The 288,358-nt window shown below is 40.2% G+C and overlaps 2 protein-coding genes, 1 non-coding gene and 2 pseudogenes across 5 annotated transcripts; 1 reads left to right on the top strand and 4 right to left on the bottom strand.

Annotated features, from left to right (window-relative positions):
• The first annotated feature begins 82,667 nt into the window (after window positions 1-82,667).
• Window positions 82,668-210,424, top strand: ATF7IP (activating transcription factor 7 interacting protein). 3 transcript variants are annotated; one of them, XM_075552032.1, is made up of 15 exons: window positions 82,668-82,854; window positions 149,549-151,185; window positions 155,995-156,078; window positions 158,526-158,671; window positions 160,901-161,038; window positions 165,844-165,909; window positions 171,680-171,753; window positions 174,016-174,104; window positions 176,300-176,938; window positions 188,641-188,705; window positions 191,986-192,064; window positions 195,500-195,655; window positions 197,881-198,063; window positions 203,317-203,429; window positions 205,918-210,424. In XM_075552032.1, the coding sequence occupies exons 2-15, from the start codon at window positions 149,556-149,558 to the stop codon at window positions 206,335-206,337; spliced, it is 3,882 nt and encodes a 1,293-aa protein (XP_075408147.1). In that variant the 5' UTR covers window positions 82,668-82,854; window positions 149,549-149,555; the 3' UTR covers window positions 206,338-210,424. The 3 variants fall into 3 exon arrangements, with proteins under 3 accessions (XP_075408147.1, XP_075408146.1, XP_075408148.1); XM_075552031.1 differs by lacking the exon at window positions 82,668-82,854 and adding an exon at window positions 100,936-101,104; XM_075552033.1 differs by lacking the exon at window positions 82,668-82,854 and adding an exon at window positions 143,467-143,611.
• A 3,310-nt stretch (window positions 210,425-213,734) lies between these two features.
• On the bottom strand, window positions 213,735-278,100 carry PLBD1 (phospholipase B domain containing 1). Its single transcript, XM_075553332.1, has 11 exons — window positions 278,001-278,100; window positions 274,803-275,022; window positions 248,906-248,989; window positions 247,418-247,556; window positions 241,462-241,596; window positions 240,853-240,997; window positions 221,356-221,556; window positions 221,095-221,235; window positions 217,066-217,251; window positions 216,296-216,402; window positions 213,735-213,923 (listed from the first exon to the last, which is right to left on the bottom strand). The coding sequence occupies exons 1-11, from the start codon at window positions 278,098-278,100 to the stop codon at window positions 213,753-213,755; spliced, it is 1,629 nt and encodes a 542-aa protein (XP_075409447.1). The 3' UTR covers window positions 213,735-213,752.
• Window positions 226,000-226,599, bottom strand: LOC142450575 (heterogeneous nuclear ribonucleoprotein H pseudogene; annotated as a pseudogene).
• LOC142451172 (ATP synthase F(0) complex subunit C2, mitochondrial pseudogene) lies at window positions 255,359-255,889 on the bottom strand (annotated as a pseudogene).
• Window positions 261,557-261,663, bottom strand: LOC142452053 (U6 spliceosomal RNA). Its single transcript, XR_012785117.1, has one exon. It is a non-coding gene; the product is annotated as a U6 spliceosomal RNA (small nuclear RNA).
• Window positions 278,101-288,358: the final 10,258 nt, after the last annotated feature.

The raw sequence follows: 288,358 nt of genomic DNA, 5'->3' as shown, positions 1-288,358 counted from the left end.
TGCCAGTGAATTGCTAGGAGTAATAGTGACTGGTGCCACTCCTTGTGAATCCTAGCTATAAAACAAACAGCTCCATAGATTGGACACTAGTTTAGAGCACATATAGCCTCCAGAGGTACTGCCACATATCTGACACCCTTTTGGCGTCTTTGGCCGGCCATTCAATCATTCTATCAAGGCAGAAGCTTCAGGTTAATGATAAGACCAGTGGATTGCATGAGCACAGGCCCATTGCTGAACTTCATTTGCTGTGATGTGTTCCTTAATCCAAGGTGATGATGTGATAGCATGCTGTTGGATAGGCATTCTGTAAGCCCACAAATGATAGTTTTAGCAGAAGTATAGTGTGTAGGGAAAGTAAATCTGTGTCCAGAGTAAGTGTCTATTCTAGTAAGAACAAAACACTGTCTTTTCCATGATGGAAGTGGTCCTATGTAATAAACCTGTCACTAGATCACTGATTGATTCCTGGGGAATGGCCCCATATCTTGATCTCATTTTTGTTTTTGCAGCTGGAAAATTGGACATTGAGCAGAGGCAGTAGCCAAGTTGGCTTTGGTGACTGGAAGGTTATGTTGCTGGGCCCATGGCATTCATTCCTGCCACCATAGACACTTTGCTCATAAGCCTATTGGGGAATGATGAAATGACTGGAGAAAAAGGATAACTGATTTCCACAAAACATGTTCCTTTATCCACTTGATTCTTAAAATCCTCTTCTGCAGAGATAATCCTTGGTGAGAATATACATGAGAAACAAATATCTTCACCTTTTTGGCCCATTAAGGAAGGTCTATCCATACACCTCTTCCCCACACATCCTGATCACCAATTTTCCAATTTTACTCCTTCCAAGTCCTTGGCCATCCACCCAAGCCATTGGCCACAGCCTGTGAAGCAATCAAAGGCCTGGCCATTTCTACCTTCCAACCAAAATGAATAACCAGGTGTATCACTCCAAGTTCTGTCCATTTGGAGAATTTCTCTTCCCCACTCTCCTTCAGGAAGGTTCCAGAAAGTGCTGCTGCTGCAGCACACTTTTGAGCAGAACCTTCTGTAAACCAAGCACAAGTTTTCTCTTCCTTGGGGAACTGATCATAAGGAACAACTCATGAAGCCATAGGTTCAGACTGGAGAAAGATGATACTACAAAAGGTTTGGAGGCCATAGGCATTTGGGCCACTTCTTCATGCAGCTTCCTTTTCCCTTCAGGTTCTGCTCAAGCCCCATCCCATACATATTCCTCTCATTTAATGATGGAATTTTGCAGTGCATTGTCAGGCAACACCCAATTTATGATGGCCAGTTCCGACTGCATGATGACTTGGTGGCCCATAGTGAGGCATTCAGTTGCTAATTACACCCAGTAACTGGTCAAAAATTGTTTTTCAAAAGTGAGGTAGTTGCCTTCAGAGAATTTCATAGCTTTGCTCCAAAATCCCATGTCTATGCTGCGACTTAGGGGTCAGCCAAAGACTCCAAACTGCATCAGATGGATGATAGGGTCCAAATATGAATCCATTAGACAGTCTTCTCTTTTTCGAGTGCCACTTAAATCTATCAGCTTTGTTACTCACATGATAAATAGCTAAAGCAACACACCCAAATGAGTGAATTGTTGCACCCAAAATGCAGAGGACCACCAAGCCTGTGTTTCCTTTTTAGTTCTAGAGGGACTAGATGTAATAACTACCCTTCACTTTATCAGTAATTTCTCCACATACCTCACACTACTGGACTCCTGAATCTCACTAAGGTATAAGTCAGTGATTCTCAAACTTCCTAATTCTGAGACCCTTTAATACAGTTCTTCATGTTGTGGTGACCCCAACCATAAAATTCTTTTTGTTGCTACTTCATCACTGTAATTTTGCTACTGTTATGAATTGTAATGTAAATATCTGATATGCAGGATGTATTTTCATTGTTATAAATTGAACATAATTAAAGCATAGTGATTAATCACAAAAACACTATGTAATTATATATTGCGAAATATTTATGTCTAATGACAAATACATGAATTTTATCTTGACGCATGCATTGGTAACAGTTTTCATGCAAGATATTCATATTTGGGTATATCTGCATGTGGGCAGACTCGCCAGGAGATGGATAGAGGAGCAATGTCTTGGTTCCTAAGACCATCGGAAAACCATCTTGGGCGACCCCTGTGAAAGGGTCGTTTGACCCCCAAAAAGGTCTCAACCCACAGTTTGAGAACCGTTGGTATAAGGTGTCTGAATTTTAGTCCGATTAATTCTTCACCATCTACCATATAAATGTTGTACCAATAAGTTTAATAGTATTGATACTTCTTCCTTAATAGGTCTAATCAGCATAATTTCATCAATATAATTAACCAGTCCTATGTTTTGAGAAAGGGAAAGATGTTAATTCTGTAGACTAAATAATGTTTTAGAGTTGGGGAGTTCATATAACCTTGAGGGAGAACAATGTATGTCTATTGCTGCCCATGCCAACTGACTGCAAACTGCTTCAGGTAGTTCTTTAGAAACAAAATTGAGAACAAGATAATGGCTAGATCAATAGTTGCATACCAACAGGTATCAGAAGAATTATGAATTTGATCAAGCAATGAAATCACATCTGCAAAAGTAGCTGCAAATGGAGTCACCACTGACATTTCCAAAATCCATCTTTGTTGTTTTGTTTTGTTTTTTGTTTTACACAGGCCAAATAGGTGCATAAAATAGCAATGTGATGGGAATCACCACCTTTGGATCCTTCCAGTCCTTTCATTTCTGGACTCCATCCTGGAATTCAGTGTTGGTTTTGATTTTACTATTTTCCTAAGCAGAAACTGTTCTAATGGCTCCATTGAGTTTTCCTATGGTTCCACATGTCAAGGATACAATATGAGCGTTCTGCTTAGTATGGCCATCCCAATCATATATTCTGGAACTGGGGAAAATACTGTTTTATGTTATGTTATGTTATGTTATGTGCTCTCATGTTAGTTCTGACTCAGAGACCCTATATACAACATAATGAAACACTGCCAGATGCTGCACCATCTTCACAATTATTCTGATTTTTGAGCCATTGTCGTAGCCACTCTGCCAATACATCTTGTTCAAAGATCTTCCTCATTTTTGCTGCCCTGTTACTGTCCCTTTGATAAATAGTTTTGCACTTATTATAGAGTCTTAATAAAGAGAACATCTAACCATCATCTACCATGCAGCCTGAGCTGGCCATTATGAACTGGGTGTTGTTTGGCCCATGGAATCACGAAGTCGGACAGGCACAGCAACACTCCATCTTTAAATGAAAGCAGTGTGTCTGAGATGGGGCTTGAGGAGAACTTGGAGGGACACGGGAGCTGCATGAAGAAGTGGCCCAAATGCCAATGGCCTCCACTCCTTTTGCAATATCATTCCTCTCCCTGTCTGCTGATATCCCAGAAGAAGATTGTTTCGCCTTTCTTCCAAGGCACCTCTGGTTAAGCTCCAACTTCTAATTTTCAGTTAAGAACACTTATAGATAGATCTTTTCAAGATCAGTATCCTTTCTTTTTGTGTGTGTGTGTAAAAATCAACTATTTGAAAGTATTTGTACATTTCCTCATAATCCTGCTTCCTGTAAGGAGCCACACTCCAACTCAGGTTTTTTCTTTCTTTCTTTCTTTCTTTCTTTCTTTCTTTCTTTCTTTCTTTCTTTCTTTCTTCCTTTCTTCCTTCCTTTCTTTCTTCCTTTCTTTCTTCCTTCCTTTCTTCCTTCCTTTCTTCCTTCCTTTCTTCCTTCCTTTCTTCCTTCCTTTCTTCCTTCCTTTCTTCCTTCCTTTCTTCCTTCCTTTCTTTCTTCCTTTCTTCCTTTCTTTCTTTCTTTCTTCCTTCCTTCCTTCCTTCCTTCCTTCCTTCCTTCCTTCCTTCCTTCCTTCCTTCCTTCCTTCCTTCCTTTCTTTCTTTCTTTCTTTCTTTCTTTCTTTCTTTCTTTCTTTCTTTCTTTCTTTCTTTCCTTTCTTTCTTATTGTTTTATTAGGGGCTCATACCAGACTCAGGTTTCTATGTATAAACCCAAACTAAAACCACTGGCCTCAAATAGACATGGACTTTTTTCTAAATAACAAACATTGTGGGGTTTTTCTGTACTCTTTCCAAAAGAAGGTAATTAGTTCATTTGCATGACATTAGTCTGTGTTAGTCATGAAAGATTGTTCTGCCTGGGCAAGAAAAAGTGTTAAGTGTTGCCAAAGATAGAGATGTTCATTTTGAGCTAGGGAGGCCTGATGATGCAGTGAGTTAGGTGTTAAACTGTTAACCACAAGTGCAGTGATTCAAACCCATCATTGCATTGTGGGAGAAAGATGAGGTTATCTGTTCTCATAAAGATTCACAGTCCCAGAAAGTTAATATATTCTCTAGGATCCAAATGAATTGAAACTGACTTCAAGGCAGTGGGTTTTGGTTTCACCAAAAAATACCTAATTGTGGGCCTGGAATTTATCTTCAGACTTCATTTACATCTAGACATGGAGTAAGCTAGGCCAGGAATAAAACTCCACTCTTTCCAGCAATAAAAACAAATTTTTTTAATTCTAAAATTATTTTCCACTTGTCATTTCATATATATTTTTTAGAATGATGATTCTTATATATTTATTTGTTTGTTAGTTTTTAACAATTTTATTAGCACTTAATCCACATATCACACAATTCAATAATTCAATCATATCAAGAAGAGTTGTATAATCATTACCACAATCAGTTTTAGAACATTTTCTTTCCACTCCTACCCCGCCATGGTTAAATTGCTTTTTAAATGAGTTGTGAAATCAGAATTAGTTCTAGTGGTCCCTCACCCCCTGCCACATACATTGTTATCTCCCCCACCCCCTCACTCTCCCTATATCCCATCCCCCCTACCTCCCCTGTAAACGGTTGCACCAGTTGTTATCTGTATGCATCTACTTCTGTGCTTCACAAACTGGAAAAAAATCACAACACAAACAATAAAAAGCAAAATAAAGTGGCATGGATAAAATAACAATATGGAGATAAAAATACAAATAATGAGTAAGAAAGAAAAGATCACCATGAATATTTAAAAGGCCGGGAGAGAGAAAGAAAAAAAAGGCCAGAGAGAAATATTTTGTCATGGGGCAAGCAAGAAATAACCTGAACAATTTCAGGTTGGGTCAAAAGGGAGGTCAACTGACCAAAAATCCAGTTTGATCCACTATAATCACGATTACAATGACCTCTATCTGATAGGAAAGCTATTCCAGACCTGTGCCTGTGGTTAGAGGGGATCTGCCAGAGGTTTAATCTGAATAGGTTTTCTGCTGGTGGGTTTAGCCTCCACTGTCATCCACAGCCTTCCACCAATTGGGTGTTCCTAATTTAGGTTCTGATACTTTCCCTTTGTCCTGTGTGATCATTTAGTAATTTGAAAACTCTTCTTGATATTAGGTGCTATCAAATTGGTTCCAGCCCACAAAGACCCTATGCACAATAGAATAAAGCACTACTCAATCCTGCACCATCTTCACAATTATTCCTGAGTCCATTATTGAGGCACTGTATCAAACCATCTTGTCAAGGGCCCTCCTCTTTTTGGATGACCATCTACTTTCCAAGCACGATGTCCCTCTCCAAGGACTGGCCTCTCTTGACAACATGTCCAAAGTACATGGTATGAAGTTTAGCCTTCTTCTTTCTTTTTCTTCTTCCATCTTTTTTCCCCATCTTATTTATTTATCTATTTATCTGTTTGTTTATTTATTTAGTAGATCTTTGTCTTTCCTCATAATCTGTCCAAAGCACATCAAAGTTTCATCAAAGGCACATCTAAGGAACCTTGTGCTCGCGTGTCTTTGAAGATTGATTTGTTCATTCTTCAGCTAGTCCATGGCCCCTTCATTATCTTCACCAACACCATAACTCAGATGCATCAATTCTTCTGTCTTCCTTTCTCTTACTTTCATTTTTTAAAATTGTTTTATTAGGGGCTCATACAAGTCATCACAATCCATACATACATCAATTGTGTAAAGCACATGTGTACATTCATTACCCTCTTCATTCTCAAAATATTTGCTCTCCACTTAAATCCCTGGCATCAGGTCCTCATTTTTCACCCCTCTCCCGCTCCTCCCTCCCTCCCTCACGAGCCCTTGATAATTTATAAATTATTATTTTGTCATATCTTGCCCTGTCTGATGTCTCCCTTCACCCACTTTTCTGTTGTCCGTCCCCCAGGGAGGAGGTCACATGTAGATCCTTGTAATAGGTTCCCTCTTTCCAACCCACTCTCCCTCTACCCTCCCAGTATCTGCACACACACCACTGGTCCTGAAGGTATCATTCACCCTGGATTCCCTGTGTTTCCAGTTCCTATGTGTACCAGTGTACATCCTCTGGTCTAGCCAGACTTGCAAGGTAGAATTCGGATCATGATAGAGGGGGTGGGGGGAAAGCATTTAGGAACTAGGGGAGAGTTGTATTTTTCATCGTTGCTACATTTCACCTTGACCGGCTTGTCTCCTCCCCTAGGCCCCACCGCAAGGAGATCTCCAGTGGGTGACAAATGGGCTTTGGGTCTCCACTCTGCACTGCCCCCGCCCCCATTCACTATGGTAAGATTTTTTTGTTCTGATGATGCCTGATAACTGATCTCTTCAACACCTCGTGATCACACAGGCTGGTGTGCTTCTTCCATGTGGCCTATGTTACTTCTGAGCTAGATGGCCACTTGTTTACCCTCGAGCTTTAAGACCCCATACGCTATCTCTGTTGATAGCCAGGCACCATCAGTTTTCACCACATTTGCTTATTCACCCACTTTGTCTTCATCCATTGTGTTGGGAAGGTGAGCATCATAGAATGCCAATTTAATAGAAGAAAGTATTCTTGCATTGAGGGAGTACTTAAGTGGAGGCCCAATGTCCTTCTGCTACCTTAATACTAAACCTATAAATATAAGCACATAGATCTATTCCCCCATGCTCATATATAAATATATTTGCATATATACATGTCTTTATCTATACTTCTATAAATTCCCTTTGCCTCCCAACTCTTTCCTCTATTTCCCTTGATTTTCCTCCTGTCCCACTATCATGCTCCATCCCCACCTGGGTTTCAGCAATTCCTCTTGGTTACATTACCCTTGATCATGCCCTACCAGGCCTCCCATACCCACCTCACCACCAATTTGGATCACTTGTGCCCTTGTCCCTGGGTTTGTTAATACCACTTCCTTTCCCCCCACCTCCCCCTATCCCATGTCTCCCTGGAACTGTTGGTCCCATTGTTTTCTTCTCCACATTGTTCATCCAGCCTATCTTATTTAGACAGACCTGTCCATTCTTCCTTCTAAAGAGCATTCTGGCTGCAGCTCTTCCAAGACAGATTTGTTTGTTTTCTTGGCAGTTCCTGGTACTTTCATTATTTGCTGCCAGCACCATAATTCAAATGCATTGATTTTTCTTCAGTCTTCCTTATTCAATTTCCAACTTTCACATGCTTATGAGGCATTTTAAATACTGTGGCTTCAGTCAGGTGCACCTTAGTCCTCAAAGTAACTGCCCTGATTTTCAACATTCTAAAGAAGTCTGGTGCAGCAGATTCACCCAATGAAATGATTTGAAAACTTTTGTCTGGCTGGTCCAATGGTAGTGAGTTCTCAGAACTTATTAACGTTAGTGTCACTAAAGTTGGTATACAAACCTCCCAACTGCTGAATTTGAATGGCTTAAAAAAACAACAACAACAACAAAAAAGAAAACTTTTGTCTGTTGGTTTTTTTTAAAGCTGATTTATTTTGTGGTAGTAATTGAAGACAAAAATATCTTTGTGGGGTTGTCTTTAGGGCCTAAAAGAAAAATGAGAGATGGGGACACTGTTTCAAACTTTAAGGAAAGAGAACCTTTGGGAGTCCTGTATATAGTGGCAACAGTTGAAGATGAGGTAGAGGACTTTAGCAAGGTAGAAAGGACATAGTCCTAAGGCCCCATATGGGTTCTCAACACCAAACTGAAACCAAACTCACTAATACTGAGTAGTTTCTGGCTCATAAGTATCTTATAGGATAGAGTAGAACCGTTCCATAGGATATCTGTAGTTGTCTATCTTAACTGAAGCAGACTGTCCTCCTGTGATGGACCATTTTGGTTAGCAAGCCAATATTAACTCACTGTGGCACCAGGCTTCTTGATTCTCATCTCATTAGCATACAATCTTGACTCTTATTACCTATGGTCATTTGTCAGAGTAAACCAGCCTTTGACAACCACAGGGTCTGAAGGCACACATGTACAGTTATATAAAGATCATAGTAAAGGCATAGAAGATAGAAGAGATAGGAGAGAAAGTAAAATAAAGGAGCCAGACACATTTCATGGTGCCATGTTCACTTCTGGGACGGCCATGATCTCAGCAGCCAGATCCATGCAGAGAGAGTAGAGAGAGTATATTTCCAGTCACGGCATATATATACTTTAGGGGACATTCAAGCCCCCTGATTACATCATAACAGGAAAGGGTTGTACAGTCAGCATTCATCAATCAAATGTGGACAAGCTAGTGGTGTATATGCAATCGAAAGGGGCAGCACTTAAGATACACAAACAAGATGGATGGACCCTAGATTCAAGATGGCAGCCTAACTTTGGCCCTCCTTAAGTTGGCTTGACCTTGTCTCTGGACTCTCCTTCAGGGAGACCATCCACTATCCTTATCAGAAGGGAGTGGGTGCTACTTAGGGTGGAATAGACCACAGAGTCTGACTGCTCTAGATGGCTGAATGCCCTCAAGGACATAACCTCTAAGCAGCAGACACTGACCTCCAAATTTACAGTCATTTACCATGTATTGCATGCATAGTCTTAGGTTTGGCATATATTTGGGGGAGACAACGTGGGAAACACTCTTTTGCATTCCATCGTCCGTAGCCTTACATTTATTCCCCAGGGCATGACTAAATTATCTCCAAACTATTAGAGATAGAAAGATATGTAATCCGGAACAACTAATCTCTGTGGAGGACATGCTTTTCCCTATACTAACCTTCAGCTACCAGCAAGCACTCCCCCTCTTTTCTCAAGACCTCATTATTAGCTGTGTTTAGGTGGGTGCTTAGCAACCTCCACTGTCAGGTCTCTTATTTTTTCATGTTAACTTTCCTGGGGGCGGAGGAGGGAAAAGGGATGGAAAAGAGAACAAATCAATATATTCACCCAATTTTCACTAGATTTCTATACACGCACATTGCCATTTTCATGCAACTTTCATATATATGAAAAGTTCTAGAAAAATGGAATCCATATGATAAGAATACAACATATGTAATGCTTAAAGTATAAACCAAACTCACAGCCATTTATTTGATGCTGACTCATAACAACGCTATAGGACGGAACAGAACTAACCCTGTGAGTTTCCAAGACTGTATCTATTTATAGGAGTAGAAAGCCTTGTATTTCTCCCATTGAGTGGCTGGTGATTTTGAACTGCTGACCTTGTGGTTAGCAGCCTAATGTGTAATCACTAGACCACCAGGGTTCCTATGTTTAGTTGGTAAAAAAACAATTAACTTTTTATTTGAATTTGGGTGAAAGTTTTCAGAGTAAATTGATTACTGTTAAATAATCTGTTACATTGTTTTCAATTCCCACAATGTCTTAGGACTCTTCCTCTTTTCTCTCTGTGTTTACTAATTCCAATTGTCCTTCTTTCCTATTTTTCCTTGCTTTCTGAACTTTATGGAATTTGTTTCTCCATAGGATTTTCAAGATATAGGACTGTCTATTGTTTAGCTAAAAATTGAGTCATGAGTAAGTTTGGTTCTAGGTTTGAAGGGAATTTAAAGACCATAATCTTAGAGGAATTGGTCATATGTTTTATAGCAATTTTCAAGTGTTATTACCTAAAGTTATTGGTACTTCTTCAATTGATCATGAACATCTTCATTTTATGACAATTTCTGACAAGAAGTGTGTTTGTTTATATCTTTTTTTGGTTGTTGCTTTGTTACTGTTTTCTTAAACTTTCAAACAGGATTATAAATTTCTATTTTTTAACCTCAAGAAATCAATTAGCAAATATTTCCCTAACCCCACTTCTTACAACATAATTTGCAAAAGTAAGCTAGACATAGGCAAAATTATACTCAACAGACTTAAAATCAGAATAGAGAGATTGGATTCTATTAACCTTTGGTTGTTTAAGTTTGCCTAAGTCTTTATAACCATTTGAACAGATAGTAATTCTCTTGCCTTTTTGTACATGTGCATATATTTTACAAATAGAATTACTTTCTCACACAGAGATATTATGCATATTCTTTATCAGACAAAGATCATTTGTTTGCTGTTTGTCAGTGCTATCAAGTCATTCTGACTCAGAGACCCTATGTAAAACAGAAAGAAATACTGCAGGATCCTGCAGCATCTAAACAGTTATTGTTATGTTCATTCACAATAGCTATAGTATCAATCTATCTGTGGAAGTTCTTCCTAATAGCTATTGTATCAATCTATCTGTGGAAGTCCTTCATAATAGCTATTGTATCGATCTATCTGTGGATGGTCTTTCTCTTTTTGAGTGACTCTCTATCAAGCATGAAATCCTGCTCTATGAATTGATTGCCTCATGATATGTCCCAAGTACATTAAACAGTCTTTCAATCTTTGATTCTGAATAGCATGATGAATGTGCTTCTTCCTTGACAGATGAGCCCCTCAGGTTGAAAGGCATTCAAGATAGAACTAAGGAAGAGATGCCTTCTCAACGTAGAGTGAACCATAATTTAAAATGCTGGAGTAAAGCCTTTGGGACCTTCAGTTGCTGATAGTGCACAACTCAAAATGATTAGGAGGAGTTGCGATTGTCTACCAATAATTGTAACTTGGAATTATGAAGTATAAATCTAGGAAAACTGAAAGTCACTCAAAAATTAAATGCATAAAGATCAATATCCTAGGCATTAGTCAACTGAAATGGATTGGTATTGGTCATTTTGAATCAGAATATCATATGGTTTACTGTGTCAGGAATGACAGATTCAAGTAGAATGGGGTCATTCATAGTCAAAAAAGATATTTCAAGATCTGTCTTGAAGTGCAATGCTGCCTGTGATAGGGTATTATCTATCTGCCTACAAAGAAATTCAGATAATGAAACTATTACTCAAACATATGGATTAATCACTAAAGCTAGTGATGAAGAAATTTATCTTCTGTCTGATCCATCAAACAAACAATCAATATACATTAATAATTACTAGCAATTGGAATGTAAAAGTTGGAAACAAAAAGCAAGGAACAGTAATTGAAAAATATAGACTTGGTAATAGAAACTGAACTAAAGATCACATGATACAATTTTGCTAAACCAACAACTGGTTCGTAGCAAATCTTTTTTCATAAAAAAACTATGCATGTGTACTATACACTTGTATATACATGTGACTATATGCGTGAACTTCCCTAGATGGAATACATTGAAATCAAATTGACTACATTTGTTGGAAGAGAAGATGACGAAGCTCAATATCTGTGGCTAAAACTAGTTCAGGGGCTACGGTGGAACAGATCATCAGCTGTTCATATCTAAGTTCAGGTAGAAGCTGGAAAAAATTAAAATAACTCCACAAGAGCCAAAGTATGACCTTTTAGCCCGGGGTGTCAAACTGGACACCAAGGGAATTTTTTGTGGCACATGATGTTCTGAAATAAAGTGAAAATAGAAAAAAAATGTTATGAAGAAAATAGCACTTAGTGGAGATGGAGGCAATACTGTACACACAATTCTCTCGTTAACCCTTTAACTACTGAAGATGGATATACATGTGGCCCAGTGCCTTTCCTGGGGGCCTGCGGACGTGTATAAGCGCGCTGACTCAGTTCCGGTGACATTTGGAAATGATAATTCTGCCACTCTCAATGTAATGTAAATAGATCCCAATAGTGAAAAGGTTAAAAAGAGCACTCTGGGTTCTGCTGTTATGAATCATACCTAGAGGAAGCAGTAGTTAACATTTTTGGAGGGAAACCATTACGATTGTGCATCATGTTTGTCAGCTGTCCAACATTTTGTGTTTTTTTATTAGTTACTTTGTTATATTTTCCAATCACCACGTAAGAGGTAAGTGAAAACTAGTAGGAGGAAAGTACTGACAACTTTTAGTTTTATAAAAGACATAAAATAAAATAAATGTTTAAATAAAAACAATTATATAATATTTTAATTATCCTATCCATATTCCTGAATCCTCACTTCAAAATATAAATTTAACAGAATTTGTAAATGTGATGTGGCCCACGTGAATCTTGCCTGTTGCACCAAATGACCTGCGTTTTAACTGGTTTGACACCCCTGTTTTAGTCCATCCCACCTGAATTTCAAGAACATCTGGAGAACAGATTTGCTGTATTGACCACTAATGACAGAAGACCTGATGAACTGTGGGAAGACATCAAGAACATCATACATGAAGAAAGCTAATGGCCATTAAAAATACAGGAAAGAATAAAAAGATCAATGTGGATGCAAGAAGATTCTGAAACTTGCTCTTGATTATAGAGTAGCTAAGTCAGATGTAAGAAATGACCAAGTAAAAGAACTGAATAGAAAATTTCAAAGGGCAGCTCAAGAAGACAGATTCAAATACTATAATGAAATATGCAAATACCTAGAGCTAGAAAACAAAAAAGGAAGAACACACTCAGTATATCTTAAACTGAAAGAACTCAAGAAAAAAATTCAAACCTCAATATTGAAAGACCCTATGGGCAAAATTTTGGGCAATGTAGGATACATCAAAAGAAGATGGAAAGAATCCATCTTTTTTGGTGACTCCAAAAAAGAACTAGTCAATATTCAGCCATTTCAAGAGGTAGCATATGATTAAGAATAATGGCACTGAAGGAAGAAATTCAACCTGCACTGAAAATAACCAAAAATAAACTCCAGGAATTGAAGGATACTGATAAAATGTTTCAACAGCCTGATGAAGCACTGGAAGCACTCATCCATCTATACCAAGAAATTTGGAAGAGAACTAATTGGGCTACTGACTGGAAGAGATCCATACCCATTCTAAAGTAAGGTAGCCCAACAGAATGTACACATTATAGAGCAAAAGCATTATTATCACATGCAAGTAAAATTTTGCTGAAGATCATCCAACTGGTTATAGCATTATATTGACAGGGAGCTACCAGACGTTCAGCCTCGATTCAGAAGTGGATATGGAACAAGGAATATTACTGCTGATGTAAGATGGATTTTGGCTGAAAGAAGAGAATAGTAGAAAGATGTTTACTTGTGCTTTATTGACTATGTCAAGGCACTTGACTGTGGGGACCATAACAAACTATGGATAGTCTTGAGAAGAATGGGAATTCCAGAACACTACATTGTGCTTGGGCAGAACCTGTACATGTATCAGGAGGCAGCTGTGCAAATAGAACAACGGACTACTGCATGCTTTAAAATCAAGAAACGTGTGCATCAGGGTTGTATCCTCTCATCGTACTTATTCAATCTCTATGCTGAGCAAAAAATCAGAGAAGCTGGTTTATAGAATGTGGCATCAGGATCAGAGAAAGTTTTATTTAACATCCTTCAATATGCAAATAACACAACTTTGATTTCTGAAGGTGAGGGGGACTTGAAGCACTTGCTCAGGAAGATTAAAGATTGCAATTTAATTCAGTATGGATTACAACGCAGGGACCAAGAAACCAAAATCCTTACAATTGGACCAATATGAAACTTCATGATTAAGAGAGAAAAGATTGAGGTTGTGAAGGATTTAATTTTGCTTGTACCTCAAATCAATGCTCATGGAAACAGCACTCAGGAGAGTGCATTGCATTGCATTGGGTAAATTTGCTTCACAAGAACTCTTTGAAGTGTTGAATATCGAGGTTGTTATTTTGAGGACTAAGGTGTGCCTGACCTAAGCCTCGGTATTTTTTCAAATCATCTTATGTGCATGTAGAGCCCTGGTTGCTAGTGGATATGTGCTAATGGTTTGGCTTCAATCTGTAAGGTCGGCATTTCAAAACTACCAGTCATTCTGTGGGAGAAAGATGGGGCATTCTACTCCCATAAAACACTTACAGTCTTGAAAACTCAAAGGGAGAAATTCCACCCTGTCCTATAGGCTTGTGATTAGCTGGCACTGACTCGATGGCAGTGAGTTTGGGTTTTGTTTTTTATTTTACAGGCATGTGAAAATTTGACATTGAATAAACAAGACCAAAGAAGAATTGCTGTACTTGAATTATGGTGCTGGCAAAGAATACTGAAAGTTCAATGGATTACCGAAAGAAAACAAATCTGTCCTGGAAGAAATACAAGTCAGAATGCTTCTTGGATACAAGGTTGACAGGTCTTTGGCTCATATATTTTGAGCCTGTTATCAGGAGAGACCAATCCCTGGAAAAAGAATATCATGCTCTATAAAGTAGAGTGGCATTGAAGAAGAGGAAGATTCTCAACAAAAAGGAATAACACAGGAGCTGCAACAATGAGCTCAAAGATAAAACAATTGTGAGAATGGAGCAGGAGCAGGGGCAGGACCAGGTGCGTTCTTTCCGTTGTACATAGGGCCGCTTTGAGTTGCACCGAGGTGAGTGGTGTACAGAAAGAGCTTTGTAACATTGCTCAAGTAGGATAGAAGCCAACGCACCACACAAACCGGGGACCAGAGAGAGGCATGCCTGCAGGCCCATTTTAAAAGAGGCACTCTTGATTAAAAGTACTGTATCCTCAGCATTTCTGATTCGGAATTGTAATCTGTTAATTTCCCTAATAAACCTCCTAATTGTGAGTACTGTCTGTGTGTCCTATGTGGCCATTGAAATAAATTTTTGATCTCAGCAAAGAAGCAGAGAGTGCTTTGTGAGGGACTGTTGTTGGAATTGGTGAAGAGGTTGGAGTTTAAAGGCATGTCTAAGGACTGCCTCATAGGAAGTGCCGTGAGCTGATGTTGAAGTGGATTCTCTTTTATCTCTGTGAAGTCAGAGGAGGTCAGACGTAGCCCCACATCATTATTAAAATAACTCCTAGATAAATGTAATAGGAATATGTAATCAGATCCAGCTTAAGGATGTCTAAAGACAGATCGATTTATCAGGGCCTCAGTAGGTCTGGAATGAAAAATCTTTAGGCTTTAAAAGCAGTTATCGCACAATCTTTCTAAATCCCTGTTATCTTTTATCTCTATTTCCCACCTTGCATCTGTTTCTTTCACTTGACTTTGAGCAGATTGATTTCCTGATTTCTTCATGTACATGGACAAAATGGCCATTTCAGGTCTAAGGCCAGAAATATCTTCCATTTATTCCAGAAATTTCTTCCATTTATTCATTTAACTAAAATCTTCTGGGTATTTACTATACCAGATGCTCCAGAACTACCAACCACTAAATTAACATTTCAGTGTTTCCATGCACATTCTTGGAAGACAGATATTCATTGGCTCAGCCAGATAACGTATACTCTTGGCTCTACTTAGCTATAGCTAGGGGTTAAAAAATCAGTCCACTGTTTATAAGCAAAGGCTGTGGGACTGAATTTTTGAGAAAGCAGTTGGAAAGCCATACAAATGGAGGAATGTGTTTTCTACACACATGAAATACAAACTATTAACAAAGTAGAATGTTAGGTATATTTTTATGTTGTGTTCAGTGCTTTGACTTCCGGCACTCACTTCTCATAGGGGTTTTGCTGATTGAGATGAAATTAGCTGGATTGAAGTAATAGAATTTCCAAGAGGCAGAGAAGACAGCGAAAGCAATTCAGATGAAATTTTAAATTTTAATACGATAAATTGCCAAACATTAAGTACAGTATTTTTATTTGGCTGGAATGAGATTTTGTGTACAAAATAAAGTACAAAAAGCACCTGGAGTTCGACATGAAAGGCGGTGAATGCCAGGCTAATGACTGCTCATGATTTATGCTGCTGAAAGCAGGTTTGGGGTTGGGAGGAAATAAATGACATAAGTGGTATTTTAGGAAGAATAGACTGACAGCAGAGTGTAGGTGGAAGCAGAATGGGGAAATCAGAGAAACTATTAGGTTATAAAGAGTATAACCTTAAGTGTCAAGTGTAATTTTAAAGGAGCATAATTTTTACAACATGGCTGTCATACCAATATAAAGTGAACATATGTTAATGACTTGTAATTTTTAATAACTAAAGAATTAAGTAAGTAAATTCATAGAAAAATTAGAAGATGGACAGAATCCATGACTGGAGTCAAAATGGTAAAAAGTGATGAAAATGTGGATCCTTATTTTTGTGGTGGGAGAAAGATCAAGCTTTCTACTCCTGTAAGATTTCTAGTCTCCCAAACAGAAAGGGGCCTTTCTACTCTGCCTTCTGGAGTCACGGTGTCAGAATTGATTCGACGGCAGTGAGTACTTTCCTGGTGTTTTCAGGAGTTGGTAACAGCTTGGGTTCGAGTTCTAAAACCATGAATCTATACTTGTCATTTACCGTCTATTCTCGTGTATAAGCTGAGTTTTTTCAGTGCATTTCTATTCAGTTTTTGTGGTCAAATTAGGTGCCTTGGCTGATATTTGGGTCAGCTTATGCTCGAATATATACTGTATGTATAAAGTCTAGCATCCGTTTTGTTTTTTCACTGATGACAGATAAAATGCTTTAGCTTCGTTGTTGAATGGCAGTCATCACTATATCGATGAAGTTTTTGCACAAGATGGCTCTGTCCTTTGTGTTTATGTGTTTTGCCTATAAATTTTCACATGTGTACATGAAAAAAAAAGAAAAATTAGAAGAATGGAGGATATATAATAGGCCACTCGAAAGGGTCACAAAAATGCATTTGCTAGGTTTAATATAAAGCATCATGATTATTTTCTTCCGTGGGAAAAAATATCATTCACAAACTATACTAAACTCTTTTAAAAAATGTACAACTTTGTAAGTTCATAGAGTTTGAACCCTAGTCAATAATAAATATTAAATCAGCAGGATTACATTCCCTAGTCATTAAAAGAATAGGTAGCCACTTTTTTTGTATTGCTTCTGAATTATGGATCATTTGTCTCAATAATCCCCATAATGATCATCAAAAACCCTAAAAGCTTAATCTTGATTGTGTATTTGATGTGTATAGTAAAGCTCTACACATAGTATAATCCTGTGTATGTATGTGTGTATATATAATGTGTGCACATATATGCCATGATACTATATACTATAAATACAATTTATAAATATTATATCTAGATAATCGAGAGAGAGATGGTGACAATAGTGAAGTGCTCAGCTGTTAACCAAAGGTCAGCAGTTCAAACCCATCTACAAGTCCCTGGGAAAAGAGACGTGGAAATCTGCTGCTGTAAAGATTACACCAAAACCAAATTCAATGCCCTTGTGGTTTTCTGTGGCTCTAAATCCTTAAAGGAGCATACAGCCTCATCTTTCTGTTATAGAGCCAATGGTGCATTCAAACTACTGACCTTCTAACCTTGTGGTTCAAAGCCTAATGCTTCACTGACTGTACCACCAGGACTCTTCCTGTAAAGATGATAGTCTGGGAAAACCTATGGAGACAGTTCTAGTCTGTTATATGGGGTTGCTGTGAGTCAGAATTCACAGATGGCATATAGCAACAAGATATGTACTGGGTTTAATATATCTAATATACTGACATGTGCTAATTCATACTCAAATTTCTTTGTAGATCAGTCAATACAGAGCCACATTCTGTTGAGGAACCATAAGACCAGAGCATTAACTTCTGTCTGGCAATTTTATATGAAACTAGGGTTAAGCTTTCAATGTTGCCAGTTCAAAGCAAATGTATGCACAAGAGAAAGAAACACTGCTGATTCCTCTGCCATCCTCTTTGTTATGTGAGCCAATAGCTGCAGCCACTGTTCAGTCCATCTTGTTGACAGCCTTCCTCTTTTAGCTGCCCCACTACTTTACCAAGCATTATGACCTTTTCCAGAGACTGAGAACATGTCCAAATATGAGGGGCAGTTTCACCACCCTCCCTTCTAAGAAGCATTTTGGCCGTACAAGACAGATCTTTTTGTTCTCTGAAAGCCCATGGTTCTCTCAATATTCTTTTATTTGCTAATATAATTCAAAAGCATCAATATTTCTTTGGTCTTTCTTATTCATTGCCCAGTGTTCCCATACCTATGACATGATTGACAATACCGTGGCATGTATCAGGCACGCCTGAGTCCTCAGGTGTCACGTTTGCTCTTTAACCCTTTAAAGAGGTCTGCACTGTAGATTTTCCCACTGGAATATGGTGTTTGATTTCTTGGCTGCTGCTTCTATGAGTATTCAGTGTGGATCCAAGTAAAATGAAATCTATGACGATTTCAATTTTTCTCTGTTTATTATGATGTTGTTCGGTGGTTCAGTTGTAAGGATTTTTGTTTTCCTTATGGTGCAATCCATACTGAAGAATACAGTCGTTGATCTTCATCTGCAAGTATTTCAAGCCTTCTTTGCTATTAGCAGGTTTCCTGTAATTCTGTGCTCTTTTGCATACATTCCAGTTTCTTGGATTATTTGCTCAGCATATAGATAGAACAAGTATAGTGAAAGGATACAACCCTGCTGTACATCCTGTTGACATGGTGCCTGCTGATGTCACCACCTTCAGTGGCCTTTCACCTGGTGCCTCCCCAGCCTGGGTGATCTCTCCACCTGGCACTCTGTAGCAACCAGCGTCAGCTGTCTATCAGAATATACAATTATGGAGGCGAAGTTCAGTGCAATTGCTCAGACGGACACAAGATGTCAAACAGTGTAGAACTGAAGATCAGAAAATCAAGAGAATGTGGCTGTTAGCTGGAGATCCAGAGCAGGTTGAGATCCGGAGCAGGCCAAAGACCCTGAGCAGGCCAGAGATCTGGAGCAGAGCTCATGTCTTCTCTTGGCCGAGGCTACTGAGCTAAGTCAGTTTCTGAGGACCTCTTCGGCAGCAGTGGCAGCAGGGTAGTCAAACTGTCTGCCCTCACGTCCCAGGTATGGGAAAAGTGGGCGGGGGGAGCTGATAGCATTAGTGACTGTATAACCCCACTCAAGGGGAATGAACAAGAGAACTGTGTGTGAATGGATATAGTGGGTGGTTGTAGATACTGCAAAAATTAAATACATGAACGAATAAATAAGGGTCCCAGGGGGTAGGGTGAAGATAAAAGGGAGCTGATTATCAAGGAATTCAAGAAGAAAGAAAATGTTTAGAAACTGATTACAGTAGCAGTTTTGCAATAGTGCTTGATGTGATCAACTGTGGAGTGCTATGATATCTGTAAGAGTCCCAATAAAATGATCTTTTAAAAGATACAACCCTGACACACGCCTTTCCTAATTTAAAACTACACAGTATCTCATTGTTTTATTCTAATAAAGCCTCTTGGTTTAGGTACAGGTTCCGAATGAAGCACATTGATGTGTTCTGGAATTCTCATTCTTCCAATATTATCCATAATTTGATACGATCTACATAGTTGCACGTGTTTACATAACCAATAAAGACACAAGTAAAACGTGGGTGACATATGGTTCATAGACATTTGGCAGGCACACCACCTCGTTGCCCGGGAAACTAGATTAGATTACATGGCCTGAAAAGATGACTGCCTTATAGTAGTGGTCCCATATAATATTTGACCTTTTGTAATTGACTACCTTAGTTTAGCATAATAGTTTTCAGATCCATCCATGTGATTAGGTATTTTGTGGTTTCATCACTGTTTTTTAGGAATGCATACTATTCCATTGTGCGAAAGTACCAGAGTTTATCCATTTTTTTTTAATTGATGGATATCTGAGCTATTTCCAGCTTCTGGCTATTGTGAATGATACTGCAAGAAACATGAGAGAGCATGTTGCTGTTGTGTCTCTTAATTCTTTGGGGTATACACCCAGCGGAGGTATTACTGAGTTGTATAGTATTTCTAACCTCAGTTACTTTAAGTATCACTATATCATTTTTCACAATGATTGTACATGTTTCCAAGCCTACCAGCGGCGCATAAGAGTTCCAAATCTCTCTACAACCTCTTCAGCATTTGATGCTTTTTATTTTTTGAACTTGGCTATTGTTGTGGGTGTAAGGTGACATCTCATCATTGTTTTGATTTGCATCTCCCTGACGGCTAGTAATCATAAGCATTTTTTCATCTGTTTGCCAGACATTTGAGTGTCATTCTTGGCGAACTCTCTGTTCATATATATGGCCAACTTTTAACTGGAATATTTGTTTTGTCCTCTCAATACTTGCCTTTATGAGATCACATAAGATATGAGTGTTATTGCAGTGTATGGTGAAAAAAATCAGATGGTGCATGGCTTCCCGGAAGAATAGCATCTGGAGCCTGAAAGGCTTGTCTTACAACAAGCAGCCATCTAAGTGAGATGACAGCTAAATCCACATGAGCGGAGCAGATCAGCCTCTGTGATTCACATGGGTAAAGCGTCTGGTGGATCCCCTCGGACCATTGACCAAGGAAGTGAATAGCCGTACTATCAGACAGAGTTCATTGGGAAGTAAATTAATGCAGATGTAGTTAGCTTAAAATTTAGCACTTTATAACATGCTTCTCTTTTAACCCATTTTAAATTTGTGTTAGTTTGGGTAAACTAGGGAAACAAATCCACAGAAACTCATATGTTTAAGAGAGAGCTTAATATAAAGGGTAAGTGTATTTTAAGAAAGCATCCCAACCCAGTGCTGTCCAAACCCATAAGTCCACCAATCTACAGAGTCCTCCTCAATCTCTCAAAACACTCCTTGATGCCAAGTGCAGGAGGAAAGCCAAATCAGTGAGCATGTAAGCACCTAAGCGCTGGCAGGGGTCACCACATGGCTGCTCCAGCACCCATGGCAACATAGGGGTAAGTCCATGTGGTTTCTCCTCGGGGATTTCTTGAAGGAAGTCAGCCTTACCAGCTGAAACAGGAAACTGGCTAAGGTAGCTGCACCCTGGTTCCATCATCACAAAGCAAGAGACCCGAGTACTAGAGCCAGTTACCGCTTTGCCCTTCAATTAATCCCACATGTGTTTATCGACCAGGTTGACACAATAAACCTTAACTATCTCAAGGTTTTTCTCTGCTTTATTTTGTTGTTGGTTTTCAGATTTTTTTTTTCAGTATATGAAATCCAACCTAGGTTTAATTGCTACAGAGATAGCAACTGGATTAACAGTTCCTTAGGGTTATGGCATGAAAAGTTTTGGGAAAATGGGGAGCTAATAATAATTAGTACAAGAAAGAAGAAAATATCCTAAAATGGATTTGAGTGATAATTGAGCATCTCTTTATAATCTGATTAACCCTTTGAATTATATAATATGTGAATTATATATCAACAAAAAATTTTAAGATAAAAATTAAATATTTGTTCTTTAAACACACACACAGGTAAACATCTTTTTGGTATTCTCGGCTTTCAACCAAGATTCATCTGACATCAGTTATGATATCCCTCGTGTAACATCCTCTAAATCTGTCTTGAAATTCTAGCAGCTCCCTGTTGATGTACTAATGTAACATTATTGAATTATCTTCAGCAAAACTTTATTTGCATGTGATATTCATGATATTGTTCAGTGATTTCCACACTCTGTTAGATCACTTTTCTTTGGAATAGGCACTGAGTTAGTTAGTTTATTGTGCCAACCTGGCCAATAAACACATATGGGGTTAATTGAAGGGCGGAGGGATAAATGGCTTGGTGAGCCTCGCCTTTCTAGTTCTTGGGTCTCTTGCTTTGTGATTATCGGACCAGGGTGCAGTTGCCTTAGCAGTTCCCTGCTTCAGCTTGCAAGGCTGACTTCCTGCAAGACATCCCCAAGGAGAAGCCACATGGACTTAAGTTAATTTAACCCCGATGCAGCCCTGAGTGCTGAAGCACCCGTGTGGAGACCCCTGCCAGCACTGAGATGTTTACACGTTCACTGACTTGGCTTTCCTCTTGTAGTCAGCATCATTGCATGTGTTTTGTGAGATGGAGGAGGACTTTGTGGATTGGTGTCAGACTTACGGGCTAATGTTGGACTTATAGACTTGAGCAGCACTGAGTTGGGTTGTTTTCTTGATGCTCACTTAACCTTTATCTAAAACTCTCTTATACATAAGTTTCTATGGATTTGTTTCTCTAAAATACCCAGATTAATACAGTCACAAATATGGATCTCTTACAGTATGTTGGTCAGATAGTTGTCTTCCAAAATTCTTGACTTAGAGCAATGAGTGTTCCCTATACTTCATCAGCTTGCTGCTAGATTTCAATTGGTATATACCATCAATTCCTGGAGCCTGGTGTTTTGCTGATGCTTTAATATAACACACTTCTTCCTTCATTGTTATCAGTTCTATATTACATGCTACCACTTAAAATGGTTGAATGTCAACCCATTCTTTTTGGTACAGTGGCTCTATGTATTTCGTCCATCTTTTAATGCTACCTGCATCATTGAACATTTTGTCCACATTGTGTGTGTGTGTGTGTGTGTGTGTATATATATATATATATATATATATATATATATATATATATATATATATATATATATATATATATATATGCAGCAAGAAGGAATATAATAGCTCATTAGTCCACACAGCAGTACAGAGGGCTAAGTTCAACTCACTTTCATGGAACAGTTAATGTACTGGAAGTCCTTCAACTCACATGGGCTGCCAGGTCCAAGGTCAAGGTAGCAGGCAGTGGAGTCTTCCTGGCAGACTGTACCTGGAGGCAACAGACAGCAGGGTGGATTGGCAACAGTCAGTAGTTTGAGAGCTTAGTGAAGCAGGCCCCAATGGGATCTGGAAATCAAGCACAGCAATATGATGCACCAGCCTCAAGCTGAAGCAATTATTGCACCATCATCGTGGCAAAGCAGGTCTCTGAGGAGCCTCATGCTCTGTGACACCATCCATGGGTTGGTTTGGCCCACAAGTAGTGTAGCACACAGGTTGAGTTAGAGAACTAGCTAAAGAAGTAGTATGCTGGTCCAATCACCAGGGAACAAGAGAGAGATGGGATGCTGGCTGCCTCACTTATTTTTATTGTCTTCCAATCAATCTGTGACCCAACCAAACTCTGCCCACATGTTCCCATTGGCCTAGTTGGCATCTTCTGATAGTCCATGGCACTTTCAGTATTTTTTGCTAGCACCATCATTTCCATGTACAAATTCTTCTTTGAGCTTCCTTATTTAATGTCCAACTTATACATGCAGATGAGACAATTAAAAATATCATGGCTTAGCCTATGTGTACCTCAGTCCTAAGAGTAACATCCTTACTCTTCAACACTAAAAAGATCTTGTGCAACACTTGATTGCTGCTTCCCTGAACACTGATTGTGCACCCAAGAAAGATGAAATCCTCGACAACTTCAGTCACCTCTCAGTTTATCATGATATTATCTATAAATTGAGTTAGTCTATACTGAAGGATATAGTCCTTGATCTTCATCAGCAAATAATTAAAGTTCTCCTCACTTATGGTAAGCAAAATTGTGTTATGTGCATATCACTGATTGTTATATGTTTCCTGGTCCCATGTCCTTCTTCATGCAATCCACTCTCTCAGAACACTTAAATAAGTACTATGAAGGAGTAACACCCTGACACACAATTCCCCTGATTTTAAACCACAGAGTATTCCCTTTTTCTATTTGAATGACTGCTTCTTGTTCCATGTACAGGTTCACCTACGTTCTTGTGAGATGCTGTGTTAGGCTGGCTTGACTAGAGAAATAAATCCAGTGACACTCATGTATGTGTAAGAAACAGCTTTATACCAAGAGGTAATTTTTTATTATGAAGACATCTCAATGCAGTCCAACTTAAGTCCACAAGTCCGATACTAGTTGTGTTAGTCTGGGTAGACTAGAGAAAAAAATTCATGGACACATATATATAAGAAAGAGTTTTATATAAAAGAGCAATGTTATATTGAGAAACATCCCAGCACAGTCCAGATCAAGTTCGTATGTCCAATACTCATCCATAAATTCCTCTTTTGACTCACATAGCCATACAATAATGCTGAATGCAGGAAGATCACAGGCCAGTGGGTGGAAAGTTTTGTAGATCCAGTGGTGGTGGAAGCATCTCAGCACTGGCATGGGATTCCACATGCCTCCTCCTGCTTCAGGGCTCCGACTCTTATCAGCATAGCTCCATGTGGCTTGTCAACAGGCATGTCTCACAGGGAAAGTGTGTGTGTCCTGACTCTAGTGAGCTATTTATCTCCTTAGCAACTCCAAATCAGGTCATCAAACTGCAACCTGATTGACAGACTATACTCTACCCCTTCACTCTTAGTAGTCTCAGGTTGACAACAGATTAATAGTCTCTAGTTGACAGCAGACAACAAAATAGTCCATAAGTCCCTCTTCAGACTCACACAATCACAAGTAATGATGCAGGACTATCACAGGTTGATGAGTACAACGTCTTATGGATCCAGTGGTGGCGGATGTTCTGACTACCATCAGGGTCAGCCAACAAGAATGTGAAGGCAGAGAGAGAGGGAAGTTTCCAGGACCCTCCTAATGAGAAGGCCACACCCACAAGGATTCAACATCAGGCTGTGACCTGAGTACAGGTTGAATACCACTCCTATACTACTATTTATATTCAAGTTGAAATGAAAGTATGTATCTGCTACCGATGCCGTTAAGTTGGTTCCAATGTATAATGACCCTATGTACAACAGAATGAAATACAGTCTGGTTCTCTGCCATCCTGACAATTGTTAGGTCTGAGTCCATTGTTTCTATATTTCTATGTATGTGGGTGAGATTTTCCCTTTTTGACATTCCTCAAAATCTGCTATCATTCCTAACCTACCAGAAAGTGACTATCATTACTAGTGGTAAATTTAGGACCCTCTATATTCATATGCTATGTACTAGACCAACCTTCTTCAGAGACATTTTTGGCATTGATTACATAGGTGAGAAAACGTACTACCAATAATTCCTTAATGATAGGCTTGTCATGCCCAATGAAAAGCTTATGCTCTAATATGGCATTTAATTATGGATCTGGTTATTTATTTGCTTAATTATAGCCTGATAAAAAGTAGGAAAGATTTTTTTAAATAAATAGTTTTATTGGGGGCTTTTACTGCTCTTTTAACAATCCATACATTAATTGTATCAAGCACATTTGTACACATTTTGCCACTATCATTTTCTAAATATCTTTCTCTTTGGCTCTTGGTATCATTTCCTCTTTTTTCCCCTCCCTCCCCCATCCTTCCACTCTGGTGACCCCTTGATAAATGATTATTTTCATAGACAGATTCTTATTGAATGTATGATACTGGCATGATTATAAAAGAAGAAGTGTCAGTTTTTGATTACCGAGGGGTTAGGGTCAATGATAGATCATTTAAAGATGTATCACTTCCATTTGAAAAAGGCACGTATCCTCGACTTCAATGAGCATTTGAGATAGAATTTGGAGAAAGGAAATAGGCTTCCTTCCAAGACCATCAGAACACAGAATTTTAAGGATCATATAATAATAGTCCCTCCAAAATATATGACTACATTTACATTTTTTTTCTTATCAGCTCATTCAGTTCTGTGTAAACCTTGCTCCACAGGATCTTGGGTGAGTAGGTTTCCACTAGTTTTGTTGTGTTATACATAAACAAGCCATGTGTTGGAGCGAACACAGTCAACTAACTACCACCACAACAAGGTTATCTATTCTGGTCTTAAAATATATATATATATCTGGGAATCACAGTTGAGTTCCCTGGTGCTGTGTAAAAATGTGTATTTAATGCCATCTCAGAAGCCTCTTTTTGTGTCTATTCATTTCATTATCAATAATTAGAGTACCTAGTTGAGTCTTCTTCAGGAGCACTGAAGCCATTCACACTGAAGACCCAGGTTTTACATGCAGTTTATTACAGAGCCTTTAGGCAAGCATAAAAGAAAAGCAGAAATCACCTGTTCATGACAAGAGCAAATTTTGATTAATTAATAGCAATAACATCAGAATGGAGAATGAAATGTATTGGGTGAAATATATAGCAATTCCATTAAAAATTCATAGAAATTTTCCTGAGAATTAGAACACATTAAGGTGGGTGAAAGCATTGGTAAAGCTCCTTCGAGATAAAGTGTACAGTATCTGAAATGTATGTATGTTAATAACATTTTACCTGCTTGAAAGTAACCAAGTGAAGGCTGTACTTCTCTTTTGATTTGATGGTTCTTCAATGCAGCTCACAAAATCACACAGGGCTTCTTACATTTTTTTTTTCTACTCACGACCCTTTTTCACTTGAGAAATTTGCAAGTGTGGTCAAGCTTTGCCACAAACGCCTTGGATTCATTATATGTGTGATTTTGAATTGTCTTCTGGATCATTGCTTTTTCAGAAGCCTTTTACTGATGCCAACATTTTCACAACCCTGCATTCAGTTCTGAGAACATGCATGGGTCTTGACCCACAGTTTAAGAAATTTGCCATGTTGACATAGCTACCAAATAGAAAGCATATGAAGCAAACTCCATGCTTGGCATTCTTGTTAGTAAAGTGAAAGAGCACACTTTTGTACTTGTCAAGGATGTGGTGGAAACACCTGAGACAGTTTAAGTGTAAAAGATACCTTGAAATTGTTCTCCTTATTTTGAGAAGACAATATTTTTTTAAACCTTTTATTAGGAACTCATACAACTCATCACAATCCATACATGTACATACATCAATTGTATAAAGCACATCTGTACATTCTTTGCCCTAATCATTTTCAAAGCATTTGCTCTCCACTTAAGCCCTTTGCTCAAGTCCTCTTTTATCCCCCTCCCTCCCCTCCCCCCTCCCTCATGAACCCTTGTTATTTTATAAATTGTTATTTTGTCACATCTTGCCCTATCCAGCGTCTCCCTTTACCCCCTTTTCTGTTGTCCATTCCCCGGGGAGGAAGTCACATGTAGATCTGTTTAATCGGTTCCCCCTTTCCAACCCACTCACCCTCTACTCTCCCAGCATTGCCCCTCACACCCCTGCTCCTGAAGGTATCATCCGCCCTGGATTCCCTGTGCCTCCAGCTTCTATCTGCACCAGTGTACAACCTCTGCTCTATCCAGGCTTGCAAGGTAGAATTCAGATCATGATAGGAGGGGGAGGGGGGAGGAAGCATTTAGGAACTGGAGGAAAGCTGTATTCTTCATCCGTGCTATGTCGCACCCTGACTGACTCATCTCCTCCTCTAGACCCCTCTGTGAGGGGATCTCCAGTGGCCAACAAATGGGCTTTGGGTCTCCACTCTGCACTTCCCCCTTCATTCACTATGGTAAGATTTTTTTAATTTTATGATGCCTTATACCTGATCCCTTTGACACCTCGTGATCGCACAAGCTGGTGTGCTTCTTCCATGTGGGCTTTTTTGCGAGAAGACAAAAAATTTTAAACTATCGAGATCTAGTCATATTATAAAGATACCACACATAGGTGTGTTGGAACAAAAATGATTAGAACTTAGCTTCCTGTTAGCTATGTTATAATAAAATAATTAAAAATAGACAGACCAGAGGTTGATAGTCATAAAGAATTTTAGGTCTTTCATATAAGAGAAACGAAAAATATAATTAAGAATAACACAACGCATAAACATCCTTTTGGTGAGATACTAAGCCTCCTCTACTGGGAAAATTAAAAATTAGCAGAAAATAATACTTTACTACTACTTAATATTTCCAGAATAAACTTTCACAACTCAATTTTAAGACAGTAGACCAAATAATTATTTTCATTAGCATAATATTTGTCAAGAAAAGTATTAACAAGTTCCTTCTTTTTTTAGATTATTTACTTTTTTTCTTAAATAATTTTATTGGGGGCTGGTACAACTCTTATCATAATCCATACATACATGCATTGTGTAAAGCACATTTGTACATTCGTTGCCCTCATCATTCTCAAAACATTTGCTCTCCACTTAAGCCCCTGGCATCAACTCATTTTCTCCCCTCCCTCCCCACTCCCCGCTCCCTCATGAACCCTAGATAATTTGTAAATTATTGTTTTGTCATATCTTGCACTGTCCAATGTCTCCCTTCACCCACTTTTCTGTTGTCCGTCTCCCAGAGAGGAGATTATATGTAGATCCTTGTAATCAGTTCTCCCTTTCTACCCCACCTTCCCTATACCCTTCCAGTATCGCCACTCTCACCACTGGTCCTGAGGGGTTCATCTGTCCTGAATTCCCTGTGTTTCCAGTTTCTATCTATACCAGTGTACATTTTCTGGTCTAGGTGGATTTATAAGGTAGAATTTGGATCATGATAGTGGCAGGGAGGAAGCATTTAAGAACTAGAGGAAAGTTATATGTTTCATCATTGCTACATCACACCCTTACTGGCTTGTCTCCTCCCCGAGACCCTTCTGTAAGGGGATGTCCAGTTGCCTACAGATGGACTTTGGGTCTCCACTCTGCACTCTCCCCCCTCATTCATAATGATATGATTTTTTTTTATGTCTGATCACACCTAACACCTAACGATCACACAGGATGGTGTGCTTCTTCCATGTGAGCTTGTTGCCTCTCAGCTAGATGGCCGCTGGATTATCTTCAAGCATTTAAGACCCCAGGTACTTTATCTTTTGATAGTCAGGCACCATCAGCTTTCTTCACCACATTTACTTATGCACCCGCTTTTTGTCTTCAGCGATCATGTCGGAAAGGTGAGCATCATGAAGTTCTTTCTTTTTAAAAAGTTTATGATGAAATCCATCAAAACCAAGCAAACCTTGCTAAGCACTTTAAAAGTTTCTCTTTTGGGACACTGCAGATAACAGAAATCACAGCTCACATTCTGCATATCTTTTACAACTTTTTTTTTCAGTAACCATTTCAGTTTCTGGATTAAACAAGCACATTGCTTTAGGACAAAATTTTTCAATTTACCTTGATAAAGAAAAACACCTTCCATTACCTTGTCTATCCTGTTATACTTCTTTGATACTATTGCCCCCTGGAATAGTGAGCCAGTTATTAAGTAATTGTCTTAGTTACCAACTTGCTTTCTGATATTTTCAGATGGCTTTATGTTCACCAAAAAGGAAACCCCTTGCTGTCAAGTCAATTCTGACTCACAGTCTCCCTACAGGATATAGAATTACCCCTATGAAGTCCAAAGGCTGTAATCTTTATGGAAGCCAACTGTCATATCTTTTCCGGATGGAGTTGCTGATGGCTTGAATCTCTGATCTTTCAGTTAGACGCCAAAAAATTGACCATTGTGCATACAGGGCTCCTTGGTTCCATAACAAACCATCGAGTTGATTTCCACTCCTAGTGATACTATATAGCATTTCAGAGGCTGTAAGTTTTCATGGGAGCAGACAGTCTTATCTTTCTCCTGCAGAATTGCTGGTGGTTTGAACTGCTGACCTTATGTTGTGCAGCCCAATAAGTAAATGACTAATCACCAGGTCTCCTTAATAGGCTCTGTGAAAATAGGTGGCTCTGAGGGTAGGTAGAAGGAGGTAGAAGGGACCTGCGTCTTCCTGCCTGATGGGTTCATGTGAGCATCAGTCCAGCAATGCTTCTGTACCCTGGCAGTAGCTACTGCATGTTGTGGCAGCAGCTGAATTCATTTAGTCTTTTCCAAAATTGATATACCATATATACTCGAATATAAGCTGACCCGAGCATAAGCCGAGGTACCTAATCATTACCTGAGAAACAAGAAAAACTGATTGACTCGAGTATAAGCCAAGGGTGGAAAATGCAGAAGCTATTGGTGAGTTTCAATAATCAAAACAAATGAAAATAAAATTACTAAAAATTGAGACATCAGTGGGGTAATGTATTTAAATATTTATTTTAAATAAAAACATAAATAAAAGGATAACAAGTCATTTAACATTAGTAAACCAGCACACTAAGCGGAAAATAGGTTCAACAAAAACAATAAGGAATCAACAGTGATACCTTAAGAGTACTATTCCCTGAGCTCAATCAGCAACCAAGCTAAAATGTAAAGAGTTAAAATCCTTCAAAACTGGATTCCTCATCATCATCCCTATTCCAATGCAGAGCTTCAGCTGGTGTGAGGTCATCATAGACGCTGTCCTCACTGAGATTGCCGTCATCACCATCACTGCTGTCATTTTCATACAAAGCGCAGTCTTCACTGCCATCCATAGCATTACTAATACTACATTTCTGGAAGGCACGTTGCACCATGTCTTCTGGAATGTCTTCCCATGCATCTCGAACCCACTTTGCTATTAACTCTATTTCAGGCTTCATGAGATTTCCTCCTTTTGTTAGTCAGGCGTACCAGATGACATCCATTCATGCCACATCCTTCACACACGGTCTTTAAAAGGCTTATTCAAAGATACATCCAGAGGCTGCAGTACAGATGTAAGCCCACCTGGAATAATGGCTAAAGTAATATTACTAGAGTTTGCCAATTTTTTTATGTCATCTGATAGGTGGGCTCTGAACATATCCCAAACAAGTAACGATGGCTTTTTCTTTAAGGCTGCTCCTGGTCGTCGGTTCCAAATTTCTTCCAGCCATTTTTTTGTTCTGTCTTCATCCACCCCGCCTTTAAAATGTGCACGCACAGTAATTTTTGGTGGGAAATTGATCTTTTTTAGCCAAGGTCTTTCTTTTAAAAATAACGACAGGATGCAGCTTAGTTCCATTAGCCAAACATGATAGAACTGTAAAGGGTTTTTTTCATTTCCTGTGGTTTTGAGAAAAATTGTTTTTTCTCCTAAACTTGCCACAGTTCTGTTGCTTGGAAGATCAAAAGTCATGGCAGTTTCATCCATATTCCCAATATCTGCCAGGTCATCATTATAAATCCTTCTTTGTTTTATAATAAACGACTGGAATGACAATTTTTTCTTCAAGGTCTTGTGGCAATTTCTGGGAAATCTTTGTTCTTTGTTTCAAACATAGGCCAAACCTATTCATGAAGCGGGTACACCATCCTGCTGACACAGCAAATTTTTCAATGTCTGGTGCTTTATATTTGTCATCCTTAGCCATTTGTAGAGCACATATGCGGATTCCCATGCGTGTTATGCAGTAAACATTTTGATGACACTCCATAACCCATCTATGCAATTCACTCTCTAGAGCCCCATAAAAAGACGTTAAACCACAACGAGCTTTTTTAGCTTTTGGAATCTGTTCTATGTCAGCCTTCATTTTCTGCCACTCCCTTACTTGCTTTTCGTCATCACAGAATTCCCTACTTGCAATACTGTTATTGCTCTCTTCTGCTCTTGATACAACCTTCATTTTGAAACCATCCTCATATGACTGGCGTTTTTGTTTTGGTTCAAGAGTATCCATTTCTAATAGGATAAAAAAACAAGGCTTTGACAAAGAACTTTTATGGTAATGACTCCCCCCCTGCCTCCCGTGATGTGTTAGCGGGGAGGGGGGGGGAGTCTGTGTGAGCAGGGTATGCAGGATGTGAATTAACAAAGAGACCAGAGGGGAGAGACAGAGCGCATCCAGACACATCCTTATCCGTTCAGCTGCTGGTGTATGTGAGTCACTACAGGTGCTACTGCGAATTGGAGCCATCCACGTCATAGGACAGCTCTGATTGGTTAGATGTGAGTAAACAAACATTCAAAGCCCTGCAGTGTCAGCAGGGCTTTGAATGAACATCGAAGAAATGGCAATCACCTGGGAGATAACAGGCACTCGTCCCGTTACCTGGAGGGAAGGAGGGCGGGGGACAGTGAGATGTTACACCTCGCTGGGGTACCTCTGACCTGTATATAAGCCGAACCTCAGTTTTTCAGCACATTTTTTTGCGCTGAAAAACTAGGCTTATACACAAGTATATACAATAATTGATATACTTCCCAGAGTCCTTTAATATGATGACACTTGATGGTGCCACTTCCTCCATTGCATCTGTATCCTTTTTGTCACTACTACTTCATTTATGCTGATAAGTTTGTATTGATTAAATCCCTTTGTCTGCATATCTATACTTGCTTGAATAGTGGTAATGACTACATTCCCACAACTATTCTTTCTTTTTCATTATATTCACTTTGACTTGGATTTCACTTCCAGTATTACACATTTTCACTTATTTGCTACACTTTAATCCTTGTTGTCAATTTCCTTCTTTCGATACTAATTTTTGTAAAATGGGATTAACACTTGGAGGCAGACACTACAACTACACGTTTTTCTGTGTATGTGTGAGTTTTGCACCAATATTTGGAAGACTTTGAAAGACATGGCAGGAAGCAAATTTATATATATAACATTCTCAAAAACCATATACATTTCCCATGTATATCATGGAAATTCACACTAAGAGAATTCTCTTTTAGATCTTTCTTGTGTAATCCAAATTCTGTTCTTGGCTTCTGCTCAGATAGTTGAGTGGATTCATGAATCACACACCTAATCTTTTGAGCCATACCCATAGCCTTCCCTCTAGAATAGTGGTTCCCAAAGTGGGTGGTATGCCACCTGGGGAGCACTGGAATGATCCAGGGGGGCTGCAAAAGCAGTTATTAAACTGTATCCTGGATTCTCAGTTATAGTAGAAGCAGTTTTCATTGTCAATGGGGCTCTGAGTAATTTTTTTTTTTCTGAGAAGGGAGTGGTAGGACAAATAATTTTATAAATCTATGCTCTAAAACATGCTTCTCTAACAGCGAGTCTCCTAATTTTAGCATCCTGGGCGACCTGGATGTGTTTAGAATTTCCCATCATGAAGTGTGGACTTCTTTTTGCATAGTAGTTCCTTTCTCAATTTATTGCCTTCCTTTTGCACTTTATTATAAGCAACAAGAAAAATGCCAGGTCGCACCTTCAGAAATTTGGTTGAAAATCTCCTTAGCTAAATGTCTGCATTTCCACACAGCTATAGGAAGGAATCAAAATTCAGTCACTATCTTGCCACTATATTACAAAGCAGTCATGTTTCTGCCACTGTATACAATGATCACTTTTCTTCCAGTTTCTCGGCAAGCACCTGCCACTATATTACAAGGATTAACTTTCCTCTGTTTCTAATAACATCATTTCCTTTTTTGAATAAGCTTTTTGAAAGCCCCCAAAACAAACCCACTGCCACGGAGTTTATTCCAAGGCATAGAAACCCTATGGAGGTTTTCTGAGCCTGAAAAAAAGCAAACAAAACAAGGAGCAGATAGCCTTATCTTCCCCCCCCCCCCCCCACTGAAACCAGGACACCTCAAACTTTGTGAAGCCCCCTCATAAGTGGACTTTTCCTCAAGTTTATTGACCCTTTGTTATGTGTGTTAGTCTGAGTACTTTAGAGAAACAAATCCACAGAAACTCATGTATGAGAGGGTCTTATAAAAAGTTTAAGTGTGCATCAAGAAAACATCCCAACCCAGTGCTGCCCAAGCCCACAAGTCCAACATTAACCCATTAACCCATTTGTCCAACACCAATCCACAAAGTCGTCCGCCATCTCACAAAACAGATGAAATGACGCTGACTGCAGGAGGAGAGCCGAGTCAGTGAATGTGTAATCATCTCAGTGCTGGCAGGGGTCTCCACACGGCTGCTCCGGCACCCAGGGCTGCATCAGGGCAGGTTCATGTGGCTTCTCCTCAGGGGTGTCCTGCAGGAAGTAAGCCTTGCCAGCTGAAGAATGGAACTGCTAAGGTAGCTGCACCGTGGTCCAACCATCAGAAAGCAAGAGACCCAAGAACTAGAAAGACGAGGCTCACGGAGCCTTTTATCCCTCTGCCCTTCAATTAACCCCACATGTGTTTATTGGCCAGGTGGACACAATAAATGAACTATCTCATTATGCATAATGTTTTAAATATTTTTGTATTGTTAATACAAATGCATTTAGAAATTATTTTCAATATCACATATATTTTTTTTCAATTTTTCTTAAAATATAATCGATTGTTGGTACATTGCCTGAGCCATACATTCTTCCTTCTTGTTTTGCCAAGATTTAAGCGATATTGTACCAAGCCCTTTGTCTAATTTTCTTTTCCTTATTAGAACAGTCTTTTTCCTTTATATCTATACTCATAATTCCAGAAAAAAAGATCATGAGTTTTATCAAAGAAACGTCAAGAGTCCTGAACAACCTTCCTATCAGGCAGAGACCATTGTAATCTTAGTTATGCTGGATTTAACTTGATTCTTGGCCAGTTGACTTCCCTATGGACACAACCTGAATTTGTACTGGGTGCAAGCACCTCTTAGTTGTTCCATAACAGAAATTGCTTCCTTGGCTTTTTAAATGTTGATGAGGTCATCTTCTTTCAAATTATTTGTATTTTTGTCTTTATACTATAATAATCTCATTCTAACCACCTTAAAAAAAAGATAACTCTCCTTGACTGCAAAGAACAGAGTCATTCTAGTTTTCTCAAGGAAAAAATAATTCCTTTTACAATGCTTGTGGCAGAAAATCCAAGAGGAACTGAAATTCTTTTTAAAACAAAAACAAAAACAAACAAACTCACTGCCAATGTGACATTTTAAGGACTGGTTATTCTCGATTACCTGCTCATGGACTATGTGATCTTTTCACTGTGTCTCTGCTTATCTTCATGCAGTTGCTCCATTGGAGCCACAGTTTGGCATAGTATCTACGTCAGGCTGCTGAGCTGCGAACTGAAAGGTCAGCAGGTCAACATTACCAGGTGCTCTATAGGAAAAGGATGATGCTCTACTCCAGTAGTTATACAGTCTCAGAAACCCACAGGGGCAGTTCTACTCTGTCCCACAGCTTTGGAATCGACTTGATGGCTGTGAGTTTGAGCCTCATATTAATTGGTGTATTTTGCCCTCCCCTGTCTAGTAGCATTTGTATGACTAGAGGGTTGGGATGTGCAGAGATCTGTGCAAGGCAATCTCTACCATGGGAATATGAATGGAATAACATACTGTATTAATCTCTCAGTAATAGGAACTTTATTCAAACTGTATTAAACATGGCAGTATATTGTTTCATGCATTCAAATATTCATCAGACCTTTATGGCTTAGTTTCTTAGTGCTGCTGTAACAACTACCGTAAGTGGGTACATTTTAAAGAACAAATTTATTTTCTCACAGTTCAGGGTGCTAATGTTGAAATTCCGGGCGCTGGCTCGCTCTCTGTCATTTTATGTCTTTTAGCTTCTATAATCCTTGATAATATTTCTTGAAAATCTTCACATGCCATCTCTCTGCCCAAACCCCGCCCACTCTTGTTTGTGTCTATTCAGCTCTTTTCATAACTCAGAAACAGCTAGATTAGGACACACCCTACACTGACATGACCTCACTGAATTAGCAACAAAAACCTTGTCAAATGGGATGACATCCACGAGTGTAGGTGTAAGGGTTCCAGCACATATGTTGTAGGTCACGATTGGGTATTTATGTTTCAGGTGTTCTTCTTATATAATATATATATATTCAGAATGGACAAGATTTCATTTGAATCCAATTGATCAAATAATAATAATGTTAGGTATGTCTATCACGCTCCACCTTTCAGTGTTTCCTTCTGTGATTGGTTTATTCCCAGAAACAACTTTGTACAATTTGTAGGCTTAACTTCTACCAGTCCCCTAACCCCAGTAGAGAGAAAACTATTTGAGTAGATTCCAGAAATATCCCTAGGCTGAGATAGATAATATCTTCAATTCTGAACCAATCAGTATGAGTACAGTTAGACAGGCCTACTTTATGTATCAAGGCCTAAAGCCAGGGTGATGGTGCCAGTCTAATCTGAGTCACACAGTCTAACGAGAAGGTGTGGTTCTCAAAAAGGAAACTGACGTACTTGTGTTGGTTTGGACTGTATTTAACTTATTCAATCTGAATTTAATTTTTCTCCCTGTAGTGTTGGCCAAAAGAGAACCTGATGACAGATTTTGAAGACAGAAGTGAAGCACTGGCCATTGCCCTCCAAAGGTTGCCACAGTCAGCTATGATGACAGACAGGGGAGGCTAGCATGATTCAGATTGCTCTCACTCATTTCACATTCAGTGTATCTTCCTAGCTGCCAAATTCATGACTGGCAATGGCCCCAGTCCCACCAACAGATGCTTGGTTGTGGATCCACAGAAGTGCTAACTGCGCAGAAAAAACAGCTTCCCCTTGGCAGTCTCACAGAGGCAGCTGTATGAACCTGGCTTTTCAGATTCGCTACTGGGCAACTCCTCTGTGTCTGCAACTACCCATCATGGTTCTTTTCTTCCCAAACTCCTACCACAGGAGATTAAATTCTATAATCTATATTAGATTAAATTCTATAATCTAATAATTTCTTATCCCATGAGTTTCACTAGTGTCTCTGTTTTTACTGAATCCTAGTTGATATTGGTACTAGATGTGAGTTCAGAAAACAGAAATATAACAATGAGACGTTACTGTTGTTTCTCTAATCTTCATAAATTTAAAGGTATTGGTGACCCCATTGCCAGCAATAAAATGATAGTCCATGGCATACAGTGGCAAAAAAGTTACTTAAATTAAAATCCATACTCACTAGCCATCAAGTGCCCTTAGAAATAACCATTGCTATTTTGGGGGATTTTATATTTATAGATCAGTTTCGGGGAAATGAGTGAATAAATGGGGTTGGTTTGTTGCTTATAGGTGTGCTGTAGAACAAGGATAAAAGAAAATAATGGATTGAGAGCTTGAATTCATAGCTCTAATCCAGGTAAAGAACAAGGTTGCTTCTACAACTATCTTCAAGGAAGCCTTTATTTCTTGTAGTTGCAGAGTGTCAGGATTTCTGACACCAAGATGAAAGTATAATTATGTGGGAAGATAAATTATACTTCAAGTTTAATTTATAACTCTGCCCCAAACAAAAACTCATTGTCATCTAATTGGTTTCCATTCAGAGCGACCCTATGGGACAGAGTAGAACACTCCCTGTGGGTTTCTAAGACTGTAACTCTTTATGGGAATAAAAAGCCCTGTCTATCTCCCAGAGTGGCTGGTGGTTGAATCGCTGATCTTGTAGTTAGCAGCCCAATGCATAACCACGATGCCACCAAGGTTTCTCTTATAAAATCACTGGATCTCAACGTTAAAACCAGTGCAGTGATAGGAAGAAGTGAGAAAACTGGAAACAGAAAGGGACTCTAAGGAGGCTATACGTCTTAAATCCTCTTACTTTTTCAAGCATCTTTTGAAGCAGAAATACCCTTTTTGTGTTCTTTCTGTGTAAATTAATTTCCCCACATCTAAAGAATCGATGGCCTTTCTTGAGTTGGCTGCTCTGTAAGGTCCACTGATCTAAGGATAATGGACTTGGCGATGGTATCTCTGTCACAGTCAAGGGCAGTTTGCTTTAACAGGTTCCTTTTAGAGTAGCAAAGAGTTATAATGTTTTCAAAAGGCAACATACACTATATTTGCATATACTACTATGATCCGTTTATTTGGTGACCCAAAAAACTTCTGCTGTCTTGTAGATCCCATAAAAAAGTGTTGGCATTAGTCAGGTTACTGTTCAGTCTGCTCTTACATTCGGGTCACACAACTCAGTAGGTGCAGTTGTGCTCTTACTATCTTTGATGCAGGGAGATTCTGCAGGCAGTCTTTGGGGCAAAGCTATGCATCTTTTGCAGATGACTATTTTTCTTTCATGAAATAGCTTTTTGTCCTGCTAATTGCCATGTTATAGTTAAGATTTAGTGTCAACTTGTCCTGGCCAAGATTTTCAGTGGTTCAATAGCTAAAACATAGTAATCCCCCATGGGAAGATCTAGTACAATAGAATCACCTCCACAATGATATCTGCTCTGAGCAGTCAACCAATTAAAAAGAAGTTTCCTGAGGCATGTTGCCTGCTTCCAATATAAGTCAACACTGCAGTCTTGATCCTGTACCTGGCTCCTCTGACCTTCGGGTTCCTTACATTTGGGCACCAGAGAATTGTCAATGGCCTGCCAAACTTAGATTCATTTATTTCTGCAGCCACAAACTTGTCATCTTCCTACTGAATTGAGCCACTGCCATCAAGTCCATGCCAAATCATAGAAACCCTGTAGGACGGGATGGAAACGGTGAATTTCCAAGATAGTAACTTTAAAAAGATGCTTGGTGTCAGGGTAATCCAGCCCCTAACACATCATTATGGGTCTGGTAGGCGCAATTGTACAGTGATAATAAGTAAAGATCATAGTAAAGTTACAGAGAGTATGAGAGATAGAAGTGAAGTATTGAAATAAATGGAGTCAGACACATTTCAAGGTAGCATGCTCACCTCAGCCCCGCTGATGGTCCACGTGGAAGGAGAGAGAAATTTAATGCTAGCCCAGGCCTTTTATATTCTTTGGGGTCGTGCAAGCCCCCTAATTACAGGTGAGGACATACGTCCCAGGAAGGGGCTGTGCTAGAATAGGAAGAGGAGGGATTGGGGATGCACATGTGACAAGATTGGTGGATCCTAGGTTTAGGATGGCAGCTTAACTTTGACCTATTCCCTAGATCTCCATAGGAACCATTATCAGTAGGGTGTAACCCCCACCTACTGGAACCAAATAGATGTCTGCAGGCGTCCATTGTCTTTAACAGCAGGGAGTGGGGCCCACTGTAGTTTGGCAACTGGGAGGATGGCTGTGAGCATCTGACCTCCCCCCACAGCTTGGCATCACCGTGACACCACCAGAGCTGCCTGTATACAGATAATATTGTATACAGATAATGTTGGAAACTGCAAAGCCAGAACGCAACTTGAGAAGAGTGGAAAGTCAAAAAGAAAATTTAAACCATGGCCTTGCAGGGGACAGCACCAGAGACAGTGTGAGAATTGCTCCCGATCTGATCCCGCCATACTGAGGCAAAGCACTGGATGAGTGCAGCGGAATAGCAAGGGAATGGAGCGGCAAGGTCTCCAGGGAATGGTGAAGGTGGACTTTGGAGCCGGGGTGTGCTGCCCAACAGAGGACTGGAAAACACCCCTAAAGGCCAACAAATGATCCTTGAACTAATTACAAGATTTTATTTCTTGTTGTGTTTTGTTTGCCATTGGTTTGCTGTTTTGTTGTATATTGTTGCTTGGCTTTGCACTGTCTTGTTTTTGTGCATGTTATTATCTCTGCAGGTCTGTCTAAATAAGATTGGCTGGATGAACAATCTGGAGAAGAAAACAACAGGACCAATGATTCCGGGGAACATGGAAGACGGAGTGGTGGGGGAAAAGGTAGTGGTGTTAGCAAACCAAGAGACAAGGGAACAACAAGTGATCCAAATTGGTGGTGAGGTAGGTGTGGGAGGCCTGGTAGGGCATGATCAAGGGTAATGTAACCAAGAGGAACTCCTGAAACCCAGGTGGGGACTGAGCATGATAGTGGGACAGGAGGAAAGTCAAGGGAAATAGAGGAAAGAGCTGGGAGGCAAAGGGCATTTATAGAGGTCTATATAAAGACATGTACATATGCAAATATATTTATACATTAGGATGGGGAACTAGATCTTTGTGCCTATATTTATAGGTTTAGTATTAAGGTAGCAGAAGGACATTGGGCCTCCACTCAAGTACTCCCTTAATGAAAGAATATTTTCTTCTATTAAATTGGCATTCTATGATGCTCACCTTCCCAACACAATGGCTGAAGACAAAGCGGGTGAAGAAGCAAATATGCTGAAGAAAGCTGATGATGCCCGGCTATCAAAAGATATAGTGCCTGGGGTCTTAAAAGCTTGAGGGTAAACAAGTGACTGTCTAGCTCAGAAGCAACAAAGCCCACATGGAAGAACACACCAGTCTGTGTGATCATGAGGTGCCAAAGGGATCAGTTATCAGGCATCAAAGAACAAAAAATCATATTGTGTGCTCACCTCCATGATACGATCACTGAAGACAAATGGGTGCATAAGCAAATGTGGCGAAGATAGCTGATGGTGCCCGGCTATCAAAAGAGATAGTGTCTGGGGTCTTAAAGGCTTGAAGGTGAACAAACGGCCATCTAGCTCAGAAGCAACAAAGCCCACATGGAAGAAACACACAAGCCTGTGCAATCACAAGGTGTCAAACGGATCAGGTATAAGGCATCATCAGAACAAAAAAATGTTACCATAGTGAATGAGGGGGCTAGTGCAGAGCGGAGACCCAAAGTCCATTTGTCGGCCACTGGAGATCCCGTTGCTGAGGGATACAGGGGGAGGAGATGAGCTAGTCAAGGTGCGATGTAGCAACAATGAAAAATACAATTTCCTCTAGTTCCTAAATGCTTCCCTACCCCCCATTCCCACTATTACGATTCAAATTCTACCTTGCAAGTCTGGCTAGACCAGAGGATGTACACTGGTACAGATAGGAACTGGAAACACAGGGAATCCAGGGCAGATGATCCCTTCTGGACCAGTGGTGTGAGTGGCAATACTGGGAGGGTAGAGGGAGAGTGGGTTGGAAAGAGGGAACCGATTACAAGGATCTACATATGACCTCCTCCCTAGAGGACGGACAACAGAAAAGTGGGTGAAGGGAGACATCGGACAGGGCAAGATATGACAAAATAATAATTTATAAATTATCATGGGCTCATGAGGGACGGAGGAACAGAGAGGGAGGGGAAAAAATGACCCGATGCCAGGGGCTTAAGTGGAGAGCAAATGTTTTGAGAATGATGAGGACAATGAATATACAGATGAGCTTTATACAAATTGATGTATATATGGATTGTGATAAGAGTTGTATGAGCCCCTAATAAAATGATTAAAAAAAGAAAATTTAAAAAGCATATCTATGGAGGATGTGAGGGCAAATTATAAAATTCATAGCACTTTTCATAAATATTTTGAAGATCTTAATTTTTCTTCTTCAAATAACATATTAAACATTTCAGAATACATTTTAATATATAGAAGTCAATGGATAATTCATTTTAAATGTTTCAAAGGTAAGGTTAACTCCAAGCTTCTTTATAAGCAAAATTGTGACTCTTAAGAGTTTCTGTGCACAGGTGGAGAAGTTATGCCATCTTAAAATAAAATAGAAACATTTTAATTATAATATAGGAGTTTGAACTCTGATAGACCCAATTTGGGTTTCTAAACATTTTCATCTTAATTTATTGAATCAAACACATTACCAGTCAATTGATTATAACTCAAAGTGATCCTATAGGAGAGAGTAAAACTTCTTTGGGTTCCTGAGACTCAGTCTTTATGTGAGCAGAAAGTCTCATCTTTCTCCTGCAGAGTCGCTGGTGAGTTCTAATAGCTGGCCTGGTGGTTAGCAGTCAAGCAAAAAACCTTCTATGCCACGAAGACTCCTTATTTATTTTATAGGAACTCTTATTTCACAAGAGCCCTGGTGGAGTAGTGGTTACATGTTATATTGTTAACTGTAGGGGAAGCAGCTGCTCTGTGGGAGGAAAGACAGGCTTTCTACTTCCATAAAGAGGTTCAGTCTCAGAAACACTTAGCGGTAATTTGACCCTGTCCTATAGTTCACAGTAAGTCAGCATTGACTTGAAGGCAGTGAGTTTGGTTTTGGTTAACTATTTTTTTGGGGGGATGGGGGTTAACTATTTTGTCTAGCCCCTTTTTAAGATAACAACGTGGAACCGCTCCTAATAAAGGTGAAGTGATACATGAGGAATATTCCAAGTTCGTGTAATTTGCACTGTTAAAATATATCTTTGGATCAAAGAATATTTTGGATGAAATATAGTTTGACCAAAATAGTACAACACAAACTACTGTAAATATAGCCAGTGTGCATTTCCTCTGTCTTGGGCTGCTTAACACTACATTAAAATATCCTGATATTTTATGGACGAACAAAGTAGTATATGTATGACATATATTGTATATCTCAAAAACTAGAGGTGACAGGGAAAACTGGTGTCACACTTTAATTAGCAGGTCAAATGTCTAGAATTCGAGGTATGGAAATGGCCGTTGGCCAGTGTTATATCGTGCTCTGAACCTGGAGAGTTATAGCTCTATAGCCCCATTTTTAGATGACTCTAGCGAAGAACATTCTCTTAATAGCCTCAAGTGCTGAATGTGGCTGTCTGCAGTGCCAGCTGGCCAGAGTGTGAAACTATTGATTTGTATGCAGTTGCTAACATTTGGCTGAATGGTCAGAGGCATGTGAACCGAAAGGAAGGATAGGTAGATAATGTTTGTCTGGGGGTAGATAAACGGATTATAAGGGCACAACCTGTTGCTATTGAGTTAATTCCAGCCCATAACCCTGTAGAGAAGTAGAACTGTCCCATCCAGCTTTCAAGTTGTACTCTTTCTTAAGTGTTGCCTTTTTTTCTTTTCTTTTCTTTTTTTTTTTTTTTTTAAATTAAAGGTTCCTCCTTGGCCCAAACAAGTGGCTGTCTGTGACCTTGTGGCTGGAGGGGAGGGGGAGCAGCTGGCTCTCGGATAGTCATTTAATTTTCCATTTACACACAATACTAAATGGAGGAGCAGTTAGAATTGGCAGCCTGAAAAAGGGGAGGCCTGTGTGGGGAGTAGAGGGTTCCGTTAAAAAAAAAACACAGGCCACTCCCAAGCTGTGGTGCCTGGCTGGATGGCCCGGTGGAACCTGGTTTCTTTTAACCTGAGGAACCCAAGATCAGAAGCTGTAGGGGCAGGCCAGAACCCTCAGGGTCTGGAGGGAAGAGGGTGGGCCAGGGGAGACTCTTTGGCAACTGGGGTGACGGGATTAACCTCCCCAGGTGGGGTCTCCCTTGCATTTCGGTTCTGTGAGGAGTGGGACACCCAGCAGCCCCACCCCCACCCCTCAGGCAGGTCTGGGCTGCGGGATGCTGCTGGCAGGCGGGGCCTCACAAGCATTTATTTGCCCTCTGGGGACATGACCCCACCGCGCAGCCCCGCCCTCCCCCAAGCTTGTCTCGCAGGTTTGTAGAGAGCATAGCGGCAGTCCTTGTCGGGCGGGATCTTGACAAAGGTGGCGTAGGGGACCTTCACAGTCTGCTCACGGACCCAACCAGGATCTCCTTGCCTTCCTCCACAATGATGTCCTTCTTTGTCCTCTCTCAGGAAGAAGAGCACGGCCCGCTTGCACTACTTGACCTCCTGTGGTGTCTAGGATTGTGCACCTTCCTGTCATTGAACGCCTTGATGACACCATCGGAGATGGCCACACGAGGCCTGTGTCGCGAAGCGAGAGGACTCTGTCAGAGAGGCAGAAAGGATGAGCGCCCCTGCAGCTACAGCCGGACCCGATGGAACCTACCGTCGTTGTAATCTTTAGGGAAGCTAATGGCCACATCTTTTTCCTGCCAAGAATCTAGTGGATTTGAACTGCTGACCTTTCAGGTAGCAGCTGAGCCCATAGCTACTGTGTCACCAAGAATCCAGTATGAGAATAAAACCCAAGATCTCACTGCCACAGAGCTGATTCTGACTCCTGGTTATCCCAAGTAACAGCGTAGACCTATGCAATAGGGCTTCCCAGGAGCCCTGGTGGCACTATTAGACTGCTCTCTCCGTCGTCAGCAGTTCTAGCTGTTCTGGAGAAAGATGAGACTGTTTGCTTCCGTAGATATTTAAAAAACAAAACACCCAAACTCACTGCCATCAAGTAGATTCTGACCCATAGCTACTCTCTTGGGCAGGGTAGAACTGCTCCTGTGGGTTTCCAAGACTGTAAGCTATGGGAACAGAAAGCCTCATCTTGCTCCTGGTAGTTTTGAACTGCTGACTTTGTGGTTGCCAGCCCAATTCATAACCCACTAAGCCATCAGGGATTCTTGTGTAGATGTCTACAGTCTCAGAAATCCTATGTAAGTTTCTGATCAGTGGGACTCGGTGGCAGTACTCTTTTTTTAAAGATCATTTTATTGGGGTTTCTTACAGCCCTTAGAACAATCCATATATCAGTTGTATCAAGCATATTTATATATATGTTGCCAACATTATTTTCTAAACATTTATATTTTATGAGTCCTTGGTATCAGTCCTCATTTTCCCCTCCCTTCCCCCTCCCACACTTGTGACCCCTTGATAAATTATAAATTATTATTATTTTCATATATTACACCAACCACTGTATCCCTTTTCCGGTGGTTTCTTCCCCCCTCCTCTCCCCACTTTCTGGCCCTCCTGGTATTGCTACTCTCATTTCTATTCCTGAGGGGTTTATCTGACTTGGAGTCTTTGAGTCCTGAGCTCTATGTCTGTACATGCTCCGGCTTGCAGTGAAAGGCCAGATTGGGGTCATGATAGTGTGGGGTGAGGAAACCTCAAGGACCCAGAGGAATATTGTGTTTCATCAGTGCAACACTTCACCCTGATTGACTCATCCCTTCCTTGTGACCCTTCTGTGAGGGGATGCCCCATTGTCTACAGATGGCTGTGGGGTCTTTGCTCCAACCCCCCTCATTCTCAACAACATGTTTGTGTTTGTTTGGGGTCTTCTGATGCCTGTTACTTGATCCTGTCAATACCTCCTGATAGCACTGGCTGGTGTGCTTCTTCCATGTGGACTTTTGTGGACTTGTTGCTTCTCTGCTAGATGGCTGCTTATTTAACTTCAAGCCTTTAAGACCCCAGACATTTTATCTTTTGATAGCCAGCACCAACAACTTTCTTCACCCATTTTGTCTTCAGCCATTGTGTGAGGATGTTGAGCAGCATGGAATGCCAGGTTGTGAAAACAAAGTGTTCTTGCTTTATCAGAGGCCAAAAGTCTGTCCACTTCCTCAATGTATTGCCATATAAATATATGTACCTATGCCAACACCTCTATTTTTATGAATTAATATACTTACATAAGTACACACCTGTGTTTATACCTCTGTCCGTAATTTTGCTTCCTAGATCTTTCCTCTGTATCCTTTTATTGTCCTCTTTTTCCAAAATCACGCTCACCTTCTTCTGCCTCTTAGTAACTTCTCTCAGCTAGATTGCTATTGCTTCAACACCCCCAGGATCTCTACATCCTTATTGTTGATTTTAAATCCCTAGTTGTTCCTCTTTCTGTGCTCACAGCTCCCTTCCCCCACCTGCTCCTCACCCTAAGTCAGTCCAGAACCTTTTATCCTGTTGTTTTATTCTCAGGCTTGCTTCCCATGCCTATCTTATATAGGTAGGCAAATCAACAATAAGAGATATAATCTTTATAGAAGCATACTGCCACATATTTTTCCCATAGAGCAGCTGGTGTTTTAAACAGCCAAACTTTTGATTAGAAGTCAAACACTGTAACCACTGCACAACTGGGATTCCTTCAATACATGGATAAACCTTTTCAGATGGGCACATGTGACAATATTTGTATTCCATATGAATGATATCCAAAAGGCAGCCTAAGCAAAATAAAATCTGTATAATATAGTAGAAAGATGATCCAATTTGTATGTCTCAGGATCATCTTTCACACACACATGTGCACGCACACACATGCATTTGCTAAATGGGTTTTCCACAAAATGGTAGTGTGAGCAAGAATGAAGGTTATACTGAGACTCAACAACACAGATTTCAGCAACCAAAATCACTACATTAAGCCTTAGCTACGAGTATCAAAGACCAATGGCTTAACATCATTGCCTGTCAAGACAAGTAAACCATAATAGCAGAATGATTACCTTAGATGATTAGTGTCATGGAAAAAGTACACTTTGTTCTCACTGGAATAGACTCTTAATCAAGATGTGTATTTATTTGCTTCCTAGTCAGTAATGCTGCCCAAACCTCCTTAATCCATGCCTTAATCATTATATCTCAAGAACAATGCTCTTAATAAAATAATTAATCTTACAGCAACTGATATATATCCAGGTTCTCATGCTCATAGAATTCATTGATTTTACTGTGACAGATGACCCCTGTCATCTGAAACAGCTTTTCTGACAAGTAACTGAATCGTGGTTTTTTTATATACAAAGATATCTTTTACAGCAAATACATTTTTTTGGTTTGTTTTACTTTCATTGGTTTCATTTCAAATGAACATTTCTTTGTGTAGATCAAGTTTTGGGTTTTTTTTAAACCTATGTAAGTATTTCTTTTACCTGGAAAGCATTAACTTTTCTTGTAGAGTAATTATAATGGCAATGAATCCTAGTTTGGATCTGTCCAGGAAAGTTTTTAAAATTTCTACTTCATGTTTGAATGATACTTTCGCTGGGCAGGGGAATTTGTGGTTGACATTCCTTTTTCTTTGAGATTTTGAAAGATATTACTCTATGGTTTCCTTGGTTGAATGATTTTCTTTATAATGATTGTGACTTAGGTGGGGAGGTTTACATTCCAGACCATCAACTCTGCATCAAATTGTTCAAACCATTCTTAAAACCCCGCCCTCAACATTTTATCTCAGCTCACTCCTCGGAATTGCTTTCCTCTTTTAATGACTCCATCCACCCTTTCACCCAAGTCACTATCTGTCAATCTTATCATTCATTGTCCTTTCTTGGGAATTCCCAAAGTTTGTTCCCTTTGGTATACAAGTCTTTTTCTTGGTTTTTATCCTTGAGTAGTGGTTTCCTACAATATTTGTCCTTTTGTAATTGATTAACTTCACTCAGCATGATGTCTTCCAGGTTCATCCATGTCATGAGGTGCTTCATGGTTTTATCACTGTTTTTTAGCACTGCATAACATTCTAGACATACTATTCCATTTTGAGAGAAAGATGGGGCTTTCTACTCCCATAAAGCGTTACAGCTATAAAATAATTTTTTAAAGTGATACCATTGGAAATTCACCTGAGGCAAATTATACCCTATCCTACACGGTCGTTATGAATTGGCACTGATTTGAAGGCAGTGAGTTTGAGTTTTAAGTATTCCATTTTGTGTATGTACCAAAATAAAATTTCTTTATTCATTTTTTACAGATGGGTATTTGGGTTGTTTCCATCTTGCTATTGTGAATAGTTGAACACAAGAGTACATATATCTGTATGTGTTATGACTCTTACTTCTTTAGGGCATATACCTAGTAGAGGTATTGCTGGATTGTACAAAATTCTACTCCCAATGGTTTGAGGTAGAGGTATATCACTTAAACAATGCCTCTACAATGTCACTAATTTTTAAAAAGATTGACATCATTTTTAAAATCATTTTTTATGATTAGTTCTTTTCCTTCTTGCTTTTTTGGATTTATGCATATGTTGGACCATTTGATATTGTCTTGTAAATTAACATTTGGGTTTTTTTCACCTTTATTCTTGCGTTGTACTTACATTTTAGTTTGAGTCATTTTGTTGGCTATATCTTCAAGTTCACTAATGCTTTATACAGAATGTACCAAGAAGCTCATCAAAGGCATTTCCCCCCTGTTCACCATTACTGTTTTGGATAATTTGGGCCTTCCTCTTTTTTTTAAATAAAGCATTTTATTCGGGCACATACAACTCTTATCACAATCCATACATACATCAATTGAATAAAGAACCCTTATATATTCATTGCCCTCATCATTTTCAAAATTCACCTTCCACTTGGATTCCTGGAATCAGCTAATTTTCCTTTTGTCCCTCTCCCTCCCTCCCCCTCCATCATGAACCCTTAATAATTTATCAATTATTATTTCATCTTATCTTACACTGCCCGGTGTCTCCCTTCACCCACTTTCCTGCTGTGCATCCCCCCAGATAGGAGGTTATAGGTAGATCCCTGTAATCAGTTCCCCCCTTCTACATCCCCTTCCCTCCCGGTATCGCCACTCTCACCGGTAGTCCTGAAGGGTTCATCTGTCCTAGATTCCCTGTGTTTCCAGATCCCAACTGTACTGCTGTGCGTCCTTTGGTCTAACCAGATCCGCAAGGTAGAATTGGGATCATGATAATTGGGAGGGGAAGAAGCGTTCAAGAATGAGAGGCAGGTTTTGAGTTTCATTGTTGCTACACTGAACCCTGAGTGACTCATCTCCTCCCCACTACCCCTCATCAAGGGATGTCCAGCTGTCTACAGATGGGCATTGGGTCCCCATCATGCACTCCCCCTCGTTCACAGTGATGTGATTTCCCCCCCTCCTCCCCCAACCCTCCAACCTTTTAACCAAATCTGTCTCCAACTGTCCTCACCACAGCACTCCACTTGTATGCCAGGTTCAGTAATCTATTGAAATGGACACAGGGTACTCATAACAGTTATGGGATTTATTAGATAATTAACAATTTACAATTAGAGATTAGGAATACTTAAGATACAGTTCTTCTATCAGCACATTTTCTTATGTTCATAGGCATGTCATTCTCTGACCCTCGGCCCATCAAATCATGTGGTACATTGGACTCTGCCTTGATAGTGCAAGTATTACAAAGCTTTTGTCTCTGCCAACTAAACACCTAGAGGCACCCTATTATAGCAATAGGCCTCAGTATGAAAGGTCTCAGCTCTAGTTCTCTGAGTTGGCAAACCTAGCTTGTAGGTGCCCTACTCTGCCAGCTAACCTCATGCCTGTCTCCTGCTTCCACTTCCTCTGCCTTTAGCCATCTTTCACCATCTCTGATACTATAACTCTCTTTTGGGTTGAGGCATTTAGACATAGGGATTTATGTTCAAAGTATGTGCTTAACTCCTAGATCTTCTTTTTTGATGGTAGTGAGATTCCCTTTTCTTACTCTGGATTGGTTCATTTTAAGCCCACTGGGATGGTAAAATGGATTAATTTCCAGGTTAACATTCCTTGTGTAGTAATAATCTCTTTTAGAAGAATTAATATCAGATTAATCCCAAGGAGTTGGGGATTGATGATGCCCCAAATGTTCAACTTTTCTAGCATGCTATTCAGTTCCATTACCCATCCCTCACCCCAACTCCTTGAGTATGTTCCCTCACATAACTGGGTTTTTTGTATTGCTGTGATTAATTACAATTACTCACAGGTGAATCCTATTAGTATCTTCTCCAACTTTCTTATCAGACCCATGCAGGGAAAGGTCTTTTGGTGGGAATTATATTGAATATTAATAGTGTAATCATATTAGTATACAACCCTTTGCCTTTTTAATGATTCTGAAATATAATAATCAATTCTTCATCCTTCTAGTATCTGTTACGTCTACACATATGATTTAGGGCCTCTGGCAGGATGTTTCTAGAAGGAGTTGACTTCCTACTAACCTTAATCAGCTGGGCTTCTCCCACACCACTCCAGAAGCAGCTTTTCTTCTCCCAGGTATAGCATATCATTATACGTAACAATAGCCAAGATAACCATTAAACAAAGAGCGTGGTCTGATTCATACTCTTTACTAAAGTCAGCTCTTCATCTCATGCTATTCCTGTTTATTAGCAGATGATGCTCTCCAAAAAAGGACTATATCCACAGATTTATGAAGTCCAGGCTTACATCACATAAGGGATTATGGCCACAAGGGCCATGTTAATGGGCTATAACTTACCGTGCCCCTTATTTACATGGTTCCATCACCAAAGGATGCTGCATATCTTATTTACATGATTAACAAACTATGCCATTCCCTTTGTGGGCAATAAGCATATCATATTGATCAGCCATTTTGTTAATTATAAAGAAAGTGGCTAGAAAGGCTATATCATGTAATTCACCACATTGTATATAGTTACATTATAATATTAGAATATCTACATTTCTACAACAACAAGAACACAAGGTATACACATAAACAGGAAAGGATGGCACAATTGAAAGAACAGAACAAAGTGACTCAAATCATTGCTACAGAAACCTAGATTATGGACAGATTATTGCTGTGCTGTTAGGTGTCATTCATGTGCCTTCCTCACAATTATTATGTTTGAGACCATTGTTGAAGTCACTGTGTCAACCTATTGTTGAGAGTCTTCTTACTTTTCACTGAAATTCTCCCTTAATAAACATGGTGCCCTTTTTAGGTCTCTGGTAACAAGTTCAAATCAGATAAGATGAAGATTGGTCAACCTCCCCTCTAAGTAGCATTCTGGCTGTACTTCCTCCAAGACACACTTGTCTATTCTTCTGGCAATCCAACATATTTTCAATGTTTCACCAACACTACATTTCAAATGCATCAATTCTTCTCAGGTCTTCCTTATTCAATGTCCAGCTTTCACACATCCATATGAGGCAATAGACAATACTACGGATTGAATTATGGCTTCAAAATGATACCTTTGCTCTTAACAATTTAAAGAAAGAGGTCTTGTGCAGTAGATATGCCAAATGCAATTCATTATTTAGACAGAGCAGAAGACTTTAAAACAACAATTTTAAACATGTTCACAGGAAAACATAGACTATGAACTAAAGGAAAAAAGAAAGCAAAAAAGGAAAAATTCCAATATAGTTGGAATATATTTAAAGGAGTCAAACAGAAGTATTAGAGCTGAAACATAAAACAACTGAAATTAAAAATTCAATGAAAGGACTTAACAGCAGATTTGATTTGGCAGAAGAAAGTATCAGTAAACCAAAGGACAAAGCAATTGAAATTACTGTGCCTGATTATAAAAGGAAAGGACAGAGAAAACTGAGCAAAGCCTAATGGGCTGTGGACACCATTAAGTGACTCAATATACATATCATTAGAATCTCAGGAAAAGAGAGAAAAAAGAACAGAATAGTTGAAGAAAAAATGGCTGGAACTTTCCAGATTTGGCTAACGCACACGATGCATATAAAAATCCAGGGACCACAATTAAGTCTAATGAGGGTAAAACTAAAAGGCTCCACATCAAAAAGCATTATAATAAAACTCTTGAAAATCAAAGGTAAGGAATCTGAAAAAGTACCTATGTGTAAAATACAAGGGAAATGCAGTAAGATTAGCTACAAATTCCACCCTTAACATTCCATAATTCAATGACATCAAGCAGTATTGTAATCTCCTTTATCCCCTCCCTCCCCCAACCTACCCCTGAGGAACCTTATTTATTTATTTATGCCATATCTTACACCACCCACAATATCCATTTATATAAAATTCTGTTGTTCATGCAACTTGAGTGGGCTTATACAGTCATCAATGCTATCAGCTTCCCAGCCCTTGCTGTACCCTCAGGGCTGTAATTCTCATGTTTGGGATTGGGAGGAGGTGCCAGATCAGGCAGTTGCACCACAATGCTACCCTTGGCTGAAGATGTCCTCTGAAATTAACTTAGCTCAGTATCCACAGCCAAGAGAAGACAAGAGCCTTGCTACCAGTATCCAGCCTGCTCATGGTCTCCTGCCTGCTTTGGATCTCTGGCCTGTTTGGATCTCCAGCTAGCATCCATTCTCTTGATTTTCTGATCTTTAGTTCTGCACACTCTGCAATCTTGAGTTTTTCAGCACAAGTTCACTGGACCTCACCTCCATAATTTCATATTTGGACAAAAACTGACACTGGTTACTACAAAGTGCCAGATAGAGAGATCACCCAGCCTGGGGAGGCACCAGGAAAAAGGGTACCAGGTGACAGCAGTAGGCACTGTGCCACAACTGTGCCACTGCCAATGCCCATATCCTTATGTTATAGAGCTAATACTGTATAAGGATGTATTTCCTATGAAGTTTTTTTTAAAAACAAACACTATTGATATTCTTCTCCACATTGTTATACCACGATTAAAATAAGCTCAATGGCCCTTAAGAGTACTGTGATCTTTTAAGAGCTATTTTTATGGGATCAAATTGACAGCAGCAACTCAAAAGATTAGCTAGAAAACGTAGGAGGTGGTGAGGTTAGATTAATGCAGAGCAATTTAGACAGATGGGTCAGAAAGACCATATAACTTAAAGAATGTAATCAAAGTTTCTGCCTTGTGTATGTAGAAATTGTTGAATTGGTGCCTGTTTAAAAAAACAACAAACAGATTACAAATGTAAACATACACAGGCCACACAGATCGATTGTGTGATAGAAACTATATAAGGGAGGATGGAGAAGTATAGAAATAGGGCTTTTTATGCTATTAAAGATGAACTGGTATCTATTTATCTACATGTTAAATGTAATTGATGTGACAACTACAAAGACAATACCTTTAAAAATATATACACAAGGAAATGAGAAAGAAATCAAAATGATTGTCTATATAAAATTTTAAAAGAAGGCAGTAATGGATGAAATGAGAGATAAAAAAGAATAAGACATACCCAAAAGCAAAATAGTAGAATGCTTTCCTTTTAGTAATTACTTTAAACTTTTAAGTGTAAATGGATTAAATGCTCCAAACAAAAGACAGTGATTAGCAGAATGATTAAACACACACCAAAACAAAAAACCATGATCCATCTATAGGCTATCAAGTTAGTCTGAAAGACACAAAAGGGTTGAAATTGAAAAACTGGAAAAAATGTTTCATGCAAATAGTAATTGAAAAGAAAACTAGAGTTAGCTGTATTAATACTCAACAAAATAAAGTTTAAGTAAAAAACTGTTAAAGGGGAAAAGTAAGACACTCTATATTGATAAAAAGGTTAATTCATAAGAAAGATCTAACAATTATAAATATAGGAGCCCGGGATGTGCTGTGGGCTAGACATTGGGCTGTTAGTCATAGGTGGTGGTTCAAACCCCCTAGCCATTTCACAGAACAATGAGGCAGTCTGCTTCCAGATCAATTTGCCGTTATTCACTGCCAAGTTGGTTTTGATAAAATGAAATTGAAGCATCAGCATTACTTCCTGAAGATCATCAGAGTGCTCCTGGAATTGATGGAATACCAATTGAGAGGTTTCAACAAGCTAATGAGGCACTGGAAGTACTCATTTGTCTAGGCCAAGAAATTTGGAAGATAGCCAATTGACTGGAAGAGATTCACATTTGTACCAATTCCAAAGAAAGGTGACCCAAAGAATTATAGAACAATATCATTAATATCACACGCAAGTACATTTTTGCTGAAGATCATCCAAAAGTGGTTGCAGCAGTGCACTGATGGGGAGCTGCCAGAAATTCAGACCAGATTCAGAAGAGAATGTAAAACAAGAGATATTGCTGATGTCAGATGCATTTTGGCTGAACGCAGAGAATACCAGAAAGATGTTCACTTGTATTTTATTGACTATGTCAAGAAACTTTACTTTTTGGACCATAACAAACTATAGAAAGCCTTGAGAAGAATCAGGATTCTGGAGCACTTCACTGTGCCTCTGTGGAAGCTTTAGACAGGTTTGGTAGTTACATAATTTCGTGTTAACTTGATAAATAGGTTTAGGGGTGGAGTCTAGCCTGTCAATCAGGTCACAGCCTGATGATGCCTCCTTGTGAGTAGGCTTTCTCATGAGGATTCTGGAAACCTCTTCTCTGTCTCTTTCTCTGCTTCACCTTCCTGTGGAGACCTGAAGGATCCATGTAGAGACCCACGCCAATGTTGAAATGCTTCCACTGTCACTGGATCCACAAGACTTTCACCCACTGGTCTGTGATCTTTCTGCATTTAGCATCATTTCAAGGTCTTCATGAGTCTAAAGAGGAATTTATGGAATTCCTCTTGTGTTAGTATGGGTAGACTAGAGATACAAATTCATAGACATTCATATGTGTATAAGAAAGAGGTTTATATACAAGAGCAATTGAATATTGAGAAAATATCACAACCCAGTCCAGATCAAGTTCATAAGTCTGATATTAGCCCATATGTCTTATACCAATCTATAAAATCCTCTTCAGACTCACTAAATACAATGATGCCAAATGCAGGAAGATCCCAGCCAGTGGAAAGTCTTGTGGATTCAGTGGTGGTGCAAGCATCTCAGTGCTGGTAGGGGGTCTCCACATAGCTTCTCCAGCTCTGAGACTCTGGCTGCAATCAGCCTGTCTCCATGTGGGTATTCAACAAGAATGCCTCGCAGGGACTGAGCATGTATCCTACCTCCAATGAGCTATTTATCTTCTTAGCACCTCCAAATGAGGTCATCAAGTTGTGATCTGATTGACAGGCTAAACTCTACCCCTTCACTCTTAATCCTCTCAAATTGACAACAGACTATATAACAACTGCACTTCAAAACAAACAAACAAACAAAAAAAAAACAACCACACCTCTTTAGACTAATATCAGACATGTTTGATCTGGACTGGGCTGGGATGTTATCTCAATATACAATTGCTGTTTCGTATAAACACATATGAGTGTCACATATGGGTTTGGTTCTCTAGTTAACCTGGCCTAACACAACATGTTATCAAGAGAAACTAGTCTCTGGAAAAGGCCATCATGCTTTGTAAAGTAGAAGGGTAGCCAAAAAGGGGAAGACCTTCAACAAGATGGATTGACACAGGGGCTGCCACAATGGGCTCAAATATAAGAACAATTGTGAGGAAGTCACAAGAATGGGCAGTATTTTGTTCTGTTGTACATAGGATCAATATGAGTCCAAACTGATGGTAAGGTGGAAATGGGAAAAATAGGAAGAAGCGTGATAAATGTTAGTATATTGTGTGAATTGCAGTCAATTAGATGAAACAAAATGCAGTCAATGACAGGAAAAAACAAAATTGTTGCAAGGAAAACTGATTGATTCTGTCTGCCTTCACCCAATCCACAATAAAAAGTTTCAAACATTGGTGGGTTTAAAATACATCCTATGTTAATAGGGACTCATTAACATAACAAGCCATCACTTGTCTGTCAGTTTGTCTTGCAGGAGTGGCTTGTGTGTTTCTGCTGACTTGAGGGCATCAAACAAAAACAATAATATAACAAAGTAAAACTACATTTCTAAATGAGACAATAGCCACAGGAGTTAATATTTGTATCACATATACATATTTTGGGAGACACAATTCAATCTATCACAAACACTGAAACAGACTCAAAAGAGTTTTTCACATGATTAAATGTTTGGATTATTGCATATTTCTTCCTCAGGAGACATCCTTCATTCAGTATCATGCCCTGTTACAACTTCAATTTGTTCTTTCCTTTTGCATTTATCCTTAGAATTTTCTTTGTCTATTATATTTAGATACCTTTTCTCGAACTCACTTCCTTCTTTTTTAGTTATTCCCTTATTTTGATAGCAGTATAGTTATGATTCCTGTGAAATTGTATGTTGTTATTACTTGCCATTGAGTTGATTTCAACTCAAATGTACAAAATGCTGCACCGTGAGATTTTCAGGGTTGTGATCCTTCACAAGAAGATTCATCAGACCCGTCTTCCAGAAACTCTATATGGTTTCTAATACCCAGCATGTGGCTCGTATGATAGCTCAACCATTTATACCACCAAGAATCTTCATCCCAGTTAGAACCTTGTGAAATCTGCATCCATAAGAAAGTCAAATCCAGACAGGCCATCCATAAAGTCAGTAACAATATACACCAGTATACATGCTCTAAAATCCCCATCTGGTCAGGTGCTGATCAACTTAATGTGGGCTGCCTCACTCAGTATCCACCGGGTGCCCATTGGTCACCTTGCCTTTAGACCATGGTCTCTCACCAATACTCAAAATTCCTAGCCCCCTCCTGCTGGGTCATGAACGTTAGACCAGTCAACCAGGTCTCATCTCCTTTTTTCCCCTGTAAACCAAGTCCACAGGTGTCAGTGGCCAAACTCAATTCATCTCTTTATTGCCGCATTGCTCCCACTTTGAATCAACAAGTAGATCCAAGTGGTCACCTAGCAAGCATTTTAGCCTGCTCTCAGGCTCCCTTTAACATTCAGTCCTAGAGGGGAGTTTTATTCATAGTTCCAGATTTTTTCTAGCTTCTGACAAACACTAATGGTTCCTGGGTACTCCAAAGCACTTGGTGGGGCATATATTTTCAATTCTTTCTTTGCTTAAACCCATCTAAAGATCAAATTTTAATGGCTGAAAGAATGTGGGCTTACAAACTTTCTATTTTCCTACTTCCCATATTTTCCCCAGAAAACCACCAAGTAAATAGTGGGGCTTTCTCTGACCTCTGGCTAAATAAGAAAAAACAACTATAAGGGAGAGGTCAAACAAATATCTACTCTCCATCTTCTGATTTATTTCTCCAGTACCCAACTCCCAAGGTACCATAATGTGCTAGTATGGGAAATTTAGAGAAACAAATCTATAGAAACTCATGTATAAGAGAGAATTTTTATATAAAGGTTAAGTGTGCATCAAGAAAACATCCCAACCCAGTGCTGCCCAAGCCCACAAGTCCAACATTAACCCATATGTCTGACACCAAACCACAAAGTCCTCCTCCATCTTATAAAACAGATGCAATGATGCCGATTGCAGGAAGAAAACCGAGTCAGTGAATATGTAATCATCTCAGCGCTGGCAGGGGTCGTCACACAGCTGCTCCAGCATCCAGGGCTGCATTGGGGTAGGTCCATGTGGCTTCTTCTCGGTGATGTCTTGCAGGAAATGAGCCTTGCTAGATAAAGCGGAGAACTGGCTAAGACAGCTGTACCTTAGTCTGACCATCACAAAGCAAGCGACTCGAGAACTCGAAAGGCAAGGCTCACTCAGCCATTTATCTCTCCACTCTTCAATTAACCCCACGTGTTTATTGGCCAGGTTGGCACAATAAACTAACTACCTCATATAGGTTCACAAACGACACAATATTATACTTAAAAAAATAGAAAATTTGACAACATCCATGATTATAAAAACAGAAGCAGCATGAGAAATAATTTTGATGAATTCCAATATATCTGGTTTGGTTCTTCCTGCTTGTGGTTATGGTAGCATGGCATAAAATACATTATTATCTTAAAAAAATGAGGTCAAAAGTATCACACTGATGTTTCTTTTAAGAATTTTAAGATAAAAAAAAAGAAGACGACGAATTTTAAGATTTTAGTTTGCCTATTAAGAACCTTGATCCAATGGGGAGGGAGGAGGGGAAAAAAAAGAGGACCTGATGCAAGGGGCTTAAGTGGAGAGCAAATGCCTTGAGAATGATTGGGGCAGGGAATGTATGGATGTGCTTTATACAATTGATGTATGTATTGTGGTAAGAGTTGTATGAGTCCCTAATAAAATGTAAAAGAAGAAAAGAGAAAAAAATGATTATGAAAAAAAAAAAAAGAACCTTGATCCAGGACTTCCAGGAAGATGGTGACTGAGTAACACATCCCAGAGGGACTCCACAGAAATCAGCGCAAAAGAGTTACTAAGAGAGAAATTCTACATTGCTGGGTTGCAGCAGGAGCATCATAAAGATAAGTAGGCACAGATCTACTAGGTTTTAAGGGGCTGGGGCATTTGGCTCACCACAGTGGAGGCCTGTTCGGGTTTGACCTAAACCCAACCACTGTCTTAGCTGGAACTGGGATCATTTGGAGCCAATGCAGGGGCTTTATCTCAATACAGCCACAGCTTGCTGCCGCCTCAGGGCAAGGATTAAACCCCTCCAGTCCACGGTCAGGGATCAGGGCTCAACTATATTATTACTTTTGTTTCCCTCACTTCTCTCCATCCTCCCACAGTTTCAGTGGCAGCAGGCTTAGTTTTTTGTGTTTTTTTTTCTTTTTCTCTTCCCTTTTCTTTCATACCACTGCCGACCTCCAGACCACTCTACTTAGGCTAAGGCAATTCGCATGCCCTCCACCCAGCTTGGAGCAATCCCCCTTCTGCAGTGTAATCTGAGGCTGGGGAAAGCCTGCCCACACTCTGGCAGGGAATGTCCTGCCCAACTTCTTCCCTGGAAATTCTGCTTAACCACACTCTGCAGCACTTGACACTTGGTTGAGAACCCCCTCCCACCATTTTTGGGGCAAATCATGCCTGTGTGTGGTTGGGGAACTCCTATTTGTTCTCTGTGGTCCCACATGACTGAGGGAAATTCATCCCTCCTGCCGTAGTGCCTCACACAGCCTAAGGCAGCTCAGCCAGCACTTGCCAATGTTCCATACTTCTTGTGAGATCACCCAGTAGAGCACAATCCTTGTGGGTCCACAACAACTGAATCATTGTCCCCTGAGAGGACCAGCCAACTTGCCCCTAAATAACAGTCGACTAGGGAAAGAATGAAGTCATAGGAGGATAAAGTAATAGGCCAATTCCATAGTGATTTTAGTTGCAGGCAGTTCAAATAAGAATTCCTACAAGTCTCCCAGAAAGAGCCAGTGCTCTTTGACTCCCTGGAAAATGGCACCTGGCTCCTCTAAAACAATGCAATACAAACAGCAATCAGATCCAATGAACTCAATACAAAACAAGAGAAACAAAAGGAAATGGCAGAAAATGTCCTGAACCAGACAACGTGCATAGAAGAAGCAGACATTGATTTACCACAGAAAGAAATTTTCAGAATGCTGCTTGTAGTCATATAGGATATGAGGGAAATAATACAGAAAAAAGGATGAAATGATAGGGGAGATAGAGTCCATACACCAAAGGGAAATACAAGAGCTTTTAGGAATGAGTTAAGAAAAACCAGTAGCAGACTCACGGACTTTGCCAATCAAATGGAGGAGGGAGATAATCTCACCAGCGATCTAGAAGACAGCCAAGTAGACTTTAACAAAGGTGAACAAGAATCTAATAAGACAACCTGAGAAGCTGAAGAAATCCTAAGAGCTATGTCTGATGCTATGAAAAAAAACAACATCAGAATAATTGGATTACCGGAGGAAGACACACAAAGAAGTCACCTGCAACAATAGTGAGAGAATTCTTGGAGGAAAATTTCCCCAGTTTAATGAATGAATGAAAACAAGGCAACTATTCAGGGGACTGAAAAAACACCAGCTAGATTGAATCCCGGGAAGAAGTCACCAAGACACATAATTGTTAATGCTATCCAAAATCACGAGAGCAGCTAAGGAAACAGAATCAGTCACTTTTTTCCCCCACTACTGGGCATAATATACCCAGAAGAGGCAGGAAACAAACCATAGCCAGGCATCTGTGGTCCAATGTTCATCATGGCACAGTTCACAATTGTAAGAAGTTGATAACAACCCCAATTTCCATCAACTGACGAATGGAATAAAAAACTGGTACATACATACAATGGAGTACTACACATCCCTAAAAAAGCAGTGATGAACACATAAAGCATATCGCCACATGGGAAGAACAGAAGAAAATTATGCTAAGTAAAGTAAGCCAAGAACAAAAAGCTCAGTACAACATGAGCCCAGTGAGGTAAGCTTTAAAAAAAATGCAAAAGGGGCATAGGGAAAAAGTTACTTTATACAAACATTCCTGGGGTGACGTTCAGGTAGCATGGCAGGGGCCAGACCAAATCATCCAGTGGTACATATGGTAGCCAACAAAAACGTGGGAGTAAAATAAAAAAAAGGAAAAGAGAAATGGGTAATGGGGGAAAACAGGGCACTGAACCACCCAATGGGAGGATACTGTTTATATATCCACAGGGAAAGAGAGACCAGACTTCAACCCAGTGCTCCACGATGTGAATGTAACATACCTGCATGAAGCAGGGCCCCAGTGGAGAAGTCTGAGGGGCCTCCCCTAATCCCAACTACGTGGACAGCTGCTTAGCCCCCCCCCCCCAGAATTTATTTATTTCAGAGGACAGTACTGAAGCTACAGCTCAGGGAGAGGGACATATCTGATCATAACACATGTGAGCAAATGAAGGGGGAGGAAGGGAGAATGGAGAACATCCTGGCCCACCAAACCTTGAGGACGATATCCTTGATCAGAGCAGCAATGCATAGAGAGGACCATATGGCCAACCCCACTATGAGACATGACATTACTGACCCATATCCTTATAGAGGCCAACACTGCAGACACAGTGTGGGAATTGCGCTCGATCTGACCCCACCACACCCAGGCAAAACACCAAGGGTGTGCTACAGAACAGCAAGGGGAGCAGAGCAAGGAAGTCATGAGATAGTACCAAAAATAGACTTTGGGACCAGAGCGTGGCACCCCATCAGACTCGACTGGAAAACACTCCTAAAGGTCAACAAACAGACCTTGAACTATTCACAGGCTTTTCCTTTTTTTTTGGTCATGTTTTTGTTGTCGTTTTTTGTCTCTTTGTTTTGCTGTGTCTTGGGTGTTTGCACATATTAGTATCTCTGCATGTCTATCTAGATAAGATAGGCTGGATAAACAATCTGGAGGAGAAAACAATGGGATCAATGGTTCAGGGGGTGCAGAGGGGAACATGGGAGAGGGAGAGGTGTGGGAAATTAAGTGATGTTAACCAACCCGGGGACAAGGGAACAAGTGATCCAAAATCAGTGGCAAGGAGGGTATTAGAAGCCTTGTAGGGGTTGATCAAGGGCAATGTAACTTAGGAATTAGTGAAACCCAAATGAAGGCTGAGAATGATAGTGGGACAAGAGGAAAATAAAAGGAAATAGAAGAAAGAACTAGGAGGCAAAAGGCATTTATAGAGGTCTAAATACAGGCATGTACATATGTAAATATATTTAGAGAAGGACATTATACTTGCTAACTTGAAGGTCAGATACATTAGAAGTGTTTTAATGAGACGGACTGAGACAGCGACTAGGAGAATGAGCTACAACAGGGAAGACTGTCAAGACTACACAGGGTTCTGTTTCACACATGGTTGCAATAAGTTGGAACGGGCTCCATAGCATCTAATAACAACGTGTTTGACATTATACCAGTTCCCAGCTATTTTGATTACTGTAGGTTTTTAGTACACTTTGAAGTCAGGAAGTATGAATCCTCTTACTTTCTTGTTGTAAAGATTACTTTAATTAATTTAGGAACCTTTGCAATTCTTTATAAAATTGAGGATTGGCTTTTTCATTTCTGCAAAGGAGGTTGCTGGAATTTTGATAGGGGTTGCTTTAAATTTATAGACTGCCTTCAGGAATATTGACAACATAATTAACTCTTCAAATCCAAGCACAATTAATGTCCTATCTCTTTATATCTTTTAAAATTAGTTTTTGAGGGTTTCTTGAGGGTTAGGGCAGGGGAGATTGGGTGGGGTGAATAGGGAGTTGATAATAATGAGTATTAGACACTGATGAAACATACAAATTTCCTCTAGTTCTTTAATGCTTCCTCCCCGCCCTGACCACCCCCCCCACCCACCCAACTATCATGACTCCAATTCTGCCTTACAAATCAGCTAGACCAGAGCATGTACACTGGTACAGATGAGAGCTCGAAACACAAGGAATCCAATACAGATAACCTCCCAGGACAAATACTGAGAGTAGCAATACCAGGGGAAGGTGTGGGGAGAAAGAGGGAACTGATCACAATGATTGACATATAACCCCCTCCCAGGGGGATGAAAAACAGAGAGTAGGTGAAAGGAGACAACAGTTAGTGTAAGACGTGAAGAAAATAATGATTTATAAATTATCAAAGGATCATGATGGAGAGAGGGTGGGGGAGAGGGGTGGGAAATGAGCTGATACCAAGGGCTTAAAAAGAAAGTAAATGTTTTGAAAAGGATGATGGCAAGATATGTACAAATGTGCTTGACACATGAATGTATGTATGGATTATGATAAGAGTTGTAAGAGCCCCCCCCCCAAAAAAATGTTTTAAAAACAAAACCCCAATGAATATAAGTAAATGTTCTAAAATTGATTGTGGTGATGATTGTATAGTTGGGGTTTTGTTTTTTTGCATGAGAAAGAGGTTTATATACAAGAGCAACTGAATATGGAGAAAATATCCCAGCCCAGTCCAGATGAAGTCCATAAGTCCGATATTAGCCCATATGTCCGATACCAATCTATAAAGTCCCCTTCAGACTCACGAAACACATGGAGTGATGCCAAATGCAGGAAGATCACAGGCCAGTGGGTGAGAAGTCTTGTGGATCCAGTGGTGTTGTAAGCATATCAGCATTGGCACGGGTTCTCTGAGTGGTTCCTTCAGCTCTGAAACTCTGTCTGCCTGTGGCTTCTCCTCAGAAATGTCTCGCAGGGAGTGAGTTGAGAAAGAGGGTGTCTCCCACCTCCAAGAAGGAACTACAGGAACTTCCAGAATCCTCAGGGGAAGGCCATGACCACACAGAAGCCTCGTTTGTTATATCTTGATTGACAGGCCAGACTCTACCCCTTCACTCATAATCCTCTCACATTGACACCACATTATGTAACTACCACAAGGTCCACTTACATAAACATATTTCCCAGACTTTATTCATGCTGAGGATAGGGGTTACATGTTAGTGGCTAAAACAGCAAAGTGGTAAGTTGGAAACCACCAACTGCTCTTGCTCCTCAGAAGAATGTCAGGGCTTTTTGCCCTCAGAGCGAGTTACAGTCCTGGAAGCTCACAGAGGCCGTTCTGTCCTGTCCTGTGGGGTCACCGTGAGTAGGCTTCCACTCAGGTCAGGGAGTGCGTGAGTGAGGATATCCCACTGGAGACCCCTGGGGCTCTGGGCCTGTGCAGCCTGGAAGTGCTTGGTAGCTAATGCCCAAGGAGTGGACCCCAACCAGTAATTATGGGAGCCCTTCTCAGATGGAGAATAATTATGTCGCTATTTCTTTTTTTTACTGTATAGTTTTTTTAATATGATTGAACTCAAATTGTGTGATACATGGATTATATGCCAAAAGAACTGTAAAAAAAAGAAGGAAAATAAACTTTTAATGAATCCTGGTGGCATAGTGGGCTATGCATTGGATTGCTTAAGTACAACATCAGTCATTTGAATTCATCAGCTTCTCTTTGGGAGAAAGAAGAAATTATCTGGTTCCATATAAATTTGCTGCCTCAGAAACCCAAAGGGGCAGTTCGACTTTCTGTTTTAGGCTTGCTATAAGTCAGTCAACTCAATGGTAATGAGTTTTGATTGGCTAGCTAGGCTTAGTAGGATTTTCTAATTTTCATTGTACAAGTCTCTAACTTTCCTTGTTAAGTTTACCCCTAGGTATTTTATTCTTTTAGATGCTCTGGCAGTTACATAATCTGTCAACTTGTGAAGCGGTGAAGTCTAGCCTGTCAATCAGGTCATAGCCTGAGGATATCTTTTGGAGGTACCAGAGAAATAAATATATCACTGGAGACCAGATACACACAGACTCTCTGCTCTGTCTTCCTGCTGACAAACCACATGGAGCTACCCTAATGCCCTGGAACTTTGAGGGGCCATGTGAAGACCCATTCCTACACTGAGATGCTTCCACCACCACCGAATCCACACAACTTTCCACCGACTAGCCTGTGGTCTTCCTGCATTTGGCATTATTGCATGGCTGCATGAGTCTAAAGAGGAACTTATGGACTACTATTTACATATGGCGTAATATTGGACTTGAGTTGATCTGGACTAGGCTGTTATGTTTTCTCAATGTACAATTTCCCTTTGATGTAAAGTCCTCTCTTACACACATATGAGTGTCTCTGGATTTGTTTCTCTAGTCAACCCAGACTAGCACAGATGCTATCATAAATGGAATTTTTCCTTAATTGTATTACAGAATGTTTATTGCTAATGTGTAAAAACCCGACACAAATTTGTGTGTAGCTCTCGTAACCTGACATTTTGCTGAATCCATTTACTTGCTCTAATAATTTTCTTCTGGAGTCTTTGGGATACATATATCATCATGTCATCTCTGATAATTTTACTTCCTCTTTCCTGATTTCTATATTATTGATTTCTTTTTCTTTTTTAGTTAATCAGGCTAGAACTTCCAGTACAAATTACGGACCCATAGATCTTTAACTTAATAGGAGGATCCCTTTGAGGTGAGACCCTAGAGCAGCAGGTTTTCAACCTGTGGGTTGAGACCCTTTTGGGGTCAAATGAGTCTTTTATAGGGGTCACCCGATTCATAACAGTAGCAAAATTAGTTATGAAGTAGCAATAAAAATAATCTTATGGTTGGGGGATCACCACAACCTGAGGAACTATATTAAAGGGCCGTGGCATTAGGAAGGTTGAGAACCATTGTCTTAGAGGGATTTTAGAGGTTAATGACACCATCAACACTTCAAGCGTGCAGGGTGGTAGTTCCCACCACATCTCCATTTGTGTTAGTCCAGGTAGAGTAGAGAAACAAATTCACAGAGACACATATGTGTACAAGACAGAGTTTTATATAATGGGTAATTGCACATTAAGAAAGCAACCTAGTCCAAATCAAGTCTATAAGTCTGATATTAGCACATATGTCTGATACCAATCTATAAAGTCATCTTCAACTCATGAAACACATGCAATGATGCTGAATTCAGGAAGATCACAGGCCAGTGGGTTGGAAGTCTTCTGGATCCAGTTGATTTGTAAGCATCTCAGCACTGTCAGGGGTCTCCACATGGCTTCTCCAAGTCCCCAGGGCTGCATCAAGGTAGGTCCATGTGGCTTCTTCTCAGGGATGTCTTGCAGGGAGTCAGCCTTGTCAGTAGAGAGTCTCCAAGGGAGTAACTAGAGTGAGAGATGTCTTCTGCCTCCAAGGAGGAAATTCAGGATTTCCCAGAATTCTCAGGAGACGACCATGCCCACACAGAGACTTCATTGGCTATGATCCAATTGACAGATTATACTCCATCCATTCATTCTTAATCCTCTCAAGCCCCAAATGGACACCAGATAATGTAATTACCCCAGACCACCCTTTGTCAATTTGACACTTTCATATAACTCTTTAGACATATATAATTTTCATATAAACAATAAAAAAATCCTATCTGTACCTAACAGGATAAAACTAAAATGCATACAGTTCAATATGTCATCCTTATTTAAATATAACATTCTATCAGTGAACAAAACAAAAATATTCTGTCTATCAGTTGAAGTTAACTAACACCTACACCTTGATCCTATAATCCTCTGAATATATCCCCCCACTTATGAAAATTTGGAAGCCAACCACTTTATCCCATTTTGGTTATGCAATTTCTATAATGCCCACTTACATCTACCTGGTGCTCTGAGGAGACAATTATGCTCTTTGACATGAAGAATCTTCATTCCAGTTGGAACCTTGTGAAGTCCGCATCCATAAGCAAAGTCAAAATCAGAACAAGTCATCAATAAAGTCTGCGGCAACATGCACCAGTTCACAGGCTCAAATAACTTCTCTTCATCTGGTTGGGTTCTGGTCAACTCAATGTGGGCTGCCTCACTAGGGTATCCATGGGTCGCCTTGCCTTTAGACCATGGCCCCATCACAAATCCTCATCAAGCTTAGCCCCCTTTTGCTGAGTCATGAACTTCAGATCAGTCAACCTGTCCTCTTCTTCTCTAATTCCTATAAACCAAGTCCATGGGTGTCAGTGGCCAGACTCAACCAGTCTCTTGATTGCTGCATTTCTCCCACTTCCACTCAACAAGTGGGTCCAGGTGGTCACCTAGCAAGCATTTCTGCCTGCCCGCATGGAGGCTCTCTTTAACGTTCAGTCCCAGAGAGGAGATTTCTTCATGGTTCCAGATTTTTGCAGCTACTGGCACAAACCACTGGTTCAAAATTCCAAACTGCAAAGAGTTCCTTTTTTCCTTCAATCTGCCAATCTTGCCCTTAGGCAGATCTCTTGGAATGCAGATATCCTGAGAGTACTCCAAAGCACTGGGTGGAGCAAATCTTTTCAAAGCTTTCTTTGCAAACTTGTCCTAAACCCATTTAAAGATCAAATTTTGTAGGGAACCAGTGGAGAGGTCTGAAGGGCTGGCCCCAATCCCAACTATGTGGACAGCTGCCCCTCCCTGTAGAAGAATTTATTTCAGAGGACAGCACTGAATCTGCAGCTCCGGGAGAGGGACATGCCAGATCAGACAGAGCACACGGGAGCAGATGAAGGGGATGGAAGAGAGAATGGAACACATCCTGGAGCATCAGACCCTGAGGACTATGTTCCCACTCAGAATAGCCAGTCCACAGAGAGGACCACATGGCTGGCCCACTATGAGACACGATATCCCTCACTGACCTGTAGACCTACAGGGGACAACACTGGAGACACAGAGTAGGAATTGCGCTCGATCTGATCCCGCCACATTGGGGCAAAACACTAAGGGGGTGCAACAGAACAGCAAGGGAATGGAGCAGCGAGGTCCTCAGGGAATGCCGAAGGTGGCCTTTGGGGCCAGGGCTTGGTGCCCCAACGGACTGGACTGGAAAATAATTCTAAAGGCCAACAAACAGTCCTTGAACTAACTACAAGCTTTTCTTTCTTGTTTTTTTTTTTTGGGGGGGGGGGTCATTGGTTTGTTGTTGTTTTGTTTTATATTGTTGCTCAGTTTTGCTCTGTCTTGTTTTTGTGCATGTTATTATCTCTACAGGTCTGTCTAAATAAGATAGGCTAGATGACAATCTGGAGGAGAAAACAAAGGGACCGAGAGTTCCGGGACACATGGGAGAAGAGGAGGTGGGGGGAAAGGTAGTACTGTTAACAAACCCAGGGACAAGGAAACAACAAGTGATCCAAATTGGTGGTGAGGAGGATGTAGGAGGCCTGGTAAGGCATGATCAAGGGCAATGTAACAAAGAGGAATTACTGAAACCGAAATGAAGACTGAGCATGATAGTGGGACAAGAGGAAAGTAAAAGGAAATAGAGGAAAGAGCTAGGAGGCAAAGGGCATTTATAGAGGTCTAAATAAAGGTATGTACATATGTAAATATATTTATATATGAGGATGGGGAAATAGATCTATGTACATATATTTATAGGTATATTATTAAGGTAGCCGATGGACATTGAGTCTCCACTCAAGTACTCCTCAATGCAAGAATACATTGTTCCATGAAATTGGCATTCTATGATGCTCACCTTCCTAACACAATTGCTGAAGCCAAAGCAGGTGCATAGCAAATGTGGTGAAGAAAGCTGATGGTGCCCGGCTTTCAAAAGATAAAGGGTCTGGGGTCTTAAAGGCTTGAAGGTAAACAAGCGGTCATCTAGCTCAGTAGCAACAAAGCCCACACGGAAGAAGCACACCAGCCTGTGTGATAATGATGTGCCGAAGGGATCAGTTATCGGGCATCAAAGAAGAAAAAATCATATCACTGTGTGCTCAGTTCCCTGGTACGATCGCTGAAGACAAATGCGTGCATAAGCAAATGTGGCAAAGAAGGCTGATGGTGCCTGGCTATCAAAAGGTATAAGGTCTGGGGTCTTAAAGGCTTGAAAGTAAACAAGCGGCCATCTAGCTCAGAAGCAACAAAGCTCACATGGAAGAAGCACACCAGCCTGTGTAATCACGAGGTGTCAAAGGGATCAGGTATCAGGCATCATCAGAAAAAAAATTATATCATTGTGAATGAGTGGTCAGTGCAGAGTGGAGACCCAAAACCCATTTGTGGGCCACTGGACTTCCCCTTACAGAAGAGTCTCGGGGAGGAGATGAACCAGTCAGGGTGCGATGTAGCAAGGATGAAACATACTACTTTCCTCTTGTTCCTAAATGCTTCCCACCCACCAACCACCCCCACTATCATGATCCCAATTCTGCCTTACAAATCTGGCTAGACCAGAGGATGTACAGTGGTAGAGATAGGAACTAGAAACACAGGGAATCCATGGTGGATGATACCTTCAGGACCAATGGTATGATTGACGATACTGGGATGGTGGAGGGAGGGTGGGTTGGAAAGGGGGAACCGATTACAAGGATCTACATGTAACCTTCGCCCTGGGGAATGGACAAAAGAAAAGTGGGTAAAGGGAGATGTTGGACAGGGCAAGATATGACAAAATAATAATTTATAAACTATCAAGGATTCATGAGGGAGGGAGGAGCAGGAAGGGGAAAAACGAGGATCTGATGTCGGGAGCTTAGGTTGAGAGCAAATGTTGTGAGAATGATGAAGGCAATGAATACACAAATGTGCTTTATACAATTGATGTATGTATGGATTATGATAAGCGTATGAGCCCCTAATAAAATGATTTTTAAAAAGATCAAATTTTAATGGCCCAAAGCAAATGGGTTTACAAGCTTTCTATTTTCATACTTTCCAATAATATCAATTATAAGCAGAAGAAATCAGTATAAACAAAGTAGAATCATATACTAAACTCAATTCTTTTTAAAAAATATTTTGGTAAAACCTCTTATATTAATTTAAGGATGTAGGGTTCTGCCTCTTACACAGAGAAGCTGTGATAACTCAGATAAGGAAAACTACAGAAACAACATTTGTAAATAATAAATAAATAAGAAAACTTCTAGGTGATGTTATCTCCCTTTCAGTCCAGTGTGTCTGGAGTTTTGGAAGTTAATGTGCACATATGACAGAAATGGTTTCATTTTTAACACTGGAACACAACCCTTCACTCCCTTTACATTGCCTATATGCACACCATCGCACTTCTTTCCTAGGCTCAAAGCTGAGTATACTTCCATTTTAATAATCTTTTAGGTAAGTCCTATGACAATTATACCAATAAATTTCCTCAAACAACACCCACCACCACTCCTACCAACTATTATTTTCCATTTATCCATATTCCGTTTACTCTTCCCTCTGCTATTCTCACTGGTATCTTTGCTTGTACTTGAAAGTAAAAAGCAATCGCAGATTACAGCAAATCCAATGGTCTTGCTCCCTAGCCTGGCTCCTGTTGACTACAGAGAGAAGGGGAGAAGCAAGAAGGGCCTCCATGGGTTGAGATCAGGCACTACCAGTAGCCCAGCTTGTATTTCAAAAACAAGCTTTTGGACACATTCCCAGCAGAGAAGTCTTCAGTGGTTTAGAGAAGAAAAATGACTATTTCACAAACACCACAGTGTTTGAATTTCTAGAAGCTACCCGGGCCAAGAATACATCCCTGCAGTGCTTCATCACACACTCATTGCTGCAGTACTAATTGTCCCAGTCCTTGCTCACAACGGGAGGGTTCTCACACCCTGACCTCACACACCAAGGCTGGGGTGAGAGTATTACAGGAGATGTGTTTACCAATTCAACATCCATCTGAGATGAACCTCAGCCTCAGGAACTACATCTGTGGTCATCTCACAGACTGTCTCAGGAGAAGTGGCCTCTTCTGCAGGAGTCTCGGCACTACTGTTCACAGGCTGCTGGGGCAACTTTCCACAGTTGGCGGAACTAAGGTAGTGTGCATTTTCAGCGCGGGCTGAGGCACAATCTTGATCTGCAGAGAGGTGGCTGCTGCTGTAAACTGATTTGAACTTTCTGAGGTGGAGGTTGTTGCATGGCCTGGAGAAGGGGAGGATGTTGAAGAATGGTCACTTGCGGCTGAGTTGGGGGCTGAGGCATCTGTTGTAATGGAGGGGGCTGGAGTTGGGGTGGAGGCAGTTGCATAGAAGCAGCAGCGACTGCTGCTGTCTGCAACACTGACCGAGTGACAATCTGGGCTTGCTGGCTGGGCTGGATAGTGGCTGTACTCTGTTTGGCCTAACTGCAGCCCCGGGGAGGTCACCACCGTGGCTGGGATAACAGTAACCATCCCTCCTTGAGACATGGTAATAGAAGAGGGCAACACTTGTTTGGTAATGATCAATTTGGTGACATTAGGCTGGCCCCCTGGCCCTGAAGGTGCCAGGTTTGCAACATAGGCCGAAGAGTCGAGTTAATGACAATGGAGGCGGGCAGGGCAGGTGGCTTTGTTGAGTAAACTCAATTCTTAAAGCAGTCAAGTTTAATCCTTATTAAGTTTATGTAAATCCTTACCTAAACTATTCTATTGATACAAAAATATGGGACTAGGTGTCTGAGAGGATCAAACCCGAGCCAGGCTTTCTGTCTGCCATTTTGACCTTCTGTCAGCCATTTTCCTTAAGTAGCATCATTTATGAGACATTCATACGGTGATTTCTAACCCTGAGCTCAAAATATACATTAATCACATTCATTTTTGCCATTCCACACAGGAATAATCCAAACCTATAACCAAACAAAATAATCAAAACTTAACTTCCCATATTCTTTCCTGAAAACAACACAGTAAATTGCATGGACATATCTGACTTCTGGCTAGCCAAAGAAGAGATACTACCACGAGGCAGAAGTCATACAAACATCTCCTCTCCATCTTTATGATTTGTTTCTCTAGTATCCCGCTCCCAAGGTACCATAATGTTAGTCTGGGTAGACTAGAGAAACAAATCCATAGAAACTCATATGTGTATAAGAGAGAGTTTTACATAAAGGATAATTGTACATTAAGAAAGCATCCCTGGGCAGGAGGGAGGAGGGAGAAAAAGAAAAAAGATAGAGAAAGCATCCCAACCCAGTCCAAATCAAGTCCATAAGTCCGCTATTAGCCCATATGTCTAATACCAATCTATAAAGTCGTCTTCAGACTCTCAGAACAATGCGCCATTTAATATAATTATTTGGTCAATGCAAAAAATGAATCTTGGAGAATGACAATGGATTTATGTAAACTGAACCACGTGGTGACGTCAGTTGACACTGCTGTTCCAGATGTGGTTTCATCACTTGATCAAATTAATACTTTTCTTAGTACTTTTCAGGCAGCTATTGATCTGGTCTTGCCTTTTTCTCAATGGGGCAATACACATTCACCTCCTTCCTTCAGGATTATATCAACTTTCCAGCACCGTCATAATTTAGTCCACAAGAAACTTCATCACCTTTCCCTTCCACCTTTCTATTAAATTGATGTTGACTGGACCTAGTAAGGAAGGCGTATCAATGATTCTAGACTTATTGTTAATAAATGTCTGAGCTAAAGTTTGGGAAATTAACCTGATATAAATTCAGGAAAGTGAAGCAGGAAACTGGAAAATCACAGGCTGGTGGGAGCAGAGTCAAGGGACTCCAAGGCCAATGGAAACATCACAGGTTTTCCACCTCAGTGAAATATCTTGGGGACCCAATGGTGTAGGGCATGTTGAGATATTCCTAACAAGTAAAGGATAAGTTATTGCATCTGGCCCCTCCCACAACTAAAAAGGAGGCACAAGGCCTGAGAGGCCTCTTTTGATTTTGGAGGCAACATATTCCTCACATGAGTGTGCTACTCCAGCTTATTTATCAAATGACTTGAAAAGCTGCTACATTTGAGCAAGGTCCAGAACACGGGAAGAATCTGCAAGAGTTTCAGGCTGCCAGGTAAGCCGCTCTGCTTCTTAGACCATATCATTCAGCAGATCCATGGTATTGAAGTGTTAGTGGCAGGTAGAGAGGCCGTTTGGAGCTTTTAACAGGCCTCCTGCTGAATGACATTGCAGATCCTGAGGATTTTAGAACCAAGTCCTGCTCTCCTTTGTAGAAACCTACTTTTCTCCTCAGAAACAGGTTTAAGCTTGTTACTGGGCCTTAGTAGAGACCAAACACCTCACCATAGGGCCACCAAATCACCCTACAGTCTGGGCTCTCTATCGTGACAGTTTTGTCTGACCCACAGTGCGTTAGGCCGGACTGACTAGAGAAACAAATCCAGTGACATATATATGTAAGAAAGAGCTTTATATCAAGATATAATTATAGATCAGGAAAACACCCCAGTCTAGTCCAAGCCCATAAACCCAATACTAGTCCATAAGTCCCTCCTCAGACTCATGCAGCTACATGTAATGGTACAGAACTCAGGAAGATCACAGGTCAGTGGGTGGAAAGTCTGTTGGATCCAATGGCAGGGGGCACATCTCCAGGACTCTGGCAGCAATCAGGGTCACCCAGCAGGAAGGTGAAGGCAGAGAGAGAGGGGAAGTTCCCAAGGCCCTCCTTATGATAAAGCCACACCCACAAGGAGGCACCATCTGTATGTAACCTAATGGACAGGTTGAATACCACCCCTACACTAGCACTATTATATATCTTCATGTGGACGTTAAATTTTATCTGCCATACACACACAAAGTCATGAAGTTGAACATGAGTAGGAGCATACCATCCTTACATGGAAGTGGTATATATAAGAGTACATTTGAACCAGACCTGAAGGGATAAGTAAGCTGCATAAAAAATGGCCCAACTACCTCCTGTCACATTACCTTCGGTGGTAATTAGATGATTTTATGTCAACTTGAAGATGTCTGAAAGGGCAGGGGTGGAATCAAGCCTGTCAATCAAGTCATAGTTTGATGATGTTTCCTGGGGGTGTGGCCTTGTTATAAGTGGAGAAACTCGGAACCTCTCTCTCTGATCCTCCCCCTTCCTGCCTGCTGGAACTCTGCCTGCCTCCACAGGTGGCCCCATATGGGCTGCCTGGCCCTGAAAGCTCTCAGCTGCCCTGCCATGTTTCCATTGACCTTGAATCCACTTGACTCTGCCCCTGTCCTGTGATTTTCCTGCTTCACTTTTTTGTGTCATTGGCCTTCAGCTGCATGCATGTTAGGTTAGACGGACTAGAGAAACAAATCCAGTGACACTCATACACACAGAAAGAGCTTTATATCAAGAAGTAATTCTATATCATGCAAATATCCCAGCCCAGTCCAGATCAACTCCAGAAGTCTGATACTAGACCATAAGTCTGATATTTGTCCATAAATACTTCTTCAGACTCGTGTGGTCACATGCAGTGATGCAGGATGCAGGAAGATCACAGGCTGATGGTGCAGAGTCTTGGGGATCCAATGGCAGTGGAGGCATCACAGGGCTCTGGCAGATTTCACCATGGCTCATCATGAGGAAGGTGAAGGCACAGAGAAAGAGAGCCTCCAGAGAGCCAAAGGAGGACATCAAGCTGTGACCTGATTGACAGGCTAAACCCCACCCATATCTTCTTACAGGTGCCATGTTGGCACAAAAACACCTATTTATCACAATGAATATGAAGAGGGACTTATGGATTAGCATTAGAGTTATGGACTTGAATTATACTGAACTAGGATATCTTTTAAAAATGATTAATATTTTATTACTTCCATAACCTGCTTTTAAAATACATAGTAGTAATGTCATTCATGGCCACAGGTAATTTAGTATAGAACTGCTGCAGCCTGGGTTAGATAATCACACTTGAAATTGTAAAGCTCTTTGGCATTTTCAAAGTCCTTTAACATACATGATCAAATTCGATCTTTACATTATCCTAGGAAGTAACTGCCTTTTTATTCTTTTCCTTTTAAAATGTTTATGCAAATAAATAATTTTATTGGGGGTTCTTACATCTCTTATAACAATCCATACTTCAATTGTATCAAGCGCATTTGTACATATGCTGCCTTCATTATTTTCAAAATATTTTCTTCCTGTTTGAGCCCTGGTATCAACTTCTCTTTTTCCCCTCCTTCCCACGACAACACGTACCCCTGATAACTTATAAATTATAATTATTTTCATATCTTACACTGTCCGCTAGCTCCCTTCATCTATGTTATTGTTGTTTGTCCCCTTGGGGAGGTGGGGGAATTGTGCATCATTGTAGTTGATTCACTGTTCGTCCCCCTTCTCCTCCCACCTTCCCTTTATCCTCATGGTATTGCTACTCCCAATGCTGTTCCTGAGGGGTTTATCTGTCCTGGATTCCATGTGAAAGCTCGTATCGGTACCAGTGTATGTGCTCCAGCCTAGCCGGATTTGTAAGGTCGTACTAGAGTCATGATATTGCGGAGGAGGAAGCATTAAAGAACTAGAGGAATGCGGTGTGTTCCCTCAGTGCTGTGCTGTGCTCCACCCTGGCTGTCTCATTCTCTCCTTGTGACCCTTCTGTGAGGGAATGTCCAATTAACTACAGATGGGTGTTGGGTCTCCCCATCACTTGTATTGATATATTTGTTTGTTTGGGATCTTCTGATGCCTAATATCTTATCTCATTGACATCCTGTGATCACACAGGCTGATGTGCTTCTTCCATGTGGGCTTTGTTGCTTCCCTGCTAGATGGCTGCTTATTTTTCTTTAAGCCTTTAAGACCCCAGATGCTACAACTTTCTTTTTTTAATCATTTTATTGGGGGACCGTACAATTGTTATCACAATCCATACATCCATCCATTGTGTCAACAACATATGCACATTTGTTGCTGTCATCATTCTCAAAACATTTGCCTTCTACTTGAGCCCTTAATATCTGCTGCTCATTTCCCCCTCCCTCCCCACTCCCCCTACCTCATGAACTCTTCATCATTCATACATTATTATTATTTTGTCATATGTTACACTGTCCAAAGTCTCCCCCCGCCCTCTTCTCTGCTGTCTATCCCTCAGGGAGGAGGCGATACATAGATTCTTGTAATCAGTTCCCCTTTCTACCTTACATTCTCTCTACCCTTCAGGCATCGCCACTCTCACCACTGGTCCTGAAGGAGTCATCTGTCCTGGATTTCCTGTGTTTCCAGTTGCTATCTGTACCTGTGTACAACCTCTGGTCTAGCCAAATTTGTAAGGTAGAATTGGGATCATGATAGTGGGGGGGGGGGAGGTCGAGGAGGAGGAAGCATTTAAGAACTAGAGGAAAGTTATATGTTTCATTGTTCCTACCATGCACCCTAATTGGCTCATCTCCTACCCACAACCCTTCTGTAAGAGGTGTCCAGTTGTCTACCAATGGGCTTTGAGTCTCCACTCTGCACTCACTCACATTTTCAATGATATGATTTTTTTTGTTCCTTGATTGATACCTCATCCGTTTGACAGCTCGTGGTCACACAGGCTGGTGTGTTTCTTCCATGTGGGCTTTGTTGCTTCTGAACTAGATGGCCACTTGTTTATCTTTGAACCTTTAAGACCCCAGACGCTCTATCTTTTGATAGCTGGGTACCATCAGCTTTCTTCACCACATTTGCTTATGCACACATTTGTCTTCATTGATCATATCAGGGAGGTGGGCACCCATTGATGTGATTTATAGTTCTTTGATGTATGATAACTGGTCCCTTCTGCACCTAGTGGTCAGACAGGCTTGTGTGCTTCTTCTATGTGGGCTTTGATGCTTCTCAGCTAGATGGCTCCTTGTTTACCTTCAAGCCTTTAAGACCCAGATGCTATATCTTTTGATAGCTGGGAACCATTAGCTTTCTTCACAACATTTGCTTATGCACAGGTTTGTATTCAGGATGCTTAACTTTTAATAGCTGGGCACCATCAGCTTACTTAGCTGCATTTGCTTATGCACCCATTTTTAATTCAGTGATCGTGTCAGGAAGGTGCGCATACAGAATGCCAGGTTATTAGAACAAACTGTTCTTGCATTGAGGGAGTACTTGAGTAGAGACCCAATGTTCGTCTGCTATCTTAATACTTTACATTTAAATATATGTACATAGACCTATATCCATATTGTTATATATTAATGTATTTACATATGTGCATGTCTAAATTTGCCTCTATAAATGTTTTTTGCCTCCTAGTTCTTGCCTCTATTTGTTTTTACTTTCCTCCTGCTACACTATCATGTTTGACCTTCATTTGACGCTCATTACTTTCTCTCAGCTACACTGCACTTAATCAAACTCCATCAGGGATTCTATGCCCTCCACACCATAGATTATAGATTACTACTTGATATAAAACTTTCTTATATAAATATAAGCATCACTGGATTGGTTTCTTTAGACAATCTGGCTTAACACACCTTCCTTCTCCCAGTCTATACCAATCGCCTCACCGGGTTTCGTTATGATCAGATCAGTTGACTGAGAAAGAGAAAATTCCTGCTTGTTTATAGATAGTTCTTCATGCTTTGAATGTTCAGGATATTTGCACTCAAAACACTGGGCAGAGCTTATCTTTTCAGAGACTTCTTTGCAGTCTTATCCTAGACCCATTTGAAGATTCAAATAAATGGCTGCAGACAGCGAGTTTACAACCTTTCTATTTTCATACTTCCTAATAATCACCTATCAATTATTATATCAATAACAATAGGCAGAAGAAGTCAGTATAAACCTAGTACAATCTGATCCTCAAAGTACAACTCAGTTCTGAAAAGTAAAATTTAATCCTTATTTATCTTATCTTATCTTAAATCTTATCTAAACCATTCATCGATATGAAATATGTCCTTAGGCCTCTGACAGCAAAGCCAGAACCCGGCTTTCTGTCAGCCATTTTGATCTACTGTCAGCCATTTTGATCTACTGTCAGCCATTTTGACTAAGCAGCATGTTCTCACAGGAGTTCAAAGGACAATTTCGCCCCTTGAGCTCAAAATGCACATTTATTACATTCAGACAGGAATAACAAAAAACAACTCCTAGGAACCCAAACCTTCACTTTCCATGTGCTTTCCAGAACAATCAAGTAAACAGTGTGGCCCTATCTGACCTCTGACTATACAAAGAAGAAAAACTACCATGAGGCAGAGGTCAAACAAGCATCTAGTCTCCAGTTTCATGAGCTGTTCCTCTAGTACCCCACTCCCAAGGTACCATAATGTGTTACATTGGATTGACCAGAGAAAAAAATCCAGTGACACTCATATATGTGTAAGAAAGAGGTTTATTTAAAAGACCAATTGTATGTCCCAGTCCAGATCAAGTCTTTAAGTCCAATATTAGCCCATAAGTCCAGTAGCAGTCTGAAATCCTTCTTCAGACTCATGCAGCACATGCAATGATGCAAAATGCAGGGAGATCATAGGCTGGTGGGTGCTAAGTCTTGAGGATCCAATGGCAGTGGAAGAGTCAAAGGGCTGGCACAGGTCTCGATATAGCTCAATGTGTCTTGTCAACAGAAAGGTGAAGCAGGTCTCAGCAAGTCTCTGCATGGCTTGTCAATAGGAAAATGAAGGCAGAGAGAGAGGAAATTCCCAGAATCCTGAGAAAGCCATGTCCACAAGGAGGCAACATCAGGCGGTGGAAAGGTTAGACTCCACCCCTAGACTGATTTATCAAGTTGACATGAAATTATGTAACTAACACGGGTCACATTTCAAAGTGGACTGCCACAATATCATTATACCTTTCTAGGACCTTCTTCAAGAACAGTGGTGAAAGGACACCCTCCCTCCTCCCAATGGGCAGAACATTGAGAAGTACACCTAATTGTTCCTATTTGGAAGGAAAAGGTACAGATGTGCAGCTATCTATTGATCCATGGGCTGCGGTTAACAGTTGGCTGGATAGTCAGGGACTTGGAAAAAGCATGATTAGAAAATTGGTGACAAGGAGGTGTGGGGAAATAGACAAAAAGTGATAAAATTTGCATCTCATGTGTATGCTCACCAAAGAATTAACTCTGCAAAGGAGGATTTTAGCAATCAAATGAATAAAATGACTTTTGTGGGAATCAACCACCCTCTTTCCCCAGCCATTCCTGACCTTGTCCAATGAACTCATAAATAAAGTGGCCGTGGTTGCAAGGATGGTTATGTGTAACATGGACTTCTACTCACTAAGATGAGCTTGGCTACTGCCACTGCTGAATGCACAATCTGCTGGCATAGGAGACCAACACTCATCCTACAAAATGAGACCGTCTCTTGGGGAGCTCAGCCAGTAATCTGGTAACAGGTTGATTACATAGGACCACTTCTGTCATGAAAAGGGTATTGTTTTATTCTTACTAGAATAGATACTGACTCTGAAAATCAATTTTCCTTCCATACATACAGTGCTTTTGACAAAATTACCATTTGTGGGCTTTAAGAATGTCTGGTATGGTGCCACAAATACTATTGCTTAAGATCAAGGGACACAGTTCATAGCAAATGAAGTGAACTGCCGATGCTCACAGAATTCATGGTCTCTATTCATGTTCTCAGTTAACCGGAAACACATGGCTAGACAGAATGATGGAATGTTCTAAAGAAATCAAGATAGTGCTCAGACATGTGACAATACCTTGCAGGTAGGGATAATGTTCTCTAGGAGGCTACATATGTTCTAAAGTAGTGTGCAATGTGTGGTATTGTTTCTTCCATAGCCAGGATTCATGGTCCAGGATTCAAGGGGTGGAAATGGTAGTTGCACCACTCGCTATTACTCTTAGTGATCTATCAGCAACTCCTTTACTCACTCTCCCTGCCTAGAGGCTTTAGTTCCCACTTGGAAACACAGCACAGATTCCACTGAGCTGGAAGTTAAGACTGTCTCCTGGGAGTAATCCTCATGCAGAACCTGTACATTGACCCAAAGGAGGTTCTTCAAACAGAACAAGGGTATACTCGATGTTTTAAATCAGGAAAGGTGTGTGTCAGGGTTGTGTCCTTTCATCATTTGTATTAAATCTTTATGCTGAGCAGATAATCTGAGAAATTGGGCTATATGAAAAAGAGTATAGCATTAAGATCAGAGGAAGGTTCATTAAAAGTCTGTAATATGTCAATCATACAATCTTGCTTGTTGAAAGCAAGGAGGATGTGAAGCAATTACTGATGAAGATTAAACACTCTAGCCTTCCATATGGATTGTACCTCAATGTAAAGAGAGCTCAAATTCTTACAATGGGACCAATAGACAACCTAATGATAAACAGTGAAAAGATTAAAGTCATCGATTTTGCTTAGCTCCAAAATCAATGCTTTTGGAAGCAGCAGCAGCCAAGAAATCAAATGAATTATTGCATTCTTCCCATCTGTTACACAAGATATCTTTTCAGTATTAAAAAAAGAAGTCACTTTGAGGACTAAAGTATACCTGATCCAAGTAATAGTATTTTCAATGGACTCATACACATTTAAAAGCTGGATCATGAGTAAGGAAAATTAAAGAATTGATGTGCTTGGATTATGGTGTTGGCGAAGAATATTGGAAGTATCATGGACTGCCAAAAGAAAAAATAAATTTGTCTTGGAGGAAATACAGTCATAAGCTCCTTAGAAGTGAGGATGGTGAAACTTACTCTCACACACATTGGGCATGTTATCTGCAGAGAGCAGTGGCTGGAAAGGGGCTAGGTTTGACAGAGGCCAGTGAAAAAGAGGAAACCCTCACTGAGGTGGATTGACAACAGTGGCTATAATAATGGGCTCAAACAGAACAATTGGGAAGATAGTGCAGTACTGGGCAGTATTTTGTTCTGATAGGTTTCCTATGAATTGGAGCTAACTGGATGCCACATACCAGCTCTGTGGCATAGTGGTTATACATTGGGCTGCTAACCACGGGGTCAGCATTTCAAACATCACCAGCTTCTCCAAGGGAGAAAGATGACATTTTCTACGTTGGTAGAGTTAGAGTTTCAGAAAACCACAAGGCCAGTCTACCCTGTCCTATAGGGAAACTATGAGTTGGAATCAATTTATGGCAGCAAGTTTGGAATTTGTTTTTGAGATGCCACGCAACAACAGCCTTCCAAACAGTGTGAAGATGAATTTGTGATAAGGTGTGGTAGTTACATAATTTCATGTCAACTTGAAGATACATAAAAGTGTACAGGTCGAGTTCAACCTGCTAATCAGGTCAAGGCCTGATGGTGCCTCCTTGTGGGTGTGGCCTTCTCATGCAGAGGGACCTGGGAACCTCCCCCTCTCACTCTGCCTTCACCTTCCTGCTGTTGAGCAAGGCTGCCAGAACCCCTGCCATTGGATCTACATAACTGACCTGTGACCCACTGACCTGTGACCCACTGACCTGTGACCTTCCTGCATTCTGCATCATTGCTGTAACTGTGCTAATCTGAAGAGGGACAATGGACTAGTATTGGATTTATGGACTTGATTTGGACTGGGCTGGGATGTTTTCTTGATATACAATGACTTCTTTTGTTTTTAATCATTTTATTAGGAGCTCATACGACTCTTAGCACAATCCATACATACGTCCATGATGTAAACCACATTTGTACATTCATTGACCTCATCATTCTCAAAACATCCACTCTCCACCCAAGCCCCTGGCATCAGCTACTCGTTTTTCCCCTCCCACTTCCCTCCCTCATGAGCCCTTGATAATTTATAAATTATTATTTTGTCATATCTTGCCCTGTCCGACGTCTCCCTTCACCCACTTTTCTGTTGTCTGTCCCCCAGCGAGAAAGTTATATGTAGATCCTTGTAATTGGTTCCCCCTTTCCAACTCACCCTCCCTATACCCTCCCAGTATCGCCACTCACACCACTGGTCTTGAATGGATCATCCACCCTGGATTCCCTGTGTTCACACGTCCTATCTGTACCAGTGTACATCCTCTGGTCTAGCCATATTTGTAAGGTAGAATTGGGATCATGATAGTGGGGGGTGGGGGTGGGAAGAAGCATTTAGGAACGAGAGGAAAGTTTTATGTTTCATCGTTGCTGCATCGTACCCTGACTGGCTCGTCTCCTCCCCAAGACCCTTCTGTAAGGGGATGTCCAGTTGCCTACAGATGGGGTTTGGGTTTCCACTTCGCACTCCCCCACCTCATTCACACTGATATTTTTTGTTCTGTGATGCCTGATATTGGTCCCTTTAACACCTTGTGATTGCACACAGGCTGGTGTGCTTCTTCCATGTGGGCTTTGTTTCTTTTGAGTTAGATGGTCGCTTGTTTACCTTCAAGCCTTTAAGAGCCTACATGCTATATCTTTTGATAGCTGGGCACCATTAGCATTCTTCGCCAACAATTACTTCTTGATAGAAAGCTCTTTCTTACACATATATTGAATGTCACTGGATTTGTGTGGCTTTTCTGTTATAGCAGAAATTAAGATAGCGAACCTCTTCGCAAACTGGAAAATAATAATAAACATTACCAAGTTGTGGTTGTGTAAACTTCTTTCTTAATGAGAGTGTGGGAAGAATTTGGAAGGTACTCAGACTGAGCAATTCTGAACCTATTAGACTCCTACTGTACCGGCTGGCTAACCCCTATTGTGCTATTGGTAAAGCGCTGGTGGTGTAGTGGTAAGTTGATTTCCAGCCAATGTAACTCATGTGTAGCCACCACCCATTTATTTTGTGTTTCTACACGAACAGGTTTCGGCTAAGTCCCCATAGTAAGAGAGACCAAGTTAAAAGGTCTGATGATCTATTTCCCAAACCCTTAATAGTTAGCAATGCTCCAGTCTACAACTACTCATGGGGATGATGTAAGACTGAATTGTTCATGGGGCCCACATGAACTGAAGGCCATCTAGTTTTCATTTAGGAGTCTTGTAGTGGTCATGCGTGGGGCTGCTAACCACAAGGGCAGCAGTTTGAAACTACCAGCTGCTCCTTGGGAGAAAGACAGGGCTTTCTACTCCAGTAAACAGTCTCAGAAATTCACAAAGGCAGTTCTACCTTGTCCTATAGGGTCATTTTGAGTCAGCAGTGACTCATGGCAGAGTGAGTTTTCACCTAACACATTGAGCTATTATTATGTACCAGCATTGTTTGAACTGTTTTGCTGGAATTTATTTACAGCCTCAGAAGCCCTAAGGAGCAAGTCTACTCTTTCCTCCAGGGTCATTATGAGTTGGAATCAACTCAGTAGTAAGTTTGGTTTTTCATTTATTCCATTCCCACTTCTCTTATTATTATAGAGTGGAACTGTTAATATTGATAGTAATATTTATCATCACAGAACATTTATTTTATAATTTATTAAGCACTTATGTACTAAATAAACTAGAATAAACAATTATAATTGAGCACCTATATGTAGTTTAAGGAGTCCTGGTAGACCAAGTGGCTAAGCACTGGACAATCAACTCAAAGTTTGGCAGTTCAAACTGAGCCAAAGGCACTTCAGAAGGCAGGTCTGGTGATATGCTCCCCCACAGTAACCATTTTGGAAACCTTAAGGAGCAATTCTAATCTGAATACACCAGGCTCCTAGTCTAGGGTCCTCTCTATTTGATAGCAACTCTAGTTAATTACTCATACACTATGTTCTGTGCTAAATACAAAGTTTAGCAATGCAACAACGTCATGCTAATTGCATCACTTCCTGATCTAGAAGTCCTTTTACCCTCTGGTTAAAGCCCTGCTTTTAGGTCAGAAACGTATTCAATCTAATCTTGTGTGAGATTATCTGTCCTGGGAAGGTACTTCTTATTTCCCAAGTCTGGATTAGGTAATTCTCCTAAAAGCCATTGTGTACTTCAAATAAATCGAAAGGTCCAAATTAGAAAAACAAAGATCAACTACCCTACACTCATCTCTTAGCATCTATAAAAATCTGCTTAGCTCTCTGCATTCCTTCACCAAAATCAAACCCACAGCCGATGCCACTCTTAGTGACATTGCAGGTCCACGCAGAACTGCTCCTGTGAGTTTCCGAGACTGTAAGTCATTGGGGTATCAGAGCGAGTGGTTTTGAACTGTTCACCTTAGTTAGCAGCTCAATGTGTAGCCACTGTACCAGCAGTGCTCCTTCTGCATTCACTCGAGTATGGGTATTTTTTGGACGACAGCACAGTGTTGTACTTATTGTGATGCACTGTAACTCCAGCATAGTTTAAAAACACAATTGCTAAGTAAATCTTGATAAATAGTGAAAAATTACTTAAAACCACAAACTTTACGAATGGTTATTTACAAGGCCTTTCTTTTCAAAAACGCAGTTGTAGTTAGCCCATTATTTAGTCTTTCAGAACTTAACCACAGGCATTATCACCATTTTAGAGGTGAGACAACGGAGTTACATGCTTACTCCAGTCATACAGGCAAGGAGAGCAGGAGCACTTGAACATGGTCCAGATCTCTTTAAACAACAGGGAACTGCTCTCCAACGCAAACTCGCAATACTGCAACCGTTTCTGGGGGAGTGATATTCCTGAGGTGCTTGCTCTGTTAAAGAACAACCAAGGATCTTTGCTCGACGCATTTATATTAATAACTTCAAATTATACTTAAATTATTGATCAGCAAATTAGCAAATATACTTTAGCATCATTTTTCGAAAATCTTTCTCTCAGGTTTTAGTTCTTGCCTACTTACTTCCTCCCTTCCCTGAAGGTGCTCACCAAGTGCTACTCACAAAGAAACAGTAACTAAAAAAAAAACCAACAACAAACCAAAAACAACTCGCGGCAACTGCAGCGCACAGCGCCTCCGCGGGACTCCTTTTTCCTTTTCCACAGCAGGAGGCGGGGCCAAGTGCCCTCATTCAAATAAAAAACCAGGAGATTTGCATGGGGGACGGTCATTCCGCCAGTCTATTGGCCGAGAGAATATAGGCGTGGCCAATAAAACAAGAAGGGAGCTCCGCCCACACTACTTTGCATAACGGCCTCGGCGCGTGTAGGGGAGAAGCGGGTTTGTTTTTGAATCTGCAGAGGCAGCGGCGGCGGCGGCGCGGCGCGGCGGCGCGGCGAGAGGCGCGCGCGAGTGAGGCGGCTACGCGTGTGACGGCGGAGCGGACGGCTCAGTAGGAAGGCAGGAACGTGGTTCCTCCTCCCGGTTTTCCCTCCCGGAAAGGTACCTGTGCATCCCAGGGGCTGATACGGCCACGTTTTGTGGCGGAATGACTGTGTTTCTGAAAAGTGAAGACCGCATTATGGCGGCGCCCGGAGTTGGGAGTGCGCCTGCGCGCTCGCGGCGCTGCGGCCGGCGCTGCATGGGAGCACGTGATCTCGCGGGGTCGGGCTCTAGCTGCAGTCATGCAGCCGCCGGGGCGGTGGCTGCGCAAGCGCAATATTCATGTTCAAGAGCTAATGTTCTGCTGGACGCCATTTGGGTTCTAGATTTATTTTTCATCGTTCTCGAGGGGTTTCCGTCCGTGGCTCGAAATTCTCACGGTTTTCAAGCGAAGCAGTCCTCCTCGGTTGTCCTCCCTTCTCACCACAAACTCATCTTTCCTATTCCTCCGAGAAAATGGGGAGTTGATTTTCTGTGAAAATTAGAGTTGGTGGTGGTTCGCGGTAATTTAGCGTCTAGCATATCGCTGGATGCTGTGTTTAGGGAGATCACACGTTCTTGCACCCCGTCGCGTTTCACGGGAAGTGCATTTATTTGAAGTACATATTTGTAAGTGCATTTTCAACCACGTTTTTACCAGATCTGTTAAGAGAGACGAGGCGTGTTTGCAAAATACAATCAATTTAAGTTTTAGAAGTATAGGGTGCGTTGATGGAGGGAATGTAATCACGTAAGATGTAGTTTAAGGTCAAACCTGTGTCCTGGTGTAAAATTTTAAAAATTTTGATTCTAAGTCGATGAATTATTACTTTTAGGTTGTGTCAGTGTCTCAGCATGCTTACTGATTCTGATATTGTTAATTTGACTTTAAAAAAGAAATAACATGTTCTTCGCATTTTCCTTGTAAGGGTGCGCAAGAAAGAATTTACTTGATAAACTTCGAAAAAAACAAATTCTACAACTGCATACATGTCTTTGTGAGGAATCAATTGGGCCATCAATAAAATTTTTTTATTGCTAATCATACTTACCCATCTTAAGCATTTGTTTATAAGCTATCATTTTGTTTGCTTTTAAAAGTTTTTCTTGTGCTTCTATTTTAGTTTCTTAAAGATCAGGTGTTTATAATGTAAGTAGGCTGTCGCTTATTTTATTTTAAAAGGTGTGTTAGTATATTTAAGTCTTCTATAACTTATCTGAGTTAAATTATATAAGATTTCATTTGGTTCCCCCATTAGGCAAATTCGTAGTTGGTAAATGCCTGTAAACTATTTTAACTACTTTTGTCTCTGATTTTTATTTACCAGTACAGCAATTGATTTCTGCCTGTAGAACCTCAGGGTTGCATTAATATGCTGTTGAAGAAGTGGCTGTGCTGTATAATCCGATTTAGGTTAGGGACATTTTTATTGCTCCAAACAAATACACTTAGTTAACTATGAACTAGATGTGTTTGACAGGCATACTTTGGATTGGTGGATTTGTAAATGATGTCACATGAAATAGAATGACTAGAAAGGTTTTTTTTTTTCTCTTCCAATAGAATGTTAATCTGTCATTGATGTCATTCCTGGAACTCTGACGTCTTCCACAAAGCATTATTTAGAATTTAGAGCCCAATTGTGTAATCTTTCTGAGTGATTATCAAACATTACCCTTCTTCACAGATAGTAAACTCAGGTATTTAAATACTTAAAGTTAACACTAGATTGTATTTTTCAATATTTGTGTGTGTATGTGTGCACACATACACCGTGAAGGAACAAAATCCGTTGATCTTTGAAAATATGGAATATATTTTGGCTTTGAAGTTTTAGTAAGGAATGATGAGTCGTTCTGGTGGTGCAGTGGTAACCAGTTGGACTGTGATCTGCAAGTTCTCCAGCCCTCCTCTGCGGGAGAAAGACAGGGCTTTATACTTCTGTAAAGAGAGCTGGGAAACCTATTAAGTTGCCATGAGTCAGAATGGACTTGATGGCAGTGAATTAGTTATACAAATGATTGTCTGTTAGGTTAATATTGAAAGTCAAAAGGGGTACTTGAAAATGCTGAACAGCGTACAATTAAATATTTATTGGTTGAACAATTTTGCTGTTGTTTCTTCTTAAAAAGACAGATATAGTTGTATAAACTTAAAACTCGGGTCGATGAATTGTCTGAACGAGCCCTGGTAGAACTTTGGAAAAAGCATTGGGATACTAACCAAAAGGTTGTTGGTTCAAACCCCCCGGCACTCAATGGAGGCAGATCAGGCAGTCTGCTTCTATTAAGATTGCCAGACTTAGAAATGCTAAGACTGAATTTTACCTTGTTTTATAGGGTTAACGTGAGTTGGAATCGGCTCAATGGCAATGAGTTATTCTCTCAATAGTAAACATATTTTGAAATTTTTTTTGGTAGTCGATGCCACAAAATATTAATATTGTAGCACATGTGAACATTAATACTAGGTTTTCTAGGAATGAATGCTATGTGGGGTTATTTAAAACTTTTCTAATTTCCAGTTTAAGAAATTTTAATTATCATAATCATTTACTTTGAATAATCAAGGCATAAACTATTAAAGTTTTGTTTAGGCCTTAAACCATGCCTCGTACAAGTGAGAAATGTTATATTTAAGAGTTTTACTTATAGCACATATAGAAAATGTTGAAAATAGCAATATTCAGAAATACATGATAAAGGTTTTGGTGTTTTTGTGATCATGCTTTATTGGCTGATCAGCTTATCAATATTTCTTGGTTGATTAATTTATTAGTATTAATCTATCAGTTGGTTTTCATTGGGAATATAATTTATTCTTAAACTTTAAATTATTAATATCTTTTCATTTCATTATTTTTCCAAAGATTACTTATATAAGTTTGTGGAAATTTCCCAAATTATGAAATAGCTTTTAAGCATATGTTTAAATGTCTATCTAATTTTGTTATATCAACTGAGACATAGTAGGCATTTCTTTTTTTTTTTTTTTTAAACATTTTATTAGGGGCTCATACAGCTCTTATCACAATCCATACATATACATAGATCAATTGTATAAAGCACATCTAGGCTTTTCTTATTGTTGAAAATTTGACTTGTTTTTCCCATTTCTCTACTACAGTGAACATCTTTGTGTGTCACACTCTAATCTATATCTTTGAAATTACTGCTTCAGAGAGCTTTTAAGTTGCCACGTTGATACAATTTAGTTTTACTAAAAAGCATTTCAAATGTCACTATAAATTTGATGGGTGCAAATTACTTTGTCTCATTGGCATGGAGTCAATGCTCACTCATAGCAACCCGACCCCACTGGGTTTCCGAAACTATACGTGTTCCAGGACTAGACAGCGGCATTTTCCACGTGGAGCTGCTAATGTTTTCGAACTGCCACCACTTGGATCACAGTTCAATGCCTAGTAGCTCGTTATTTCTTTTTTTGGTAACTATTAAAATTAACCTAAAAATTTTTTAATATATGCATTTTCTTAGATTTGGAATTTGTTGTTTGAGGCTTTTTGGGGCCTGTTTTTCTATACTATCTGTTAATGTTTTTCTTAATGTGATTTTATTATCCATGCTATCCCTTTCTATCTGTTGCATCATTTTATTCTTAAGTTTACCAATTACTTTTAAAAATTATGTATGGTTTTATATATTTAGAGGTTTAAAGTTATGTAGTAAAGTGCACTTACTGCTTGTTTCTCTGCCTAGAAGATATTAAGCATGTGAAATAATTTGAATATTCATCTATATGGTTTATTTTTATTTTTTGTCCATTTTCTTAAAAAAACCTCGACTTTTTAATCTTCATGGCGTTTATTCTGACATACTGTGTTACTGGTCACTGGTTTCATTTTTCCCATATTCAGAATTTCATGTTGGCAGTCCACCCTTTCTCAGATTGTTTGAGTTGTTCTGTTGATCACTGTAGGCTTTGCTTGGTCTGTTGGTTCTATTTTATTAACCAATTGTGTATTGGCCTTTAAGGCATTTGGTGAATTTCATGGATACCTTATAGAATCCTGGAGGTGTACTGGGTTATGTTTCTGATCGCAAGGATAACAGTTCAATTCCACCAGCTGCTGGAGGGTGGGATAGGAAGATGAAGCTTTCTGATCCTATAAAGATTTATAGCAGTTCCACTTTATCCTGTAAGGTTGCTATGAATCAGAATCAACTTGGTAGTGGGAGTTGGTGGAAGCATTCCTTGGAATTATATACAGTTTATCAGTGCAGTATGTACAGAAATATTAAGCATGTGAAATAATTTGTTAGCTTCTTCAGGGAATGTATTATATTGAAGTCTAAAAGGCGTTTACAATCCATGTAGCTGGGCCTCAGTCTTAAAACCACACAACTCTTGTAGCTCTGTCGTCCTAGATGTGGGGTCATGGTGGTGCACCATTTACAGTGATTGACAGGCAGCTGAAAGGGAGACCGTTTGAATCCACTTACCTCGCTGGAGGAGAAAGACAGGACTGTCTGTAACTGTAAAAATGTACCTTCTGAGGACTGCTCTGTTCCATAAGGTTGCTCTAGTGTAAAATCAACTCAGTTGCAGTAGACTCGTAGACAGACCTATTTGTCATTGGGTCAGGAGCCTTGGTGGCATTGGTTACCAAAGACAAGATGGTACTTTCATTGAGGAGCTACAGCTGAGAAACTCACAGGGGCAGTTCTGTAGGCTGGTATGGTTGGCATCAACTTGATGGCAGGTTTTTTTTGAGTCATTGGGTTGTGCCTGAGCTGTGGTGACTCATGCACACAGAAGCTGCCTGCCTGGTCCTTGGCCGTCCCTGTGACAGCTTGTTGATTGAACCGTTGGAACCCATTGGTCTTCTTTGTGACCACTTTTTGGAATTATATTACCAGATCTTCCTGTCCTGCCTTAGTTTGTAAGCACCTTTGAAACCTGTACATAGTTTTCTTAACTGGTCTTGTCTGTTGTTTTTTGTAGATTAGATTAGCTTTACATTATTTGGGTTATATTTTTAAAAAGCCAGTTATATTGAAGTTTCTATTAGAATTGCATTGGTGCGAACTTGCTTTTTTTTAATACTTTTTGTTTTCCTTTATTGATGAATATAATGCATACTTACAGATCCTGCAGCGTGTACTGTTTTTAGAAACAGAATACTGTGACATTTCATTAAGATACCATTTTACTGGTTTCCTTGTATTTATATAACAAGGGTCTATTGGGAGAGGATAGAGGACTATATTTCTATTTTTAGTCTACTTTAGGACATGGCAATATGAATACAACTATGTTAGAAATGAGAGAAGTAGATTTACTTAAAACCATTAAGAAAATAGACTCTTTTGAGGGAAGAATTTTTTTAAACATTTTTTAGGGGCTCATACAACTCTTATCACAATCCATACATATACATACATCAATTGTGTAAAGCACATCTGTACATTCTTTGCCCTAATCATTTTCTTTTTTTTCCTCTTTTCTTTTTTTACATTTTATTAGGGGCTCATACAGCTCTTATCACAATCCATACATATACATACATCAATTGTATAAAGCACATCTGCACATTCCCTGCCCCAATCATTCTCAAAGCATTTGCTCTCCACTTAAGCCCTTTGCATCAGGTCCTCTTTTTTTTTCCCCTCCCTCCCCGCTCCCCCCACCCTCATGTGCCCTTGGTAATTTATACATTGTTCTTTTGTCATATCTTGCCCTATTCAGAGTCTCCCTTCCCCCCCTTCTCTGCTGTCCATCTCCCAGGGAGGCGCTCACATATGGATCCTTGTAATCAGTTCCCCCTTTCCAACCCACTCACCCTCTACTTTGAGGGAAGAATTTTGAAAAGAAACTCCTTTTCAGACCAGGATGGAGCCTAATTCTTAAAGAGTAAATATAAAAACCTTTTAGTTTCTCATGAGGATGTTTTCTTAATTACTAGTTTTACCGTTCTCCATTAAATCTTTATTTTGAGTATGTGAAAATATGTGTTAATAGTGATATATTTCAGTTATATAAATTCTTTTGTGACAATAGGATTAAGTATGGCAACATGTACAAATGTGCTTGATCAATTGATGTATGGATTGCTGGAAGATACCCTATGAAATGATTATTGATAATTAAAAAGGATTAAGTAATTCTGGGCATTCACAGCATTTGACAGTTCGTTAGAGTACTTAGAAAAATTACATATTAGTGGAGTTTTTCTTTTAATATGCTTGCCCATTTGGCTTTCTTTTGTTTTGGGGGCACAGAGAGGCTTTCTTAGATTTGTTTAGAAATCCCAAGACAGTTTAAAAGTCAATTTTCAAATTTTTTTTCTCAGGTGCCCTTCTAGCTACAGTTAAGGTGGAAGCAAGCCAGAGGGATGTAGGATCCAAAGCAAGAGTGAATTGTGCTAAAGTTGCTCAGCACAACTACAGAGATATGAAACACCTGAAAGTGAAAGATGTCACTTGCTTAATCACACTAAGGAACATGCTGGGACTATGTCAAGATGGCTACCTGCGATTGGGGCCCTAGTCCTTGTGGGTTGATCTGATATCTGATTTGTTTTCCCACCTGGAGACTCATTCTGCATTTGATTAGACTATTACATCTTAAATGACACAACAGGACAAAAACAAAGACAACATTATCTGGATGAAGGAAATCATTAGCAGGAGGCCAAAATGGTGTCCAAGGATTCAATTAGGACAGTAAATAAGGCATAGAACAAAGCAAACTCACAAATTCATGATAGATGGCAGATCAGTATGTCACAGTTACAAGTGGGACTACAGAAGCAGACCATATTTGGGACATGTAAATTATGTTGAATATTATGAAGAGCTTCCAAAATTGATCCAGTGCCTTCTAACAAGGCAATCAGGATATGACTGAAGGGCATGATTCATGACTGTATGACTCCCGGTACTGCCTGTCAATGGCACATACAGACAAGCCCCTAAAGGGAAACTGCCCTCCATGTGTTGTCTGGAGAGAGGTGGAGGCCTTCCACTTTCCAATGCACTCTGCCTGAAGGCAAGATTGTTCTCATCCATAGTTAATGACCAGGAAGGAATTCATTCAGTTGAGATTTAATCTAATTGGGAGATCTGCAAATGCATTATGGGTTTTCACTGTGGTCCTCAGCTTTCTGCAAATAGGTGCTCAGAATTTAAGCTCTAATACAATTTCCATGTCTGATCATGGATTATATTACTAATAATCTTTTGTTCATACTCGTGCATTTGTTCAGGCTGGTGCATTTCTTTTGCATGGACTTAGCTAACACTTCACTTAAATGACTGCTTGTTTTAAGATAAGCCTTTAAAACTCCAGATGTTATTCTTTCTGGGGACTGCCTGGTTTCTTCATCATATTTTCCTTTCTGCCAATTTCATCATGATTACTGAATTAGTTCTTGTTTTACCACAAATATCAAAGGTGATTGCTAATCCGCAGATCACAGTAGAGGTGGTGACTTGAGTCACACTCTCAAGTAGATATATCTCAGATATATCCCACCTTAATACTTCATTAGCACAACAGATAACTCAGTCCCAAATGGTATAATAACCACAGGGGCTAGGATTTATAATAAATCACAAAAATGGCCATATAATGTAATTAAATATACTGCAATATTGATGTAGAAAGAACAGAAGTTTTGTTTTGAGAACTGGGCAGTAAATGTCTTCCACTAATCCTGTCTGTAAAATAGATGCCACGTAACTTTCATGGGGTTATTTGAGGATTAATAAGATAGGGTCTATAAAAAATTTAGTAATCCTGCCTGATAAATTTCTTTTTTTTCGCTTTAGTCAACTGATTAATCAGTTAATTGTTTATGCCTATATATTAAAAGGCATCTTTGTCCATGGAAGGAGCCCTCGTGGCACAGTGGTTGAGCGCTCAGTTGCTAACGGAAAAGCCAGAGGTTTGAACCCACCAGCTGCTTTGTAGGAGAAAGATGTGACAATCTGCTTTCCTGTCTCCTTGGGCTCATTGGCAGGCTAGTTGCATGCTGTTAAGTACCATCATTTTGAGGTCTGCTATTATACTTGCCCCTTTTCATCAAGCGAAGCTTTGGTGGCATAGTGGTTATGCTTTGGGCTGCTAACTGCCTCCGCAGGTCAAAATCATCAGCCACTCCATGGGAGAATTTACTCCCATAAAGATTTACAGTCAAACGCACAGAGGTGTTCTGCTCTGTCTTTTAGGGTCACTGTGAGTTATAATTGACTTGGTGGTGAGTTTTTCATCAAGTCAACACCAGGGGCTGAAGAACATAATAATTCATATATGAATAACCTTTCTTTTGCATGAAATCAACCTGAGATGACTGCTTGCTCTTTTTTTTTAAACAAGCTTTTTAAGATAGTCACTATCCGTACAGTAACTGGGCACCATGCTATTACTAGTTTTTTATAATGCCATATTAGTAGGGCTCATCTTCAAGGTGAGCTGGTATCAGAGTTTATGGGAGCAGACAGTTGGCAATAGAGGAACAGTTCTCATACAAGTGTTGACTGTTGGAACTGGCATGTATTGCCAAAGGACTATAGAAGGGAACAGGCAGAGGAGTTGTCAATTTACATGGATGGGATAAGCATTTCATAGCATATTTAGTTATACATGTAGTAATTATTTGATTATTTTAAGTAATGTGATTATTTCAGTTTGTAATAATGATAATACAATAATTACATTATTACAGTTTATAATAACGAGTGCAGCCAAGAACCCATAACATCGGGTAACCAACAAAAATAGCCTAGAAGAGGTGAGTCATTGTGGTGAGTGTGAAATTGCTATGGTTCTTCTATAACAGTCTAGTTGAACTCCCACCCTCTGCCTGGTTGGGAACATGCAAATAGGGTGTAGAAAACTTTAAACTTGGAAATGGGTCAGTTTTACCATTCTGTTGAGTATTCTTTTATAGGTGAGATGGTTGAGCCCATCCCAGAAGCAGGGAGGGGTTCTCATGACTGTCAGAAATGAAGGACTGCTAATGGAATGTATGTAAGACCCTTGCCTGAAGTTGCAGGGGCAGCAGAGATACTAGAAGCCATAGCACCAAGAACATGAGGTAGCAGAGACCTGTGTCCAGACTATGAGATAGATAGCCAGGGAGAGGCATGGCTGAGGCTGCGGACCAGACAGACATGATGGAGAAGCTCTGTTTCAGACAAAAGGACCAAATCCTTAATGTTTTCTGATCCTGATTTGTGGTAGCCTTGGTGGTACTGTCAGTTAAACATTGGCCTGTTGACTGAAAAGTCAGCAATTCCAACCCAAGAGCTGCTCCGTGGGAAAATATAAAGCTTTTTGTTCCTATCAAGACTTACAATTTCAGAAACTCTAGGGAACCAGTTCTATTCTGCCCTACACAATTGTCAGTCTGCATCAACTCTATGGAAATCCAGTTATTTAATAAGCCATGAAACTCTGAGTATGATCTGTGAGTTCTGTTGAATCCAGCAGAGCAGAAGAGTGCCATGGAAGGAATGATTGGTTTTCACATAGGATAAAGAAGGATGGAGGAAGGTGACTTGTCTTACATCTGCATTATCCTTGGGCAGAAGTGGTGTTGGATTCTCTGAGGAAATCCAATGTGGCCCCCAAATCATCATCTTTAGGGTCATATGAGGGGATACCCCCTAAAAATCCCAGAATTTTTCCTCAAAGTTATGTATTTAAATTTTTTACAAAACAATCTTATCACCTTCAAAGTACTCTCAATTGTGTTTCATACATTTGTCAATCTGTGATTCCATTCTTGGAAACATTTTTCAAATTCATTTGTTTGTGTGACTGACAACACCTCCCTCATTTTTTTCACCTCTTCTACATTGTCAAATCACTGTCCTTTCATGCCCCTCTGCATTCGTGGAAACATAAAGAAGTCACATGGAGCCAGGTCAGGTGAGTAAGGTACGTGGGGCAAGAGAGGCATGCTGTTTTGTGCCACAAAACTGGTGCACAGATGATTGTGAGCAGGTGCATTGTTGTGGTGGCAAAACCAGTCCACTCTCTGCCACAAATCAGGCCGTTTTTGTCACACGCTGTTATGCCCTCTTTTTAGAACCTCTAAACTAGTGGTTCTCAACCTTTCTAATGCCAAAACTCTTTAATACAGTTCCTCATGTTGTGGTGACCCCCCAACCATAAAATTATTTTCATTGCTACTTCATAACTAACTTTGCTACTGTTATGAATTGTAATGTAAATATCTGATAGGCAGGATGTACTTTTATTGTTTCAAATTGAACATAATTAAAGCATGATTCATCACAAAACAATATGTAATTATTGTGAAATACTTATTTCTACTAACAAATAAATGAAATTTTGTCTTGAAGCATGGTATAGCATGGGTAACAGTAACTGCATGTGGGCGGACCTGCCTGGAGGTGGATAGAGGAGCGGTGTCTTGGTTCCTAAGAACATGTCTTAGGCGACCCCTGTGAAAGGGTTCATTTGACCCCCGAAGTGGTCATGACCCACTGGTTGAGAACTGCTCTAAATAGAAAGTCTGACCTGGTAGAATGAAGTCCATTGAGCATTTTTTGTGGGAGTGAGGTGCGGTACCCCCTCTTATTTAACTAGAGGGGCTTTTGGCAAATTTGCTTAATGTTTTACTTTCTTTCCACTGTGGCATTTAATCCAAGCAGAGCATAACCTTAGTGTGAACTTCACTTTGTTGAGCTAAAATAAAACCCAAAGCTATTCTGTTACCTAGTACACCTTTATTAGCTAGGGGAACTGGATTACTGATGACCTGCTATTTTGTCTTCAGTATCATCTGCAATTTGAGCCATGGTTGCTGGCAAGGTAGGATGGATTTTTCAAGTTGGACCACACCATGCGAGGGTAAAAAGACTTGGAGAATTGCTCACCCTTTTCTAGATTGTTAATCTATAACCTAATAGTTAAAATACTACAGTTTGATAAAGGAAGTGGTAACAGATCTGAATTTTCATCTTCAGATTGGGAAAGGGATACAAAACCTACATTCAGTCAAATTCCTGTTGCAAACCTCCTGCAATTGATTCAGTTTTGACTCAGTGACCCTACAGGAGAGAGTTGTACTGCCACTTGTTTTCTTAGATTACAAATCTTAATGGGAGCAGGCAGCCTGGTGGAACTTTCAGCCCAGTGTTTAATCTGTGCCCCCAGGGACCCTTAGAAGATATGAAACCTAAGATCTGTGGTTCCACTTTCTGCTCCATACTGAGGACAATCTATTATGAGGACACTAAATTACACTGCTCTGGACTCAGCCACTTCTGGCTACCCAGGACCAGCCCAGGTTGTGTCCTATCCCTGCTGCCCCACTCAGGTCCCCCACATCCATCAGTCTGACACCTAGCATCTCAGGGAGAACACCCCCCTCTCCCTGGAAAGTGAAGTGCTGTGCAATAGCTTCCTTTCTATTCACACACAGGATTTGACAGTCTAGGATCCTGCCAGGGGCTTAGGTGGTGGTGCTGACAGATGTACGTTGCTAGTGTTCAGAATTTTTGGAGGGTAGGAGCTTTTTAAACTATTGTCATAAATGTGAAATGTCAGATAATGAAATAATTGATAAGTGAGGGGTAGGTGTAATAGATACTTGGGACATTCTGTACTAAGGTTCTCTGGATGTTTATTTCCGTAGATTTAATTCCTGATCTCTACAATTTGTTCTTAAGTACAGAAGTAGCAAGGCTCTTTACTGAGTTCATTTCTTGAGTCTAGTTTGTTCTAATTTGGCATGGTGATCTGTATATTTGGGGCATAGATGTTATCTTTAGAATTTTACTCACTTTCCGATGGATTTTCCTTTGTCTTTTTTGTGTAAGAATGTAGAACCTTGTTTCCTATGTCTCAAACTGCTATAAGAAACAGGGACACCTTTAGTTTTCCGATAAAGGATACATATGAAGTATTTTTCGAGACCAATCTATGTTTGAAAAATGTTATTCTCTATTTTGAAATGCTTGACTAATAGTTTGGCTGGGTATAGAATTCTAGAATGGAAATATTTTTTCAGGATTTTAAAGTCATTACTCTCTTAACTTTTTGCATCTATTATTAGTCTTAAGATATTTGAAGTCATTCCTATTTCTGATTGCTTCTTCAGTAGCAACTTGTATATTTTGAAATTTCACTGCAACGCCGTGCTTTAGTGTGGGTCTGTTTTATACTGCTTACTGGTTATTCATTAGTCTCTAGCCTGGGCAACTCTTGTACTTCAGCTCTGGAAAGTTTCCTAAGTTATTTCATTGGTGGTGTCTTTTTTCATTTATGTCATTCTGTCATTCCAGTTAGAATTTTGGAGGGATCATCTGTAATTTTGTTACATAATTTTTTGTGTGTACTTACAACTTTGTTTTCAACTTATAAATCAGCAAGATTTGTAAAGTATTATATAGTCCTGTTGATTTTTCCTATTGTGTTATTATCACATATACTTGAGTATAAGCTGAGTTTTTCAGCACCTTTTTAATGCATTTTTTGTGATAAAATTAGGTGCTTCAGCTGATATTTGGGTCAGATTATAGTAGAGTATATACATTAATTTCTATGCTCTGAGTATCCTTTGCCTATAGTTTCCCATACTTGAGTTAGGAAGGTGACTTATTCTTATTCATAAATATTAATGATTTTTTAAAAAGTTCTTATTGCGTAATTCCCCCCTCTAATTTGCATCTTTATTTTCTTTAAAAAATTTTGTTAAAAAAAATTTTTGGATCTTTATTTTCTATGTTAGAGCCTTCACCTAATTGCTTTCCATTTCTTTGACTGCATAATGTGATGTGAGACACTAACAAGATGGAGTTTCTGAATTTGTCAGGTTATAATTTCATAGTAAGATGTTCTGGGAAGACCGTTTTGGGGGAATGCCAATACATCCTTTGAAGTTTTATTTATTTATTATTTTTGGTGGCTAATCAGATACTCCCAGAGAAAAGTCTTTCGTTTTCATACATGGGGAAAATAAGAGTCTAACTGCAGCATTATGGGAGATTAGACTGGGATCTAGTCAGCTGTCAGCGCTTCCCTTTTGGTATGGTGCTTGCATTTTTAACTATGGCTACTATTATCAGACGAGGGTTGGAGACAGTGGTTACTCAGTTGAATGCTTTTGTAGAGGACATTTAGGATAGCTCACTACCCCTCAAACAGTTTTCACTATTCCATTTTAGAGCTACATCATCTTTATGTCACTTATACTCCCATGTTTTCAGGGTTCTTCTAGTCCTGTCTTTTGAGGATTCTGCATTGTAAAACAACATCATTCTTAACCTCCCTGGCGGTAATTCCGAGGGTGGCTCAAGGTAAATGTTAACTGGGTATTAAAGTTTATTATCATACCTGGAATGTCTACTAGAGAGATTAAAATGAGTAATTTCTTAAGAATTACAGTCCTACAATATAAAACACCAAATTTTATGCAAAACAATGTACTGTTTTGGGTACAAAATTACTGACATATTTAGACCTTCAGGGGATTAATTTGTCCCCACTACATCTTGGAGTTTGGAGGTTTGTTGACAAGTTAGGCACCCCTGGTCTTGCTTACTTTGAAAATATTTATAGCTATTATCTCTTTTCTTTCTGTTATTGAGGATTTGTGTCTGAAATGGATTTATGCCTTTAGTTTTTGTGAAGTTTAAAGATGGAGTGAAGGTTGGAGTTGTAAGTTTGCTATTTTGACCATAGGTTCCCAACCTTATTTGGTCTACTTACTGTCTTTCTTTTAGGGAAGCCATTACTCAGCACTCCTAGTAATTAAATGCTGTTGTACTATGGCTCGTATAGCCCAGGATAACATGGAGCTATCTGCTTTTGAACTCTTTTGAACAACTTTGCCCCCTCACCCTGGGAATATTCTAGTGTCCGCCATGTCCCCCCCCTCCCCCCGCACTCCTGGGTGGTTTGGGAAACACTAATCTTGACATCCTATTGACATGCCTTTTCTCTTTTAAGATATATATGCCTGATAATGGATGTATTTCTCAAACACAGTAAAACATTTTATTGTGCTTTTGCGGGATTTGCATATGTCAAGTTTTCTATATATCTGTATCTGTAATAGTTGGCTAGACTTAATTCCATTTAGGTTTTTTTCCCCCTCATTACTACTTATAGGACTCCTGGCAAATAGTTAGATTTTCTGTTCGTAAAAATGTGGGAGTAGATCAATTGTACTGTTTGTTTTATCTTCATTTTAAGAGTGAAATTGAAGAAAATAAAAAGAACTAAGTGAGAAGTGCTAGTTCCTATTTAGAGAAAAATACTGGGTAGTCATGTGAAAGATTTACCTAACATCAGAAATTGCTTCCAAGTATGTGTGGTTTACAAAAAAATGGATCCGATCTACAACAAATTTGTAAGATGATGTATGATATTGTACAATATATTATTTTCTTTCTTAGAATATAGTAACGTTTCAAAGTAGATTCCTTTTAACATTTACTATGACTCAGCCCATAGTAGCTCCTCTAGTGGAAGTGGTAGTTTTATTAGGTGCCATTGAGTAGATTCTGACTCATAGCAACCCTGTGTGACAAAATCGAACCACCTTATCAAGTTTTTGAGGTAATTTTTATGGGGGGATAGTACCATGCACTTCTCCTGGCGAGCCTTGGGGTGGGTTTGAACCACCACCAGCTTTTTGTTAGAAGCCAAGCACATCTGTGGTAAAATACTGTAAACTGAAAAGTTCTTTACAAAAGGTAATTTCCTAGCTTGGATTCTAAAGTGCAAAAGATTGTAGTGTTGTCAGGGATGGCAGTTAGATTTTATGTCAGCTTGCATCCATGTGAAAGTGGATCACAGCCTGATATTGCCTCTTTGGGGGTGGCTGGGAGGAGAGGGGTCTTTTCTGTAAGAGAAACAGTGAAAACTTCCCTTCTTTCACCCTTCACCTTCATCCTTGTTGGGACTTTGTCTGCCTCCATGGGGCAGCCACGTGGGGACTGCTGATCCTGGGAGCTAACCTCCGAGCTGTCGGTGCCTTGCTATGATCTCACATGTTGGATCCACTGGACTCTCCAATTGCCCGCATGTGATCTCCATGCATTCTGCTCCTGTATCATTGGTCTTTGGTTATGTAAGTGTAAAGAGGCCCTGACTGTCATTGGACTGGACCCATGGACTTGAGTTGTACTGGGCTCGGATGCCTTCTTGATACAAAATTACCTATTTATATAAAGTTCTTCTTTATACACGTACAATTTTGCTGGTTTTGTTTCTCTAGACAACTCAGCTTACCTGGAACCCTATAGTTAAGTGGTTATGTTTTGTAGAAAGTATAAGTTGGAATCCTATAATAAACATTCTTAAAGATGTAGAAATGTAAGATTTCTGTGATAGAATGAAAATGTTAAATTTGACTTTTAAATCACCATCTATTGAGAAAATCAAATTTTGTATTTTATAGTACTTAAGAGAATGGCAGGTGAGATTGATTTTTTTCATTTTAAGCAACGATAGATAAAGATATAATGAAATGTGAGTATAATGATGGCATGCATAAAAATCTTGAGGGAGAAATTGTATCTCCTAAGAAAGACTAAGGAAAGGATTGTCAGTGAATAGATGATTTAAGTTGAAGGATACAAATGATTTATTGGCTGGCTGAACTAGGGTGGGATCTCTGGGAAATAGGGTAAAGCATGAGCAAAGGCACATAAAAAGTAATGATGTTTTAAAAAAATCATTTTATTGGGGCTTATACAACTCTTATCATAATCCATAAATACATCAATTGTGTAAAGCACACTTACATTCGTTGCCCGCATCATTCTCAAAATTCACTTTCCACTTGGGTTCCTGGAATCAGCGCCTCATTTTCCTTTTTTCCCTCCCCCTCCCTTCCTGCCCCCCCTCATGAATTCTTGATAATTTATAAATTATTATTTTATCTTATCTTACACTGACGGCGTTTAAAACTTAAGCAGTGGTGTTCATAGCAGTGGTCTTAGCTGTCTGAATAATGGTCTATAACCATTTCATCTTTCTAATCTCTTTCCAACAGGTACAGAAATAGAAATAATGTGGATAGGGCTGAGTGTGATGTGGGATTTGATTTCAGCTCAGGCTACTTTTTTACTGTACATAATGTGTATAAAACCCAAGACTTAATCCTTATCAACCTACTGCTCTACTCCTTTTCCCTAGGGTAAGACCGTTCAATGTATTGATTGATTTGACTCACTGCAGAGAAAAATGAGCAAATTGATAGTAAGATGACTGTTGTAGTTAGAAGAGGATTGGTTAATGATGGAATTTAGATAGCTGTTTCTTGGGAAGTCTAAATTAGCTCAAAACAAAACAACTCACTGTTACCCAGTTCAGTGCAGACTCATTGTTACTCTATGGTAAGCCAGCAGCTTGTTTAGGAAAAAGTTTTGAGACCTGGGAAGAAGTAATCTGAATTTACAAGGGAAAAGAAAGGATTTGGCAAAACAAGGGAGATTTTATGAGAGATTTTTGGTGTGGGGCAGGAGGCAATTGGTGTGGGGGTGAGGATGTGTTACATAAATCTTGTAGAATCTGCTTCTTGAAGGACAGCTGTTCATCAGGCAGCTCCAAATTTTTTGATTGGTTGTGTGTCAGCCCCTGTACCCCCAAACCTCTAGGCACTCTTCCTTTACCTTACTCGGATTCTATTGCTCATAGTAATTGTCTTCTGTTGTATTCCTTTCTAGTTTACCAATGGTTTCCTATTAATGTATAGAGTTTCATTTAAAGCTGCCCTCAGACATGTTATCACAGAGATTAAATTAGTGTGGTTTAGATAAAGTATAAGATTCTTTTTTTTTAATGCAACAGTATTTGGCCGTTCGAAATACGGCTGCTCCAAGGGAGGGAGAAAGACAAGGCTTTCTACACCTATAAACAGTTATCAGTTTTGAAAACTCACAGGGGCAATTTGCCTTGTCCTATAGTGTTGCTCTGAGTGAGTATTGACTCCACGGCAGTGAGTTTGGTCTTGACATCTCTATCTATCTATCTATCTATCTATCTATCTATCTATCTATCTATCTATCTCAGTTTGCCTCATTTAAAATACAGAAATAGAGTGAATTAGTAAATCCCACGTGCCCAACTCCTGTGGTTATTTCATTATGCCTTTATCAATGCCCTACACCTTTAAATAGGTTTAATAAGTACACCTAATAGAAACACAGGGCTGGGTAGTTTTAAGAAGGCAGATCCTGGACTGCAGAAGAAAAGATGCTCAGGGCAATGTGAGTAAATCAAGCAGTTCTTCTGTGTGCTTTGCCTCCCCCCATCTTTTGATGGCTATGGTACAGCCAACATACTGGGATCTCTGAAACTTGTTTTTAAATATTTAATGTCGGACCGAATTTTACCATTTCATGTTCTCTACTACTTTTTTCTAAAGGTGTCCGTATTATTTAATTGACTTTTTAACTCATATGGAAATGGTATGTGGGGTGGTATGAACTGAAATTTGTCCTTCCTGGGACCAAATGTTTCACGTGGGAATGTCTCTGACCATCTGGACTACTGCAAATGAAGAAATGGTTTTGTTTTTTGATAAGTTACTCAAATTTGGCTTTGTTGCCATCTTAGTACTCATGACTCCTGTCCCTCCTCAGTGGTTATTTAAAATAATTGTCAAGATGTCACACTTAAGATTGCTGTAACCATTCTGCTAGATTTGAGTCCGTTGGGTTGAAAATCTGTGGGAGAGATGTTTTACTTTCTGTAATTGAAATTAACTTGATCAAATTACTACTAGGATTAAAAATTTTTAATGTGCCAGAATTTACAAAATTGACAGTCATGTAATGATAAAAGTACTTTAAAAAGGTAGGGGAAAAGACCTTGAGCAGAATTTGACTTTGACTCTCTTTTCTGGACTGAAATAGGGATTTTCTTTCAAGCAAATTCCCCACTGTTTGCTCTGTGTGATTTGGCTCTATCTCTGTAACTGCTAATATGTGGCCTGGATTTCGAGCTGTCTGGGATCTGGATGTGCCCAAAGTCTGTATTGCAAGTCGGGATTCACAGGCATTATGTTACAAAACTGGCTTGCTGCCTTCTCTTTTCTTTTTCTGTATCCTGAATAGCTGCACTGTTTGTTGCAGTATATGCACTAGCTGTTGTCTGAGAGCTCTGTTTCCTGCAGGCTGACAAAGTGGGAGGGGCTTTGTTTGATACATTAGCTTAGTTTTCACTGTGAGTTCTTGAGTGCACATTGCAGCCATCTTAATTACACTTTAGTGCAACTGAGACAGTGCAGCTGTCTCAAAATGGCTGCTGACCTAGTCTTTGTAGCTGCTTAGCCAGCAGGTATGCCAGTAAGGAGACTTGTCACATGCATCAGGACCAGAGGTAAGCACTAAATTACTTTTATCTTTAAATAGCTGAATTTAAAAACATCTGAGTTTAACTGAGTTTATTTTGGAAGGCAGACTTGGAGGTTTTATTTTAAGAAGTTGAAATAAATGTTTGCTATAGAAACTTTAAGCCTCTATTATGAAAACAGGACATAGGATGGTGAGGTCAAAGGTTAAATTCCTGTAATTTCTCACTTATGTTGTCTCATTGCCAGAACATTTGATTACCACTTAATTAACTTATTTTCTGGACTTAAGTAACTTATTTTCCTTTTTGTGTTGAATATTTTAGTTTGTTTGGTAATTATTTGTAAAAATTAAAAATAATATAATGTTTGAATATGGTTTTTGGAAAAAACCCTTTTTTGCAGGAAAAGGTACTTTTCTTTTTATAGATTGTAATGTTATTTTTGTTTGAAGGTATTGATAATTTTAGGGGGGAAATGTTAACTCTGGTTGTAAGAAATAGTTGATGAAAGAAAATTTTTAAATGCTGTAAGACCTTTTTTTGGGGGGTGGTGGTGGTACAGTGGTTCCAATTCTTTTTAATTATGCTATCTATTGTGGCCCTCCAGCTCTCTCAATTTTATTGGTGCTTAATTTTTCATTCTAATTACATTTTACTTAGATTAGCATTCAGATTCAGGTTTTAAATTTAGAAAAAATTCTTATATTCTAGGCCTGGACAACGCTTTTCTTTTTAATACATTCTAATATGAAAACATACAGCTGAATTGTTTTAGCTACTTAAATTATATTAATTGTGCATGTCCGTTTCAGTTTTAGTGAAATTTGCATTTTTACTAGTTATATTGCTCAATTATGTCATGAATTTAGGTTCACGACTTTCCAAAAGCCTTCTTACGTTGTCCTGGATTAGAGGGTTTATTGAGATGTTGTAATTCCAGTTACTCAGAAAGATGAGAATGAAACCAGTGTCCTAGAGAGCAGAAGCTAGTTTAAAATGTTCATGCCGAAATTGCAGTACTCATTAATTAAAAAAATTTTAAGTGGATAGTACACTTCCATGACCTCGTTAGTAGAGTATCATGACTATATCTCCAACTAATGCAGCACAGAACAGTATGTTTGCATTTTTAATGCAGCGGCTGCAAGTTCTCATATAATTGTATCTGAAACATGTAAAGGGGAGATAAATGTGATATTTCAATGTTTACTTCATTTATAATGTTTAATTTATAGCAATTATTTATTGCAAGTATATTTAAATGAATATTGCTTTGATGTAAACAAATATTGAAATTCACATGAGTGTCAGCATTGAGTTCTTTTATTTGTAGAACCCCAAATGCAAAGATACTGGGGAATTCAGTTAAGGTATTGTAGAACATAGATTCTTTATGTTCTTTTTTATTTTAATGAACCCAAACCCTACAGTCAGTGTGACCTCATGGTGCTTGCATGTGTGTCAGACTAGAACTGGCTCCATAAGCTTTTCAGTGACTCATTGTTTGGACTTAAAGATTGCCAGGCCTTTCTTCTGAGGGACCTTTATGTGACTTTGAGCCCTCAGTCTTTTGGCTAGCATTGTTTACCATTTAAAATTATTACCTTAATGCAAACTTGTGTTTATTAATTTGTTATTGAGGTTTGCTTTTGTTTTACAAACTACAGATAGGTATGTATCACTTAGTGTCTGTTTCGATAATATGTTGGTAGGCCCATAGTTTTTTTTTTTTTTTTAAATCATTTTATTGGACACTCATACAACTCTTATCACAATTCATACACCCCATACATCCATTAGTTTTTTTTTAAGTCTGTTATTTTCCCCATAGTTTGGTTATTATTTCCTCCAAATGGTATTAAAGACCCTAACCCCCTCAGAGCAGGGATGGGGAAACTTTTTTTCTGCCAAGCACCATTTAGATATTTTGAATATTACTCAGGGGGCATACTAAGTTACCAACTTCATAAACACTAACCTTCAATATTTGGTCAAACATTTAATTGATTGATCTCAAATGCGATGGCTGTGAGTGCTTCTCTTTGGTGGGTGGAGGGGAGGCATGTGATGTTAGCTGGTACTGATGATTTTGTAGGCCTTAAGGTCAGCGGACTGGAAGTTCCCCACCCCTGCTTTAGAGGAGCAGCGTTTGGGTGTAATCCATCCATTTCTTTTCTTCCCCTTGTTTACCCAGCAGCCATGCATGTTCACTAGCAGGGTAGCGCCTGCTGTGGCTTTTACGTGTCTGCTATGTTGGCAGTGTTGACTGGGTCTAGGGTGCTTGTGGGCACCAGGCTGTGGTAGCCTGACACGGTAAGGAAGTGACGTACCAATTAGTCCGTGACAGCTAGGGCCACCTTTGTCAGCTAGGCGCCTGACCTGGTCCCCTGGGCTACCTCTCTACACACCTCCCTGCCCAGACAATGTGCAAAGTACCAGTCTGATTGCCAGCACAGCCCTTGCCCATCCCAGCTGCACATCTGGCTAGACTGGCCTCCTGTATCCAGTGAAAGCAGCTTTCATGTAGATCCCCTCAGGTTTTAATATAACAGGCTTTATAGGGATATGACTACGGATTTTATGGGTACTGCCTGTGTACTGTTGATTCAATAACAGTGAGGTTTTTGAGCCTGTATATTATGTTCACACAAGCTCCGATTTGCTTAATTTCCGGTTTAACAATATGCCCATAATTGCTTTTTTTAAGAAACTTAATCATTTATTTGTTGGCATAAAAACATTCACTATTTGTTCCATCTATAGCTTAATTACTTATTTCACTCTTATAACTTAATGGATTAGAAAGTTAGTTTAAATAGCTTCTGTGGTATACTACAGTCATTTGAACTTGCCCTTAAGAAAAAAATTGAGGATGGGCAGATTCCATCCTTCATTTCTTTCAATAGCATTCTACTCTAGAGTAACTCAGACACGGGAATGAGAAAGTGCTGTCCTTAATCAGGGTTCTCATTGTTCTCAGTGTGACCAGTGTACTGTCGGGGAAGGGGGGGCACGGAGATCTAATGTTTAAAACATGTTTCTCAAATTAATTGTTATATGTGATCTCAAAATCTAAAAGGGTGAAATGTAGTAGTATCATTGTGTTCAGCAAAAGGTTAGGATTACCTTCTGTGATATGAGTTGGCATAATAGCCACAAGAATGGGTCCAAGCATATGAAAAATCAGAGAGATGTCACAGGGCAGGGTAGTGTTTTGTTCCCTTATATATAAGGTTGCGGTGAATTGGAGAGAATTCATTGGCATGTGGAATGAATCTATCAGCTCAGAAAAAGTAATTTTATTAGTTTGAATTATATGATATTTGCTTATAGGTATATTTAATAGAATGAGAACTACAAGGCTGTTTTGATGGTATTAAAATTTTGAAATGAGTTAATATATAGTAATTATCAGTATCTAGGTCCCTTATTTTAGAACTGTGGCTATTAAGAATATTAGAATTGCATACAGCATAAGCCTTGATTTGGCATTCTCACTGCAGGAGAAAAATTGACTTGATTGAAATTAGTGATATCTTCAGATAAGGAACTCTGGGAAATTTTAATGATCTACCCTCCTATCTTCTGTTCTTGAGTCAAATTTCCTTCCTCATTTGATACTTCACCAGTGATTACTACATGAGTAATACCAGCATCCTACTATTAAAAATAGCATTATTGTTCATGGTTTTAGTGCCATGTTGCATTTCACAAATGCAAGCATGAAGTAGACCTCTCTGGGATTATTTTGAGATGGGTAGTAGTTTTCGAGTTATTGTGCTAGGAAACCGAAATCATAATAAATTTGGAAGGTTAATAGGAGTTTATGGCATTGTTTTGGTCACTTCTTTACATGGTCTCAATTGTTTATCCTGTGTAATAGTCTTTTACATAAGCCATTTCATTAGCATAAGAATCTAATGGAAGTATTAGGATGGTGGAAGGACTATTGAATCCTGGATGTGAATCTAGTGACCATCTGTTTTCACATCTAACCCAACTCATTCTATTTTCTGGCACATAATTTTTAAGATAGGAAATTTTATTTTGTAGGCATGTGCTCAGAATCAATTTATAGTTTTATGAATAATACTATGAAATATCCTACAAATCTTTTCAGGAATATTTGAATGCCTTTCAGTTATTTTTTTCAATGCCATTCACTTTGCCAAGTATAATTGGATCACAGAATGGTATGTGTTAAAAAATATGAGAAATTTCCCATGCAGGTGATGTTTAAGAAACAAAAAGTGCTAACTAACGTAATGTATCCTTTAGTGATTGATGTTATAAATATATGCTTTTACTATTGGGTCTGTGCTATACGGATCAGTGTGAATTCAGCCCCGGAAATGTAGACGGTCATTGCTTCCACTTTCACATGCCCATTAAAAAATTCTCATCACCCTTCTCTGTCTTTCCCTCCCTTGCTACCCCCACCCCCGATGGCACACATTCTCTTTTTGACTCTGGTTACTTGGAGCTAAGTCAGAAGTCAGAAGTTTAAAGGACACTATCCCTCAGACACTGTATAACACCTCAACTTTCTAACCTTCTAGTGCGTACTATCTCACTGGGTTTGAAAATTCACTGGAGCAACTCTCAGAATTCACAGAGAGTTTATCATGCTTATAACTGCAGGTTTACTGTAGCCAAAAAAGATACAAAGAGGAGCATAGGACAAAATCTAAGAGTGTTCCCAACTTAAGAACTTCCGTGTCCTTAGGAATATGCTATTCTCAGATGGCATGTAGTCATACTAGCTAGGAAGCTCTTTGAACCTTCATGTTCTAGGCTTCTGTAGGCTATTTCTATACAACTTGGTGCTGTTGAGTTGCTACCAACTCCTGTTGACCCAATTTGACAGTAGAACTGCCCCATAGGTTTTCCTAGATCTTAAATCTTGATGGAAGTAGATCGCCTCTTCTTTATCCATTGAGTCGTCAGTGAGTTTGATTCCCACTGGACTTGTGGTTACCAGTTTAGCATTTCACCTACTGTGCCACTCCAACCCCTCCAAGGGTTGTTTTTCCAGAGTCAAGGATAAAGGCCAGCTTACCCACTGCCATCACATCATTCTCATTCTAGGTGAGACTTAGAAAGGTTTATGGGAATAGACAGTTTTAGCTTTTCCCCACAGAGTAGCTGGTGGGGTTTGAACCACTAATTTTGTGGCTAGCAGCCCAATGCCTAATCTGCATTGGCACCAGCATTCCTTGAAAGGGTATTTTAGTTAGGGTAAAAAGCTATTTATTTTGTCACTCAGAGCACTATTCTGTTAACCTAAATTAAGCTTCCTTTGCCGTAGCTGGGTACTGGATATAACATGAGAACAGTCAGAAAAAGGTTTCAGTGCTTTGGCTGAGCCTTCTAAATATACTTTGAAAAAATTACTTCTCTAAAATGGTATTTGAATCCAGGGCCTAGAGTATTTTTATATTTCTGTATAATTGAGACTATTAAGAACAACATAGTTCTAGAGTGGTCACCAGCTCAGCCAATAGACAGGTTTTTATGTTCAAGTATTGCCCCACTTTCTAGTTCTTTAAAAAAAAATCATTTTATTGGGTGCCCATGCAACTCTTATCACAATCCATATATACACTCATTGTGTCAAGCACATTTGTACCTTTGTTGCCATCATTATTCTCAAAACATTTTCTTTCTACTTGAACCCTTGGTATCAGTTTCTCATTATTTTCCCCCGCCATTCCGCCTTCCCTCCCTCCCTCATGAAATTTATAAATTATTGGTAATTTATAAATTATTCTGTCATATCTTACACTGTTCGATGTCTCCCTTCACCCACTTTTCTGTTGTCAGTCCCCCAGGGAGGACGTTATATGTAGATCATTGTGATCGCTTCCCTGATTCTCCCCCACCTTCTCCTTACCCTCCTGGTTTCTCTACTCTCATTTATTGGCCCTGAGGGGGTTCATCTGTCCTGGATTCCCTGTGTTTCCAACTTTGATCTGTACCAGTGTACATCCTCTGGTCTAGCCAGATTTGTAAGTAAGAATTGGGATCATGATAGTGGGGGAGAGGAAGCATTAAAGAACTAGAGGAAAGTTGTATGTTTCATCAGTGAAATACTGCACCGTGACTGGCTTATCTCCCCACGAGCCTTCTGTATGGGGATGGCCAGTTGCTTACAGATGGGCTTTGGGCCTCCACTGTGTACTCCCTCTCATTCACACTGATACAACTTTTTTGTTCTTTGATGCTTGGTATCTGATCCCATCGATGCCTCGTGATCACACAGGCTGGTGTGCTTCTTCCATGTGGGCTTTGTTGCTTCTCAGCTAGACAGCTGCTTGTTTACCTTCAAGCCTTTAGGACCCCCAGATGCTTTATCTTTTGATAACCGGGCACCATCAACTTTCTTCACCACATTTGCTTATGTACCTGCTTTGTCTTCAGAGATTGTGTCAGGAAGGTGAGCATCATAAAAGGTCAGTTTAATAGAACAAAGTGTTTTTGCGTTGAGGGAGTACTTGAGTAGAGGCCCAATGTCCATCTGCTACCTTAATACTAAACACACACACACACACACACACACACACATAGTTCCCCTTCACCATATATAAATATATTTACACTTGTACATCCCCCTATTTAGACCTCTGTAAATGACCTTTGCCTCCTAGTTCCTTCCTCTATTTCCTCTTTCTTTTGTCCCATGAATATGTTCACCTTCATTTGGGTTTCAATAATTCCTCTTGGTCGCATTGCCCTTGATCAAGCCCTACCAGGCCTCCTACACCCTCCTCGCCATCAATTTTGGATCAATTGTTCCCTCGTCCCTGGGGTTAACATTCACTTTCCCCCGCCTCCTCTTCTCCCATTCCCCTCCACCACTCATAGGTTCCGTTGTTTTCTCCTCCAGATTGTTTATCCCGCTTATCTAGATACATCTGCAGAGAAAATAACATGCACTAAAACCAGGAGCAAAACAAAGCAACAAAAGAACCCCCCCCCCCAAATAAAAACAACAACAAAAAAGGAAAAGCCTGTAATTAGTTCAAGGTCTCTTTGTTGACCTTTAGAAGTCTTTTCTGGTCATGTGATAGGGTGCCATGCCATGGCCCCAAAGTCTGTTTTTGGTATTCCCTGGTGACTTCATTGTTCGGTTTTCTTTGTTGTTTTGTTGCTCACGCTTAGTATTTCTAGTTATCTTTTATTAAAGTTGTCAGGTTACACATAAAACTGGATGTCCCTTCTGCTAGGCCTGCATTTCTTTTCTTTTTTTAAAATCATTTTATTAGGGGCTTATACAACTCTTATTACAATCCATACATACATCAATTATGTAAAGCACATTTGTACATTCAATGCCCTCATCATTCTCAAAACATTTGCTGTCCACTTAAGGCCCTGGCATCAGATCCTTATTTTCCCCCCTCCCTCCCCGCTTCCCCCTCTCTCATGAACCTTGATAATTTATAAGTTATTATTTTGTCATATCTTGCACTGTCCAACGTCTCCCTTCACCAACTTCTCTGTTGTCTGTTCCCCAGGGAGGAGGTTATATGTAGATCCTTGTAATCGCTTCCCTCTTTCCAACCCACCCTCCCTCCACCCTCCTGGTACCCTCACTCTCTTCACTGCTCCTTTAGGGATCGTCTATCCTGGATTCCCTGTGTTTCCAGTTCCTATCTGTATCAGTGTACATCCTCTATTCTAGACAGATTTGTAAGGTAGAATTGCATCATGATAGTGGGTGGGGAGGAAGCATTGAGGAACCAGAGGAAAGCTGTACGTTTTATCATTGCTAGATCGCACCCTGACTGGCTCATCTCCTCCTTGAGACCCTTCTGTAAGGGGATGTCCAATGGCCTACAAATGGGCTTTGGGTCTCTTGATAGCCGGGCACCATCAGCTTTCTTCACCACATTTGCTTATGCACCCATTTGTCTTCAGGGATCGTATCATGGACGTGAGCAAAAGACACGATTTTTGTTCTTTGATTCCTGATAACATCTCTTCAGCACCCCGTGATTACACAGGCTGGTGTGCTACTTCCATTTGGGCTTTGTTGCTTCTGAGCTAGATGGCTGCTTGTTTACCTTCCAGCCTTAGGACCCCAGATGCTATCTCTACTGATAGCCCAGCACCATCAGCTTTCCCCACCACATTTGCTTATGAACCCACTTCATCTTCAGCGATTGCATTAGGAAGGTGAGCAGCATAGAATGCCAGTTTAATAGAAGAAAGTATTCTTCCATTGAGGAAGTACTTGAGTGGAGGCCCAATGTCCATCTGCTACCTTAATACTAAACGTATAAATAGATACACATGGGTCTATTTCCCCATTCTCATATATAAATATATTTACATATATACATGACTTTATTTAGACCTCTATTAATGGCCTTTACGTCCTAGTCTTTTCTCTATTTCCTTTGCCTTTACTCTTGTCCCACTATCATGCTCACTCTTCGTTTGGGTTTCAGTAATTCCTCCTGTTTACATGACGCTTAATCACGCACTACCAGTAGCCCTGCATTTTGATGAGGAACAATAATCTCCAACTGAGCAGCTGCTGTCCTTTTCATATGGAGGAAGATTTGGTGGTGTCTTAGGCTAGATATTGGACTGCAAACTGCAAGGCTGCTGGTTTAAACTCAAAGCCACTCTGAGGGAGAAAGATGAGACTGTCTGCTTTGGTGGAGATTTATAGTCTTAGAAATTGTATGTAGAGTTGTCAGTATTCAAAACTGACACAATACCTGTGAGGTAGGACTATTCCTACTCAACATCCTCTTCACTGATTCACATTACTTTCCTGGCCCCAATGTGCAGTTGCTTTAGAAATCCATTTCCTAATCATTTACCAAATTGTTGCCATTTTTTAACTGTTTAGAACATAGCTTCTAGCCGTGGAGAAAGTTAAAATAAATTAAAATCTAGGCCACTTTACTTGGTCGGAAAGGGTCAGTGCATGTAAAATCACTTTCCTTTTTTGGACAAGCTGCTATCCTGGGTAACATTCCTTTGTAGTTTTACTTTAGATTATCATGCGACCTGAGAAGAGCTCAGGCATAGTGATTTAGTGTGACTGTTTATAGAAAGGGCAGCGGTTTGAACTTAGAAGTTGCTCTGTGTGAGAAAGATACAGGACTCTGCTTCCATAAAGATTACAGCCTTGGAAACCAGATGTAGCAGTTGTGCTCTGTTTTGTGGGGTCACTATGAGTCAAAATCAACCAGGTGGTAAAGGAGTTGGAGAAGGAGACTGAATGAAGGAGATTTCATAACATCAGCAAAATGATGATTGAAAGTAAGGGAATTGAAAAATATTAAATACTGAGAATTTATAAACTTTGGTACTGTGGTAGTTGCATAATCTGGTATCAATTTAGGATTTGAGAGGATTAACAGTGAAGGGGTGGAATCTAGCCTGTCAATAGGATCATAGCCAATGAGGCCTCTGTGTGGGCATGGCCTTCTGAGAATTCAGGGAATTTTTGGATTACCTCCTTGAGGACGTCTCCCAGGAAGTGAGCAGAAAGAGAGAGTCTGGCTAATATTGAAACTTATGGGCTTGGACTGGACTGGGTCGGGATGCTTTCTTAATGTATAATTACCCTTTATATAAAAGTCTCTCTTATACACATGAGTTTCTATGGATTTGTTTCTCTAGTCTACCTGGACTAACACACTTGAAGATTTTAAGTGTGATAATAGTTTTTTCTTTAAAGGATAAAAGTATTTTGACTTAATCTTAGTGATGATATTAAATAAGAAAATTTATAATACTCATTTTACTGAACAGGTAAGTAAATTACATTTTATAAAAGATTTCCCCCTAAGAGGTTTCACACGTAAATCAGTTTCCTGTGTGTGAAAAGTTTGCTTAATTGAAAAAGGAAGACAATAGATAGTTCCATGTTGTTATTGGGTGCCATCAAGGTGCTTCTGACTGATGGTGCCCCAGTGCACTCCTGAAGGCCTCCTGCGCCTCCTCACAGCTATTCCTGTGCTTGAACCCAGGGTCGCAGCCACTGGTCTGTGAGTTTGTTGTACTGTGGTGGCTTGTGCGTTGCAGTGATGCTAGAATCTCAATGGTATTTCAATGGCCAGCATGGTCACCGAAAGGGAGGGGACAGGTTTCAGCGGAGCTTCCAGATCAAGAACTGAATAAGAAGAGGAAATCAGCTGCCCACTTTGGAGGAAGTAGCCATGGAAAACCTTAAGCATAGATAATTTCAGAGGCTTGTGAAACTTGTTTAGGTTGAAGCTTTTCTTCTTAAATGTATTCAGAATTCATCATTTCACCTCTGTAAAGACTACCTTGAAGATTCATGGAAACATGGTAGTTTCTAATCCTGATCTTACATGAGTTTGAATTCCACATTCCCAGTTCAAGCCAGCTTCATAGCATTCATGTTATGGTTTGGCATTTGTAGCTAAGGATGTGCTAAGAGAATGTTAATCCCCCTTTGGGAAATGGCTCTTAAGGTTGACAGAAAATTTTAGTGAAAATTGAAGAAGCATAAGAACAAGGAAATATTGACACTTTGCCCTCTTACTTTCTATACCCACAAAAGAAAGAAATGATATGGGGAGGAAGTTTTAATATTTAGTAAAACAAATAATTGTTTTTTAATTGATCATGTAGGACTTTAACAAAATATTCTCTGTTGGTAATTTGTACCAGCCTGTTCTTAGTCAATAATATGTGAGTATAGAAATAATGAAAACTGGTAATTTACCCAATGAATCCTTATAAGCTTAATGAAACCGAAAGCTTAATTGTAGAGAGAAATCTGAGGAGTGGTTTTCATTTCTTCATGCTTGAGAGCTTCTGTCTTCCCGGTGGAACTAAGTAGGACACATGTTTAGGAGAGCCATTTGGACGAGCAGTACTTTGTGCACGTTGTGGAAAGTATTACTGTTGAAATCTAGAAAGATTTTTTTTTTTGCTCTGGTGAAAACTGAAGAATTAATATTTTGAATTGTGGTGTTGGTGAAGGATATTAGATAAAGCAAAACAGATCTTACTTGGAAGAAATACAGTCTGAATGCTTCTTAGGTGTGAGGAAGGTGAGATTTTACCATATGAACTTCAGACATGTCATCAGGGAGGACCAGTCTTGCTAAAGTAGAAGGTCAGTTGAAAAAAGGAAGATCAGCAACAAGAAACACTGACACTACAACACTGGACTGAAACATGGCAACGATTTTGAAGATGGTGTAGGGATGGACAGTGTTGTATGTAGGATTGCTATTGTATCAGAACCAACCTGATCCAGCAGCACCTAACAACAGCAACAACAGTCTTTTGGGTAAATAACTCATTATGCCAGCTCTGACCATTAAATGAGAATGGTAGTTGGACTAGATTAGGAGTTAGGAAAGAACTTGAACTTTGGAATCAAATAGTGAGAGTGAATCCATATTTTTCAACTCACTAATTTAAAGGAACCCTAATGGCATAGTGAAGCAGTCCTGGTGGCCTAGCGATTTACTTTTTGGGCTCTGATCTGCAAGGTCTGCTGTTTGAAACTACCAACCACTCTGCTGAAGAAAGATGGACTTTCTACTCCCATAAATAGTTACCATCTTGGAACTGATGCCGGCAGTTCTACCCTGCTCTATAGGGTCACTATGAGTTGACATGGACTCAAAAGCAGTCAGCTTGGTGTGGTTTTTGGTTGACTTAATGGTTTGTGTTGGTCTGCTAAACTCAAGGCCTGCAGCTCTGGGAGAAAGATTGGGGTGGAGGTGGGGTGTGGACAGAGGTGAGAGAAGAGCTTTATGTTGCAGTCAACGTGCTGGCAGTGAGTAGTTGAGTGAGTTAGAGCTTAATCAAGGAATGTTTCTAGCATATGCTCAAAGTACAGTGAATGCTTATAGCAAATAAGCAATAACTTTTTGGTGCTATTTTTGTAAGGACTGGTTGTTACTATTTTCAGAATCTCAGTTTTCTTATCTTGAAAACAGGGATGCTAATGTCTACCATACAGGGTTGACACTGGTATTAAAGTGAGGTTAACAAATATAAATAATATTTGGCCTATGATACAAACTATGAATGAATATTGGTTGCTTTTTCCTCTTAAATTTTATTCCCAGTTTTTTTTTTTTTCCTTTTTGAAATTCCAATTATCATTTCAGGGAAAGTGATACTAGGGAGAAACAGAGATTACTAGTACTCTCCAACTAGATCTTTAGGGAGAGGATGCTTGTTCGGATTTGGCTGATTTTCAGTAAAAATGCCAGAGTGCAAGATGCTTAGAACTTTGAGAGTACTCATCACACCAAGACAAAGCACTGGGGGAGTGTAGTGGAACAGCAAGGGAATGGAACGGCAAGATCCCCAGGGAATGCTGAAGGTGGACTTGGGGCCAGGGCGTGGTGCCCAACAGACTGGACTGGAACTAAAGGCCAACAAATGATCCTTGAACGAACTACAAGCTTTTCTTTCCTGTTGTGTTTTGTTCTTTGTCAGTGGTTTGTTGTTTTGTTGTATATTGTTGTCTGTTTTTGTGCATGTTATCATCTCCGCAGGTCTGTCTAAATAAGATAGGCTGGATGAACAATCTGGAGCAGAAAACAAAGGGACAGACAGTTCCGGGGGGACATGGGATAGGGAGAGGTGGGGGGAAAGGAAGTGGTATTAACAAACCCAGGGACAAGGGAACAACAAGTGATCCAAATTGATGGTGAGGTGGGTGTGGGAGGCCTGGTAGGGCATGATCAAGGTTAATGTAACGAAAAGGTATTGCTGAAACCCAGGTGGGGACTGAGCATCATAGTGGCACAGGAGGAAGCTCAAAGGAAATAGAGGAAAGAGCTGGGTGGCAAAGACCATTTCTAGAGGTCTCGATAAAGACATGTACATATGCAAATATATATATGAGGATGGGGAAATAGATCTATGTGCATATATTTATAAGTTTAGTATTAAGGTAGCAGAAGGACATTGGACCTCCACTCAAGTACTCCCTCAATGCAAGAATACTTTCTTCTATTAAATTGGCATTCTGTGATGCTCACCTTCCCGACACAACGGCTGAAGACAAAGTAGGTGAATAAGCAAATGTGAAGAAAGCTGATGTTGCCAGGCTATCAAAAGATATAGTGTCTGGGGTCTTAAAAGCTTGAGGGTAAACAAGCAGTCATCTAGCTCAGAAGCAACAAAACCCACATGGAAGAAGCACAACAGCTTGTGAGATCACAAGGTCTCCAAGGGATCAGGTATAAGGCATCATCAGAACAAAAAAATCTTACCATAGTGAATGAGGTGGGGAGTGCAGAGTGGAGACCCAAAGCCCATTTGTAGGCCACTGGAGATCCCCTTGCAGAGGGGTCTAGGGGAGGAGATGAGCCAGTCACCGTGCGATGTTGCACTGATGAAAAATACAACTTTCCTCTAGTTTCTAAATGCTTCCTGTCCCCCACCCCTCTCACCCCCACTATCATGACCCGAATTTTACCTCGCGAGTCTGGCTAGACCAGAGGATGTACACTGGTACAGTTAGGGACTGGAAACACAGGGAATCCAGGCTGGATGATACCTTCAGGACCAGTGATGTGAGTGGTGATACTGGGAGGGTAGAGGGAGAGTGGGATGGAAAGAGGGAACTGATTACAAGGATCTACATGTGACCTCCTCCCTGGGGGATAGTCAACAGAAAAGTGGGTGAAGGGAGACGTCAGATGGGGCAAGATGACAAAATAATAATTTATAAATTATCAAGGGCTCATGACGGAGGGGAGAGCGGGAAGGGAGGGGAAAAAGGAGGACCTGATGCCAAGGGCTTAAGTGGAGAGCAAATGTTTTGAGAATGATGAGGGCAATGAATGCACAGATGTTCTTTACACAATTGATGTATGTATGGATTGTGATAAGAGTTATATGAGCCCCTAATAAAATGATTAAAAAAAAGAATTTCAGAGTAAAGACTTTGAAGATCTTAAAGGGGACATAACTGAATTAGTATGATGAGTAAAAACAAAAATGGTCTGAATTGGTCAATTGATGCAGCAAAAATTAAATGACTTTATATTTATGCACCTAATATTTGCCAGGCATTGTTATTTGATGCTTGGAACAGAAGATCCTTGCCTTTATATTGAGAATGAGAGAAGTTAATAAGTATGAGGTTACAAACACTAAGGGTTTGGAAATGCTGTGGGTAAGGTGGAATAGCCAATACCTAGATAAAGTGTACTATAAATGTGGACCGTGGATCTGTCCAGGGACTATTTGTTAGCGGTCCTCCATAAGATAAGGACTGAAATTGAGAATGCATAGAAATTTTTATGTCGTTGTGATTAAAGTAATTTTATATTGATTCAATCAAATGAAAAATGTGTAGCTTGTGTTTTGTATCTTTTAACTCCTTTTCTTGGCCTTTACCAAAGTACTGATTTGTAATGGATTAAAATGAAACACTGGTTCTTTGTTTGCCCTATTCCTTTGGGAAGACAACTAGAAAGATCAACATCCACCATTGTTGGCACCCCAATAGGCAGATTTTGTAGATAATTTGAACATCTTATGATTAATGAATTCACATTCAGGTGATGGGTTATCTTACTTGATTTAAAAAATATTACATTGTTATCTATCTTACATTTTGTGCTGACGTAAATGATTTTAGGTCACTTGATTCTCAAGTTTCCAAAGATTTGGTTACATATACAAGGTGAAACTGAAAAGAAAACTATCTGAAAAATAAAATTAAACTAAAAGGAGTATAATGATTTTTAAAGGTCTCTCCTCCAAATGCTGAGATTTTTATGATAAACATACACCTCTATCGAAGCTCTTTTGCTATCGGACCTTCTTACCGTATTTCTTGTGTATGCTACATGAAATTACACCTTAATTTTTTTCTGCCCTTCCATCTGTTGCTAGTGGAACACATCACAAAAATAGAATATAGTTGTTTGAAGAAAACGTCTGTTGCTTATTGATGATGCCCTAGGTAGCAGTTCTGATTTTTTACGTTCCATATTGCCAGATGACCATTTGTACCCTTCCCCTCGTTTAGCATCTTCTCATCTCTACTATTTAATAGAAGATAACTATGCTTTAAGACATCTAAAATAAGATATAGAAATAAGGAACAATTTGATAGCTGTTACTTAACATTTTAAGCATGTCATATTAATACATTTTAACATGTGACACTGAACTGTTTTCTGGATTTTTAATTGAGTAATTTAATATATCTATATGCTTAATAAAATAAATGAAAACAGGTGAAATGTAGAAATGTAGGTCATATTACTTAGGTAGTAGTAGGTCATAAAATAACTATTTTTTAGTACTTCTATTGGCACATAATCCACATATACAACTCAATGGTTCAATCATCAAGAAAAATTGTACATTCATTACTTGAATCATTTTTTTGAACTTTTTATTGGCATACAATTTACACTGTATATACTTCAGTAGTTCAATCATTCAATCATGTCAAGGAGAATTGTATAATCACATCCATTTTAGAACACCCCAACCGTCCCACCTACCATCCCCTATCACCCCCTGTATCTATTAGCATTAAGCTTCCACTCTTGTGGGTCACAAACTGGGTGAACTTTTTTCCCTCCCCCGCGGTCAAATCACTTTTAAAATGAGTTGTGTAATCACCATCAAAAATAACTATTTTAAACAAAGGATCTCATTGATAAGTGACTTAACTCGCGCAGTTTGATCTGGACAGTAAAAACAATTCAGGGAAAAGGCCCTACTTTTAGGTATTTCTTAACATGACTTGGTTTTGCTACTGAGTAAACGCTTTCATACTATTAACTGGTAGTAAGTGTATTGAATTATTTGACCATTGTGATAGTGATAACCAAAGATGCTTCATAAGTCAAATTGTGAAATAAAACAATGATTATAATAGTAAATCTCTAATGGTTGTTTAATATGCAGTTGATTAGTTAACAACTAATGGTAACTGAATGATGAGGGGTTTTAGATGATGTGAATATAGTTTGTATTCATAATGAATGTTAAAAATGGCAATTGCATTTAATCATGTAAAGTAAGACTTGAGTATCTGGGGATTAAGATACTTTTGGTGGGGTGGGTGTGGCATATCAATTATGTAATAATTAAGAGTTTGTTTTTCTTTTTACTTGGAATTGACTTACCAGTAAATAGAAACTGGATATAGTCTAGAACCAGTCAGTGCCTATTGGGGAACAAATGGAGAGGGTATACTCAGCAATATTCTTTAGTTTGGTCAAAAAATGAGGATGATTTATGTAAGTTGTTCTTACTGGTGCTAGCTATCTGTTAACTGCAGTCTGGCTGTGTTAGGGCAACAGATAACGTGGGTCATGGATTTTATTGTTTGGAGTATATAAGAACTCAGTTCTTTGGACTCACAAAACCAGACTGAATGCAGTAGAAAAGGAATAGTAAGACGTGCACATTTGACAGTGAATGTGTGTGGGATAGTGAGAAGTGGTCAACTTTGTAGACGTTCAGTTCGGCCTCTATAGAGTTATGTCTATTGATACTACTGGGCAGTATGTGGGAGGTACATAACTGCGTACAGTTGCTGTAGATCTAACAGTTGGTAGCATAGAGAGCAATACAAAGATGTCTGAGTCTAGGCTTCTTCACTTTACAACAATGGCTTAAAAGATATACTTTGTGTTTTTGTGTTCTGTGCTATCTAACTTTTGGCTATTGTGGTAATTGGGATGCTTGTTGTTTGAACTACCTAACACATGAACTGTTTGAAAGGAAATGTGTTCTGTAGCCAACCTACTGTATTCCTGTCTTTTCGTAAATATGTACCAAACAAGGAATTTAGACTCAAGAAGGATGCTTAGTTTTTAATGTTTATGCAAATGACTAAGTAGCAGTGGTTTACTGAAGAGGAAGTTCTTTTCACGTTATCAAGCTGCCCACAGGTAAGAGAATCAGGTCCTTTTTCTGTTAAAGTCCACCCCTCATTGTCACCCAGATGTTTCGCCATCGGAAAGTTTTCTTGTTTTTAGTTCTAGATATACTAGGTTTGGTAGTTTATTTAATTTTAATTTTCATGAGAATTTGAATTTTATATTTGGAATTCACCTTTTAAAATGTTATTTTCATTTTCATTATGCCCATAGTTTTAATTAAAATGAACTAAGAGTAGGCATCATATCTGTATATTGCTCAGGTGTATAACATACTCTAAATTGAAATGAGTTTCATCTCTTCATTACAGTCTGTTGCTATGTTCTCCATTACACAGTGACAACAACTTGCACATGCAAAGGGATGGCATTTTGTAACTTTATAGAGTGAAGTTTTAGTGTAAGTATATCACTTGAAATCATTATTTTGAACTGAACAACTTATGTTTTCACATTTGGGTCATTAAATACAGACAACATATTTACATAACATGGTCAAGTGTTTCAGTTCCACCCTTAGCTTTTCTATAGCCACATATTTAAAATGATCATTTTAACAACATGAACTTAAAGAGTCTGAAATGACAGTGAATATGTAAGGTCTCTCTCTCCTGGCTAGATTCCAACCTCAGTCCTTGGCTCTGCGCGAGAACCGTCTTCGGCCAGGCTTGTGATCCAAGTGAATTTAATGAGCGTTAAAAGAAGCTTCAGGTTTTACGCGGCACCCATAGGATTCCTTTGACCATGCGGCCTGGCAGATACTGCCCCAGGTCACGCGAGGATCTCTCTCCTCCCAAGAAGACGACCAGACCACCAAGCAAGACAAGCCCCTCTCCCTTCCGGTCCCTGCCTTTTCAAGGGTTCCCAGGGGAGGGGTGGTGAATGACCCTAGGTCGATCCCATTGACTGAATTGCAGTCACCTGGCCCAGGTGGGCTGCTCCAGGTGTAATGCCCATCTCTACCCACTGGCGGGAAAATCCAGCTTTGTCCTTTGCTGGCTCTCCTGGGCATGTGTAAATGGACTTCCCAATTCCGGAAGCTAAGCTGCCTAACAAATATATTAACAATTCCATTGACTTTATTTCTGAAACTGAAGGAAGAGTGCATGAACATGTAGTTCGCATTATTTTTGTATGTCTGAAGTTCTTTATAAGTAAAAGAAAATTGAAGTGAAAATATATAACTGTGTAACATAAAGGACTTATAACCATTCCTGCAAAGATCTGATAGTACATGCTTATAAAAAATACAAGTTCATCTATCTCTTAATATTAATAATGCCAGAGATTAAGCATACTACTGACCCTTCGGGGGACTGATACTTTCAGGACTGGAGGTGAAGTGGGGAGGAAAAGAATGACATTAAAGCAGTTCTACTCTTTGCATCAAAACCAGCACTTTGTCCTGGCCCACCAAGCCTTGATGACGATATTCCCGCTTAGAGCAGCCAGCCCACAGAGAAGACTGTATGGCCGGCCCCACTATGAGACAGGACGTCCCTTACTGACCCATGGCACTATAGGGGACAAAAGTGGAGACACAGTATGGGAATTCTGCCTGATCTGATCCCACCACAAAACAAGGCAAAACCCTAAGGGCACGCAACAGAATAGCAAGGGGAACTGAGCAACAAAGTACCCAGGGAATACCAAAAATGGACTTTGGGGCCAGGGCTTGGTACCCCATCAGACTTGACCAGAAAACACTCCTAAAGACCAACAAACAGTCCTTGAACTAACTACAGGCTTTTCTTTCTTGTTCTTGTTTTTTTGTCATTTGCTTGTTGTTTTCTCTTGTTGCTTGGTTTTGCTCTGTCTTGGTTTTTTGTGCATGTTATCTCTGCAGGTCTGTCTAAATAAGATAGACTGGATGAACAATCTAGAAGAGAAAACGAGACCGTCAGTTCTGGTGGAACATGAGAGAGGGGAGGTGGGAGGAAAGGAAGCGGTGTTAACAAACCCAGGGGCAAGGGAAAAAGGGATCCAAATCGGTTGCGAGGAGGGTGTAAGAGGCCTGGTAGAGTGTGAACAAGGGTAATGTAACTAAGAGGAATTACTGAAACCCAAATGAAGGATGAGCGTGGTAGTGGGGCAAGAGGAAAGTCAAAGGAAATAGAGGAAAGAGCTAGGAGGCAAAGGGCATTTATAGAGGTCTAAATAAAGACATGTACATAGGCAAATATATTTATATATGAGCATGGGGAAATAGATCTATGTGCATATATTTATAGGTTTAATATTAAGGTAGCAGATGGACATTGGACCTCCACTCAAGTACTCCCTCAATGCACGAATACTTTCTTCTATTAAATTGGCATTCTATGATGCTCACCTTCCCGACACAACGGCTGAAGACAAAGTAGGTAAATAAGCAAATGTGAAGAAAGCTGATGTTGCCAGGCTATCAAAAGATATAGCATCTAGAGTCTTAAAGACTTGAAGGTAAACAAATGGCTATCTAGCTCAGAAGCATCAAAGCCCACATGGAAGAAGCACACCAGCCTGTGTGATCATGAAGTGTCGAAGGGATCAGGTATCATGCATCATCAGAACAAAAAAAATCATATCAGTGTAAATGAGAGGGAGTACGGCGGAGTGGAGACCAAAACCCCATCTGTAGGCAATTGGACATCCCCTTACGGAATGGTTGCTGGGAAGAGAAGAGCCAGTCAGTGCAGTGTAGCAACAATGAAACATACAACTTTCCTCTGGTTCCTAAATGCTTTCTTCCACCTCCTCATCTTCCCCACTATCATGATCACAATTCTACCATAGAAATCTGGCTAGACCAGAGCATGTACACTGGTATAGATAGGAACTGGAAACAGGGAATCCAAGGCCGATCTATTCAGGACCAGTGGTATGATTGGCAATACCAGGAGGGTGGAGAGAGGGTGGGTCGGAAAGGTGGAAGCGATTACAAGGATCTACATATAACCTCCTCCCTGGGGGTCAGACAACAGAAAAGTGGGTGAAGGGAGACGTTGGACAGGGCATGATATGACAAAATATTTTTAAATTATCAAGGTTTCATAAGGGAGGGGGTAGCAGGGAGGGAGGGGGAAAATGAGCTGATGCCAGGGACTTAAGTGGAGAGCAAATGTTTTGAGAATGAAGGCAATGATTGTATAAATGTGCTTTACACAATTGATATATGTATGGATTATGATATGAGTTATATGAGCTCTTAATAAAATGATTTAAAAACAAAACAAAAAGCTAACATTTTGCCTTAAAAGTATTAGATTCAGGTGGACATTCTAGTTCTCTAGATCCTGAGAGGGAATTTGTCACTTAATACTGCATGGTTGGTTTAAGATGCTTGAAAACTGAAGATCGGTTGTGACAGAAGCCATACTTATGTGTCAGGAACATGAACTATTACGGGTTGATAGCGGATAGTAATTTTTGCTATCACCAGGTGGATAGTTGATTGTTGGTAGTCTTTGTGTGCATGAGTGTTTGTGTGTGTATGTTTTAGTAAAACATAGTAGTTCATGTGTGTGCATATTTAATACTCAGTAAACAATTGCCATCAAGGAATGGGCCCAACAAGATCACACATTGGCTGTAACAGTGGGTTGGAGCACAGGCCCAGTTGTGAGGATGGTGCTGGAGCAGGAAGTGTTGCATTCTGGTCTCCTTGCCTAGGTATAGGTTGGAACTATGACATCTAACAGCAACAATTATAAACAATTTTCCTAGGATTGGACAAATGATGATGATAGGGAGAACTTGATTAATATGTTGGAGATGGTAGATGGGGCCATGCTTCTATTTGTGAGGAGGAAAAATGCATCGAAATATTTTCAGACTTCTGGAGCCTACTGTATGATTTGGAAGAATGTTGAATTGGAAAATTAGTTGGAACCCATTCAGCACTATGGTGGTGGTAGTGGTAGTGCAAGTAAAAGAAGCAAGGGGACCCAAAACGGAGCAATTTCTCGAGTACTGGTAGATTTGAGGGTCATGGCAGAGAAAGATGAGGGGAATATAGGACAGAGGAGCTTCTAAATTTAGGCAAGTAAGCCTTAAAAGGAAGCATGTAAGACAGAGATTAAAAATATGGAGTAAGATGTATAATATTGGAGACCATTGAACCCACCTGTGAATGTTCAAAGTCATAAGGATAAACGTTGAAGATTTAGCTTTAGTGTTCCTCTTAGGCAACAAAATTTATTTAGCAAGCATCATAGAATCATATAATCTTGGAGGTGCAATACACCCGATGGTCCGTCAGTTCTAACACCACATTTTCATGCATGGAAATCTATTGGCTTAAGTAACAGGAACAGCTTTCTGCCTCAGAATTTCTAAGGAGAGAAGGGAGTATAGTATCTAAATTCAAAGATAAGTTCCTTATTCGAACAAGTGAACATTCTTTAATTTTTAGATAAAAACAGGCATTTCATTTATTTTTATTTTTTCATTTTTACAGAAGAGCATTGCAGTATTTAAAAGGAGCCTTTAAAAGTTCTGTGTGTTTTCTAGGCTAAATGTACTCCATTTACCAATCAGTCCTCATGCAGCATTTTCAGATCATTCTTTAGCCTGGTCCTCCTCATCTAGTTTGTGCCTATGGTTTAAAAAAGTTCCTTCATGATGCTCAGAACTAAGCCTAACACTTTAAAATTGTTTTCCTTCCCCTTGAGTATATATGTCTTTTCTACTCGTAAGCATTGCATCACAATTTCTGAAAATTCCTCAGGCTTTCTCCCATTAACAAGCGATAAATGTACTTGAATATTTGAACCAAGTCTTTGTATTTGTGGAGACAGATGAGGCTTTCTACTCCCGTAAAGAGTTACAGTGTTGGAAATCCACAGAGCAATTCTACCCTACCCTTCTAGGGTCACCATGAGTCAGAATAGTCTCAATGGCAGTTAGTTTGGTTTTGGTTATGTTTGTATTTGTAGTTATGTCTCTTTGTACTTTCTAATACTGCTTATTAAGCTTTTCATTAAAACAACTCGCTATTGGTTTCGTTTATTGGTTTATTGTAATTTTCTCACATTTTAAGTCATTCTTTGAGTTTTTAACTTCTCCACGGTGTTTTGAGTTTTTTTATCGCCATATAATTCACATCCCATTGTTCAGTAGTTCAGGTGTATTTAAAAGAGTATACTATGATCTTGGAAATTTTAGAATATTTTATCCATTCTTGTATTTATTGTTATTTGACTATCACTTTGGAAGGATGCCCTAGGTTGTATTCTATTAGGACTTTGTTGTTGTTTTACCTTAGATTTCTTTTTAATCACCAAAGTTCTATTTTCCTTTCAATTTATAAGATTATTTTTCTCTTTTCATTGCTATTTATGAGTATTGTTAGGGGTATAGAATGGTACTGTGTGCTTTTCTCACAGAATAAAATTACCTTGCTGCACATAGTCAGTATTAGAGCATACTAGATATAGTCACCTAAACAAAACATAGCTATTTTGGGTTTGCTAGTTACATTACTTATCGAAGCTAACTAGTGCTGCCATAATAAAAAATTAAATAACTGGGTGGGTTTATAAGAATGGAAATTAATCTTCATTTGGAATCTAGGAGCCAGTCTTTGGGGGATGGGAGAGGTTCATTACTGCTTTTAAATAATCCTGGAATTCCTTGACATTCTTTATCTTTCAGCAGTTAGTAGGTTTAGGACACACCTACTCTGTATGACAGCTTTACATAACAAAAGAGAAAATCCCAATCCCCAAACAAGGTCCTATTTTCAGGTACAGAGGTTAGGGTTGAATATAACTTTGTCCTCCACAATTCAATCCTTAATGCAATTGTGTTTACTTTATTCTAACATGTTAGTGGGGAATTCCAGTTTTAATTAATTGATTTATTCAAACGTGGACATCTCTAGTGTCAATTTACTAGTTTCTTCTGAGATTTTTAACATGAAATTGTGATAAACTAATATTGGGCATATCAAAAGTATGTGTTTTCAGTGGATTAAACCTTTTTATCAACAGAAAGAAAAATTTGTGTCATTACTTGGGTTCCACTTTGATTTTTTTTTATATGTTTTAGGAGTGTGTGGTGGCAGCATGGTTAAGCATGGGGTGCGATCTGCCAGGTCAGCAGTTCAAAACCACCAGCTGCACCTTAGGAGAAAGATGAGGCTTTTTACCCCAGTAATGAGTTTCAGTTTCAGAAACTTACAGGCATAATTTTACCCTGTCCTATACGATCACCATGAGCTAGAATTGCCTCATTGGCAATGAGCTTGGAGTTTTTATATAGCCTTTATATGAGTGGGCTTCAAAATATTTGATAAGATGGAACTCAGAGATGTGGAATTTATCCATATTTTTGAAACCTTTTCTATGCATACATGCCCACTTTTGTGTTGTTCAGATTTGTTTAGTGTTCTATCTTCCATTTCTTAATTTTTAACATTCCTATTCTATTTTGTTTGAGCCACATTTTTTTTAAGTTTAGAGTACTTAACTGATAATATTGTTTGGTGGTGTTTTGCCTTAGTTTGAAAGGCACTAGATCTTTTTTTGGTTGATACTTGTTTTGTTTTTCTGCTACATATTCAGTGAACTCTCAGTCCTCATTGTCCTGTGCTCTAATTATGTGGGATTTTAGTTCCAGAATACGGAATTTTTTTTTTTAACAATTTATTGGGGCTCATACAATTCTTATCACAGTTCATACATATACAGACATCAGTTGTATAAAGCACATCTGTACAGTCTTAGCCCTAATCATTTTTCTCTTTTCTTTTTTTTACATTTTATTAGGGCAGAATACTGAATTTAAAGAAGATGGATCATTAGTTACCTTGACCTGCCTATGAATTTAATTAATTAATTTTTTTGGAGCATCACTCTTTCCCCTTATCTCACTTGTTTCTAAGGGTCTTTGGCAGCTCCCGGGTTACAAATGGCCAATTTAAGCCTAGTTTGCATATAATCTGTAGTTCTGAGCCAATCCTTATAAAACATATACTGAGAATCCATACAGTCCTATATTTTGTACATACAATGATTGGCAAGAACATGGGTGCTACTCAGCATTCCCATCAAAACATTAGTGCTGTATTTTTTTGGGGGGAGGGTATTTTTATGCTAGAGATGTTATAAGGGTTTTTTTAAAAAAATCATTTTATTGGGGGCTCATACAACTCTTAATACAATCCATATATCCATCCATTGTGTCAAGCACGTTTCTACATTTGTTGCCATCATCATTTTCAAAACATTTTCTTTCTACTTGAGCCCTTGGTATCAGCTCCTCATTTCCCCTCCTCCCTCTTTCCCTCACTCCCTCATGAACACTTGATAATTTATAAATTATTATTTTTTGTGTCTTACACTGACTGATGTCTTCCTTCACCCACTTTTCTGTTGTCCGTCTTCCTGGGAGGGGGTTATAGGTATATCATTGTGATCGAGTCCCTGTTAAAGTTATTTTTATGCATGGAAAGTGTAGTAACACAAACATCTGGTTGACATTAAATATAAGCAGCACCTAACTTCTGATTTACGTACACATTCAACTTTAAGACAGAGTTAGAAATAGAACTTATTTCTAATCTGAGGAACTGTAAGTAATCTATATCTGTCGGTTACTAGTTTGATTGGCAGTAAACTAAGGTAAAGATGGTTTCTCATGAACTTTGAAGATAGTGATTTTCTTTTAGCATTTTGTATTGTGAATGACAGATCTGATGCTAGTTTAATTCTAATTCCTTTGTAGGCAAAGGATTTCTTACTCTTAGATCTTAATATTTTAAAATATTGATTCTGTGCAATTTTATCACAGTGTATCTAAAACCCAACCAAACACCTTACTGTCAAGTCAGTTTATATAAAAATTACATGAAGTGTTTTCAAAATAAACATTCAAACTGGAATATTAAATCAGGTGAAAGTCTATGGTCAGTAGTCCCTGTCTCTCTTCCCTAAGTGAATTGCTGTAACTAGTTTTGCATTTATCATTCTACCCTTAAAATATAATTTTCATTCTGAAATAGAAACAGTATGACGCTCACTTCTAACACCATTCTCTGGCGTGTGTGTGTGTGTGTGTGTGTGTGTGCTGATTTAATTTTCCACCAGCCCCAGACAAATTCTCTGCCTTCCAACTTCCATTACCCTATTTTGACACCAACCAACTTCTGGTGGCACTCTGCTCTCTGCTAGGTTTTATAACCTATTGCATTTGGCCACACAGAACCCACAGATATGTATGATTATAGATCTTCTTAGGGAATTTAGCAGGTTACAAATCAGGATCAGACATTTTAAGGATACAGTTATTTTGTCCTCTTTGAGACCACTTGGATTCTGCCTTGTAATAAGTTGTGATCAATTCAAAAAGGACACCCCGCTCTGCAAGCCAGTTTCCTGCGTGAAGGCATCCACCTTTACTGAACTCATTTGTCAGTACAGAAACCTGTAGCTTTGGCTTATGGTCTTTGAACTGCTCAATGGAATGGCAAAACTGACCAATTCCCTCATTTAGGCCCCTACACCTTATTTGCAAAGACTTATGGATAGATGAGCTGTGCCAAGTAATTTCACTTCCGCGTACATGCTTTTATAAATATTTCAAAACCAAAAACCAACTTACCACCATGTAAGAATAATGAAGCAGGGAATCAACTAGCTTACAATGCAAGCAAAGAGGTTTCTTGGAGCTAGAAGTACTTTGCAAGGGGAGCCCTGGGGGACCCTTAGGCCAAGACAAACCCTGTGTCTAGGAACAAGGAAGAGACTTGTAAGTTTACATGGGAACGGCATTATGTTTGTTCATGATAAGAGAATTCTGACAATTGAGCTCACTTAACTGGGGTTATGGTAATCTTTTATATGTACAGCATATGTTCAAATTTATTACTACCAACTATGGCAAAGGATTCTGGGCGGGATATCATCACTTATTATGGGATGATGTTCATACACTGGGGCAGCTGGTTCCTCAAGTCCACGTGTTCTTTGTTCTTGAGTTCAGTTAATACACCAAAAGCTTAAACATTGAGTGTTGGGTGTGGGAAGGCCCATTATTTGATAGCCTGGGACGATTGCTCAGAGTCATTTGAACTTGAGATATGGAAGAATCTAATCTCGTTGCTAACCTTAGTATGTCAAAGAGGTGCTCAGCTATTGCCTCTATGCCTTTGTTTTAAAGGATGTGACATTTTTCTTTAATTAGCATATGAGACTGTACTCGAATGTAGTATTGCCCACTCTAAATTATATGACTTTCTGATATATAAAAATAATATATTTTTTCTTTGTTTATTACAAATTATCTTAGGAATTTTCTTTCATTTTATAGTAGAAATTTACTTATGTTTTCTCTATTTTTGAATTGGTAGCTTATTTGATTCAATAATTGATGGCCTTTTAAATTTAAATACCAATTCTATACCACTCAATATTTTATCTTTCAAATATTCCTTAGAATTACTGTTTACTTGTAGTACTTCGTTACTTTCTTCTGTCTGCCCTCATAGTCAGTTGTTATTTTGATCCATTTCAAGATCCATCTCTTCCATGATAATTTGTGAAACTTTCAGTATTATGCATTACTTTCTTTTATTGCTTGTCTGTCTCTTGGATAATTGCTACGTAACTTGTTTTATATTTCACATCTTTATCATTTTGTTGTTGTTGCAAATATGTACAGCAAATAATATACAAATTCAGTAGTTTCTATAGGTAACAGGAGGTTTCCAAAAGTTTGTTTAAAAATGGAATTAGAAGAAAAACAAAGCTTCCAATAATGGTAGCTCCCTCTTACCATCGAGTGACTATTCGAAATTTGCAGTGGGTACTCGCTAGAGATCTGCAATTTGGGCTAGACTGAATTATATTCTTTTTCATAGAACCGTTCTCAATCTCCTCTTGAGTTTTTCACAGTAACAAAGTCAACAATACCCAATATGGTTGCTATTACCAATTTGTTCCTCTTTGGATAGTTCTTGAGTATATGGCTGAACTCAACTCAAACTTGCTGCCATTGAGTTGATTCCAACTCACAGGTAGACGACCTGCCCCCTTGGGTTCCTGAGACAGTAAATCTTGCCTGGAGTAGAAAACCCATCTTTCTCCTGCAGAGCAGCAGCAGGATTTTCAAACTGCTGGCCTTGTGGTTCCCAGCCCAATGAGCAACCCCCACTACACCACCAGGACTCAAGGCAGGCGGTGTTTGATGGTTAAGATAAACTATTGTTTGCTTTGAAGAAGCTTTCGGGGGTATTTTTGGTTTAAGTATTAAAGATTTATCTGGTGGCAGTAGGTTTGAGAATTCATAGGGTCAGCATCATTCTAAATTGCTTCCAGTTTTCATTTCCTTCCAATTTTAATTTTTCTTCCAGATTAACTTAAAGTTTATCATGATCTGAAAATATCTAGAATTTTAAAAGCAATTGTAATAAATTTTATCCAGGAAGAATTGATGTCTTTTATATGGAGTCGTAAATCCATTACAGCTGTGGTAACATCAAAACCAAATTCATTGCCATTGAGTCAGTTTTGACTCTTGGACCCTGTACCTTTCAGTAAACACTTATTTTCCCTTTTCTGCCCCTGCTCTCCACTGTCCCTGTGTATATTATTCTCAATACCTTTTTCTTTCTACTGTGGATTAAATATTTTCTTCATTATATCTTTTGGCACTTACTGCTTCTTAATGGTTTGATCAGAATTCCTAGAACAACATTACTTGACTTGTAGTTTTCAACTGTTTTTGTCTTTAATGTGGTGTTTTACCAGTATGAAGCATTCTTGGTTTGACTGTGTTCTTGATCAGCTTAAGGAAAATTTTTGACTCTAGTATTTCTCTGTGGAATAAGTGTTGAAAACATTTTCATTTGATTTTTCTTTTGATTTTCTGTTGAGAAACTGCAATTACTTTTTAATTAAATCTTATTGATTTGGTATTATTAATATAGATGCCTATTTAATTATTAGAAATCCTTACATTTGACAAGCAAAGCAATTTGGGGTAGAAAAGTTTTCTCCCCTCCCCCAGTCGTTAGCCCCGCATGTGGGGACAAGGGAATTTGAAGGAAACCCAGTTTTTTCTTGGCCTTAGCAATCAAGTATAGAAGAGTAAATTTGCTCACATGGTGTTGATCTTTTCTCCAAAGTTATTCTCTACACAATATATTTATTGAATGATTATAATACTGTTACTAGTGATTACGTTGATCATATTTCTGTTCACCAGCATAACACTCTCAAACTCATTATCATAACAAAAGATTATAGGAAATTTGGAAGAAAAATACAGTAAATATTTGGATATAACAAAGAGGATTCTTGATTTAAATTTGTGAATTCTTGAAAAAGAGTGCTTGGTGACTTCATGCAGTTATCCCTGAATTGCCTTAGGGTTTTTCTTTTCTTTTTAATTCTGGAGGCTCTAGGCTCAGTTAAATATTTTCATGTGGCTTAGAGCCAGATTTCCAATAGCCTTGAACTCAGCATGTTGCTGTTGCTTAGCAACTGCTTGTGAAGTCTTGTGGCTATAACTGAATTATAAATAGGGTTATGAGCAGAAGTGCAGTTGACACTGGTATTACAGGGAAAGGCATAGTACTCTATTCCTTTCCCATTTGAATTTGAGTGTTTATGTAGTCAATTTTCAGAGATTTGACTCTTAAAAATTGGGATTGCTAACCTTATCAGGAAGACAACTTTTTTTTGCAACTACACATTCAAACACAGATTTCAATATTCACTTTAGCTAATTTATATCCGATACAGGGAATGTAGTAGAAATTAGAGAAACTCTTAATTTTCATGGCCATATTGATAGAAAGATCTTGCTGCTGTTGTATGCTGTGGAGTATATTCTGCCCCATGGTGAACTACTAGCATGCAGGGCTGAATCGCTCCACAGGGCTTCTAGGGTGGACGTTTATGTAGAATGGGACTGCCAGATCTTTTTCTCAGGGAGCAGTGGATGGATTCAAACCACACTTCTTTTGGTGAGCAGCCATTTGTTTAACCATTCTACCCCTGGCTCCTGCTGTACATTTTAGTACTGCATACATTTATCTTCTACATTTACATTAAAATATGCAGGGAGTAACACTTTAATATCTTAGGCTATGTTTAAATTCTAGAGTGTCTTAAAAATTGTTTTGTAAATTGGGACTATGTGGGTACTTAATAAATAGTAAACCAGTTTATCCTTATCATTTCTTAATAAAACATTGCATTTTGGAGTTGGATTTCAAACAAATAATCAGTGTTAATAATTTCATTATATTTCAAATGAATACCTTGAGATGTGAAGATGTTAAGCGGCTTGCTTAAAATCTCTTAAATTTGAGATCGTTTCCACCAGAAGCAAGCAGCTGGTCTTTTGCTTGTTTCTCTGACTAGGTGGCAGACAGCAGCACGGCCCCTAAACACCAGTCTTTGAATCTGCCTCAAATGAAGAAACCTAAGCTGCAGGGGACCCTGGCCTCCCTGAAGGAAGAAGAACAGCAGGAAGCAATTGAACACATTGATGAAGTACAAAATGAATAGACAGATTTAATGAACAAGCCAGTGAAGAGATTTTGAAAGTCGAACAGAAATATAACAAACTCCGCCAACCATTCTTTCAGAAGAGGTCAGAATTGATCGCCAAAATTCGACAAGTGTCTGTGTTGCTTGGGGAAGAGGATGAAGAGGCACTGCTTTATTTGACCAGAGATGAAGTGATAGTATTTGAAGATATTAAATCAGGTTTCAGAGTAGATTTTTATTTTTATGAAAATCCTTACTTTGAAAATAAAGTTCTCCAAAGAATTTCATCTGAATGAGAGTGGTGATCCATCTTCAAAATCAACAAAAATCAAGTGGAAATCTGGAAAGGACTTGATGAAATGTTCCAGTCCAACAGAACAAAGCCAGCAGGAAAAGACAGCATGAAGGATCAGGGAGTTTCTTTATCTGGTTTACCGACCATTCTGATGCAGGCGCGGGTGAGTTAGAAGTAATCAAAAATATTTGGCCAAATCCATTACAGTACTATTTGGTTCCTGATGTGGATAATGAAGAAGATGAAGGAGAAGAAGATGATGATGAAGGTTTAGAAGACATTGATGAAGACGGGGATGAAAGAGAAGGGGAAAGAAGATGATAATGACGGAGGAGGATGACATAACTGAATACTGATGGATCCCAACCTCCTTTAAAAATGTACTCCAGTCCCTCGGAGCAAGTTGCAGTCTTTGTTTTTTTGCTCTTGGGCTCAGTCATCCTGTTCTTGAGGTCTCTTTTCTCTCCCCTTCACCATGGTTCTCAACTTAATTGGAGGGGGTGGTGGTGGTGGGATGCCTTTGAGTAGAATACAGTGGGAAAGAATCTCTACCCCCTTGTGTTCAAATTAATTTTTATCCCTGCCTGTTGCAACAAAAAAACTATGGAATTAACAGACCAGCGTGCTTTGAAAACAGAGACTCCTCTACTTTGGCTCTGCTGGCAGTTGGAGGGTGCCAGGCCCCTGTGCAGTGGTACATAGAATTCTAGCTTTTTCCCTTCCTTTCTCTGTCTATTGAGCTCCGAGATTACACTGTGGCTCTAGGTGAATATGGACAGTTAGCATTTACCAACATGTATCTGTCTACAAAGAAAAAAAAAACTTTAAAAAAGGGTTATAGATGGTAAGCAAAGGATGGGTTTGAGATGTTTGGGTGGGTTAAGTGAGCATTTTGAAAACATGGCTTTTCTTTTGGCATATTTAATAGTAATGTTTAAAAGGAAATTCTTGCAGATTAAGATGACACGTTAAAAAATAAAATTCTTTCATACTGATGACTTGCCCTGCTGCTCGATGGGAGATTCAGCAGAACCTGTAGAATCTTCTTCGGAATTGACATTTTCTATTGTTGTTATTAAAATTTTTTTTGTTTTACTGGAAAAGAAAGACGCTCAGTTTTAAGTGTTAAAAATGTACATGTTGCTTTGTTACAATAAAACTAAATGTGTAAAACTTTAAAATATTTTAAATCTGGTTGTGTGGTTTTTCCTCTTACAGCACACTCTTATGCTAATGCTTATTTAGTCGTTCGTTGTACTCATTTCATTAGTTTGTATAGCATCTAATTGAGTTCTGTAGTTTATAAGAAAAATCTACAAGTGAATTCAGTAACAGGCATGAACAATATGAACAAGTTTAGACGAGAGTAGAAGAATGTGAACCCAAGCTTTTAGCTTCCAGCTCGCTCACCGTGCATGGTGGGTATCAGGCACGGGCTGCTCATGGTATGATAGTTAGTAGGGGGAAGAGTGAGGTAAGAATTCTGGGGGTATTGCACATTTACTTTAGATTCTAAAAGAAGAAGTGTAGTGATAATTAGTTTTGAATGAAGAAACTATTTTCTCTTATATTGGAGAAAATGGTGGGGGTGTCATACCTGACCTCTGGCTACACATGGAGGAAAGGAGACTCCAACTCCACGTCTGTGGAAGGATGATTCATAGGAGGCAGAGGTCAGACATGCTTCTACCTGCCGTCATTCTTTACCCGATTTTGAGACAATCATACCTCTTATGGTAATCTTACTCCTCTGCTGTGTTTATAATCAGTTGTAATGGCCACACACAATGTTCTGTAGGCAGTGCTTACAATTATACATATTTAATAGGGAAATTAACAGGTTAACCACAAGTCTGGATCAGAAAACATTATAAAAATGCAGTCCTTTGTCCACAGTGCCTCTTCTCAGCCAAGCTGGCAAGCTTATTTTGTGTGAGATTATATAGTATTTGTTCTTATTTTTAAAATCATCTTATTGGGGGCTCGTACAATGCTTATCACCATCCATACATACATCCATTGTGTCAAGCACATATGTACATTTGTTGCCATCATCCTTCTCGAAACATTTGCCTTCTACTTGAGCCCTTAATATCAGGTCCTCATTTTCCCCCTCCTTCCCTACTCCCCCTTCCTCATGAGCCCTTCATAATTAATCATTTATTATTATTTTGTAATATCTTACACTGTCCGACTTCTCCCCTCACTCACTTCTCTGTTGTCCATCCTCCAGGGAGGTGGTTATACGTGGATTCTTGTAATCGGTTTCCCCTTTCCACCCCACCTTCCCTCCACCCTCCAGGCATAGTCACTCTCACCACTGGTCCTGAAGGCATCATCTGTCCTGGATTCCCTGTGTTTCCAGTTCCTATCTGTACCAGTGTGCATCCTCTGGTTTAGCCAGACTTGCAAGGTAGAATTTGGATCACGGTAGTGGGGGGTGGGGGAGGGAGGAAGCATTTCAGAACTAGAGGACAGTTGTCTGTGTCATCGTTGCTACCCTGCACCTTGACTGGCTCGTCTCCTCCCCACAACCCTTCAGTAAGGGGGTGTCCAGTTGCCTACCGATGGCCTTTGAGTCCTCGCTCTGCACTCCCCAATGATAAGATTTTTTGTTCTTCGATGCCTGATACCTGAAGTATTTGTTCTTTTATGGATGACTTATTTTGGTCAGCAAAATGTTTCTAAGGCCCATTTAGATAGTGGTATGTATCAGAACTTCGTTTCTCTTTATTGTTGAGTATTAGCCCATCGTGTGTATAAGTATATAGCATAATTTTGTTTATCCAGTTATAGACATTGTAACTGTTTTATCTTTTGACTATTGTGAAACTTGCTGCTGTGAATATTGATATGTCATTATTGAATAATGAATAAACTGGGTTCCTTTTGCCCTCCTTTCATTTCTGGACAATGATACCTTGGATTGGGATTCCTATGTCACAGTAGTTCTGTGTTGATTTTGTTTTAAGGGACTGTCGTCCAACTGGTTTCCACAGTGGCTGTACCATTGTGCATTTCCACTGGTAATGGATTGTGGATTCTAGTATTCTACACCCTGACTAGTACTACTTTTCTGTTGTATTTTTATTTATTATGATGCCATTCTAATAGGAGCGAGAGGTAGTTGGTCACTATTGTTTTTCATTGGCAACTCCCTAATGTCTGATGAGGAACTTTGGTGGCGTAATGGTTACATGATGGTCTGTTAACAACAGGGTAGCAGTTCAAAACCATCAGCCACTCCATGGGAAAAACACAAGACTTTCTACCCCCCTAAGGAGTTACAGTGTTGTAAACCCACAAAGGCAATTAAAATCCCTTCTTCTTTAGGGCTACTAATTTTTGTTTTGTTTATTTAATGTCTAATGGCATCGAGCATTTCTTCATGAATTTAATAGCCATTTGATTGACTATTCCATTTTTATCTATTCCAGCCCATTAATCAGATTGTTCTGTGTTTTTGTTAAGTTGAACACGTTTTTATAGTATATTTTGGATATTAGACCCTTAGCAGGTAAGTGGCTCCCAATTTTTTCCTCCCATTCACTGCTGTCTTTTCACTTTTTGATTAAGGACTACTGTGCCAACCTGTAAAACTAAACTCCTACTGAACTTTTTTTTTACCAGCTACAAGTAAATTGTGTTCTTTTTTTGGGTAAATTGTGTTCCTAATATACTATTTGTTAGAGTAGGAATTTAATTTTTCTTTTTAATCTTTCCCTAGGGAAGTTACTAGTCTAATCTGAATCTTATTTCCATTAAGATTCTTGCTATCAAAATTATAACTATAAGATATAGACTTTTTTTTTAAGGTCTAGGTCTAGATCTCAAAGTACCTGGCAGTCTGCTTCTGATATATCACCACTGAAAACAATATTCTGAAGAATTCTTCTCTGATAAGTAGGCTGTCACCATGAATCAGAACCAATTTGATAGCATCCAACAACAAATAACTAAAGAAAGATGCAAACTTTTAAATTCTGTTGAAAAGTTGTAGAATGAATCATTTTCGTTAGATCCATCAAGTTCAAAGAATATACTACCAGTATTGCTTAACTACCGAAATGGAAATAATAGGCACAAAGAGAAATTTCAGTGTCTCTCAGCATGTGGAAAAACATTTGAGGACTTTATTTTGTTGTTTAGTTATGTTCCATTCTGCACATAGATAGTCCACAGAACATCTGGCTCCCGGCTGCCATTGTAAACAGAGAGGAAAATGGAGAGTAGACAAGAGGAGCATGTAATTCCTGGAATGCTCTAAATTTCCCAGACCATTTTAGTTGCTGTACTTACTCTTCTAAAGTGCCATTGATAATTCATTTCTTCCAAATTTCTTATAGTTTGTGATGAGATGTGTGGCTGCTTTGAATAAGGTCCTGCAAACAGCATTCCTTTTTCTTTTTCTTCAAATAAGCCTTTTCAGCCTAAGTGAAAAATAATCACACCACACATACTCACACACATGATGGGGGCTACCCACCAAAAAAAACCTGGATTTTTTTTCGGTTATGTATTTAAATTCTTTTACAAAACAACCTTATAACCTTCAGAGTACTCTCCATTACACTTTTGTGAAATCTGTGATTCTATTCTTGGAAACATTTTCCAAACTCATCTGTTTGAATGGCTGACAGCAACTCCCTCTTTTTTTTTTTTTTTCATCTCTTCCTACGTTTTCAAATTGCTCTCCTTTCATGCCCCTCTTCATTCACCGAAACAAAAAGTCAGATGGAGCTAGGTCAGGTGATTAAGGTGTGTGGGGCAAGAGAAGCATGCTGTTGCTTTGCCAAAAACTGGCACTCTGAGATGGCTGCATGTGCAGGTGCATTTTGATGGCAGAAACAGCCCTTCATCTGCCACAAACTAGGCCTTTTTTGCCACACACTGTTACATTATCTTTTTAGAGTCTCTAAATAGAAAACTTGATTTATAGTCTGGCCTGGTGGAATGAACTCCAAATGCACTATCCCCCTTCACATGAAAAAGCAAATGAGCATTGTTTTTTGGGCGTACCCCCTCATATATGAAGATACTTGAAACAGTTCATGGAAAAAAGGAATTAAAGGATAATTAGAACAATTAAAAGATGTTGTTATTGTTGATTGCCATCCACTTGATGATCTCATGCACAGTGGGAGAGAGTTTTTATTGGTTGATTTTTAGGAAGTGGATTGCCAGCTCTTTCTTGGTAGTTTACCTTAGTCTGAAAGTCTGTTTAGCATTATAACACAATGTTGAGACTCACTGGGAATTAAACTCAGGTTTCTTTCCAGGAAGGTGAACCGTCTACCACTGAATCATGAATGCCGCATTTGTGATTTACATCTCCATTACTTACATTTCATAGATTCAATTCATTCTGCTTTCTTTTGTGATAAGGATATTAATTTATTTCAAAGTTCAGATAACCTACTCACAGTGACCCTATAGGACACTAACTGTTCATGAGTGTTTATGAGAAACTAAACTTAAAAAAAATATTTTATTGGAGGTTCGTAATACGCTTATCACAGTTCATCCACCCACCCATCCATCCATCCATCCATCCATCCATCCATCCATCCATCCATCCATCCATCCATCCATCCATTGTGTCAAGCACATTTGTACATTTGTTGCCATCATCCTTCTCAAAACATTTTCTTTCTCCTTGAGCCCTTGCTTATTGGCTCCTCCTTTTATCCCCCTTCTTCCCTCAAGAACCCTTGATAATTAATAAATTATTATTCTTTCATGTCTTACCTTGTCCAATGTCTCCCTTCACCCACTTTTCTGTTGTCCGTCCCCAGCGAGGAGGTTATGTGTAGATCCTTGTGATCTGTTCCCCTGAGAAACTAAACCTTTGATGAGCAGCCTGTCTCGTCTTTCCCCAGCCAGTATTGGGCGGTTCAGCAACCCAACACTTAGTTCATCACAGCAGTAGCGCTCCTGGAAGTTCAGAAGAATAAATAAGATGCATGTGTATAGTACAGAGAGGTAGGTTTCAGTGTGTTTTAAAGATGCTAATTCAGCTGTAGTTAAATTCTGGACATCTATGTTATATATGAATCTTATTAATAAAATTAAGCTGTTATTCTTCATTGTAGTACTATTCATCCAGACTGCTTAAAAATAACAGTATTTTAATTTTTAACAGCCTATTAAAACTTCACTTTAAACATCTATCCATTAATGTTTAGAAGAAAAACATTAGTGCATAATTTCTTTGGATTTTTACTCTTCCTTGTAACAGAACTTTATTACTTAAAAATCTTTGTGTTCATATCTATTTTAAAGACATTGTTTTTAAGCTTTAGGACTAAAGTATGAGGGACTTCAAAAGGTTAAGGTAAAAATGGCATTAAAAGATAATGAATTTTTCCACAGAAATTTGTAGCCCCTCTATACAATTTTAATAGTTAAATATTTTAGTATTTCATAGTGTGCAATATATTCATTCATTTTCCATTTTGGTTGACATTGGCCAAAGAAAGCATTTACAAATTACTTTATCATTTAATAAAACTGATTGACTTGGGGTTTAATACATAGCATTGCTATGGTAAACAGCATTTGATTTAAATGACTTGACTCTAACCTTTATTACAGCAGCTATAATTATAATTTTTTAATGAAGTGATTTTTTTCTTAGAAAATTTTTTATAGTTTGTGCTGTATATTTCATTGTTTTATATATCTAGGAATTAAAATACTCTCTAGTGTAAATTAGTAACATGCAAAGAAACATGTACATTACACATTATTAGGTTAGTAGCAGAATATTCAAGTATATTTTGTATGCTGGGTTACAGAATGAGGGATTTTGAGTCATCAACTTTGACACTACTTCACTTTAGGCTAAATGTACGATCAAAAATAATGTAGAGAATATTTTTACGTGCTTTATTTTATTTTCATTTGATAAGCACAATAAAATAATAAATTTTTCCCACTATAGTAACCATTTTAATTTAGGAATATAATTACTGAATACCTACTATATAATATACTTTTATATCTTATGTCTTACACTATTATGTTTTGAGAGCTTTATGTTAACAAATGAATAAGATACAATTTACATACTATTTAAAGGTCTACTTTGATAAGTTATTTAATATTTGTTTTTTTAAAATATGTATCAGGTTTTTTATATATAACTCAGATTTCCAAATACTTTTGGGTAAAGATTGTGCTACTCAGATTTTGAACCATAAGTGTATTATAATTGTGTTTAAAAAACCGAATTCACTGCCGTCTAATTGATGCCAAAAGTACCTCTTTATTCTTCTGAAAAAAACAAAACTGATACATACCCGTAGATCAGTCTATCTGTTCATACACCCATCAATATAAATCATGTAGATAAATGGCATGTTATTTGAAACTGGTCTTCATTTAGTTTAGGACTTCCCCTTCCCCCTCCATTTTTGAATCGTTACTAACAAGATGTGAAGCAAATAGGTGATGAAATGCAAGACATTACCAAGATAATGAAGTGTTTTTGCTGGTGCTGTGCTTTTATAGTCACATTCATTCTGGGATTCATCAGAGCATATTGTTTCTATTTTTAGACTGTTGCCTGGCAGATTTAAATTTTTTCCTCTTTATGTTTGCCAATTTCTAGCTTCCTGATTGGTTACATAAGCCTGCTTCCCCTAGCCAACCACAATGACTATGCAAATAGTCTTTCAGTGTCTGTTGCTGTGAGTGTACTGATAAGATGGCTGCAGGGGGTTTCTTTGGGGTATGTTTATTATTATTTTGAAGAAGGATTTTACCATTATGCAATAATGAACAAAAGTAAGATTTTTTTTAAAGTGTATTTTACTTTTGGAATGGGACATCAAAACATTTAAGCAAGCTTTATCATGCTTGAAAAATGTCTCATGTGAGATTTGAATAATTTTAATCGTGCACTATGTTGACCTCTGTTAAGGGTCCTACGATGTATTAAGTAGGTTTGTTTTGTTTCTGATTCCCTACTTCACATAATAAGTCATCTTCTATATATGAACATGGCAGCATTTTTACAATTCTTTCACATTGTTTTAGTTTACTACTTTGCTGCCTAAAAGAATAGTTGTTTCATTTAAGTGTGTAATTATTTTAGGTATTAGTAATTAATTTTAGGTATTATAACTGCATCATTCTTTTAGCTAATATACACTTAAGTGTGTATACTAAATGTCAAATACTGTGTAGCTCATGAATATTATACCAAAATTTTCCTTTTGTTACATGGCATCAAAAGAGCATCATGTTATCCGCATATTTTAAGATGTTTTCTGATATCAAAGCTTTGGAATTTAATGATTGTGATCTTAAACTGGATACATGATGGGAGATATTAGAGTATTTAATTAAATAATATATGAATATAGGAATTAGAATCCATTTATTAAAGTACTACCACACAGTGAGTGGTACAGGTTCATCGTGTTGGATAGAGGTGGTTTCCCTGGGTTATAAACATCTGACTCACATGCAGACCCTAGTTATAAATCAAGCCTTGTAAAACTTACTGTAATTAGTGGTTCATAGAAACATGGGTGTGACCAAACATCATGTTATTGCTGTATTAGTATGTTAAAGATGTTTTTGTGTATCTCAGTGTTTCCTTAATGTTTTTTATGTGTAGAAAGGATATGAGCAATACTTGTTTTGTCTTACACACAAATTCTAATTAAAGACAGATTTAGAAATGGAAGTCATTCACAATCCGGGAACTGTCTGGACTGAAAAAATATGACAAAGCCATATACAAGAAAGTTCAAACAGTAAATTATTTTAAAATAAATTTATCAACACTAATTACATTCAAGTCCTTTTGTGATAGTGCTCATTTATATAGTAGAGACTAGTTCTAAACTTCAGACTTCACAGTTCTAGGTTATTAATTGCATTTATAATGAGTAAGACTTTTTAAATATCTGTATCTGGAATGATTATGCCACATTCTGTACTATTTCTATGTTGATTAAAAATTGCTGCTCTGTATCTGGAATGATTATGCCACATTCTGTACTATTTCTATGTTGATTAAAAATTGCTGTCTTTTGTTGTTTTGTATAGCTATCTCATATCTCATACCTGTTACTGACATCCTGTATGATCAGCACATTACTTTTTGGTGTTAGTGGGGTGATGTATAAAAACTATGTATACAAAAGTATTGTTGTACCAGTATGGAGTTGTCTTGATTGCTGTAGCTTTAAAATAGTATGCTTTAAGATCAGGGACTCTGAATCTCTTGCTCTTTTTCAAGACTGTTTAGACTATTGAGACTGCGCTGGCATAGTGACTTTTATGTTGGGCAGCTAACCAAAAGGTCAGCAGTTTAAACCCACCAGCCACTAAAGAGAGAACAATGGTGCTTTCTGCTACTGTGAAGATTTACAGACATCCAAAGGGGGGCAGTTCTGCCCTAATCTGTAGGGTCACTGTAAGTTTGGAATTGATTCAGTGGCAGTTTTTTATTGGGGGGGGGAGGGGGTCGTGGTTGTCAGTTTATACAAATTTGAGGACTGACATTTCTATTTCCGTAAACAATGCTGTTGGAATTTTGGCGCTGTTGTATTGAATCTACTCATAGCTTTGGATAGTTATGTCATCAAAGCACTATTAAGTCTTCTAATTTATGAGTAGAGAATTGTTCTATATTTTAGGCCTTTTTATGATGTCTTATAATTTTTAATATATGAGAAGTGCTTTTACTTTACTGTTTGTTTATCTTAGGTGGTGTATCTTTTTAGATGCTGTAACAGATATTGTATCTTTAATATCCTTTATAGAATGCTCCTTACTGATGTATTGAAATCCATTTAATGTTTTTGTGTTGACTTGGTATCCTGCCATATTGCTGATAATTCTAATAGCTTTTTTTGGGTGTAATCTTTGAGCTTTTGTATATTCAGGATCTTGTCATCAGCTGGATAGTTTTATACCCCTCCCCAAATTGGATATCTTTTACTTATTTTTCTTGCCTAATTGCTCAGGTTAGGTCTTCACATTACAAGCCTGAATCTCTGTTGCCGGAATGGCTATCTTTGTATTGTTCCTGATCTTAAGGAGAAAGCACTCAGTCTCGATTGCATATGGTATTAGTTGTGGGAATCAAAATTTCAAGAACACAATTTTTTGCTGCTTTAGCCAAGGATTTATTGTGAAACCAGCTGAAAGGCTTTTGTGTTTGTTTTTCAAAACTTGGTTTGGTGAGAATCCATTTTACATTCTAATATCCCAGGTAGCATGTTCCATTGGTTTGACAGCAGGCAGAAAGGTTATTTAGTTCACCGATTAGTAATTTTAAAAAGATGTTAGGATAGTTGCTAACAGGCCTGTTATGGATTGAGGGAGAACCGTAGCATAATAGAATCTAATACTGTGAGCCATTATGGACTGACTCTAGCCCCTCACATAATAAATATTGCTAGTGTTTTATGAGTAACTGAAAGTGAGAATTCTTAGACAGCAAGAGAGTATGGAAGCCTGGGTAAAACCTTTGTGGGATTTAACAGAAGTTGTCAGCATAATGATTGTGGCTTACGAAAATTTTTTATTGGTAAACCTGGCAAGTTATCAATTATTGAAGATAAATATTAAAAGCTTGATATGCAAAGTTCTAGGAGAAAAGTTGCTATCATGTCCCTATGAATCAGAAATACTTAGGTTTTTTTGGGGGGGGGGTCTGGGGTGGGATAGGGGTGGGAGAGTTGGTCATCTTTGTTGGAGAACCATTCATTGCATGTTAGGTTTACCAGTTAATGTAAAGTAAATCATGGAAGCAGATTTTCAGTATTTATTTCCCTTTATGGTTTTGTTTTTAGGAATAATGTGGAATTCTCAAGCAAAACATAGCAGTGAAATATAAATCATAAATTTGAACTGCAGATGAAGTGTGTGGGGGTGGGTAGGAATTATAAAGAGTCCTGGAACCATGCTATTTCTAAAGAGACTAGGAATCATCAGAATTTATTTATATTTAGTCTGCTGATTAATATATAGTTAACACATTACACCGAAACTTGAGTAAAAACTTTTTTTAACATTATCTTATTCAGAAAAATCGCACATAAATGTCATTTGATAGCATGACTATAACTGGAGTGCCCATGTAAAGATAAAAGTGTTAAGTCCATTTCAATAACTTAGCTAAAAATTTTCCAAGGGTTTGTTAAGTTTAATTTTTAAATTTATTATATAGTCATAATTTTGATCTATTGTGTGAGTTCATGCATGGGCTCACTTGTACCAGCAGGGTGCGTGTTTTGACCCAGCAATCCCTCTCTATGTCCTGGTTTTGTTATTCAAGACTGATTTTGAAAAGCAGTGCAGACTTTCATTTATATCCAAACAAATTAACAAAAAAACCAGCCATAGACTATAATTCAAACAAAGAATTTAGGGGTTTGCTACACTATGTCTCAATTCCATTGTTCCCTTTTGTTTTCACACCCTGTTTGCATTCTTGGTAGAGCCCTTGCCCTCATCTGCTTCCCTTGTTGCTGGGCAAGGTTCGTGAAGCTCACGTCTGATTGGTTTTAGGCAGCGAGTGCGCCTAGCCAATCAGACAGATTTTCACTTCTCTCCCAGGACTGAAGCACTGAAGCAGCTGCTGATTTTATTTTTTTCTGTGGGGAGATTATATAAACTTTAAGAGCATGGCTGCAGCAAGCTCCCTCTTGGGTATGTTTGAAAAATTACAAGACTGATCTGTAACTACAAGGGGAAAAAAAATTGAAGTTTATTTTGTAAACTTGCTTATTAAGAAAATATAGATAGTGATTTTGAGAAAAAGTATTTTCTGATGACAGTTCCATTTTTTGTTTTTATATTTTTACATTTTAAAGATTTGTAAAATGAATAATATAATAAAACGCCTTTTAGTTTCCACGAATATTTACTTTTTGATCCACATATTTGCTTTATTCCTTTAAAAGATGAGTTCAGATAACCTGCTCCACAAGGCAATTAAGGAGGAAAGAATGCAGTAATTCTACTTTCTGCGCTTAATATAGGTTGTCCAGACTCAGGCATTTAAATTACATTAGATGAATTAAACTAAATCAGTTTAGTGTACTATAGACAACAAAACACTTTGTAAGGCTGTCCACAGTCAACCTTAGGACCCAGAATACTACTAACTTGCAGAGTCGTAAATCAGCAAGCGTGGCAGATGAGAATGAATATAATTTTGTTCATAATTTAAATGGAATTTTTTTGCTAGATTTTTAGTTGTTAATATTTTGTAGATATGTTAGACTGTGGACATCTTTTTCCCCCTGATATTTACATTTGACTTTTTCTGTTTCTAACCCTTTGAGTACAAAAATATGTTCTTGTGCATTTTGTCCTTGTTTGATTTATTCGCCAGGTAAGAAAATGATTCATATTTCTGGAAAAATTCAGACATATTAAGGAAAGGTAAAGTAGCAACGAGAGATGTAAAATTTATCTATGTGTGTGGTATACTTAATAGATATTAGTGATTTTATGCAAAACTATGTTCTAGATTATCTCTATTAAAGAACCACACTAAACTATTGTGGATCCAGGTTTTGTTTAACTATATATGTTTGACCTTATTGTCTGTCCTGTTGCTGGGCAGGAATCAGAATGCTGGCTGCTGATTGGCTGACTTTGTGAGCAGCTATTGAACAGCCACTAAAATTCTTGAGCTTTTTCAGCAAGCAGATTGTAGGCTAAGACATAACAGCATTTGGAAATACTTCCTTTGTTGTTTCATAGCTATGAAGAGTGAAATGGGTGGTTGGAGGAGGATGAAGCAGAGAAAAATATAATGCTTTCGCTTGAAGAATTGGCTCATTGGGCTTTCTTTAAAAATAATTTACCAAATATTTGAAAACATTTCCCAAGGCATAGAGACTTTTTGCAGGTAACACACAGTTCTCTGTTTGTTTTTTTAAACATAAATTCCTTTGGTAAAGGGTGAAATCCTTGTTATATGCTGTAGAATGAAATTTTGTTGGTAATATTTCCCAGAGTTCTTTAGTTTGAATATATAGAATAGCTTCTTAACACTTTCTTCCCACTGTATCCCCCTCATGGAAAAACATTTTCCATATAAAGTAGTTCATTGTGTTGCACAATTACTTCTATAGATGGCAGACATTTTCTGTTGTAAAATATTAATGCTTTTTTCTGATAAAAACTAATACCATACGAAAGTGTCATAATTCTAATGTTGCCGTTTCAAAAAGTAGTGTTTATTTTGTGCAGTGGTTTTGTGATGTGAACATCACCTTAGTTACAGATTGTAGTATTGAAAATGATCTTTAGAAATACTGTATGCAGGTTATTATAGCCCTGGAGACTTGTTTGCGTGTAGTACACCTTTGTCTGTGTACCTTCCTTAAATATACTTTGCTTATGCTAAATAGGTTTCTAGACTGCTGATTGGTTTGCACAGATCTGGCCGAACTAGTTTGAACTGGTTGTTCATGCTACTTCCTTATTGCTTTGTCTGTTTTTTATTATGCTTAGAACCCATAAAAGATCTGGTAAATGGCTGTAGTGTGCTCCCTTGTGGATATGAATGGTAGTTATTCTGTAATTCTCTCTACAGTACTGTATTGTTATTGAATTTAATGATAGTTTTGTTGATAAAACTTACTTTCTGGGATTGTATTTTTTTAATGAAATTCTTTCTATTGGTAATATAATACTAAACATGAGGTTTTCATGTTGGATTTTCTCATTTGTGTAAAATAGAATATTTTTATTTTTAAATTCTGTACTTTGTGCCTAGAAACATTATTTTGAATGATTGTAAGATAAAATTAGTGAGTGTTACCTATGTTATAAATACTTAAAATATTGAATCTCATTTAGTCACCACCCTAGCCTTTGTGACAGATAATGATACTACTCTGATTTTAAGGTAGCAGAAATTAGAACTTAAAATGTGTGCCTATTGTCATATAGTAAGTATCTGGAACAGTTAAAATTCCAACCCATGTGCATGTTGGCAGATTCATGTTCTTAATTGGGTTAAAGTAAAGAGAATGTGTATGTAAAGATGTTGACTTAATATAATACAACTGGTTACAAGAATTGAAGTTTGGTGTTTGAAAATATTTAAAGAATAATAATTTCTAAATTATAAACTTAATTACTTTTTGTTTGGAGTCATCAAGGAAAAGATACTGTAGAATTTTCATTTCATTTTTTGGTGAACTATTATTACCATGATTTTAGAATCTATGGTGGGAATAAAACCTTGAAATTTACATTTTAAGCTGCCATTAATAGTTCTTAATACCTGTGATAATTTTATTGAAGCTCAATTGGAAAGTCAATTTTAAAAATAATTTTATTCGGTTTCCTAATTAAAATTAAAAAGTTAGGAACACTACTACAAATCCACTACTATTGAATCAATTCCAATTTACTACATTATAATTGTACAAGTTCCAAATTAGATGACACTTTCTTTGAGGGTAAGGAAATGTTTATTTTACTTCTTATACTTATCACAGTTTCCAGCATACATTAAAAATCAGAAAGCACTGCCATTAAGTGAATTCCTAATTCTAACGCACAGTGACCCTCTTGGGTTTATGAGGCTTTAAATCTATGGCAACAGATTGTTCTGTGTAGCGTCTCATGGGTTTGAACTGTCAACCTTGGGGCTAACAGTCCAGTGCTTACCTGACAGCACAATTAAGTTAATATTTAAAATATTTTATGGCATTGGCAAAAAATAAGAGAATGGGTGTGGAATAGACTCTTGACAAATTTCTCAAGTTGTATTGGCCTCGAGGAAATAGACTAAATCCATTGTTTGATGCCCTCAGACAAAAGCCATCCGTACACATTTGTACTTGAACAGATTGATTTACTCTTGTTCCAGGCTAGGAAAATACACACCATGGGGAAAACACACATCGGGGAACAGCAGTAAGGCTGTTACAGAAACCCTAATGTAGAATTGGAGTCTTAATTGTACTCTTCTGAGAGGTACTATTTAAGAAAGTGGGTGAACAAGTATCCTCAATGGTGCAAATAGTTTTCAGTAACCAACCAAAAGGTTGGAGGTTCAGTTCCACTGACTGGTGCTTTGAGAGACTGTCCTGAGGATTTCTTTCCAAAAGACCACAGTCATTACTGTTAAACCCAAAGGAGTGCAGTACTATTCTGAAACACATGAATTGAATCTACTTAAGGCTACTGGTTTGGTTTTTTATTTATAGTGAGGCCAAATATAGGGAGTTGATAAAACTGTAATTGGTAAAGAAACAGCAGCCATTTAGTGGAAGAAGGTACTATTTGGTGTTTTTACATATTGTACTGACTCATGAACTCACTGCCATCGAGTCGATGCCAACTCATAGTGACCCTAAAAGACAGGCTAGAGCTGCCCTTTCATGTTTCTGAGACAGTAAACTGTTTACTGGAGTAGTAAGCCCAGTCTTTCTCGTGGACTGGCTGGCTGGTGGTTTCAAAGTGCTGGCGTTGCTGATTGCAGCTGAACTTGTAACCACTATGCCAACAGATGTCCTGTGCATATTATAGAGTGACTTTATTTGGTACAAATTATTTGTGAGATTTTATGTTTAACCAAACAATAACATGGCCTAGCTGTAAATGTTAAAACAGTTAATCACAACATTGAAGCCCAGTTGGCATTGTAAGATAAAAATCCATCATATTAGAGGCTGCATTTTTTTCCTATCAAGCCAAACCAAGAGAGCAAATCAATAAATTAAGTCTGATTGTTCCCTTTTTCTTATCCTGTGTGGAATTGTAATTTCTCATCACTCCTACTGGTAATGGTAAGTGAATAATCACAGGGCATTGCTTGATAATATGAATTAAAAACCAAAATTCCAAACTCTCTGCCATTGAGTCCATTCTGACTCATAGTGACTCTGTAGGACAGAGTAGAGCTAGCTGTTCCTGTATATTTCTGAGCCTGTAACTCTTTATGGAAGGTAAAAAGCCAAGTCTTTCTCCCTTGGAGTTGCTGGTGGGTACAAACTCCTGACCTTGTAGTTAGCAGCCCAATAAGTAACCACTATGCCACCAAGGCTCCTAAATAAAGTCTGCAGCAATATATTTAATAGATGAAAGAAAACAACACAATGGTAATTATAAAACAATTCATTAGAGTAATAATGAAAATATGGAACATCCGTATAGGAGATGCAGCTAACACAGTGCTTAGAGGGAAATTTATAGCTCTAACATGGACATATTAAAGGAAAATTAGAAATTAATGATTAAGCTTGAACCTAAAGGATAAAATAGTAGTTTAACTTTTAAAAAACAGATAAAATTAAGTGATATAGAAAAGTAATATAAATGAAATAATAAAAATTAAAATAGAAAACATGTAAAACAAGTATCAACAAAGACAAGTAGTTCGTTTTTTTAAACTTTAGTGGCACTTAATCTGAATACCACACAATTCATTAGTTAATCCCATCACGAAGATTTGTACAATCATTACTACAAGCCAGTTTTGAACATTTCTCCCCCAACCCCACAGTTCATTTTTTTAAGAAACAAAGTGGATAAAAGTCTTAAGACCGATCAAAAATGAGAACACAAACATGTATATTTTTACCTCATTTTTAAGTGTACAGTTCATTGCTACATTCAGTGTTTTGCAGGTACCATCTCAGTTAATTTTAGAACTCCTTCATTACCTTATAAAGAATGCTATACTTCTCCCTTTTCCCATCTCTAGATAGTCTCTAATTAATTTCTCACTCTGGAATGGCTAATTCTATTTTCTAAAGTTGTTTTAGGTACCCTGGAGTTAATTACAGCTTCATACATAATAGAATCCTCTCATACATAATAGAATCCCCTGGTCTATTTTACATTCATTGCTATGTTTGAGCCCATAGTTTGCAGTCATGATTTTAATCCATCTCAGTGAGTCAGTATCCTGTGTCCCCCCCCGCCCCCCAACCATGCATGATGTTTCCTTGTGCAGGTGCTGACCTCTCTAACATGTCCAGAGTGCAAGAGTCAGTGCAGGAGACAAAGTATTGCTCTTTCTAAGGAACATCCTGGCAGTCCATGGTATATTTAATATTGTTTGTAATAATTCAAATATACTAGTTTTTCTTCAGGCTACATTATCCATTTTTCATATATGTGAGACATGAAAATATCATGGCTTTTAGGTGAACCTTAGTCCTCAAAATGACAGATGTGCCTTTAAAAAGCACGTCATAAAGAGATCTTTTGATGGGATCTTTAAATACATGGTTTTGTCTCCTTTCACATAGCAAAATTATTTCAAAGCGTATCCATGATGTCGTATTATCAGTATTCTTATGGCCTAATGATATTCCATGTTGTCCATCTTGCCACCCACCCCACCCCAGCTCTGTTACCCCAAAGTAGACATAGCTGGGAACCTTTCTTGAGCTGAAATAGTGTAAAATGAAGAAGCAATTACCATTTATTTATTTGAGAAATTTTGGTCATTCACCAGACCCAAAAGTAACCTACCAAGTCATACCAAATAACTCATACAACACAAACTATTGTTTGCATATAGTGCTCACAGACACACTTCAAAGTCATGGCAGTAATGTGCGCCGTGCGGTTCTCCCGGTAAGAGCTTGGCAGCACTACTCTAGATGCTTGGGGTTGGGGTATATGCGGCCTCAGCAACAACTCACTGTGAAACAGGCTGTGAAGACAAGTTGTTTTGTTTTGTGAGGCGTGTGTTTTCATAAAAATGAAATCACGTAGTGACCCTTTAAAAATGTAAGATAACCTGTACACCATTTAAAGAAACTGTTCATCAGTTGATGAACATTGAATTGCTTTTACTTTTTGCTGTTAAGAATAACGCTTCCATAATTTTTCGTGGACATATGTTAGTTTTCATGGGCATATGTGAGAGGACTTCAAAAATTTGGTGCAAAAATTTTCACAAGCACTTTGTAAGCCTCCTTGTATAACAAAGGAATGAAATCACTGGGTCATGTGGCAGGAGCTTCAGGAGTGTTTTCCAAAGCAGCCGTACCATTTTATAATGCTACCATCATTAAACAAGGATTGCAGTTTTTCCACATCCTGGCCTGCACTTGTTATTCTTTTTGCTCATAGCCATCGTTGTGTGTGAAGTGTTAGCTCATTGTGTTTTGATTTGCACTTCTCTGATGATAAATGACTTTAAGCATCTTAATTGTTTTTCTGTTTGTGTATATTCCTTAGAGAAACTAGTCAAGCCATTTACCCATTGGATTATTTCTCTCTTTATTGAGTTACACCCCAAAGCACTGCCACCTAGTTGACAGGGTTTCCAAGGGTAACAAACTCATCATGGGAGCAGGCAGCCCTCTCTTTCTCCTATGGAGCAGTTAGTGAACACAAGCCTCCCACACCTTGTAGTTAGCAGCCCAACACTTAACAGTTCTTTATATCTTTGATCCTTATTTCTGAAGATGTAGGCTTAATTCACTTTCTTAATAGTGATTTCCTTTTGTCTTATTTTTACATCTTTTCTATTGCTGATTTTTCTTCATTTTCTTTGTCATTTACTTTTTAAGTGTTTATGTAGCTACCCAGGACTGGTTTCTGTTACCTTGGAACATGAAAACTAGTGCCCTTTGTCTTAATTCTTATAACTGACTTTCTACTCTCAGTTATTCCCATTTATTAATTTTGTATTATATACGTCTAATAAATAGGAAAACTAACTCATCAAGGATTATTTAGATGATTTGTATATACCATTATCTCAAAACTTAATTAAGCGCTGTTTGTTTAGAAGACTAAATTACAGTATTACCAAGTGGCTTGTGTTTCAATTATTAAACATTTTCTTTTTTCCTCTCTTTTAAAGATTCAAAATGGATAGTATAGAAGAACCACAGAAAAAGATATTTAAGGCTCGAAAAACCATGAGAGTGAGTGATCGTCAACAACTTGAAGTAGTGTACAAAGCAAAAGATGATTTGTTGAAGACTGATGCCAAGCTGTTAAATGGCAGTCATGAAAATGGAGATTTGGACCCATCTTTGGAAAGTATAGATTATATTAAAGACAAAGAAGAGATGAATGGGATTGAAGAACTTTATTTTGATCCAGAAGAAAGTAACACAGAATGGAAAGAAACCCCCTGTATCCTAAATACTGTCAAAAGCAAGCAGAATGATGATTTAAGTAGTGAACTTTTATTTTCTAATAATACAACTCCTGAGCCAGCCTCTCAACAGACTTCGGAACCACCTTCTGGTGTTCTGGCTTTGAGTGATCTGGCTTCTACAGATTCAGCCTCTAGCGCACTGGCCTTTGCTGATCCTCCCTCTAGTGAGACCCCCTCCAGCGATCATTCCTCTGGAGATCCCACCTCTGGTGAACCTGCTTCTATCAAACCTGCCTCTAATGAACTCATCTCTGATGAACCCACCTCTGGTGAATCTGCCTCTGGTCAACCTGCCTCTAGTTCTGCTGAGCCTGCCTCTGCTGAGCCTGCTTCTGGTGGATTCGCCTCTGATGATGTCTCCTCTGGTGAACCTGCCTCTAGTGAACCCACCTCTGGTGAACCTACCTCTGGTGAACTCGCTTCTGGTGAACCTGTTTCTGGCGAACCCCTCTCTGATGGAACCACGTTTAGTAATCTGGCCTCTAGTGAATTGCCTTCTGGGGATCTGACCTCTGGAGCACCGGCTGCTGTTGAACAGAACTCTGATGAACCAGCCTCTGATGAGTTGCCTTCTAGTGAAACACCCTCTGGTGAAACCTGTGGTGAACAGCCCTCTGTAACATTGGCTTCTGATGATCAATCAGCCTTTGAAGCCAGTTCTCCATCAGTTTCTGAAGCAGTTCCTGAAACTACAGAGCATACTAGTAATAAAGATGATGCTTTTCTTGACCAAAAAAGGGATGATGAAAAGTTAGACCAAATTCCGAGTAAGGACTCATTTGAAGAAGAAAAGAAAAGTGATAGTAATATGGATGCTATTGAAGACACTCTAGAGACAGATGAAACAATCATTTGTTCAGACGTACTTCCTGAAGCTGTAAAGAAGGTAGAGGAAGATAGTATCCCAGAGCTTGCCCTTGGAGAAGAGGCTATATCTAGTAGTATGGAAATTGAGCAAGCAGAAAAGAATGAAGATGAAAATTCTTTAGACCGCACAGAAACCATTAGGGAAAATGTTATGGAAACTGACAAAAACGAGAATCTACTAGAAAACACAGATTCCATGGAGACAGACGAAATTATTCCGATTTTGGAAAAGCTTGCACCTGCTGAAGATGAACTTACTTGCTTCTCTAAAACTTCTCTCCTTCCAATTGATGAGACGAATCCAGATTTGGAAGAGAAAATGGAAGGGTCTTTTGGTTCACCATCTAAACAAGAAAGTAGTGAGAGTTTGCCAAAAGAAGCCTTTTTGGTCCTCTCTGATGAAGAGGATATTTCAGGTGAAAAAGATGAGTCTGAAGTTGTATCGCACAATGAGACATGCTCTCCAGGTTAGCAAGTTATTTAAATTTTAAAGATTTTGATGGGTAGCAAAATACTTTCCCCCCAAATTTAAGTTTTACGTTTCTTTAAATTTCAGAGAAAAAACTTGAAAGTGTGGTAGCTAGCAGGATCCCTTAACATCACAGAATGTAAATTATAAAATACCCGCTCTGCAGCGTAGTGCGGAGTGACAAGAGAGGAAATCTGAAAAATGGAAATTGCTTTTAAGGTTCATGCCTGGAAGGGATTTATAATCTAGAAATAAAGATGAGATGGGCAGACAACATTATTAGTTAGTGACTAATGGTCAAAATCGTAGCAATTAATTTTCCTTGCAATCACTTAGCAACCAAATAACTTAGGCCAAATAACTGAGGATCTAAAAGCTGCAGGATTTAATTGCTGCCAGTTTAGTGAATCTTACTTTCAGTTAATCTTTCCCATGAAATAGGATTTTTTACGATTCTTTATGTAGGTAACGGCACCACTATTGCACAGAAATAGAAACTGAGATTAGATGATCTATTCTGAATGATCTCCCTTTAATCCATATGTTAAATTTTTTGTGGTCTCTGTCCCTTTTTTTTTTTTTTTTTTTTCTTTTTCGGGGCTGGGGAAGGGAGGGGAGGGAGGGAGGGGGCGGGCAAGTGCGCGAGGGAGTGAGTGAGGGCGTCTCTGTCCCTTTTATTGAATTTTTATTACTTTTACATTAATTCCAAACTCCTTATATAAAAGGTACAAGTTTTATGGTTTATTTATTTTTTTATTTTATTGGGGTCTCATACAGCTCTTATCACAATCCATACATACATAATTGTATAAAGTACATTTGTACATTCGTTACCCTCATCCTCAAAACATTTGCTCTCCACATAAGCCCCTGGCATCAGCTCCTCATTTTCCCCGTCCCTCCCCTTCCCCTTCCCTCATGAACCCTTGATAATTTATAAATTATTGTTTTGTCATATTAAACTTTATGGTTTATTTAGTGTCTACATCTCCTTTCTCTTATTCCTAGGAAAAAATGACAAGGAGCAAAGTCTTCCTGATAAGCCCAAGCCTCATTTCTGTACGGCAGTGAGCAAAGCCATAATTTGCTGTCACGATCTAGCTCAAGCTTCATTCTTAGAGGAAACCTCCTCCACCCTTTAGACTTGCATGGATACCTTTATTTTCCACTGGAGGGCCTTCCCTTTAACGCCAAGCTCCAGGAGAAGAGCGAGCGTGCTCTCATAAACTACAAGATCAGATCTTTAGTTTGCGCAATGAAAAATAAGTAGATAGGCTTAGGCAAGAGAGACATAATATTTGATACTAATTTTTACCGACAGGATTTTTAATTAAAAGCTGATTTCATTTCCAAAGGGTATTAATTCATTCACCAAGCCTATTTGGTCGAAGAGGTTTAGGCTAACTTATTTTTGGTTTTAGTGATTTAAAGGTAAAACTCAGTATTTGCCTTCAGGATGCTGACAATTAAGTCACAGATTATTAAATATAAGTTGATGAATAACGTTAAATTGGTACTCAAAATTTGAAATAGAGTTATTTTATCAGAGCACAAGATGCATTCACGGAAGTGCTTGCCTGTCAATGTACTGAGGTTAATACCTTAATGACAGTGCCATCCTTTGACTTGCTTAAGGCCCAAAATATTGGAGTTATTTTATTGGGTTCTCTCTCACCTCATATTCCAGTCCATTAGGAAATCTTGTTAGCTGTGCCTTCATAATAGATGTGGGTTCCACTCTCTTCTTACACCCTAACTGTGACCCCTCCCCAGCTTTAAGCTACCATCATCAGATGAAAACAGTGTCTTGCTAGGATGAAATTTACATTTTAGAAAAATAACGTGCAGAGAGGAAAACATACTTTTTCAAAAACAATTTATGTGGAGCGTGCCATTGGGACCAGACCTTTAAAAAGTCAGGATAGCATTGGAAATTGCAGTTTATGCAGCTATTTAATAATAACTTTAAAAATAAATAAAATAATGACTAATGATTTTACTTATGTCAGAATCTTGATATTGAAAACCATCTGGGAAAAAGTGCTATTAATAAAGAGATGGGCGTTAATGTTTGATTACTTGTGTTTTCAAATTTTTATCTCACGACTGCTATTTGCAGGGTAAATTTAGTGATAGGTTTAATTCTTTAGTTTGGTAACTATATTTTTATGTGTGTATCTTTCACTCTACTTCTTGGAAGGAGATGTTGTATGTTGTGGATTTAAGTGGTTTCATTTTTGATTCGTCGACTATAGTCTTTAATTTTTTATATGGCCACAGAATCTGTTGCTTGTCATTTGTATTGCTGTCAGCCTCCTGAGGGGATCAGCTTTTTGTTCCTGATGAATTTTTAATGTCTCAGAATACAGAATTACAAATTGAAGTATAGAAGTCCAGCTGTTAGCATTCCTAATATTTAGGTGCTATAGTAATAATAGAAAAACATGGTAACCCTTCTGTCGTTTCAGGCACTTATTTAGCAAGTTTTCTAAATGTACCTGTTAGTTATTGGTATGTGCAGCCCCCTCCCCACAAAAGAAAATGAGCTATCAGAAAGAAATAACAAAAGCTGCCCTTATTTTGCAAATACAGAAGACCTGAAAACCATTGCAGACAATACCTTCAGAAGCTATTGGTTTATTTTATAGTGTCGTATAACAATTGCTGCTCATGTCTTTCTCGGAAGCCTTGGGCAATAAAAATGAAACACAAACTGGGTCTAGGAAAAAAATATCAAGTCACGGTAAACCAAACCAATCTCACTGTCATCCAGTGAACGGGCTCTTAGTGATCCTCTGAGTTTCCAAGACAATAACTGCTGATGGGGGTAGAAAGGCCCCGCCTGTCTCCTCAGGAGCTTCTGGTGTTTTCAAACTGCTGACCATGTGGCTCTCAGCCCCAGTGCATAACCACTCCCCCACCTGTGCCCCATCAAGTAATAATAGATTTTGTTAATATTTTCAACCAATAGGATTTTGATTTTGGATTTGCTCAGGTAACATTTATTTCCATTCTGTTGAATCTATAGGTATCTCCCCTAAATTATTAGATGACCTCTTAATTACAGTCTGAATTGACAGTGGCAATGGGGTTGGGTTTTGTTTTTTTTTTTGAAAGCTTTTATCTCAAGCTACCTAATTATATTGTGTCTGTGAAACCTCTGTAGGGTCTAGGAAGCTCAGAAGTCAGCAACTCAATGAATATTAAAATCAGAAGCATTTGAAAAATTATGTATAGGAAGAAATGCTTCAGAAACGCTTGTCTTTCCAGAAAGTTAAAAAAAATATGTCAATTTTATTGATTCTGTTGAAGGATGAGATCTCAAAACATTCCTAACTGAACACAGGGTGATAAATGGGAATTTTTATAGTATTATTTTAAAATGAAAAAAGAATAATAAGCCTATCTAGCAATAGGCTTTGCTTAATACATATTTGTAAAAACCTCAATATATTCATCAAGGGTCCTATTTTCCATGCTGGATTTCATCTAAAAAGCTTTAAAAATGATTTTAACTTTGACTTCTGCCCTCAAGGCCATTGTGATAAAAACTAGTTTTTGGAGAGTGGTGCATATATTTATATAATGCTCCATGTCTTGTAATTGCTTATTTAATATTAGTTTTGGGATATGATTATGTAGCATGGTTTATTGAAGTCACTGGGGAGCAAATTGTAGTGATATTAGTGATTTATTATAAATTACCCCCGTGCCTTAATTTGACTTAAGTTAGTTGAGATCATGAGTTTATAAAGACCATTTCTAGTATCTCTGGAATTTTGTTTGTAACAATGTAGCTTTGAGGAAGTTTGAGGTTTACTTTTTCATAGCTCTTTTCATTAATATATTTAATACTACTATTTCCTACATTATCATTTTATGACTGCCTAAAGATGAGGCACTTTGGTTTGGTAGAAAAAAATGTGGATTTAATATTTGGATCTCTTTCCTAACTAGTTAGTAACCCTGTGAAATTCCTTAACTTTTCTGAACATTACTTTCCTCAAGTATATTACAGTAAAAATTACTGTTCTCCCAGTGCGTGATAACAGTGAGGATAAGAAGGATATGTGTTAAGGTCCTAATTTAGTTGTCGGCACTAGCATTAAAGTAGCAATTATTTTTTAATGAAATTGAATGCTTTTAGGATTTCTTTTTTTGGTGTGTGTGTTAATTTTTTAAAATTCGTTTTAGTAGGGGCTCATGCAACTCTTATCACAGTCCATACATTCATCAATTGTGTGTAAAGCACATTTGTACATTCATTGCCCTCATCATTCACCAAACATCCACTCTCCACCCAAGCCTCTGGCACCAGCTCCTCATTTTTTGCCAGGATTGCTTTCACATTCCTTTTATGACCTAACCTTCTATTAGCCAGGAGTCAATGATACAACCTGCCTTATCAACATGTTGGGTGTTGTGAGTTTTCAGTGATCTGTAATTTTTGTAGTTGTTACAATCACTACTTTATTCCTTAATACATGAATGTAAAGGAATCTAAGTGCCTTATAGTAGTAATTTTTAACATTTTGTTAGTCTTGTGACAGTAAATTACTGAGATTTTTTTTTATTTTAAGATCTATAGTTGTGATTGTTTTCAGTGTTAAAAGGTTTATTTTGAATTTGCAGAAACAATTAGAAAGTAGACCTGGCCATTCATTTCTCTTAGTTGATACTCAGTTTTTCAAAGTGTTGTAAGGATGCTGATTTCCTAAGATTATGAACTGACTCATTACCAAAAGCGTGAATTTGGTATACGTTCCAATGGAAGTAAGGTTTTCTTTGCTATTTTTGTTCCAATCAGAAGTAGAAAACAATGAAAAGGACAGCAAACTGGAGGAAGATGAGCAAGTAACACCTGAAGAAGATGAAAGGCCTTTTGAGAAAAGTATGTATTAGTAAAATCTATCTTGAATAAGCATGAAAAATAATTTCATTGTTTTCATTTCAAGGTCGTGGATTATTATTTTTGTTCATCAGGTAGTTATAAAACTTTGGAGTTCAAGTAAAGCCACAACTAACTCATTATGCTGGTAGCTAACCCAAGGATCTTTGAAAATATTAATTACCTTATATACTTTAGTGTTCCCAAAGAAACAGTTAAGATTAATATTTAGTAGGTTACTGTTATCTTTAAAGAAATTGTATAGATTTACATTTAGAGCCCTGGGATTATAAGATTTTTGTCTGGGCTGCTATGTGTTTCAGTCTACTTTGGATTTGAAGCTTCACAGAAGAGTAAAGGATGGGGCTGAGTATGTATTGTTAGGTTTATTGACTAGATCACTGGAATAGAAACAAGGGAACCGGGAATCTGTTGCTCTTCCTACGATGTTACTCTTCTGTGTTCCATGGGTAAATGATGTGAGTATAAGAGAAGTTAAAGAGTAGATCTGGATTTTAAAATAGGGTAAGTTAAAAAATATATACATTCCTAGGATTTCAGTTCATACATGTCTACTCCAAACAAGTTATCTAAGTATGTCTCTGGGATCACTGTTTGGCTACTGACAAATTGTCTCATAATACACTTATTTGACTTTTATATCATTTGAGTCCCTTAAAAAAAATTTTTTTTTTAAAGTTCAGTCAAAACAGCCATTTTCAAGGGGATCTTGCCTGGGCCAGTTCCCAATTATGATAGAGATAGACTCAGAAAGTCATGGGAATATTTTATGCAATTCAAAGAAAGTAATCTTGATAGTAGATTTTCTCAAAGGGGAGAGGATAATCATGGGATCTTATTAGAAAGTATGGTTTTTAAAGAGAGTAGTTTTTTTTAAAAGAGTAGTTTTAAGAAATTTGAAAACTGCACTAAGAAGAAAAAAGCCAGAAAAGTTGCTCCAAGGAATACTTTTTCATCGTGACAACACATCCACTCCAAGGCAGTCTGCCTCCACGTTCTTTGAGGGCTACAAAGGAGATCCTAGGAGAATTTTGTTTGGAAACCCTACCCCTCCAACCTATAGCCCTATTCTTGTCCCTTGAGAAATTTCTTTTTATTCCCCCAAATCAAAGGACATCAGAACGATTTGAGACCCTGTAAAGTGCCAAAGCTGCCATTTTGACATGATGCAGATCTGAGATCATAGAATTCTCTGAGCAAGGGTTTGAGAAATGGAAACACATCCTGCTCCAACATGTGGTGCAGGATGGAGGATATGTCAAGAAACAGCACCTTCACATTTTTATATTTTTGTTAAATAAAAGTTTCTATGATGCCATAGCAGCATTTTAAAACTTCATATAGGAATATAGTGAGATATGAGAGAGATACATGACCAGGTATAGATATTTACCTTATAAAAATTGTGTAGATTTTAGTGATTTTATTTTCATATATTTAAATAAAGCTAGATAAAATTTGCTTATGCCCTAAGAGATGTTACTAATATTTGAAATAGAAATTTTAAATGTGAAAGTCTCTTTCCAAATATACTTTTGTAATGACATTAGTTTTATATATGAAATTCATTACCATATTAATAACTATTATATAATTTTCCTATGGCTGATTAAGGAATTTTTTTGTACTTTCTGAAGTGGAATAACTGAATAATTAAAGCTATACACAGTTGTTAGAAATCTATGACATTGGAATAAATACTATTTTGTCAGAGGATTCATGTGTATATGAAATTTAGCATAGGGAATAAGTAGGAAATTATTCCTTTATGTGTGATACTGCGAGGCAGCCCCAGCTTTCTATGTAGATCTCAAAGCAGTCATGTTCTGTGTTCACATTCTACATTGCTTACTCATTAGGATGCTTCTATCCTATTGAAAATTATTTCAAGTTTAATGCCAACCGGCTACCTACTTTTCAGAAAATACATCAAATGAATACATAAAAAGTTAAGTAAAATAATTGTTTACACAAAGTAGAATACTGTACATACCCGAGTATAAGTCGACCCGAATATCAGCCAAGGCACCTAATTTTACTATAGAAACTGCATTAAAAATGTGCTGGGAAAATTTGGTTTATATTTAAATATATAGGCACTTAAAAATAGTTGGTTGAAAATTCTATTGTAGAAACAATTTGGTGAGGATAGAAAATAGACTTTAAGACTAACTAAACTGATGACAACCTGGTGACTAATCTCACTAACAATATGCAGAAACTGTCAAATGGGAAGCTAACTTGCTGTGTACACTGTCACCAACATTCAATAAAATACTGTTTTTCAAAAAAAATAGAAATGTAGCCCCACTTTGAACTTCTGGTCTGCAGAACTGTAAACTAATATATCTGTGTGATCTTTAAAACAAACAAAAAAAGACTACCTATAATAGAAATTCCTAACCAGTCTTCATGCTTTTTGTACTTAGATGAATTTTCTAGAAGAAAACGTTCTAAATCAGAGGATATGGACAATGTACAGTCCAAACGCCGTCGATATCTGGAAGAAGAATATGAAGCAGAATTTCAAGTAAAGATTACAGCCAAAGGAGACATTAACCAGAAGCTAAAAAAGGTGTCATACATTATAAGTTAAAATAAAAAATACCCAGTATCTGTTGTTATAGATCTTAGCATTATTCTATATTTTACCGACATTCAGGTTTCTTATAAAAGAAGTTGAAAGTGGTTGAGTTTATAAATATGTTCACAAACAAATTTATAATTTACACCTTCTTAGAGAGCAATATGAAACTCAAGTAAAGGTAATTGTTCTAAGTGTCTTAAATATTTAAAGGTGGAATTTTAAATGTAATTTTTAGACCATTGCTCTTCCACTAAGATGGTGCAAATATTCACCCTAGTTAAAAGGATAGGGAGACAATTAATAGTGGCTTTTTTCCCCTGCCAGTTTCTCTTCTTTGCCATTGGCAAGTAATAATGCTTATATGGTTGATCTTTCTGAGCCAATAGAATTATGAAAGTAAGTATGTGAATGAAATTTGAAATTTTCATATGTATAAATTTAAAGTACCAAACCTACTGCCATCCAAGGCACAGTAAGTAGCCTGGTAAGATAACATAGACATAATCCCATACTGTTTCCAAGGCGAGTGATGGTCACCTCTTTCTCTGAGTAGTGGATGCTGGGTTTTAACTGACAGCTTTTCCGCATTTACCTTCAAATGCCTAAGCAGTAGACGGACCAGCAGAGCTCCTTGTCTTATATAGTCACTGAGTATTTCGTTTAGAGCAGTGTTCCTTAAATGTGAGTCACAGACAAGTACTGGACTTTTGCTTTTTAGAGGTCCATAATGAGATAAATAGAGAAATCAGTATTTTAGAAATGTCTTATTAGAAATTTCGATGTTAATAGTGACATTCTTAGTGTATTTCATAAAAATACCAATTGCAATAGATCAGATTTTTTTAAAACTAGTTTTTTTAACTCATCCTTCCCCCCTTCCCCTCCTCATCCTCTCTTTACTGTTATAAAGGAGCCCTGGTGGTGTAATGGTTACACTGTGGTGTGCATGGTCAGCAGTTTGAAATCACCAGCAGCTCTCACCAGAAAAGCTGGACTTTGTACCCCCTCAGAAATCCACTGGGGGTCACTATGAGTCAGCACTGACTCAGTGGCAGTGATTTTGTTTGTTTACGGTTTGAGAATAACTGCCCTAGAAAATGAACCGTAAGGAGTATGGGAAGAAAATGTTAAATTTCAGTTTGAAATGATTTAAACCTTTTACTCTCTAGAAAACTAATATTTTTAGTATATATTATTCTCTTGAGGTGGAAGCTAAGATTTTCAGCAGATAGCATTGCATTATGGATTCCAAGTGTCCTATCTTTATTAAACTACAAACCATGACTTCAGACTGGTTCATCTGGTTTTATTCTCTGCCATGAGAATTTGTATCTGCACCCCAGAAAGAGTGAGTCAGAATCTAAATTTTGACAAATTACCCCCCCCTCAAAAAAAAAAAAAGAGACCCCAAACAAAGCAAGACACTGCCATCAGTTCTGATGCCAACTGATGGCGATTACAGGAAAGAGTCGAACTGCCTGGCTGGGTTTCTGAGACTAGAGTCCCTTACTGAAACAGAAAGCCTCATTTACCCCCAAGGAGCAACTGACCTTTGGGACTGCCATACTCAACCTTCCTCATGCCACGACCCTTTCGTACAGTTCCTCATTTTGGGTGAACTGCCAACCATAAAATTATTGTTGTTGCTACTTCATAACTCTCATTTTGTTACTGTTATGTATCGGGCGACCCCTGTGAAATTGTCATTTGACTCCCAAATGGGTCGCAGCGACCCACAGACTGAGAACCGCTGCCTTGGGACTAGCAGTCCAACTTGTAACCCACTACTCCACCAGGGCACTTTAGTTCAGAAAAGAAAAGGAAAAAGCTAATCAGCGTGCTTCTCCCAGTATCTCTCTATGGAAGTGTGCTGTCATTGGCTCCAGGACTGGATGGGACCCGCCGTCCTTTACGACCACGGAGCTGGGTTCTCAGCTTTGTACTGCTATTCTGATCAAGAAACTGCGGAGTGACTTGCCTTCTCAGATGGATTTTTTGACTCCTTAGGATGATGCTACCATGTACATTCTGAGTGATTATATTTGGTGTGGGTATGTAAATTCTCTGCAGGAGTTTGAACTGGAATGAACCATTTCAAAGCCCTGATTAATAGTAACATTATTACTGTTTTATTACATTTAGGAATATTTATTTTTTTTCTTGCATACTGAAATATCCTCTTTGCTAATAACAAAAGGAACATATATATTTCTTTAGGTTGTACAGTGGTTGCTGGAAGAAAAATTGTGTACGCTACAGTGTGCTGTTTTTGATAAGAATTTGGCAGAATTGAAAACACGAGTGGAAAAGATTGAATGTAACAAGAGACATAAAACGGTTCTTACCGAACTACAGGTTTGTATATGGATTTGAGTGATATATGTGCAATTCCTTTTATAAACCAGTTTTTTGGAATATAGTTTTGAAACTGTAAAACTTGTCAATTCTAAATTTTCGAAGTAGAAGGAGCTCAGTGGAGCTTATTTATAGTAACTGCACCCGTAGGGACCTGGAACCTCCGCACTGAGACCTTAACCAAGTCCCTTAACTTACTCTTTGTATTTGTTTGTAGGTACTTTTTCTTTCTGCTTGGTGAAAGATGGCCCTTTCTATTCGACAGATTATTAGCTCTAAGAACAGAGCAGCCCTCATGGTACAGTGGTTATGCAGGTGCTCGTAACCACAAAGTCAGCAGTTCAAAACCGCCAACTGCTCAATGGGAGAAAGACAGGCTTACTCCTCCTGTGTTGGAAGTTCACAGGGGCGATTCTTTCTGGTCTTAAAGGGTCACTATGTGTCAGAATGAACTGGATGGTTTTCTGGCTTTAAGAAGTTGTCAGTAGTGGCTGGGCCAGCTGTGGGTAAATAAGGGTTGAGAGCAAGGCTTATGCTGGCAGTTGAGGTGAGGGAAGGGAGCTACAGTGTCTACAAGATAGAGTTGGCATGTGGAGTGGGCTTTACTATTGTGCAGTCTTAATTAGTGTCCACTGTTTTACCTTTCTAGTTTCTAATATCTATTGCAATAGCTTCACAAAAACTGAAAGACAAATACATGACTAAAGAGTTTATTAAGGAGGCTACCAAATTGTACTATGAATGAGAAATGCTCGAGGTGGTTGTTTACCAGGACAAGTTACAAAGTTTAAGGTCTGCAAATAAATGTCCACAAATTCTGTAAACCTTACTTGAAGGCATTTGGATCAAGCTCTGAGGGTGTGCAAACCCAGCTCCCTGAATTGAGTGTCCAGGGGCATCTACTCCAGGAAGCCTCAGCCCAAAGCCACTCAGCACCACTTTCTGGGTCCCCAAGCCCAGAGGCACCCAGCTCCACAATCCAGCCTCTTGCACAAAAGCACTCATCTTAATTTGCTCTGGGGGTTGGGAAATCCATCGCTCTGGTCCATGCTCTGGTCCTGGTTCTGCTGCTGCTTCTCTGGTGGCATAGTTGTCAGCTGGATCCAGAAGGTTCATTGCACAGGAGTCTCAGCACCAAAGACCACACTCCGTGCTCTTGCTGGTAGTGAGATCCTTTTAACATGCTTCTCAGAGAGTTCCTTTCTTTCACAGCAGGATAATATTCCAGAAAATGCTGTTTTTAATTCTTTTTCATTTATGCCAAGGCATGGAGTTGCTGGGTAATACGGCATAGCTGTTTAACTTAGTGAGAAATGATCAAACTCTCTTCCATAGTGGCTACACCATATTATATTTTCCACCAGCCCTGTTGTATGATGATTATAATTTTCATGTCATTGACAACACTTGATATTTAATAGGCATATAATGATGTGTATTTTCTCATGTGCTTGTTGACCACTTGTTTTCAAGGGGGTATCCAAAAACACAAATAGAATTGTCTCTGGTCACATTGATTTTTTTCATGAAAGCAGTTTTGTTTAAACATCTTTTTTTGTGATGGTCTATTTAAGAGAACAGTGTGCAGCTGTGGAATTTCCTGCTGGGGGGAAGTGCTGCAGTGACTGTTGGGATGTTAAACACCGCTTACAAGGACAGTGCTATGGAACAAACTTCAGTGCACGAGTGGTTTTCTCATTTCCAAAAAAGTGAAATGTTGATTGATGACAAACCTTGTTCTGGATGTCCATCAACTTCCCAAATGGACGAAAATGTCAGCAGTATTTGTGCACTTGTGCTTGAAGATTGAGGATAGACCATTGAAGAGATGGGGAAGTTATCTGGACTATCTTGGAGCTTGGTCCAGGTATTTGTAATGGAAGATTTGGGTACGAGGGTCGCTGTGAGATTTGTGCCTCAGGTTCTGACTGACCACGAAAAAGATTGTTGAGTGGAAACATGGCATGCTTTGAAAGAACAGCTCCAAAACGACCCGTACTTTTCCCCCAAGGTCATTACTGGTGACAGGCATGGTGCTCTTATTCTTATGACCTTGAAAGCAAACATCAATCAGTAAAACCCATGGAAGAGGCCATGGTCACCTTTCCCAAAATAACAACCTTGGTCAAGTAAAATCAAAAGATCAAGATGATGCTCATTTGTTTTTTTGATGTGAGGGGCATAGTGCATTTGGAGTTCATTCCGCCAGGTCAGACTATTTGTTAATCAAGCTTTCCATTTAGAGGTCTGAAAAGATTATGTAACAGTGTGTGGCAAAAAAAAAATTCTTTACTTTTTTAAATTGAATTATTGTTTTGGTGTTGAATTGTAAGAGTTCTTTATATATTTTGGATTCTAGGCCACTTTTAGATAGATAATTTGCACATATTTTCCCTGGCTGTAATGTTCTTGTTATTTTCTTGAAGTGTCCTTTGACCTTCTAAGTTTAACATTTTTACGGAAGTCCATTTTACCTTTTTCTTTATTGCCCGCACTTTTTGTATTATATCTAAGAATCATTTGCCAAACCATGGTCAAGCGTTTTCTTCAGTGAGTTTCATGGATTTAACTTTTACATTTAAATCGTTGGCCCATTTTGAATTAGTTTTACATATGTGAGATAGCCATTCACTGCCTGGTAATAAGGTCAGCATATACCAGCAGATTTTCTATCCAAAAACAATTATAAAATAGGAAAAAAATATTTTACATATAGCAGTTATCTGTAAGATTAAGTACATAAGAAGATACTACCTTCCCCCAAAAGAGGAATTTCAAGACTATTCTGAAGAAAAGAGAATGAAAAACCTGCTACCAAAGTGATACTGTGTGCGCCTTGATAGGAGGACTTGTTTTTCTTTCTCAGTTACTGGTTTACTTTTTCACGTAAGAATTCAGTTTTAAACGGATTTCAATCCTACAGAAGTTTATAAAGTGATCGATTACCAACCATATTAATGATTTACATATATTGTAAAGGAGTTCTTTGGTGATACAAAAAAAAAGTGCCTAACCAAAACCCAGGAAATTCAAGTCCACCCACTGGCACTTTGGAACCCCAACTGAAAAAGCAACCATTGAAACCCCAGGCACATAGTTGTACTGTGGTACATATGCGGGTAGGTGGGGTGGTGTGTACTCCAAATAAGAATTGACTGGACGGTAACTGTTGGTTCTATGTAATGTGGGATTTTGGACTTCTTGATATGATTCCCTTTTGAAAGAAACCTTGGAAGTTAAGTGATCATTTTTTTTAATTTGGGCTCTAGGAGCTTTCTGGCAAAGTGGGTCATTATGTTTGAGACTTGCTTGACTGTGATTGAGAATGTTGAGCGCGAGGCAGCACTGACAGGAGATCAAGCCTGAGGGCTACACGTGTGCTTTCCTTTCAGACGGAAAGGAAATAGCGTATTCATGGATTGTGTGATAGTTTTTCTTTCGTTGTCCTCATCTCCTTTTTTCCTCTGCCTTTTTCTTTTTCCTTTAAATATATTTTTTGAATGTTTGTTTGGGGAGTATATGTGGCTGGGCAGTTTATATAAGCTGTGCAAATGATCAATGTAAAAGTTTGAAAATACACATTTTACTAACAAATGTTGACATTACTAATAAGGTAACATTTTATCATTTTTAAGGATTCACAGAATATGTACTGAATTAATTCAAAGAGTAATATGAGTATTTATACTGCTGTTAAAAATATGAATGTGGCAAAACCTTTGGAAAAAATTTAGGCAAGCATGTTAAAAATGTATTCTATTCCAGGAATCCACTTCTATGAATATACCCTAAGGACATAACCTGAAAAAAGAACAAAGGTTATGGTTGTTTGTTATGGTTTATTTCACAACAGTGGGATATTGAATATCAGTCTACCTTTTCAGTATTAATATTTATGTAGCTAAATTACTATTGAAGGGATCTTTTATGACCTAGGTAAGTTGATTATATAAATCCCAGTGAAAAAATTATTAGTACAGTTCTTTAAAAATTAGCATATGAGCATATATAATCAGAAATATACTAGAGTGTGAGTAAACCCCCAGAGTTTTAGAGGAAAAGTTAACCTTGAATTAGTAGTATTCACCTCTATGTATTGGGATCTGGATCATTTTAGTTTTTAGTATGATTCCATATTTCAAATTATGATTCCACATTTTCCAAATATATGCACCAATTGTAATTTACCTTACTGTAGTTAATCTGACATTTTGCATTTACAATAGTAAAAACTCTGACTATGTTGCACTTTAAGGACATATATTTATTTGGTGGTAACAAACAGATATGAGAGTTACCATTGTCTTTGATAGTAGTAGCATGTCTTTAAAAAAATTTTTTTTTATTAGTAGCATGTCTAAACTTGGTTGGACCTCCACGTTCACAGTGATTAGGCAATTATAGAAGGAAGTAGTTTGGTTGTTAATGCAATGATATAGTCCTCTATTTTGTTATCTAGTGTCATCATCCTCTATTTCCAAATAATACCAATTTTTGCACATTGACCTGCTCTTCGGAATTTAGGTCACTATGTGAGGAATGGACCTTTCTAAAACTGGAGAAATCTACGCTCATGTAATGCAGAAACCCATCAAAGAAAAACGAAAATATTTTTCAGTAAGAGATTGAAAAGTACCCAGTCAATGGTGGAAAACTTGTGAGACCCAGAAAAACAAGGCTTCCCATTGAGTTTGAGTTCCTACGTTTCACTCTAATATTGTTAGGTGTGGTTTTCTAATTACATATGCATGATTTCATTTTCAATACTGAATTTACCACTTAATTTATTATTTCTTTTCTTTAAGGCCAAGATAGCCAGGTTAACTAAACGGTTTGGAGCAGCCAAAGAAGATCTTAAGAAAAGACAAGAAGTAAGAATTTCTGTGTGAGCACCATCAGTATTGAATGCAAAGTGGTAATCTTAGGAAATCCATAGTGTTTAGGTTTCCACTCCCTGTTGTAATCGTGCCCTCTTCTTTGTAGTTCTCTATTGTTAGTTAAATGAATAGGTAGCCCTTGATTAGATAGTGTAACTTTATTGCTTCAAACATTTCAATCATCATTTTGAATGTAGAATAAGTCCAAACACCACAGTGTAGTATAAAATATGTCTTAAAGTCTGGTATTTGTGGTTTGTCTGTAATACATACTTTTAACATAGCACTTAGTAGATTACATTTTTTTTTTTTTTTTTTTAGTAGATTACATTTTAAGGAGCACTGTTGACACTGGGATGCATGATAGACTGAAAGGTCTTTGGTTCAAACCCACTAGCTGATCCATGGTAGAAAGTGGAGGCTATCTGGTCTCTGAAAGAGTTACAATCTCAGAAACCCTATATAGGTTCATTAAAAGTTGGAATTGACGCCATGGCAGCGGATTTGGTTATTTTTTTAAATTACATCATAGTATATTATTTGTTTGGATTTTTATGTTTCGTTTTTGTGAAAGTTACATGATAGCTTATGGACTGACACGTAACCTTTGCTAATTGTTACTAAGTATGAATTATTATAGCTGTAGGGTTTTTTAGCCTTGATGCACTTTCATATCTTACTTGTCTTTCAAAAATATATTTTGAAATGATAGATTCATAGGAAGTAGTAAGAATAGTTTATAGAGTCTTATGAACCCTTTCTCCAATTGCTATCTTAGAAGTAAAGTACAATAGCAATACTAAGAATTTAGCACTGTTAAGGTAAAAAACAAACAAACACCCCTCCCTCCCAAACTATTACAACCTATTACTTCCATGGTGTAATTAAAATTTTATTTCTAAGTTACTTTTCAGCTTTGTTTCTTTGTGATAATAAGAACTATTTTACATATATATATCAGTGTGAACTTTGTATTTACTTACCTTAGTTGAAATATTTTCATTCATTTTATACAGCATGAATTTCCATTTTCTTCTTTATCCTTTTGGCTGTGCTGATTAACATGCTGCCCATCGTATACTTACCAAGTTTTGTGTAAACAACTAATTTCAGTTTCTTGCTTAATTAAAGGAGAAAAGTGCTTTAAGAAATCAAGCTAGAACTACAATCCCTCAAAAGTTTCATTGTAAAGAGCTACCAGTACTTCTGAAAAAAGGACCAAATAATAGTGTAATTTCTAAATTAGTGAAAGATTTTTTTTTAATTAGAAAGGTGAGGTGCTTTAAATGTTAAGGTAGTCTTGACTGTAGTAAGATTTGTACATTCTGTCATGAACTTATGGACAAAGTCAATTTTATAATCAGCAAAATTGGAACATCTTTTCTTCTAATTCTTATTAATTTTCCTCTCCTCTCCTTTCTGAGATAGTCATGATACCTAGAAGTTTCCAGATTTTTGTTACTTTCTTAAGTCTTAAAATGTTAACATATACATAATAGATTTACTTACTTGGTGTATATAATGGGGTTTCTAAAGTTTTTCAATGAACTTTTTGAAGCCTATCAATTTTGTTTTTATTGTCTTTTAATACTTTGCCTTATCCTTCATTATTATTTATGCTGCTTTAATCTTAATTTAATTTTTTTTTCACAAGAGAAAAGCTTGTAGTTAGTTCAGGGATCGTTTGCTGGCCCTTAGGAGCGCTTTCCAGTCCAGTCTGTTGGGGCACCACGCCCTGGCCCCAAAGTCCACTTTCAGCATTCCCTGGGGACCTTGCCACTCCATTCCCTTGCTGTTCCGCTGCACTCCCCCAGTGATTTGCCTCGGTGTGGTGGGATCAGGTCAGGTGCAGTTCCCACACTGTGTCTCCGGTGCTGTCCCCTGTATCGCCCTTAGTCACTGATTGGCATCATGTCTCATAGTAGGGCCAGCCATGTTGTTCTCTCTGTGGACTGGCTGCTCTGCTCAGGAACATCATCATCACGGCCTGGTGGGCCAGGCTGTGCTCCACTCTCTCCTCCTGCCCCTTCATCTGCTCCCGTGTGCTCTGATCAGATATGTTCATCTCCCGGAGCTGCAGAGTCAATGTCGTCCTTTGGAACAAATTCTTTTTGGGGGAGGGGCAGGAATCCACTTAATTTATGGTGCTGGGGCCAGCCTCCCAGACCTCTCCACTGGTTCCCTACTCCACGCCGGGATAATCTTAATTTAATTTGTTTGACCTCGTCTCTTTCTCTCAGATTGCAATATCCACAATCATTCTATATATTTTTTGTTTTTAAATACAAGAGAAAGAGCAGGGGACATTTAGCACTTTAGTTCTCCAACTTATCAGAGAAAATAACAAAACCTTTAAGTACCCTTTTCTGGTTTAAATGTACTCCTTGACCCCCTAATGCTAACTGCCAATAAACTGCTTCACTGTTCAGATTTATCATATGATATTTTCTATTTTCTTTATTGAATTGTCTTGTTTTTCAAACTGTTATCAATTGAATAAAGTTTATGTAATACATGAATTGGTTAACAGTTTACAAAGCAAATCAGTGTTCCATTCAGCAATTCAGAGTTTACTTCATGTCATTGATAGAAATACCTACAAGATTGCCACTTAAGCCACTTGTTGCCCATGTTTTCTCTTTCCATCTTTTTCCCCGAACTTTTCTGAATTTTGTCCATTAGTAAATTCTGCCTTTTTGGTCTTAAATGAATGATTGTCTAAGTAGTTCATGCCACACCTCTTTAGTGTTACTGCTCACTCTGTATGCTCACTGTTAGGACTGCTGGTGGTGCTGTGATGATTTAAGCACTTGGTTGCTAATAACAAGGTTGGCAAATCACACCTTAAGGGTCAATTCTATTCTGCCCTGTAGGGTCAGAATTAACTTGATAGTAGTGGACTTGGGTTTGATTATTGCTTGATTGATAATTGAGCAGTGAGTGTGAGTGAGTTCATTTCCAAACCTGAAGGGTGACTAAGAACCTATAGCCCCAGAGGTTCAACTAGTAAGCCTAATCTTTTTTATGGTTTTAAGTTTTGTTCTACATTTTTCTCCCACTCAATTTACGCCCTTTGCAACGTGACCCCTTTCTGAGCCATTGGTAGCAGGAGCTGGCCGTGTGGTTCTGGGGCAGGGTTGTGGAGGAGAGTGGTGGCTGTGTGGGGACCGTGTGGTTCTGGGGCAGGGTTGTGGAGGAGAGTGGTGGCTGTGTGGGGACCGTGTGGTTCTGGGGCAGGGTTGTGGAGGAGAGTGGTGGCTGTGGGGACCATGTGGTTCTGGGGCAGGGTTGTGGAGGAGAGTGGTGGTTGTGGAGGAGAGTGGTGGCTGTGTGGGGACCGTGTGGTTCTGGGGCAGGGTTGTGGAGGAGAGTGGTGGCTGTGTGGGGACCGTGTGGTTCTGGGGCAGGGTTGGGGAGGAGAGTGGTGGCTGTGTGGGGACCGTGTGGTTCTGGGGCAGGGTTGGGAAGGAGAGTGGTGGCTGTGTGGGGACCGTGTGGTTCTGGGGCAGGGTTGGGGAGGAGAGTGGTGGCTGTGTGGGGACCGTGTGGTTCTGGGGCAGGGTTGTGGAGGAGAGTGGTGGCTGTGGGGACCGTGTGGTTCTGGGGCAGGGTTGGGGAGGAGAGTGGTGGCTGTGTGGGGACCGTGTGGTTCTGGGGCAGGGTTGTGGAGGAGAGTGGTGGCTGTGTGGGGACCGTGTGGTTCTGGGGCAGGGTTGGGGAGGAGAGTGGTGGCTGTGTGGGGACCGTGTGGTTCTGGGGCAGGGTTGTGGAGGAGAGTGGTGGCTGTGTGGGGACCGTGTGGTTCTGGGGCAGGGTTGGGGAGGAGAGTGGTGGCTGGGGGCCCACTAGTCCTCGGGCTACTTTTCTCGAGCGCCCTGAGTCTCTTCGCTCTGCTCTTCTCCTGATGGCAGACTGATCGCTGCGCCTTCAGTGCCCCGTCACGAGCTCTTAACACCCCAGGTGTTCCTCGTCAATTCCATCAGACCACCTCATCTTGGTGGGCCTCAGCCGAGACTGTGATCCTCAGTGCCCAGGCCCAGTGCCTCCATCGCACAAGGAATTTGATTATGTCTGAGACGTTTTCCTAACTTTGCTCTTTGTGTGTTCTACCACATTCATGATTCTATTTGCTGCAGAGGTAACAAACACCTGTAGGCATACTGCCTGTGAAATTCACATGCTTCTGTATTGTGGGGATGACTCTACTTCCCTACCACACCTGTTAACATTTTCTATTTTAATTTCTAAAAGAACAGAAAACTAAGCAGTTTGCTTCTAATACCACATTCAATATCTGACCAGTTGAACTGCCTTATGGCTGATATCTCTCGCTTTTGTTCTCATTAGTTTGTACCTCATAATTGTCAAGAATTTGCTCGCATTTATCCTATGTTTATGAAAATCAGTCACCTAACTGATTCCCATTTAAATCTTGGATTAAAACTAAATTGTTCGTTGTAGTTTGTTAGGTCCTTGGTAAATTTACTCCAAATCCTCTCAAAGCCTTGCTACCTTCTTTATTCCCTATGCTTTCGCTTCTTTGCCCCTCTGAACCTTGCCGTGTTAACCATTTCTAGCGTAGTAACTGTTCAGAGACTTGCTTCTCCTTATCTCTGTGGCACTACTGTTAATTTCTTCTCTATTTGTTTCTCATGGAATTGTGTGAGGATAGGATCGCTAAATGTTAAGTCCCACCAGGGCAGAGTTTCCAAACGCTGCCTTTTGTTCCCACCTACATAAATATACCTAATACAACTCTCTGGTTAAAGTCACTCTCTTATCTATAAAAAGCAGCACGGTATATTTATTGTAGAGAAAGGAAGAGTAAATCTTGATTTAGCATGTTATTCTTTCACCTGATTAAGTCTTGAATGGATTTGTTTTCGTTCTCTCCCTTTAAGAATTAAATAGTAGTCATTAAAAATTAAGGTGCAAACAATAGCTTTTAATATGTAGCCCTCAGAACTCCAATTTCCTAGCCTTGTTCTCTTTTGGGGGAGGGGAGGAAATGCTAAAGAAACTTGATACTGAAGCTAGAATTATATTTTATGTAGAGTGGATGATAAATCGTTTTTTAAACAAAAGTCTTAACAACTTTGATTTGAGGATCTTGATTTGTGACTTTAGAACCCCACATCTTAATTACTGCTAAGGGTGGGTTTGAAGATACAGATATCTATCTTGTTTTGTTGACTCTACTGTGACTGCTGTAAGGAGTTCTGATGGTTTAATGGTTAAATGTTGGTGGTTGGAACCCACCACCAGATCCATGGAGAATAAACTTGGTGGCCTGCTCCTGTAACAATTTCCCCCTGGGAAACCCTACCTGGCAGTTCTGCTCTGTCATAGAGGGCCTATGTGAGTTGGAATGAACTCTGGCCTACAGCAGCAACACTTGTCTGCTACATCATAGGTATCTGTCAGGGACTGATTAGATGCATGAGTCTGGTTGTTAATATTGTTGATATTTATTTAAGCCCTGAAAGCATGGCAGTCCTTTCTACATCTTTATTTAGCCTTCATAAGAACACCACGACATAGGAATTATACCTACCTTTCACATTTTGGCAGTTTTTCTAAGTTAATTGATTTGCTTAAGAGTCTACAATGAACAAATGACAATAAAATTCTTACCTAGTCAACTTTTAAACTGCTTTATAATAATAAGCAGATTATATATCGACAAACTATTTACAATGTTTCTTTTAAAAGCATGCCGGTATGTAGGTTGTTTTATTTTTACCTTGGTATTTTTTTCTTTCAGAATCCACCAAACCCACCTGTATCACCAGGAAAACCTGCAAATGATGTGAGCAGCAATAGTAATGTACCATACAGGTGAGTACTGTAAATAGTCTTTTTGTCCAATTTGAAAATAACGGATCGTGATTTTGATTTTAGCTATAAAAACAATCTTAGAATGTAATCCTATGTTTATGTTTCTTTGCAGTTATTTGTGTTTATGTGTTAGATAATATTGAATGTCATATTTTCTTCATTTAAGTGTTCCATTACATTACTTTTGGCAATTAAAAGACTTCCTTTAGTAAATGCAGATTCTTTTAAAATCATTATTAATAAATTAGTATTCTCATAAATTCAGAAATGCTTTGATCGTGATGAGAAAGATTTCTGTTTGCAGATATTGGGACCTATATTAGATTGTAAAGTAGAAATATTGAGGGAAATTCTTCTGTAATGTGATGGACTGCCAGCCAGGCTTTGTGACAACTGTGTCTTCGTTCATTGACTTGCTGTATAATGCTGTGAAACACAAATTTGTCGCCCTTTTTATAGGCCGCTCTATATAGGCATCCCTTGTTTAAGTATGTTTCCCCATGTTGCATTTTGCAGTTTTTTTTAAAACAAACTGAAGTTTGTAGCAATGCTCTATCGAGCAGGTCCATTGATGCCATTTTTCCAGCAGAGTTCTCACTACATGTCTGTGTCACACTTTGGCAATTCTCACAGTATTTTATCTTTAAATCATTTTATTGGGGCTCTTATCACAATCCATACATACATTCCATTTTTGTCCAGCACATTTGTACATATGTTGCCATCTTCGTTTCAAAACATTTTCTTTCTATTTGAGCCCTTGATATTTACTCCTCTTCCCCTCCTCCGCACCCTTCCTTCCCTCCGTCATGAACCCTTGATAATTTATAAGTCTCGCCTCCCTCCGCCCCGTGTCTCAAACCATCTGCTGCCTCCCTTCACCTACTCTTCTGTTGTCCATCCCCCTAGAAAGGTGTTATATAGAGATCATTGTGATCAGTTCCCCATTTCTCCCCCAACCTTCCCTTTAGTCTCCTGGGATCTCTATTGTCATTATTGGTTCTAAGTGGCTTATCCATCCTGGATTCCCTGTGTTGTGAGCTCTTATCTGTACCAGTGTACATGCTCTGGTCTAGCTGGATTTGTAAAGTAGAATTGGGGTCGTGATAGTGGGTGGGTGTGTGGGGTGGTGCATTAAATAACTAGAGGATGGTTGTATGTTTCATTGTTGCTATACTGCACCTGACTGACTCATCTCTTCCTTGTAACCAACCCTTCTGTAAGGGGATGTCCAATTGTCTATAGATAGGCTTTAGATCTCTACTACACCCTCCCCCTCATTCACATTGATATGATTTTTTCCCCCCCTGGGTCTTGTTGCCTAGTACCTGATCCCATCGACAACTCCTGCTCACACGGTCTCACAGTATTTTAAACTTTTTCATAATGCTGTTGTACACTTAACAGTAGCTTTATGGGACTTGTCATATTGATCCATTTTGATTTCCTCAATGAAAATTACAGAAATCCTTTACATTTATTTTCTACCATTTATGCTGACTTTCATCCATGTAACAAGACAAATATATATCCAAACTGATTTTCTTCTCAGCCTTCTAATCTTGAAAATATCTGTGTGGCATACCTATCTACAGATACACGTCTATTTGACGTGTTAGTAGATGGAATATTAATCCCAGTAAATTGGTTTCATTCACGAAGGTATTACTTTAGTAATAAATATAAACTTAGTCCAAAAGTTCTTCATAGCAATCAAATGTAAAGACAATCAATGCAGCGGAGATTGTCATATGAGTACCTCAAGCAGCTCTTATGATATACCTAACTCAATGTCTCATGTTGTATAATGTTAAATACGATACATTTTATTTCAATATACAGCATCATATAACTTCACTTATAAGTTAAGAGTGTACAATATGTCATTTGAAAGTTTGGGGTTTTTTTTTTTTTTAAGAAAATGTGTGGTTCTCTTCATGTGTCAATTGATGCCAGTCCGTAGAGATAGTATATAAGAAATGTCTGTAAACCTAGTGTTATAGAGGAATCATAACTTTTTTATTCACTTGGAAATTTTAAAATTCATACGATTTGTTTAATTACTGTATATACTCATATAAGCCTAGGCACTAATTTTACCACAAAAAACTGGGGGCCTTTTCAACATTAAAAATGTGCTGCAAAGCTCAGCTTATCTTCGAGTATATAATGGTATACTGTATTCTGATCTGGAACCAAATTCAGTGCATTCTAGAATGGCAGCATGTCCAGTGACAATTTGTGTGGGTATTTATTTCATAGAAATACTGGCACAGTGAGACAGATGCTGGAGTCCAAAAGAAATATAAGCGAGAGTACGCCACCTTCCTTTCAAACCCCTGTGAATACAGGTAATGTTGTCTAACGCCAAAGTACTTTTTTTTAAAGGACTTTTGGAGATTTTTGGTTCTCCATTTCTACATTTTTTTAGTGTAAAATAACTACAAAACTAGGTATTGCTCCAAATTATATCGCTGATAACAAACTTAAAAATTCAAAATTCATCTTTACAAACATGTAAAAAAACTAGAAAGTCCGAGCTCTCGAATGCTTTTGCTCTTCCACCTGTTTTATGCGCTTAAAGTTATGAAGAATTCCAAACAGCTTTTATTTTGAATTATATCAATCAATATTTATAGTAAATTTTAAAAAAGAAAGAAAAAAGTTCCCATTGAGTTGATTCAGCCTCGTGGCAACCCCTTATGCTTCAGAGTAGAACTGAATCCCACCAGATTTTTCAGACTGACGTTTCATCCAGATGCTTCTGAGTAGGTTTGAACTACCAACCTGCTGGTTAGTAGTCCAGTGCTTATCCATGTCTGCTGTCCCAGCACTCCTGGCTAAAAATAGCCGCTAGTCAAAATCAAAACCCCTAAACTTGAAACATACTCATTTGAAAATACTATTAATAAACCCATTATATGTAGGACTAAAAACATTTTAAAAATTTTATTTTTAATGAACAATATTTTTCCAAAAATTGAGTTAAAAGTTTTTTTATATTTATATTTACATATCTCTTTAAATCTTAAGACATTAAGACCACTGGATCCTCACATCTTTGTCTGGTTATTGTATTAACAGAAAATTCAGCTGTACACTGATTCCAAAAAAACAACTTCCATTAAGTAAATTCCCGCTCAGCAACACCTTGGGGTTTCAGAGATTCTGTAAATTCTTATGTGAGTTTCAGCTGTCTCCCAAGGTTTGAACTGCTCACCTTGTGGTAGCAGCCCGCTGCTAGTCCACAGTGCCACCAAGACTTCTTTCATGCTGAACATGCAATTTGAAAAGGGTAGATTATTTTACTAGTCCTTTTAGATAATTGTTAGTATTCTTCTTTGTAACTGCCACGTAGCAATTTCTTAAAGGATTAGTTTGCAAACTTTAATCTGAAATATGAACTTTTCTAATTCAGTTATGTTAAAATCCAGATACCTACCTTATACTTTGAATGATTCTGCTACCAATACTATTTCTTGATTTTTGGGAGGAAAATATTAGTGACCAAGTCATGCATGTCTTCCTGATGTTGATGTATTTCATTAACTAAGATAAAAACAAATCATGTTAATTAATTTTATTGTCAATTCTCAGTGAAGTCTTTAAGAATTTGTGACATTGCCATTTTCGCAGCAGCAAATGTAAGATTCACCAGATTTTAAAATTTTGTTTCAGATGTCAAATTTGATGTAGCCAGAACATACTATAGGGGTTAATTTCCTTGAATTGACTGACTGGCTTGGTTTGTTTTTGGCTTTTGTTTTCAGTAAAAGATCTATAGGTTTGAGTTGTGACTCCAATGTGTTTGTAAGTTGTCCTGTCAAATAAAATGATGCTCCGTGAAAATGGCTAGAGAAGGAGCCCTGGTGGCGCTCTTTGATAGGCATCGGACTGCTACTTCTTCCCAAGGTCAAAAATGAGCTGCCCTGTGCACATGAAGATTTACCTGGAAATCCTATGGGTAGTTCTACTCTATCTTACAGAGCATCGCTCTAGTTGGAATCAAGTCTGCAGCAGTGCGTTTTTCTTTAGTAGTTTCTCTCCTGAGAAATTCAATAAAACTAGCCATAGATAAAGGTTTTCCATAGGCTTAATGGTAAAATGCTGTGACCATTCATTAATGGTGAGAGCTTTTTCAGCTTTACTGTTTGAGTTTATGTATTGCAGATTTTCTAAGACATTAATAATATTTTTAGAGTAGTTTCAATAATAATTTAAAATAGCAATATTTTATACTTTTTAGATATTGGAGGTTTTTTACTTTGTTTTTCATTTTTTAGTGGATTTAACATGCTAGTAATTTTAAAGATTGTTTTGATAATGAGTTTTTCATTAATCATAAATCATGTGGTTGTGTCAAACACACAGCAAAAATGCTTCTAAGAATATTTAGAATGTGAACCTAGAGATAATTTCATTATCAAAGGTTTTATTGTATATCAGGTATCATGTTATGTGTTAAATATATGTGGGGTATAATTCTTCTCCTAGCTAATGTATGAAGATGGGCATTTAAACTTGGACTTCTCTTTTCTTTCTATAGTATCTTCAACCAACCTTATCACTCCTCCAACCATTGTCAGTAGTCAGCCTAAATTGCAGCCTCCAGCAACTTCAGGTTCTTTGGCAGCGACATCAGTTCTTCCTGCACCCAACACAGCGACAGTAGTCGCTACTACTCAGGTGCCTAGTGGAAATGCCCAACCTACAATCTCTTTACAACCTTTGCCAGTGATTTTGCATGTACCTGTTGCTGTATCATCCCAGCCTCAGCTCCTTCAGAGCCATCCAGGGACATTAGTGACCAATCAACCTTCTGGCAATGTTGAATTTATTTCTGTGCAAAGCTCACCTACGGTGGGTGGTCTTACCAAAAATCCAGTGTCTCTGCCATCTTTGCCAAATCCTGCTAAATCGAACAACGTCCCATCTGTGCCCAGTTCTGGAATTCAGAGGAACTCTTCTGCCAGTACTGCATCATTAGGAACAACACTTGCAGTACAAGCTGTTCCAACAGCACACTCGATTGTACAAGCCACAAGGACTACTTTGCCGACGGTAGGCGCATCAGGACTCTATAGTTCATCAAATAATCGAGGACCTATACAGATGAAGATTCCAATTTCTGCTTTTAGTACTTCAGCTCCTGCAGATCAGAGCAGTACTACTACCCCAAGAATTGGTAAGTCAGTATGTATGTTTAATAGTATAAATGTTTCATTAGTCTTTAGATGATGGAATTTGTGTGGGAGTGGCGATTGATTTTAAATTTATACTTTACTGCAAATAGTATGTTATTTTTGTAATACTTTTAGAATGTCTGAATAGAACAATTGGTTAAAGTATTAGCATGAACTAGTATTGTCAGAGAAGTATAACTTTTTGCGCATTCATCACTCACATCATCCAAATTTGAACAGATTAAAAATAGATTTTCTCCCTCCGTTTACTATGAAAAGATTGCTTCTATTATGGTTGTGTGTACTTAGAGATAATGCCAAAAAACCCAGAATTTAATCATTTGCCCAAAAAACCCCCCCAGAATTTAATTATTTCTATATTTAAACTTTGCAAAACTCCTGTTTCTGAAAAGAATACATTTTGTATGCATTCCTTAACTTATACTAGATCTCACATTTACTTGTTAGGAGTACTTTTGTAAAGATAAGAATAGGTAGATGTTTGTAACTCTCATATCTGTCTTACTAATGAAGTGACTGAAATTTAAGAAAAGTACTTCTATAAGTGAATTAAACTTTTTTTCCCCTCATGTAGCCACTAATACTGTACTTAGCTTGTAAATGTGTTTTTGTTTATTATAAAATACTGATGGTATGTCACAGGTGTTGAGGAAGCTATTGAGTTGCAGGTCAAAATTAATATTGGAAAGAAGCGGAAGGAATTTCACTCAGAATCAACTTGTGGACTCACCAAAAAAATCAAAACTCAACTGCCATCGAGTCAAGGCTGACTCATAGCAACCTTCTTTGGGTTTCTGAGACAGTTTACGGGAGTAGAAAGCCCAATCTTTCTCAAACTGATGCTGCTCATGGTTATGAACTGCTGACCATGTGGATTGTAGTCCAACTCGTAACCATTACACTACCAGGACTCCTGCAAACAACATCTGGACTAGGAATCTAAAATCCCATCTAAAACAGCTGTTATTATTAATGATATTAATACTTAGAGTTGAGATGTTTGACCGTACAGTATATTTCTTACCATTGTGTGCTGCCACATTTTCCTTACACATTAATATTCATGTTTCCAAGACTAAAAACAGATGTTTACTTTTAACCAAAATTAGTGGATAAGTGAGATGCTTTTTCTTTGAATGTTATTATTATTAGTAGTATTTTTAATATAGCAGGACAGAAGATGATATATCATGAGTATTGCTTTATGTGATTTTTGGGTTTTTCTTCATGCAATTTTGAGACAAAATTGAAATTAATAGTTCCCAGGTGAGGCAAACTCCCAATTATAGAACTTTTCTTGCAAAAAATTAAATAAGTTATTTCTTCATTTTGTTTAATTTTATGCTTCTACAAATATCAGAAATTAAAATTCCATTATGTTCTCTAAAAATTTATATGAGCATTTGATAATTGAAAAGGGGTATGGTCTTCACAATGTTATCTTGGTGATAGAATTTTTTTTTAAATCTGAATAATTGTTGGCTGTTTACATATTCTTTTTTTTTTTTTTTTTTAAACATTTTATTAGGGGCTCATACAACACTTATCACAATCCATACATAGACATACATCAATTGTATAAAGCACATCTGTACATATTTTGCCCTAATCATTTTCTTTTTTTTTTTTTCTTTTACATTTTATTAGGGACTCCAACAACTCTTACCACAATCCATACATATACATACATCAATTGTACAAAGCACACCCATACACTCCCTGTCCCAATCACTCTCAAGGCATTTGCTCTTCACCTAAGCCCCTTGCATCAGGTCCTCCTTTTTTTTCCCCCCCTCCCTCCCTTTTCCCCCCTCCCACATATGCCCTTGGTAATTTATACCTCGTTATTTTGTCATATCTTGCCCTATTCGGGGTCTCCCTTCCCCCCTTCTCTGCTGTCCCTCTCCCAGGGAAGAGGTGACATGTGGCTCCTTGTAATCAGTTTCCCCTTTCCAACCCACTCACCCTCCACTCTCCCAGCATCGTCCCTCACTCCCTTGGTCCTGGAGGTATCATCCACCCTGGATTCCCTGTATCTCCAACCCTCCTATGTACCAGTGTACAGCCTCTGTCCTATCCAGCCCTGCAAGGTAGAATTCGGATCATGGTAGTTGGGGGGAGGAAGCATCCAGGATCTGGGGGAAAGCTGTGTTCTTCATCGATACTACCTCACACCCTAATTAACCCATCTCCTCTCCTAAGCCCCTCTATGAGGGGATCTCCATTGGCTGACACTTGGGCCTTGGGTCTCCACTCTGCACTTCCCCCTTCATTTAATATAATATATATATACACATACATATATACATATACACATAAATACACATACATACACACACTTATTTTTTTTTTTTTTGCATGATGCCTTATATCTGGTCCCTTGGGCACCTCGTGATCGCACTGGCCGGTGTGCTTCTTCCATGTGGGCTTATTTGTTTCTGAGCGAGATGGCCGCTTGTTCACCTTCAAGCCTTTAAGACCCCAGACACTATCTCTTTTGATAGCCGGGCACCATCAGCTTTCTTCACCACATTTGCTTATGCACCCATTTGTCTTCAGCGATCCTATCATGGAGGTGTGCAGTCAATGATATGATTTTTTGTTCTTTGATGCCTGGTAACTGATCCCTTTGGGACCACTCGATCACACAGGCTGGTGTGTTCTTCCATGTGGACTTTGTTGCTTCTGAGCTAGATGGCCGCTTGTTTATCTTCAAGCCTTTAAGACCCCAGTCACTATCTCTTTTGATAGCCGGGCACCATCAGCTTTCTTCACCACATTTACTTGTTCACCCATGTAGGCTCCAGCTGTTGTGTCGGGAGAGTGAGCATCATAGAGTTCCAATTTAATAAAAGAAGGTATTCATGCATAGAGGGAGTGTTTGAGTAGAGGCCCAAGGTCCTTCCGCCACCTTAATACTTGATCTATAAATATAGACACAAAGATCTATTTCCCCAACCTCCTATATATATTTGCATGTACATGTCTTTGTCTAGACCTCCATGAATGCCCTTTGACTCCTAGCTCTTTCCTCCATCTCCCTTGACCTTCCTCCTGCCCTACTACCATGCTTCATTGCCACCTGGGCTAGAGTATACCTCTTCTCTAATCAACCTTACCCTTGATCATTTCCCACCAGGCCTGCCACTCCCCCTTCTCTACCCTTTGGGGTCCCATGTTTTTCCCTTGTCCCTGGGTTTGTTAACACCACTTCCTTACCCCCCCTACCCCCCACCCCAAGTCCCCCCGGAACTGTCGGTCCCGTTGTTTTTCCTCCCGATAGTTCATCCAGCCTGTCCTATTCAGACAGACCTGTGGAGTCACTAACATGCACGAAAACTAGACAGAGGAACACAAAGCAACAGTATATAACCGGACAACAAAACAACCAAAACAAACCACTGAAAAAGAACAGAACAAAACAGTTCACAAGAGAAAAGCTTGTAGTTAGTTCAGGGATCTTTGCTGGCCCTTAGGAGCGTTTTCCAGTCCAGTCTGTTGGGGCACCACGCCCTGGCCCCAAAGTCCACTTTCAGCATTCCCTGGGGACCTTGCCACTCCATTCCCTTGCTGTTCCGCTGCACTCCCCCAGTGCATTGCCTCGGTGTGGTGGGATCAGGTCAGGTGCAATTCCCACACTGTGTCTCCGGTGCTGTCCCCTGTATCGCCCTTAGTCACTGAGGGGCATCATGTCTCATAGTAGGGCCAGCCATGTTGTTCTCTCTGTGGACTGGCTGCTCTACTCAGGAACATCATCATCACGGCCTGGTGGGCCAGGCTGTGCTCCACTCTCTCCTCCTGCCCCTTCATCTGCTCCCGTGTGCTCTGGTCAAATATGACCATCTCCCATAGCTGCAGGGTCAATGTCGTCCTTTGGAACAAGTTCTTTTCGGGGGAGGGGCAGGAATCCACTTAATTTATGGTGCTGGGGCCTGCCTCCCAGACCTCTCCACCGGTTCCGTCCTCCACGCCGGGATAATGCATTCACACCTTGCGACACTGGGTTGAAGTCTGGTCCCACTTTCCCTGTGGAGATATAAACAATACCCTCCCCTTGGGTGGATTAATGCCCCATTTCTGTCATGCTGATTGTACTTACCTCAGGGGACTCATGTTGTACCTGTCCCTTTGGGACTGGCTTACCTCGCTTAGCATAATTCCTTCCAGCTCTTCCCATGAAATAACGTGTTTCATGTGCTCATCGGTGCTTTTCAATGCTGCATAATACTCCATTGTGTGTATGTGCCAAAGTTTGCTAATCCACTCGTCTATCGATGGAAACTTAGGCTGTTTCCAAGTCTTTGCTATTGTGAATTGTGCCGCAATAAACATTGGAGCGCATATGACTGGTCGTGTTTTATTTGCTGCTTCAACCGGGTATATGCCCAGTAGAGGGATGGCTGGGTCGTAAGGTAGATCGATTTCCATTTTCTTTAGGTATCGCCAGATTGCTTTCCACAGTGTCTGTACAAATCTGCACGACCACCAGCAGTGGAGGAGGGTTCCTATTTCACCACAGCCCCTCCAACACTTGTTGCTCTCTGATTTACTGATCTGGGCTAGCCTCAGGGGTGTTAGGTGGTATCTCATGGTTGTTTTGATTTGCATTTCTCTTATGGCAAGGGACTTGGAGCACTTTCTCATATATTTATTGGCCATATTGATCTCCTCTCTAGTGAAAGTTCTTCTCATTTCTTTTGCCCACTTCCTTAGGGGGTTAACTGTTTTCCTCTTTTTGCAGGTCATGATGGTGTTGTAGATTTTAGTAATGAGCCCTTTGTCTGACGTGTCATTACTAAAAATCTTCTCCCAGTCTGTGGGTTGCCTTGTCACCCTCTTGGCAAAGTCTTTCGAGGTGCACAGGTGTTTTATTCTTATTAGATCCCATTTGTCGATTTCCAGATCACCTGTGTGTGTCCCCTTCCCTGTTGCAGTGAGCCTATGTGCTCCCTGGGCCAGTGCTCTGAGATTAGTCCCAATTCCTTCCTTAATGGTCCTGATGGTTTGGGGTTTGACTTCTAGATCTGTGATCCACCTTGAGTGTATTCTTGTGCATGGGGTGAGGTAGACGTCTTGTTTCAACTTTCTACATGTGGATATCCATTGTTTCCAGCACCACTTATTAAAGAGGGCATCTGCTTCCCACTTGACGTTTTTGGGGCCCTTGTCGAAGATCAGTTGTCTATATGCTGATGATTTTACTCCTGGGCTTTCTATTCTTTTCCACTGGTCTGAGTGTCTATCATTGTGCCAGTACCATGCTGTTTTGACCACTGTAGCTGTGTAGTAGGCATTAAAATCAGGCAGGGCGAGTCCTCCAATTGTGTCCTTCTTCTTGAGGAGTTCTCTGCTAATTCTGGGTTTCTTCCCTCTCCATATGAAGTTGGTGGTCAGTTTTTCCAATTCTTTGAAGAAGGTTGATGGTAATTGGATTGGTATAGCATTGAACTTGTAAAGTGCTTTAGGAAGAACTGTCATCTTTACTATGTTCAGCCTACCTAACCATGAGCAGGGGAGCTTCATCCATTTGTGAAGGTCACTTTTGGTTTCCTGTAATAGGGTTTTATAATTATGCTTATATAGGTCTTTAGTATTTTTTGTTAAGTATATTCCTAGGTATTTCAGTTTGTTCTTGGCTACTGTGAAGGGTACTTCCCTCTTAATCGCCTCTTCCATGGCCCTGTCCGATGTGTATAGAAACCCTACCGACTTCTGTTTATTGATCTTGTATCCTGCTACTCTTCCGTATTCCTCTATTGCTGTAAGTATTCCAACTGTGGAGTTTTGGGGGTCTTCAATGTATAGGATCATGTCATCTGCAAATAACGATAGTTTCACCTCCTCCTCTTCCAACTGGATCCCTTTGATGTCCTTCCGCTGTCTTATGTTGTTAGCCAGAACCTCCAAAACGATATTGAATAGAAGAGGGGACAGGGGGCATCCTTGTCTTGTACCCTTTTTCAGTGGTATTGTTCTTGTCTTTTCTCCATTGACTATGATGTTGGCTGTTGGTCTTTCATAGATAGCTTGTATGAGCTTGAGGAACTTACCTTCCAATCCTATCTTCATGAGTGTTTTGATTAGGAATGGATGCTGGATGTTGTCAAATGCTTTTTCTGCATCTATGGATATTATCATATGGTTTTTATCCTTTTTCTTCTCGATGTGGTGAATGATATTGATGGATTTTCGGATGTTAAACCATCCCTGCATCGCTGGGATGAATCCTACTTGGTCGTGGTGAATGATATGCTTGATGTTCCTTTGTATTCTATTGGCCAATATTTTGTTAAGGATTTTTGCATCTATGTTCATTAGAGATATTGGTCTATAATTCTCTACGCTTGTGGGGTCTTTTCCCTGTTTGGGTATCAAAGTAATGCTGGCTTCGTAAAATGAGTTTGGGAGCTTGCCGTTCTTTTCTATGTTATGGAATACTTTGTGGAGGATTGGTGTCAGCTCTTCCCTGAATGTTTGGTAAAATTCTGCTGTGTAGCCATCTGGCCCTGGGGCCTTTTTCCTTGGTAGGTTTTTGATGACACTCTCTATTTCTTCCTTCGCTATGGGTTTGTTGAGGTTCTTGATCTCTGTCTCAGATAATCTAGGGATAGATTGTTTTTCTAAATATTTATCCATGTCTTCCAGGTTTCTGAATTCATTAGAATACAAACCTTCATAGTACTTTGTGATTATCCTTTTTATCTCATTGGGGTCTGTTGTTATTGCCCCCGATTCATCCCTCATCCTGGCTATTGATGATTGTTCCTTTCTATCTTTGGTAAGCTTTGCCAGGGGAGTGTCAATTTTATTAATTCGTTCATAAAACCAGCTTCTAGTTGCGTTAATCCTTTGCATTGTTCTTTTGTCTTCCCACTGGTTTAACTCCGCCCTGATTTTTATTATTTCTTTTCTCTTGCTATTGGAGGGGTAGTTCTGTTGACTCTGTTCTAGTTGTTGGAGGTTTTGTGTTAACATATCTGTCATACGCCTTTCTTCTTTTTTCATGTATGCATTCAGTGATATCAAGCTACCTCTGATAACTGCCTTTGCAGTGTCCCATAAGTTTTGATATGTTGTATGCTCGTTCTCATTAGTTTCTAGAAATTTCCTGATATCCTCTCTGATCTGGACCTTAACCCATTCATGTCGCAGGAGATCGTTGTTTATTCTCCAATTGGTGGCCCTTGCTTTTCTGGGTGCCCTTCTATTAATCTCCAGCTTTATGGCATGGTGGTCTGAGAAAGACGTCTGGATAATATCTATGTGTTTGAATTTACTCAGGCTGGCCTTGTGCCCCAGCATGTGATCTATTCTTGAGAAAGATCCGTGTGGATTGGAGAAGAATGTGAAACCTTTTGCTTTTGGATGAAAGGCTCTATAGATGTCTATCAGGCCCTGTTGCCTAATTACATTGTTTAGCTCTCTGGCCTCTTTGCTGAGCTTCTTTCCCTGTGACCTGTCTTTCTCTGATAGTGGAGTGTTGAAGTCCCCCACTATTATTGTTGTTTCCGTGATTTCTTCTGTCATTTTTTTAATAGTTTGTTTGACGAAATTTGCCGCACCATTATTAGGTGCGTAAATATTCAGTATGCTTATTGCTTCCTGGTTTACTGAGCCTTTGAGCATTATGTAATGTCCCTCTTTGTCTCTTTTTATGTTTTGGATCTTGAGATCCATTTTGTCGGAGATTAAGATAGCCACTCCTGCCTTCTTGGAGTTACCATTTGCTTGGTAAACTTTCTGCCAGCCCTTTATTCTCAGCATATGCTTGTCTGCTTGCTTAAGGTGTGTCTCTTGCAGGCAGCAGATTGATGGGTTATGTTTTCTAATCCAATCCTCCAGCCTCTTTCTTTTAACATATGAATTGAGCCCATTTGTATTCAAAGTGATTATTACAATCTCTGGCTTCATGGTTGCCATATTCTGTTTTGTGTTTTGGGTCTTTGCCTATCTTCCTTCATATCAGTGTACTGCGTTTGAGTGGAGGGTTTCTATCCTGTCCTCTTTTCCATCTGAGACCGTGTTGTCCTGGTACGTGTTGCTGGCATGTTGGCTTCTAGATGGAGATGGGATATATGGTGGTCTCCTGGAGGTTCTAGTTGGAGCTTGATCTTCTGGCCATAGTGAGTCAGCCAGTATGTTCTGCAGGGTCGGGTGACTTGCAGCATATTTTTTGAGTTCTTCCTTGTCCTGGAAGACCCTTATCTTACCCTCTATCTTAATGGATAACTTGGCAGGGTATAGGATTCTGGGGGAGGCATTTTTATCTTTCAGAATTTGGAAGATGCTGCTCCATTCTCTCCTCCTCTTCATGGTTTCAGCTGATAAGTCTGAGCATACCCTTACCTGCGCTCCTTTGTATGTGACTGTCTTCCTTTCTCTTGATGCTCGTAGAATTTTCTCTTTTTCCTCTAAGTTGGATAATTTTACAATTATATGCCTTGGCGTGTTCTTCTTGGTGTTTAGCTTAGCCGGCGTCCTCTCTGCTTCCTGTATGAGAGTCGGATTCTCCTTTGTTAGGTTGGGGAAATTTTCTTCCAGGAATTCCTTTGCTATCTTGGCGGTCGATTTGTGTGTTATGTTGTGTTCCGGTAGACCAATTATTCGAATATTATTCCTCTTCATAGCATCTGTCATTGATCTCAGGCTGTCTTCTGTTTCTTTAATTTTCCTATCTGATTGTTTTTCTCGCTTGCTTCGTTTGTTTTGAGCGTCCTCGAGTTCACTGATACGGTTCTCAGCCTCCTCAAGCCTAGATATAGCTTCTGTGACCTTTTGTGTGGCCTCTGCTACCTCCTCTGTTAGTTTCTGCAGTTCCTTTTGGTGGATAGTATTCATCCCCTCTATTGTGGACTTCATCCCCTCTATTGTGCATTTCATCCCTTCTATCGTTGCATCCTTATTTTGGTTTTCTTCTCTTAGCTCCTGTATTACTGCAAGCAGAGTTCTGAAGATTTCCTTTTGTGGCTGATCTATATCTGTTTCTTCTATGAGTGACGTTAGGTCTGTTAAAGTGCCTCGTTTTTCTGATTTTTTTGTTGGGAGTGATGTGGTCTGTTGATTTTTCCTTGATCCTTTAATAGGCCCCATGCTTCTGGGAGACAGGAGTAACCTTATTGTGTGGAGGCTCAGGCCACTGTGCCGTCTCCTGGGGTGGCTGGGGCGGGCTGCGGCAGGCTTAGGGCTGGCACTGGGGACCCAACAGGGCCCCAGGTGGTGAGAGCTGGCTGGAGCTCACTGAGGGCTCCTCAGGGACTGCAAAGCCTAGACTGCAGGTGGAGTGTTTGATCTGCCCGGGCTGGACACTGCAGGGAACAATGGTGTTCGCTCTCCGCCCTTTTGGCGCGAAACCGCAGGGGGTAATGGCACCGGCAAAGGAGGCTTGGCGCGAAACCGCAGGGGGCAATGGCGCCCTTCCTCTGCTCAGGCTCAGAGTCGCGGCCGCTGGGGTCCCCGCAGCACCCTGGGGAGGACACCTACTCTTGTGCCTTGCGCAGGGGGGGGCCCTTGGTGGGCAGACTCAGCAGCGCGGGGCGCGGCGCTCCGCGGAAGCTCAGGGTCCGGGACAGGCGTGGGTTGGGCTATGGCTCCTGTTGGCGGGAAGTGCTCAGCGCAGGGTCCCGGCCAGGAGTGGAGCTGGCACTAGGCTGCCAGGGGCTGGCGGGGGCGGGCGGGGGTGGGAGGCCAGCGCACGGAGGGCAGGTGGAGAGGTCCGCGGCAGCGGTGCGGGTGGATGGTCCCCCGTGGGGGTCGCCAGACAACCCGCGGGTCCGCTCCCCTGAGCTTGGATGAATGGAGGGAGGGACGTGGGCCCGAGGGCAGATCGCTGCCCTGCGGGGAGAGGGGAACTGCGGGAGAGGAAAGCTTCTCTCCCAGTGAAGATCCGCGTATGGGGAGTGGGGAGTGGGCCGCTGGAGTAGGCAGGGCAGGCAAGTGGCTCTGGGCTGGCGTCCGTTTGGGGATGGAGCCTAAGCCGGTCGCCAGTGAGCTCACGGCAGCTTAGTGGCCAGAGATGTCCCACTAGTCCGGTCCTCATTGACCTAGACCCCTGCTCCGGACAAATACGTGGGGTAGGACTGGGGTGCTGTCCCACGGGGATATTTCACTCACCAGACTCTTACTATTCAGCTACCTGGTCGCCAATCCCGCTTTGTTTGGAGGAGCTCTCAGAGTATGCGGGTGTCCCTGTCGGCCATCTTCCCCCTCTCCCCCCTACATATTCTTTTAATGTACTTGACTTTTTTGTTTTGAATGTCAAATTAATAATTATTTACAATTGACAGTTCTTGTAACTCATTGTTAAAAAAGATAGGTAGATACGGGAGATGGAGCAATTAGAGATGACTTAAATTTCTACGACCTTGTTAAAAGTTGGTGTCATGTACTAAGTTTAAAGAGAGAACAGATTTGGGTGTGAAGTTATATCTAATTCGTGTCCAACATCCTCTTTCAGGTTTAATAAATACCTTTTATTCCAAGGGCATAAAAAACCCTTACTCTTCAAAAAAACAAGAAAAACTATTTTTCCTTCCACCATCATTTCACTTGAGTTTTTTCAAGAGAAGATTTTGACTTTCATTTGTTTCTGTATAATAATATTGAGGGACACTATCAGTGAACACTTCTGTAATGTCTTCAGTGTCTTTCAGTATACTACACACGGGATCAATCAATAACAATTACTTTTTCTATAAAGTAATCCTTGAGGAATGTCGTAATCCAAAACAGATGCTGACTTGTCATAAATGAAGTAATTAAAAAATTTAAAAAACAACAACACAACTTTATTAGTAGCCAATACAGATAAATCATTCCGTAGTTCAGCCACAAGAAGCATTGTACAATTGCTACCACAATCTGTTTCAAACACTTTCTTCTTGAACTCCTCACGTCAGCTCCCCGGTACCCCAACCTCCACCCCAGCTCTTATTAGAATACTCCAGAGTTTTACATGGTATTGTTTTTTTTCCCCCTGAGATACTCAGGATAGAATTAGGAAATTGTGTGTGTGTGTATGTGTGTGTGTGTATGTATTAGAAATGTGCCCTTCTACAAGATACTTTAGATAGTAATCTGTGAGATTATTTGTTTCATGTTGACATAAAAATTAAATGAATGCTTCAAAAAGTTTGTGGGAATGGAAACAAGAATTTTTCTATGAATTAAAATAATTAATCTCAAAGCCTTATTTTTTTCTTAAAAGAGCTTTTAATTTTGTATTTAGGTGGTGATTTAAATTTTTGTATTCAACAACTCCACACATTTAAGCCACTTGTCAAACCTCCCAATAGCTTGCCCTGTTCTTCACTCTCCCCAACTGCCTTTCTTCCTTCTCTCCCTTATGTAAGATAGTATCTTACCTTTCCCTGGAGCCAACACTTACCTAGTCTGTGGCTTCCTCCTTTCCTCTCATCTCTCCTTTCCCCTCTGCTAACGCTTAGGTCGGTTTCTTTTTGTGTGAGCATCCTTTGTCTTGAATTTTTCTCTTGAAACAGTGGTCTCATACCCTGTTTGTTCTTTTTGATTGACTTAGGTCTTCCAAAACGATCCATTTCATGAGCTGCTTCACAGTTGCATCATTGCTATTTAGATATGTGTAGGTTCCATTGTATATAGAGCATCGTAACTTTATATATTTTGCTTTTTAAAAAGACAACTGATTTATTTATTCTTGACCTCTCAGAAAACCAGAATAACAAAGCACTGGATACTTCTGTTAATAAGAAAGCAGCTGATAGTACAACACAGGTAAGATTTGTTTTGCTTCTATTTTAAAGTAAAATTCTAATTACAGTCCACAGACAATGGATTTCCACTAATAGTGTTTCACGTGACGAAAAATATTCTTACTCTGTTTTTAACAGCTGTCCAAATGTTTTCTAATCATTTTCTTTGTAACATAGCTGAGAATTGAGATCTTTTTTCTTAATTGTCTTAGACATATTAATTTATTGTATTAACTAACTGATGGGATGAATTATATAATTGAAATGTCATTCCAAAGCTTTTGTGGGAGCTTCAGGGCATTAATTTTGGTGGAGTAGTTTGCGTTTTGTCTGATGTTAATATAGCCACATCAACTTTTTTAATGCTTAATGCTTGTTTGTTTTATCGCTTTTCATTATGACTTTGTCTTTAATGTGTGTATTTTAGAGACAGATTCTAGGTAATTTTTTTGTTTCTTTTGTCCCATCTAACAATCCTACATTTCATTATCTATCTATCTATCTATCTATCTATCTATCTATCTATTTATTTATTTAGAGATTATTTTACTGGGGGCTCTTACAGCTCTTAAACCAATCCATAAATCATTTGTACCAAGTATATTTGTACATATGTTGCCATCATTATTTTCTAACCATTTACTTTCTATTTGAGCCCATGGTATCCTTTTTTGCCCCCCACCCTACATTTAGATATCACTAATTAATTTATTGAGGAGTCCTGGTGGACTACTACTTGTAGTGTCTACATGTTATACTACTAAACCCAAGGTCAACTGTTCAAAACCACTAGCCACTCCTTGGGAGAAAGGTAGGGCATTCTAATCCAGTAACTAGATACATTCTTAGAAATCCCTAGGAGCAGTTCTTCTCTATCTTCTAGGTTGCTGTGGATTAGAATCGAGTTAGGGGTGGGGGGGTGTTTTGTTTTTTTGTGGTTTTTTTTTAAGTTTGGTTTAGTTTATTAATATTACTATTGATTTGATTTAGGTGCTTAAAAATCCATAAATTATATTTGCCATCTAGTTGGTTCTGACTTAATAGAGATCCCTTTTAAAGGTTCTGAGATTAAATTTATAGGAGCTGATAGCCTCATTCTTTTTTTTAAATCATTTTATTTGGGGCTCATACAACTCATCATAATCCATACATACATCATTTGTATAAAGCACATTTGTACATTTGTTATCCTCATCATTCTCAAAACATTCACTTTCCACTTAAGCCCCTGGCATTAGCCACTCATTTTCCCCCCTCCCTCCTTGCTCCCCCTTCCCTCATGAACCCTTGATAATTTATAAATTATTATTTTGTCATATCTTACACTGCCTGACATCTCCCTTGATCAAGCCCTACCAAGCCTCTTATTTTGCCACTGATTTTGGATCACTTGTTGTTCTCTTGCCCCTGAGTTAACACCACTTCCTTTCCCCACCTTCCCCTCTCCCATGTTGTCGGTACCCCCCACCCCCCAAAACCTCCCAGGTCCCATTGTTTTCTCCTCCAGATTGTTTATACAGCCTATCTTATCTAGATAGACCTGCAGAGGTAATAATATGCACAAAAAACCAGGACAGAGCAAACAAAGCAACAAAACCCAATAACAACAAAACAATGAAAACAAAAAAGCAAAGCCTGCAACTAGTTCAAGGTCTGTTTGTGGACCTTTAGGAGTGTGATGGTGTGCCAGACCCTGCCCCCAAAGTCTGTTTTTGGTATTCCCTCCGGACTTCTTTGCTCTGCTCCCTTTGCTGTTCTGTTATACGCCCTTAGTGTTTTCCTTAGTGTGGTCGGGTCACATCGGGTGCAGTTCCCACACTGTATCGCCCCCCCCAAATCAGTCTTTTCTTAAGCCTAATTTTTTAGTTTGCTATTAAGTACTGAAGTTTCTAATTTTGTTTTTAAATTTCCACTTCCTCTGTGTTCATTCATCACTAATATGTTTCCTTTAAGATTTTTACTTAATTTAAATTCACATAGCTAGTAAATATTTGAGCCTAGAAGATGTACTTTATTGTTTCTGATTCCAAAGTCCTGGTTTATTTAATGTCAGTTCTGGTTTATTTAATGTCAGTTCTATCCTCTATTCCTCTCTCTTTTACCCCCTTCCCTATCTTGTAATTTTTTAAAACATTTTCTTTTTAAAAATATGTTCCTAATTATTTAAATACTGGACTGACTTTGGTCAACTGAAGTGTCCGGTCAATAGTATAGGCAGCCTTTGAGTTATGCATGACCTACTTTGTTCAACCTGTTGTTAAAAAGCAACCCCTGTAAAATCCATTATCTGAAAGATTGGTGGTACAGATAGTGGTTCAAAATAAAGTGAGTGCTTTTTTGAGACACATCAAAATTTTTCATAACTATTAATATGTTAAAGCTCTTGTAGTGTATCAGGAAATGTTTCTTTAGTGTTCTCCTGTGCATCAAAAGGTGTAAAGGTTTAGGAACAGAACTCGTTTGTACTTTGTAGTCCGAAGATTGCAAGAGTAAGCATATACTGTATTGTACCTTTTTTTTTTTTTTACAGTTAAATAATGCTGGTGCAATACAAAAAGCATACTTGCGTAATTTCTAAAGACTAAAACTTTAATTTCTTACAGTAATAACTAAATGTACAAGTTAGGACCTCAGCCATATTCATTCATTAGCGCTGGCTGTTCATCGGCATGCCAGAGAATCCTCATGTGGTACCTTCCTTCATGTGTGTCTGTGTGTCTCCCTCTTTTTATTTATTCTGGACTTTTTATACCTAAAAAGTGATTAGGTTTCAAGTCTACTCTGTAAGTATATGGCCTCATTAATCTAACAAAAGAAACACCACATAGGACCAATAATTCCATACACTTGGGGGGTACACAATTTAATGTATAACTTACCATATCTTATTTTACCTAAATCTAGGGTTTTTATGAAACCTGATGGTACCTTTAAAGGTTACCCTTGGTGGATTAATAGTATTAACACGGGTTAGGCTTGGTCAACATTTTAAATGTTGGAAAGTTCGTGAGCGTTGTGTTTTAAATCACTTATAACTTTAAAGTATTTAATCATTTTTAATAACTAGAATTGATAGGTTTATTTTGAGAGTTAAACTGTTTTATTTTGAAAATTATTCATAATAATGAAAATGTTAATTCTTGGGTATTTATTTAAACACAGTGTTTTCTTTAGTTAAAAGCCATTTATGGGTACAGATTGAGCCAAGTTTCTATTATCCTTATCTCCTTTCCCTATTTTTAAATTTTTTCTTTATGTATGCCAGAGAGTTCTTTGCAAAATGCAAGCATTTTGTTTTTCAGACTGGGAAATCCACAACCAGTGATTCGGGCGGTGTCATCGATCTCACAATGGATGATGAAGAGTGTGGAACTTCACAAGGTACTAAAATAATAATTGTCCTGGAGAGTGCTTTGTTGCCATTTATTTTCCTCTTAATTTATTATGACATTTTATTAAGATAATCTTTATATTGTTTGTACTTGTTTGCCTTTTATTACATAATGCAGATGGACAGTATTCCTTCTGTTTTGTAGGGTCGCTATGGATCATAACTAACTCAGCAACACCTGACGACGACAACAATTGCCTAAAAGCAATTTTAAAACCACTGAAAGATTTTAAAAATCATATTGTTTGAAATAAAATAGTTCACTTGGTTTTAAAAAAACAAAATTTATGTAACTTTGCAATTAAATGTGTGACTGCAAAGACTCGCATAAAACTGAAATAAAATGGCGGAAACATTTGTGTCATTAGTCATCAAGATGACTTCAAAGCTTTGAGTCACCTGCATTGCTATTAGCTTTTTTTTTTCTTTTTTAATGAACAGACTATCTGAAGATTTGACCCTTGTTAAGTGTCATGAGTCACTTCCACCTGGTAGTGACCCTTTCTTCCTAGCACTGTAATTTCCCACCATCCTCACAACTCTTGCTGTGTTTAAACATCTTGTTGGGTCCACTGTATCAGTCCATTTTGTTGACAGTCTTCCTTTTTTTTTTTTTTTAACCTATCCTCTGCTTTATCAAACATGATGTCCTTCTCCTCAGACTTGTTTCTTTGATAACATGTCCAAAATAAATAATATGAAATCTGGTTGTCCTTTCTTCTTAGGAATATTCTAACTATACTTCTTCCAAGACAGATTTGTTTGTTCCTCTTGCACTCCATGGTATATATTCTTTGCCAACAACATAGTTCAAATACATCAATTCTTCTCTCTGTTTCAGATGATGTAGTGTATTGGCCCAGTGTGAGGATTTTTGTTATCTTTACACTAATTCACAGTTGCTCTTCATCAGTAAGTGCTTCAAGTCATATTGACTTTCAATAAGCAAGGTTATGACTTCTGCATATTGCATGCAGGTTGCTAATGAGATTTCCTCCAATCCTGGTGCCATGTCCCTTTTCCTATGGTCCAACTTCTCGGGTTATCTGCTCCATGTACAGATTGAATAAGTATTGTGGAAGGGCTTAAGTCGTTGCACACTTTTACTGATTTGAAACCATGCAGGATCTCCTTGTTCTATTCACATGACTGCCTCTTGGTTTTCTGTGTAGAGTTTATAAGCATAAGGAAGAGTTGTATAATTCCCATTCTCTACAATGTTATCCAGAAATTGTTATAATTTACATAGTTGAATGCTTTTGCATAGTAAGATCCAAGTAAACACCTTCCTGTTATTCTCTGCTTTCAGCCAAGATCCAGCTGCTACCAGCAATGATAACCCTTGTTCCATGCCCTCTTGAGTCCTCCTTGAGTTGCTGGTAATTCCTTGTTGATATTCTGCTGCAACGATTTTTGAATTATTTTTAGAACCGTTGTACCTGTGTGCAATATTACTGATATTATTCAGTAGTGCCCCATTGCTTGATCTCTTTTTAATGAGCCCAGCTATGAATCTCTTCTAGTCAGTTGCCCAGGTAGTTTTCTTTCAAATTTCTTTTCTTAGCCAAGTGAGCGCTTCCAGCACTGTATTGGTTTATTGAAACATTTTGATTGATTTTTCGTCAGTTCTTAGGTACTTAATTTTGGCCTGTGGTTCATTCATTCCAGTTCTCTGTCATCTAGTACCTCCTGCCAGTTCCTTTTGGTAGTGACACTGTAGTACTTCTCTTGTCTTTTGGTGCTTCTTGTATTGTTCAGTATTTTCCTGATGAGCCAACCCATTACTGTCTAGTTAGTTGGAGCAGACAGCTTCCTTGGAATGAGCTGGTAGACTTGTGTCTCTGGCCGTGTTGTGGTTAGCTCTTAACCCAAAGCGTCAACAGGTCTGCTTATTTTGCTCATTAAATCTCACTGTCATCAAGTTTCCTCTGACTCAGTACTGATTTTACTTACAGGATCCTTTAATATTGCTTGGATTTTTTCTTTCATTCTTTTCAGCTTTTGAGATCATCCCCTTTTGGTTTTCTAATTCTAGTTTTTCTTTTGCTCTTTTCATTGTACTATTTTACCCTGTCTTCTCAAACTACTCATTGAAGCCTTCTGCGCAGCCTCTTTTGTTACTTCTTTTCCTATTAACAGTTCTACAATCAAGAGCAAGTTGTAGAATGTCTTCTGACATTCATTTTGATTTTTTATTGTCTTTTAAGTTTGCTTTCTTCATGTATGATGTCCTCAGTTTTGTCACATAATTTACATGGTTTTCGGTCGTTAGGCCTAGAAAACTAAAATAAATGCACATCAAACGCACAGGTAGGACTGATTCAGGATAAAATGTGAAAGTAAACAAAGTCCATGACCTCTTCCTTTCTAACATCCCTACCATTTGAGGTCTCTGCTCAGCTGCTGCAGCTTTAATGAGAGGCGTCTTAAATTATCCCATTGTCCAGCGCATTGCTTTCTGTGTATACTCAAGTATCGGATGCTAATGTCTTAATTTTCGCTTCCATTTTAGTAAGAAATTTTGTAAGTGCCTCAACACCCCCCCCCAAAAAAATTAGGGGATGGAGGGGATAACAATCAGTGGGTTGAGTTGAGATAGAAGTTTACATCTTTCATATGAGTGTATAGTGTTTTCTTATTTTTAATGAACTTTGTGCTACAGGCATTAATTTCTTGGGTATTGAGAAACAACTCTTCAGGGTTATACATTCCGTGTGTAACAATGTACTGGTAGGACTGACGTAGGGTATTTTATTTCAAAGAATACATAATGAAAAGAAGCAGCCTTTATCTTGTGTTACCAGGCAGAAAAGCGTAAATAACACTTGGGTATCGGCATTTAGGTTTACTGATGAAAAACACATTAATTTAAAGATAGTCTCCTAGGATAATGTCCTTGATAACAGCTAGTTATAAATACATAGATTTATAGTCATGTACAAAATGAAATTACTATAATTAATGTAATACTGTACTGAATCTAGTAGGATTTTTTCCCCTAAGACTTACACCTGAGTTTTTTAAAATGTCAGTAAAAATCTGATAAGATCAGTAACAAATTACTTAAACTCCTTGACTCTATTTTTCAAATGAACACAGACACACCTAATTATAACAGAAAGGAAGTTCCTCTCCTAGAGATACGTGTGACCTGAATGGCAAACTGAACCCCACCCCCCCTAATTCCAATGTATAGGTCCCTACAGGACAGAGTAGAACTGCCCCCTAGGGTTTCCAAGGCTACAAGTCTTTTTCTAAGTAAACTACTACACCTTTTCTGCTATGAAATGGCCGGTAAGGTTCAGTCTGTCAAGCTCCTGATTAGAAGTGAAATGGAAATCAAAGTAAAATTGATTCTAAAGATAAAATGCGCATTTCTGATTATTTTCATTCATTGACCACCATGCTTCACTTTTAATTTACAGATCCCAAAAAAATAAGTCACACCATTGTATCAACTATCGGTTCTTCTCAGTCTGTGACTCGACCATTGCAACCCATACAGCCAGCACCCCCCCTTCAGCCATCTGGGGTGCCAACAAGTGGACCATCTCAGACAACCATACACTTACTACCTACCGGTAAATTTCACATGTGACTAAGCCAAGACATTAGTTTTGCCTATAGAGAAGCATGATTAAAACTGAATAGAGTGTGGAAAGTTCCACAGGGAATTAAGCATATTCTTATTGTTATTTTGGAGACAGTGTACATTTTTTAATGCAATTCCTTACTGACCTTAAGTAATAACTCTGGTAATAAGAATGAGTATATTGAAGGTATAAGCTATATATGTCTGTGCCATTGTAAACTGAGAAAATAAATGTAAGTTCCCTAAAAGGGATGGGTGTAAAGAAAGATTAATTCTCAGGGTAATCAGGGAAGTAACTGATCAAGGATTTTAAAATTAGCTCTAACCCAATTGATTTACATTGAGTTTACACAATTATTAGGAAGTAGACATTAATAGATGTATTTTACTTATGTACTGCTCAAGAGGATGCACATCAAAGATTTAAAGGATAGTCTATCTTCAAAGTCAATGCAGACGATTTTATTTTCTTTCAATATATATGCTGCCAAAGTGAGTGCAAGGTGGTTTATTTTCTTTTACAGCAGTTTATTGATTAAAGATTTTTATCTACACACTAATACACATTCTTCTCAAGGAAAGTGTTAGGTTGGCATGGGATTTTATTCAACGACATATCTCTTCAGGAACCAGTGTAATTTGTAGGAAGGATGATATTTTTGTACTGATTTCCAAATAATTAATTAATACTTGAATTGTTGGGTTATTGTTTGGGCGCTTAGTACTTGTAAGTGTGATAATTATTTTGCAAGTTGTTGGGTTTCCAAATCCTAGATACTAATACAGACTTGCCTGTCAGGTGACATTTTACTTCACTGCCACTGCTACTAAGAATCATGGTCTTTATATGGATTTATTTCTGGTGTAGAGGTTTTATGTTGGTTTTCATAATTACCTGCTACTGTTCAATCTAAATGGCAATTACTACTAAATTCAACAATTAAACAGAAAAGAAAACTACCCCCCCACCAAAATCCCTAAGTTCAACAATTAAAAAAACAGAAAAGAAAGTTGATGTATGTATGGATTGTGATAAGAGTTGTATGAGCCCCCAATAAAATGATTTTTTTTTAAATCCCAACTTTGCTTTGCAAGTTGATCTCTACTCTTGTAGGTAGACCCCACGTGTTTCAGAGAATTATACCCTTTCAGATCGTCAGTGACTGTGAGCTTTTAGAAGTAGAGCTTCAGACCTTTTTTCTTCTTAGGGACTGTTGAGAAGATTCAAACGGCCAAACTTTGACTCATCACTAAGTGCCTAGGGACTATAGTTCAATCAAAGGAAGTATGTTAATTATGTCTCTTTCCATTTATACATAGTTGACATTGACCTAAGTTAGAATTTTAGAATGCAGTGTCATGTAATCTCATGCATATATGTATTAGAACGAGGAGTGAAGAAGTGAAGTCCAATGCCTCTCCCTCCGCTGTATGTGAAAAACATCAGAGCACAACAAAGTTCAGATGGGAAAGACTAGGCAGTCATCATTAGTAAAGAAGCTTTTTTTTTTTTTACCTTTCTCCTATCTTAGCATTTTCCTTCTAATTTATTCAGTTAGGGAACTATACTTAGTGTGCATGCTTCTGTGAAATAGGATTCTAAACCAAAGAGCTATAAGTAAAAGGTATTAACTCTTAAATTTGTCATTATTGTCGTCCCATGCTGCTATTGAATATGCATGACTCCTTTTTTGGATAACGATATTAACATTACTCTAGACATTAATGGGATATGTGATGTTTGAATAGAGTTTGTTCACCTGAAATAAAAAAAGTGAATTAAAATAGCCAGCTAGTTTCTTGCACAAGGAGAATACAGAGTTAACATTTTAAAATTTAAATTGGATAGAGGACCTAAAGGAACCTATAATTCCATTCTTGTAGGAACAACTTAAAATTGAGGGAGGGACAGAATGCTGCCTAAGGTTTTTCCTTAGTTCGACCCTTAGTTTATCTGTACCTGCTTGCCGTCAAAGTGAACAGTTAAACGGGCAGTGCACATGGTTGGGGTGCCCTTTTCTTCTGTTATCTAAATTGTAATACTAATAGTTTGGGTTGAGCTAAGCGTTCTTACCTTATAACATTACAAAAGGTGACTGCCTTTTCTGTTTCTTTCATTTCATTGAAATTTTGTACAAGATAATGGCAACTTAATATTGATTTTTAAACATAAAATTTATCAAGTTATTAATGTAGTGTTCTGCTCTTCCTTAGCACCAACCACCGTGAATGTAACCCACAATCCAGTAACTCAGGTTACCACAAGGCTCCCTGTCCCAAGAGCTCCTGCAAACCACCAAGTTGTTTACACTACTCTCCCGGCACCGCCAGCCCAGGCTCCCCTTCGAGGGACAGTGATGCAAGCACCTGCTGTTAGGCAGGTCAATCCTCAAAACAGTAAGAGATCTCTTCTTATAGCTGGCTTCTTATGTGTCATTCTTCTCAGCATTTAGTTGTTGTGTCACATAATTGACATTAAATTGAACAGAAACTACTTGATAGCAGAGTATTTTGTTTTGATTACAATGTATATCAAAACTATTCTTAAGTAAGTCATCATTCCCCACAAGTAGGAAAGTTAGAGATAAACCGAATATTTGTGCCATGTGCTTTGTCATGTTCAATTTAGTGTTATTTATGACTCGCATGAGCTGTCACAGTGTGGTCCTGAAAGAGCTGAGTCCATACTCCACTCCATGAAAAGACACTCGAACCTATTAAAAGTGAGCCTCATCAATTGTGACTTAGCCTAACTTATAGCAATCATGACAAAGGGTAACCTTCAATGAGAGAGAGGCTTAAAAGTATGAAAGGTGGCTGAAAATAAGAATAGAGGAAATGTTAAAGGAAAAGGAAACATGAAGTTTCCACATACTTTGTTTTGTTTTCTTAGAAATAAAATGTATACTGTAAGCAGACATTTATATAAAAGGTATACATATATATCAAACGTTTAAAAGAAAAGGAATGAACCCCTTCTGAACTTTCTCAGAAACAAAACATAGTTTTCTGTATTTTCATAAGAGGTAATCAGTAGCTTACTTTTGTATTTATCTTTCAGTTCTTTTCCCCTATGTAGATGCGCGGTCTCTTCTCTCTCTCTCTCTCTCTCTCTCTCTCTCTCTCTCTCCATGCCTCCTCCCTCCCTCCCTCTCCCTCTCTCCATTGCCTCCCTCCCTCCATGTATATGATTGAGCTTGGCTAATCTTAACCACAGGAAGTAACCTTGCCAGGCAGTTGCGTCCATTCTGTCACTGGGAGATGACTCCTAGGACAAAATGAACTAGTCGTCTCTTGGTCATAGTCTGGTTTCAGCGTTGTTCTCGAGAGTTTATGAGGTCCCTCACTGGCTGAGGCAATCAGTATAAAGGGTACCCAGAAAACCCTGGAATTCCTTCTTTTCAAACCTGTGTGTTTCACTTTTCTTTACAAAACAACATTATCACCCTCAAAGTACTCTTCATTAAACTTAACACATTGTCAAATCTGTATTTCCATCCTGTGAAACATTTTTCAAAGTCATCTGTTTGAATGGCTGACAGCACCTCCCTCAGGTGTGTCTCCCTGAAACAGAAAGAAGTCTCGTGGAGCGAGGTCAGGTGCATGGAGCAAGAGAGACATGGTGTTTTTTTTGCCACAAAACTGTAGCACTGGGATGGCTGCATGAGCAGGTGCATTGTTGTGGTGACAAAACCAGTCCCCCGTCTGCCACAAATGTTTTGTTGCACACTGTTACAAAATCTTTTCAGAACCTTTAAATAGAAAACTTGACTAACACCCTGACCTGGTAGAACAAACTCCAAATGCAATACGAGTTGATGTTTTCATCTGCTAGGGAAGTTGACAGACGTCCAGAACTAGGTTTGTCATCAATCGACATTTTTGACCTCTTTTTTTTTTTCTTCTTTTACATTTTATTAGGGACTCATACAACTCTTACCACAATCCATACATATACATACATCAATTGTATAAAGCACATCCATACATTCCCTGCCCCAATCATTCTCAAGGCATTTGCTCTCCACTTAAGCCCCTTGCATCAGGTCCTCTTTTTTTTCCCCGTCCTCCCTCCCCCTTCCCCCCTCCCTCATATGCCCTTGGTAATTTATACATCGTTGTTTTGTCATATCTTGCCCTATCCGGAGTCTCCCTTCCCCCCTTCTCTGCTGTCCCTCTCCCAGGGAAGAGGTCACATGTGGATCCTTGTAATCAGTTCCCCCTTTCCAACCCACTCACCCTCCACTCTCCCAGCATCGTCCCTCACACCCTTGGTCCTGAAGGTATCATCCACCCTGGATTCCCTGTACCTCCAACCCTCATATGCACCAGTGTACAGCCTCTGTCCTATCCAGCCCTGCAAGGTAGAATTCGGATCATGGTAGTTGGGGGGAGGAAGCATCCAGGATCCGGGGGAAAGCTGTGTTCTTCATCGATACTACCTCACACCCTAATTAACCCATCTCCTCTCCTAAACCCCTCTATGAGGGGATCTCCATTGGTCGACACTTGGGCCTTGGGTCTCCACTCTGCACTTCCCCCTTCATTTAATATGATATATATACATATATATACATACATATATACATATACACATATATACACATACATACACACACTTATATCTTTTTTTTTTTTTTGCATGATGCCTTATACCTGGTCCCTTGGGCACCTCGTGATCGCACTGGCCGGTGTGCTTCTTCCATGTGGGCTTATTTGCTTCTGAGCTAGATGGCCGCTTGTTCACCTTCAAGCCTTTAAGACCCCAGACACTATCTCTTTTGATAGCCGGGCACCATCAGCTTTCTTCACCACATTTGCTTATGCACCCATTTGTCTTCAGCGATCCTATCATGGAGGTGTGCAGTCAATGATATGATTTTTTGTTCTTTGATGCCTGGTAACTGATCCCTTTGGGACCACTCGCTCACTCAGGCTGGTGTGTTCTTCCATGTGGACTTTGTTGCTTCTGAGCTAGATGGCCGCTTGTTTATCTTCAAGCCTTTAAGACCCCAGTCACTATCTCTTTTGATAGCCGGGCACCATCAGCTTTCTTCACCACATTTACTTGTTCACCCACTTTGGCTCCAGCCATTGTGTCGGGAGAGTGAGCATCATAGAGTTCCAATTTAATAAAAGAAGGTATTCATGCATTGAGGGAGTGTTTGAGTAGAGGCCCAAGGTCCTTCCGCCACCTTAATACTTGACCTATAAATATAGACACATAGATCTATTTCCCCATCCTCCTATATATATTTGCATGTACATGTCTTTGTCTAGACCTCCATGAATGCCCTTTGACTCCTAGCTCTTTCCTCCATCTCCCTTGACTTTCCTCCTGCCCTACTACCATGCTTTATCGCCACCTGGGCTAGAGTATACCTCTTCTCTAAGCAACCTTACCCTTGATCATTTCCCAGCAGGCCTGCCACTCCCACTTCTCTACCATTTGGGGTCCCATGTTTTTCCCTTGTCCCTGGGTTTGTTAACACCACTTCCTTACCCCCCCTACCCCCCCACCCCAAGTCCCCCCAAAACTGTCGGTCCCGTTGTTTTTCCTCCAGATAGTTCATCCAGCCTGTCCTATTCAGACAGACCTGTGGAGTCACTAACATGCACGAAAACTAGACAGAGGAAAACAAAGCAACAGTATACAACCAGACAACAAAACAACAAAAACAAACCACTGACAAAGAACAGAATAAAACAGTTCACAAGAGAAAAGCTTGTAGTTAGTTCAGGGATCGTTTGCTGGCCCTTAGGAGCGTTTTCCAGTCCAGTCTGTTGGGGCACCACGCCCTGGCCCCGAAGTCCACTTTCAGCATTCCCTGGGGACCTTGCCACTCCATTCCCTTGCTGTTCCGCTGCACTCCCCCAGTGATTTGCCTCGGTGTGGTGGGATCAGGTCAGGTGCAATTCCCACACTGTGTCTCCGGTGCTGTCCCCTGTATCGCCCTTAGTCACTGAGGGGCATCATGTCTCATAGTGGGGCCAGCCATGTTGTTCTCTCTGTGGACTGGCTGCTCTACTCAGGAACATCATCATCACGGCCTGGTGGGCCAGGCTGTGCTCCACTCTCTCATCCGGCCCCTTCATCTGCTCCTGTGTGCTCTGATCAAATATGTCCATCTCCCAGAGCTGCAGAGTCAATGTCGTCCTTTGGAAAAAAATTTTTTCGGGGGAGGGGCAGGAATCCACTTAATTTATGGTGCTGGGGCCAGCCTCCCAGACCTCTCCACCGGTTCCCTCCTCCACACCGGGATATTGCGTTCACACCTTGCGACACTGGGTTGAAGTCTGGTCCCACTTTCCCTGTGGAGATATAAACAATACCCTCCCCTTGGGTGGATTAATGCCCTATGACCCCACTACCCTTTTCTTCCTTGTATTTATCCTTTTGTTTGACCTCTTTAGAAACAAGAAAACTACTCGTACACTTGAGTCTTTCTCATAACACTGTCCTTATCATCTGTGTCCAACATCACAACAGTTGCTACAGCATTTTCCCCAAGCAGGAAGCAGAATTTTACAGCTACATGCTGTTTTCTTAAATCATCCATCACACAAAACGAGGTTTGGGTGGTGAAACTGCTTTTACGAAAAAAATCACTGTGCCCTGATGGCACCTTCCCGAGCGACACTACTGGTGCACTCACTCAGCGAGTAGCTTGGTGCTCGCCGAGCGGGGACTTTCCACTCCACCCAGTGCAGTTTCAGGTTTTGGGGGGCTACCCTCATAAGCAAGGCCATGAACCAGTTCTGGGAAACTGGCTTTAGCCCAGTCAGAATACCTGGCAGGACTGTAGTGTGGGCCAGGAACTGAATATTTAGTAGGGATGTGATTGAATTACCTACTTTTGTTCTGGTGTATGCAAAAATGGAACATTTCTTTCTTTTTTCCCTTTGCTGTCCTGCAGGTTTTTAAGAAACATTTTATCAGGAGCCCCTAACAGATATTCTTATCCCCGCAGCGCCATTAGATGCGGCGTAGTCGTAAAGGTGTTGCACTCATCATTTGAAGTCCATTTTCTTCTTTCCTGAACTCCTGATATCAGTTCCCCTTCCCCTCCCCTCCCCTATGCTAACGCCGCCTGCACCCTTCATAAATCTCACATTATCATTGGACATTTCTGTGGGGTGAATAGCCTCAGCTGACATATAGGGCATGGAGGGCAAGGGAGAAAATGTACCTTACACTTTCTGTGTTCAGAGGTAACGGATCTTTATGAGGATGGCTCAGTGTGTCCCTTGAGTCACGGTGTTTCAGACTAGCCTGATAGCCATCTGCATATGATACACCCGTGTTCCAGAATGTCCTGGTAGACTCTGTTTACTTTTGTCTCACCAGTGTATGGGATATCCTGTTTTTTTAATCTCACGTTTTCCTTGTTGTTGATGTTCTCTCTTGTTTTGGCAACACATCCCTTCCCTTCAAAGTTATTGGAGTTTTATCTGTTTTTATCTTTTTGAGTACTTGCATATCTGAAAATGTATAAATTTCCATATTTGGATGCCCGTTTGACAGAATATATATAGACTTGTAGGATTAAAATATTTCTTACTTCAAATTGGAAAGTTAGTGCTGCTTTGCCAGTGTCCACCAAATTTGGATTAAGATCAGATTGACTGTATCGTTTAATGTTCGTGTAGGTGTCACAGTTCGAGTGCCTCAAACAACTACATACGTGGTAAACAACGGCCTGACGCTGGGATCAGCGGGACCTCAGCTCACAGTACACCACCGCCCACCACAAGTGCATACTGTAAGTGTTGGGGGTAAAGTTGCCCAAAACTGTAGGTGGCATTTTCCCTTTTTAAAGTAGTTTTGACTAAGGGAAATGCTAGATCTTTCTATTTTCCCAGCAGGAGTTTCAGAAAAGTGATATTACCATTAGGAACATGATGACCTTTCTGGGAATCTGACGATCGTTGCATTTGAGTGTGGTGTTGGGTACAGTTCAGCAGGATCTACAGTTAGGGGAAAGGAAGTGAAGTAAACCACTTTTAACTTATGGCCAAATTCAAAGAACTTTCCTTCTTCATGCTTTTTATTCTTCAAAACAGTGTATCAGTTCTGTTAGATTGTCATCTACTTACTGTTTTAAGTGATCCAGTGCTATTTGGAAGTTATTTGTCATGAGCTGCAGAGAAATCCAATGCTTACTTAAATTTGATAACTATGAATACACCATGTAAATGTTAACTTTATATAAGCAAGAGGAATAGCAACTTTTTATTTATAAGTATAACAACCTTTACAGATATGACAATTTTTTGCCTAGGAAGATATGTTTAAAAAAAATTATAAAAATTGCTAGCATTTATCGAATGCTACCATGGGCCAGTTACTGTTGATAATGTAGGGGCTCCTCACATAGGTGTGCTTTAGGAAGGTTTATAACTGTGTAACCTTTTCATAAATCGGGTAGCTAGTGCACACATGGGAATGGATTAAGTGGAATTAGAACCAATGCATAACAGCCCCAGAGTCTATGATTGTAGCAACTAGTATTTTAATTGCTCGTCTACAATGGGGGGAAAAATCAGTGACATGATTGGATTCACTAATTATTTATATATATATACACACACACACACACACACACACACACATTACATGTATTATCTTACTTAATTTTCACAAGCCTATGAGGATTACTTTTCCCCTTTGGGGGCTGAAAAGCATACTATGTCACAGAGCTGTTAAATGGTTACATTCAATCACGTAAGTTGGCATAAGTAGTGCTATTATCCAATGTCAGTTTCAGCCCAGTTTTTTAAAAATTATATTGTTTGATCCCAGTGCTTCCAAAATATTTTATTATGTGACAAATACACCATAACTATTTTAGCACCTGCAAATCACTTCTTTCATTAGATTATACTTTTACTTTTAGAAAGTATATAGCAAATTTCTTTATAATATTATTTTGCAAATTTGGCAACCAACCAGTGCCTTTCTTCTTTCTTCCATAAACAGAATCCCATGTGTATTGTCTTACAATAAACTCTGTTTATCTTCTGGGGAATAAATAGGTTTTTGAACATTATATTTTAATCTAAACATTAAACTTCTTACATTCAACTTTTCAAATCTTCAGGAGTCAAGAGAATAATATAAAGTCTACCACTAAACTTCCAAGAGTTAACCTGTGAATAGCAAACATGGAAAACAAAAGAAGATACTTGGTATTTGCGCTGATTCAGAAGCCTACAACTAGAGTTAGAATCAGAACTTTAAAAATAATTGTCAGTCACTAAGCCTTCTTCAATCAAAGCTCATGGAATTAGCACAGCAGTCTTTTATGTTTTGCTAGCTGCACATTTATTTAATGTTACTTAGTGACTACCGTGTATACTCGAATATAAGCCCACCCGAGTATAAGCCGAGGCACCTAATGATTACCTGGGAAACCAGAAAAACTGATTGACTCGAGTGTAAGCCTAGGGTGGGAAATGCAGGATGTGAATTAACACAGAGACCAGAGGGGAGAGACGGAGCGCAGCCACAGACACATCCTTACCAGTTCAGCTGCTGGCGGAAGTGAATCACTATGGGTGCTTCTGCGAATTGGAGCCGTCCACGTCATAGGACGGCTGATTGGTTAGATGTGAGTAAACAAACATTCAAAGCCCTGCAGTATCAGCGGAGCTTTGAATGAATAGCGGAGAATGGCAATCACCCGCGAGGTGTTACACCTTGCTGGGGCACCACTGACCCGTGTATAAGCCGAACGCCAGTTTTTCAGCACGTTTTTTGTGCTGAAAAACTCGGTTTATACATGAGTACATATGGTGAGTTATTTTAGGTAGAAAAGATCATTTGCGAGAGAAAATAAACCAATTGGGACTATACTCAAATAATTTCTACTTTTTCCCACTAGGCATATGAATCTCAGCAATGCATTTCCTTTCCTCGGACTTACTCAGCATATCCTTTTTGAGTTCTTACTATGCGAAATTCACTGCTACTTAACTTTGAGCAGGAGTAGAAATGAAAAAGATATCATCAGACCTTCACAGAATTCACGGGTCGAATTAGAAATTTACTTAAAAATAGTCACACATTTCTTTATATAGTGAATTTCAGTTAAGGTAATATTTTTGATATCCCTTCCACTATAAAGGCAGTGACTAATGCTCTGTTGCACTTTTTCAGAAAGGCCATCCAAAGCCCTACTTGTGGCTTTTGCTTTCATTGTTCTGAAAGAGTTGTGATCCTCTTAAATTGATGTGATTGTTCTTTAATAGGAGCCCCCACGCCCTGTGCACCCAGCACCTTTACCAGAAGCCCCACAGCCACAGCGTCTGCCCCCAGAAGCTGCCAGCACATCTCTGCCTCAGAAGCCACACTTGAAGTTAGCACGAGTTCAGAGTCAAAATGGCATCGTACTGTCATGGAGTGTCCTGGAAGTGGATCGAAGCTGTGCCACTGTTGATAGTTACCATCTCTATGCTTATCATGAGGAACCCAGTGCCACTGTGCCCTCACAATGGAAAAAGATCGGGGAAGTAAAGGCACTTCCTTTGCCCATGGCTTGTACTCTCACCCAGTTTGTATCTGGTAGCAAGTACTACTTTGCAGTAAGAGCCAAGGACATTTATGGGCGATTTGGACCTTTCTGTGACCCTCAGTCAACAGATGTGATTTCTTCTTCCCAGAACAGTTAAGCCTTGGAGCCTTTATCTCTTTCAGAAGTTCCACTTTTTGGTCTTGTTTTTAATCTTGTGCATGGTACCCATTGTAAAAATCAACATTCTGCAAGATTCCTTGGACAGATGTGCCCGAAACACTACATTTGTTTATAACCGAAAGTAAAATAAACTCAACCTATAAAGCAAGAATCTATTTTCCTGGACAATTCAAGCTTCGAACTTTTGAAATGTAAATGTGCACCTTGCTTTTTTAGTTTTGAGGCTAGAGTCTTGGGGATAGTTGTGGGTGTTTGCGTTTTGTTTTTCCCCCTTAGTCACATGTTTCTTGGAGTGGGATCTCCCACCTCCATTCTCAAATTTACCTTTTTCAGTTAAATAGATCAAAGTTAATTAATTATGTAAGTCGCATGATAATGATTCTGATTCTAAGGGATCTGTGGGATCATAGTTACTGATGTAAATTGAATCTAAACAAAGCCCAGAGAAATACATAAAGAAAAATGACTAAATTAAAGTAACTAAAAGCATTAATTTGAACACAAGGCGGAAACAGTTTGCCCCCCCCCCCTTTTTTTTTGCAAGAATCTCTTGGGTTGTGTATTAGTAAAAGCCACAGGTGGCCCTGTCTTTCTCTTCATCTGGTGTTTTGAATTTATTTTGTGCCTTAAAGACTAACTACAAATACAAGCACGACCATTTGTCCATAGCTGTTTGCTCTTCCCTTTCAGACTCCACCCTTCATTTCTCCTACATCTTCAGCAAGTGTGTCCTGTCTCTCCAAAGCAAAGCTTTTATATATAGTCACATCTGTGGTTATCATTACATTTAACTTAAAAGAATAATAATTTTAAAATGGATGTGCTATTTTCTTCTATAGAATACAAATGTTTTATTTTTGGTCACTATATAAATTCATTCTCTGTAAAGTGGACCAAGAGAAAACGAATTGTACTTTGCTATCTGTGCTGTATGATGTCCCCTAGGGATTATGAAAATAATTTTAGTTCATCAGCAAAGCTTAGTGCCGTTTCAAAGGAAGGAGGTGGTAAAATTCACCAAGCGCAGGAAACAAGTACCTACAGGGTGAGCACCATTCTTCTCTATTCCCGTATCGATCCATCGATTTTAACCTGTTATGTTTTGATGGTGCCACGTCATTTACTTATGCCAGCCATGAATAGAAGCTTCAGCCATCTCCTTTGGGGTCATTTTCTATAACAATTATGTGTAAAATCCTGTGTAACGCCATCTCTCTTCAGAGTTAATAAAATTCAGCTTCAATCGTGGATTTTCATTATGGGTACCAGCTACACTGGTATCAGCTTAGCGTTAGGTGTAGATTGTTTAAGACAGGAAGGCTGGGGTATGTTTGAGAATAAGGCTGTGATTGGAAATGTTTTCAAAGGAATTAATGGAGTTTGTAAAAGAAATTTTCAAGTCATCTGCACCTTACCATATTTAATCTGTAATTTGAGACCTCAACTTTGTCATTGATTTTCCTGGGAATTATTTGTAAGTACCGTTTTGTTTGCAACTTTGTAATGGGAATTCTGGTTGTAAAATTATCAGAGAAAATATACTTTCACAGGTCATGTACTGTCATCCTAATTGTGAAGTTTGATGCTAAAGAAAGCCTACAGATAGCAAAAATGTCAATTCTCTGATACCTTCCTTTCACTTGCAGAAAATGAGACCATAATAAGAATTGGTGTTCTCATGACTCGAGTTTGCTAACCAACTATGTAGATGTTACTCATGCCAGGACTAATTTTAAGATGATAGTAAAGTTGTCAATGTAATGACAATGATCATTTTCAAAATGGGGAAATTGATGATCCTCTACATGTAGATGAGCATCTATCTCTATGTACATATATTAGTTAATGTTGATTTATGTGATCAGGATTTCTGTGTACAGAATTAGCCTGTGTTCAAAATTATTCTGTATTGACCTATTTTATGGTCATGTGACATTTGCTTACTAGTATAGAAAAAGTTCCCTTGATAAGTGTTTATATTCATTATTTTTTTTAAAGCTTTCAAGCATTATATAATCAAGTGAGGAAAGCCCAGTAGGATGAAAATATTTTATTATTTTAGCCTATATTGTGTGTTTTCTATGAAAGGGGGGTGGGGATAGTAAATTCTCAAATAGTAACCTGGAAATAGCTTTACTACAATAAATACTTAAAATTGTCTTGTTCCAGATGGTGGAAGGAAGGTACAAAGAGAAAATTGCAATGTTTTCAGGCTCCTCAAATTAGCTGCCATGTGATTTATGGGCAACAGCTCACTGATGTACTAAAAGGTGCTAGACCAGAACTCAAGGGAGTCATCATGAGCAGGTTTTTATTTTGTGTGCTGGTCGTTGATTTTGTGATTTCTTTGGGGAGTGAGAATGGAGGTTCACAGCTAAAAATAGCTACTTAGATGATTTTTAGTAGCAAATCACACACCATGGTACCCTTTTGTATTTCATGGTACCTTTTCACAAAGTATTACAGATAAAGCTCAATTATCCCATTTGGGGAATGCAAGTTTGCTACATTTTTAGCCTGACAATACTTGGGTAAGTATTGCCCTGTTGGGGATCTATCTTGGAAACTTCTGCTGTTTCAGCCTGCAATGTAGGGTGTATATATGGCATTTAAAGGTAGCTACGGTGAGGTTTGTTACTCTCTACTTGGCACTTTGTCTGAGTAATTTTCACCCTGTTTTAAGTGTGATTTAAGCCTCTTTTTAAAAATTGTGTTCCTTCCCAGTGGATTTGTATACTGCATACAAACAAATCATCTGTTTCAACAGTTAACTTTAGGAGATAACTGCACCCTCTATTTCTCTGTGCTCACTTTTAACAGACTGCAGGATACTGTGTGCTGTCCACTTAGCACAGTGTGCATCTAGGAGAGAAGGGGAGAGGAGAGCTTTTCTCTTTGAAAAGTGGATTTTTTTAAATTTTTTGGAGCGACCATTTGCCTCACAGAGAGGTGTTCCCTATTCATTCTTCCCTGCCACCATTGCCAGATAATCCCCAGGAAGAGGACCAAAAGCAAGGAGCTGAGACTCTTCCTTGGGCCCCTCTTGTCTGCAGAACCTAGGCCGAATTGCACCATACTGTATTGGATACAGTGAGATGTTTCTTTTTTGTTGTTAGCTCCTTTGCTTTGATTATTCTCAGTGATTTCTGCAGCAAGGCTAGTAGTGTTAATACTGCATGATGCGCACATAGCTTCCGTACGTTTTCCAGCACTGTGCAAGAGCAACAAAAGAATGCCGGTGATCTCCTCACCCCTCACTATATATACTGTGGTCTTCGCACAGACAAGTCCTGCAAAGGCTTTCGAAGTGTTCTCCCCCGTCTCCCTCCTCGGGTTGCCTCCGTGTCCTGTGATTCTTTTTCTTATTTTAATTGGTCACTGACCCATTATTGGCCCATTTTATTCTGATTTCCAGTGAAATCATGCCCCAGTATTAGATTATTATAAATAACTATGTAAGTCAATGTATGATTCTGCCTTCCTTACTGTTAACTGGGCAAATTATGCCCTCTTTTTGGACAAAAAGTGAAAAAGCAATCCTTTTATAAGGTGTTTTATTAGTGTGGCAGATATACCTGCTTTCTTAAACTTATCCCCTTGAGCCAACCACGGGGAGGAAGAAGACGTACCATACAAATTTTGTCTTCTCATAAAAATTGTTTTTGTTCCTTGTTTGTAGAGTCAGCTAAGTATCCATCATTTATATTTAAATGCTATCTTTTAAAATTTTAATTTTTGTAAATAAGGTAATTGGGTAACCAACCGCCTTTTGGGGATCCTAGCTTAAGTATTTTATCAACCATGTGAAAATTAAATGTAAAAATACTTTGTAGGAAACTTGCATCCTGACTTTTCTTTATTGCCGCTGAAAATGTAAATAATAAGGTCATGTAAGACTTTCTTAATGTCTACTATCAGTTGGGCAGGCCGCCCAATTGATGTTAGCTTTGGAAGGTGTTTTTTTTAATGTGCAGTATAGTGGTGTCTGTATAAGTGTTAACTGCAGTGGGATTTGTGCAGCGAGCCTGAAATTTATACTTTGAAATAAACTACTGGGTTTTTAACATTCTGTGTACGCTCTGATTCATTCGGATTACTCTCAGCCTTGTGTTTTCTTTTGAAAAATTTATACTCGCTTAAAATCACCTGTTTGCTGAAAGGTTCGTGGTTGACACTCCCCTCCCCCCCCCCCCCCCACACACACACACCCAGAGAGGCCGCTTGGAAGACAAGTGTGGTTCAGAAGAGCCACCGCCTTGGGGACCCTGGGCAACAGCCCGCATCTACATAGGTACATAGGTTAGGTCCACACGTGCTCGCTGATGACAGCAACAACACGCTCCTCGAACCGTCGGATTCAACCTCCTTCAAACAACATGGCCCTCAGAACAAGCCTTCAGTTTTCAGAGAAAAGTTGCTATGCAGAGTTGCCCACCCAATTGGATATACTGCAAAATTGCTGCCTAATTGGACATACAGTGATAACTCGGTTGTCAAATACAATTCATTCCAAAGTTGAATTCAAAAAGGGAGAAGTTGGAGAATTGAACATATTTTCCCATGAGGAATAGTGGAAAACCAAATAATTGGTTCTGAGGCGCCAAAACTACACTTAGAAATGCTCTTCCCTGCCCCCCGGACAAAAAATTTAATACCCCAAATTGTGGAAGTAACCCTTAAAACATCTAAACAATAAATTAAATATCAATAAGTGAAATTGTTATCTTGTGCAAATCACAAAACACATGCATTTTGTAATGTACTAACACGAGTGCTGAATGGAGACGTGTCACTGGTGTCCAGCCAGGTGCAAGACGAGACTGAAACTCGGCCTTCCAAGAGTTTTAAAGTCAGATTTTCCATTTGACGATCGCCAAGTTAGAACCCGGCGCAGAATTGCCTTGAACTTTGCTGTTGGACTAGTGAAAAGTGCCAGCTTGGCGCAGTTCAACAAACAAGTGACGTACCCCTGTGCTGCTGGCCTTTCCATTTTTAAAACTTCTTTTGTGAACTAGGTGAAGGTTTGTAGAACCGATCATCAGTTTTATATTCAGTATTGTGTACGCTTTGGGTTTCAACGCCGTTAAAATCCCCTCAATAGCGCATCACTTCTCACGACCTCCCTGCTTGTCCTCCATCCCTCCTCCTCCTCCGAAAGCTCTGAACTGTGTTCTTCGGTAGTCGCCGCCCTTTGGGTCTGCGCTGATTGATAGTGTGGCACAGGAGTGCGCTAGGTTCCAGACCCAGAGGGGAACCAAGCACCATAGTCTCGGTGCCACTAGTCTCTCGTGACGGTCAGTCTGGTCTTCATTTTGTGGTCGGGTCCACATTGTTTTCCTCCCATTCCATCCAGAACCATTTAATAGTGGTAACTGGGCACCATCTAGTTCTGGTTTCTGAGCTGTGGAGATTGAGGTTCTTGTGGACCTTCATGAGGTTCGTGAGGTGGTTGGAAGAGGCGAATTGCCAGCCCGCCACCACTAATCGTGGGTTTAATTAGCACAATTGTACGGTTGAGATACATAGATATGGAAGTCATCGAGAGCATGAGAGAAGATATTGAAATAATGGAGTCAGACACATTTCACGGTAGCATGCTCACCTCAGCCCCGCATGGTGGCCCACGTGGAGAGAGGGGAATGGAAGGAGGACAAGGGGAACAGGAACCCAAGTGAGGACGGGCGAGGAGAAACCAGTGAGAGGTCAAGGCATGAGCCGAGAGAGCAATCTCTATTGCTAACCCAGGCCTATATACCTGTGGGTGCGTGCAAGCCCACTAATTACAGGTAAAGACATACGTCACAGGAAAAGGTTGCACTATAGGTTATACAGCAATGGGGGGGAGGGGGGATACACGCAACAGGAAGAAGAGGGATTGGTATACATGTGACAAGATGGGCGGATCCTAGATTCAGGATGGCAGCTTGATGTCACTGAGGGTTTGATCTGTTCTCTGGATCTCCACAGGAACCATTATCAGTAGGGTGTAAACCCCACCTACAGGAACCAAATCAATGACTGCAGGTCTGTCTATTGTCCTTAACAGCAGGGAGCGAGGAGGGGGCTACCTTAGTCTGGTGACTGACTGTCTTCAGGGAGGATGTCTGTAAGCATCTGACCTCCCCCACAGTGAAGTTCTGATCCTCCAGGTTCAGCAACTCAAGTTGTATGACTGTCTAGGTTTCATAGCTTTGCTCCCGGTATATTCTATCACATTTCATGCATTTACAGATGAAGCAGATGGAAATATAAATGTCCTCAGTCATATGGTGCATGTATATATATATATATATATATATAATGTATATCAAGAAATATGCGTTTTTACATCCCTATATATACTTTATGAGTAGACTCTCTGAGTCTTCCTAAGCCTGTAGGTCACCACTATTACAGGATTATGTATATAAACAGTATCGATTTGCCTCTGCTGCCTTTGACTCTGGCAACGCCCCCAATATCCCCCCCCCTGCCTCCATGATTCTTTGCCAGCCTCCCTTTTGTTGTATGTTGCCTTCCCTTCACTTAAGCTGACAATCGACTGCTATCTAGCCTTGAACTTCCCTTACCTCCTGCCCTGATCATCATCAAAGAATGGTTTTTTCTAGTGTGAGAATCTTTCCTTGACTCTTTAATAGTAGTGACCCCTAGAATGCTTGTCTCCTGTGACCAATTTAACTTAGGATAATTCCTGTGGGTCCATCCATGTTAGGAGGCGTTTCTTTGATTTCTTGCTTAACGTTTTGTAGCATTCCATTGTGTGCATGGGTATCATGTAGTAAATGACGTGAGAGCTACACAGTCCAGCCGATGGCACGGTTCTTCTTACAGTATTGGATAAACGCTAACTTAGGCTTTGTTATTTATTCCTATGCTATCTATGTTTATTGTCCACTACAAAAACACTCGTGATGTTCATGAACGCCCAGAAAAATCACTAGCTGATGTTTCACTAGTGGTTCCTTTGAAAATACCTCCCTCCTTTTCTATGGCCGTATCTAGCAAGAAGCAGGGGAAAGAACACGGAGGAGGAGTCCAGGTTCTTTGTGAGCCACGTCTGCAAATGGCACCGATCCCATCTCTGATTACACCGGCTGCTGTTCCCACCTCCTAAGGGAACCTGGAGATGTGCCCTAGCCTAGCGTGGCCAGGTGTAAAAAGGTTTCCATTCTTTTGGCGAGTCGACGAGCAGTTCGGCCATTGCTCTCTCGTGGTACAGAATCTTATATGCTGAAGCCTCCTATTGTTACATTGGATGTGAATACATTTGCTGTTATAAACAAAGCCAGTGTAAAATGAAAAAAATTATTACTTTAATATATTTTATTAAGATAAATTCTGAAGGGAAAAACATAGCTAAAATAATGCCTTCTCTTTCCTCCTCTCCCTGCCTCATGTCAATATTGGTTTCATGCGGATAAAATCAAAGTTGTAGGCCTCCGGCATGCCCTGATGGAGAGTCTTGTTGAAAGTGCCCCAGTGAAAAACAGGGAGGCCGTCTTGTACTGTGGGGCCACTGATAGCATAGGCTCCGTACTGGGATGCCAGCGACATATCTGCCACCTGGAAAGAGAGGATGGAGGCATTTTAGAACACCCTTAGAAGAAGAAATGGTGAAAAATCTATGGCTTTAAATCTTCCTCTTTGAGCCACAATATTAGCCTCAAAATTCTAACTCCAAAACTTAAAATTACTGTGGGCCCATTAATCCCTGTTTGTAAAATGGGATTAACAGCCTCATTACATGGAATTGTCATGTGGATAAGTGAGAGAATGCTCCCAGCTGTGCAGCGAATACAGGAAAGCCTCAACAGAATTAGCAATCAAGGCAATCAGGAGAGTTTTTGAGTAGAAGTTTCCTGGATAGATAGATAGATACAGAGATATGTGAGATCCACGCTCCCCAAGAACACCTCACAATTGTGCAGAAACAGATCTTGACCTTAGATGGGAGGGAAATGTCTTAGAACTTCTGGTTTGCCCCTCCCTATTCTAAAGGGCAGGAAAGACAAAGTGTACTTTCCAAGGTACTTGGTAGGTCTCTTCTAGCCCTCCAGTCTTAGTGACGGGGTGGGAGCATACAACCAAGGGTTTAAAACGGAAACAGAAGAGAAAAACCTCACGGCCATCAGGAAGTAAGCACAGCACGTGCGAGAGCCCTGCCTGAAGCAGTGTTCGTAGCAGAGGCACGAGAGGTTGTGCACCTCCACCACGAAACAGCACAGAAGCAGCACTGAGACTGTGAGGCAGAATGGGCAGCTTCCTGGCCCACAGAAGGAGGCAAAGGACCGTGTGGCTGAGAGGCCGAGGACCAGGGAGGTACATGCCTGCCAGCATGGCTGAGAAGAGGCACTGCAGACGTAAGAACTGTATCCTGGCCATTTTATAACCTGCTGGCTTCTCTGATCATGCTCCCAGAGTCATGAACAGGACTGTGGGCTCTAAGTCCCGCGTGATCATTGCGATGAGTTATTGACATCCGCAGGAGAGGTATAATGATCTGGGCAGGAAGTCTGGGCTGTAGAAGACCAGGGGAAAGGAGGAGGGAGGGTGGAGACATAGCTGGACCTCTGCCTTGGGGCAAACAGTCTTGCGTTGGTGTGGAGTTGGCTTCTACTCCCTACTGAAGCCAGATCAGATGTCAACCCCCACACCATTTTCTCAATATGCTTCCACGTGAGCCTTTTCTAAGGAAAAATAACAGACTTCCGTCTGCAAAGGAAAGCAAACTTCTCCGTGAAATTTGACATAAGGCAGCTAGGCTTGCCTTCTCCCAGGCATGGCAATCCAGGTAATTGTCTTTATCATCGGGAATTGAGAGGCCGGTTTTCTCTCACTTCAGGGAACGTTTGCGAATACCCTTACAAACAAGTACATTCACTGAGGCTTCATGTGTGTGAGCTCCTCCGAATCTACCATTGTCTTTCACATGAGGCGACAGATTGAGAGTCACAGAGCTCAAAAGTAGATGGAGCTGGTGTTCCGACTATTCTCAGCATCACGTTTAGGCATTAGACTGAGGGGAAATGGTTTGTGCGTGGGGTTGACATTCTTATGTATCCTTTTCTTAGCTAAAGACGGAAGGGTTATCTCAATTTCTTACAATTGTTTTCCAATTTTAAGATTAGCAACAGAAATGAAAGGACATAAGCCTGGGCAGAAGTGCAAAAACATGTAGAGTAATTCTTTTTCTCCACCAACCAAATGGCTAATCACACCCTTGGATAATCCAGATCCGGTGCTGTCCGGGTAAATGGTTAGCCACCTTTCCTCTGAGGAGTGTGCAGTGTCTATTGATTTCTGTCCCGTAAGCACTACCGCCACGCCCTTTTCAGGCTAGTATCATGATAGCAATGGCCTTTACCGATTGGCTTTCCCTAGCCGGTATAAGCCATCTCCAGCGTCCCACTGCCTACTTGTCTACAGTAAGCAACACTATAGCGACTTACCCAATGCTCCTCCTTTAGTGCTTAAGACATCTGACTAGATAGCTTAAGTCTATTTATGTCTAAGGTGAATTCATATTCATCTCAAAAATGTGTTCTTTGAATGTTGGGCAAGGTAAAACTTGGGTCAACAATCTCACCATCATCGTGACCATCAGGATTATTTACAAATAACATTAATTACTCTCATAAACTTTTAATACTGATTAACAATTTATTCTTTATATTACCACTACAAAGTAAGTACTCTTATTCCCATTTTAGGGATAAGGGAAGAGAAACATTATTAAAGTGGCAGATCAGGGACTTGAAGTTAGTCACTGGGACCTGCCATCTGGATCTGCTGAAAAGCTGAATTCTGCATTCAGTTTGTGGTTAGAGAGAGGGCTGAGAGGACCGCGCTTTATACCACAAACATCTCAGCACCTTTGCCTTCGAGTAAGTCTAAGTACTGGTGGGAATTACGTTGAAAAGTCAGTAGCATGTTACCTTTGTGTCATAGCAACCGATAGGGGCTGGGTTCTTTAAATTAAGGTCCTGGCGGCAGCAGATGGTATTACAGGGATCACCACGGCTGTAAGGGTCCTCCTTGTATTCTAAGAAAGAGGATGATGGCGAAAAGAGTGAGTGTCGAGTGCTCTGAGATACATTCATTCACGGTAAACTTTGTAGACCTGTGAGAGGGTAGGCAAAGCATATTCCTCACAAGCCCCCTCATCCCAACCTGCTCTCAGTTACCTCAGTCTCCTGGGGTATATGCTAAGAAAGTCAATGTCTAATCCCTCGCCCACGACCCAGGCTGCCCTAAAGGACCTGGCTTGGTAGAGAATGAGTGAAAGAGAGATAATAGAGGATAAATATACAAGCGAGATAATTTTCCCAACACATAAATACAAATTTGACTTCAGTACTGTTGATCAAAATTAAAGGTGTTCATACCGCAGCCCACCCCTCCTGATTTTTCCTTCTGCTTTTGCCCTTGAAAGGAAACCTGTGTTGGCAGATCTAGAAGCATCCACGTGGCTTATTTCTGGTTTTCCTTTTTTTAAAAAATGTTTAATCTGTAGTCTCTTCCTGCTATTTTACAAAGAGGGCAAAATCCTACTGTGTATAAAATATGCTTATTGGATATAAAATTCTCAATTCAGCAACTTTTTAGAATTCCTTTTAGTACAGAGATAATTAACTTACATGGATTCTTTATCCATAGAAGAGAAAAGGAGTTTTGAAGAATGAGTCTTGAGAAATGTGCTACGTACTGTTGTATCGCAAGATATATTTCATAGACTCCATATCAGTCACTTTCCCTTGATCGCGCCGGAAGATTTTGGCTCGTGGGGCCATTTCATAAGAGTAGTCCAAGCCCAGCTTCTTAACTAACAGTGGGTAGCCGCTCCAGGAGTAGATTTTTTCATGGAAAGGAATGTTGTAGGAGGGCCAGTATCCTGATTTGGATTGGAAGGTAAGGAGGGGTGGAGATGATGGAGAGACAGACAGAAAATAAGAAAGGAAATGAGGACCAAGGAAAGAAAGTAATGGTTACTCTGAAAATTGCCACAGACACATAAATACATAATGATACTGTATAGAAAATAAAATTTTGAATATGAACATTCGCAGCCAAGCCAATCTTTTTAAATATTCAGAATCAGTATAACCAGCCGGCCAATACAGAAACTCATTGCCATTAAGTCACTGCTGACTCCTGGCGATGCTATAGGACAGGGTAGCACTGCCCCTGTGGGTTTCTGGGACAGTAACTCTACGGGAGTAGAAAGCCGCCTCTTTCTTTTCCGGAGCAGCTGGTTGTTCGGAACTGTTGACTTGTGATGGGCAGCCCAGTGAGCAACCCCTGTCACCAGTGTTCCACCTCCACATCCTGCCACTGTGGAAGGAGAACGTCAGCATGTGATTTGCTGACCCCACACCTGAAAAGCAATCGATAAGCCAAGAAATAACCATATTCTGTATAGAGCCATAATGCAAAGTAACCCGGGGAACTCAGCTAAGTGAATGCGGGTATTGAAATGCCAGAGGGTAGCTTCATCAATGGCCCTAAAATAGGCGGGGAGGGATGCTGGGTGCTAACCTGGGGTAGAGGGACAACCGCACTGAGTATCAAAACACCTGAACCAGGCTCGGAACTATTCAACCAGCTCTTAGGCAGCTCACCTACTTTTTATCCCCAGCTGTGTTGGCAGGGGGTCCTGGGGAGTCCATAGTGTAAGGAGACAGGAGATAAAACTTTAAAATCCCCAGAGGCATGCGATTCTTTTGACTCTCAGCACTCACAAAGGGCCAGCTTTGAACTCTTCACTCAGACATCATGTTGGCGTTTATTTATTAAATCGCCAGTCATCAAGGATGAGTGCTGGAAGCAAGGTAGCAGTGTTTGCTGCATGCCAGCACTGGATTTTAAAATATGCCCAGATCACGTCATTCTCATGACAGCCCATGGAATTGCCAAGGGCTACATTCCCACACCCACCAACTCTCACGCTTCGGGGTTTCAGATTTAACGCAATACTAGAGTGCATCTATGGCTCTGCACTCCCCAGCGGAATCCTCTCATAGTCAAGGACTGATATTTTGGGAGCCCGTGTTTAAGTAGTTTTGCTCTAAGAGGGAAGAAAGGCCACTGACTAACAGGCTTTGCTGTTAACATCGGGTTTTGCTGCCCTTTGTATCCAGAGCAGGTCAGATTTGTCTACCCAGTGAACTAGGAAAAAACAAGTAAAAAAAACCTTTAGGTTTTTATATATAGGATTGTAGATAGGTTTAGCATTAATAAACTTTTAGCTAATAATTTGTGTGTGTGTGTGTGTGTGTGTGTGTGTTGGCCTAGTGTTTATACCTTGGGCTGCTAACTGCAAGGCCAGTCATTTGAAACCACCAGTCTCTCAGTAGGAAAAAGGTGAGATTACCTCTAAGGAACTGCAGTCTTGAGAACCTGCAGGGCAATTCCACCCTGTCCGATGAGTTGGAAGCAACTCAATGGCAGTGAGTTTAGTAATATATGAGTATGTATGTAACACACCCACACATCAATGTAAAATTGCTGTCAATGCAAAAATTGTTGCCCTAGTGAATGTTATGTTATATATTTTGTTATACACACACACACACATAAAACAACACATTCACTAAGATAATTTTCACGTTGATAACTCAGTGACCTTGATTACACTCATTGTGTTGGGCAACCATCCCCATCACTGTTTCCAAATTTCCCATCTCTGTTCCAGAAATTCAGTGGCCCCTAAGCAATGGCTCCCTGCCCTTTTGGTCCCTGGCTGTTACTGGTTTCTTTGCCTCTGATCCTTAGCCTAGATCCCATCCCTAGCTCATCTTCCCTTGAAGCCTCTAGATGGGTCCAAAGCCCCAGAGCTTTTTGGCTAGCAGATGAGTGCTTAGCCACTGTCCTTCCAGGGCTCACTAGTAAGCTTTTGGCTCTATATTGACCTCTTCTAGGCAAATACACTATCTGCCTTTTTGTGACTGATTTGTTTCACTTGGCAAGGATTATGGAGTCAGAATTGACGAGAGGCATGCATTTGGTTTAGTTTGGGGTATGGCCTTTTACGGATGAAAAAAACGAAGCTGGAGGAAGATGGCTTTGTTGAGACTTTGAGAAACAAAGATTCAAACCCAGGCGCAGTGTGGTTCTAAAGCCTGGCTTCCAGATGTCCGTGCTGCTGAGTGCCTTCCCTGGTCTGTCATGCACAACGGCACCCACTTCAGACGCACCATTGGGCTTGCTACACCAGATCTTACTACTACTTTTAGGGCTGCTCTGGATGTCTCACTGTCCTATCAGAGTGTGAAATCCTGGAGGGCAGAGATTTTGTGTCCTGCGTCCTTCTTTTGCCAATTTCTGAGCCAGTATACCTACTGCCCTGGTGGAAATTCCAAGACTGTAAACAGGGTTCCCGTCCTGCTGGTGTAATGCTTAAGGGTTGGGCTGCTAACCACGAGGTCGGCAGTTCAAAACCGCCAACCATTCTACAGGAGAAAGACAAGGTTTACTACTTTACTTTTTGTAAAGAGTTACAGTTCCCAGAAACGCACAGGGCAAATTCTACCCTATGACGCTCTGCTATGAATTGAAATCGACTCAATGGCAGTAAGTTTGGTTTGGGAGTTTAAACAGGGATCCCAGAGCTGGAAAAGTTTACAGCAGCACACAGCGTCATCTTTCTCGCCCAGAGCTGCTGGTGGGTTAGCATCACAAGGCCTAGCCCCACAGCATCAACGACAGTGTATAAAACATACAAACAAAATCCAAAATATCAAACTCATTGCCGGTGAGTCAATACCAACCGGCAGTGACTAATCAGGGCAGAGAAGCACTGCCCCTGTGAGTCTCTGAGGTTGCAAACCTTTACAGGAGTAGAAAGCATCGTCTTTCTCACAGGGAGCAGCTGGTGGGTTCAATCTGCCGACCTTGAGGTGAGCAGCCCAAGGCTTCGCAGCTGCGCTACCAGGCCTGGGTTTCCCAGGACCCCAGGGAAAGAGGGGGTACTAGCGCCACGGGGATCTTGAATACCCACTAGCTGACGTGTGTCGCCATCTGCACATTGCAGTCTAGCATCTTGAGGCTTCCAGGAGGCTCAGACCGGACGTTAAACCTGGCGATTCTTTTTTTCCTTTTTTCTGAGTGTAACTAGTAATTCACCCCATCCTTTCTTCCCAACTGTGGTAGATATATAATCATTGGTCAATTTGAGGATTAAGCGTGGAGGGGTGGAGTCTAGCTTGTCAATCAGATCATAGCCAATGAGGCCTCTGTGTGGGCATGGCCTTCTCCTGAGAATTCTGGGAAATCCGGTACTTTTTCCTTGGAGACTCCAAGGAGACTCTCACTACACCACTCCCAGGGAGACGTAGCAGTTGACAAGACACATGGATCCACCCTGATGTAGAGACTCCTGCCCCCACTGAGATGTCTACAGTGCCACTGGATCCAAAGACTTTCTACCCACTGACCTGTGATCCTCTACATTTGGCGCCATTGCGTGTGTTTTGTGAGTCTGAAGAGGACTTTATAGATGGATATTGGACATATGGACTAGTATTGGACTTATGGACTTGATCTGCACTGGGCTGGGATGTTTTCTCAATGTTCAATTTCTCTTGTATATAAATATCTTTCTTATACACATATGTGTGTCCATGGATTTGTTTCTCTAGTCTACTCAGACTAAAACACCAACTGACTCCCTCCCACCATGGTGCACACACACATACACACTCATCCCAATTCTGGACTTGGAGACCGCAGGAAGTACCTTTGCGTAGGACCGCAGTTTGTTCGGAATATTCCACATAGGTAGGGATTTGCTCCACAATGTACAGTGTGCCGTTGTCAAGGCTGACTTTCGGCTTTACTTTCTTGAGATCCAACACCATGTACTGGTTGTTGTAGGTCCCTGGAAAGGCAGGAGACGTGAAGGCAGCGGCTGTCAGGCTTTACATGTTATCTCCAAATCGCAACTTAGACACATGCTAAAAAGTTACTCCGTGTTGGGGGGCAGGGGGAAGGCACTTACCAGAGTTGTATTTTGAAAAGATCTCTGCCCATGTCCTACCATCTTTTGCCATCATATTCGCTATACGAACTCTTTGCCAGGCCAGGAGAGACTGGGGTACCACTTGCTGTAGCAGGGTTTTATTAAACACACTATTTGTGGTCTGCAACATTATCAAACCACTGCTAAGAATGTAAAAGTCGTCCAGAGACACCAAAAACCCTATAGGAGGGACAAACAGACAAATAAGCATCTGGATGCACAGAAAGGTGAACCATTATCAGTAGGATGGGGCTCAACACACACAACACATTTTGCAAGCAGGCTGCTGGATCTGCAGGGGCTGCTGGCAGCTTTGGTTCAGCTCCAAGCTCTTACTCAACGGCCACTAACAGAGGTGTCAGTGGATGCCCACAACAGCGTTCTCCGGGAAAACGTTAGATTTAGGATTTAGGATGACAAACACACACAACTCAGGACTTTCCCAAGTTTCCAAATTAAACAGAAATAAATCCCCACCTGCCAGAATTCCACAGATTTTTTTTTTCTTAAGGAGGGAGCCGAGCAGGTTAGTAAGCACAAGGATGCCAGCTTTCTTCTCATTCCAGAGTGTTTGCACTTTCCAAAGGTTACCACCGAGTCTGTGTGATTTTCATCAACAGGAAACCATTTGCACTTATAAAGGTGACTCCTCGATGCTTATGTGAGAGCGTTGCCACTGGAGCTGATGCTTTTTGAAATATTGGAGCAAACGCAGGAAGCCCAGCGAAGTCACAGTCCTCTCGGAAGGCCGTCTCTGCTGAGTACGGGGCTCAGTGGGCTACGGATCGGGCGGGGACTATCAGAAAGAGCTCTAACAGTGAGAGCGGGGTATCGCCATTGGTCAGGAGCCTGATTGGCACCATAAGTTAGGCATTGGGCAACTAACAGCTAGGTCGATATTCAAACCCGTACACTGTTGTGCAGGAGAAAGATGAGTCTATTTGTCCCCTACGGATAGACACACGTAGAAGCCTTATCTAGATAAGGCCACTGTGGGTTGGAATCAACTTGGCAGCAATGGTTTTAACTTGAGAGTTGGTTATCCTTAACTGGCATGATGGGATGAATGGTCTGTGCGTGCTAAATGATTTCAAAGAAGGGCCCTAGTGAGAACATTGAAAGATCTCTGAAGAGTTAGCTCCTTGTTTCCCAAAAGCGTCACCATTTTCACACTACTTCACCAGTTCTGCTACTGCTGAGTACCATCAGGATTCTGCTTGACGTTGTTTTCCTTATATTGACCCCCTTTCCCCATTGAAAACACTTGGCATTGTCATATATCATCAATATCCAAGGAACCATGGGATCGATGTTTTAATTTCCTTACAAAGCACATTGAAACACTGAAACTAAAAAGAGCATTTCTAACTTGCAAAAATATTTGTTAATGTGCCACCCAAGGCCACCTGTCCAGCATTATGTAGGCCACCCACCAGGATTGGCCAAGACTTTTGCTATTGGGAAGAGGAAAAGGAGGAAATGAGGGAAATGAGGCTCAAAGGTTTAGGGATCTACTGAAGCTCATACAGTCATCCCCTGGCTTACCTGGGCCTACCATGCAAATCTTAGAGTCCGATGTAATGTCTGGGTTGATTAGAGAAACAAATTCATAGATACTCACATGTGTATAAGGAAGAGCTTTATATACAAGAGCAATTGAATATTGATAAAACATACCAGCCAGATCAAGTCCAAAAGTCCAATATTAGCTCACATGTCTGATATCAATCTATAAATTCCTCTTCAGATCACGCAACACATGCAATGACACCGAATTCAAGATCACAGGCCAGTGGGTGGAAAGTCTTGTGGATCCAGTGGTGGTGTAAGCATCTCAGCACTGGCAGGGTTCTCCATGTGGCTACTCCAGCTTCAGGGTTCTAGTGTAGCTCCATGTGTCTTGTCATCAGGAATGCAAAGCAAAGCATGTATCTGCCCCGCGCCCCCCAGTGAGCTATTTATCTCCTTTGTGCCTCCAAATGAGGTCATCAAGTTGCAACTTGATGGACAGGCTAGACTCCACCCCCTTTCAAGTTGACAGGAGATTATATAACTGCCACAAATATCTGTCAGTTTGTTGGCCAGGTAGCTGTCTTCCAAATTTTGAGGCAAAGCCAGTGAGTGCGTGCCTCAAGTGCTGCTTAGTTCACTAAAACTGGCAGGGTATGTTTGCAAATTCACTCCCTAATGCTGCAACCCCTACAGATGCCAGAGGGCAGGCATTCTTGGATCTGTGTGAGTAAATAACACTAATGTGCTAAGAGTCTGTTTCACCCACAAGCAAAGGTGCTGAGTTAAATAGACAGAGTAATGGAGAATTGTAAACCACCCAGATGAACAAGCACACAAAACTAAAATCCAAGAGGTTGCTTGGATAGATTAGAGTTTGTGTAACAAACAAACAAGGGCTTTCTTTCTATCATCTCTCATTAGTAACTTTGGAAGGTAGACCATATGTTTCAGTTCAAGGGTAAGTGTGTCTCATGTTTATTTTATCACAGCTAGCCTGCTAATAACATTTCATAGCAAGCTTCTTGCTGAATTTAACTCAGAAATAAAAGGGTACTCTTCTAGTTAATAAATCCTGTCTCAAGACTTAAAACAAAACACTGTCATTCCACAAATGAAAGTGAGCACTCTCCTCATGCTATTTAACCCAATTGCTTAGCACAATCCAGGAAAGCCTCCTTGTGTGAGTCTATCAAGTTTTTTTTTTACCAGGTGTCCACTTGCGAGTTGCATGTTTTAGCTGGCCCCAAAGGATGAAGACCAAGCACACCCATTCCTTCTAGAAGAACAGGGGCTCACAGGGAAACATTTAGAATGATCCGTGTGGGGTCCCTGCCTGCCACAAGGAACACGATTCAGGGTCAGTACACGATTCCTGACTGTAAAAAAACAGCTACGCTGCAAGTTTCCACCTCTTTCTTATTCCCCTCCTTCTCTAGCCCCTCTATCAAATGATGTGGCGGCTTGTCTAATCAAGAGATGCTCTCTTTCCCTCACCGCTTAAATCTGGGCCAGGATTCACACCTAATGGAGTGGTTGACAGTTGGCTGCTTTCTGCAAGGTTAGTAGTTTGAAACCTCGTGCTGCTCTTCAGGAGGAAAATGAGGCTTCTACTTATTTAAGAGTTGCAGTCTCGAAAACCCACAAGGGAAGTTCTTCCCTGTTCTGTAGGGAAGAACTGACTCGACAGCAGAGAGTTTGGTTTGGTGTGGAGTCAATCTGAGGTGGATTTGTGGACTTGTTCCTCGTTTGCCCAATGGGTAGCCCACCACGCCACATCTCCCCCTTACAGGTTATGAAATGAAACTAGAATTAAAACATGCCAAGGGTTTCACGGTTAATTTTAACCGCAGAGCCACTATTTGAGTTTTGTGTACAGAAAAGCATGTCTTTCAGCAATGCGGCCAGTGTTCAATAGAATGTGATCTAAGAACAATGGTGTAGTGGTTATGAATTGGGCTGCCAATTCCAAGGTCAGCAGTTCAAAACCACCCACCTCTCCTCAGGAGAAAGATGAGGCTTTCCACTCCCATACAGAGTTACACTCGTGGAAACGCAGGGGGCCAGTTCTACCCTGTCCTGTAGGGTTGCTACGAGTGGGATCGACGCGACTCGATGGCAGAGTTTGGTTTTGTCTGAGAGCAACAGTTAATGTCAGTTGATCTGCTGTCACCTAAATACAATTATGCCAGGGCAGGTCCTACAACTCACTTGAGGAAGCCGAAAATCATTTGGCAGTGATATTTCACTCGACTTCGTTGTCACACCGAGCTCAAATGTTTCTGCTTAAGAACAATCCTGATTTCCGCTCTGAGTAAGCACGGATCACAAGCTTCAATTTCCAAACTGTTCAACTTGTTTGTTTTTTTCCTTTTTCTTAAAAACAAAAGAAGACCAAGAAATGACCCGTGATCAGGTCGACAGCCCCCACGCCCCATGCAGAGTGGACATTCCGTTCATGCCCCGCGTGTCCAGCTTCCACTTCTGTGATAGCTGCGGGTTGTCCACTGCTCCTTGGCTGCCTAGGCAACGCTTGATTAAAATCGCCAGGGTTTTCCTGCCGTCCCCACTGGCCCGCTGGCCCGACGGTCCTGGCCGCCTCTGTCTCCCGCACTGTGCGGCTGCACCGCATCCCCGCACTGCTTGGAGGATCCCGTGCTGCCCGTCCGTGACCCCTCCGCGTGGACGTGACCACCGCGCTAGCTGCGTCTCCGTGTCATGGGGTGCTTTCTGATTTCCCCTGGCCGCCACGGCGTCTTTGGGAGTTGCAACTCAACGGGCTTCCCCAGTTACCCTGCCCCCAGGCCCAGTTTCAATGGATATTCTCACAGGCTTGAGTGGTGAGAAAAAGGAAAAAGAAATGATGCAGGTCACTCTCATTAGCTCTGAACGGTCATCCATCCCTGCGAGTGTCCACCGTGCCTGCTGGTCCAGTATCTGTGACCACAGTCCCGAAAACAAATGACGGCCCCGCGCAAATCTCTCCGACCCCAATCCAGAGTCAACCACCATGAAAGCCAGGACAGCCCAAGGAGCCTCCACTGCAGGTACCACGCCTCCTCCTTTCAAAGCCAGCTCCTCTGCCAGTACCCACCTGCATGCCCCCTGCCAGCCCTAGACGTGCCACAGGGGCCTGGCCACCGCCTCCCCCAAGTTTTCCAGGTACATCACAGAGGGCTCTATTGTCAGTTCCACTCTCTTGGGTTGGGAACACCTGTGGCCTGCTCTTTCCTCTTGCTTCTTAGAGCAGTTTCCTGCGAAACAAATTGCACGCAGGCTTCTCCCGTACTCCTCCCCTGGAAGTCCATTGGCAATGTGTCCCATGTGTCATGTCAGCTGAGAAGAACTGGACCATGTCCTCCTCACGACATCCCAAAGGGATTCTCCAAGCCCCACCAAGCCATCAGGGTCCGGCATGGGGACTCGTTGGGCCAGCCTGAGGCCCACTATCCATTTCAACCTCGCTTAACTCAAGCACTTCCAGGTATCAGTATCCATGCTTTCCCAGTCTTTTCTCCAGGCCAATATGACTTGATCTTCTGATTTAAGTTCACCCAAAGCCTCGGCACTCAGTCTACCTTCTCTGGTGCAGATGAAACAGATGCTTTGAGCTCCACATTGAATTCTGCAGTCAGAAAAAAAGCACTGCACTTCACTGGCTGAGCCCCAGACCTCTCCCACGATGCTCTCCCCTCCTTCCCTGCCCAACCTCATCGTTTCTAATGAAATTAGACTACACACTTGTGCGGCTGAGATGACACAGGCAGCAACTGGTTTGTGGTTTGGGTTAGCTGATCGGATGGTAATAATTCAATTCAACAGCGAATTTTGCTTCAAGATGCCTTGCTGCCATTTGATTCTATCACAGATGGGTGGGTGGGGCACGTTGGATGTGACTTTTTTCTTGTCTCTCTTGCTTTAAAAGATAAAAATAAAAAGCAAGAAATGTGTCGTGGACGCCGCCTCTCCTCAGTTTCTCCCCACTGCTAGACTAGACTGGCTCACTTCACAGACCTCTGGAAAATCCGTACATGCATTGCGGTCTCTGATGTTTCTCAGCCCGCCGACGTTTATGAAACCTCTACCACGGTGCCAGGGCACAGTGCTTCCCAATGCAGAAACCATCTCCAAATTCTCTCAGGAGAGTTTTCAAAAGGCACACCCCAGCTCTGCGCTACTCCCCTCTGCATTTCCACAAACAGTGCTCTGACAAAGAAAATTCTTGCCCCACTCTTCTGCCCGCTGCCCCCCCCTCCCGCCCCCATAAGAAAAGGATGCCTGCGGGTTCTTTGTCTTCCAGGATACAAAGTCCTTCAGACCCTTGTCTTGCCATCTCTACAATATATTTGGCCTTTATTCCATCCAGAATTCATTTCTTTGCTTCCCTTCCCGCCCAGATCCCAACTGGTCCTAATCACGGCCTCTTCCGTCCGTGACGTCTTCCATCAGGTAATGAGCACATTGCCTAATCCCACAGCCGGAACGGGCTTGATGTGGGAAAGAGGAAGAGCTGGGTTTGAATCCCCCCCGGTATCCTGCCATCATCCTCCACATCCAAACGAAATCTAGTATTTTACAATTCTACATTGCTTTTTGAAATGAAGCTGTTATTCCTACCATCCCCACCCTCCACTTTCGTCCCTAGCTACCCCGCAGCGTGCTAGCTCCAGGAGGGCAGGACATTTTGAGATTATTCACTGGCGTCTAGGCAGCACCAAGAAAAGCGTTTAGCAAAAGCAGGTGCTCAATAAATAATTGGAGAAGACAAAGGTTACTGATGTTTCCGGTACACCCGCTCCCTACTAGGCACTTGGCCTGAGGAAGACATTGTTAGATGCTATTGAGTCCATTTTGACTCCTAGCGGCCCCATGTGACAGAGCACTGTCCCTGGGTTATTCTGGTGGCACAGTAATTAAGTGGTTGGCTACTGACTGACTGACCGGCCAGCAGTTCAAACTCATGAGCTACTCCGACGGAGTCACTCACTAGAAATCAGAGGCTGCCAGATACAATGGGCGTGGTGGTGGTGTTTTGTTTTGTTTTTTGGTTCATTTTCTCATGTGATTTTTCAGACTTGATGGGAGCAGATTGCCAGATATTATTTAATCTTCAAAAGTAGAGCTTAGGCCAATTATTTCAACTATTAAAAGCTAACAAGCAGCATACCTGAAAACCACAACAAAAACTGTCCAGTCAATCGTGCCTCATACTTCAAAACTCACTGCCATCCAGGAGCAACCCTATAGGCTAGGCCAGGCAGGAACTCTCTGAGAGCACCAAGCTCACCTTTCTCCCGTGGACCAGCTGCTGGCTTGAACTGCTCTGGGGTTAGCAGTACGACTTGTCACCCCTCCAGCACGGGGCAGTTTGACTCCTGGAGCCCCTGGAGGGCAGAGTAGGAGGAACCCACAGGGCTTTCAAGTCTGAACTCTTTACGGGACTGAACATCTTTCCCCTGTGGGTTCAAGCTGCTGCTCTTTCCAATCAGCTGTGCACTTAACCACTGCACCACCAGGGAGTCTTCATCAATAGGACAGTCTCTGGGGGCAAATCTTAGCCTGGTTCTCAACACAGGTGTCTCCCTTATACCATCTGCCTGACAGCTGTAATGAGAACCGAGAAGGAATCACACCGATGGCGGCGCCAGCACCCGCTGAACACACACAGCGCGGCAAATATCAGACGCAATGAAGGAGAGCGTGAGTCACGGGGAGTTGTCTCCACAGGTGGGTTGGGGAAATCATCTTGTGATGAGTTCATCAAGAAAAGGGCGGAACATGAGGTGGGATGTCCAGAAGGATGGACGCTTCCTAAGCTAGGTGGGGAAAGATGACTGAGGCAGGTGTGGCTTGGGAGAAGACATCAGTGGCCAGGCAGGTGGCAGATAGGGACAAAAGGTGGGTGCTTTAAAAGCAGCAGTGGAGCGCTGTGGAATCTATTATCCTTTGGAACACTGAGTTCTTGGTGGCTCTAGTCTGACTTGGCAGCCACGGTGCATTCTGAGGGCCTCCCGATTTAGATTTAGGTAGGCAACAAAGAATTAGCTTCAAGGTATGACTCCTGGACTGAGTACACCAGTTTGCATCTGAAATGCCTGCTAACCATTCCCGAGCAGCTCAGAGTCCCACTTTCAGGCCAGGAGCTAGAAAAGAGATGGATCGCCAGCAACAGAAAGCACGTGCGCTGTGGTAGAGACTGTGGTTGCTTAGCTCTCACGCCCACCTCACAGTGACTTCCTCTTTCTCTCCTACAGTTCCCACCATGCCACACAGCAAAGCGAGTCACCCGGGACTTATCTGTCTGCCTCCTCTTCTTTTCCCTGCTCCTTTTCAATGTCTGTCCTGATCGCTCGCCTTCCTTCCACAAGTGTTTTTTTTCCTTCGATGATCACAATGTGCAGGACTTGTGCCGGCCATAGGGACACAGATGTCGATGAAACACATATGTGTTGTCTAGAAGTCCAGGGCTTGGTGGTCTAGACCACCATCAACCAAATGAAGCAGGTCCTGAAGAAACGCCACACAAGGTAACAGGGAGTCTCTAAGTGGGGCTGCTTATCAACCTAGAGGCTAAAGAGGCTTCTAAAAGGAGGGCTTGGAATCCAGGACAGATGACCCCTTCAGGAGCAGTGGTGAGAGTGGTGATACTGGGAGGGTGGGGTGGAAAGGGGGAAACAATTACAAGGATCTACATATAACCTCTTCCCTGGGGGACGGACAACAGAAAAGTGAGTGAAGGGAGATGTTGGACAGTGTAAGATATGACAAAATAATAATAATACTTTATGAATTATGAAGGGCTATGAGGGAGGAAGTAGTGGGGAGGGAGAGGGAGAATGAGGAGCTGATATTAAGGGCTCAAATAGAAAGTAAATATTTTGAGAATGATGATGGCAACAAATGTACAAATGTGCTTGACACAATGGATGGATGTATGGATTGTGATAAGAATTGTACAAGCCCCCAATAAAATGATTTTTAAAAAAGAGGGCTTGTGGTACCTTTTGGTAAATATGGAAAGCATTTGAGCAGCATGTATGAATATGTAAAAAACAACAAAAATAACCCAGAAAAAATCTCGTTTCAAAGATGAATAGGCAAAGAAAAAATGAGGGCATTTCTTCCACAGATAAAAATCAAATGATCTAATATTATTAAGCATAACTATTTAAAGGCACTGGAACCTAAGAATAACCTGGGAGATACAGAACACCGCTTCAAGGTTGGTAAAATCATGAGTAACAAACAAACAAACAAACAAAAAACCATGAGTATTCGACCTTCTTGCTTGAGTGTATTTGCCACCTAGCTTCCTCAGGCTCTTGTGGGGAACTGTAAGCAAACTGGATTTAGTTCCCATGTGAGACTTCCCCACCACAGCACAGCTGGGAGTCTCACAAAAAGCACCCGAGTGGAGAACTGAATCGGAAAAGATCCCAAATCATGGAGAATGTCAGTAAAAAGGTACACTAGACAACATCAAGCACATGTCCATCATAAAAAACTAAACAAGCAGAAAAGGTCAGAACTGACTTTGTCAGAATGTTGGAAAACAGTCAAGGGCTTGCCGAAACCAGTAATTGCTGAATCAAGAAAAAGTCAACCGAGAACACACTCTGGCCATTTAAAGAGATTTCTGTCAATGCGTGAGCTAACACATGCTGAAGAAATACAGACTTGGATGAGTGCACTTGACAAAGAGTCTTTGCAAAAAGAATCGGTGGAAAGGTTACTAAACAAATGAATACCTGCAGCAGACCCTGGGGAAGGAGGAGACTGAATTCTAAAGAGTTTTGCACAGTGTCATAGTCAAATGACTAAATTTGAAGAACAACAGCAAACCACAGGTACAAAGAAATAAGAAGGTCACTTTCAGTGTCCTACATCATTTGAAAGCCAAAGCCAAAGAACCACAGTAACACAAGCCTCTGCCAGCTCGTGGGTTTGGACTCACAGCAGCCCTGCACAGGGTGTCGGGGGCTGGATGTAGCTCTTTATGGTGGCAGATAGCCTCATCTTGCTCATGCGGAGTGGCTGCAGGTAGCAGTCCAATGCATACCTGACAGTGATCCTAGGACTCCTATTTAAAAGACATATGCTTAAAATACAGTATACATCTATGCTATGAGAGCAACTTAAGTGGGCAGGGAACAGAACTCTATAGAAACAGAGTTTTTGTACATGATTGAAGCTAAATTGGTTTTAGTTTGATATCAAGTAGATTGCAACACACTGACGATGCTCATTGTCATTTCTGCACTCATCACTGTGGTCAGCCTATTTTCGATAATGGTGCCGTGACCTTGGAGGAGGCGAGAGCAGTTTCTTCAACAAATAATGCAGGAGAACTGCTGGCTTCATGTAAACAAATGAACTTCTATTTCTACCTCACACCATGTGTGACAAGTCAACTCGGTAGATCAATAACCTACACCCAGGCGTTACCACCATAGAACTTTTCGAAGAGTACCTCGAAGGAGAAATCTGATGCATACCAGAGCATAGGTGGGCCCGGATATAGTCCAGACACAAATAGACAAATATTGTATTTAGATGACCTATCCGTAATAGAGAAATCGAGAGAAGCTGAGTGAGTTTGGTGGTTACTTGGGGGCTGGAGGGAGAGAAGTGTGGGAGAAACTGCTTGTTTAGGATTTTACTGTAGAGCGATGGACAAACTGGCATTGAGGAAGCAGATGTAGGTGGTGTGATGGTTAGGGTCATGTGTCAACCTAGGTAAGCCACGGTTCTTGGTTTGACAGACATTATGTAATCATTCTTCGTTGTAGGATCAAGTGTGAGTAGCCAATCAGTGAAGAGAAGTTTGCTTGGGGGTGTGCACTGTATCCGATACTCATGGACCTTCCAGCAAAGCTTGCACTCTCTAGATCCTGAATCCAACTCATCCTTTGACCTTCCAGCTTACTGGGTGTGAACCAACAGCAGCCTGCTATCCTGACCTTTAGAACTGGGGATTTGCTGGTTTTTGAAACCTTATGTGTTTGTAACCTTCGGCCTGAACTGTTGATTTTGGGTTTGTCAGCCTGGAAACCTCGGAGTCAGAAGTCTCCAGGTGGCTGCCGGTCCCACAGCTCTGAGACGGAATTGCCTCCATAACAGCTGAGCCATTTCCTTGAAATAAGTGTCTCTGGCTCGCTCGCTCTCTGAAGGTATCCCCACAGAGAGAACCCAGCTGTAAACAGGTGGTGATTGTGTCACGTTCTCAAGGCACTCAGTGCCACGGAGGGAGCTGTGTGGTGGTGCAGTGTTTAATTGCTCCACTGCCAACTGGAAAGTCAGAGGTTTGAAGCCCCCATCACTCTGTGGGAGAAAGATCTGGCATTTGGTTTTCCCAACGCCTTTGGAACCTTGCAGGGCAGCTCTAGTCCATCCTGCAGAGTCACTTGAGTTCAAAACAGGTATTTCTTCAATGCTAGTGATGTTTTCATTTTAAAGTGGTTAATTTTGTGTTACGTGGATTTTAGCACAATAAAATTTATAAAACTGTAAATATAAATGTCTGGACATTTTTCTTAAGTGAAAATATCTAAACACTGTGGAAATTTAAAACCACCACTATTCTAGAAAGATGAGGTTCTCTACTCTCATAAAGAGCTCCAGTTTGACAAACCCACAAAGGCGGTTCTACCCTGTCCTGTATGGTCACCACGAGTCAGAACGGACCCCCTGGCAATGCGTTTGGTTGGGTTTTTTTTATAGAAACAAATTCTTTGACTTTTTTTCTTTAACAGGTGGCTTCAAATTCCATTGAGTGTAGGCTAGCCACAGTCACTTGGTTCTAATGACCAGAATGTGGCAGAAGTGATGACAATGCGGGGCTTCTAAGAGTAGGTCACAATAAGCATTCCTTGCTCTGGGGGAAGCAAGTCACCTTGTTGTGAGAATACTCAAGCAGCCCCGTGGAATGGCCCAGGACGAGAGGCACCAACATGCCAGCACCACCTTTGCCAACCACGTGAGTCAGCCACCATGGTGGTGCGTCCTCCAGCTTCAGCTAGGCTTCCGGAAATCTGAGCCCCTCAGGATCTGAGTCTTCCAGCCGAGGACTCACTTAGAGTAGAACCAACCCATCCGCATGAAGCCGTATGTAAATTGTGACCCACAGAAACCACGGGATTGTGTTTGGTGGTCATTACCAGACCGTATACATTTCCCCCAACTCATTGTACTGTACACATGCAGGGCTGAATTCTATCATGTACACACTATACCTTAAAGATGTTTCTACCCATCACAGTACTTTTCTCTGGAACTACTTTAACAAACTACCTCAAATTTAATGGCTCAATAACAACATAAATGTATTATTAATGTATTATATATAATGTATTATAATGTACATTAAGTTTCAGCAGGGGTGTGTCTTTGGGAGGCAATCTGTTTCCTCCCCTTTTCTCCCGTCTAGAGGCTGTCCTTGTGGCCCAGCTCATGGCTGTCTTCAAAGCCAACAATATTGGGCCAAGCCCTCCTGTGGCTATTTTCCTGACATTCCCTCTTCTTCCACAAAGGACCCAAGGTAATTTAGGGCAATCTCCCCACTAGCAACTATAATTCCATCTGATAACTTAATTCCTCTTTGCTAGGTAAAAGAACATATTTATAGGCTCTGAGGAATAGTCTGTGGACATCATTGGAGGCCATTTTATTTGACTCAAAGGCAGTGAGAACTTCACACCCATGAAATCAGTTAAACCCATGGCTGTAAGCGCATCCCAATGGAGTGAGCCAAAAGAACACAGGGAGCAGAAAGAAGCTACTTACAATGGTACATTTGAAAGCAAAGTGGTGCCGAATGAAGGTCGAACATGATAGTGGGAGAGGAGGAAAGTAAAATGAAATAGAGGAAAGAACTAGGAGGCAAAGGACATTTATAGAGGTGTAACTATAGGCATGTACAAATGTAAATATATTTATATATAATGATAGGGATATAGGCCTGTATACATATATTTATGTATTAAGTATCAAGGTAGCAGACAGACATTGGGCCTCTACTCAAGTCCTTCCTCAATGCAAGAGCATTTTTTTCGAATAACCTGGAATTCTGTGATGCTCAAGCTGAAGACAAAATGGGTGCATAAGCAAGTGTGATGAAGAAAGCTAATGGTGCTTGGATATTAGAAGATATATTGTCTAGGGTGGTAAAGGCTTGAAGTTTAAACAAGCGGCCATCAAGCTGGGAAGCAACAAAGCCCACATGGAAGAAGCACACCAGCCTGTGTGATCATGAGGTGTTGACAGGATGAGGTATCAGGGATCAGAAGACCCCCCAAAAGCATATTGATGTGAACAAGGTGGGTAGAGTGGAGATCCAAAGCCCATCTGTAGACAATTGGACATCCCCTCAAAGTAGGGTCACAAGGAAGGGATGAGCTAACCAGGGTGCAGGATAACATTGAAGAGACACACAATATTCCTCTAGTTCTTTAATGCTTCCCCCTCCCACCATCATGACTCCAGTTCTAGCTTACAAATGCAGCCACACTGGAGCATGTACACTGGTAAAGGTAAGAGCCCTCGGCACCTGGGATCCAGGACAGATAACCCCTCAGGAATAATAATGGGAGTAGTGATACCATGAGCAGAGGGGGAAGTGGGGGAGAAGAGGCAGAAAGGAGAACCAATTGAAACGATTGATGTATAATCCGCCCCCTCCCCCAAGGGGGACGAACAACAGAAACAGGAGTGAAGGGAGACAGTTGTTGGTGTAAGATATGAAAATAATAATTTATCACTTATCAAGGAGTCATGAGGGTGGGAGGGTGAGGAAGGGAGGGGAAAAAGAGGCGCTGACACCAAAGGAAGAAAATGTTTTGGAAATGATGATGGCAGTATATGGACAAATGTGCTTGATACAATTGATGTATGGATTGTTGTAAGAGCTGCAAGGTCCCCCAATAAAATGATTTATTAAAAGTAACAATAATAGCAAAAGCGAAGTGGTTACATTATGGTATTCCTAAACAAGTGATAATGTGGAGCTGAGAATGAGGAAACTGTGAAGTTACATGACGTATATTTTTATGAAAAATCAGAACACAGAGATGTTTCAAGTTCGGTTCCAGGTCACCACAATAAAGTGAACATAACAATAAAATGAACATCCCTGTACACACTTTTTGGCTTTCCGGTGCATAGAAGAGTTGTGTCTAAGCCATATTGTAGTCTATAAAGTGTGCAGTAGTGTAAGCAAACATTTGAAATACTGTGAAACGTATCAACTATGACCCAGAGACATAAAAGTGAGCACAGATGTTGTGGGGAAACGAGCCCGTAGACTTGTTCCTCACCCTTCCCTGAGGTATGGCTGTGTGAAATAGCAACCAGCTGTGATGACCACTGTGTGGAAGTTGCATTAAGCTATGACCAGAGACCACTAGGGGGCAAACAACCACGCACAATGAATGCTGGAATGTATTTCATTTGTATTGTTGAGTGAAGTGCCAGTCGATTTCTTGAAACAACTGAGATGTGTTGGTCCTTGTATTTTAATCTGCCAGAATGAAAAAATCTCATCTTCTGCGGGACTGTCAGCCCCCTAAGGGATTTGTGTGAAAACCCCACAGGCTGAGAGACATGGCTTCTTCATGCAAAGGTCTCGGCTCCCTTTTCAGGGAAGCCAGTCCCCATGCGATTAATTTCTCTCTTTCTTCTCACAGTTTTATTGGCACCTCATCCACACATCAACTTAACTCAATAGTTAAGCATATCAAAAAGAGTTGTACAATTATTACCACAATCAATTTTAGAACATTTTCTTCCTTATACTCATTTTTAATCATGTAACTATTATTTTTTAAATTGTAGCAAAAATATACACAACAAAATAGTCTCCAATTCAACATCTACATGTAAAATTCAGTGCCATGATTGTACTCTTCATGTTATACAACCATTATTGATAACCCTTTCCAAACTATTCCACCACTGTTAACATAAACTCAGTGGCTGCTAAGCAAACCTCTTCCTCCTTCACCTTTGGTAACCATTGGTCAAGTTTGGTTTCTTTTTTTTCTTAGTCATTTTCTTGATATCTATGCCATTTCTCTTCATGTCTTGCGTCTTTGGTTCTTGCCCTGTGTTGTTAAAACCAATGTTTGACTGTGTATCGTGTCTTAGGGAGACTACTGCAGGCCTTTGGTTCTCTTCAGCCTTATCAGCGGTTAGGCAAAACAGGCCCTTGTTTTGGAAACTCTTCTTATTAGTAACAGAAAGCTTCCAAAACAAGGTCATCCAGGGCCATGCTCCTTCGAGGTTCCAGGGACTTGAGCTAGGTAAGCTCTGGGCTGCTAAACACAAGGTCGGCAGTTTGAACCCACCATCCACTCTTGGGGAGAAAGATGAGGTTATCTGCTCCCATAAAAGTGAACCACCTTGAAAACCCTCTAGGGAGTTGCATCAGCATAGACTCCACGGCAGTGGGCGGGGCCTATGGACGGAATGAAGGGCTGGCGATCTACTGGAAGCCCCATGGAGTTCAGTCCTGTCCTAAAACCCATGGGTTGCTATGCATTGGGATCAATTTGACAGCAACTGGCATGGTTGTTGGTTTGGTCTGTTAATAGAAGCTATTTTATTAAACAATATAGCACATGAAATTCAGGAGTCCATGTGAGGTACGCTAATTTATCAATGAAGACAACTTGTTATCTAATCAGTACATGTGAAGAGCCTTTATCATGTCCACGTGTCATCTGTTTGGTGCTCTTTCTAGCACATGCATTATCGCTGGCTAATTTCATGTATGTCAGCATGAGAGACAGGTAGGCACACCTACGACTCTGAAAGCCATACTTTCTGGAGATGGTGGGAGTGCGCCTCCCTCACGCCATGAACAGACAGCAGGGACTGCACTGTCCACCTGCTGCAGTGGCAACTGGCTTCAGGGGACTCTCTCAAAGATTGTTATCATGTTTTCTTGCTGAGGACCACCAATGTAAGTCTTGCCCAGAGTGTGGTTAAGCAAATAGAAGAATGATCATTTGGTTTCTGGTCATTAACGTTGCATTATATAGTATGAAGAGAGATCAACATATTTTCCAGCCATGTCTTCCCATCTGTCGGGAGACGGGTAAGGGAGGAACCGCTGCTGGAAAGGGAGATGTGGAGCCAGGGACCAGAGAGCTCTGCCAAGATCAACCTCAGCCATGCCTGGCCGTCCCAAGCACTGGAGGGAGATGAAGAAAATGGCTAGATAAGAACTCTTTTAACCAGAACATTCATGGGTCATGGGCCATGGGCCAGGGCTGGAGTGCCTTGGTACTGCCAGCATGGCTTGTCTCAAGTCACAGGAAAGAACTTGGAACATCTTGATAAAAGCACTTCAAAGCCAGGCCCTTGCTTGCCTGGGCCGATGAGCATGAGTGAGGTTATCAGCACTGCATACAGTGTTGATATATTTTTCACTTCCCAAGGACCTTTTATCTTAGCCTTTCAGAGTGAAGTAATTTCCCCCAGGACGAGACAAAGTGCCCCTCTGGTTTTCACAAAGACTGAGAAGATACGAAACCTGCTAAACCACCAAGTCCTCTTACATCCTTTCCAGATTAGGATGGGTGCTCTTCCATTAATCTGCTTTCTTGTCACACTTGCCTCGATTGTCATACTCATTTGGGGCACTGGTACCTTCAGACTTAAATGAGATGGACTAAGGTAAATCTAGGCATGTGGGGACAGTAAATCCTCTGTAATATTGATGAACATAGTGTGAAGTTTCTCTTTCTCCTCTCCTCTTCTGGAATACAGTTTTGGGAGTGCCCTTCTGAGATTCTTATTAGGTAGCTACTCCTCAAGGAATCTGACTAGGGCAATAAGATCCCATCCACAATCATGATGGGGAGCAGTTTACATCTTCTGACCTTATCTTATGGTAGATGGATAACCATCTTCCATTCATACATTGATTGCCCATCTGTAGTGTAGAGTCCCATGGCTTATTGCACTAGGCTCGTAAATGTTCTCTTGGCAAGATCTCTCCTCTTCCTCCTCTCACAGGTCACAGCATTCTCAAATGTGGTTCTTCCCTTTGTCATTGAAATAGTCTTGCCTAGTCCTTCTGTCTTTCCTCTAGCCTACAGGTCTTCACATATGCTGTGAGCTCCACAAAGGACATTCTACCACCCTCTTATCTCTGTTGCCCTGCTTATTTTATACTTGCTTTTGTGCCTCAACTTATATTTTCCTTCCTCTTAGAAATATCCAGACATGCCCAGAAAAGTCTGCTCTATTATTACATAATCAGTCACACTTTACTGTTGGTGCTTTTTCTTTGTCACCATTTCTCACCAAATGTCAAGTTGATAAGAGTAGGACTGGGTCTCTCCTGCTTGCCATCACAACTCCTGTGTCTGGCACGATCAATATACTTGTTGATAAAGTATAACGTTTTACCAGTTTCTGAACGAAGCACTGCACCAGTGTCATTTTATAGATGAATAGGACAGTTGGGTGTGATTTGTCAATGAGCAGTTAGCAGACGTCTAAACTGATCTCTCTCTGCCTTTAGAATCTTGGGGCGGGGCTTGGGGGCTGAGTGCGTCTTGAAGCCTTAGTGCCTATGCAGAAGGAATCATAGGTCCACTTCAGAGGAATTAGCCACTGAAGACCTTATGGATCAGAGAGGAACACCATCAGATGCTGACAACCCCGTGAGTACCAGCAGATCTTTGTCAGAGAGAGGGCCAGAAAATGAATACCTCAGGTTGGAAGTCACTCACAAGGTGGCTGAAGAAGACCTGCTTTCTCAAAGTAGAGTCAACAACAATGACATGTCTGCAGCAAAGTCTACTGGATTCATGTCCTTCATTTGCTGGTGGAGCGGGACTCTACATGACAATAAACAACTGCAAACATCTATTAATAAATGGAACTTGGAATGTATGAAATATGAATCCAGAAAAATTGGAAGTCATCAGAAGTGAAATGGAAGGAAAATGGAAAAATTGGAAGTCATTGAAGTGAAATGGAAAGATCAGTCTGCTAGGTGTTAGTGATCTGGAATAGATTGATATTGGTCACTTTGAATCAGAAAAGCATATGGTTTAATATGTTGTGAATGACAGAATCAAAAGGAATAGTGTCATTCATTGTCATAAAGGACATTTCAAGATCTATCTGGAAGTACAATGCTGTCTGTAAAATCAAAATATCTATCCACATCAAGTGGATAGATCCACTTAATTCACAAATCCAACGAATACAACTATTATTCAAATTTATGCAATCACTAAAACTACTGGTGCAAAAATTAAAGAATTCTACCAATATCTCCAGTCTGAAATTGATCATGCATGCAAATCAAGATCCCTTGATAATTACTCAAATCTGGAATGCAGAAGTTGGGAACAAAGAAGAAGGAGCAGTAATTGGAAAATATGGCCTTGATGATAGAAATGAAGCTGGAGATAACACGATAGAATTTTTGCAAGACCGAAGATTTCTTCATCTTAAAAACATTTTTTTCCAACAGTACAGAAAGTGACTATGCGTACGGACTTCTTCAGATGGAATACATAGAAACAGAATTGATTACATTTGTGAGAGTGACAATGGAAAAGCTCCATATCCACAGGTGAAGCAAGGCCAGTGGCTGACTGCGGAACAGACCAACAATTGCTCCTATGTCAGTTCAGATTTGAGCTGAAGAAAATGACAACAAGTCCATCAGGGCCAAAATACGATCGAGTGCATCCCACCTGAATTTTGAGAGCATCTCAAGAAGAGAGTGATGCATCGAACACTGGGACGGAGGACCTGCTGAGCTGCGTGAGGGCATCAAGACCATCACACATGAAGAAAGCAAAAGGTCGTTACAAGGAGAAGGAAGAGAGAAAAGACCAAAGTAGATGTCAGAGGAGACTCTGAAACTCGCTCTTAATCATAGAGTAGCTGAGGCAATGGAAGAAATGATCAAGTCAAAGAACTGAACAGATCTTTCTAAGGACAACCTAAAATATAAAGAGAAGACAACCTAAAATGTAAATATAATATTTTAGGGTGAGAAGACAACCTAAAATATAAAGAAATATGCAAAGTTAGAAAACCAAAAGGAAGAATATGTTCAGCGTATTTAAAGAACTGAAGAAAAAAACGCCAGGTTTGAGTTGCGATATTGAAAGATGGAGGGGCCAAATATTAAGACTATGAAGGGAGCATCACACGAAGATCAAGAGTGCACACACTCTACCAAAGAACTAGCTGACATTCAACCATTTCAGGAGGTTGAATATGCCCCAGAACCAATGGTACTAAAGGAAGAAGCTCAACCTGCACTGAGCGTATTAGCCAAAAAATTAAGCTCAAGGAATTGATGCAACGCCAATTGAAATGTTGCAACAAACCAATGAACACTGGAAGTACTCAGTCATCTACGTCAGGAAATTAGGAAGGCATTCCAAAGAAAGGTAACCCAACAGCAAATTATAGAAGGCTATCACTGATGTTATATGCAAGTAAAATTTTATTGAAGATCATCCAACAAGGGTTATAGCAGTACGTTGACAGGGAGCCACCAGAGGATCAGGCTAGAGTCAGAAGAAGACATGAAAGAAGTGCTGTGGATATTGCCACGAATACAAGACACCGTGTAGCCCCCATGCAGGCACTGAGAGCAGGAACTCTTTGTTGCTCATCTTTGCTTCTACTCAGAGCCCAAGAGAGTGCCTCGATTTAATAAACTGGTGACATTTATGATGTGAATTTAGAAACATCCATTTATATAAAAGCATCTCCTATTTGGCAACCCTATTAACCTGGATTATGTCGTTCTATTAAATAAAAACACTAGAACTATGTTAATTCACAAGGAAGTCTAAAACCCAGAATTCTCATTAGTATATACGAGCCACAAAATATTTTTCCCAGTCTAGTCTGAATCATCCAAGTTTTATCTTGTAATAGTACTCAGAGTGCTCAGATGCACTTTGATATTCCTCTAGATTGATTTACCTGGGTAACTGCTGAAAGACAGACGGCTACTGCTGGTGTATTTATCATTGATGTTGAAGTCCCAGTGTTTATATATCCTCAGCATGGATGCATACACAAACCAACTTGAATGACCAAAAAGAATATTCTCAAATCCAGGAAGAACCTATGGCCAGAATAACAGTGAATGATGCAGAGGTATCCAGAGGACTGACTACCATTTTAATGTAGGGAACGTACAGGGATTGTGACAATTTGGCATTTTTCTGCAGCTCTTTCCTCCAAATCCAAATAAAATTGCTATATTTATTACTAGAAAGCATGGCTGTGGAGCTCAACGTTAACCTTTAATGCTCACAGAACAGATCGCACCTTTTTAAAGTTCACAATGGATTTTGAAAATGGCAGGTGCACACAGCATGAACGAAACGCTGGAGACAATAGAGGGGGATTCTTATACTTCCAGTAGACTCTGGGGGGAGTTCCCTCTAACTCTTAATGCCATGACTTAGGAACCCAGGGGCTGGCACATGGGCAGGGGTGACGAGATTTTCCCATAACTCGAGTAACATAGAGGAAGAGTCTGTGTGGACCAGAGAGGCGAAAAGAAGGGTTGTGTGTGGAGCTTACCTTAATGAGAGCAGAACAATGTCCCATTTCCATTCTCCTTTTAAGATCCAGGTTGCCTTTGATCGAGAACGAGGGAACCAGATCCAACATATCTCCAACACCGTTCAGGAACTGGACCTGGAACTGGGTCAGGGGCTGAGAACGCACAACACTGCAGTGAACATAGATTCGTGAAAGTCAGATGTCATTTTCTTCCTTTCCTTAGTGCAAGGACCCACCTGCTTATGCTCTAGAGAAGGTCCCTCCCATAACCAATATACTAAATTGTATTGTAGTTTATAAAACAATCTTTGTTTCATATAGTTCATGAGAGATATTTTAGCAAGGTTTGATGTCCACAGTTTGAGGGAGTGTTTCCTTCAACCATAGAACATGCAAAGCTGATTGTTGGCATTTCTCTACAGTCTGATTTTTCAATAAGAGCACTATTGACATTTGGGGTCGAACGATTCTTTATTGTGGAAATCACAAGCTATTTAGCAACATTCGTGGTCTTTCCCCATTAGATATCAGTAGCATCTCCCAGTTTGGGCAACCAAAAATATCTCCAGAAATTGCCAAATATATTGGGTGGGATTGGGATGGGGTGCCCCCAGTTGAGGATTATTGCTTTAATAGGAAACACATCCCACTGAAAAGCTCTTGGTTTTATCTATGTGCTTAATGTAGGGTGAGCTGACATGGCAGCGTTAACCTGAAACCATGGTCGAATTTACACTTGAACATGAAGTTTTGGTTAACCGGGGAGCAATGGTCTAAGCAATAGTAAAAACAATATTGTCAATCCATAATAGTAGACTGGGGCGAGGCTTCTATTAACTCTACAAAGTTCATTCTTGGGAAAGACAGTGATATTTTGACCAAAATAAATCAGTAAAATCAACTAAATTATTTATGTATATTTCCTCACTTCTTTATTTTAAAATCATAAGCATTACAACCATTTTTCAAAATGGAAAATACTCTATGAAACACTGTGATGGCATTGTGGGTTACTCATTGAGCTTCTAACCACCAGGTCAATGGTTCACACCCACCAGCCGCTCTGGGGGCGAAAGGTGAGGCCCTCTACTCCTGAAAAGATGCCAAGTCTTGGAAACCCACAGGGGTAGGTCCACTCTGTCCTAGAGTCGCTGTGAATTGGAACCGACGTGGTAGCATATGAGAACTGCACGCGCTCTTCGCATAAACGCCTCTTGCTGAGCCAGACTAGGCCATCACATGTTTCTTTTGACGCATACTGTTCTTCGCAAGCCGCCACGGCTTTCTCAGTTTCTCATGGTAAGTTGAAAACATCATCACAGTTTCCACAGCTTTGTGATTATGCATTTGTGCCATTGTTCAGGTCATTCTCTTATTTTTCCTCTCAATAGTTTTATGGAATTTGACTACAAGCTCCCCTTCTCCCCAGCCCGTCAGCCCTTGTTTCCGTTTTTTGCTTGTGTTTAAAGGGGACAGGTTTGCTGTACATTTAGAAGATGTCATTAGGGAGCAAGAATGGGTCATAGTACCATGACTAATTAAAAAACTCATGACCCCCCTTACCTGCTTTTTTTTTTTAACCTAAAGTCTTTAAAAGTGGCCCCTAGCAGTTGTCACCCGCTGTGTCTACGTCCTTACGGAGGGGAGATCCTTCGGGCATTTCCAAGGGCCTTGAGTGCTGACGCAGCCCCAGAGCTCACTCATCACCCCTTGATTTTTTTAAGACTTGGAGTACCACCTGGATAGCATTTTCTGGGGTTTTACAGTTGTTCTCACATCTTCTGACTGACAGTCCCTGAGGCGTGTGTGCTTCATTGCTCTGGTTCTTGCTGTTGAAGCCAACACATGCTCTAGGTCTGTCCCCAGTGCTTTTCCTCACAGCTGTTTGTCCTGCATGGACCTTCCTGGTGCAGGCACTTTGCTCTGCCCACATGCACTTTGGGGTGTGCAGTGGGAATATCTTACATTTTACTAAGTTTTTGAGGGTTTTGCTTTTTTGTTGTTGTTGCCATTTCGCTTTGCTTTTGTTTTCCTTATTGCTCGGTTTGTGATGTGACGCTCAAAACTATTCTTGTTCCCTACTTTTTTTTTCCTTTTATTTCTCAGGGGAGAGTTGAACGCAGTCCCCTACTTTTAATGACAATAATTCAATCACATATCTTAAGTGTGTCTTACATAGAAAAAAATATGGACTATTAACAATGACAATTTGGTTGCTTTCTGTCCAACCCTTACTACTTTGATACAGCTTTTCTTGTTTTATTGTCAAGATTAGAATAAAAACTATCACCATAGATATCTTTCATTCATCTCCCTGTTAGAGATAATTGAAAATCTTTCATTGGCCAGCCAAGATCCACTTCTTCGCTTATAAGGACAGAATGTTTAGCTTGATCTATGGGTAGCCAGCTAAAGAAAATATTCATAATTTCTCTTGCTGCTAGAGGAGGGCATGTAAATATGTCTTAGCCAATTAAATGTGAATAGAAGGAATTTGTTAAAGAAAAATATAAACCGGGAGTCCTGGTGGTGTAGTGGTTATGCATTAGGCTGCTAACCGTGACATGGGCAGTTCCAAATCATCAGCATCTCTGTGGGAGAAAGACGAGGCTCTCTACTCCTATAATGAGTTACAGTCTCGGAAACCCACAGGGGCAGATCGAGCCTGTCCTCCAAGGTTACTGTGCATCAGAACTGACTGGATCTCAGTGAGTTTGCTTGCATGTTCGTTTGTGGTAATTAAGACAGGAATGCTTTCAACATTTCACAATTAAATATATTGTTGTGATAGGATTAGAAATGTTTCTTTTTATTCACCATACATGAATCAGTCACTTGTCCGTAATAAAATCTTATGTGACTGCACTCTCTTTGTACAATGGGAGTTGATGGTCAGGCAAAACCTGCAATAACATTCACTGACAACGTCTGCCAGAATAGTACACATCTTAATAGAGCAAGTAGGGCGCTGAAGTCGTAAGTCAATGTCAGTCTGCCCACCGACAGGTCAATACTCTTGGGATAGCTGTCTTCGGCTTCTTCACACACCATAAAAATTGCAATCTTATATGCTCAGGTTACAGATGCGTTGGAGGTAGAGTCTAGTTCACCTAGTGTGGTTTCTACATCACATCTCTCTGGTGTGTCCGTTGGAGCATGCTGTGTGCCTGGAAGATCCAGGATTCAATGTCCCAGTGTTCTATGGCACTTGGCCTGGGTCCCCAGGGGTGTACAGAAACTCGGACCCATGTGGCCAATTAGTAGCACAGTACCAGACACACTCCCCACCTTGGGCCCTAGAAGTATTGTTAGTGAAGTTTCCCCTCCTAGGGGGTTGGCCCTCTCCTTTTTCTTCCAACAGACATGCACGTGTCTTCTCCCAGATGTGTATGCTCCCGTTCCCCACTCCTGCCTTGACTTTCCCATCAGTATCCCTCATGCCTCTCATAGGAATGTCAACCAGCCTGGGGAACCCCGTCGTACCTTCTTTGCCTGGCAGCCACTAAGCGACATACTCCCCTTCCCGTCACTCGAAAAGCTGACCCCCGTTGGTGTGAGGGCCCCTCTGCCAAGGTGGCCTTAAGACACTTGGAATGGATGGCACATGGGTGCTGGGCAGGCTGGATGGCCCACAGCCCATCCGCTCCCATCCTGCAGCTCATCCATACAGCAGTGGACGCAGACAGTATTTGTCCTTTTGTGATGGACTAACTTCACTCAGCCTAGGGGCTTCCAGGTCCCTCCATATCAGAGGTATTTCATGGTGTTTTTTAGGGATGTGAAGTACTCCTTTGTGTGTATATACCATAATTTTCCATTCATTCTCCTACTCATGAGATTCGGGCTGCTTCCATCGTCTTGCTATTGTGAACTGTGCCGCAGTGAACGTGGGAGGGCATGCATCTGTTTGTGATCTGTTTCTTAGTTCTGTGGGGGATATGCCCTGCAATGGTATTGCTGAGTCCCATGGTCTTTCTATTGCCAGACGTTTTGGGTTGTATGCATTTACAAGCCCACCCACAATGTCTAGAGTCTCATCCTCTCCACAGCCTCTCTAGCATGTGTGGTTCTTTCTTTAAAAAAATTGGGCTACATTTGTGTTATATGGTATCTCATTGTTGTGGTTACTTTTATTTGCATTTTCCAGTAGCTAGTGTACAATCACTACCATAATCAGTTTCAGATGTGTAGTGCACTCTTTAGAGTCCCTGGAGGCACGATGTAAGACTGGCAGTTCAAACACATCAGCGACCCCACGGGAGAAGAGATCTCTGGCGGTTTGCTCTCACTAAGAGTACCTTTACTGTGTCCTCTCAAGATATTTCACCTCATAAGGACCTATAGGACTGCCCCATAGGTTTCCGTAGCAGATGTCTTCTCAGGCGCAGCCTAAGTGCTTAATCATTGTATTACTAGGCGTCCTTCATGTAAACATTGCAGCCTAGCAAATCCTATGGAAAGTTCTCCTCTGTCATATAGGTTCACGAAGATTCGGAATCTCTACAAGGGCACACACCGATAGGCTACGTTACTCAGACTGGTGTTTCGGTGGATCTAAATAACTGCTGTGTGTGTTATATATGGAGGTTAAGTCATTATGGGGGGGCTCATACAACTCTTATCACAATCCATACATACAGCCATTGTGTCGAGCACATTTGTATAGGTGTTGGCATTATCATTCCTAAAACACTGGCTTTCTACTTGAGCCCTTGGTATCAGCTCCTCATTTTTCCCCTCCCTCATGAACCCTTGATAATTTATAAATTATTATTATTTTGTCATGTCTTACACTGTCTGACGTCTCCCTTCACCCACTTTTGTGTTATCCATCCCTCTGGTTATATGTACCTTGTGATCAGTTCTCCCTTTCTACCCCACCTCCCCCTTCCCCTTCCCCTCCTGCTATCACTACTCTCATTATTGGTCCTGAGGGAGTTACCTGTCCTGGATTCCCTGTGTTTCCAGCTCTTGTCTGTACCAGTGTACACTCTGTGGTCTAGGCCGATTTGTTAGGTAGAACTTGTATTATGATAGTGGCAGGGGTGGGGGGTGGGGGCGCATTGAAGAACTAGAGGAAAGTTGTATGTTTCATTGTTGCTACACTGCACCCTGACTGGCTCGTCTCCTCCCTGCAACCCTTCTGTAAGGGGATATCCAATTGCCTACAGATTTATGGTACAATTTAAGAATCTTTTCCCTTCAATATCTTCCTTTTCAGATATTGATATAACCAATGGTTATTTATTTACTTGGTTCAAAATTAAAGAAACAAGGGAAATATTTACAGGAAGGAACCTTGGCGATACAATGAAAAAAATCATATTTTGGGGTCATTTCTGGGACATTTTTAATATTCCCAGGAACCAAAAGTCCTATATTTTGCATGTGTACCATAGGGTACTTTTTAGTCTTTCATGATTCACTAAAATCTTTTTAAAAACATATAGTGTGTGTGTAGATGCATGTGTGTGGCATCAGGAGCATCAAACATACACACTCACAGATACTTTGGCTTAACAAGCATACAGTCTAAAATACTAGCACAGTTAAAATCACTACATTCATAGGCTTTTTACCCGCCACTCCAGAGAACCATATTGTGGAAGTGAAACCACTTGGTTTGTTCAATGTGAGAGATTTGGATTTGATGCCAGACAGTGGGTTAGGTGTAGAAATCAGATAAGATTGTGTTTGTCTGCAAGGAAATGATGATGACGTAGTGGTTACTTGTTGGGCTGCTAACTGCAAGGTCAGCTGTTTGAAACCACTAGCTATTCAGAGGGAGGCAGATGAAGCTTTCAGCTCCTGTAAAGCTTTACAGTATCAGAGATCTATAGGGGCCGTTCTACTCTGTCCTCCAGAGTCCCTGTGAGGCAAAGTCCAGTCGAGGACTCTGAGTTTCTTTTCCTTTTTTGATCCTTAAAGACAAACTTTAACAATTTTTGTCATAAGAGCTTGTTAGAAATCTTACCTTTTTCTTTTCTAACTTAGCCCTTCTCTTAGCTCCTAGTATTAGCCCATCCAATTGTGCCATAATATAGCCAGTATGTCTCCAAAACGGGTCATTTCTACGAGCTTTGATATTCTCTCGGGTCCACTGGTCTTGCTTCCTAAAAGAGAAATTAGCTGGGCATGAGAGGTCTCCGGGTTGCTCATGCAAAGATAAATCAAACCCAGGCATTTAGGTATTTTCTACCCAGGCACTTATGCTAGCAGAAATTCAATTCTAGATTTTAGAATATTATAGTCACTGGAAAGGATTGCAGGGCACATCCTAAGTGATTTTTAATTTCTCCATGGGACTGTGATGCTTCTATAGCTTCTTCTGTGCTTTATCTGGAAGCAAAACACGGGTGGTAGTTAGCGGGGGTACGGAGGCCTAGAAAGTCAAGAATAAGCCATCCAAGTACATTCCATACATGATCTTTATGCCTTATGAAGTCAATCAAGAAAAATTTATTAGTATTATTTTTGTATGTATACATGTTTCAGTTAAAGGACAGCAGGAAATAAAAATGAAGAATAAAATTTTCAAAGATAAGGGGTTTGTGTATTTATATTTTTTCTTACAAATAGCCATTGTTCAATCCATTTCAGTTATTTCCAATAACTCCCTTGATATCCATGCCTTAGCATGTTTAGCAAAATCTTTCTTTCCCCCCCTCTTTTTAATCATCTTTTTAATATTGCCTATCCTGTTTTAGTCCCCTAAGTTCTCTGTACTTTATAGGAGATGGTTTAATAGAATTGTATGAGCTGGAAGCGGTTTCTGATTTGTGCGGACTACAGACTAATCTTGGAATAACACCAGATCATTGTTCCATGGGATGCAGTCCAACGTACGCGATGTACTCTGACCACTGTTCCGCAGGACCTTAGTGTTCTGTGAAGAGGTTGCTGGCCAAACCAAATCCCTCCTGTCTCCAAATTAATATCATAGCTTGTTATTCCACAAACATGAAACTATTTTCTGAGTTTTGAAGGATTATTATGTGTTTATAAATACTCTATTAAAATAGAAACATTGTCAAATAGTAATATGAATTATGAATTAGCATCTAAACTGGAACACATCCCTGAGCCTTCAAGGAGGAAGGAAGCTAACAGAAAACACCTTAAATGAGGGGCAGGATCCTGGCAAGAAGGAGAGGAAGGCTCATGTGCAAGGGATTCTGGGACATAACCTTTGCCTGCCCTGCAATGATGGTGTTTTCCTCCAGCCCTGTTAGCATGAACAAAGTGAGACTGAACCTGACCTTTGAAAGAGTCGGATACAAAGGCCAGGTTGTCTGCAATTAGTTTTCATGCCAATCCCCAAACTGCAGAGCCATGCTTTAGAGTTCTGCTAAAGACAAGCATCTCCTTAGCAAGAACCAAAACTGTTATTTGAGACGTCAACTTAAGTCGGATTTTTCTTCAGCCTTAAAAACAATGAGAAAACAAAAGCAACCATACATACTGCATAAAATTCTGCACTTTATCCATGATGGAAGCATTCTTAATCATCTGTGGGTAGAGGTTTGTGAAGTGGTCATACATCTGTCTGAAACAATAAATGAAAATTAGCACATTTCCATTTTCCTTTTTCAATTTCTCCATCAAAGTAAATGACTCAGTCTGTGGACTAATAGGACATTCCCTATTGAAAACCGTGTTTGCTGTGTGTAGTAGTTGACATTTGGAAATACTTCCAACAACTAGAATATATGAAATATAATGAATGCTCAAGTATCCAACACCTAGCTTTAATATATTACTATATTTTGTCATATATTCTGCATATTTTTTTGAAAGAAAAAGATTTGAGTTGAAGTCCCTGTGCACTCCCCTCCAACCCTTCCTTCCCCACCTATAGGTAACCATGCAAGTTTTTATACCATTACTACATTCATATTTAACCATAAGGGCTCATGTTTTAGACATAATATACATAAGATTGTACTTTTCTAGTACTCTTTAAATTGTTTATTTCTCTTAGCATATTATTTTAAAGAAATACTTATGGTAACATCTTCAGTTTAGATTTATTCTTTTCAATTGCTGAATAGTATTTCTTAAAATGACCTTACTCGTATAACACCTTATGTATGCATTTAACTGATTTTTAAAGTTTTACCATCATAATGAAACTTCAATCTCTGTTATAATTTCACAGATCTGCATGTTCTTCAAGGATATATATTCTCATCATCTGTGTGTTAAACTTCCCTGTGCTCTTCATTCTCACTCACACTTAGTATTGTTAGACTTTTTATTTTTGACAATTTGTTGGGTATAAACTGGTCACTCATTGTTTTAATTTTCATATCTCTCAAAGAATGTATTGTTTTCAGATGCTTTCCTTTAAAAACGATTAAAAACCCAGCGTATCTCATGTGCCGAACAGTGAACATTTCCACTTGATTATAATAATGCTTTTATATTTATTGTGTTTTTTACAGACTTGGATTTATTTCCAAATTTTTCATTTAGCATATTTTTCCTTGTGCCCTCCTCCCTTTATGTTTTCTTAGATAACATTATTTCTTTTCTTTTTATATTTCTGATTTAGAAATGATACAGTGAATTTCTGTTCTCTCAGTGTTTGCTAATAAATTTTAAAATATTTAGAACCATTTATTTTTCTTATAACATCTTAACTTTTATACTTTTCTCTTTCAAATATGACGCAGAGTTTGCAATTTTTAAGGGCCCATCCCCCATCATGTTATGTTCAAAGATTTAGTTTTATTTTTTAATCAAAAAATGCGCATGCTTTTAAAAGTTAATTTTTGCCCTACGGTCATATTTGATTAATGTTGTTATTCCTTGTATGAGAGTAGGTAAAAAAGCATTGCTACAAGGGTTCTATTTCAGACCTGTGTGGGTTTATCCCAAAACAAAATGTATTTAAACATAAGCCTGAATCAGCGGATGGCTACAAACACGTTCTTTCAGTAATATCCTGTCTCAGCCTCATTACAGTGCCTTCCAAAAAAGGTGCAAACCAGGGGTTTCTGAGAGTATCCGCTGGGTCAGTTAAAGTCAAGGCAGAGGTCAGCTCAGAAGGTTATGGGCAGAGTAATCTTGTTCTATTTTCCCAAAAGATACAGCATGATTCCAGGGGCTTATTAAGAAGTTTTATAAAGTTTGAAAACTGCTTTGGTGAGAAAGACCCGAAAATTTGTGTTGAGGAATTCCCCCCCACACACCCACCCCTCACGACAATGCACTTGCTCATTCTTTGAGAGTAGTATGGGCTGTCCTACAAAACCATCTACCCCATTCACCCCACAGCCTTGATCTTGCCACTTGAGACTTCTTTTACTTCCCCAAACTCCAAGCACATCGTAAAGGAAAAATGACTTGAGTCCCTCCAGGATGTCAAAACTGCCAGGTGGAGGTGGTGTAAATTCAAAGATTAAGTTCAAGATTGCCAGACTCTTCAGAGGAAGGTTAGCGAGATGGAAACAACACCTTCGGGAGAGAATAGATTTAGATGGAGGACACGAAGACAAAGAATAGCTTCAAGTTTTGATGTTCTTGTTTAACAAGGGCTTCTATGATTTTGAAGCAATACTTTATTTAACCTCACATTTTAATATTACTTCCCAAACTTTCCCTATAGTTATTCTTGCTAAAGTATATCTTTTAATTGCTTAGTAGGGAGCTGTAAATTGTAGATAATTTAATTTGTATATATAAAACATGCATCTTTTTGTCCTTATACTTGGATAATCTGAAATCTAATTATCATTTCCTTTCAGTACTGGTTGGATGATTCTTGCAATATTTCTGGGGATTTTGTTGCAGATCAGAAGTACGCTGCAGAGCAATCTTTTGAGATGCTTTTTATTTCTGGAATTCTTTTTAAATCTTATTTTTTTTAAATCCTCGATTATTGATTTTGTTGTAGTGATGTAATAGCTATGTCTTCCAACTAAGGAGTTGTGTCTTTTTTCTCTCTCCCCAATTCAGGCAGTACCTGTATCCCAACATGTTCTGTTCCTAAGCCTGTCTATAAATTAAGTTGAATTTGTATGCAAATCACACTGTTAGGTAGGACTTGTATCTAAAGGCAGTAAAATGTTTGTCTTTGTATATTGTACTCATATATAGTGCACTTTTATATGATTAGTGGTTAATGATTAAAAATCACTAAAGAAACACTTTCATGTACACTAAAACATTTTAACATAATAATCCAAACCTACTGCCAGCAAGTGAATTCTGACTGATAGTAACCATATATACTTTTCAATTTTGATGGAAGCAGACAACCTTATTTTTCTTCTGTGGAGTGGGCACTGGATTTGAACCATTGATCTTGTATTAGTTAGCAGTCCCAAGAGTGCCACCAGGACTCCTCTTTCACCTAATGATGTTGTTAGATCCTGTCAAGTAGATTCTGACTCATAGCAACACTTGAACGATGGAACAAAGCATTGCCTGTTCCTGTACCGCCCTAACAATGGTCAGGTTTGAGCCCGTTGTTGCAGCCAATAAGTCAACCCACCTCACTGAGGGTATTATAAAGTTTTCATGCACATAAGGAGCACCATTAAAAAAACCCTAAGAATTGTGCTGGGCGGAGTAGCGCTTCTGTGGTATACCTATTTCCCACTGGGCAAGCATCGAGCAACTCACTCTGAGTCAGTGCACCCAGTAGCATTGTTGGGGAAGGTTCTCTCGGGTTACAGTGAGTTTTTTCAAAAAAGAAGTTTCTGCTTGAACCTTGTTTTCTGTGATGGCTGAATTAAGAGAACAGCTTGCAGCTGTGAAATTTTGTTTCCTGCTTGGGAAAAAATGCCACAGGAACTGTTGTGATGTTGAACACAGCGCTATGGGAAAAACTCAAGGGGACATGTGGTTTCCTCATTTCAAAAAAGGTGAAATGTCGATTGATGACAGACTCATTCGGGATGTCTCTAAGCTTCCCAAACAGATGAACATGTAGACTTGTACTGCATTTGGAGTTCATTCCACCACTTCAGATCATTAGTCAAGCTTTCTATTTAAAGGTTCTGAAAAGACAGCACAACAGTTTGTGACATAAAAGGCCTGCTTTGTGCCAGACAGGGGACTGGCTTCTTCAGGACAGCAATGCACCCGCTTATGCAGCCATCTCAGTGCACCAGTTTTTGGCGAAAACCAGCAGGCTTCTTTTGCTCCTCAGACATTACTCACCTGACCTGACTCCATGCAACTTCTTTTCGCTTCCACAAACGAAGAGGGACATGAAAGGAGAGTGACTGGATGGCACAGAAGAGGTGAAGACAACTGCAAGGAGTTGGAAACAACCTAAATTTCCATCAACAGATGAATGGATGAAAAAAACTGGGGTACAACTGGTACAGACAGGAACTGGAAACACAGGGAATCCAGGACAGGTGATCCCCTCAGGACCAGTGGGGAGAGTGATGGTACCAGGAGAGTGGAGGGAAGGTGGGGTAAGGTGAACCAGTTACAAGGATCTACGTATAACCCCCTCCCCTGGGGGACGAACAACAGAAAAGTGGGTGAAGGGAGACATCGGGCAGTGTAAGACATGAAAAAGTAATAATACTTTATAAATTATCAAGGGTTCATTGGGGGGGAGGGATTAGGAGCTGATGCCAAGGCCTCAAGTAGAAAGCAAATGTTTTGAGAATGATGATGGCAACAAATGTACAAATGTGCTTGACATAATGGATGGATGCATGGCTTGTGATAAGAGTTGAACGAGCCTTCCCAAAAATGATTTAAAAACAAACAAATAATCAAAACAACCCAATTGTGGTACATACATACAATGGAGTACTATGCATCGCATTGCTAAAAAGCAGTGATGAAAGGATGAAGCACATTGCCGCATGGGGAGAACTGGAGGAAATTATGCTAAGTGAAGTAAGCCAAGTACAAAAGGACAAGTACAACATGAGTCCGCTGAGGTAAACTTAAAAAAAATGAAAATGGGCATAGGGAAAAAGCTACTATATATAAACATTCCTGGGACGAGGTCCAGGTAGTATGGCAGGGGCCAGACCAAATCCAGGGATACATATAGTAGCCAACTAAAAAGGAGGGGGGAAAGAAAAATGAATCTCATTTTTCTCCTTTGGAGCTATTTTTTATGGTCTCAGGGAAATAGTTTGCAGATAGAGGTCCAACACTCATTTCTGTTCTTTTTTCTCTCTCTCTCATTCTAGAATTCCAATTATACACAAATTATTCCTTTTGAGAGTATCCAACATATTTCTTGGGTGTCTTCATTTTTAAAACTTTTTTTCTAATTGTTCCTCAAACAAATTAGTATGGAGACATTTGTCTTCTCTTTTGCTGATTCTCCTATTGATTAAATTCGACTTTGCTAACTCTTCACTGAGATATTGCTCGTCCTTTGCATTCTGAGTTGCTTTTGGATGGTTTCAAATAGTCTGTTAATTTTGTTATTGCATTGTTTTCTTGACATTTCATAGGGTTTAGTCTGTAGTTTCTTTGATTTCTTTGAGACTCCTATAAATAAGTTTCTTTAATTAGTTTTCAGAGAGTTCTATTACCATTTCTTCCTCAGAAAAGTTTTCTGCTCCTTTATTTTAGCTCACCTGCTGGGGCTACTCTATTCAGTTTCTTCATATGATTTTTTAAATTGTCTGCTGCCTGTGAGGTATTAGATGTTTGTATGTGTCTGTTGATTGCATATATGTTTGTTTTGTGATAATTTTTAGTTTTCTTTGGTTGTATTTGAAGTTGTTCCTTCTTTTCCTTAGAATGTCTGTCCTTTTTTGTGTTCTTTAATAGTTGTTGTTTTGTGAGTCTATGTGTGCCTTTGGTGATGCCTGTTGGCTGGCATGATTTCTTTTTACTCTTGGGCACAGTGTGTCACTCTTAGATATCCGCTTCAGTAGTTACACAATCTATTGTCAATTTGAGACTTAAGAGTGAAGGGGTGGAGTTTACCCTATCAATCAGGTCACAGATTGATAACTTCATTTTGGAGGTGCTAAAGAGATAAATAGCTCACTAGAGGAGGGACGCTGTGAGACATTCCTGCAGACAAGAGACATGGAACTATGCTAGAGGCCTGGAGCTGAAGGAGCCACGTGGAGACCCCTGCCAGTGCTGAGATGCTTCCACTGCCACTGGATCCACAAGACTTTCCACCCACTGGCCTGTGATCTTCCTGCATTCTGCATCATTGCATGTGTTTCGTGAGTCTGAAGAGGTATTTATAGATTGACATCAGACATACGGGCTAATATTGTACTTACGGGCTTGATCCAACTGGGCTGGGATGTGTTCTCAATATTAAATTGCTCTTGTACATAAAACTCTTTCTTATACACATATGAGTCTCCCTGCACTTGTTTCTCCAGTTTACCCGGACTAACACATCAGCCCTCTGTGGTCAGACTGCCTCCAACATTGGCTCTGCTCACTTACAGCACTGAGCTGAACCCACTCTATTCATCACTTTGTGTCCTGTTCCATTTCTGGTTCAAACTAATGTTTAATTTGGGTTTTGAACCCACTTATGCTACTCTGATGTTCTCAGTCTACCTATGTTAGAATCATGATAAGTCAGGAGTAGAGGGGCCACATCAAACTGTGAGCTCCCTGTAGTCATTTGAACTGAAAGTTTGCCTGCGTTTTAGCTTTGGTTTTATTTGATGCTTTTTAATGACTAAAGAGGTCAGCAGTTTAAGCAGGAGGTGACTCAGATTTAAAAAATGAGAATTTGGCTCTTGGTATTTTGGAACATAGATATCTATTTAATAGTTTCCAGAAATGAATCTGGACCAATGAGAAGAGAATTTTATTGTTCTTTGGATAAACACTAAAACCATGGGAAATATTTTATTGTCTCTGATTCTATAAAAATTTTTTTTCTTAATACAGTATTTATTTGTCTTCCCTCTGTCACACCCTGAGCCAATTTCTTTCCCCGGGCTTCCTGGGGAGGTGCAGGGAAAGCAGACATATAGGGCAGACGAGGCGCGGGACAGAGAACTCTGGGAGGTGAAGCAGGCTCCTTCACATGGCGAAGAGGATGAGGAAGGCCACCATCAGGTAGAAAAGTCCCATGGCCTCCGAGAGGGCGAAGCCCAGGATGGCGTAGGAGAAGAGAGCTGCTGCTTCAGAGAAGGGTCCCTGGCATAACCAATGATGAGGCTCCCAAACACAGTCCCAATGCCAGCTCCAGAGCCGGCCACTCCAACTGTGGCAGCTCCGGCCCCAATGAACTTGGCGGCTGTGTCAATGTCCCTGGAGATGGCGCTGGTTTGGAAGCTGCGACTAGGGATGCGTGAGGTCAGGGGACGTGGGTCTGTCAGTGTCTCAGGCCATTTCTGCACCAAAACAGACAGTGGTTGGCTAAGCAGCTGGGAGGTGCTCCTGACCAGGGAAGGGGTAGAGACGAATTTGGCGCAGGCGTACATTTTTAGGGGGTGAGGGGCAGTAGCAGGCGAGCTGCTCCTAGTGCAGAGAAGACCTATAAAATTCTTTTTATAAGGTTTTAATTAAAATAATTTGTGTGTATATTTATAACATTCTGAATTTAACTTTTGTTAAATAAAACATTCTATTTTATTTTCCACCAAGTTGGTCACATGCCCCTTCCTTTCATCTCATTCCTGTAACTCTGGGAGAGAAGAGCAATATAGCTGGCTGGGTGTGTGCGTGCCAGGGAGAGACGACTTCATCACAGTCTCAACCCCAAGTGAACAGAGTGCAGTCCTTGTTCAGGTTCCTTAGGTTGGAGCCTTCATGCTGAAATCACTGGGCATGAGAGCACACTGTTTTGGGTGGTTGTTATTAATTACTCAAGTAGTTAAGAGCACAGGCTTTCCATCACTCTGAGTTCAAAGTCTGTTCCCACTACTTCTGGCAATATGGCTGCAAGCAGAGTTCCTGACGTCAGCACACTTCTGAATCCTCAGCAGTAAAGTCGAGACAACATCAGCATCGACTTCATCGATGGACAGCCTTACTTTGGTTGTCAAACTTAGTTCCTTCCACATTTGGGTCTGAACACCAAAAAGTTTGAGAACTGAACATTTTTTTCCCATAAAAAATAATGGGAAACCAAGTAATTGGCTCTGCGGCCCCAGAATTAAACTTATAAATTCATTTTCCAGGACTTTAAATCACTATGGATGCCTTTAGCCTTCCCGCATCTCACTGTCTCAGATGCACTATCACCATCAAATTGTTTATGATTTATCCAAATTAACAGTAAATTTTCAACCTCTTTGATAGTCCAAGTTCTTTGTTTCATGATTAACAATTTCACACCTTTCACCTCACTGGCCATTATAATGGCGTTCTGTCTCCCCTTTCCCACCCCCACCCCCAATGTTGATGATATTGTCCATGTTGTGTTCAGCCACCAAACCACAGAAGTGGCTACGTGATTCAAATTTCATAGCAGTTTCTCTTTCTTTCATTCTGTCATGGTTCTCACCATTACCCTCTAAGCTTTACTGCTGGGATCACTAACTTTCTTTGGAGCTATGGTTCCGATATTTCACACAAATAAAACCCAATGATCAATGTTTGCATGCACTAACACAAGCACTCTGTTGTCTGAGCAAGAGCGGCACTTGGACTGAAGCGTTGTCCCTTTCTGTCTCTGTGAGATGCAACCCATGACTCACTCTCGGCCATGTGGATTTTTTCAAGTTGGCTTTTCTGTTCAACTACAAATCAAAATTAAAAACACCAAGCAGATTTATTTTGGAACTTTGCTGTTAGATTAGTGGAAAGCTTGCGCTTGGAGCCATTCAAGAAACGAGGTATCACGGTATTAGATTTGCTTGTAGGTTCAGTGGTGCATTGTTAGGAAGTTTCCTTCTAAGTCAGCTGAGTTGCCTCACCTGTATATGTCTCATACTCATTCATATCTCAGATCATGAAGACATGCAGATACCAACCATTTCCTAAGTGCTCTCACACTCTGTCAGCACCACACTGCAGCACTTGCAGTAGGCTTTCTACAGCTCTTCCAATTGTTTGACTTCCTGGGTTAGATCGTATTGGGCTTCTTTGTGATCAACCCATAGGGTATGTGCTAGAACATGTACATGTGTATGTTTTTGTGTGCACACACACACACATGCAAAGTCTAGACTTAGACAACTTGATTTCCAATCCTGCTTCCCACTTAACTGTCCTTGTGTTTTGCATCTAGTTAGTTAACCTCCCATGCCTGAGTTTTCACAGCAATAGTACAGAGGAAATTGTGGTACATACTTCATAGCATTACTGTGAGTTAAATGACTTAACAGAGGCAGAAGGCTTTGTTTCATATCTAGTAGAATACTGTAAATGTTATACAACATCAGTATCAGTGTAAGTAGCAACAGCAGCATTTTGCAGTTCATGCTAAATCTCAAATTATCACCAGTGATATAGATCATTTGCCTTTTTTTTTAATGGTGGGGCTGTGTTATACTTCTCTTTGTTTTCCTCACAGTCTAAACCTGGAAGCGTATTCATATTCTAATATCAAAAGGAGTAAATTGGGACTGTGGATAAGACAACCGATTATTTTCTAACTGATTATTTATTTATTAAATCATTTTATTGGGGGATTTTTTTCCTTTTGTAACTGGCATTTTATTGGTTGTTTTGAGATAAGTACGGAGATATTATGAACAATATGTGCATAACTCTTTTTTAAATTTTTATATTTTTTTAAACAATTTATTAGGGTCTCATACAACTCTTATCACAGTCCATACATATACATACATCAATTGTATAAAGCATATCTGTACATTCTTTGCCCTAATCATTTTCTTTTTTTTCTCCTCTTTTCTTTTTTTACATTTTATTAGGGACTCATACAACTCTTATCACCATCCATACATATACATACATCAATTGTATAAATCACATCCATACATTCCCTGCCCCAATCATTCTCAAGGCATTTGCTCTCCACTTAAGCCCCTTGCATCAGGTCTTCCTTTTTTTTTTCCCCTCCCTCCGTGCATAACTCTTAATGCATGTACCAAAATCCTAAAAGGGCATGTAGATAAAATTCATTTCTAAATTCCAGTGACTTTGCAGCTTTAAGTTTAGAGGCAAATTTTTTAAAAGGGATGATCAAGTACCATTATCTTCAAATGTTACATCTTAAGTCCCATTAATTCACAATGTCACACACACTACACACTCAAATGTTCAATCCTTCACAGCACGTAACAAAGTAATCAGGAAAACTGGACTACCATGACAAAGGTGTTACAGAAGGCACAGTTCTGATGAGAGCCATGGTGACAGAAAGGTTTCCAGACACAATTCTATTAAGAAACTAAAGTGGAAACAAAATTTTAAATGCTATACAAATTTAAAAAGTCATACAAATGCATGACAGTGACTTCAAATTGCCATTATGTATGTTTTGTATTAGGGATACACAAACTCCCCCCTCATCCCATGGAATGTTATGCTGACACCTGACAGTCAAATCTTCCCACAATTTAACATCCCACTATTTTCTGGTTGTACTAAAAAATAAACAACCAGTAAATGATTTCAACATCATCCCTTTGGGCATCTTGGCTGTGGGGAAGGCACTTGCGGGAGGCCTTCGGACCATGGGGCATGGAGAGCTTTCTCAAAGCTGTATTGCCCGGCGCTGCTGCTCTGCCTGCCACCCGAGCTGCTAGGACCCGTGGCGGGGCGGTCTAATGGGAGCTCTTACAGCCCATAACATTCCATCAATCAAGTGTTTCAAGTATATTTGTACATAGGTTGCCATCACTTGAGCCCTTGGTATCAGCTCCTCTCCCCTCGTCATCACCCCCACCCCCCGTGACCCCTTGATAACTTATAAATTATTATTGTTTTCATGTCTTACACCAACCACTGTCTCCCTTCATCCAAGTCTCTGTTGTTCATCTCCCTGGGTAGCCAGGGATTATGCGTCAATCATTGCCATCCTCTCCCCCTTCCTCCCCTCCTCCAAATCTTCTCCCACCCTCCTGGTATCACTACTGCCATTACTGTTCCTGAGGGGTTTATCTGACCTGGATTACATGTGTTGTGAGCTCTTATCTGTACCAGTGGACATGCTCTGGTCCAGCAAGAACTGAAAAGCAGGACTGGGGTCATGATAGTGGGGGGTGAGGAAGCCTCAAAGAACCAGAGGAAGATTGTGTGTTTCATCAGTGCTATGCTGCACCCTGGTTGACTCATCCCTTTTTGTGACTCTTCTGTGAGGGGATGTCCCATTGTCTACAGATGGGTTTTGGGTCTCTGCTCTGACTCCCTTGTTCTCAATAATAGGTATTTTGGTTTGTTTGTTTTGGGTCTTCTGGTGTCTGTTACCTGAATCTGTTGATACCTATGGTCTCACAGGCTGGTGTGCTTCTTCCATGTGGACTTTGTTGCTTCACTGATAGATGGCCACTTATTTAACTTCAAGCCTTTAGGACCACAGACACTATGCTTTTTTTATAACTGAGCACCATCAGCTTTCTTCACCACATTTGCTTATGTACCCATTATGTCTTCAGCAATCATGTCGGGAGGGTGAACATTACAGATTGCCAGGTTGTTAGAACAAACTGTTCTTATGTTGAGGGAGGACTTGAGCAGAGGATCAAAGTCTGTCTACTTCCTCACTGTATTGCCAAATAAATATATATATACCTGGGCCAATACCTCTACTTTTATGAATTGATATATTTCCATAAGTGCACACCTATGTTTATCCCTGTATCCATAGCTTTGCTTCCTATATCTTTCCTCTGTTTCCTTTTACCTTTCTCCTGCCCCAACATCATGCTTGCCCTTCTTTAGCCTCAATTAAGATTATGTTGTTTGTATCCTAAACACACAAGAGACATAACCTTTTTAATATTTTCCCTATTTATTCCATTGTCTTAATATAGCCTCTTTTATTACAGCCATAGCAACTGCTGTGTCAACACATTAAAAGTTTTGGGGTGGGATCCTCTTTGGAGAATGTACTAGAAACCAACCTTCTCCCCTGCTCCTTCTTACGCACCCCAGCCTTGGACTGACACACAGCAGCTAGTGTTCAGTGCATAGAATTGACTAATTCATCCTAGGTAATTTCAGAGGAGGCAGTTTCAGCAGATGCCTACAAAAAAACAAAAAAGCAGCTGTAGCAGACTGATATCACAACCTCCTCTTCCTCAGCCTTACGAAAAAGGTTTCATATGTCATTTTATTAAAAATCTATTACTGCTTATCACATAAATAGTAAAAACATCAGAAACTTTGAGTTTGCAACTCTTAGGGAGCTGGCCATTCAATTCAATTAAGTAACTTCAATAGAGCAGTAAAGCTAGGCAGGTCTGTGGGTGCCAAGGAAGGAACACCTGTGCCAGGTGTCTGGGGGCATAAAGATGAGTAAGACAGAAGCCCTTCCTGCTGAGCACTCACAGGTGGGAAGAGGACAGGTGATGTATACCCAACAATGATTCAAGACAGAGCTCTGTGCAATGGGAAAGGACTCAGAAAAGGCTTCATCGAGAAGGCAAGGTTTGAAATGAGTCTTGGAGGATGGGCAACATTTCAATAGACAGAGAAGCAGTCTTTGTCTCTCAAGAATCATGGTTCTAAAATATGTAGCAGAACTTAAAATCATAAAAAAGCCTGGGGTGACTGATCCAATAGAGATTTGTGGAATCTCTAAGACTTTGGCTCTTTGTCACCCTTCAATCCAGGAACTGAGTTCACCTCCATGGCTCAGCTTTCAAACCACAGACAGGCCTGAAGGTGCACAACAGCACCCATCAGATATTCATCCATCGGAGAACAAAAGGACAGCTTTGCCCAGGGAGAACACTCAGACGCAGGAAGGGATAGGAAGCAGGATGGATGGAAATGGTAAACACAGGAGGACGTGGGAAGGGTGCTGTTCCACTGTGAAGGTGGCAATAGATGCCATGAAACAAAATGTGTGTGGATTGTTGAATGTAAAACCATTGGCTTTGTAAACGTTCACCAAAATCACAATAAAAAGTCTTTAAAAAGAGCAAGAGGGTGCACCAGGTGTGCAGCCAGCTAAGAGTCAGAGGGGCAGGTGGGAAGGAGGCTGAGCTGGTGGGACAGAGGCGAGGAAGGCAAGCCTCCTCCTAAATGCCTTTCTCTGTTGGTAATGTTTGTTTGTTTTTTAAATATGGAATGCTTCACAAATGTGTGTGTTACCCTTGCGCAGAGGCCATGCTAATCTTCTCTGTATTGTTCCAATTTTAGAATATGTGCTGCCGAAGCGAGCGCTGGTAATGTTTTCAAAATCAAGTAATCAACTGAATTTCATTTTACATTCAACTTCCTTTTGGGCCTCTGGTTTGAGTTCTTGTCAGCTTCATTCAGTGCCCTTACTCCATTGATGTGTCTTGGCATGTGGGACCGTACTTTGCAACGCATCCTCCTGCACGCCTCCAGGAGGATGTTTTAAGTGGATGGGATGACATCTTTATCTGACCATGCCATTGCTGCTCAGATAGCAGCCATATATAGGTGAAAAAACACCAACCTAGCCAAGCCTGCGGCTTGTATTCTTTCTTTACTATTGGCTTGGCATCATTGCTGATGTCAGGTGGATCTTGAAGGAAAGTTTAAAAAAATAATTAAAAAGATGTTTACCTGTGTTTTATTGCCTATGTACAGGCACTTGACTGCGTGGATCATAACAAATGATGTGGATATCATTAAATGGAAATTCCAGAACTTAATTATGGTCATGTGAAACACTTAATTGTGTTAATGTGGAACTTGTAAGCGGACAACAAATGGAACAAAGGGCTCCTCTGTGGTTTAAAAGAAGCCCTAGTGTGATGCATTGAGATGCTAACCGCAAGGCCAGCCTTTGAAAGCCACCAGCCAGCTCTGTGGGAGAAAGACCCGGTTTTCTACTTCTGTAAAGAGTGACAGTCTCAGAACCCCAGGGGCAGTTCTACCCTGTCCTATAGGGTCACTCTGAATCAAAACTGACCCGAGGGCAGTGAGTTTGAGTTAGGTTTGATTTTGTGGTGTGGTTTACAAACCGGGTAAGATGTGTACCAGGGTTATGTCTTTTCACCACACTTGTTTCAGGGGGACCCCATGAAGGACAATGAGCATCAGGGGAAAAGAAGACTCATCACCACCTGGAATACACGAGATGGCGCAGCCTGGCTTTCTGAAAGAGGAGCCCGGCACTTACTGAGGAAGACTTCAGGCACCAGTCTGGATTCCACCTCAATACCAAGAACACAACAGTCCTACTAGCGGCTCAGAAAATTCCACCGTGATAAATAGAGCAAAGATTGATGTTACGAATTTAATTTTACTTGGATCCAGCCATAATCAATGCCCACAGAAACAACCGTTTTCCCTCTCAACAACAAATCAGCTTTTCCCCTCTCGCTGTCTTATTTCAGTGGTCCAGGGGCTGTGAATTCTTTGACAACACTATGATCTCATGCTCAGGCCTCATCTCCATGACATGTCTTTGTCCCTTTTGGGAGACTTATTAAATGGGTCTTTATAGATTATATTTTCTTTTGGGGCTCTCCCCTAGGACAAAACTGGCGTAGTTGACAGGATCCAAAGTCTTCTGTCCTGGTAGGATCTCTAGGGGTTTGAAGACGGGCACCGAAAAGCAAGGGGGGTTTTAGGCTACATAATCCATGAACCCCGGGCCACACGGAGGGACTGTTGACTTTTCTGCTCCTGGGAAAGTGGTCTGTGAAGGGAGTAGAAGAGCATGCCACTCAAAGGGGCCCTCTGCACGGTCTCTTGACAGTTCCTTAGCAGATACCATGGCAACGCTGGCCCTGCCGTGCCCTGCAAGGGGGGACCCTGAGGTCAGTGTCGATATGAGCATAATGCAAAGGCCACCTGCTAAATTAGGAGAAGACAGAGTCCTTAGAGCACATGCTCTGGCGCGAGGAAAATAATGCATAAGAAACAAAACGCATGCCTTTGCCTCTGTGGATTTGCCCAGCAAAGTCACAGGAAAGTCAATAGCAGGGAGCAGACACGCGAAACACCCGGGAAGCTGAGAGACCAGCAGTCGGACCCAAAGACACCCAGCAGCACCCACAGAGCAGGTGTAAGTTTCACTTTCCAGTTTCAAAATGAATGAGCAGGACCAGAGCCAAGAGAGAGGTTCTCCGGGGAAAAGGACATAAAGACGAAGTAGGGTCGGGGTTCCTGTAGTTGTTTTGTGTGGTTGTTTTTAATTCTAGGCCTCGTCAATTGTTTTTTCACCACGGGGATATCACCTGAATGAAACATGCTTTACAACGAGCGCGACACTACAACAAGCAGGACTGTCTTGTGATAAAAGTCCTGTAAACTAACGTAGAGTGAAGTTTTATTTCGTGGGTCAGTATGGCTGCAAACTGAAGACATTTTACTGCGCAAAGTCAGCGCACCAGAAAGGACAAATATGGTATGACCTAACTTCCAGGACAAGGCTGGGAAAGGTAAATGCGCAGAGATCAACGCTTATTAGTCATCACCAGGGGCTGGAGGGTGGAATAAAAGGGGCCAATGGTGATGGCAAAACTCCAGTAAGGTAGGGTTCCACAGCTGAGGATGGTAATTACTGTCAATAAATTGTACCCCTATAAAAAGTTGAATGGGCAGAAGTTGTGTGATATACTTACAACAACAACAATAAAAGAAATGGTAGCTACTAAAGCTGCTTATGCACATCACACACCTCATGGGATTTGGATCCTTGGAAGGTTAAAGTAATGGTTTCATGGGAAATCCCAGTTAGCCGGCCTGCTCACATGTTTAGAGCCTCTGTTCTACCCACCAAGAGTCTTCAAAGCCTGCCAGCTGCCATCCAGGGCACAATAACTGGCTTCTTTCTATTCACTGGGATTGCCAAATATGACGAGGTTATAAGTTGGAAACTACCAATATATTTTTGGATGGCCAAAAATGGCAAGGTCATAAGTTGGAAACTACCAGCTGCTCTGAGGGAGAAAAATGAAGCTTTCTGGTCCCATAAAGAGTTACACTCTCAGAAATCCACAGAGGCAGTTCCTCCTTGACCTATGGGGTCTCTATGGGTTGGAATGGACTCAATGGCAGTGTGTTTTGAGTCTATTCACCTGGAGTAACAGAGGAAGGAGTCTCAGGAGCAGGTGGAGCAGATGGAATGTGAGGTTAATTACCTCCGTGAAAACCGCCTCCCTTGGCCATGAGACCAGAAGACCTGGATGGTGCCCAGCTACCGTCACTGAACATTTTTACCAGACTCTCATGAACCCCAGACTTTCTGAAGCCAAGGACCAATGACCCTGAAATAAGCTTTAAATCTTAAACCAAAAGTATTCCTTGAAAACATCTTATATTACGCACTTGATTAGCTTCCCTCATAAAAAGTCTGCTTAGTGCTTTAAGAAAGATTTTTAGGAGATCAATCGGAAACAGGAACTTGAAAGATTAGACAGGAATCTTTAAGAGGCAATGTGCTTATAAGGGACGAACAACTCAGAAAATGAGGATAAGAATGGTTACATATTTTGAAGAATATAATCAATGAATTGATATATTTTTATGTGGATATCTCATCAAAATAACTAAAACTTAGGGGGGAAATCAAACTTGCTACAAAAGACCTCATTAAATTGTTGAAAAGCAAAGATGTCACTTTAAAAAATCATTTTATTGGGGCCTTTTACAGCTTTTTTTAACAATCCATACAGCCATTTTGTCAAGCATATTTGTACATGTGGGTAGGTTGCCATCATCCTTTTCAAAACATTTTCTTTCTACTTTAGCCTTTGGTATCAGCTCCTCATTTTTTCTCCCTCCCCCACCCTTCCTTCCTCATGAACCCTTGATAGTTTACATATTATTATTATTTTCATATCTTACACCGACCGCTGTCTCCTTTCATTGATGTTTCTGGTTTTTGTCCACCTTAGGTGGGAGGGGGTTGATACGTTGATCATTGTGATCGGTTCCCCCTTTCTCCCCCCACCTTCCCCCTACCCTCATGGTATCGCTACTCACATTATTGTTTCTGAGGAGTTTAATCTGTCCTGGATTCTCTTATGTGTGCCAGTGTACATGCTCCAGTCTAGCTGGATTTGTAAGGTAGAATTGGGGTTATGATAGTGGGGGGAAGGAAGCATCAAAGAACTAGGGGAATGCTGTGTGTTTCATCTAGCAAAGGTGTCGTTTTGAAGACTAAGGTGCACCTGATCCAAGCAATGGTATTTCAATCATCTCAGATGCATGTAAAAATTGGACAATGAATAAGAAAGCCTGAAGGAGTTTTGATAGCTGTGAATTCGGGTGGTGGCGAAGAATACTGACGACATCATGGACTGCCAGAAGAGTAACATCTGTGCGGAAGAAGGACAGCCAGAATGCATCTTGGGAACAAGTGTGTCTCACATACTTTGTGAGGAGAGACTAGTCATTGGAGAGAGACACTGTGCTTGGTACTGTAGAGAGCCAGCAACAAGGGGGGCGCCTTCGAGCTGGGCTGACGCAGTGCCGACAACACTTTACCCAAACACAGCAGCACCTGTGAGGATCGTGCAGGGCCAAGCAGTGTTTTGTTCGTTTTGTTTGTTTGTTTTTCGGTTGTGCCCAGAGGCAGAGCTGACTCCATGGCATCTAACCACAAAAACAAACATTGGCTTGTAGTTAAGAGTCAGATGACTAACATTTTAAGCTTTGCTTTAGACACGTCGCTGGATGCATCCTCCCACTCATTCAGTTGGGATGGTGTATGAGGGGGTTTAAACACTCATGGAAAATTTCCTGTATCTTTTCATTCTGTTTCCCATAAGCCTTTTGAAGCATCTTTCTGTGGTGGGCTGTGCAGCTGGGTTACTGGTTGTAGCAGTTTTGGGCGGTACTTTAGGTCCAGGATTTACAATTCTTCCTGCATTCCCTCGGTTCTAGTCCCCTGCTCTTGCTCATTTTCTTCCCTCCTGTGAGGCCAGCTCTTCTAGTCAGCGTCCCGTTCTCCTTCAAATTTCTCACTGACATCTGAATTGCAGGGAGCCTTGATCCCCTGGACCCTCTCTGGAGAGGAAGAATAGAAGCAACAGGCCTGCCCTCTTTTCCTGATTCCCCAACCCAGTGCTCTGGATGGTGTCACTGGGTAAGATGAACTGGCAAAAATGGCAGAGTCTGACCCCAGGTCTATCAGGATCCGCAATGAGGCAACTGGGACAAACTTAAGAGCCCCGTTGCATAGCACCCACAGACTACTCATTATAATAAAGGAATCGCACACAGTGGAAGACAAATAGATGATGGGGGTCTATTAAAACTTAAACACTTATGCAAACCAAAGATTTCAAAAAAAGTAAATCGATTTGTAGGAACTGCTCTTCCCTGATAACAGGTCCAAAGTACACGAGAGGATCACTTCTACCAAGACAGATGTGTTTGTTCTTTTGGCAGTCTAGGTTTTTTTTTCTTTCAATATTATCCATAGAATCTTTCAATATTACAATTTGAGGCTTAAAATGTTTTTTTTTTCAGTTCTTTCAACTTGAGATACAGAGTGTGTTCTCTCTTTTTCAGCTCATTGCCCCTTTATTACAGTGCTTTATTTTGTCTTCTTGAGTTGCCTTCTAAAATTTTCTGTTCAGATTTTTTACTGCATAATTTCTTCCATTTTCTCTAGCTTCTTTATGGTCAGAGCAACTTTCAGAGTCTCTTCTGGCATCCACTTTGGTGTTTTCTTTCTTATTTCTAAAGACCTTTTGCTTTATTATATATGCTGTTCTTGATGTCAACCCATAGCTCATCAGATCTTATGTCATCATCATTCGATTTGTCAAATCTATTCTTTAGATGTTCTCAAAATTATGGGGGGCTCTACTCAAGATAGTATTTTGGCTTTCATGGACTTGTTTTGATCTTTTTCAGCATCAACCTGAAATTACATATGAGCGAATGATGGACAAAATGCTTGGAACAAATGTAAGGGCAGCATAAAAGAAGTCCCTCAAGGAAATCCATAGACGCGGTGGCTGCACCAGTGCGCTCAAACATAACAACAGCGGGAACGGTGCCAGGCTGGACAGTGCTTTGTCCTGTTGTGCACAGAGCTGCTAGGATGTACAACTGATTTGAGGAGACGTTCATTGACCACACCTTTTACAAGGCGCTATGGAACCCTTTTCTAAGCACATTCACCTAGTAAGTTATTTAATTTCACGACAAACTGTGACGTAGGTTTCATTATGGTTCCATTTATAGATGAGGAAACCGAGGCACTGTGCACCACAGTCACTGTCTGCTCTTGCAGAGCCACTTGCCACCTGACCCCAGCCAGCAACATGAGCCAGATCACCAGATGTCCATACTTTGGCTGAGTTTCACTTTGGGAGAATGGAAAGGGTATACGGACCAGACACTTAGCCACAGCTGTCTTGCAGAGTGGAAGGCAGGGCAGTAATCTGTCTTCTTTGGAGGCTACCTCTTCCTCAGAGTTCCAGCGACCGCTCTGTTACTGCTAGCTTCAAGTTCCCATGCTACCATCAACAGGTCTCTTATACCTTGTCAACCCGATTGTAATGAATCCTTTTTAAAGTCAATAACTCCCTCAAATGAGGGTGGGGGGAGAGTAAATTGAGAGGCTGCCAACTGGGAAAAATATCTTTAACAATGATACAATAGACAAGGGATTGATTACTACAATCTATAGAATTCTTCAACACCTCAATAAGAGAAAAACCAAAATAATCCAAATTGAAGGTGGGAAAAGTTCATGAATAAACAATTCACAAAGGATGAGATTTTAATGGCTAAAAAAGCACATGAGAAAAATGCTTCTGACTACTAGCCATGAGCAGATGCAAATCAAAACAATAATGATATATCACCTTACATCCAAAACATTAGGCCAAATTAAACAAACAAATAAATCAACCACAGAGAGCAACAAATACTGGACAGTGATAAGCAAACTGTACTGGAAATTCAAGTCAAGAAAAGGGGAGAGGGGCCATGTGTGTCTCAGAGAAGGCGGTTACATCATTGTTGGGCACTCTGGGAGGAGCGACCTTTCATTGGGGGAAAGCAAGAACAGTACTTCCTTGTAAAAAGCCGAAGGGAGACTATGCCTGTTACTGTGTTCCTAATGGTCACTTTGACTTAGTTTCTATCTAGCCCTTGGTGAGCCAAGGCTGTGTGCTATAGACAACTGTGACTTTAGACTCCTACCTTTTGGGGTACACAACATCCTTCATAGGCCACACCAGAAGAACTGGACATGGAAACTTCACTCACTGAACTGGGTTTTACCTTATGGAATTGACATACTCCCTTGGACTTGACTGAACCACTCTAGTGTGAGAAGAAGCAGATGACTGCTATCCCAAGGTCATGGAAATGGCATTAGACCTTAATTCGGACCCTTTGCTTTCAGAGTGCCCAATACTATTTTAATGCCCTCCTTGCTGTTTTAAGATATATTATCTTGCAGGCCTGGCTCTGCCTTTGTGAGTGAGTGTTACTGAAAGTTTTGCCCAAACCGACCCCCATTGTTTGCATCGATAGTGTCTAGCTACTGTATAAGTCAACATTCTTTTATTGCAGTCTGAAGCAGGCCTCTATTTGTATAATTTCCTTTTCTCAACAGTGTTTTAAATTTGATAGCATTGCTCAATTACTGACCTTACCAACAGAATTACCTTAGGTCCCAGGGGGATGATTTATAATGCTCGCTATCATAGAGAGATAATGATATCGCTACAATGAATCAGAGACATCTATAAACCATAGATATTTGAATGTACTTAGGGCTCACATTTCATTCTAACCCAAATCTAAGAATAATTGATTCTTATGGCATGACCCTGCTCAATGCTTGGCCTAATAAAGAGATCACTGAAGATATGGGTGCTATAGTAATATGTGGCAAAGACACCAGATGGTGTCTGGCTATCAGTTAGAATAGCGTCTGGGGTATTAAAGGTTAGTTTTCAAACATACAGCCATTTAAGTGCTGCATCAACTAAGTTTGCAAATAATGCACCCCATTTCCAAAGGAGAGACCAGTATCCGAGGTTAAATTGTGAACACCTGGTTTGAAGAATGCTCTGAAAGACAGTGGAAGCCTAAATTCCAAATGCAGGGTTCCCACGTGGATCGTGTCTGGTGAATTCCATCTGACCACAGTTGAAGGACATGAATAACCTTTCTGTCTATATGACAGATCATTGTAAAGTTGGTTATGGCCCATGTAGTTAGGTTAAAATGTAATATCCTGGGAGGGGGGGAAGGGGAGGGAGAGGGGAAAAAAAGAGGACCTGATGCAAGGGGCTTAAGTGGAGAGCAAATGCCTTAAGAATGATTGGGGCAGGGAATGTATGGATGTGCTTTATACAATTGATGTATGTATATGTATGGATGGTGATAAGAGTTGTATGAGTCCCTAATAAAATGTAAAAAAAGAAAAGAGGAGAAAAAAATTATTAGGGCAAAGACTGTACAGATGTGCTTTATACAATTGATGTATGTATATGTATGAACTGTGATAAGAATTGTATGAGCCCCAATAAATTTGTTTAAAAAAATAGAAAATTAAAAAAAAAAGAGGACCTGATGCAAAGGGCTTAAGTGGAGAGCAAATGCTTTGAAAATGATTAGGGTAAAGAATGTACAGATGTGCTTTATACAATTGATGTATGTATATGTATGGATTGTGATAAGAGTTGTATGAGCCTCTAATAAAACATAAAAAAAATGTAATATCCTATCATTTGATCTCCCTTTTGACTCATTGTAAAGTTGCTTCAGTTTTTTTTTTTAATTTTCTGCTTTCTCTTTGACTGAGGTTTTTCTATGTTTTGTTGAGTCATTGTTGTTGGACTGCCTTTGCTTGTTTGTTGTGTATGATTTTGTGTGACTGTGTTTTGTGTTAGATGATTTTCTCTATTTGAAATCCAAGTCGGGTGTAGCTATAGAGACAGTAGCGGGATAGGGGCACAACAGGGGAGGAGAGTGGGAAATGGGGAGCTATCCACAATGAGCAAGAGAAGAAAATATTCTGAAATTCATTTTGCTGATGATTGCACAAATCTTCCTGTGACTGGATGATTAAGTTGTATGATGTGTGAAGTAGATGTCAACAAATAAATAAATAAATAAAAACAAATGATGTTATCTTGGGAACCCCACAGGAGCAGTTCTACCCTGTCCCATAGGGTTGATATGGGTCAGCCTGGACTCGATGGCAGTGAGTTTGGTTTTTGAGGCTTTTTAAAAAATGTGGTTCTATGGAGCTCTTATGTCATTGTTATAGTGTTTTAATTTCCCCAAACTTTTCTTTTAAATGATGTATTTAAAACGGTTTTGCTTTAGTGTAACAAAAAGTAATTAAAGTATATTTTTTAAAATGGCAGGAGTCTGTCCTAAGCATGCTGGTAAGCATTCCAATAGTTCCTGCTCACAGGTGGGCCTAAAACTTGTTAGGTAGCAGGCTAGGGGGTTGTTCCTCTCCATGTCTGGGAGCCGCCTACAGGAGGTGGGAAGCCAATGCAGGCTCAGGGGCACGTGCCAATTCAAGCCTGAGTCAGGTGGGCTGAATTCAGCCAAGGAGCTCAACCGGTATCGTGCCGCCCAGTGGAAGTCCAAAAGGCCGGAACCTGGAGACCACCGATCTCTTTTCCATCTGCTCCTCTGCCTTCCGCTTGGCTGTGCCACTGTCTCTCTGGCCTCAGGCCGCCATATGTGGGTGGGCAGTGCCATGAGGGTGCCTATGTTCGGTGACTGTAAAGCCTGAAACTTTTCTACCTTTTATAAAAATCTAGTTGGATCGCAAACCAGGCTTCGGCGTGAATTCTCTCTTGTGCAAAGCCAGGGACCATGGTAATTCCCACCCAAGAACTCTAACAAACCCACTCACTGTCCTGGAGTCCAAGCTGACTCCTCGTGACCCCTGTGGGTTTCTGAGACAGTTTACCTGTCTTTCTCCTACGGAGCTGCAGGTGGTTTTAATAGCTGACCTTGCAGATTGCAGCCCAGGGCATCACCACTACACCCCAGGGTTCCATAGGCCATAGAGCAGGACCTTTAAATGCATGCTGATTTGGAAATTCCCTTACTCTATCTGACTTTTTCTGGTAATGCAGTTAGAATGAGAGAATCCGAGAAGTCGCTGCTAGGAAAGACCCTTCTGCAGAGAGGCCGCCTCCTTTTGCTAATACCCAGCTACTGTGGAGTTGACTGACTCTTGGAGGCCTCTCTTCTTGCACCCCCCACTTCAGTTCTCTGGGCATGCATTTTCCTGCTCTCCACACACTTTCAGCAGGTGAATGAGACAAAGCAAAGGCGGTGCAGAGCAGAAATCCTCTCAACACTAATCTCTGCTCACAGAGATACACAGAGAAGTCCTCTTTCCAATTCTTACAGTTCAAGAACCCTCCTCGGAGGGCTGAAAACTTGAAATACAGAAAAGTCAGCTCTGCATGGCCCCCAGCCCAGAGTCTGTCACAACGTCGCCTCTATTTGCTTTAAAAATTCTGTTGTCCTCTTGTTTGGAGTGGGGCTCTTACGCTTTTTCACCATACATGCCGCGCACGCATTTCAGACCCAGCGATTTTCTTAAGTTCTCCAGTTTGCTACCTCCATCTCAGCATGACCCGAATCCTGCTTCCAGCCAGATGATTCCTGATCTACCAAGTACCAGATCCCAAACCCACATCTGCCACTCGCTGTGCTCTCTAGGACTTCTTACTTTTAAAGCACTCCTTGGGGTTTTTTTTACTGCAGCAGAGTTGTTGCCAAGAATGTTTCTGCACCCAGTGCCAATATCAGACCAAGATGTCGAGAACCCTCTCTCCCTCCCTCCTGGTTGATTTGTCCATGGGCTGTTCCTATGGATGAAAGGGAGATAGCCTCTGTTGACAGATCATCAAAGCACAGGTCACAATTTTTGGGTAGATACATTTTTAAACCTTGCGTGGGGAGCGGGGAGGGAGAGAAAAAATGAGCTGATACCAAGGGCTCAAGTAGAAAGCAAATGTTTTCAGGAGGATGAGGGCAACAAATATACAAATGTGCTTGACACACAATGGATGGATGTATGGACTGTGATGAGTTGTACGAGCCCCCAGTAAAATGATTAAAAAAAATTTTAAACCTTAAAAGACTGACACAGAAGAATTTTTTAAGAACATGGGAAAAGACAACATGGATAAGAAAACTGATATGCACTAGTCACTTTGAACCTTCGAGCCAGTCGTTTTTCATTCTAACAAAGAAGTACAAGGCCGAGTCAAAAACTACTACTGCTAGGGCTCCAGCTCACGCGTGCATAAATTCATTCCAAACCAGCGGCTTAAACCTGTCTCGGAAGGAGTAAACCCATTTGCACACCAATATACTTTTCTTAGTCTTGTGAAGGTGCTTTAAAAAAAAATAAATCAAATAAGGTCTATTCACAACAGCGGTTTCTGAGGGCGTCTGCTGGGCCAGTGAATTTCAGGGCAGAGAGGCCAACTCAGAAAGTTATGATGACTGTTTTGGGGGGATCCTAAAAAGGTAAATATAATAGTTTTTTTTTGAAGAATATAGGATGATTACAGGACCTTATGAAAAAGTTTTATGAAAGTTGAAGACTGTCTTGGCAAGCCCAGGAGAGATTTTTCCCACCACACCAATGCGCCTGCTCGTTCACCGAGGATAGCTAGGGCTGCCCACAGGATTTGTAAAACCTTAGTCCAACCGCCCTGCAGCTCTGATCATCCCCCCTTAGGGACTGTTCTTGTTCCCCAAACTCAACCATTCAAAGGAAGACAACTGAGTACCTTGAGGATGCCCAAACTGCCATGCTGACATGGTGCACACTACAGAGCACAGAATTCTTTGGGGGAAGAAGGAGAGCGATGGAAACATAACCTTCTGAAGTGCATAGAACTAGCTGGAGGATATATAGAGAAAAACAGTAGATTTCATATGTGTGTGTGTGTTTAATAAAGGTTTATATGATTTTAAAACATTCAAAAGTTTAGTTTTGTATAAACAAAGTCATGAAGGGACTAGCTCCTTCTCTAGCGGGTACAGGTACTCAAGGAAAGGTCTATGCTTTGTGTTAAGCACAAAGGAGCCTTCCCTGAAGTGCTGTGATGAGACACCAAAAGTTATTTTTTTGATGAACATACGAATATCCGAACCTGCTGTATTTGTAAGACGTCCTCTCACAGTTCTGTAGCTCTCACAGTAACACCTACAGATATGGTCAAGGATGACACCAGCTGTCCTTACCACAGTCTCACCAGGGAGAGCTGGTCACTGCACATCGCAGGGTTTGCCTGACTAGCCCACTACACATGCCACTCGTGCCTTCCCCTAGCGTGCGTAGCGCCAAGCAGCCGCAACTCAGTTTAAGTAATGCCACCAGAGCCCACTGGAGCCTGAAGGAGCAGGTTTGAAAGGGAGGCTGTGTTTGCGTCAGATGTATAAGACAGCTTAAAGCATGTGCTAAACATTTTATTCAGTTTCTATCATTTGCTACATCTCCAAATAGCGTACTGTTTAAGGGCTTTGCATGAGGGGATCGCAAAACGGGGGCCTAATAATAAAAAATGAATTTGTAGTTTACATTATTTTTTAGCATATCCAGTGCCCAGTGACTGGTGATTCGACATCTGCTATAATCTCCAGTCCTCAGAATTAGATTGAGATCAGCATGGCTCTCGATTTGACCAAGATAGTGATACCCCCAAATAAGGGTTGGTTCAACTGCACAAAACAATCTAGGTCCCAGAGAGCAAAGGAAAGGCCAAAAAGAAAAAGAAAAAAAGGCAAGTCTTCAAGACACGTTTTATAACAAGGAGAGATCACCTTTGCTATCCTTAGAGCGCTGTTCTCAGAAAAGAATGAATACTGATTGCATTATCATGACAACGACTGCTCGTTACTTTTATGACACAAAGGGAAAACGGTAGACTCAAGGAACCATCGGGTTGGCAGAAATTTTGATATCAGACTTAGTTTAAAATATCTCTGCCCACGCGGTAGTATTGTTTCAAGACGGTTAAAAACACATTTTTTAATATTAGATTTTATTTAAAATATATTTTATTTTAAATTAATCTTGACCATTGCCTGTTTTCTCAAGGGGTCTCCCACCTGTCACGTGCTTTTGACCGGGTCGTCAATAGCTAGTCTGATGAAATTGCTCAACTGTCCTTTAAAAGAGTACCATGAGAAGGAGCACTTCAAAGCGGTGACACGAGAATGGAAACGTGCTGTGACCAGCGACCCTTTGTTCTTCCACGGCGGATATGAATTAGAGAGGCGCACATGCATTTCTGATGATGCTTCTACTACACGAGAAGAACCTCAGCTTCTTGTCAGTCCTAGTGCACAATAGCAGGGAGGCAAGAACGACCGTGGAGCAAAGAGAGACACGACGCTTTAAAGGCGGTACTTACGGGGCGGTGAAGTAACCCTCCAACACGCCGGCTGTAAACATGATGATGTCATTGCTCAGGTTCTGAGAGCCATAGCCCGCTCGGATTTCTAGGATGCTCCAGCCGGTAGCATTTATGGAGTCATTGTAAAAGCCGTACGCATCTCCACTCTTGTCCAGCACGTTTTTTATTTGTATTGTCTTTTCAGAACTCATCCAGTAGGCGGTTGCATAGTGGACTTCTAGAAGAAAAGGAAATGGAATAGTGATACAACAGAATTGGACAGAGTTGTCCACACAGTGCCCATGTCACCAGCAATTTCAACAGGCTTTAATTTAAAGATCTCCATTCCATTAGAATTGGAAAATCGAACTCTTGGTTGCTTTTAGGTTGTTAGGTGGCATTGAATAAGTTCTGACTCACATTGACCTTAGGTACAACACAATGAAGCCTTCCCGGTCCTGTGCCATCCCCACAATTGTTCCTAAGTTTGAGCCCATCAATGCAGCTACCATGCCAATCCCTCTTGTTGAAGGTCTTCTCCTTTTTCCGCTGCCCTGCTACGTTACTAAGCATGATGTCCTTCTCCCACATGTCCAAAGTATGTGAGACCAAGCCTCATCATGCTTGCTTCTAAGGAGCATTCTGACAGTACTTTTTCAAGACAGATTTGCAGTTCTTTGGGCAGTCAATAAGACTTTCAATCTCGCTCTCTAGTTAGTTAGTACAAACGTGGAGGAAAAAAAACATCTCAAGGGGGATGAGCCCAGAGCTCACAGAACCAGCCTGAAGATATTTATAGCATCACAGGTGTGGGCTGAAGGGCAGCTTCTTGAGAGAATGGGCTTCTGGGCAGGGTCAGAGTTGGCTCATTCCCCATCACTGAGTGAAACAGGGTTTCCTGCCTGGTCAGCCACTTCTATTCCCCTCAGTCATTGGGCCAAAGAATCACCGCTCTCCTAGGCCCGTCCTTCCTAGCGCTCTGGCTTCCTTCTCGACATGTGGTGTCGGATTCCTGTTTCACAGAAAAAATAAACTATTATTTGTGAACCCCTCAACTTCTAGATTGTTTTATTAATCAATCCATGCTGGTTCTTTTTTAAAATCATTTTATTAAGGGCTCATACAACTCTTATCACAATCCATATATATATCAACTGTGTAAAGCACACTTGTACATTCATCGTACACTTGTATTCATCATTCTCAAAACATTTGCTCTTCACTTAAGCCCTTGGCATCAGATCCTCATTTTTCCTCTTCCTCCACGCTCCCCCCTCCCTCATGAACTAATTTATAAATTATTATTTTTTCATATCTTGCACTGTCTGACGTCTCCCTTCACCCACTTTTCTGTTGTCCGTCCCCCAACTCACCCTCCCTTTCCTCTCTGAGTATCGCCACTCACACCACTGGTCCTGAAGGGATCATCCATCCTAGATTCCCTGTGTTTCCAGTTCCTATCTGTACCAGTGAACATGCTCTGGTCTGGCCAGACTTGCAAGGTAGAACTGGGATCATGATAGTAGGGGGGCAGGAAGCATTTAGGAACTAGAGGAAAGTTGTATTTTTGATCGTTGCTACATCGCACCCTGACTGGCTTGTCTCCTCCCTGAGACCCCTCTGCAAGGGGCTCTCCAGTGGCCTACAAATGGACTTTAGGTCTCCACTCCGCACTCCTCCCCTCATTCACAATGGTAAGAATTTTGGTTCTGATGATGCCTGATACCTGATCCCTTCGACATCTCATGATCACACAGGCTGGTGTGCGTCTTCCATGTGGGCTTTGTTGCTTCTGAGCTAGATGGCTGCTTGTTTACCTTCAAGCCTTTAAGACCCAGACACTATCTTTTTTGATAGCTGGGCACTATCAGCGTTCTTCACTCCATGCTGATTTTTACCTCTCCTTTCTTGTCTACTTTATCTATATGCTCTGGGTTCTAGCCATCTCATCTCCTTTAGGAACTTTCTTCCACATACGCTCTTCTTGTTATTGCACCTTTAAGTCACCCTCCCACTGCAGGGGGCCCCTTTCCTTCAGCACATCGCCTTGGATCCGTCTCTGGACCCATACCTAGGGTCGATGACAAAGGTTTAAGGGTAGGGTCTTACAGCGAAAAAAAAAGGCAATGACAAAATCCTCCTTCGGAGTCCATCACCAGATTGCACTTTTGTCTGAATCTCTCACTCCCTTCATGAGTTTATAACTGAATTTATGGAGGTATCTCTTCTGTACCCAACGCCACTGGGTGGTGCACATGACTGAAGGGTTTTGCCGCTAACTGAAAAGTTGGGTTTAATTCCAGCCAGAGATGATGCCTGGGAAGAAACCCCTACTTCTGGCAAATCAGCCGCCCCAAATCCCCTGGCGCACAGCTCTGCTCGGACGCGTAGGGGGTCACCATGAGTCAGAGTCCACTCCATGGCAAACTCAGGGAGGGGGCGTGTCAGGGGCTGTGCTGAGTGCCAGTGAGAGATTGCTGAGCATGCCTGGCACAATTTCGGGTCTCGCTTTCCGGCGAGAGCAGTGCGCTCACCCTTCCCCTGCTCATCGTCTGCACGCAGCCTGCTGTAGTCTAGTGTGCACTCTCAGCGGGCCCCCAGCCCTGCTCTCATCTAGGGTGCTCATGAAATCCTTGGGCCTTGAGGTGATAGGACCCCAGGAAACATGTGACCCTGGTATCCACTCCCTTGTTCTTGAACCCCTGTCCTTCATGGTGTCTGGAACACAAATCTCCCACCTTGCCCGACATCCTTGCTCTCCCCAGTGGGTTCTTCTTTATTTTGTATGCCCGAATGCACACATTCCAGAACACCATCTGGGTGATGGTATCAGCACGACAATTTCAAAGCATCCAAGAAAAGCCCCACATTCCCTCTCAACTCGCCTTCCATCATCTGCTTTCTATCTCCGTGATCGCTCAGTCCGAAATCTGAGTCCACTCTGACTCTCCCCTCCCCGGCATTCATATCGAATCAACCAAGACCTCCTAAATGTCCCACCTCTCGTTATCTCACCACCTCTGCGCAAACTTAGGCATCACTACCTGCATACACCATAGAACAGACTTTTAAAAAGATGGTTCTGACCTTTTAAAATCCAGTCTTTCTTTATACTCTGCCACAGAGAGCTTCCTAAGAGGCAAAACGGCTACATTGTCTACTAAACATTTTCCATGGGTTTCATTTTTTTAAAGTAAGGAAACTTCCTCAGCTCACCCTCTTGGCCTTCAGTGCCGGGATACACCTGACTGTCTAGCTCCACTGTCATCATCCTATGTGCTTCATCTTCCCGGAACCATTGTGAACAGCTCGCCATGGTCACCACCTTGCACACTGCATGTGCTATTGCCTCTGCTGGCGCGTTTCTCCCCTGTTACCCCCACAGCAATCCCAAACGTGCTATCGAAGACTCAGGAAGCAGTCCTCTTTTGCAGGGGCTACCTTCTGCCACTGTCCTCTCACTTCTATGTAAGCCACGGCCCTGGCTGGAACCTGTCCGAAGCCAGATTGCTCCGTCAGCACTTAGTGCAGTGGATGGAAGCCGGGAGAGAAAGGAAAAGTGTGTTCGTTAGTTCTTCTGTCTGGTAAACCACTCACAACTGCTTTGGTTAAAGACAAACTAACTTTACATGCATGTCACCAAAGAGATGTGAGGAGACTGAAGTGATATTGGGTGGAGGCTCAGCACATGAATTTTGCATCAATCATTAGGTCTGGGAAATAATGGGAATTTCATTTTGGGCAAACTGAGTCTCTAGTGGTTAGGAGGCTGGAGGGCGCTGATTAAATATTTATACAGAGTCACCTATTTACAATAGATTATTTACACGGGCAGTCCCTGACTCACAGTGGGATATTATAAATTGGTTCTGACATCAATTGAATTTCTCATTCTTTTAAAAAGTTTTCATCATTATTGCTTTTCATTATCAATATCTTTATTCAGAGGCTGGGTTGGCATGGGGGATGATAACATTGACAAATGACTTCTGCAACATTGCATACAATAAACATCACTAAGGATAAGATACACAAAGAAGCACCCGCAAACACCCGTGAATGTGGTTTGTTGTAACTCAAATAGAAAGCAAGTTGAAGACTATGAACCTAAGGCTATCTGTTAACCTTACCAAGTGCTCGGCTGCTCAGCGAGGTCAGCGGTCTGAACTCTCCAGCTGCTGTACAGGAGAAAACAGGGCTGTCTGCTATGCGTAGATACAGCCTTAGAGACCCCATGGGACCATTCTATTTTGTCCCATAAGACCACTATGGGTCAGAGTCAACCTGATGGCAAGAAGTGGCATACTTTTGTTTGTTTTATCTCATGACACATTCCCAATTGACTCAAGACTTAGTTTATTAGTAGATAGTAAATAAGTAAGCATAAGTAAGCGTTAGACTATTAACCACAAGTTTAGTGATTCAGACCCACCAGCCACTACAGATATATAGCCTTGGAACCCCTGTATAGGTAGGGCCACTAGAATGGGAACCAACTCGATGGGTGTGGGCTTTACCAACAGAACAACCAGTGGGCGACATGATAAGTAGGTCCAAGGCTGCAACTTGGTTGGGTTTAGAAACTAAACCCAACTTTGAGTAACGTCATGATCATATTGACAGGCTTTCTTTACAAATGGTTTAAGTGGAAGTAATGATGCTAATAAACATAGGCAGGTGCAGAGTATTCTGTCCACAGACTCAGGGAATAAAATAATTCTCTTATTGCTAACAAAGCCAATTGTCCACTTAAGGATCCTGCCCACACTTACCAAACTGAGAGCAAGTTCCTCCTTTCCCCTCTTGCCAAATACTGTAAAGTCATCCTCGTGTTGCATTTGAGATCAGTTCCTATGTCTTTAAGTTGAATTTGTAGATAAGTTGAAAGAGGTGCATATGCTACTTACATACTTTTGTGCAAGAAGATGTGCAAAGTCTTTTTAATGATTTAAAAGTTGCACGTGTGGCCAGTGGAGACTGTGATAAAGGATTTGCCACGAGTAATCATTTGTCTATCGTTTCAAAGTGAGGACAAGTTTATATAATGTGAAATGGCAGGTAGGAGTTGTCTGTAAATCTGATGTTTGTAACCTGGGGATTTACTGTAAATACAGTGTCAGATTATCTATATAGCAGGGTTTACTTGTGCTTACTGGCTAATCTGTAGTGAACAATTTCATTGCCTCTCCCGCCACACCACATCACAGATTCTGCTTCTAGATATGTTTGTTAGTCTGGGTACTTTAGAGAAACAAATCCACAGAAATTCATGTATAACAGAGAGTTTCATATAAAGGATAAGTGCACATGAAGAAAACATCCCAACCCAGTACTGCCCAAGCCCACAAGTCCAACATTAACTCATATGTCCAACACCAATCCACAATGTCCTCCTCCATCTCACAAAACACACACTATGATGCTGACTGCAGGAGGAAAGCTGAATCAGTGAACATGTAAGCATTTCAGCACTGGCAGGGTCTCCACACTGCTGCTCCAGCACCCAGGGCAGCATTGGGGTTCTTACATGTGACTTCTCCTTGGGGATGTCTTGCAGGAAGGGAGCCTTTCCAGCTGAAGCAGGGAACTGGCTAAGGCAGCTGCACCCTGGTCCAACCAGCATAAAGCAAGAGACCCAAGAACTAGAAAAACGAGGCTCACTGCGCCATTTATCCCTCTGCCCTTCAATTAACCCCACATGTGTTTAATTGTCCAGGTTGGCACAATAAACTACCTCAACAAACCCCTTGCACGTGTACATAATTCTTTAGCCTCACAATTGCAATTAAGTAACACCTACACCGTAATCCTATAATCCTGTGAATATGTTCCCCTACCTATGAAAGTTTATAAGCCAACCACTTCATGCCTTTATCCCCCGAATTTTGGGTATCCAATTTATATACTTCCCACTTACATAACCCAGTGCTCTAAGGAGACAATTGTAGTTTTGGACATGAAGAATCTTCATTCCATTTGGAACCTTGTGAAGTTTGCATCCATAAGCAGAGTCAAATTTGAATGGGCCATCGATAAAGTCAGCAACAATATACACCAGTTTACAGGCTCAAAAATCTCCATCTGGTCGGGTTCTGTTCAACTCAATGTGGATTGCCTCACTCAGGATCCACAGGGTGCCTATTGATTGCCTTGCCTTTAGACCATGGACTCTCACCAATGCTCAACAAGCCTAGCCCCCTGATGCTAGGTCATGAACTTTAGACCAGTCAACCTGCTCTCGTCGTCTCCTCTTTCCTGTAAACCAAGTCCACAGGTGTTAGTGACCAAACTCAACCTGTCTCTTTATTGCTGCATTTCTCCCACTTCCACTCAACAAGTAGATCCAGGTGGTCACCTAGCAAGCATTTTAGCCTGCTCTCAGGCTCCCTTTAACATTCAGTCCTAGAAGGGAGTTTTCTTCATGGTTCCAAATTTTTTCCAGCTTTTGACAAAGACCATTGGTTCCTGAGTACTCCAAAGCACTGGGTGGGGCATATCTTTCTTTGCAGGCGTGGCCTAAACCCATTTAAAGATCAAATTTTAATGGCTAAAATCAAGTGGGCTTACAAACTTTCTATTTTCATACTTATCATATTTCCCCCAGAAAACAACCGAGTAAACAGTGTGACTTTATCTGACCTCTGGCTAGACAAAGAAGAAAAACTACCATGAGGGAGAGGTCAAACAAACATCTACTCTCCATCTTATGATTTGTTTCTCCAGTACCCCACTCCTGGTACCATATGTGTTACTCTGGGTACTTTAGAGAAACAAATCCACAGAAACTCATGTACAAGAGAGTTTTATATAAAGGTTAAGTGCACATCAAGAAAGCACCAGAATGGTTGGCGTCTGTCTCATTCTTAAACTCATGACAGCATCAAAACATCTCTGGTTCCAAATAGTCCCAAAGTGGGCCGATGGAATGATCCAGCGGCTGCAGGAACCAATGCCTATGCTTTCTCCTGGATTATAGGCTGTAGAACGGATGTTTTTCATTGTCAAGGGGCTTCTGAAGAACATGTCTTCTGAAAAGGGTGAGCAGTTGGTCAAATAAGTTTGGCAACTTATGACCTAGCCTTTCCCCAGCCTTTCTCACAGCTCACCTAGTAGTCTCACTTCCAGAGAGCCTGGTAGGGAAATGAGGAAGCGTTGACTGACAAAACAGCCACAGAGCTGGGGAGGGGTGGGTGGGGATGGGGAGGCCTAAAACAAGAAGTGGAAGTGAAAAAAGGAAGGCGAACAAGCTAGTCAGTCTCTACTCTTGCTGTTTCATTCACATAGCAGGCTTGAGCTCTGCCCCTCCTCCACAATCTTGCTTCCCGCGTCCTGAATGCCTGGGCTTCCCTTTCCATGCATATTCCATTTCAGCTGCCCCGTGTGCTGCACATCCTGGCTTGACCGTGGCCATGGACGCACCACGAAGGGTTCTGTGTTCTCTGTTGCTGGTACTAATTTTTCTGACCACAAATAAACTTCTGCAAATCTGTGCTTTTTTTAGAGAGGGGTGGGTACCCCATGCATGCCGAGCACCTTCACTCAACCATTAAAATAAGTCAGTTATGAAATTTGACTGTTAACGAGTGGACCAATTTGTCAACTACTGTGAGTAAAAGAACCAATTCTGAGTTTCTTGAGCTCCTCACAACTGCTGTCCTCTGTTACTCAATGTTGTCTCCACGTCTAAAGGCTATGGGACCCGTTCTGTTTTCTGATATTTCTCAATCCTTTCAGAATGAGAGCCTTTATACTTTTCTATATTTAACATCTCCATATTGAGAAGGGGGTGGTTTGGGAAAGTTCATAGGGAACTAGTGGGAGACTATGACCTATGTAATTCTAGTTTCACTCAAGCTGTCTGGAGGCAGGGGCCATATCTGTTGGTGTTAATCTAAGAACGTTGTACCTGGCCCAGAGTAGGTACCCAGCAGGGTCTCTTGTGTGCAACTAGTTTAATTGTATGTGTCTTCCGAACAAAAGTGGACTCTGTAGAAAACTCTTTAGCAGGAATTAGTCTAAGACAGATCGAAGAACAAGCTTTCAAGTCTGGGTAAGGGGCCTGGAAGATAATGAGTCAGGCTCTCCGTTTGAGTTTAGCCAGCTTATAATGGGTATCATGTTTGATATGTTCTCTAGCATTGAGAACATAGAATATAAGATTTTAACAGTAATATTTTAAAACTCAACATACTTGGTGAAACCTTATGAATGCGTGGAGCTGTTCCTTTATAAAAATGGTATTTCTCCCTCACTGACCCACAGTGCTTCAGGGGACAGTACTAGAGACATAGTGTGGGATTTGTGCCTGCTCTGACCTCCCCACACCTGGGTGAAATAGGAAGGGAGCGCAACAGAGCAGCAAGGGGAGCAAAGCAACAAAGTGCCCAAGGAATCCCCCAAATAGACTTCAGATTCAGAGGGCAGGACTTGGCACCTCATCAGACCCGATCAGAAAACATACATTAAGGTCAGCAGACAGACCTGGAACTATTGATAGGCCCCCTTTTCTTCTTCTCCTTTTTACTGTCTGTCTATATAAGATAGGCAAGAGAAACAATCCCGAGGAGAAAACAATGGGACAGACGATGGGGAGTAGATATAAGAGGTAGATGTAAGAACATGAGAGTGGGACAGGAAAAAAGTAAAAGGAAAGAGGAAAGAACTAGGAAGCAAAAGACATTTATAGGCCTCACCATGCTCTAGGTTTGCCAGTGGGCTGCTAACCGCAAGGTCAGCATTTCAAAGCCACCAGCTGCTCCATGGGTGCGAGATGAGGCTGTCTGCTCCTGAAACAATTTTGAGAGCCCACGTAGCACTGCTGTGCATTGGAACACACCTCATGGTAGTGGCAGTGGGTTTGGGTTGCTATACTGACCATTGAGCCCACTCCGATTGGGCTGAGCTCTCCTGCTCCCATTCACACTTGTGAGTTATGTTTCTCTTCATTCCCAGAGTGTAGTCTCACCATTTCTCTTTCTGTGAACGTTGGCATTGTTTTCCACCTCTACCCAATTTCTTTGAAAGGCTCTCAGTAAATTGAGGCGTTTTTGTATTTGCTTTGACTCTTCATGAAAGTCATTAAGAGAAGAAGTGACTCAAGAATTAAACAGTCTACACAATTGATGTATGTATGGACTGTGATAAGAATTGTATGAGCAATTGTTTAAAAAAAGAATTGTATGAGCCCCTAATAAAACGATTGAAAAAAGAATTAAACAATCTCCAGGCAACAAAATTACAAGGAGGCGTTTCAGCCTTAATTCCTCACCCCAAAAATTAGCGTCTAGGGCAGTTGCTCAAAACCCACTGCCATTGAGCCAATTCCAAATCCTCGTGATCCTGTACAGGGTTTAGCCTCATCTCCCTACTTCCCTCCCCACCCCTACCCAAAGTGCCTGGTGGGTTTGAGTCACCATCCTTGTGGTAAGCAGTCCGATATTTAACTCACAGCCCCACCAGGGCTCCAGAGTGCTCCACGGAGGCTTCTTTCAGAAATTGCTCCCAAGGAGGAGGAGAACTGAGAATGAACCAGGGGAGGAGAGAAAATAAAGTCAAGGGTGCATCTCAGCTCAGACTGGACCCCATTGCGTCCCCCTGAGAATGGGTGTAGACTTAAGAGATGGAAGAGGAACCCTTTTCTACACCTGCCCTGCATGCACAGGCTAAAGTTTGCATGAGAAGTGTTAGACCCTTCACTCTAGGTCTGTATGTGCTCTGTTGCTAAATCGCCATGCTTTCAGAGAGGCTCCCAGGCCCAAGGCTGCAGTGTGGCTGAGGTGAAGGGACCTCAGGTTATACCTGTGTATAGCTAGCACAGAGGCAGGTGAGCGGCTATAAGGTGGGGTGTGTGATCTGTCTCTCGCAGCAGGTGACTAGAAAGAAAGAAGGTTATTAAAATGCTTCAAAACAATAAAACTCCAGTGTTTTATTGAAAAGTAGGTTTGCTTGGTCTAAAAGAGTGGTTGGTAAACTTTTGAGATAGAAAAGCAATCTTGTCACTCACAACAACTTAAAAAAATATTTATTTTATAAATAAATATATATATTTCCTTTTGAAATCATTTCATTGGGGGCTCATAGAACCCTTATCACAATCCATCCATCCATCCATTGTGTCAGCACATTTGTACATTTGTTGCCATCATCATTCTCAAAAACATTTGCTTTCTACTTGAGCCCTTGGTATCAGCTCCTCATTTTTCCCTCCCTTGCTGCTCCCCTTCCCTCACGAACCCTTGATAATTTATAAATTATTATTTTGCCATAAATATATTTTTCTAAACAAATGAAATCATCTTTGTTTGAGTGATAGCCTTTAAAAAAACTACGTGAAGCAATGAGGGTTTTATTTTCATTTTTAGTTTTACTTCAGGGCCACCTGTAAATGCCAACAGAGCTGCATGGGGCTCTCGAGCTGCAGTTTACTGCCCCTTTTCTTTCCAGGTTAAGTCAGAGTTCCTGCCAAAAGTCTATCAACAGAAAGCCAACTTTCCCCCATTTGGGTTTGGCACATGAGAGCGACCACTTCTCATCTACATCATTCCTTAGTTACTGCTATTTTTGTGTGCATTTGGTCCGGTAAGTTGGATGATAAAGTCCTTGAGGATCAGGGCTGGGACTCCATGTCTCATTTAGGTGTAGCACCGTGCTTTCTTACATAAAATCCAAACCAAAGAAAGTCATTGCCATTGAGTTGATTCTGATTCATGAGGACCCTAAAGCTTAGAGTGGAACTGGTTTCCTAGGTTGTGAATCTTTACAGAAGCAGACAGCCACATCTCTCTCTCCCTGGGAGGCTGGTGGATTCGAACGGCTAACTTCTCAGTTAGCATCTGAGGACTTAACCACTACACCACCAGTGTCCCTGCTACAATAAACCCCCATTTTCCTACTGGCTGAGCATATCAAGTCTTGATTTCTGATGATGAATGAGACTTTATTTTCTTAGTATTGGAAATGATTCCAGAGAGAATAATGCAGGCTTGAATCAGCAGCACTACCTTACCAGGGTGGGAGCGCTGGTGTCGGAGTGGGTTATGGGTTGGGCTGCTAACCACAAGGTCAGTTGGTGAAACCACCAGTGGCCACTTTGGAGAAAGGCAAATCTTTCTGTTCCCGTAAGGAGGTATAGTCCCAGAAACCCACAGAAGCAGTTCTACTTTGTCTTACAGTTGGAACTGACTCGATGGCAGGATTTTTTTTGGGGGGGGAGGGTACCTTATGATAGAATAATTCATGCATTTTCAAGGTTGCCTGAGAAACTGTCAGAGCATGCTTACCCCTTTCAGTCCTTTCCTCTTTTTGTTTTGAAATGTTTCAGTCAACAGACTTCGATGATGTTCCCCAGGAAGACTGTCAGGTGATACCTGTCGTCTGGGCAGACATGGAGTCTCAAGTTTTAGGAAAAATTCCCTCATTTGACTACCTCAGTTAGTTTCATTTTTCACCACATTGAGTGAATTCCTGTTTTGTAGCAGCCCAAGGACATGACATAATACTATTACTATTTGGAAGCTAATTAAAAAAATAAATATAAGCAAGAGCAACTGGAAATTTTTGCACTACAAAATAAAAGAAAGACAAAGTTTTAATACATGAAAAAAATGTTTGATTCAACTAGTTGACCTAATGACAGCACCTTGGGTACAATTGTGCAGATAGGAACTGGAAACACAGGGAATCCAAGACAGATAAATCCCTCAGGACCAGTGGTGAGAGTGGCGATACTGGGAGGTTGGAGCGAAGAGGGGGTAGAAAGGGGGAATGGATTACAAGGATCTACATATAACCTCCTCCCTGGAGGATGGACAACAGAAAAGTGGGTAAAGGGAGACGTTGGACTGTGTAAGATATGACAAAATAATAATAATTTATAAATTATCAAGGGTTCATGAGGGAGGGGAAGCGGGGAGGGACAGGAAAAAATGAGCTGATAACAAGGGCTCAAGTAGAAAGCAAATGTTTTGAGAATGATGATGTCAACAAATGTGCAAATGTGCTGGACACAATGGATGTATGTATAGATTGTGAGAAGCATCATACGAGCCCCCAATAAAATGATTTTTTTTAAAGACAGCACCTTGGGATGCCTTCCATTCTTGATAATGACCTTTTCAGCTCTCTCGGTCATCAATGCTTCATGCAGCAACAGCAAGTGATGCCGTAAAATTCATGCTAAAAGAAGTCTGAAAGCAAACCTTTTGTTCTGCGTGTCTGAACAAATTCCCATGACGAAGCTCAATATGACTTGTGGTCTCTATATTAAAGTAAATCACCAGGAAAAATGAGAAACAGAACAAAATGACCACTAGTGGATAGATGTTATGCCAAGCTGATGGTGCAACTGGGGGAGATTGGTGATGCCTCTTGGGGGTGTGGGCTTTTCCTAAGAGAGACAGCGACCCTCCTCACTCTCTGGGACTCTGTCTGCCTCCAGGGTGGCCCCATGTGGGTTACTGACCCAGGAATCAGTGTAGGAGCTGTTGGCGCCCTGCTATGTTCTCAGCAACCTTGGATATTCACAAGTCTGCGCTCACTGGCCTGTGACCCCCCTGCTCCCCATTTCACCTGTCTGTGTCATCAACCCAGAGCTATGGTGAGTCTAAAGAGGGCGCCAGCTAACATGGGAGTAGGACGGGGCTGGGCTGCCTTCTTGATGTAGGATGACTTCTTGTTTCCCTGAACACCCCAGCCTGACACACCCACAATCTACACACAGAAGGAAAATCCTTTTAGAGTTTCTTCGGAAGAGAGATTCTGCTATTTGCAATTGCATTGGTAATTTCTGAAGGAGCAGGAAACACAGTTTTACCAATAAAGACAAATGGATACTTCTCTTGGGAATTGTGCGCCATTTATATTACTTAATAAAACAAATCAACAGAAAACATCAACACACTGATAGAGGGAGACACAAAGAACCATTTGCGTTCACAGGGAGCACTCATTTCTGCTGGGTCTGAAACACCAGGGGTCAGGGAGGAGCTGCAGAAAGACTGAGGGGGGCGCACAAAGAAGGAAAACCAACAACACAAACTAGTTGTCTCGGACTCACTGCTAGCTGGTGGCAACTCTTGTGTTTCAGAGTGCAACTGCCCCACAGGGTTTCCAGCAGCCTGTCTTCTGAAGTGGCTCTAGGTGGATTTGAACCACCAACCCTTTGGTTAGTAGCTGAACACGTCACCATTTGCACCATCCAGGGACTCCTCAGAATGAAGAGCTGGTGAATTCTCAAGCAGGCTAACTTAAGAAAAAAATGCATTTAGGGGAGAAAAAAAAATCAAAATCTACACCCCGCCAAAAAAGAAGGTTGAATTGGAAACTGTTATATATATATTCATCTTAATTTTTTAAAAATCAAGGTGATTTCAATTAGTTATAACCCACGAAAGACACCGAAGGTACTGCTCATCTTTATGAAATACCTGCTTAATGTGCGGGTGTGAACCCCAAGTCCTTTAAATGTTCGTCTGTAATACAGTAATATCCTGATATTATAAAGTTATTACTTCAAAACGTATGGATTATCATGTACAATCCTGGTTGCCTTCTTAAGGGATCCCGGTGCCTTTCCA

Source organism: Tenrec ecaudatus, chromosome 6 (assembly GCF_050624435.1).
Source record: "Tenrec ecaudatus isolate mTenEca1 chromosome 6, mTenEca1.hap1, whole genome shotgun sequence".
NCBI classification, from domain to species: Eukaryota; Metazoa; Chordata; class Mammalia; order Afrosoricida; family Tenrecidae; genus Tenrec; species Tenrec ecaudatus.
The sequence above is the reverse complement of the archived record's forward strand: the minus strand, read 5'-3'. Positions and strand labels throughout refer to the sequence as shown.

What these genes read in the sequence shown, in the direction of transcription:
- ATF7IP (XM_075552031.1), top strand. An exon ending in CAATGAGACATGCTCTCCAG is followed by an intron (nt 151,186 to 155,994) that starts GTTAGCAAGTTA and finishes TGTTCCAATCAG; the next exon opens with AAGTAGAAAACAATGAAAAG. An exon ending in ATCTTAAGAAAAGACAAGAA is followed by an intron (nt 165,910 to 171,679) that starts GTAAGAATTTCT and finishes TTTTTCTTTCAG; the next exon opens with AATCCACCAAACCCACCTGT.
- PLBD1 (XM_075553332.1), bottom strand. Translation starts at nt 278,100, where the DNA reads ATGGCGAGCTGTTCACAATGGTTCCGGGAAGATGAAGCACATAGGATG. An exon ending in GAGGGTTACTTCACCGCCCC is followed by an intron (nt 248,990 to 274,802) that starts GTAAGTACCGCC and finishes TTATTGTTTCAG; the next exon opens with ACAGATGTATGACCACTTCA. An exon ending in ATATATCTTGCGATACAACA is followed by an intron (nt 216,403 to 217,065) that starts GTACGTAGCACA and finishes CCTCTTTCTTAG; the next exon opens with AATACAAGGAGGACCCTTAC.